The sequence below is a fragment of the Phaenicophaeus curvirostris genome, chromosome 4 (assembly GCF_032191515.1).
Source record: "Phaenicophaeus curvirostris isolate KB17595 chromosome 4, BPBGC_Pcur_1.0, whole genome shotgun sequence".
NCBI lineage: Eukaryota > Metazoa > Chordata > Aves > Cuculiformes > Cuculidae > Phaenicophaeus > Phaenicophaeus curvirostris.
In genome coordinates, this window is record NC_091395.1 from 26,578,138 (window position 1) to 26,866,495 (window position 288,358).

The 288,358-nt window shown below is 39.4% G+C and overlaps 2 protein-coding genes across 7 annotated transcripts; one reads left to right on the forward strand and one right to left on the reverse strand.

Moving 5' to 3' along the window:
* Positions 1-7,878: 7,878 nt before the first annotated feature.
* On the forward strand, positions 7,879-92,375 carry TSPAN5 (tetraspanin 5). The gene is made up of 8 exons (XM_069855587.1): positions 7,879-8,064; positions 68,808-68,858; positions 81,434-81,580; positions 84,121-84,291; positions 86,045-86,170; positions 89,113-89,160; positions 89,299-89,415; positions 89,980-92,375. Exons 1-8 carry the CDS (start codon positions 7,984-7,986, stop codon positions 90,043-90,045), a joined length of 807 nt encoding a protein of 268 aa, XP_069711688.1. The 5' UTR covers positions 7,879-7,983; the 3' UTR covers positions 90,046-92,375.
* A 6,070-nt stretch (positions 92,376-98,445) lies between these two features.
* Positions 98,446-193,268, reverse strand: RAP1GDS1 (Rap1 GTPase-GDP dissociation stimulator 1). 6 transcript variants are annotated; one of them, XM_069855567.1, is made up of 15 exons: positions 163,875-163,980; positions 161,036-161,140; positions 143,246-143,368; positions 139,707-139,832; positions 125,854-126,000; positions 116,400-116,528; positions 114,702-114,827; positions 111,832-111,975; positions 111,431-111,562; positions 110,904-111,038; positions 109,230-109,355; positions 108,111-108,250; positions 104,113-104,239; positions 102,637-102,765; positions 98,446-99,105 (listed from the first exon to the last, which is right to left on the reverse strand). In XM_069855567.1, exons 1-15 carry the CDS (start codon positions 163,963-163,965, stop codon positions 98,978-98,980), a joined length of 1,908 nt encoding a protein of 635 aa, XP_069711668.1. In that variant the 5' UTR covers positions 163,966-163,980; the 3' UTR covers positions 98,446-98,977. The 6 variants fall into 6 exon arrangements, with proteins under 6 accessions (XP_069711668.1, XP_069711670.1, XP_069711669.1 ...); XM_069855569.1 differs by lacking the exon at positions 163,875-163,980 and adding an exon at positions 193,167-193,268 and having other exon boundaries at positions 98,447-99,105; XM_069855568.1 differs by lacking the exon at positions 163,875-163,980 and adding an exon at positions 193,167-193,219 and having other exon boundaries at positions 98,447-99,105; positions 161,036-161,143.
* Positions 193,269-288,358: the final 95,090 nt, after the last annotated feature.

Below are 288,358 nucleotides of genomic sequence, written 5' to 3' on the forward strand. Positions count from 1 at the left end.
CAGCTGCAGCCGCTCCAGTCGGGGCCGCGGGAGCCTGGGGTGGGGGGGGCGCCTTCCTCCTGGCTTGTGCCCCTCGGTCTGAGGGACAGGGGGGAGGTGGATCGGGCTCCTTGTCGGTGTCTATCGGACCCAGATTGAAGGGATTGTCGGCCCTCCCGTCGGGGGGTGCAGAGGCAAGCGCAGCCAGTTTAGGGAGGTGCAGTTGTTGACGATCCTGCACTCAGCTTGGAAGTATCGCTGTGCTTTTTAGAGCCGACATGTGCCTTTAACGCTTCAAAAACCTTCCGCCAGGGACCAAGCAATTTAGTAGCTGTTTTATCTGACCTAGTCACTTTATCCCATAGCTGAGTCCCTATGTCTTTCCAAGTAGTATTGTGAAATGCTAAACCGACATCAGGAATAAATCCCCTATCTCTGCTCCATTTCAATAGTTCAACTAGACAATTCTTGTCATATTTAATCCCTCTCTTGGAGAGGATATGTTGGAGGATTTTCACCACTGCCTCTTCATCCTTGGAGAGTGTGGACCCCATTCCTCCCTGACCGCCGCGTACACTTGCCTTGAAGTTTTCTAACTTCTTTACTTGGATGCGTCCTTTTGTCTGCTTCAATCTTCAGCACTAGGGCAGTGCTGGAACGTTTTCGGCCAGTCTTTCCACCCTCTACCGCATCTCCAGCTGCTTTTAGACAGCTTCCGCAGGTAATCTGAGGGTCCCTGTTTGGGTGCCACTTGTTGACGGGAGCATCATGGAATCAAACACGGAGATCAATATGATCAGCAAATGTTCATTCACTGAGCTTAGCTGTTTCTTTATAAACCCTTTTTTGTTACATAACTGGGTGCCCACGAGGGTATCTACAGTGTATTATTGGTTAAAGGTAGCTGTCCATAAACCTATTACTAACATATTATTGTCTAAACTACTGCACATGCTAAGAAACCAAGTTACACTAAAATTAACTATGTTGATAGTTCTCTTCCTTTGTTTTCCTTTCAGCTGGTACTCATTCTCACTGAACTAGTTCTTGTATTCCTTTCAGCTGGCCTTCGTTTATCTTTCAGTTCTCCGTTTCAAGGCCTTGTTAGAATCGCTCAGTATCAATCAGTCCCACAGCATCCAGGCCTTCTTCTCTGTAAAATGTTCCCACAATCAGGGGCCCTGGATACTCCCTGTCACGTAGTCTAACAGACAGGAGACACCAGTGTCACAGCAAAGGTGGCAGTGTTTTTGCCACTGCTATTGCCGGAGCTCAGATGAGCAAGCACATTCCTGCCAGAGGTTAGGAGATGGCTCCCTGCAGATCTGAGCCCTCCTCCTGCAGGTGCTGAACCCATTGAGCACCTCATTGCTCTCCCCAGAGGGTTTTCGATCAACTCACTCCTGTGAAGACAATGACATAGAATCCCTTCAAATCGCAACATCTCTACAGCCTTTTCAATCAAAAAACAATGGAAAAATCGTTGCTTCAGTCAGCTTTCCCCACTCTGTTCGCAGCAAGATGACTTAAGATCCCACCTGCAAAGAGGTGTAGGGGATGAACTCTTGACCAGGCTGGCGAAACATCTACTTCAACACCTTTTAGCTCAGCTCTTGGCCAGGCCATGGCTGAAAGATTTTCTCAAAGCTGGGCTCTGAGATTAATTGGTCTTCTAGCCTCCCCTCCCACCATGCTGAGTGCAACTTGCATTTAAATCCTACAACAACCAGATCTGCAGTCTTGTGCTCTCTCACCCTACCTCCCGCTTCCACTCCCTGGGCTTCTGACACGTTTATAAATCTGTCTGGAAGGAGGTGCCAGACTGCCTCCTGAGGTTCACATGGACAACTCTGATCCAAGCTCCCAGCAAAACAAAAAATCTGCACAGGAGGATGGATGGGGGAATCTCAGGTGGCTTAGAGCTGAGTAAGGGAAACCCTTGAATGGAAAGACACTCAAAGATTACTTAAAATGGTAGATTTGCAGAAAATCGTATCACCATTAAAAATACGCTCATCCTCACGCTCTCCTACATGCTATTACAGAGTGAGCACCATATATTAAACCTCTGAGCTGTGAAGTGAGGATGTCCTATATTATTTGATGAAGAATAGGTCACCTCAGAGTGCCTCAAATATAGGACACCTCAGAGGGCCTCAAAAAACCTAATGGACCTTAACTTAAGAAAATCAATTGGTGCCCCGTCATAGGATAAACATCAGTTGCTGTTTTGAACAGAGCATCATCAAGAATTGCACCAGAACCTTCAGGTATACATGAGCAATAATCTGTGTTTGGGAAGGGAACAGTTTCCAAACTTGGGATTTGTCCAGTGCCTTCAGCACTACAAAGTTGGGAGGATAAATTTGGCACTAACTGCAGTCTGAGTTTATATCCATATCAGCAACTACGGTCCTGTAGCGCTAGTAATGAAAGAGGAGGCAGTTGCTCATATTCTGACTGTAGCCATCCCTAATTCAGGACTGGAAATCTTTGTTTCTTTTGTAGAATAATGCATATGTTTTATCTCATTAAGCCCCACCACTGTCCTGTGCATAAAACGGTTGTAAGATGTACCTTATAGTTAATGTATTTTGGATCCAGTTTGAATGTGAGAGCATTTGGAACCACACCTGCAGTCACTGTGTGACAGTGAGCTATGGACTAGGTACGTCATGCTATTCCTGCTTCACCCTTGCATAAACTTGCCAGGGGAATTAGTGAGAAAGAGCTCTGTAAAAATCCACAGGATGAGGGCTTGCTGAGGCATCGCACTCCAGAAACAGAGTTGTGTTTCTGACTGTTTGCCCTAAGCAGCACCATGGTGCAGCTGCAGCCCAGGCTACTCCTTTTGTTTGACTGCACAGCGTGAGGGGTGAAATGTACCCTGACTCCCACCCTTCCTTTCACAAGCAGAAGAGGTAGCAGCTCCTCGCTCGAGGTGCCTGACATGAAAAACACCTCTTCCTTCTCTCACAGGAAAGAAATAGGAGCCTACATAATTCTTGTCTACGGTTCCAAAGTAGCATTCCTGGCGCTGGTCTGCACTGGCATTCCTGGTCCGCATATCTCATTTTGCATGTGTTTCCTCCAAAGGGACTTCTGAGGCTGCATCTTCATGCCTATCTGCTTAGACTGCTGCAAAGCCTGTCTGGGGTCATCTGGAACAAACGAGCTTGCAGACTGCAGGCAGTAGAGCTCGGATGAGTAGATTTTGTGCCCATTACTGATGATACTTGGTAGTTCTTTTAAAGTAATTTGCATCCTGGGTGGTAGCTCTCACCATCTTTGTTCTAAAACCTGCCAAATGCTGGTGGGAACTGTAGTGAATACAGCTTGCAGTTTCTTTATATAGTTATTCTTACTTTAAGAACACATAAAATCACAGATTCTTACACGAAAAGTACAGCATTTGGAGAAAGAAAATTAAAGCTCGGATACACATTCTCCTGAGAAAGTAAAACCAGGCATAATGCAGTCAGTTATCAGCTATTATTTGGTATGCCTCAGCTTCAGATCCTTGCCTCTATCTCTTTAGATGTATAGATGTGCTTAATGCTTTGTGAATCATCCTAACAACAAAGTTGTGATCAGATTATAATGATGCTGGGATGGTCCTGCAAGAGGATATTATCATCCAGTATTGAGAGCTAAGTTTCAGACTTAAAAAGCACCACCAGAAAGCCACTAACCAGTGTTAGCCATAACAGCAATTAGTCAGTGCTTGCATTTGTGAATTCATTGAAAAGATTTGTGTTATTATGGTAGAAATCTTAAGCCACATTCACAGTCGGGACACAGCATGCAATTCCACCAAGGCAAATACAACTTGTATCACCACTTGAGTTCAATCCTATGAAATTCTTATCTCAGGGCTCCTTTTAAACCTAAGAAATGTCCCCTTATCAGTGGTCACTTGTTTGCTAAGCAGAAAACAATCTGGCTTAATGGTTGCAAAACTATCAGATGAACACAAATGGCATTGAAAGCTGGTATATTTAGACTAAAAAATATTTTGAGGCAGATAATACCTATGACTCTATATCTTGTTTTATACCACAGAACTTAGACTAGACTATATCACAAAACTAGACTTAGGGACAGAAACATGGAACTTTCCTTAGACCACAAACTCTTTATCTCACTAAATGTGACATGTGGTGAGATTAGCAATGTGATAACTCATGGAACTACAGTCTTGAATGTACTGCTTAGCCATTTCTCATCTTCAGTCACTCAGACTTGCGTTTCTTTTTCCCTGGAAAATGTCAAAGAATTCATAGATCAAAAAACAGGAGCTGACACAAAGACAGAGGTGCTGAATCTAAGAAATTACTAAATTGATGAACTGGGATGAGAGCTCTTTACTCAGTGGGAAGTAAGAATTTCAGAGTCCGCAACTATACCCCTTTTAAGAGGAACTGCTCAAACTTCCTACACTTACTAGAATTGGACTTGGCCAGTCTTTGGCCAGAAGTAGTCCGTTGATATCTACATGTCAGAGACAGAAAGTAGATTTAATCTTTTGGATGGGACTTTTCCTTGGATCTTGGTAGTAAATCAAAGCATTGCCTTGTGTTACAAAGTACAGAGCTTCTAGAGACATTGCTTTGTCATTGAAATACCGTCTGTTAGTACTCCTGTGACTAGTCAGATGAATTATAAACTAACAGAATTTGAATAACTGTCTTGCCATACTGCAGGGAAAGGTAATATTGCTCCTGCTTAGTACTGCCCGAGGCTTTTGTGCCAAAAAAATCACACTGGAACTCAATGTTGACTGGTAGCTTGACAGTGAATTTTAAGTGCTGTAACAGTCGTCTTGCCCAGCTCCCAGACTTAAGTGGCCAAAGCATGTAACAAGCAATCCACAAGAGATGGCACAAAGCCAAAGGATATGTTTTTTAACCCTGTTTGTTTAGGACAGTAGACAAAATGTGTTTGTAAACCAAGAGGCTGCTGCAGGTGCAGAGGACTCCGTTCCAGCTGGCATTCTGAAAGATGAATTACATACATCAAAGCTGTTCTGATGCCTTTGCTGTGTGTTTGCTCACTTCTGAGGCTGCACAGGAACCGTACGCACAAAGTGTGTTAAAATAAAGCAGGGTTCAATACCCTCTACATGTAAGTAGTCTAACTGTTAACACCAGACGTCCTAATTTCTCCTTAAGGTGATCAGATGATGGGACAATGTGAAATGCACTTGAGTTTAAAATGACACTGGGCAATGACAATACTATTCTTCCTTGACAAAGCAAGTGAAGTCATGTAATGGAACTATAATCAATGTAGGTTGCATTTCTTTTTAAGTTGTTGACTGGGAATGAATGGATGGATAGGTAAACCGTCTGAAACTGTTACTGAATTTATTGTAATAAATATCAGTCTGCAATATTTTCTTGTTGCCAGTGAAGCACTAAAATGCTTCACACTAAAAGGTGTCAACATGTGATGTTAGTAAGGCATCATGACAGTAATACTATAAATGTTTGTACAGGTTGTCACCGATACTTGAAGACACTTGTAAAAACAGCACCTTAATAGAATACATTGGCACTATACCCTGCTCGAAGTGGTGATGTGCTTTCACTTATTGACACAGAACTGATACATCACTAACTCTTCACCCTTTTCTACCATCTTCCTATGGATGGTCTTGCAGAGACACAACATTAACAGTGCTCTTAACAACACACACAGGGATAACATTCATGTGGTGAACTACACCGCCATAGTTAAATTGTATGGACAAGTTGCATTAATTTCACATTTACTAATGACATTGCTTATTTTCACTGATCCATTCTATCAGATAGTTTTCTGCTTCACATCTACCAAACCTGACAAATATTTCCTTTTTCTCTCAAAAAAAGACACCTGACCAAGGTCCCATAACCAATAAAAAGTGATCTTGAGCTAAAGACTATCTTTTACAGTTCTAATAAGCTCACATTTTTGAAGTGTGTTATCTCGCAGCCTAGTAGCGATCGGAAATGTAATTTATTATGATGAAGTCTTCCATCTTTTGAGTTCAAAGTATTAAACTTGTAGCTTAACATTGAAATTATCATATTTTTTAACAAAAAAATGCTACTAATTACGCTGCAAATGCCAGACCCTCTGGACTCCCAATCCCAAACAGTGTATGAATACAACTAAGCTCTGCAACTTTGTAGTTGGCAAGTTCAATACATATTCAGACTACGTGGAAATACAGCTCTACAGAACACTGTAAAAATACTGTGCTTGTGTTCCTGTGTGTAGCGCAGACAAGTTCACGAGCTGAGGGCACCCATTCACAATAACCTCCACGCTACAGTTATGGCCTGTTCCCAGCCAGGCTGTCTCATGTCCCCAGCCAGGCTCCCCTTGCCCCAAGCCGGGCTGTCCCCTGTCCCCAGCCGGCTGACCCCTGTCCCCTTGTCCCCAGTCAGGCTGTCCCTTTGTCCCCAGCCGGGCTGACCCGGTCCCCAGCCGGCTGTCCCCTTGTCCCTAGCCGGGCTGTCCCGTGTTCCCCTGTCCCCAGCCGGCTGTCCCCTGTCCCCTTGTCCCCAGCCGGCTGTCCTCTTGTCCCCAGCCGGGCTGTCCTCTGTCCCCTTGTCCCCAGCCGGCTGTCCCCTTGTCCCCAGCCGGGCTGTCCTCTGTCCCCTTCTCCCCAGTCGGCTGTCCCCTGTCCCCTAGTCCCTAGCCGGGCTGTCCCGTGTTCCCCTGTCCCCAGCCGGCTGTCCCCTGTCCCCTTGTCCCCAGCCAGGCTCCCCTTGTCCCAAGCCGGGCTGTCCCCTGTCCCCCTATCCCCAGCCGACTGTCCCCTTGTCCCCAGCCGGGCTGTCCCCTGTCCCCTTGTCCCCAGCCGGCTGTCCCCTTGTCCCCAGCCGGGCTGTCTCCTGTCCCCTTGTCCCCAGCCGGGCTGTCTCCTGTCCCCAGCCGGCTGTCCCCTTGTCCCCAGTCAGGCTGTCCCCTTGTCCCCAGCCGGGCTGTCCTCTGTCTCCAGCCGGCTGTCCCCTTGTTCCCAGCCGGGCTGTCCCCTGTCCCTTGTCCCCAGCCGGCTGTCTCCTGTCCCGTCCCCAGCCGGGCTGCCACCCCATCCCTGGAGCCATTTAAAAGACGGGTGGATGAGGTGTTTAGGGACAGTATTTAGCAATGAACTTTCAGGCTTGCTGACCTGAAAGGTCTTTCCCAACCTCATGACCCCACCGCAGCCTCCCCCAACGGCCGCCCTGGGACCCGCCCACCCTCACCCCCTCTCGCGCTCCGATTGGCGGGGGGCGACGCCATTCACGCTGCAGGCGGCACGCGGCGCGCCTTGCCCCGCCCCCCGCGGGGCGCTCAGCCAATCACGCTGCGGGGCGGGCTCCGCGCGCTCTTCTCCCCGCCCCCCTCGCGGGGCGCTCAGCCAATCACGCTGCGGGGCGGCCCGCGGCGTTCCTGGCCCCGCCCCCCGCGGGGGGCGGTGCGCGCGCGGCGGCGAGTGCCGCTGCGGGGGCGGGCGGAGCGTCGCGGCGGCTTCGCGGGTCTCTGCCCGGGCTGCTTCCCCGGCGGCCGCGCTCCGAGGCGCGATCTGCTCGCTCCTCTTTCTTTCTCTCTCTTTCCGCCCACCCCACCGCCGCCGCCGCCTCCCGCTGCGAGTAGCCGGGGCCTTCTCCATGCGGGAGAAGCGGAGGAGGTGGGAGCTGCTCGCCGGCCAGCCCCGGCGCCCGGTGACTCGGAGCCGCCGCGCCGCCGCGCCGCTCCCGCCGCATCTCCCCGCGGCGCGCAGCCGGCGCTGAGCCCGGCCCCGCTCCATCCACCGCGCCTCTAGCCCCTCTCCATCCATCCCGACCCCAGCCCCGCTCCATTCATTCCCACCCCATCGATCCATCCCGATCCCAGCCCCCCCCTCCATTCATTCTTCCCCCCTCCATCCATTCCAGCCCTCCCTTCGTCCGTTTCCCCCTTTTTATTCCCCACCCCGTTCCTTTGGTTCTCACCCTGGCTGCGAGCAAAGTGTCTTCATGAGCGCAGAGGATGTCCGGGAAGCACTACAAGGGGCCCGAAGTCAGTTGTTGTATCAAATATTTCATCTTCGGATTCAATGTCATTTTCTGGGTAAGTGGGCCGGTCGCACGGGCTCGTCTTGCCTTCCTCTGCCCCCTCCTCCTCCTTCTCCTTCCTCGCCTCCTGGGCTGGAATGGGGCCGGTGGGGTGGGTGACAGCTGAGCGTGAGGTGTCGGCTTCGGGAGGGCCTTTTTTCCCTTTTTTCGTCCCCCCTTTTCCCTTTTTTCGTCCCCCCTTTTCCCTTTTTTCGTCCCCCCGTTTCCCTTTTTTCGTCCCCCCGTTTCCCTTTTTTCGTCCCCCCGTTTCCCTTTTTTCCTTCCCCCGTTTCCCTTTTTTCCTTCCCCCTTTTCCCTTTTTTCCTTCCCCCTTTTCCCTTTTTTCCTTCCCCCTTTTCCCTTTTTTCCTTCCCCCTTTTCCCTTTTTTCCTTCCCCCTTTTCCCTTTTTTCCTTCCCCCTTTTCCCTTTTTTCCTCCCCCCTTTCCCCGTCTGCTTTGTGGTGGGGGAGGGAGCATCCTGACACCCAGGCCCGGAGAGCGAATTGATCTGCGTGTTTTCATGCTGTTATCTCTGTTAAATACAAATAATAAAACCTTATGGCTCAAGTTCTCTGTACAGTGCTGTTCAAGGCGATGATTATGCAATGACAAGGATGTGCACAGCACGGGTTTATTATGATTAGCAATTACCACATAGTAGTAGTGGCAATAATAGGATGCATGAGGGAGGAAACAATATTCCCTTCCATCCATAAGGTGCAAGCCCATGGCAGGATTGGCTGGACATTTGCAGGGATTTCTGGCTGTGCTCCTTGATCTCCTGGCTGCACAGTGTCTGTTGCACCTTTCTAGCTCTGGCTGTAGAGTAGGCAGAAGTGTGTAGTGGAATGTAACCTGCATATAATAGTATTTCTAGCATCTTCTCAGTGTGTTGGATTTGGAAAGAGAAGCCACCGGTTTTGGATGCCAGATTTTGTAACCACAGAGGGAGAGGGTGAGCATTCTCACACGCCTTAATGATGAAGTTTTATCACTGCATAGAATGTTATAGTTGGGTGAAGGCTCTTAGGTGTACAACCCCCTCTTTTCCTTAGGTTTTCCATTTAGCAATGAGATACATGCACAAACTCAGGTAGGATCATTGTGGTTTTGAGGAGCTTTGAAGGCAAATTGAGTACACATCTGGTATAGAGGCTTCTTTGGAGGAGAGACATGTGAACTGGGGGGACCACCTGACATTTTAGGGATGCAGGTGGAGAAGAATAGAGAGAAAAACCTTCTAAACCAATACTGAGCTTGTGCTTATCACTGTAATTTCCTTCATCTTATTCTCAATGTGCAGATGGTGCAAGCAGGGAAGCAGTATCTTTTAGGTATGTTTTGGCTAATCTTTTTTGCATTCCAGCGTTGCCAAGGCAGATGCAGTGTAGCTTTTGCATGGTGGCAATTATTCCTCTGTTGCTACTGAATGGGTTAAAGGAGAGGATATCTTGCTAGACCACTAGCCTTTATATAGCTGGAGTGCTAATTTGAAGACCCGAGTATATTGCCCACTCTGCCTTTTCCATGATGTCTGGCTCTTGCTTGCAGATTTCCCCTTTTGCAAAATGCTGATCCTCTTGCTGTGTCCTTGGCTAAACTTCTAGAAATACACAGAGACAAAGCACTTTGTCAGAGTTTAGTAAATTCTTCACAATATTGTAATCTCTTTATGAGGGAGCCTGCATTTATTACCACATTTCTCATGATTTGGAATGAAAACATAGGCAGTTACTCTTGTAGAATACATTTTAATGTTGTTTTTACTGAATTAATAGCAAGCCGTTCAGTAGTCTATCATGAAACTGGGCCAGAAAAGCTGTAAATGAATATTGCAAGTTTGGTTGTCTGTTCACTGAAAGCGATAATCAAAAATAGCCACTAATATAGGAAATTGTAGATGGATTGAAGCGATGAAGAGGTGATCATCTTAACCTGATGATACTCTCCAGTAATCTTGTGAACATGGAGATCTGTAGAATGCCTGTTAAAACTTCTGAGCGTTACCGTATAGTGGTTTTAACACAACCTTTTTAAAATGCAATGTAAGCAAACAGGAAAATACTTTATGCTGCATCATAAATCGATGGACTAGAAATAGATAACTGAGTTGGAAAAGTAATGATTTTGACAAGAAAATTGTCAATGCCTTGAACAGAAGAATATTATAGATCTGATGAAATTATGCAGGGAATGATTGTACATGCTACTTAAAGCCTCCATTTTTTTAATGTCTTCTGTTTATGTGCTACAGAATATAGGCAAAATAAGTTATCAGACTTCTTGTCATTTGTTTTGGCTTTGTGCTGCTCTGTTATTTCTTTTCTTAAATAACACAGCTGAATTATTAGAGTAGTGAATATGAGAAAGGAGATAGGAGATAGTTCTCAGTCTTGCACCACCCCTGCTAATGTGTTTTTGAGTGACAGTTTCATACTGTTGTAGAAGACGATATTATCCACAGAGTCTATGTATAATTAATGTTCTAGGTATATTTGCAAGCCTTTTTTTTTATTTTAAATTCATTATTAAAGGTGGCAGATACACTGGAAGTGCTTGTTCAGAATACCTTATTTTATGAGATCACAATGCTCTCGTGGGAAAGGAATGCTCATTTGGCACTTGCCAAAGTAAGACTTAGGAAGTGAGACCAAATAGGCACAAATACATCTAAATCACAAGTTAGAACTCAATATTATGCTTCCCTTTTCATTACTAAGCTGCCATTCTTCTGCGGATTGTTCGTTAGAGCACATACCTGGGCTGTAACTTCACTATTGTAATGCCTGTGTGAATGCACCGCATGATGTTTGCCACCTTTCTAGGCTGGTGGAATAGGCAGTGGTTTTTTTTCTTTGTACGAGCTTTTATGTTTTGTCTTGGTAAACCATAATGTAATTTGATTTAGATGAGAGCTGCAGCCTTCACAGAAGGTAACAGAGAACGTTTTTCTGTAGGTTAAGAAAGCAAACAATGCCTTCTCCTCGCTTCCCCCTTAGGTTTCGGTGTGGAATGATGTCAAAGGTACAATGCAAAAAGTAAAAGTAGGCCACCCTGCTTCCCAAAAGGGAAGAACCATTTAACCTTCTTTCCCCTTCTACTTTTGCAAGTTAGTTCTATACTGACTTTTAATTCCAAGAACTGTTTTAAATTTCTCTGTGTTTTATTATACTTGATGGAAACTGTGGATACATACTGTTGTTTAATTCTGAATTTCAGTCCACACTTGATTCCACTGACCCTAGCATAATTGAAAATAGGCATAGACAGCATTGACACCTCAGACAGAAACCTTTGCTTTGTCTGATGATTCACTATGAAATGTGAGGTATGCTGATATTATTATATTATGATGCTTCAGCATGTTACAGGTCATAATTTGTGGTTTAGTTTGCTTGGCATCTGCTGATTTTGATGGCAACCATGTGAGGACCTAAATAGTCTTCTGAATTACAGGAAGAAAACTGAATAAGGTTATTTAAGTGTGTTATGGGAAAACTGTTGAAAAAGTGCACTAACCTTTAAGGGGCAACAAATAGACCGTTTATTAGATTTTGTACAGTGTTGATGGTTTGTTTTCAAAAAGGGCAGAAGATAATTTTCTGATGTGAGCTGCTTTTCAGGTATCCACAAGGAAGTTTTGGTTATGTAATTTTCCCTTGCCACAGTGGCTAAAAAAAAAAAAAATCAATGTGAAGCTTGTTCCACGCAATTTCCAAATGCGTTCTGTAGCATTTGATCTTTAAAACATTGCATGGGGAAGATGCCTTTGGAGTGGAAGCAGAAACATTCTGTTCACTCTTTCCCCCCTTTATGATCAAATTATTATTATTTTTTTGATTTCTTAGTAGCACAGATAACTTGGTATTTTGCAAGTGTTCTTGCCAGAAACAGGACAGTGGTAATAACAGAAATTGTCTTGAGAAAATACACAACTGTTTTGAAACAGTGCAAGGCAGTGATGTATGTATTGATGAAATAGATGCGTTATTGTGAGCTTGGGATTCCTGAATGAAAGTGTCTCTTTCAGCAGATGTTGCCCCAGTCATTTCAACTGTGGATAAAAATATAGTAACTCTGCTGGCTCCAGGAGACTGGCTTCTCACTTCTAGAGGTCATTCTTGGAGTAAAAATTTTCCTTGCCCTGCCTTCCCTTGTAACTTTGTGGCAGGCTGTATCACTGGTTATACAAAAAGAAATAGATGAGGAACATGGATGAAGCCTTCATGCTTTATTTTGCCCCAAACATGCAGCATGCTTCTTTAGTGCAGAGCTAGTAGCCTGTCAACAAAACTGTAATTGTTTTATTGATGTAGAGGGGAGCAAGAAGTTGAACAGCTCATGAACTGACCCAGCTCTGTTAGTGGTGACCCAGAAGTCGCTGTCAGCATTAACCATTAAAGTGCCTTCCAGTATGGTAATTTTTTAAACTCTAAGTATCTGATTTTTTTTTCATTAGCTACTGCTTCGTAAGTGACTTTGTACTTTTGTAGCTGGTTCCATCTATTTTTCCCTTATAAAAAAAATAGCAAATATTGATGCAATGCAATAAGAAAAGATATAAAACAAGAAAAGCTTTACTGCTTTACTGTTTTTACTAATGTACTGAATTACATTCCACTACAGTTTTACAGTGCACAGTTCAGGAAAACAGATTATTCTTTAGTGGTTTAAGACCTAGTTTGTTTCTTTTCCATTGTACTATTGTGTGAGTTTGGAAAACATCCCGTTTTTTGTGACTGTGCTGCTGCTTCTGCTGAAAAACATCGTCCCTCATGGGTCACAGTGTATATGGATTTCCACTGATTTCAGCAGGACCTTGTTGGTTGGTATGGGTGGATGTCATTATTTGCACAGTGCTCTGTGTAGCTGCTTCTGTGACGTACGCAAAGATCTAGAGCAGTCCAGCCTTTCACTTAAACTGGCGTTTAAAAACGTCACTAACATGCTGAGGCTTGCAGTCAGGGGTGCTTTATTTGGTATCAAACTCTGACTCAGTGTGATCTCGTATAACCTCCAGATGGCCTAACTTGTGGAGACACTGAAAACAGTCAGATCCTACTCCTTCAGCTGTATAAAATAAATGAGGCAAATGGCAGCAGCAGTATTTATTTGTTTTGATACACATTAATTTCCACATCAGATTCTTCAGCTAATGTTTCAACTTTCCAGTCGCTTTCCTCTGGACATCATTTAGAATGAGTATTTCAGCACACACAGAGGATCTTAGGAATGAACTGTCAATTTCCCACAGAACTGAGAAAAATCAATATGCCTCTTCCAGGCCTTGAAAATCCCTCTGCTCCTAGGTAAGGCTCCATTACGTCAAATAATATTGAAAATCATTTCAAGCAAAGTTCCTGATGTGTGATGATGGAAGATTTATTATTTCTTTTTGCAATAAGGCGAATATCTATTATAGAAACAGTTTGTAAACCTGTTCCATACCTGTTGCCATCTGATTTTCCCAACAGCAAAACTTAAAATGGAGAAAATTAAAGAATTGTAGGAACTTCTGCCTAAATATATTCTTTCTCCACAATAGGCAAGTAAAAAGATTTATGAAAGTGTTTGGTGCTTCTTTGTAGTATTGTGTTCAAAAGAAGAATTAAAAGGAGGCCAGATGCCTTTAGATATATCAAGTACTTCAGGCTTGTAGAAGCTTCTGTTTTGTTTTCCTGACTATAGTGAGTGAGAACTTTAGTGTGTCTATTGTCACAGGTTCAGTAAGCTACTGTTAATGGGTAATGAGTATGATATAAATGAGATTGCAGGTATGCTTTCAATAATTCAGCCTACTAAGTGTTTCCTAGAATTAGTAGCTTACATTTAATGGGAGTCCAGCTTAATTTAGTTTGATTTAGGGGCAAATCTTCCATAACAGGGAACGTTATTTTATGTCAAGACTGACTTTGTGTCAAGAGGGCACACTCTCTCAACTGAGCTCTGGTGCCCCAAGCAAAGATGCAGGAGCACTGTGTGTGGGGTGTCACCCCTGACGGATCCACCTAGTACCTGTCATTTTGTCAGAGCCTGTGCCACAGGTTCTCCCTGTTGGACATCTTTGCTTTGTATACCCATACGCACGGCATATATTTACTTTTCTGAGGCTAGGTTCTCTGTGCTTCTCTCGCACTGAATCGCATCTCTTCTGCCATGTTCTATTTTCCAACCAGCTGTGATTTAAAAAGAGCTTGACAGGGATTCCCACTATGGGCTGTAAAAGGTTTATATATAAAAGCACAGACACCAAGGAAAAAAGTTCATAGATAATGTATGGCAAAGGTTTTGCTGCTTCATGCCATGCTTTGATTAGCCATGTCACCTGGCAGAACAACTCTGTCAAGTTTCTTTGCAATGCCATGTGGTTAGAGTTTCAGAGTGGAGAACAGAATTCGGGTAAGGTGACAATTTAAAGCATTGGGTCACACCGACTGATGAGGGAGGGGGTTGGCAGGTGTCCCAGGCCACTCTCAGCTGGGCATATACCAGAGTGTTTTACTACGCTCAAAGCAAGGGGTTTCGATTTTTTACTTTTAGTTCTTGCACTGCAATATAAAACAGAAGGGTTCCCTTTTCTATGCGAGTTAAAGACAGCATTTCCTGAAGTTATTTTCCTGATTGCCAGTTTACGTGGGTATGTGTCTAAAGAAATATGTGAATTCAATCAGTCCACCAATAATTAAATATCTAAATATGTAATTAAAACTATTAAAAAATAAGTGGTAAAATTTTTAAAATTAGAAGCCTCATTTTCCAAGGAGTTATGTAATTAATTTCTAGATAAAAATTACACCATATAACTTATGTACTAAGTTATAAACATCAAGTTATAAACAATAAACATATGTATACATAAATATAAAATATGTATGATTGCAATTGATTAAAAACTAGATATTAGTTATTTATTAATATTTCTTGAGACCTCAAACATCCTCGTTTCTTTTTCTTTCTGTGGGCATCCAGAGGGGTGTGAATTCTTGCTGCTTTCCTAATAGTCTAATTAATTTTTTCCTCCCCTCTCTGAATGACTAGGAGGATCTGTTTCCATTTCACTTCCTGACTTGGTTATGGCAGTAGTTTCATGACTGATTTTGTTGTGCTGCCTTGCAAATTTTGGTGTCAAAATGAGAGCAGGGGGCTGCAAATGGCTGAGATTGGCACAAGGCTGCAGAACCAAATGTGTTAGTGTAGCTTCAAGGGATTGATAGCAGTCAGTTACTGGATCTAACTGAGAACTCTCTCGTCTGGGCAGATTTCTATTGACTTGCTGTTTGGCTGCGGGAATGAAGTGTGGGAAGATGGTAGGATGGTCTCTTCCTCACCCTGTGTAGATCAGCTTCAAGCAATTATATAAGCGTGGCTTATTCCAGCTCTAGGTAAAGTGGTTTTAGACTGTGGAGTACACAGGTATCAGACATGATGCTGTGTTAGTTAGCTCAGTCTAGTGGGGACTATTATGTAGATATGTGCTACTTGGGGCGTTCCTCCAATGCACTTCGATCTTCTCTATTTTAGTAAGATTTATGTTGTTATCTGTTTTCTCCTAATTACTCAGTGATGTTGAAGAAAGAAAGAACCGTGACAGTCTACCAAGGTTGTTGTAATGTGACCTTAATTTGAACTAAGTTAAAGTGGATAGATCCATCATCTACCTCTCTGGTTTCTTTTCCTTCCCCTAAACATTATTCCAAACACCATGCCAGTCCCTGTAATAAGATACTTAACTGGAGTGGCCTGTAGGAGGGGGTGGCAAATGATCTCTCTGAAGAGACTTCATCACTATTGTCTGTTCCTGAGCATTAATGGTTGGGCTTGATGTTCCAAGAGGTCTTTTCCAACTGGTGATTCTATGATTTTTGATGGCTTTTTTTCAAACAAAAGTTTAGTATGCATTTAATGTTGGAAATGCATTTATGTAGCATATATATGTGCGTACACAGTTTTAAATACATAGAATAATGCTGTATTTTAAACAAATTGACTCCTTACTTCATAGAGCAGGAAATCATTGACTTAAGTGCCTAAATACAGAACTTGAAAGGCCTGGAAACCTTTATGACTGCTGCTACATGCATATGACTTATTGCATTGATCTTCCTTTGGCAGGGTTCTATTGTTCTGCTGCTGGGAGCTGTGACATGGTCACTGGTAGTGTTCCCACTTCAGCTATGCAGGGCTATAAGTGGTTTAAAAATGTTGCTTTCTTTCACATGTAAGTGATCTCCTTCCTTCTTTGGTAGGGTCGGATTTTCATTTATTCTAAAAGGCTTCCTTGTTCCAACCTGCCAGTGTGATATGTCCTTAAAATTACTGTAGCTGATATTTATAGAGCAAGTTAGAATGATTTTGGTGCACCTGTGTTGTCGAACTTGTTCATGTGAGCAGGTTTAGACTCCTAGCCCAAGGAGTTTGAAGGCCTTTGTAAGTTGGAAAGCTGGACTTTGTTTGCATTGTGAGGTGGGATTTTATTTCTGTATAAATCCCAGTTATGAAGAGAGTGCTGTATTTTTTTTCACAGAGCAGGGATGGAACACGCTGCTTGTTCATAAAGCAGAAGATATTTAACTTTGAGAATGTAATCTTCTAAAAGTGAGAATCTAGTAATGTTTTTCTGAATAAAGCTTGCCTTGTTTTCCATTCCATCTCTGTTGCCTTCTGGGTAGATATTTTTCTGCAGTTGTTATCAAAGCACTTCTTAGGGAGTTCTCTTGTCATTGTTTCACTCTATTTTGTCAATAGAACTTTAGTTTAGAAACTCTCTAGCTTGAAAAAACCAAAACCAAACACAGAAAGGCAAACCAAATCAAACATGTACACAAAGACTTTTAAGAATTCGCGGAAAACAAACTGTGGATCAATTATTAAGTGCCTTCCCTCTCCCTCATCCACTTCCTGATGTAGTATTAATTTTGAATGAGCCCCCTGCATAGCTCGCCTTCATCTGCTCATGGTATAGAGCACAAAGGCTTTCAGCACTGTAAATGCTTGGGTCCTTGTTAGAGACCTCTGCATTAGAGCAGCTTCTGTTGACTTCAATGGGAATTACTTGGTGGCAGCTACATAATTGGTTTTCAAGCAATGTCTGTTTTTTGTTTGCTTTTTTTTTTCTAAAAAAAAAAAAAAACAAACCCAAAAATAAAGGGGGGTGGAAAAGCCAAAACAGGTCCTCCAAACAAAACACTGAAAAGACTTTTGAAAGAGCTGCAGCAATTACTTCAGTTGCCTAAGTAGCCAAGAGCTGACAAAAAGTGTGATACACTAGTTTAACCAAGGAGGAGAAAGTGGAGCTTATCAGGCAATGTTTCTGCCAGTTTGTGTCTCTGTGTGAGCATCCTGTGTGACCACTTTGATCCTTTAAATGAAAACTTCCCCTCAATTACAGGAGCTATATGTGACTCTAATACTTGTAGCATTGAGAAAACTTAGCTATTGAAGCACAGGGAGTTCATCCACAGCAGACAATTGTGACTGCAATCTCTCTAGTTGTGGTGTGCTTGTATGAAGTAGCTTTGCATATGCTGAAATATCACTTAACAGTGGCTTCTGCAGGTTGTGTGCCTCGTCACTGATTTGGGCAGCAAGCTGATCACCACTGTTGTTTTTTAACTAGCAAATTACTAGCAAATTAACTAGCAAAGTACTGTATTGAGAACAGTCTCTTGCGTTTCCCAGACAGGTACGTAATAGCAGCAACTTCATGATAAATCTGTGTCTGATGAAGCTGCTAGTGCTCATCTGTTAAGTACCACTACTTATGTGGTCTACCATTAGCCAAATAAGAGATCTGCACATTTTATTGATGGCTTCTGAACTTTAACAACTTAGGATAAAGATAATGGCTTCTGCATGAAATACGTTCCATTACTGCTAATGGTGTCTTATTGAGTAAGCAAGTGTGGCACATAAAAGAATTTCTGTAAACAAAGCATAAAAGGAGCTATGTATATAAATCAAGCCTGAAAATCCTTTTATAGATGAATGGAAACTGAACGTCTCAAAGTAGTTTTGTTTGTCTTGGTGATTGATAGAGAAAAGGTAAAAACGGTCTGTCTAAATGCAAAACTTGGTGAATATTGTGTTTATTTTCTGCTGTTAGGTTGTTTCAGCAGCTTGTGGTAACACAGCATGAGTAGATAGTTACAGTCTGTGATAATACTGATGGTTTCAATACTATTAAAAGTAAATGGCAAAACCCATCTTTCCCTTTGCCCTTAAGAAAGGCTTTAAAAAAACGTAAAACTGGTTCTTATTATGTTTTTTGGGTTTTTTTTTTTTTTCTAAAGGCAAGGTTAACATTCCCTGCTTTTTGACTTACAGTACCACTAAGGGAGATGAAGAACTTTTTTGAGCTATTGCACTGAATCCTTAATCTGCTAAACTTCATGTACCTTCAAATGAACCGTTAACCCACAGAGCCAAAAATTGCTCCAAGGTTTTGGAGGAGATGTGCTGAGCCTTACCTTTTGACTAGATTCAGTGCAAGAGAGTTTCCTAAGGGAAAGAATCTTGGTCTTTTTTTTTGTGTGTGTTAAGAAACAATATGTCAGTGCACCTACAACTCTATTAAACAAGTTGAAGATAAGTTTTACTGGTGAGGAATTGAAAAAATGTTTCTTTCAAGATTGTGTAGTCTATTTCTGTAAACTTTGTTTATTTTCATAACTCTTAAATACCTAGAACACTTATATATGTATATATAAATAAATGGGCTGTATTCTGTATTGTATGAAAGATGTGATAAAAAGGCATCTTTCTGAGTATTTTTTAATTTTCAGCTGGGGTACCATGCAATTCAGAGGGAATTGGGAGGTTTTGATGGTTTACTCTGAGAGCATTTCAAGATGGTGTCTTTGCTGGCAAAAAAAAGCTTAAAATAGTTTGTGTCGCAGTGTGCAACATAAGATTTGGCTTCATAAACCAGCTTAGGGGCTGGGGAAGAGTGACATGGGAGGAGAATGACTCTACAGAGGTCACGATGTGTCTGGTAGACCGTTTTGCTACTGAAACACCTAACTGGTTTAACTGCCTTGAGTTAAAGCTGTGTGGATTCTTTGAGTGTTGTCTAAACACCAACTGTGCAATTAATATTTGGCATAATTAGTCATATCTATGGACAGATCAAATCTGAAAAAAACCCCACCATAGACTGAAGACTGTCTCTTGAAAATATTTCATGTTAATTAGCCCTTATGTCTGTGGATATGTTGTCATTTGCCTACTGTTTTTAAGGTCAAATACCTTTGACCATCCCCAGGCTGAATTAAGAAAGCCTGTGTAGTGAAAGGTATGTTGAAATCTGCAGAACTACAGTTACTACCTGAGTTATGGAAAATAAGCCATTAATACATAGGAAGATATCTCATGTGACCCAGTATAAGTTTGCCTGAAATATTTCTACTGTACTTTACTGAAAGGTGATAAAGGTGTGCTTTTTTCTTTCTCCCTTCAGTTTTGGGGTGAATGTGTGTGTCTGATGAAAATTCTTCTTTGACTTAACCTGAGGTAATGACAGCAGTTTGGACTTTGTGGTCTCTAAGAACTGTTATGAAATTTCAAAATGAGTTCTCAGTATTTAGACCGAGAGTAGGGTGAGGTTATGAAATTGTTTGTGAAATATCATAACGAACTATGATCGTTGGTAAAGAAACTGAGAGCCAAAGGAGTAATAGTCTAACTTTCAAAGTGAGAACTGGAAGTAATTTTCTGAGCTTTATTAAAGGTGGCTCTTGAACAAGAATACATAGAATAATTAAAGCATTCATTTAAATTCAAATATAGTTAATAATAGCTAATAAATCAATGCTTTCTTTTAATAATGGGCATTTTGCATTTGAAATAAAAAGGAATGTTCTTGGATATAATGCAAGAATGAAAACTTGCACAAGGCTGGACAGAAAGTTGTTTTGAAGCTTTTATGGGTGATGTGAAATGCTGTGAAATGTTCTAGTTGAGCTCTCCTCCTCTCCCTGACATCTAACATTATATTTGGGTTAAAGCATTTCCTGATATAGAAAGGAACTTAAATAAGTTGCCACTGTCAAGGCAGTCCTCAAAGAACCTTTTTAGAAATGCAACAAAGAGAACATACTAATGATCATATCGGATCAGACAAAAGATCCACTTAAGGTAAGTATCCTTAGAACAGTGGCCAGTGGTAGACAGCTGGTGAAAGGTGAACAAACAAGGCAGGTAGATAGTGATAACTCTTAGGGAATATGCTCTGAATATTTAGCCTTTCTGAGCCAGGATTAGGATCTTTGTATTTAGTATCCCTAGATGGACTTGTTTTGTGAGTTTGCTTGGTTGGTCCTGAACCTCTAACTTTCTGAAGGATGTGACATAGAATCATAGAACGGTTTGGGTTGGAAGGGACCTTAAAGATCATCTAGTTCCAAACCCCCTGCCCTGGGAAGGGACACCTCCTGCTAGATCAGGCTGCCCAAGGCCCCATCCAACCTGTCCTTGAACACCTCCAGGGATGGGGCAACCACAGCTTTCCTGGGCAACCTATGCCAGTGCCTCACCACTCTCATAGTGCAGAAATTCTTCTTTATGTCTAATATAAATCTGCCCCTCTCCAGTTTATGCCCATTGCCCCTAGTCCTATCCCTGCAAGCCTTTGTAAATAGTCTCTCCCCAGCTTTCCTGTAGCCCCTTCAGGTACTGGAGGGTTGCTGTAAGGTCTCCTGAAGCCTTCTATTCTCTGGGCTGAAGAAGCCCAACTCTCTCAGCCTGTCCCTGTTTGAGGTGCTCCAGCCCTCTGATCATCTTTGTAGCCCTCCTCTGGGCTGGTGCCAGCAGTTCCATGTCTTCCTTATGTTGAGAGTTCCAGAACTGGACACAATACTCCAGATAGGGTCTCACAGAGGCAGAGTAAAGGGGCAGAATCCCCTCCCTTGACCTCTGGCCACAATTCTTTTGATGCAGCCCAGGTTATGGTTGGCTTTCTGGGCTGCAAGCGCACATTGCCAGCTCATCACAGAATCACTAGGTTGGAAAAGACCCACTGGATCATCGAGTCCAACCATTCCTATCAATCACTAAACCATGCCCCTCAGCACCTCATCCACCCGTCTCTCAAATGCCTCCAGGGAAGGTGACTCAACCCCCTCCCTGGGCAGCCTGTTCCAGTGCCCAATGACCCTTTCTGTGAAGAATTTTTTTTCTGATGTCCGGCCTGAACCTTCCGTGGCAGAGCTTGAGGCCATTTCCTCTTGTCCTGTCACCTGTCACTTGGGAGAAGAGGCCAGCACCCTTCTCCACAGTCTCCTTTCAGGTAGTTGTAGAGAGCAATAAGGTCTCCCCTCAGCCTTCTCTTCTCTAGGCTAAACAACCCCAGTTTCCTCAGCCGCTCCTCGTAAGACTTGTTCATGTTGAGCTTCTCATCAGCTAGCAGCCCCAAGTCCTTCTTGCAGGGCTGCTCTCAATCACATCATCCCCCATCGTGTACTGAAAACAGGGATTGCACCAACCCAGGTGTAGGACCTTGCTCTTGGCCTTGTTGAACCTCATGAGGTTCTCACAGACACACTTCTCCAGCCTGTCCAGGTCCCTCTGGATGACATCCCGTCCTGGTGTGCCAACTGCACCACTCAGCTTGGTGTCATCTGCAAACTTGCTGAGGGTGCACTCCATGTCATTGTCTATATCATTGATGAAGATATTAAACAGCACTAGTCCCAGTATGGACCCCTGAGGGACACCACTTGTCTCAGATCTCCATCTGGACTTTGATCCATTGACCACTACTCTCTGACCACTACTCTACATCCAGTAGTTAGTTGTACCTTTTTCCTGTGAGTTTTGGCCTTCTTTGGGAGAGGTGGGATTCCAACAGGCAGGTAGTAAAGCATTCTGCAGCTTGGAGTCAATTAACTTTCATGTTCGTCTGCTTAGCTTCTGTGAAACCACGCTGAAAATCATGCATCTGAAGAATATAGTTTGAAACACCTTTTCTCTGCTCCCTGCCATACCCTGCCTTTGACATTTCCACACAATAACATTAAGAAACAAATTTCAGATTCCTTCCTTTTCACTAATTCAGATGGTTGAATTACAAATGTTGGAGGTGTTTAAAGTCAAGCAAGTGTACCAGTCCAGGGCAACTACAGCTAGATGTCACAGATGAAAAACCTTGCTGCTGAGAAGAGGAGCTGTAAGTTTCCAGGTGGTGACCTACTTGGATCTTTACACAGCTTCTCCAGTTGTAGCGAATTAACCATTTTCAGCCCAGGTCATGTTTAACAACAAAGTATGTAGTTGGCAGTTTTTATGTAGGATTGCAGTTGCCTGCAGTTCTGTCCGTTTTCATTTGCTCTTCCCCTTGCTCCACAAAAGGAAGAAATAAGGTACCCTACTCTCCCAAAATTCTTATTAAATTCTGCCATTGGTTACGTTGGCTCCTTATTTAGTAATAAAATAATAAATGAGAGATGAGAATTCTGTGATGGGAAGGTGGATCTGAAGAGTGTTCTCAGGCAGGCACCAAACTATTCCTTTGTTTACTATTTTGGAAGACTCTAGCAGTTAGCTTCAACAGAAAAGCTCAAGTGTAGCACTGTCTCTGGGACAGAGGCCAGTGTCGTGTTAAGAGTACAATCTTGAGGGTTTGCATAAGGTAAGTCAGTGCCTGGACAGTACAGTGGAGTCATTGATGCTGTGTAAACGTAACATCCCTAAGGGTATACTGTAGCCCAAGCAAATTCTTTAATCAAGACAAATTTATAAAAGTAATTTTACATTATATCACAGCATTTGACACCTGAAATAAAATATGAGGCTTTTCCTGTGTACTTGCATAATAATCGTTGGAGGGAAGGAAGAACATAAGTGGTATGGATGACTGCTACTGTTTAATGGCTAACAGAGAGAAGAGGAGATAGAGAAGATGGCAACGTAACCTGGTGGTATGACTCTGGCCAGAAAAGATCATATACTTTAAAGCTAGCCAAGTATGCAGAGGCTGACTTCAGATTTAAGCTAGCTTACTAGACTTGGGAAAAAAACCAAACCCAAGCTTACAGCATTCTAAGACTTCTTGTTTTAGTAAGAAATAATAAATGAGTGCTTCTGAATGCCTTGTAAGCCCTTGTTCCCAGGATCCAGGTCCATGGTCTGATCCCATTGGGAATTAGATTTCCAGGTAAACAACTTCTTAGGCTGAATTCCTGTTCCAATAGAAAACCTTAAAAAAAATAGGCCTGAGAAAACAGTTTGGTAGCTGTTCATCCTGAAATCTGTTTTATTTGCTGCATGAGTTTCTATTTTAGAAGCACTTCAATGAAAACTTGGACAATGGAACAAAGGACTTTAGACTTGACGTTTAAAGGCATGTTATTTTTGTTTGGTTACTAGTTTTGGTTTTCTTAAGTTTTTGGGTGTGTGGTTTTGTGGTGTGAGGATTTTTCTTATTTAATTTTTTTTTTTGCTACATATATTTTTGAAGTAATTGGATTAATTCATGTTTTCTTGGCAGCTGCAAAGACTTGATTCCTCTCTCCCCCTCCTTGGTACTTGCTTTATAACTGTGTTCTGGACTGTGCCCTGATCTTCAATATGATAGATTCTACTGGATGAGAAACAAACCCATCCTGCAAACTGGATTTAATGCTTTAGGTTAGGTATGATCCCAAAGGTGTAACTGCTAGGAAATGTGGTTCCTAGTAGAATTAATAAAATCTGACATGGTCAGTGTAGGTTAGGATGTTTATTCTTTATATATACAGAGGTATGTTTGTGTGTATATGTAATTAATTTTTTTACCCTGATCCTGCTTTTCCATTTCTGCGCCATACCAATACCACTGTGACTTGTTGAAGGGGGCAGCTTTTGCTCTTGCCAGCCAGAAGCTGGTTTTGCGATGAGGGGTCCCTGCTGGGGAAATCTTTTCCTGCTCTCTTTCTTCTCTCCACAGGGTAGTGGACTTAAGGACTGCCCTCCTGTCTGCTCTGCTGACAGCCATGCGTTCTCCATGCTTACTGCAGCAGCTGCTGCTCCTCAGCCTGACTGAGAGAGCATAAATTAAAATACAAAGGTCTCCTGTGGCCACTCTTGGCTGACACTGCAATAGCAGATCAGATCTTCCTCCATCATCTTCCCTTGACTTTCTTCTTTTTCTCAAAAATTTCTATCAGTCACAGTCTTTTACCACCGGGCTGAATAGGAACAGCAGTCCAGTCGCTCCAAATGTTTTATGTACTGAGTGACTGGAGCACTGTGCAGAGAAAAGAATTAGCAGTGTGAGTTTCATCAGATGCTCAAGTCATTTTCCTTTGTATGCTGCCCAGAGAACTATTTTTGTGCGTTTTATGGCTGCTGCTGAAGATATACGGCTGATTTCTTGCCTCCTCATGAAGGCAAGCAGAGTGTTAGAAAGGGCAGAACCATTGTGTTGCCATTGTGTGTGTGTGACTGAGGGCACAGCAGTGGGTCAAGTGTTTTCTCCAATGGGTTTTTATTTTCTTGAAGCTCAGTGTCTTACAATGTTCATATAGGGGATCTTTAACTCCCAGAGGGCAGACAAGGAGCTACTCATTGGTGGGATGGAATGTCACAAAATTGGCTATGTAAATTCCCTGAACCAACTGTGTATGTATTTTTTTGGGGAGGATTTGTTTTTCAGTGAGTGGTTCATCTTTAGTCCCTGAACATCATGTAAGACATGAAAAACTGTTCCTTTGTTTTTCCATTTATGTACTTGCTAGCTGGTCCCCAATGCAGGGTTGTTCTGGTCCTCTGCTTATCTGATCCACTGCTCTCTGGATTATGGATATGGAGATTCTCCATGGTTTTGCAATGACTAAATGGTTTCTCTTTAATGTAGATATAACTTGGCTTCGAATGTAAGCCTCCACAGCAAAGCAGCTATCTTTCTTATTTAATCAGGCTGCCTCTTGGAAAATAGTTTTAAAAGTAAAATTTGAGTGTGAGTGTATTCATACTCTGTATGTGAATTTCATATCCTCTTCTAATTTTTCAGGAAAGCATGTAAAGCCATGAAGGCTTCTCCAGCAGTTTCATTTTCTTTCTTCAAAACTATAGTCTTTTCAAGCTGATGGGACATTTCCCCCCTGCCCCAATCTTCTTCCTTGTGATCATGATCTTTAAGTTCTGACTGGGCCATGGCGGCATCTAATAAAACTATCAGTCTGATTATCTGCATCTTCTGAGTGGGTTCTGGAGGGAACAGTCTCAACAATGTTTTCCAGTGCTTGAATGAAGCTAAGTGTGGCCATCAAATTATTTCTTCTGTGAAGAGTTATGTAGACCTCAGCTGGACAAGGATAGACATCAAGCACTTAGAGTCTTACCTGAAATCAGTGGCACTGCCTTTGTGTACTGTGGAAAAGGAGTCCTAATTTGCAAAGGCTTAGTTTAGAGGAAAGAAAATTTCATAAAACTTTCAAAAGTAGCATAAGCTGTGGCCGTCATCAGAAGTGGCTTCAGATGGATGGAGGCTGTTAAGAATTTTCTTATTGCTAATACAGCACACTGAAATCCATGTTGAACGTTAATCAGAGGTTTCTAAATTGTGTAAGTGCCCTTTAAAAACAGAGCAAGTTTTCAGATTTTCCCTTAAAAGTATCATAGTAATTATAGAAATTGTATAAGCGTGTAGTAGTGTTTGGAAGTAATTGTGGGTCCAACTATAGAATTGCTGTTCTGCCTACCAGTTGGAATTAACAAGCGCTAAATGCCATTACTATCTTCGTAATCAGATTTATTTTAATGTCTTTGAATGAAATACCTCTGGAATCAACCACTAAGTGCTTTAACTGCTTCCTTGCTGCTTAATGAAACAGTAGCCTTGCCAAACTGCCTGCTAATGGGGTAGCTGTTTCTTGGGGCTTATTTTTTACCTCCGTTTGTTAGGTACCTGGAACTTCTTTAGTAGTGCTTAATGCAGATGCATGAAGTAATGAGATGCAAGAGAAACAGGATTAATGTCCCCAGATCTTTAATCACAGTTTTCACGCGTGGTGCTTATAATGGCAGACAAGCAGGATCAAAAAATCTGCTGCTTGAAACGTTATTCCAAGACCAGCAGGGAAAAATGTTCCTTCCATCCCCCACCTTGGGTGAAGTGTCTTATGAATTGAAAAATCAAAAAAAAACCCACTCAGAAAATCAGTTCTTTTGCAGTACCTTCTTTAGCCTTTAGCTTTTGACAAATAGATTACTCTTACAGCAGATTTCACTTGTTATGGTAATTGAAATTTATATTCAATAACTATTCAAAATAGAATTATACTGCTGTTAGGTTAGGTGAGGAGCACTATAATGGGCCTGGTGACTCCTTGCTCACAGGAAGAGTGGGAGAACTAACTAAAGGGATCTGGACAGTGTTCAGGATCAATCTGTTAACAGTGTTTCTTTCTCTAATTCCCCAAACCTGGAAGCAGTGAACAAATGCCAGTGGTAATTCAAATAACTCTCCTGAATGACTACATAGAGTATCTCATTTTGTCATAGCTAATAACATTCTGCATTGTGAAAACCTTAAACCAAAGCATGCCTAAGCTTAGACCTGTTTTTATCCACAGTTGCTAAATTATCTTGAGTTATATAATTGACTTCATAGATTTGGAGAGAGGAAAGTAGGAAGATGCTGCTGCTCCCTTTGTTATGCTGATGAGGCAACTGAAAGCTACATTGTTGGTGGGGTAAGAGGGCAAGGAAAGCAAGCACACACACACAGAGTGAAAAATGTGTTTTTTAAAATTTTCTTCAGTAAATTTAGTGCTATTGGCAGGTGCCAGAGAAATAGTCCTGTAAGCTGGCATCCTGGATTTCCATGTCATACAGCAGGAGAAGTGGGAAAGCCAGTGTCTGTGCAGCATCTTCACTGAGGAGCAGTGGCATGGTACCTCTGTAGTTCTTTCTTGGTGACCTCACTGATACAAACCATAGCGGGTTCATGATGTGAACTTGTGAACTAATGCTTGGGTTAAGAAAGTTGATCTTTCTTTATTAGGTGCTTCTCTGGAGAGTTGCTATTGTAACTGTGTTTTTTTTTAACCTTGTTTGTTTTAAACAGCAAAGCTTCTCCATGAAGAGAACATGAACTATTCCAAGCTGTTTGTGGTGATGTAAAGGAATATAAACTTCTGCTTAATTCTGATAAGTTCAAGAATATTTTGGTAGAAAGAGTTAGGGTGGTGGCGAGATACCCTAAAAGGTTGCTAAGGACTTGTAAATTTAATTGCAGGAGTTCTACCATTCTTGTCAGCTGATGATGCTTCCTTCTGTTTTGGTTCTGAAATTGTACCATTTGTGAATGTTTTTTTGTGAACTGCTGTTGTTTGTGGGTTCAGAAGATCAACTTTTATGTATAGCTCCTCCCTGTCCTTTGCTGGCTGATGAAATAATAACATTTCCTTGAACTTTTCTCATACCTTTATGCCATAACTAATGAAACAGACATCAAGGGTTCATGAGGGCACATTTGATGTTCATGCTACTCTCTTCTGCAGGCTGGAAAATTGGCAAACAGGAACAGTACCTGAAGTATGTGGTAGACTGTAACTGCCTATTGTCACACTGTGATTTGCAAAAACTGTAGAAGCAAATCAAATAGCATTGGTGGTTTGTTCTGGTTTTGGTTTGTTTTTTTTTTCCTGAGTCTTTCCACCCTCAGTTATGACCAGCACACTTTTTTTATAGGTCCCTGTCTAATATGAACTGAAGAGATTCGTTTAGCAGTAGCTCAGGGTCAGAGAGGGAGCACATAGCTACAGTGCAGAATTTATTGTTCTCTGAACTGATAGTGGTATGATTCAGCTGACGGTTTTTAAGCTTGCTGGCATGGCCCTTTCACGACATATGATGCTTTGTTCATTTATTATTGTTCTAGGTGATTCCTGTGCTTTTGAACAGGCTAATCATGAGATAAAGTTTTGTGATGCTTCATTTGGAATGACTCTACTACCCCATGTTTCCTGTGGGTACTAGGACAGGTGCTTTAACAATGTAAATAATTGTACTTTTTCCTTCTTGTGGGAATAAAGCTAAATATGGGGAGAAATGGGACTGGGTGCCCCTCACCCCTCGCCATGGGCTGAGTACAAGAATTTCAAAAGCAAAGTCAGTGAAGAATGCAACATGCACATGCATCAAGGGCATCTTACTATCTGAAGTGGGGGATGAGACATCTGGGAGCAGGCATAGAAAACTCCTGCTGTCAGCAATTATTTTCCAATAAGATGAATTCCAGTTGCCGCTCTGACAATCCAGCCCTCCAGCTGACCTGTATCATCATTGTAATGTCATCGTAATACTAAAACTCGCCTCCACACCTAAGGTTACCTGCCTCCTCTGAGGCAAAACTCCCCAAACCACTCCTACTGGGCATGCACATTTAAGTTTTGGCAAGCAAAGCAGGAATCTTTCCTCCACCAATTAGCAGGGCTTGACATAATGGCTTCAGTCACTCAAGATGCACCTAAACCTCTGCCCCAAAGTGCAAGTTACTTTAAGAAATGTAAACAAAGGGAAAGTCTGGAGAGGAAAATGGTATTGAAATTTTAGGGATCAACTGACTAGCTGGACTTGGTACCATCCCTAACCCCGCCCCCAGATTCCGTCACGGTAAAACCTTTGTGTTATATGTGCTAAATATATATCTTATTAACATCAAGCTAATTATTAGTATCTCTCTGTACTTTAACCTTAACTACGTATCTTCTATCTCCATGTTATTTTTACTTACATCTGGGTGTTATTGTTGTGTGTATATCATTGCTTGTTGTATGCATGTATGTGTTTGGGTGCTTGACTTTCAATATATTGTCATGAACAGTATCTTATTCCCCCCCTACTGAACCCTATTAAATCACTAGTTGCTATAATCGATTATTCTTAATAAAATCAACTCGATTTTATAAATACAAGTCTCAACAATCTCTTGTAACTGTTCGGAGGGATTTAAAGGGTATTTTGGGTTTGAACTCAGCAAGCTAGACAAGATTGATTGTCTTTGCAAAATTGTTGATAAGAATCTACAGTGAAACAGTATGTCGAGCAAGATGGACAAACATTAATTGTTCTTGTGTTATTGTTCATTAATCATTGTGACTGGCAGGCTGGACAATATATATATATTTTCATCCTCATGATATTGTTGGTTAAAGGGTTAAGCAGACTGGTAAATTTTCCTTTCTGAAGTCTCTCATGTATTTTCAAATTTACCCACCTTGTGACGTCACAACCTTGTGACGGTTGGACTCGATGATCCGGTGGGTCTCTTCCAACCTGGTTATTCTGTGATTCTGTGATTCTGTCACGCCTCTGACCAAGCATATTCTTGAAATATCATTCCAAGTGTAATAATGAAGACCCATGTTACTAACAATATTCCGTTGGGCTTGTGCAGCTTGGTTTTCTTCTCTGAAATAAGAATTCCCTGGAAGTCAGTAAGCAGTGGGGGAATTTTAAGACTGGGGCATGCAACTCTTGGGGTTTTTGGTGTGGGGTTTTTTGTGTGTGTGTGGTGGTGTATGGGTGTTGGATTTCTGGGGGGTTTTTTGTTTGTTTCGGTTTGTTTTTTTTTTTTTTGAGACTGACCTGCTCACCCTTCCCTGGATCTTCTCCTTTTTTTTTCATGGGTGCTTGGGAAATGACTGCTGATGTATTAGCTTCAGGACAGTGAAAAGTATTGTTCAAAAGTGTGGTTTTCTCTGTTCTGTTTCCTCTACTTCCTACTGCAGTGAGGCTTGGCCTGGTCTGTGTATTAAGAAGCCAATTATAGGCTGTAGACAAGCACAGCGGAAACTTGCCTAGAATTTGGTAAGGTTTTGAAATAGAATAATAGGCTTTGGTTTGGTGTGACTTGCCTTTGGCAATGCTTTGCTCAGAATTTGGTAGGCTATTCAGAGATCTGGCTAGTTAGAATACACTTGCATTAAGAATGTTTTTTCTTTTCCCTTGCATTAAAACAACATGTATTTTCATGCTGTAGGTATAGCCCTTCCTTGCTGATCTTGCATTTTTTCCTAAAAGGCAGTGTATTTGAGAGATGCCTGTGAAAAAAAGATTTTTTTTTTTTTTTTGAGCAGTTACTGAAAAACTAATCCTGTACTCCAAAACATAATGAGTTGTGGATTCTCGCTCCATTGAGTGAAATATGACTGGTGTGACCTAATTTGTTTGCATATTTAACATACTGGATACTTTTTGTCTTTTTTTTTTTTTTCTTGTTTCCTAGGAGACAAATGCCCTGGTATAGCAGAGAACAACTATTGTATGGAGGCTGCTGCCTGTCTGAAGCATTGTTCTTTTGTAGGTGGAAGGCTTTAAAGAGGAAAGAGCTAGAGTTTTCAAAAACATCTATATTAACCGAAATAGCACAAAGGCATGTTTCACACTCCTGGGCAACTCCTCAATGTATTTATATTTTTCTCAGTAAAATTACTTGTTATAATATCTTGTCTAGTAAAACTACTATATATATATATATGTATTCAAGGCATACTGAGAGAGACTGAATGAGTAACTAATAAATAGTTGTTTCTGTCATCCTCGCTGAGCACCATGCAGATGCATACTTCTGAAAGTGTTTTACTTTTGAATTATCTGGAATGGAAACAATACTGCAGATTTTGGGGTTAGAGTGAACTCCAGGAAATGGTTTTTGTGTTAGTAGAGTAGGTTGAGAGGGTTGGGAAACCTTTAAGTGTCAAAATAGCCTTCCATTTGTCTTGCTGCTAATTTTTTTTTTTCTGTTTTAGCCTGATGTTTGTTGCAGCAACATTAAAAGAAATAGGTGTAATTGTTGCAATGCTAATTTTGAAGCTGTAGTGGTGGGAGTTATTTTGGGATTGGTAATGCTGAATCTTACTGAGTGGTGAAAGAAAACTAACTGACTGACTGGTTGAAATGGCTGGTTAACTAATAAGACTGGTGTGGAGAGTGATGCTTAGTTTTGAGAATACTGAACAAATTGGAGGAGAAAGAAAACGGGGAATCTGTGATCTTTCAGTAGTGTGTGATAAAGAGGAACGTGTTCTTAGCTTTGAAAGTGCTGCACAGTTCCCCTTTGGTCTCTCTGTACTGACTTTCAAAAACTGTCATCTAGGGACCAGTGATCGATGGTGCAGGTAACGTAAAGCTGTATCTCTTGCAATTTGTGACTACTTCTGTTGTTTCTGTGCTGCTTTGACACCACATGCTACATGCTCAGTTCATCTCTTGAGTACAGATGTCACTGATACCCGATTTGTGTGCTGCCAGCTGTGTGATTTGCATGGCTCTGAGACTGTGGCTTGCTGTGGGTGAGTGATCTTGCCCCCATGTGTGTGCAAGCAATTAAGGAGACGAATACCTTGTTTGCTTCTGCACAATTCGGTAGTTCATTTCTTTCTTGCTGTTGTTTCAGGTCTTAATAGCTGTTCTTCTGATAATTTTCCTTTTCTCTTAGTTCATAGTGCGTAGTGAAGGGAATTGTGTCAGGATGAGAAGTACATGTAGCTCCACTATTCTCTGCCAGAGCTTCATTTTGCACCACTTAGTTCTGCCCCTTCCTGAGGGAAGGACAGGTAGCTAACAGTCGCAGTGTATGATCATGAGCCTTTTAGAACCATGACCAAAATAAGGGGATGTGCTAGAGAATGGAGCTTGTTTCATTTGTTATTGCATTTGGGTTTGGAATCCAGCAGAGCTAATTCTTTGTCTGTATTTGTACGGCATATAATTTGTAAGGATATAATGCATGCTTACTGCCTTTCCCAAGGTTTATAGCTTTCAGAACACTAGACATCTTTTGATAATAAATTGCAGTAACTTTGAAAACCTTGCTCAGGTGTGTTGTTTTTTTTTTTTTTTTAAATAAGAATGTGAAATTTTGAAAGTGAGACTATGCCTTCAGTGCAAGAACTGGAGGTAAAGGGAGAGTGAAGCAGACTGAAGACCTAACCAAGTGCATCTCCAGCAGTCTAGAAGCGCATCCAACTGGCAGTGGCAAGGCCTTCTCCGTCATAAAGCCACAAATCCATGGTGGAGGGCTGCTGCTGGAGGCTGGAGAGAGCCCTTTTTGAGCTCTGCCAAGATGAGGAGTTTCTCTTTTGTGGCTGCTGCCTCAGCTATTACTTGTTATTATAGTTGTGTGGAGTATGAAGTTGGTGAACCTCAGAGCTTATGTTCTAGCTCTGAGCAAATACAGTCACAGCTCTGTGAATTTTCAGTGTTGCTAGGGTGTATGACATGCATCAATGTTCATGTGTGAGCTGGTGAAGTTCTGACTGCTACTATATGTTATTGGGAACACATCTACACATTCCTCAGTTTGATTCTCAGTTTTTTCCTGATTACAGTTGGAGAAGTGGCAGTATAGTCATCTTTGTACTGCCTTACAAAGCAAAGGTATCCAAGGTTATCATAGGATCATTTCATTTGGAAAAGACCTTTAAGATAATTGAGTCTAACCATAAACCTAATACTGCCTGGTCCACCACTAAACAATGTCCCTAAGTGCTACATCTACGTTAGCCTTTCTGGTGGATTCGTAAGACAAGACTGTATTTTGGGAAAGATAGGGAATTATGATTTTTCCTAAGAAAAAGTTTTTTATGGGGGGTTAAGGAGAGGTTCAGATTCCGTGTGGCAAGTTCTGCAAGTGAATCAAGTGGTAATATCCCCAAGTGGTCTTGTGGCTTTCCACTTGGGTAAAACCACTGGGTAAGAAAATAGGTAAATAACATTGCTCTGGATGTTCATACCACCACCCTGAGCTGCTGTTCGTGAGTACTTGTTCCTACTTGTACTTGATAAAAAAGGTGAGTGACTGCTAGTAATGAAAGATTTTGCAAGTCCTTGGGCTCATTACATGCCAACTTTTCTGAATTGAGGGTATGTTATATCACTGCACCTCTTCACTGTTATCAGAGAACACATTCTAATTGAAATCAAATTTGAAGATGCAAGCATTGTTTTTAGAATCTTTCTGAGTAACTGATTCAAGTTCCTGTAAAAGCAGCTGTACTTGATGTGATCTCAGCCTCTTCTAAGACCTGTGTGCCAGTGGACCTGATGATCTTGTTGGCTGACTTTGTGCACATCAAACAAGGCTTTCTCAACAGCTAGACTCAATAGTAGGCAAACAACTTCAGGTTTCAACACAAAACATAGAAACTACATAGTTCTCACATAGTTAAGATGTCTGAGGTAGTTCATCAGCTGTAAGAACTGGAGAGAGGGAAAGCAAAAAAAGATTTGTGTCATAGATCTCTTGAAGTAGTAAAATATCTAGATTATATGTTCCAAGCCAGTTAGCTATTTGCGTAATAAATACTTAGTATGTGAATGGACAAACCATTCATGAGAAGCTGCTGGTTAGCTCGCTCTTCCCCCACCAGCTGTGGGAGAGGACTGGGGAGAACTCTGTGCCTTGACTATTCAGGTATTAACAGCTGTAGCTGTTCCACAGTGCCGTGCAAATCTCAGAGCAGCTCTAATGCAGCATTAGGATACTTCATGCTCACATTGATATTACAATTTAATTTAGTTTTACTCTGCTTTTCATCACATATTTAATAACATGAGCATAGGAAACTTTTTTCTCTTTTTAAAGAAGTTCAGCTTTGAAGGTCTTGGCTACGTCTCTGGTTAGAAAGAGGCAGATGTATACATAAATGGTCACTCCAAGTGTTATTCCATCTTGCTGGTTAAGTTGCAGGATGATTTCCCTTTGCTTTCCCCATCTGTTTGTTGCCTAATGTAGCTTCGTAAGGAGAACCAAAATGTACTTCTGCAGGCTGTTTCCATGAGCTGTATTCCTACCCTACATCCGTAGAGACTGTGGAGAAGCCAGTTGGACACCAAGAAATGTGAAAAATGGTATTGTATTATAATCACTACGAGATTCTGAAATCTAGTAAGATTTCTCACCACTCTTAAAATCAGCCTTTCTCTAAAAGTTTGGAAACCAGGCGCCCAAGGAAATGAAACTGGAGGCCAACTCAAATAGTGTCAAGCAGTGCTGCTGTCCCCAGTTGATGTAAACTGGCACTGATGATGTGAGAATGTATTCTCACAATAGCTGTAGTGTTAGTAGGGTCCTGTGGCATGGAGTGAACTGGGATTCCCTCTAGGGTGTTGAAGGGCTTTGAGAAGCTGTGGTGGTCTGAGAAGCAGAAAATAAGGACTCTTCTCGTGTGTGATGGTTCTCTTTTGTTTTCTTCAGCACTGATAACTGTGATCTGTTGATCAAAACTTCAGTTGTGTTAAGTGCTATCTGTGCAAAATAAATGCTTAAGTGTTGCATCTGGATCTTTATCAAGTATGTTTTAGTCCCTGGAGAATAGATCCCCAAGACAGCATTGAAGTGGGAATGACACATCCGCTGCTTCAATTCAAAGTACTTGGTTATTAGGACTCTTGAGTTGCAAGTCTTTATGTAGTAATATTGTTTTTTCAAGTGCTTCCAGTTGCATTCAGTAACTCCTTGCAGAGCAAAATAGAAGCATAGAATAGTTTGAGTTGGAAGGGACCTTAAAGACCATCTAGTTCCAGCCCCACTGTGATGGGCAGGGACACCTCCCACTAGCTCAGGCTGCCCAAGGTCCCATCCAACCTGTCCTTGGACACCTCCAGGGATGGGGCAGCCACAGCTTCCCTGGGCAACCTGTGCCGGTGCCTCGCCACCCTCATGGTGAAGAAATTCCTCCTTATGTCTAGTCTAAATCTCCAATTTATAGCTATTCCCCCTCATTTCTGCTAGGTGTAATATGAAGTGACTGACTGTCTTTGTGGCAGATTTACCATCTGCTATTAGGTGATACTGTTAATTTTAATGGCATAAATGTTGGTTTGACAGCTCTCTAAACTGAAATGGTGAAATGATACAGGTTGCAATCATGCATAAAGCTTTTTTGTTTATGTCTTATTTTGTTTCCTTTAAAACCTATGTAATTCATAGTTCCAGTTTAGGGAACAGCTGAAGAAAGAGTAGTGCTAATGCGTTGAGGAAGAAGCAGCCTCTGTCTCAGGATGGAACAGGAATGAGCAGTGGAGGGAGGATCTGAGGCTTAAGATCTGTTGCTGGTGAAGAATTATTTGCATAACCACAGACTAAACCCTGCCCAGAGAGAACATCGGTACGTGCACGCATGTGACCTTTGAAAGGAAAATCAGGATCAAGTGTAAGAGAACGTACTGGAGCTGCTCTGCGCTGTTGTCATGGTTTTCTCTGTGCTAGTTAAATGCAATGGTGCAGTAAATTTGAAATGGCAGAAATTTAAAAAGGCTTATTTTGCTTGCAGATGTGATAATTGGTGGACGCTTGACAACTTTATTGAAGATTGTGGTTTTTAATGGGAGTACCAAATCCATTTTGCTTCAGTTGCTTTTTAGCTACCTGTACTTCCTGCTTGTCCTCAGCTGTTTTTTTTCTCATCATTTAATGCAAGTTGCCTGCTGTAGGACTACATGATCCTTTTGTCTCTAGAGTAAATTGCTGTATATTAGTATAATTATACAGTGAATTTTTGTTTTGTTGCTTGCTTCATTTCAGTAGATCAGCAGTCCTCCATACCACGTAAACCTCTACATTTCAGCATTGTTTTGCAGCTTGCTTTGAGCTTTTTTCAAATGTGACCTGCATTTTTACTTTATAGCTTGGGAATAGAGTTGAGTGATTGACCTGCGGAGTAGCACATGTGATTTGGGTTATTTTGTCCTGAAATTTCTGTGGATTTTTTTTTTTTTTTAGGATTGCATTACTGACTGATTTCTTGTTTTCTTTTGCTTGCACAGTGACTGGTGCATGAATACTGAATGGGAAAGGGCAGGAAGGTCCTATTACCTCTATACTGGTTTATCCTTTCAGCATTGCAGGGAAGAGAGATTTGGTGTTTTGAATGTACTGCAATGTAGATGACGCTATCAACATATAATCATAGAATGATTTGGGTTGGAAGAGACCTTTAAAGATCATCTAGTCCACCCCCAGCCCCTACTATGAGCAGGGACATCTGATGATGGGGTATCCACAGCTTCTTTGGGCAACCTGTTCCAGTGTCTTGCTATAATTAATGATGAATGAGAACTTTGTAATAAAAGTGGTAATAATACCACTTTTCTTTGTAATAAAAGAGACGCACTCTTTAAGCAGTTGAAGTTCGGAGTTGTTCTCCTCCAGAATTTGAAAAATCTGAGAGAGGGGGGAAAAAAGAAAGCAAGCTAAGAATAACTGAAACATCCTTTAATATTTCAGATTATAACTGTGCTGCCAAAGGAAAGCTGCAGCAAAGAAATGGGCAAAACTATGTATGATGAGTTAGCAAGAGGTCTGCATCCTTGAGTTATTATCTGAATGTGGGAGGAAGTGGCCTGGCTTTCAAAAGAAACTGCTAACAGAGCACTACTTAATATTTGGCTCTGACATATTCCCAATGATATGAATAGACTTCTTATGTTACAGCACGTAAGCAGGATGAGAATGTGAATCTACTACAGCAGTTGGGGAAAACAACATATGTTTAAATTTATGAAGACTTAAAGACAGATGGTGACCCATAGGATAATTATATAACAGCCAAAATTCTCTTAACAAATCTTTTTATAATAGCTGTGATAATTACTCATAAGTAGCCAGTCATTGAAGTCTTTTTCTGTTTCATAAATAGTATATGGATCTAGTTTAGCCCCATATAAACTCTTGTTGAGTTTGTTCTTTAGCCTAGGTTATTCTTTTCACTTGCCTTGTCATCTCATCTTCCTTTGCTTTTGACAAACGGCCCAACTGATGTGTGCTTCTGTCCAGTCAAGTGAAATAAAGCTGAAAATGTCACCTCTCCCTTACATCTGTCTCTTTTGGGTTTATTTTTTTTTTGCCTGTGTGAACTCCCTGTGGTTTGCTCCCAATCTCTGTCCAAAGGGATTAGCATTTCTGTAAGAAATTGGTTAATTACTCTGTGTTGCCCTGTAGTCTCTCTTGGAGGAGTGGAGTACAGAGTGAAGATCTGTCTTCTGGGAACTGCTTACTTTCAGCCAGGGTTTTGCCCCCATTTCTTCAGCTGTTGGCTGTTTCACCCGGGGCTTGAGTGTACTGGGAAATTGTGTAGACTGCTGGAAGAGAGATTTTAGGACTGGGAATGAGCTGGACAACTATTACTGAGACATCAGTGTAGCAGCCTTTGAACCACCAGTGGCCCCCATTCATTTGAAATCAAGACGAACTGCTTGCTAGCAAGGACAGCTGGCTTTTGTCAAGGATTTTCAGGGGTGGATTTAGCAAACAATGTCCTTTCTTCCCTCTCTCTGTCTAAGCCTTTCAGTATCCAGTAGCTCATAACCCATCTGCTTTCTGTGTCCAGAGGGCAATTTGCCAGCTCCACACAAGCCAGAGGTTTCTCCTTGACTGGCATCATCTTGAGGGGAAGGGACAGAGAAGTGTTTTTTTTTCTGGTTTGTTACTTGTATCATGTTTGTGCTGATTTCTATTTTTTCTAGTGAAGGTAATATGTGGGAAAGGGATTCAGATAGAGGTGATAAATTGGCTGGCCAAGATTAAGGAAATGTTAAAGAGGGGAGGGACAGAATTCTGCTGACATGAAGTTTTAAGTGATGCTAACTGAAAATAGGAGCATATATTGAGCACCAGCCTGTAAAGCATGTTTCTTATTTAAAGGCATATGTCCCTGCTTTTCCCAAAGGAAGCATTGGTAGCTTCCTTGCTAGCCATGGACCTACACCGATCAAAACAGATTAGTGTTTGAAAAAGTAATTATAGGAAATGCAGCAGCAAAAGTACTTCAGTAAATACCACTATGGTTTCTCAACTGAAGAACTGAGTTCTTTTGGGACACCACACTTTATATTCTCCGTGTTAGATGAGCGAGTCTAGCCCTTCACAACTTAAGTACTTAAGTTACAAGAAAGTTCCTCATAGCAAGAGCAGCTCAGGACTGCAAAGTGGAGTCGAAGGAGCTTGTGTTTGCCAGGTCATTTACTCCCTGAAAACGAGAGTGTCTCATGTGACCCTACACGCACAGTAACTTCCTTTCATGTTGTTTTATAACAGCATGAGCCCTAAACAAATCCTCTTGGGCAGTTGGCTGAAAGCTGATCAAAGGCTTCTGCTTGCTGGGACTGTATCTGTCCCGGCAAGGATCCCAGAAACTGTGCATCAACTTGCAGAAGCACAGATGGGAAAAGTGTTTTGGGGTGTGTGTGGGAACTTTGGTAACTTTTGTAGGATACCAAATTAAACTATTTCAATAATAATAAATTAAAGAAAATTCCCTTTTAAGGTCAACCAGCTTACTGAGAATCTATTAACTGAGAAATGCCAATTTCTTAAAGTCATAGAATCATAGAATAACCAGGTTGGAAGAGACCCACTGGATCATTGAGTTCAACCATTCCTATCAAACACTAAACCATGCCCCTTAGCACCTCGTCCAGCCGTGCCTTAAACACCTCCAGGGAAGGTGAATCAACCACCTCCCTGGGCAGCCCGTTCCAGTGCCCAATGACCCTTTCTGTGAAGAATTTTTTCCTAATGTCCAGCCTAAATCTCCCCTGGTGGAGCTTGAGGCCATTCCCTCTTGTCCTGTCCCCTGTCACTTGGGAGAAGAGGCCAGCACCCTCCTCTCTACAACCTCCTTTCAGGTAGTTATGGAGAGCAATGAGGTCTCCCCTCAGCCTCCTCTTCTCCAGGCTAAACAACCCCAGCTCTCTCAGCCGCTCCTCATAAGACCTGTTCTCCAGCCCCTTCACCAGCTTTGTTGCTCTTCTCTGGACTCGTTCCAGAGCCTCAACATCCTTCTTGTGGTGAGGGGCCCAGAACTGAACACAGGATTCGAGGAGCGGTCTCACCAGTGCCGAGTACAGAGGGAGAATAACCTCCCTCGACCTGCTGGTCACGCCGTTTCTGATCCAAGCCAAGATGCCATTGGCCTTCTTGGCCACCTGGGCAAACTGCTGGCTCATGTTCAGTTGCTGTCAACCAACACCCCCAGGTCCCTCTCCTCCAGGCAGCTTTCTAGACAGACTTCTCCTAGTCTGTAGCACTGCATAGGGTTGTTGTGCCCCAAGTGCAGGACCCGGCATTTGGCCTTATTAAGCCTCATGCCATTTGACTCAGCCCAGCGGTCCAGCCTGTTCAGATCCCTTTGCAGAGCCTCCCGACCCTCCAGCAGATCAACACTTCCACCCAACTTAGTGTCGCCCGCAAACTTGCTAAGGGTGCACTCGATGCCTTCATCCAGGTCACTGATAAAGACATTGAACAGGGCTGGACCCAGCACTGAGCCCTGGGGAACCCCACTTGTCACTGGCCTCCAGCTGGATTTCACACCATTTCCCACCACTCTCTGGGCCCGGCCAGCCAACCAGTTTTCCACCCAGGAGAGTGTGCGCCTGCCCAGGCCAGAGGCTGACAGTTTCTCAAGCAGAACGCTGTGAGAAACCGTGTCAAAGGCTTTACTGAAGTCCAGGGAGACCACATCCACAGCCTTTCCCTCATCCAGCAGCTGAGTCACTTTGTCATAGAAGGCGATCAGGTTAGTTTGGCAAGACCTGCCTTTTGTGAACCTGTGTTGACTGGGCCTGATCACCCAGTTCTCTTGCATGTGCTTCATGATAGCACTCAAAATCACCTGTTCCATGACTTTCCCTGGCACTGAGGTCAGACTGACAGGCCTGTAGTTTTCTGGGTTCTCCCTGCGACCCTTCTTGTAGATGGGCACAACATCAGCCAGCCTCCCATCCAGGGGAACTTCCCCAGTCTTCCAGGACTGTTGGAAGATGATGGAAAGGGGTTTGGCCAGCACATCCGCCAGCTCCTTCAATACCCTTGGATGAATCCCATCTGGCCCCATAGACTTGTGGGTGTCTAGTTGGGCTAGCAAGGCTCTGACCACCTCCTCTTGGATCATGGGAGCCTCATTTTGCTCCTCTAGCTCCTGGGTTTGTACACAGATGGAACGACTTTCTTTACAATTAAAGACTGAGGCAAAGAAGGCATTGAGTACCTCAGCCTTTTCCTCATCCCCTGTCACTGTTGTTCCTTCTGCGTCCAATAGGGACTGTATGGTCTCCCTAGTCCTCCTTTTATTATTTATATATTTATAGAAGAATTTTTTGTTATCTTTCACTGACTTTGCCAATCTGATTTCTAGTTGAGCCTTAGCCCTTCTGATTTTTTCTCTACACAATCTCACTTCCCTCCTGTAGTCCACCCAAGAGGCCTGTCCCCTCTTCCAGAGCCCATAAACATTTCTCTTCTTCTTGATGTCACTCAAGATCTCTCTGTTCAACCAAGCTGGTTTTCTCCCCTGCCGGCTTTTTTTTTCCAGAACATGGGGATGGCTTTCTCCTGAGCTGCTAGGATTTCCTTTTTGAAGAGCTCCCAGCCCTCATGGGCTCCCTTGCCCTTAAGTACTGTCTCCCATGAGACTTTGCCAACCAGCCTTCTGAAGAGATCAAAGTCTGCCCTCTGGAAATTTAAGGCTACTGTCCTACTAACCACCCTCTTCACTTCACCTAGAACAGAAAACCCCATCATCTCATGATCACTTTGTCCTAGGCGTCCACCTACTGCCACATCTCCCACAAGGCCTTCTCTGTTCACAAACAGCAGGTCCAGGAGGGCACCCTCCCTTGTTGGTTCACTCACCAGCTGTGCAAGGAAGTTATCTTCCACGCACTCCAGGAACCTCCTAGACTGCTTCCTTTCTGCTCTATTGTACTTCCAGCAGTTATCAGGAAGATTGATCTCCCACAAGAACGAGAGGCATCGATCTAGAGATTAACTTAATCTAGAGATTAAGTGTACCAAGAAAGTGTCTAATTTTTTTTTTATTATTTATTTTTAGGGGAAAGCATTGCCCTAAGTTCCTTGCTGGTCCAATATGGAATTGTTTGGTTGGCTGGTAACATTAACTTCCTCGCACTGTCTGCAGAAGAGACTCAGATCAGATTCAGCCCTTGGCTCAGACAAATTGAGAAATTAAATAGAACAGGATCTCTAGCATCCTAAGCAAGTTTCTAAGCATGTAGACACTTGTTCACTTTGAGGTGAAAACTTTCATGATTATCTATCAGAGAAACCTGTTGATGTTTCTGTCTGAGCAGAAAAGCTGTTGTTAAGTTGCTAGAACCCTTGCAGGGTAGTAAAGTGTCTTGTTTTCCAGGTCTAATATGCTTTTTGCTTTAAAATTTTAAAATGTCCTTTTACATTATCCATTTGAATTTTTGCTTCTTCCTTGAACAGTCTTTCTGTGACAGTGTAGCCCGAGTGTTAACTGTAGAATCAGTATGAATCAGCAAGGTCAGCCATTCATGAGAGTAGAAGGGTGCTGTCTTCGCTCTCCTACATAAGATGGCATAGCTGCTCTTCATGCAGTTGACCAGTGGATTACCCTCGAAGACTTGCTGGCATAGAGTTCTTTCTTGCCTCAGAGCTCCTGGGTGTAAAATTGTACTCATGATGGGTCTCAGCTTCTCTTATCATCAACCCTCTTAATTTCACAGAATCACTAGGTTGGAAAAGACCCAGAGGATCATCTAGTCCAACCATTCCTATCAATCACTAAACCATGGCCCTCAGCACCTCGTCCACCTGTCCTTTAAACACCTCCAGGGAAGGTGACTCAACCACCTCCCTGGGCAGCCTGTGTAGTGCCCAATGACCCTTTCCATGAAAAATTTCCTGATGTCAAGCCTGAACCTCCCCTGGTGGAGCTTGAGGCCATTCCCTCTCGTCCTGCCCCATGTCACTTGGGAGAAGAGGCCAGCTCCCTCCTCTCCACGATCTCCTTTCAGGTAGTTGTAGAGAGCAGTAAGGTCTCCCTTCAGCCTCCTCTTCTCCAGGCTAAACAGCCCCAGGTCTCTCAGCCGCTCCTTGTAAGACTTGTTCTCCCGCCCCTTCACTAGTTTTGTTGCTTCTTTCCTTGCCCCCAGTTCTTAGTGTGGTCTTTTGTCTCACTTGCTTTTATTTGCATCTACTAAAAGCAATGTAACTGATGATATGTATATTAAGCACTCACTCAAGAATTAAAAACTGTATTCTGTGGAAAGAGTGAGATTTCTTTCTTGGGCTTAAATTTTGTATGCCGCTTTTTCTCTGGTTTATTTTGGTATCTTTTTTTCCTCCCCAATTTTTAGTCAGGACCAATGGGTTTTTGTTGAACATCTGTTCAGTGGTATCCTAAGATGATCAAAATCAGTATTTCTAAACCAACGGTATAAATAACTGCATTCCCTTTACAGTGGAGAGTTGCTCCTGATTTTTTTTCACGTCCTTCTTCATTTCAGCCTGTTAAAATGACTCCAATTTTCTCAATCTTGTCTTCCTCTTATATGGAGAACTGGCTTGTTCTTGGACAAATTAAGTACACAGATATTGCATTAAAATCTCACAGTCCTTGTTTTCTTGCTGCATGTCTTATATGAAGCCCGTTCAGGAATGAGATGAATTTTGTTCTGTATTTGATCAGTTGGTCATTCTGTAACTTCTTTATGTACTATTTGTATAAAAGTCAAGTTGCAAAGGCAGGTAGTTTATTTTTTGTGAGACCACATAAATGCTTGTTGACTTGTTTGTTTTTGGGAACAGCTGGAAATCATGGGGTTTTTTTCACCCTAAAGAATTCCCAAATTACTGCTGGATTATTTGCCTGTTGACTCTCGTGGTGTCATGTGTTGTAATTTGTGCTGTTTGCTCTGAGAGATCTGTAGGTGGGAGGAGGACATCACTAATGAGCAGAAGTAGTTTTTTCTCTTCTGCATCAGTTTACAGCATCAGTTTACAGCTACAAGACCTGGGCGTAGTGCAATAGGATCACTAGGAATCCAGTGATCGGGAACCTCTTCACAGAACTTCTAGACATGAGCTCTCTACTATTACAGCTTTCGTGTCAATGACCTTTTAACACAAAATGGAGATGGCACATCTTTCCTTGTTGCTTAACATTTTACACATGATAATTATGTGCTTATTAATTTAGTTATCATATGTGTCCTATAAAGAGCTTTGTGATGCTGAGACGGGCATCATTTATGCTGACAGTTGTTTGCCTTTCTTAAGATGTACTATACAAGTTCAAGTGAAGACTGACCTCTTAGGTGTAAGTAGATTGTTTTCTCAGCAGTTAATAAAACATCAGCCCCCCAGTAAGATGCAGAGATAAAATACAGTCATAGCAAAGTGGTTTCTGATGCTACCAGTGCAAGCCTTGAAAAATACCACGACACCAAGCTATGTGACTTGATTTGATTTTTAGTCCTAATTTAAGCTAATGTTGTGAGAATCTTGGACTACTATTTTTTTTTCCTGTGAAAACTAATGAGCCAAGCAAAACTCTCATGTAACGAATAACGAGTTAGCTAGAGCTAACAAGAACAAGTAGCTAGAGCTTTGTGGAAAAACGTTATTATTATGCGGTCCATAAAACAGCTTCAAGAATTCATGCCTCTCTGTTCTGAGGATTTTCATTTTCTAGTGCTGAGACTCGAGGAAAGGCTGTAAGGCTTCAAGTAGTATTCTCCTTGTTAATCAAAAGGAGTACATCGTGGTGACCTGCAGGAACAAATACCAGTCTTTCTCAACAGGTAGGAGACTCCACTGACGTCTCCTCCTGAAATGGAGATGTATTTGTTTCTTGCATGAAGAATAGAAGTCAGATAATGTGCAAAAGTGGTAGAAGTTTGTTTCTTTTTCTGGAGTAGGATGGAAAGATGTCACTCTTCTTCCTCCTAAAAAGTTATTGAACATTAAAATCTGTCTGAAAAGTTGCTATTATTATTATTATTCCCACTATTCAGAGACTCTGGCAAATTCTCATTAATGAACGTTGGAATAACCTCTTGTATGGTAGAATGCATGTATCTATATGTATATATGTGCTTATATACACATATTCACATACTGGTTTTTACTTGCTTTGTATTGCATAAATTCCTCAACACTTCTTATTCTTGCATTTTTTTCAGCAGGTTTTGCTTTGCCCTTCGACCAGACTATGGAATGTTCCTTTATAAATGGTTTCTTTCTTTCAAGTGAGAGAGAAACCCTGATAGTTCTGTTTATAAATGTAACATTAACATGCATCTGTCACTTTCAGAAGTTATCTCTTTTTATTCTGTTGATCCTTTTGGGGAGAATGCCTGAAGAGAGTTAGTTTGATGTTGATGTTACGGTGATGAGCATGACTTGATAGTATTTTGCAATAGCTTATTCTCTTAGATTTCTCCATTTGGTGCAGCTTCTTTGCCTCTTCTTAGCAGTAGGAATCAGACTTTTTTCTTTTTAAAGTCTCCTCTACTACACGGCAAACTGCACTAATATTTCTCCTATTCTAGACCATTGTATTGTGTGGAAGGTATGAGGTTCATGAGAAAAAGCTTACAAGTGGCAGGTAGTTGGGATGTGATTTACACACCATGAAAATCTTATGAACCATTTTAGGCCTTTAAAGCCCATGATTCTTAAGCGGATCTATTGTCTGTCACAGCTGGAGGACGGAGGTGCTTAGATTGTTAGGAAGATGCTAGTTTGGAGGAGTAAACCGGCACCCTTTCCAACCTGAGAACAAAAGCAGGATAGCCAGATTTCTCAAAGTGATTATTTGCAGCATGGTAAAAATTTATGAAGTCTTTTATAGTGAGGAAGAAATATGCAACCTTAAACAATGACACAGAGTGTTGAGGTGTAAAGAATTATTATTATCCTTAATGTATAATGCTAAACTTGGGGTCTTGTATTAGTCTCTTCAGTTTGCATTGTTTTGTCTCGCTCACAAAACCTTTCAATACATTCAACTTGTTCTTGCCACAAGAAGAAAAGGTTTCAGCTCAAAAGCAGTGTGTATTCATTGAAGGTGGGGGAGATGAAAATGGAAATTTTTTCAATTTTTTTTCAATATTTACCTTTCTAGAGTTTTTAACCCCATCTTGTAACTTGTCACTTGAATCTTGGAAAGATGCAGGGAAGATTTTAAAGCCAAATCAGGTTTTTTTTAATTCTTTGGTTGATACTTGATAACAGAAAACTGCTAATAGTTTGATTTGAGGTCTTCAAAGAAAGCTTATTGATAGGTTTGGAACAAATCATCTGACTCTGCAAGAGGACTAAGAATTTTGGAGGAATGGATGTGTAGGTAAGAAAGTAGTTTCAATGACAAATATAGAAAGAGAGCATGGAAGAAATGGAAGCAAGGACAGGCAAGACAGAAGGTGCATGCAGGCATCCTTTGGGCTCTAGGGATGCTATCAAGAACTCCAAAGCCTGTCTGCAATAGAGACTAGCTGGGGTCATAAAGGTTAACAAGAAACACCTTCACAGGTATACCAGTACCAAAAGAAAATTCAGTGAAAACACCAGTCTGTTGTTGAATAGGAAAACTTCTTAGTTATGGTTCATACAGGGAAGATTGAAGTGGTTTTGGCCTCAGGAAAGCAATAAGACAGGGACTTACTGGAGAAATTGAAGTGATTTACTATCCTCCTGTTAGAAAGCTTTACTTGATACCTTGTCTGAATCCTCCTTGATAAAATATCAGCCTACTGCTGTTTGTGTTGTGAACATGGACTACAGGTTATTTGATTTTCCTTATGCAAGGGTTGAAGGCCATTACTGGTTTGCTCTCCTTTGTGTTTGTAAATAAAGGTTCTAAGCCTGTTCATTCTTTTTAGGCCTGCAATCATTTCTTCGCTTTCTTAGAAACTCTGAACAACTCATGTCTTTGTTTAAGTGCCTAAAACTAGATGTAATGCCCAGCGAAGCCTTACAGGGGCTAGATATAGCATAAAGATTATTCTGTGTTTTGCAGGCTATATTGTTTTGGTTTTAGGCTCCTGTATGAAGCTTGTTTTTAGTGTAGCAGCTGTTTAAATTTGATTCATTCAACTTACAGTTTACCACAGATCTTTAAAACACTTATTATTTTTAATCTTCAATTTTTTTTTAATTACACCCTCTCATTAAGGAAGCAGTGTGTGCCTCTGTATTTGCCAGAGAGGCATGTAGTTATTGTGGCTGAAATTGCAGCAGTGCTTTGCTGTTGCAGTTCTGGAGTGAGGAAAACTCCTGGAGTAAGGGATCCTCCTGAGAAATGTGTAAGTGCTGTATATATATTTGGAGCCTTGAAGTCGGGGCAGAATTCACTTCTAATTAGAGTCTTAACAAGCATCAGCCACTTGAGTAATCCCGTGTTAGATCCTTTTCTGTGAGGAACTGCCACATGCTTGCTTATTCTCTGCACTGCACTTCTGCACTTGACTGTGTCAGCTTTTGAGCAGCTTGTTAGACGTTGTCTCCTCTGAATGGATGATTTAATTCTGTTGTATCTCTGTTATCTGTTAAAATAAACTTGAAGTCTCATTCTAACTGCTGTAAGAAAACTTTAAAAATGTTCTGTTTTCCTTTAATCCTCATTGTTAATAAAATTATTGAATGATACTAGACATAGGACAGGCACCTGGAAACTTATTTGTCACATCCTTTCACTTTGGCAGCAAGGTACTGGTAATTACTCTCTCAATTAGCTACTTCTTCTCATTCCCACTCTTGTTCTACTAGAGTCACTAAAACTACTTTGCTCAAACTTGATGATAAGAGTGTATTAATTCATGTTCCTGCAAAAAACACAACATTAGTTAGTTTTGCTGGAGGTAATGGGGCACAGAACAGGTACAAGAAAACTTGTCGGTGGTTATTGCTGTAAGAATAGGATTTTTACTTTGTATATTGATGTTAATCAAAATGGTTTCAACGCCACATTGCACACCTGCAGTGTCTGTGTCCTCAGGGAAACGTTTTTGATCAGGATGCAGTGGATGTCTTGTAAGAACACCTGAAGTGCACAATGGAAGTGTAGTCTTGGACATGAGATAACAAGAATAGTCTTCCTAATGTCTGTCGGGTTTTATTTTATAAAGAATACAAAGACAGCTGTTGGATTTTTTTTTTCTAGTTATGTTTGTCCTCTTCTGAAAGGAGGAAAAGAAGCTATTATTAATTATTTGATTTGCTTTGGAGCTGTTAATTATTTTCGAAATTTTATAAGTATCTGAGATGATGGTTATTCCGTGGCTTTTTTAAGTGCAGCAAGACTTGACAGAGGTTTGCTTTAGTACATGGCAAACACGATAGAACTGGTCATCAGGAGTCTATGTTTTGATTCTGGTCTGCTCTGTAAGATGAACAGCAGCAGCAACTTAAAATCCCTTTCTTCTTTTTTTTTCCTTTTCCTACGATTCCCAAAAATTCTGTAAAGGGCTAAAAAGGAAAAAAAGAAAAAGTAAAAATATTTAAGGAGACACTATCTTCTGAAGTTTTCGGGCTTTTCAAAATTGTTTATTATTTCATGTATCTGATATGCTTTAACTACCTTGCCAATTTTGATGTAAAATTTACTTTGATGCCTTGTGGCTGTTGATAATCTATGGGAAACAGCGAAAGTGTTTGAATAAGCAGAGTCAATGTTTTGGAAGGAAAAGTGAAAGTTCTAGAAATACTTCTATTTTAAGTGTAACTTCATTTTTTCCTTAATAAATAAAACATCTACTCAAAACCAAACAGCTCTCAACACAGAGACCAAGAACATTCTTGTTTGAAGTTATCCTTGAAACACAACAATCATTGCAACTGCCCAGCAGATACTCAGATAAAATGATATGAAATCAGTAGCAGCTGATTAAACTTGATAAGTCCTGTGGAAAACCCTAGGTAAATCTGTTTTGCAGTCTTAATTGCTAAGAACATTGTCAGAGAATATTAAAGAATGAACATTCTGTCACTGAACAGTAAATTCATAGATTGTTACATTGTAGGGTGTGGGATGGTTATTAAATGTTTGGGGTTTTTTTTTTTTCATTTCTCTGAAGGAGCCTATTGAAGCTTATTGCTGCCTAATGGCACACTGGAACACATTTCTGTTCTTGTTTGTTGGGGGGGTTTATTTGTTTTTGAAATTATTTGATGCAGTGAATGCAAACTACAGTGAAAGTGAAATGGAAGAAAACTGCTGTCCCAGGCTGAGATTTTGTTCCAAGCTTCCTTTCATAGTGGAATTTCTCCTCTTCTGAGAAGTGACCAGACATGCAAAACAGATGAGGAAATCTGGAACAGACAAGATAACAGGTAGCCACAGAGAGAAATATTAACAGGAGGTTCTGTACAGTTTTGGGGTTTTCTTTTCCAACGTTGTTGCTAATGTATTCCTTGATTTATCTGGGTTCCATCTGTGATCTCGGGTCCTACCAGCCCTGATTTTCATTTGTGATGTTTGAGGGTGGCAAAAATATCGCAAGGGGCATTTCTCAGTCTAGTCAGCACTTCAGATTACCCAGGCAATGACAGGGACATGCAGCTTGTAGCAAATAAGCTTAGTGCCCTTGCTCTCTTAGGATCCTCTGTGACATTATTAGACTTAATTGTGTTGATCCCATATGCACTTTAATTAGGACAGGTAACGAGAAAAGGAGCTGGACAGCACAAATTACATGAAGCTCCTCTATCCTGCTTTTTGTGTTCTCTGCTTCCCCCCACCTCCCCTTTTCCCTGTCCTTTGATTCTCAAGCTTTTATTAAGAAAGACAGAAAAAAAAAAACCAAAAAACCAAACCATGTCTGCCTTAGCCAGACAAGGTAATTGCATCTTTTGAACTATAGCTGTTTGCTGTGTCTAAAAGGTATCAAAACAGCCTTCAGTATATCCTGATGCTGATGAAAGTTTGTCAGGTGTGAATTGTTGAAAAGGCTGCTGTTAGATTTATTTTCTAGTGGCATTTAAGACAGGCCACTAGGAAAGATGGGACTCTGCATTTCTCTTGTCTCCTCTGTTTTTTCCTAGACGTTTTTGTTATATGACAGGAGTGTCACTATGTTACAGCTGCATTTATCTCCCTTTGCCCTCCTTCATTATTGTCTGTTAGACTTCTTAAAATCTAACAGTGCGTTTGTAACCTGTTGTAATAGTGTATGGCTAAAACCAAATGGATGTTAGCAGTATTGCTAAAATGAAACCTTTCCTAAATGCTTTTTCACATGCTGTCTTTTCTTGCACATTCAAAATGTTAAAGTGTAAGTGAACCAGCAGTAATCTGTCATAAAACACCAGTTCTAGTCTCATTTAAATGAACAATAAGACACTAGTGTTTCATCAACACTTTTACCCTGAGAAACTACTCTTTTTTAGCCTGTACAATAGGGATGTTATTGTACTTGATCATCAGCTTTGAGACAGGCCTTGTCCTGAAGAATTCAGTCTATTTAGACAAGACAAAAGATAATAGGAAAAATTGAGGCACAGAAGGGACCTGACCTTTGCAGGGTCCTGTTGCAGGTCAGTGGCAAAGCCATGGTGAGAGCTCTGGTGTTGTAGCTGCTGTCTCATTGCCCGGTCAGTCTGCGTTCACAGGGCTCCTACTTTCTAAGCACTCTTGATAATCAACTTGTGACGTGTGTACGGAAGGTTGTGCTTCTTGTCAGCTTTTGGTAGTGATGCTGTCATTTCTGTTCTTTCAGTTCATCATTGATATACATAGAGTTTCTGGCCTTTTGGTCTTGTTTCTAAACATCTTCATAAATTTGAAGTCTAATTTGAAATGAGAGAATGTTAATTTGCAGAAGTACCTTACACCAGATTATAATAAGCAGGTCATTAAGATGTCATAGTCTATCGTGTCTGTGGGATTTGAGAGATCTTTAATCAGCAGATTATTGACACTACATGGTAAGCGGTCGATGTTGATAAAAGTTCATGACCTTTGGAAAAAAATAATAAAAGTTCCTGGTTTGGGTTACTACTGCTAAAAAAAGGAAAAGTTTATGGATGTTTTTGCAGTTGTCTTTATTGCAAGGTCTGTGAAAGGTGAAGGTCGATGGTGGTTCAGGCCCAAGGCTTTTTATCAGCAACTATATAGCATTGCACTGCTGCCAGTATTCAATTTTACTAAGCACGCAATAGTTTCCATACGTTGTAATCCTCTTTTTGATGATTTCCTCTTCCAAAGTTGTTTCAATTTGCTTTGACAGAATAAGGATTTAAATGGTATGAGTGTAGTTTTAGAGCATTTGTTTGTTTAATGGTAGTGAACGCTTAAACTTTTTTCATGTACAGTATAAGCACTGTACAGAACTCTTAGTTTAACTGCATGTGAAACTGACTCGCTCTCACTTTGTCGCGTGTTCAATCCCCATCTACACACTGAAACAAAATGCATTCTTTTCATCAGCCCTCTCCCAATTAAAGTTATGAGAGCATCAAAATTGGAGAAACTTCAGAGCCCTGCTCCAAAGCAGCTGTTTCCCCCAGGCTGAGTGCTTTGTAACCGAGGTGGGTCACAATAGATGACCAAAAACTGAAAGGAGCTCTTGGATTGTGCATGAGGTGTAGTAGCTTGGGTCCAGAATACGAGTACAGGTGGCTGCAGTTACTGTAGCTCTCCTGGAATTTCAACAGCAGTCTCCTGTCCGATGTAGTTGCCATCTTCTGTGTTTCATACCACTGGAAAAATTACAACAAGTGTGGGGAACGGCAACTCTCAAACAGAAGAAGGTACAGGCTTGATTCTGGTTATCTATTACTGACTATAAAAAGAAATTAAACCCCACAGAACTGACCATGCTCCTTTGTGTCAAATAAATTCTCTATTTAGGGTTTACAGAAGAAATTAATCATAGATCCTCATGTTTTTCAGACTTGCTGCAAATACTCAGTTATCTGTTCTGCTCTTATTTTGAAAGGAAATATGTTTACAACTTAATCCCCAGTTAGCTGAATTTGGTAGACGGATAAAATTTTAATGATGAAAAGGATTACAACTTAATAGCAATAGATATTAATTTTGAATATTGTGTAAAGCATGTAAATGCTAAATGGAACATGGGAACGTGAAATAGGCTTATTCTTAGTTTTGTTCTTAATTCAGCCAAGCATGAATTGATTAAATACTGTACTCCTTGTCTTACAGTAGTTTTGGCTTTCACATCAGTTTTACCAGAACCTTGGCTGTAACTTCATGAAGACTTGTAAGAATTAGTAATTTCAGTGATGGAATAAAGCAATGATATATAACAAAATATATTAAGTATTAGGTGTTAAATTTTAGGTAACTTTTCAGGAGAAGTATTATACTTGTTAGGTGTTTTTCTGCGATTTGTAAAATATAATACAAGATCTGATTACCAGAAGCTCTTTTTTTCCTCTATAATGGCACCAAGCTATTTCTCCTATTTATCTTTGTGGGAAATCTATGGGATTAGAGAAAAAATATTACTGTACAATTTTGCGGAAGTGATTTTTTTCTTTTTAGTTAGATGGGAAGGTGTACTGTATCCATTTAGTAATAATTCAGTGAAGAATTCCCCTTGCTAATTCAATAAACAGTTCTTGGTCCTTATTAATTATTGTCCAAGTTGCAGCCTTCCTTGCGTGGGATGGCATTGAGCAGTTGCTAGGAAATGCCAATAGAAATCAGTGTATCTGTGCTGTGTGATGCACAACTTGTTTAGAGAGTGGTCACTGAGAAAAGTGGATCAGTAATCATTTGACTTCTGTGAAAACATGGGTGACTTTGAGCTCACAAACATGTGCCTGGTGAAATTCTTGCTCTTGTGTAAACAGAGAGGTGATGGGGATGTGAGGTTGCTTCTGTACAAACATTTTCTTGGCACTTCTTCAGTTGAACCATGTAGTTGATGCTGACTCTTGGGGTGAAAAAATTTTACTTCCGTAAGGAGTATTTTTCTAAGCAAAATTAATAGCTGTAGCCTTATTCAAAAGTATTTAAAATAGCCATCTTTCTGTGACATGGATGATAACAACTTCTATAGTTTGATTACAAGGCGCTCCTCAGTGCCCTTTCGTAAAGGCATGGAGGGGGTACATGTGGTTCAACTGTATCAGGATAGATAACATGGCGATATTGCGATAACATGGCAATATTACTGGATTGTTACTCTTCTAATATGAATGAAAAGTTTCTAATGTGCAAATTGAGGGCAAAAATCTAAAAGTGAATATTGTGGCACAACAAGGATGCATTTGAAGAAAAACCTTTTTCTAGATCATGAGGTGGACTGTAAAGTCAGGAAGGCATTAATTGCTTATGCAGAGTACTAAAATGCACCAGCTCAGAAAAGGACAGGCATCCAACATACTGCTTTGGAACTGGCATAAGTCATGCAATGCTTGTGGCAGATCACGCTGGTCTTGGGCAGCAGCAGAGATGCCTGTATTGCCAATCGTACCATTGGTGTGGGCAAAATGGAAGCACATGGTTTCTTGAGGAACAGGGCCACGCTCGGGGTCTTGCTCAGTGTTCAAGTCACTCATTGGGCACAGCTCACCCCTTCAACTTTTAAAAACAGATACTCTTTTTCAGTGATGATTTTCTTTTTTGTTGTTTTGCAAGTTACAACAGGGTGGTGTGTTTAACCTTTATTGTGAAATGAGGTATCTTTCTAATGGGAATTTACCTGCATGCTTACCAACGGAGCTCATCCTGCTGTGTGTTGTGCATGCTAAGAATGCAGTAGTCTAGTGTAATTCTAAGGGAACTTCTTCAGATGGACAGTCCTCAAGTTCACTGAACACAGGAAGAAAATTCCCGATTTGTGCATTTAGCTGTGGCAGAAATGTCAGGAAAGACTCAGTTACATGCTGCAAGGAAAAGAAAGGAAGTAAGGGAGGAGGCAGAGAAGTCTGCAGTACAGGAAGTGGCTTTTATTACTGTCTAGTTAGATTTTGGCTTTTAGAGACAGAGAAATATTATGACCAATATGAAAAACAATTTATTCCTATAAAATGTACCTAAATTCTGATTTTGCATTTACTGATATCTCTCATTAACTTAGAAGACTATGTGTTGGGGAGGAAGATTTTTGTACAGAGTTCTAGGTGTATGCATGTGGTCAGTATATGCATATATATATATGTGTGTGTGTGTGAGAGAGAGAGAGATGATTTTATCATTTGTATTCTTGCCTTCCTTGTTCATAGCTAGAGTAATGAGATGGCTGGATTATTCTGAAGGCTCTTGGTGACAGGATTTGGGTGAGTGAATTAAGTAGAAAGTATCTGCCAGAGGTTAAGCTGAGCTCTTAATTGTATTGTTTCTGTCAGTTGAGATTGACCCATAGAGTAGCTATCCTTTCACTTTGGTGCAAACTTAGTGTTCTCAGCCCTGAGGTTTTCATGTTTACTGGGAGTCAAGAACTGAGGGAATCCTTGAACTGGTGAGAAGAAGGGAATTGGAATACATGATTCATCCTTTTTTATATTTTTGTTCCCTTCCAGGAAAATTGTGATCTGTGAGATGCCTTAAATTTATAAGGGGAATAACCATTTTAAAAACTAAACTGTACTGAAGCACTCCATGAGATAATACAAAAATACAGGTTATTACTCTGATGTGGAGAAATGAAACAATTTCAGTTGCAAAATCGATTACTTGCATTTTAAACTGACAAAGCAGAAAAAGCTGATAAAGCTGGTAGGTATTCTTATTAAAATTTGGCCTTCTAAAATAAAAATTATTTTTTAAGAGGAGGTGCAGCAGCTGGCTTCAAATGCATAGCCTACTGATTCTTGAATGGATGGCATCTGAATTAAGGAAAGCTTACTAGTTTACCAGTATATTTTATTCTGTTTTTTTTCCACTTCTCAGTTTTAACTACATGTATGGAAATAAACTGGTTCACTTAAGTCAGGCACTATGGACATTAGCAATAAATATGGGAAGAGTTTACAAAAGCTTCCAGCAGTTCTCAGCTGCCATTAAAGTTGAAAGGGAAATTGGAGAGAATTGTGCTACAGTTTGGTATGCTTGTATATCCTGTGCATTGCAAATCCTCTGCCTGGAGAACTAATGATTCCTAATATTTTCTTATTCTTTTCCAACATTAGAAAAGAAAAAAAAAAATTCTTCAAACATTTTTTTTTCAGTTCTGCATTATACCTCTAGATTGATAATAGATGCAGTCTTATGAGGACAGACAGTTAGCTCAGCCAGCAGCCAATTCCAATCTCTTAGTCACTGGAAACATTGTGGAATGTGGGCTTTCTCCTTCTGCTGCCGCTTTCACAGTTCCAGCCTCCACAGGGGCCTCCTGGCTGATCAGAAGCTTTGTGTTTGTGCTCATATGTGCTTATGTTGGTTGAGAGTCCAGAAGCTTATTTTACAAAATGAGGCTTATAAGTTCCTGTAGCACATCCTCAGAGATCCGTGTCTTCTCAGGAGTTGTGTAGGAGAGGTAAGAGTAGGAGCACTGAACAAGTCAGTGATAGACTACACTGACAATGTAGAAAGCTATGGGATAGATCTGTTGTCGTACATTGTTATATAAACGTTTTAAATATTGACTGCAATGGCAGGGCAGGGAAGCAACCCCTTTCCTTAATTTGGGACATATCATTTCCATACAAACATGTTTTTTCCTTCTGCTCCGCCTCAGGCAAGAGCTGGTAGTGCTAATTACCATAAAAAGCTAAAGAAAAAGCTATTGGTGATGTCTTTTGGTCTTCACACAGGGTTCCCCTTTCTCTCTGTTTTTAATGCCCTGAGGGTGACTGCTGTAGAATATAATTGCTTGGTTTGGTGCATCGAGAGAGAAAGGATCTGACACGCCACCCTGCACTTGTTTGTTCGCAGCCCATTTGGCAGTGACGGAAACCAAGCAGAGGTCATGTGAGTGCAGCCGTCAGGCAGCATCAGGAAGGCGGCTACGTTACACTGGGTTCCTTTTATGCCTCCTGTGTGAGCAGGGGTGAGCGCTGTACCAAACAGCATGGAATTAATTTGTGATTTTTATGGAGGTGCATCTAAATGACACACACTGAGGACCTCCCTCCTCCCCATAGCTGGAAACATGACATATTATGGTTTCAGGCAGGTGGGATGGACTGGCCACAGGTGGTTGAAAGAAGGTTCAAAGGAAAGGGTGTTGGTGAGAGTGACTTTGGGGCACAGCAGTTATAGGCCTGATCCTAGAAAACCCTGTACCTGCCTTCTGTATGACGCAAGCCAGGTGATCTACTAGGGAGTTTAACAGTCATACAAAAAGCTGTTGAAGACATGTTACCTAGTGTAAAACCTGATACCCTAAAGAGTCAGGGGTGTCTTCTTGCATGCTTCTGTTTGTGTTTTCATTTAGGTGTATACTTGCTGGGGTGGCTGTCTCCCCAGCATTTTTTAGGTTGAAATGTAGTTAATGAACCTGCTGTGTTATGGTAACAAGCTGTCACACACTGAGGGAGACAGAGTAGGATCCAGAATGGCACTTGGACATTTAGTTTATTACCTGTTGCTGGACATCAGAAAAAAAAAAAATCACAGAAAGGGTTATCGGGCAGTGGCAGAGGGAGGTGGTTGAGTCACCATCCATGGAGATATTCAGAAGATGGGTGGATGAGGTGCTCAGAGACACAGTTCAGTGGTTGATAGGAATGGTTGGACTCAATGATCCTGGAGGTCTTTTCCAACCTAGTGATTTTGTAATTCTAAGTCAAGAGTATGAGCTTAAGTGTAGAACAATATTAGCATCCTTTAAGGGTTTGTGAGGGACAATATGACCTGTATGGAGTTCAGTGATAAAGTCTTTTTAGATGTTTCAATGAGGCTGCTGCAGGTGAAGTTTTTGCAGAAGCTCCAGTGCTCGGAGGGATTGGATCCATGATGTTATGTTGACGTCGGTGGGGGTCTCAGACCAGCTGAGAGGGAGCTCTGATTATGACTTGCTCCTGTCATTCTCTTATAGTCCCTTCTGGAGTGATAACGTCTGGGGTATCAGTTGGTCCAGCTCCTTATCTTCTTTACCTTAGGTCTGTGGCACCGCTGGTAAGGGACACGGTGGGTTGCTTTGGCCCCCCGGCTGGTGCAACATCCACCAACATGTAGGGATCCAAAAAACTCCAGGGTCATGCATCAAACTATTTGCAACACACGAACTCCATGGTTTCCACATCTATTTGTCATCCAAGTACAACATATATTGTTTTTTTTAATCATAAAACTTATTAATACTTCTGGTTTCAGGATCACCTCTGATTCTTTGTTCTGTGGCTATTTCTTAACACTGAATACTTGTATTGATGTGCGGGGTAGGGGGATGACCAGGGGCCAGTTTGGTCATTCTGATAGGTGAACGAGTGGTGGAGACGTAATGGCTCGCTCATTCTCCCCCTGCTCATCCTCGCTGCACATGTGGGCTTTCATGTGGCCACTGATGTGGAGTGGCCACCAGACTTGTGTCTCGCTCCCCTCCACCCAGTGACTCAGCAAAGCAATAGCCTTCTTCAGCACCTTCCAGGGGAGTGATAGATACGTCACAGACACAGCTGCAAACTAAGGGTAATGGGTCCGTGTACAAAAATCTTGAGAAACCAGTTTAATTGCTGAGTGTTCGTAGGGCACAGCAAGGTCTTAGGAGCTGTAACACGTGGTACAACTCTTCTAGCTGGACATGGCCAGTGTTGATGTGACATTTGAAAGAAACACCTGCAATCATTTGGTGATGGCCATACTGGTGGTGGTGGCCATTTTAGATCTTTGTAGAGATAAGGAATGGAGGGAAGCATACAGAAAGCAATTACATCCTTTCTGAGAATGCTTTATTAATGTCACAAAAATCTCATTTTGCCTTTCTCCATATTCTGTCAGCTTGGTAGCTCACAGGCTAATGCATGCAATTCCAAGGCTGTCTTCTGGGTTTTTTTTTTCAGTGAATAAATTTTGGGCTTATAGGGGAGATTTTTTTTAGTCCTTAGTGTATGTTACTGTGTTTGGATTGTTAAATTCCATTCCATCTGTATGTACCATATGTTCAGCCCTCCTACTGTTACAGTTTGTTTGTGGTCACCTTTTTTTTTCACTGTATGACAGAAAGGACATGAGGTACTGGAGATTCTTGCTGGTAGGTCCACAGTCATGGTAACAGTTGTGTGTGGCTGAAGATCTTTTCTTTCACTCTTTCTCTGGGTAATCCAGTGAGGGATTAATTGTAGTGTTTGTGCAGCATGAGAGGACCAAGTTTAAAGGTCCCTTCCTGTTCCCTGAAGAAATACCTAAAAGTACGCAAATATAACTGTAGGAAAATAATTCATGGTCTACTTTAGGTTTCTTGCCCCTGTGTAGTGCATCAGCCACATACAGCACAGGTTATTGAGGAAATTTCCCAAGCTGAGTGTTTTGAAATGGAAGAGAAGGAAAGCAGAGCATTCTGGATTTTCCTGTGCATGTTAGCTGTAATACAAACTGCTTCAGTTGTTTCAAAAAAATCAGTAGATGAAATTATTCAGAAACAGGGAAAGGATATTTGATATTGCTTTTTCCCTTGCTCAATTAATTTTTTTTATTTTTATTTTTGATGTGTGTGCTTACATTTGCTTCTTTAGAGTTTAGAAGTAGCTTCCAAATATAATTGCTCTTAAAAAAAAGCAGGGCCGAAAGCTAGAGAAGATATGGTAAGAGTGGTTCTCTTTCCTAGTCCTTCTCTGGTAAAGCATACTATTGCCTTTCAAGTTGTCTCCTCTCCTGTTGTGTCTGTGTTTGTCACAGTTAGTGGCTGGAAAGTGAAACTCTGACGCTATTGCCTTTGGGTGAAACTTAAGCAGTGCTTTTCAGATAAAGGAAAACTTTAGTAATTTTTTCAAAGAAGTTTGGTTTTTCGTATGTAGTGTTATGCTTGCACTTTTGTGCTAGAAAATGTTTATTTTCTCTGCTAGCTTGGATTGAAATTGCAGTGCAGAGCAGGAGGTGTCAAACTTGGTTTAGCAGTTCGATGCTGCACATGTCTTTATGGTTACACTAAAGTTTTTACCCCTGCTCTACCAGGGCACCTTCTTTACAGTGGTGTTTTTAGCAGCATTTAATTATCTCTGGTTTACAATTGAGATGCATCTTCTTTGCAGTATAAATGCATCATTAGAATAAATTTTTATATGCGTAGTGTGGAGTTGCTTCTTTAGAAGATGAAGACTTTTAAGCAATGGAATTTCTATCTGTGCTTTTGCAGGTGTTTCCATCACAGGTTTGTTAGAACACACATTTCTTGATCTCCTTCTGTCCTTGACTTTAATATTGGTCATGAGAAGTCTGCTGTCAGGGATGGTCAGGAGGCTTTCTGAGCCCATCAGTCTGACAGAGGTCTGGTTTATACAGTTCGTGCCCTAATGCATTGCTATTGTGTACCATGCCCAAAGCAATGCTGTTCCAACAAGATCTTGTGGGACTCTTAAAGGCAGAGCTCTTTATAGTTGTGTTATCTTCCAACTGATCAAGCCAAATGTAGTGGGTTTTGCCTGGAAGGCTGGAGTTGAGTCTGTGGATTGCAGAGGTCCCTTCTGAGGTTCTGTGTAGGCATCTGTTCCATGGGAATCCACTGAAGTTGTTTAAATCAGTTTTGCTGCTGGCGCTCAGTAGTAAAAACTAGAGTGCTTTCTTTTCTTCTTCTTTGTAACAATGTGCAGCTGGGCATGGAAACTTACCCGGTATTCATATTTTTATGATTAAAAGGCTGCTCTGTGCTGTTCATGTACCTTGTGCCTTGAAACCCTTCTGAAGCAGAGCAGAAAGTAAGAAAATACTTTTTCTATGTAAGGAGGTAAGGAGGAGTAGTCTATTGGTCCTATTGCTGGACCAATTTAAAATGAAGTGAATGCAGAAAATTAAACCAAATCTAATTCTGTGTCCACAGTTGTTGTTTTGTTTTGTTTTGTTTTTGGGGTTTTTTGGGGGTTTTGTTTTTGTTTTTTTTTTGTGGAGGTAGTTGTGGGGGTTTCTTATTTGTAGTGGTGAGGCTTTTGTGGTTTTTTTTTTTAATGTGGGGCCCTGTTTGGAAACTGAGGTGTGACATGAAGAATTTAAGTTCCTAGTGTTTCCAAGGCTTTCTTAAAAATGGTCTTGAGGTACTGTCCTTATTGGTGTAATGACTATCTACAAGTAAACAAGGTGGGACCTTAAAAGCAGCTGCTCTGCTTTTATGGATAAGAGGAAAATGAGATTATCTGGTTGGCACATGCACTCTCTCTTGCAAGTCATCCTTACAGTATCAGAGCAAGACGTCCTTCATCCTGAAAGAGTGATAGGCAAAGACTGACTGACTGCAAGAGCACAGCTCTACAACAGAAGGATCTTAGTGAGGCAGCATCATTTGCTTTTTATAGCTTTTCTCTTAGGGAACCATCTGTACGTACTACATTTCCACATCCCTCAAAGAATTTTTCTACTCCTTGTTTTCCCTGTGTGTGCAGATCAGCTCTTAGTGTTTGTGCAAACGGGAGAAGCGTAACAGTAGGCAAAGGTAATGGATTTGTGATCTGTAATTTATGGAGATAATATAGTTCAAAGTGTGTCAGCGAGCTTTTTATATTATCTAGGTAATATTGTTCATACCGTTGATCAAGCTGAAGTTATGTGAGAACAGGCTCTGCTGTAGTGAACTGGAAATCTTATGGCGTAGCTCCCATTTCTTCTGTGTTTATTCTTAAAAGAATTTTAACACCCTCAAGTTAAATTCCTGTGATAGAATTGTATGTGTCTCCAGCTCAAGTCCAGCAAAGGTGTTGGCAGCAAAACCTCCCCAGGCTGCCATGTCAAATTAAGCAACGGGGATTTGAAGGGGCACCTTTACAGAAGTGAAGAGCATTTTTGCCTACGTGTTCGGTCAAGACTCCGATGCCTCTTTTGAGAATGACAAATAATAGTGGTGCTTTTGATGCTGTCTGGAAACTAGACAAAGGATCAGCAGGCTGTTTCATTCAGGCAAGCAGGTGTTTTATAGCTGTTTTCTTTTCCACTGCCAAATGGTGGAACTTTTTCCTAAGAATAAAACCTACAGGTAAACAGCATTTGTGACCGTTTGTTGCCTCTGGTTTGTTCCATGTCACTAGTGTTTCAAAAGAAGTAGAAATTTCAGTTTTCTTTACTTCGCCCCCTGACAAGCAGAGTTATTGCAGAAATGACAAATTCATATTAACTCTTGCAAATTTTAGTTTTATTAGAGATTAGAAGGATATCTTGTAGTATGTATTAGGTAATAAAGCATTGGTTAATTTTGACAGAAGTAAAAATTTGGCTTAATTTTGTGAATAATCGTGTGTAGTTTATGTCAGGGGCATAAACAGTGTTTTTTAGAGGTAATAAGCAACATGCTGCAAGACAAAATGCAGGGCTGAAAGACCTTGTGGTCTGGAACATGATTTTTCAAAGCTCTGGTCCACAGATCTTCTGGTGCCTATGGAAGCTGCACTAAGAAGCCCACAGAACCACGTTTAAAACATAATCTTATTTTTTTTTAGTTCTGGGCAGTTAGTATGGCACATAAGAAATGTTGAGGTTTGCCAGTGACTAAAACTGCTATTGTGTTTAGAGACCTTGCCCGGTATTGCAAGGTGCAAAACGGTAAAGAATTTTGTTCAGTACTTATAGAATGTGTGTCTTGTAATTTGGCATCATGCATCTGGATTGCTGATAAAAACTGTGTGTACGTATTGGAAAATAATGTAGATGCCTAATTATTGTTTTGGCTTTATTCCCCTCCCACCCCAGAAAAACAAGGGTATGAACAGGCATGTATGCACATAGCTGGTATGACTTTTGAGGTTATGCTTTTGCTTGTGTTGAGAAAGTGGTACTGGTCTCTACATGCTCTTGACTAGATCTTCGTAAAGCTAAGAGTTACTAGGCTGTCAAATAACTTAATAAACATACTATACCTCTTCATGTGTCCTCTTCTTCCCTTTATCACCCCAATGATTGGTGCAGTGACTATTAGAAGTTGATTTGTTTTATATATTAACATGTATTTGTTATTACAGAGTTTATAGTTCTGAGTTGGATTTGACCTGGGGAGAGGTTTGGTAGGCTACACAGTCACATCATATTGAGGTTAGGATTTTGGATATCTGATCTCAGCTTCTGGCATGTTATTAAATTGCAGTGAATCACTTCCTACCTTTTCAAGCTATGATTTCTTCATATATGTGGTGCCAGTTTCCTTGTAAGTGGCTTTGAACATCTTGCTGTGGGGGACCTCTAAAAAAAAGAACCAGGAATGAGCATTTGGTGAAGGTCAGAGGCAATAAAGCTATTGTAGAACTTGCTGGAAAAAGCTCTGTGTGTGCTTGCAGATTGGGTATGTGCTCACCATACACTCTGTGATCATTCTCTTATCAGTGCTGGTTGTTTTTTTTTAAAGTAGAAGCTAGATTAAACTGTTTGGCCCAACTTTGTCTGTAAAGCTGATAGTGCTCACTTAGTGTCCCTTTCTGTCCAGACTGGTTCAATCTTTTCGTGCTTCACTCATCCTCTGAGAAGCAAAGAGGATGAATCTGTGTATGGTCCATTGAAACAGCCTGGTATGTGGCAATTTGTGTAGCTGGGACAGATTTTGGGTCTCCCTTTCCACAGACCACCAGCACAATGGGGAGCTGGGACTCCTTTCTGAAAAGGAAATGCTGAGCATTTAGAGCATTGTGCTGTGTTGACCTGTTTTGTGGTTCCTGGCTCTTCACTCTTTGTTCTCAGCTACTTAAATCAATTGTGTAGGCAATATAATTACTGATTTGTTAGTAAGGAAAAAGACTAGCTCTGATCCTGTTTGCTGTATCAAGTGTCTGAATTAGATGTTACAACTTTACTGCTAGTAGCTGAAACAAGTGAGCATTTGTGTATTGGTTTCATAATGAGAATTTCATGTATGCTCGTTTTTATGTGTGTATTTTTTTTTGCTGTTTTTTTCTTTATTTTAAACCTACACTTTTAATGGAACAGTAGCTTCAGAAAAAAAATATGAAGAATCATGATGAAGCTGCAGTCTGAAGCTCAGGTAGTGTGGTTTGAGGCAAATGAGATCAGTGCAGTGGCAGAAAGGACAGCGGGTGAAGGTCTTGCTGTCTTCTGGGCTAGGAAGCTGCTAGTCTTGGACAGCAAGACACGCCTCGAAAACGACCCATTTGCAATGCTGCTTCCAGACGCTTTGCTTCACCCCAGCTTGAAGCAGACTGTGCTTTCTTCGCCTTCATATTGTTTCTTTCATGCCAGAATGAGAAGACTTAAGTCTTTGCGTTTTCAAACGGGCTAAGAAGAATGACTAGCGTACTGACATAGTATGTGGAATTTAGATTTGGGGTTTGTTTTTTTTTTTTTTCCAGTTGTCTTATTTTCATTTTGCCCTTTGCTCCTGCATGTGGTTGTGTGTTAAGTCCCTACTGTTTTCATACACTGCTACAGCACCACTTACATAATTTTTGGATGGTTTTAAAAATAGAAAGTGACTTCAGGCAGAGAAGCTGCAGTGAAGAGGATTGAGCTAGGGATGGAATGGTCTTGATGCAGAGAACAAGGTTGCATAGGAAAAAGAGAGGGGATACAGAGCGCTTTACATAGTTCAGAAGTGAAGGCAGGGAAGAGGCCCACGGAGAGATGTGTGCAGCAGAATTTCTCAGTTTTCTTGCGTAGTCTTTTGGGCACAGGGAGAGCAGAGAAAGGGAGGACAGTGGAACAAAGAAATAGAGAATGTAAAGAAGAGTAGAAGAGAAGGGGTAGGATCTGTGTGAGATGAATGTACCAAAGTGACAGTGAATGGTGATGATGATACTTCAACTCCGTAGGCTTTTAAAATGTCTCTTTGTGGTACTGATGGGATATTGACCTTAAAGGTCTGATTTTTGTACGGACCAAAAGGTAATGGTTTTAGGAAATTAGCTAGATCTCATAGAAACAAAATCTTTAAACTCCTCAAAGCTTTTATTGAAGAATTTGACAAAGCGATTGCTATGCCTAAGTTGTGTGCTTTAAAAAAAAATAAATCTGCCCAAATAAAATACTTTTTTTAGACGGCAGGACCTGAGTTTAGAGAGTCTCACTGTGAACTTGGAAGAGTTAAATTTATTTTGTCTAGGTTTGAGGGGAATTGTTCAAAAGTTGGAGCAGGAGAAATAGTCTAATTCATCCTCCTTTTTCTGTTTTCCAGTATACCAATTTCTGTGGACAACAGGAGAGGGACTCCGGTCTTTAGGGACTCTTGCTCCAAGCTGATTGGCAGGGCTTACAATTGCACCACCAGAAGGCAATAAAATAAATACATAGAACAGCAGTAACAGAAAGCAGATGTCTTGCTTTTGCAATTAAAGAACTGTAGAAGGAGGCAATAAGAAAATAATGGCGACTGACTGTGCATTTGGGGAGGGAGGGAGTATATGTATCCTGCTGACTTGTCAGGCAAAACTGAACACCTCATACTGGTGAAAATGAAAGGTACGTTAACAGCCACAGTACCTGACTTTGGAAATTTGGGTTGTATGTGCTTAATTTTCATTAGAAAGCATCATGCTAAGAGTCCTGCAAGGTGGGGCAGATAGCTTTTCTTATTGTGTTCTCACGTCTGTTTTTCTGCTTTGGATGATTCTATGGAATCAGTCATTCTCTGGTTCAGCTGAGCAAAATGTATGGAAACTGGGATCTTTTTTCTTCCATGTGTGTGTTTTGTATTGGGAGGGAAAAGTTATTACTGAGGCAGTTATCTGTGGAATATAGTTCAATGTTTTTTAAAAATCTGCACATAAAATGGGAATAGATTTGATGCCTTTTAGTTTATATTCAGTCTATATTTGACTGTCGCTGTGAACCAAAGTGGGAATTAGTCACCTACGCAGCATCTTCATTGACTGTAATACATTGAATTTACTTGCTGGTAATGGCTTGAGGCAAACAAGAAATGGGTGTTAGGAGAATGCACTCTTTGGAAGCATTAACAAAGATACGTAAATATGTATGTATGCTTAGAGCCGTTTGCTTTTGCCATCGTTACTACGTATGTTTAGCCACACAAAGATGGAATCCTTTAACAGTTTGTGCTAAGAATGGAAAAGTTAGTGGAACTGGGGTGAATGAAAGGAGGAACAGAGCAGACTGATACTCGTGCAGGTGAAAGTCGGGCAGTTCAGAGGATCTCCTATTTGCTTTGTTTGAAAGAGTGCTAACTGATATATTTAAAGCAGAGAATGCTTCAGTGGCATGAAGGGAAGAAGAAAACTGTATGAAACTTCATTTTAATTTCTATTTTGACGCTGTTTCTCTGTTAGGGTTATGTAAAAACCAAACAACAGCAGCGAAATTCTTTGTGCTCTGACACAGACAATAAGCTCCTTTTTGCGTTTGCTTAAAAAAATCAAAAAGACTGATTTGGCATGAAATACTTTAAAGAGAGCAGTGAGTATTCTAACTGAAATATCTCTGAGTGTATCTGAACACAGAGTGCTGCAGAAGTGCTTAGGGAAAAATTGCTGAACTGAGGTTTTAGAGTCAGTTGGGGACTTCTCAGTGCTGCTTTATATATGTACAAAGCTCAGAAGTCCTGTGTTTTCCTGATTGTGTTTCAGGATGTGAAATATTACACTTCTCATTGTCCTGATCACTGCTGTGCTTGTCAGTAAAGTACTGTACCTTGCATTCCCATGCTGTACTGGCTTGAATCGCACGGAAGGAAATATTGCTCTCTGAATAACCAACGACATATTGCCATGCAAGAAATACCGAAGTGCCCACAGGAGTCCTGATAGTCTCCTTGCTAACGCAGTGCACAGAGTTCTTGTGGCAGCTCAAAGCCAGGGCAGGTAGGAGGTTTTCACACTGCGTAAGTATAGGGCTTGGAAAAAAAACTCTTGCGGGGAACCTCTGGTTCTGAACTCTGACAATTTTGATGTGCTTCTGCTGGTGCATTTGTATTTTTCTGGGGAAGGTGAAATTAGATGGCTGCCGTGTAGTTCCTTTTCATACAAATCTTTACTGTGTCCACACATGGATATATTCTGGTTTATGGATATGACACATTAAACAACCTTTTACTGCTTGGCTGTCATAGGTTTGGTTGAAAACTGGTGTCAAGTTATTTAAGAATGTCAACTGAGATGAAAAATTCAGTATGTGAAGTAAAGTGTGATCACTTTACAGTCAAGCTCCTCTCTCTCAAACTTTTTCTAATATTTGCATAAGTATTTAGCCCAGCACCCTTCAAATGAAATGCTGCGCTATATGATACTGTATCCCTAGCAATAAAGAATTATTTGCCTCCACGCAGGCAAGATTGGGAATAAGACATGTGCAACCTGAAACACTTGCCGATCAATCCACTTCTGAAAACTGGATATGAGCTTTACAAGCAGGGCAACTGCTACATATTCTCTTAAATAGGTTTCATCTTTTTAGAAGATAAATTTGGATGCATTCGTTTGGTGTTTGTGAATAGAAGACCCGTGTCTGAGAAAGTACTATCTGCAATTTTTTTGTAAGGCTGTAATACTCCAGAGGAATGTTTTAATATTCTCCTGCAAATTACTGTTTAAAAAAGAAAAGTATCAAGATTTTACAAGCTCTGCCTCAGATCTGGTGACCATTTATAGTCAGGCTAAGTGGTCTTACTAGTTGTCTGTGGAGAACTGAGACTGTTTTTTCTCTGAAGAGTATTTGTAGATAATGAGGCAAGCTTTCACTTTTTTTATTATTAATTGGAATAATTTAATGGATGTAAATGAGTTTTTCCAGACTTAACTGAGATGAGACGTGTATGCCATCTCACCCTCTTCTCACGTGCTTCAGATGTGAAGTGATTTTCTTTCTGGTTATAAGCAAGAAGAACAAGACTGTCTTGAAGGCATCTGTAGAAGGGCTGCAAGATAAGCAGGATGTGTCCTGTTTTACTTCTGATTCTAACAGCAAAAATACAGAGGGATTTTTGCTAAGCACTTTCAACTTTATTTTAGACTATGCAGGAGTTTCTTTTATAACTGTCAAGAAAATCCCAAGTTAATCCTGGTGAGAGGTGTAAGTCTCCTCTTGAACACCTGTCTTCTGCCAGTGGGGATTACTGAGAACATTCCTGTGTGTTTCATTCCCATAGCAGGCTGTGTTCGTGCAGAGGTGGCCCTTTCTAGGGTATGATTTTAGGAGGTTAGGTTGGTGGTCTGCCTAGCTCAGTATTTATTCTCAAGTAATGCAAATAGATTTTGTCCACAGAAAGAGTCATTTAAGCAAGAAAACGTACATACAGTGCTTTTTTCCCCCCTCCCATTATAATTTCCCAGTGAGCTACAATGTAAAAACTTCCTGAGCTGGAAGCTGTGTCAAATTAATGGAAGGTCCATAGCTATTGAAAAGTAATTTTTTTTTTTCTGAATGCCATTAAGCTTTTGATTTTAACATCATCCTGTCTTAAAGTGATTCCATTCTGAACCTTTTTCTCCTAGTAGATCTTGTTCACTGCTCCTGTTTCATTGGCTGCTCGGAAGGCAATGGGACAGATTTGTGTTTTGGAATATGGAGAGGGCTCAGCAGCATGTGAACTTTGATCCTTTTGAAAACTCTGAGAATTCGGTTTGCTAGTTTTTTTTCTTGACAGGCTTGCCAGGAGCTTGACAATCTCAGGTTTTTAGGTGCTTCAGCTTAGTATAGTACAGTCTTACTACCCAGTCCATAAATTAACATGAGCTTGACCTGGCTTGACATCCATTTAGTCACCTTTTGAAACCATGAGGTAATCTTACCCTCAAGTTGTAACTTCTGGTGAAGGATCAGGACACTTAACTGGATTAAATTCAATAAAGCTAGTAGATCTGAGCCAGACTTGCAGCTGATGTGTATGGCTGTTAAGTTACATTTGTATGCACTGATCAAATTATTTCATTCTGGTTTTCCATGCTTGTTTTGTTCAAAACCAGATTAAGCTATTTGCAAAACAGTGTTTTGTACCTCTCTACAAATAAGTTTGCCCCTTCCAAGTGCAGCTTAATAGATTTTATTATAATAATATAGCTTTTTTTTGCCCTCAGTCATGTTCCTGCAACCTTGGTGCCTTTGGCTATGTAAGAAAGAAGGAAAGGAGCTTGTTACTGCAAGAAAGAACTTAACTGCGTTTGTCTGAAAGTGATTTGGAGACTCCTATAGCTTGATCTCAAGTTTCAAATAATCACTGCAGTCAGGAGGATTACACAAGTTCTCCTGGCAAGCTTTGTAACCATAGATAAAGAGCAGTCTCAGTACAGGTAAGATGACCTGTTTTGGCTCATGTGATGTGTTGCAGGAGGCTGTACTGACTTTCTAAAATCTATCTCTTGTACTTCATAGCCAATTAAAGCTACTGAAATATCACACTATCTTGACCAGCAGTTCTACTTCTCCATCTGGGAAAAATTACCATTTATCTTGTATTAAAATACAGCCAAGCCTGCAATGGTTCACTTTGAAGAATACTGGCATTGTAGTATTGTTTAAGTGTATAGTCATGACTCTTCAAGTCAAAAAGGAGAGCTTCATTCTCAGTTAATGTGTGTGGACTTATGGGTGAGCTGGCTGGGTGTAGTATTGCATGGTCCTTTGGTCAGATGGCAAAGCACACTTAGAGGAAAAAATTACAGGGGTGTTAGGGAACTTCAAGGTATTGTGGTGAGCATATTCCACTTGGTATTGAGTGTATAAAGCTAAACTTGCCACTTAGAGGTGCATATAAGGAAGAAGAAGTCTTGCTTTGAAGCTGTTGAAATCACTTCTGGGAAGGCTCTTTAAGTTGTTATTCCTGTTTCCTCCCACTTCTCAACAGAAAAACACTTTTGTCCTGTTTTGCAAAAGAAGAATCATGAGGATGTTTAACTGTTTACACAAATCTTAAGAGAAAGCATACTGTGTGCCAAAATAAATTTCTGTACTGAAGTGTGGAGAAACCACAAAGAAAACGAGCGTTTGATGTTTGAACAACAGTCCATTACATGTCCTGAAACTGGAGTGAATATAGTTTTGCTTTTTATCCAGCACTTAGCTTTTAAAAACTAGAGGTGAAAGTTGGACAAACGGATATCTAGAGATATGCTCGGGCACCTACTACATGTTTTTTAAACATTCTACATAATTGGTACTGTCATGCCAAATACATAGTGCTGATGCTGGGAGACAGAGGGCGTATTCTATCTGTTCTGCTTGTTTCACTTAGTCTGCGTATTATATGGATGCCCTGTACTATTTAGAAGGAAGTGATGCCCTTCAAATAGTTTTGTGGAACAGAGAATATAGGGATATAACAAAATCATAGGTGCCGTTCCCTTTTCCGTCATGGGGGAAAGACACTGTCTTTTGAGTTTGGTGCTTTTGTCTCTTGTAGCAGAAAGGAAATGTAACTTCCTTTATGAAATACAGAAACATTCAGTATCAGAAAGGTTTTATAAAATGTTGGCATCGGGGCTTTTGAAAAGCCTTGCTCTTTTAGACCAGCATTATTTTTATTATTGTTTTTTCCCCAGATACTGTGGGTTATGTTCTGTTTAAACAACTTTCTGTGTTTTTGTGGACAATGTTGCTAAAAATGATAGGGTGTGTCATAGATTTAGATTTAGTGTATGTTATGTATTTAGAACTTTCTGTTAATTACTTTCTTTCATTAGGGGGCAGCTGCAAGGACAGTTGTTTTGTGCAGCTAATCAGTAAAATAATGTGTTGCTTGTCTGTAGAGTTTGCTTTGAGTTTGACAAACTCAAAAAGGACCTTGCTTGATGCTAAGAAAGTGACGCTTATTGCAGCTACTGTTCCTATGCAGAACATCCCTGAATGAGCTGTGCGAGTTTAAATTCTTCCAGTTACAATGGTTAAGTTGTAAAAGAAAAAAAAACCCACTATGTATAATTTTAAAACTCTCAGTAAGCCCTGACGGTCCTGATAAAATAGATTATCTGACAGAGAGAATGAGTCAATATCTGTGTTTAAAGTAAAAAAAAACAAACTATAAATTTATTGTTTCAGCTCTGATATATTTTTATTTTTTTCCCTTTAGTTCCTTGGCATAGCATTTCTTGGGATTGGATTGTGGGCATGGAATGAGAAGGTAAGTTGAATATAGCACAAAACTCCATGTTTTTCTTCTTTCTCTTTCTCTGATGAAAATATTGGGATAATAATATGAAGCATGTTTTATGTATTCACACACAGTTTCTGCTGAAACAAAGTCTAACTTCTCTGTCAAATAAAACCTTGGCTTGGCTCACCTAGAGGAAGATCGTTGGCATCTTTCCTAAGAATGCCTTGGCAATAAAGCACAGCTGACACTTGCACATAAAATAACCATTTCAATCCATGCGTGCTCAAGCTACAGCTGAGATACTAGAAGACTCGACTAAAGGCGATATTGGAAATGTTTGTCTGCTGCTTGTGTCCCCAGGAATGGCGAGGGAGCCTACATGTCTCATAGAGCAGCTTCCTGAAAATAAGGCTGCTTGGCTTTGCCTTAGCGTAGCGTGCTAATTGCTGTTCCACTTAAACAAAACAAAACAAAAAAAATGCCAGAAAAAAAACGCAAATCAAACAAACCCAAAACCAACTGAACCCCAAAAACCAGGCCAAAGATGAAACAGAAGAGCTGTATTTTGTTGTGCAATTAAAACTGTCCTTGGAACGCTCTCTGCTGCAACACTGTAAAATCAACTTGGAAATGGGAAGAAAGTGGCAGGGGAAGAGAAAACATTTGTGAACCAGAGCCTAATTTTTAGTTTGCTTGCTACAGAGTTTGGGAAGAAGATAAAATATCAAGACATAACATACAGGACAAGTCAGTATGTATTGGGTTATTGCATTAAGAGTTTGGCTTTCTGAAAGACAACAAAATTAAAGCCAGAGTTTCCTTTTCTTCTTTGTTTAAAAGATTCAATATAATAAAACCTGACTGATAACAATGATGTTGTGATATTCAGTTACATAATGGTTTTTGTCTTCTTTTAATGGAAAACACTGACCAAGTTACAAATTGATGTTCACTGAAGACATAATAACTGGCACTTGCAGCCAAACAAATAACACATTTGAAGCACTAGAGTTTTGCCACTTAGAAACTCAGGACAAATTTTGCTGATTCAGAAGTGAGTTGTTAATTTAGATTCTAATTGCTCTGTGCATGTCCCTTGGATGTAGACTGTTGTAAATAGTGGTAGGACATTAATTACCTCACACTGTACACACCCATCTTTTTTTATATATATATATATATATATGTATATATATTTACGTACCAGATGATACTCCTGATGGATGGCTTGAATAGTCTTGGAAAGAAGTTCTGTAGAATTATAGTAATAATAATGATGATTATTATTATTCAGCAAAGATGTAAAACCATGTTTTATTTAATACTCTGAGCATACTTGTAGAGCTTATACATTCATCTAAGCCCCAGAGAAGAACTTTATATTGGAGTGCGTCTATAGAAGACATTTTAACGTTTTTGTATAATTTCAGCAGGTAACACAAGTGATCCCTCTTTAGAATGAATGAGCAGATAGAGAGAAAACAGCTATAATCTAGTGTTTTGTAGCCTAAAATATACCAGTTCTACAGCTAGCAGGTGTTCTGGCAGAATAATGGTTTGTTAAATTCCACATTTTCTGTATGGGAAAGCACCCCCCCCTTTCCCTTTTCCTAGGAAAAATGCATTCAGTTCATAATTCCTAATATCCAGAAGCCAAAGATCATGTTTTTACTTGAAATTTGGACACCTGCTATCAAGTAATCTTAAACAATTTTTAATCAGATCCTGAAACTGGGAGAAAGCGCCATGTTTTTAAGACAAGCAAATAAAACCATGTAGAGCAGTTTAATATGTATTAGCTCAGGCTCCGTATGTAGTAGGTTTTTTTGTAGAAATTAATAAATAAAATACTGTTTATTTTTATAAAGCAGAGATCTCTCCTTGAAAATGAGCATCTCTCCCCACCTTCTCTAACTGTTGTGCCCTGCGGTGCTTAGTGTGGACTGTCAACCAAAATGTAATACAGGTATAGCTGAACTGCAGAGCTCTTGAGCAGAGACAGACTTGATTTTTGTTGCAGGAATTATGGGAAAATGGACTTAGGTCGAGACAATTTGAGACCTTCCTTTCACTCTGCTCTCTCGAGGCCAGGCGATGGCCAGAAGCTGCAATCAGCAATGTCAGGTGCCAGATGCTTGTGGGCCCCGTGCAAATTAGTGGGGAGCAGATCAGTTGCATCTGAGAGTTGTTCTTGCTGCAGCTGGGGAGCTAGAGGGAAAAGCCAAACAGGTGAAGCCTAAGACTTGAGAGATCTGTAACTTAACTGGAAAGCACTCCTCCAGCTAGACTGCTTCTTGCCTAGGGCTAGCTTGGATATCCCTTAGGCATTATGGGCTGTTGCAATGGTTTGCTGTAAGACAGCAAAGCAGCTGCGCGTGGGAGGACCTGGGAGCCCTGATGTGCACTGAGTTGAATGTGAGCCAGTGCTGTGCCCCTGCAACAAAGGTGGCTGATGGTGTCCTGGGCTGGATTAGGAGTGTTGCCAGCAGGTTGAAGGAGAGGATTCTTCACACCTGGGCCAGTTCCAGGTTCCCTGGTACAAGAGAGACACTGATGTGCTGAAGAGTCCCACAAAGGTCTGCTGAGGTGATAAAGAGACTGGAGCATCTCTTCTACAAGGAGGGACTGAGAACGCTAGGACTTGTTCAGCTTGAATAAGAGCAGGCTTGGGGGAATCTTAATGTGTATAAATACATCAGGGGAGAGTGCAAAGAGGGTGGACCCAAGGCCATCTTCAGTGGTGCCCAGTAGCAGCAGCAATGGGCACAAACAGAAACACAGGAAATTCCCTCTGAACATCGGGATTTTTTTTTTTTTTTTTTTACTGTGAGAATGCCTGAACACTGACATGGTTTGCCAAGAGATGGTGTGGAGTCTCCCTCTTTGGAGATATTCAAAAGCAGTCTGGGCATGGTCCCTGGCAATCAGGTCTAGGTGACCGGTTGATCTCCAGAGGTCCCTTCCACCCTCAACAATTCAGTGAAGACTGCTGCTGTCCCGGTGAACTAAGTCCTTGTTCAAAGTTGAACTTGATGCCACTATTGTATAACGTGTGAACAAATTTGTAAGGTTTTTCTTTTTTTTTTTTTTTTTTTAGAATTAGATCTTTAGAGGGAGTCCTCTGCTGTAAACTGATGTGGTGGTGGTGATTTTGATTTACTTCCGTCTTGAGTTGTGTGGCTTTATATCCAGGTGTGTTGCTTTATAACCCGGCCATCAACTTGTATATTGCTGTTTCATGGAATCTTTTTAAGATAAAAAGACAGTGTGCCAGGCCACATTTTTAATGTAGAATGTAAAGAAATAATCTGCATTTTACAGGAGTCCGTTTGCTGCTGGCTAGAAAGAGTTTTTGGTAAACTTGTGGGTTTGATAGCTAGTTTCTCTTTTCTGCTAAGTTGGCTTGAATTCTCCCCTTTAAACTTTGTCATAAAGAAGAAAAAAAATCACTATACAGTCTTGTGACCTTCCTTACAGCCTTTGCAGGGAGGCAAAAGAGCTCATTTGTCAAATAGACAATAGAATTGTCTTGACAGCCAGTCAGCCAGCCCTAAACAAAAACTGGGCAATTAGCATTCTAAGTCATAAACCCGAAAGAGCGGGTTAGGGGAGGCAGGGTAAGGGCAATAAACTCAGTGGATGAATAAAGCTATCTATACATGGGTGCACTATATAGCTCACAATCTCGCAGTGTTTTCAGGCTCGTCAAACTTTGGCTTGTACCATAAAATTTCATCCATGGCAGCTGGTTCCCCTCCCCTGCCCAACAGTGACATGAACATTGTTAACTTATAAAGAGTCTATATTGAAGAATCCTTACCAAGCTTAGCCAAGCAACTTATGCTGCCTTTGCTCAGGAGCGTGGGAAAAAATGTTTACATTTCTGTAGCTTTTTTAACCATTTCAAGTAATTTCTTCTGTTGATTTCTTAGATGTTTTGTACAAGGCAGGTTTATTTTTGTTTCCCTCCTTGGTTGTGTAAGGCAGGTTTATTTTTATTTCCCTCCTTGCTTTTGTATATTAGATAATGTAGTCTTATGGCTCATTGGAGTGGTTATGGTATCATGCCAGTGGGTACCTGGGAAAATAAGTTTCCCGATAGTCTTACTACTCTTTAAATAAATCTCCTGCAGGTAGTGAAAGTGATGAATTGCTGTTATATCTTCCGAGGCCTTATTAAGACTGTCCGTGGAGAGGGAGTTTTTAGAAGGAAAGCACTGTGGTTTTGGGATATACTTTTAAGTAGGAGGTAACAAAGGTAGAGATACCAAATTGGGGGGGAAAATCTGAAGATCCTTGCAAAAATTTGTCGATTAGACTTAGTTCGTGTATAAGGTTGACTGAAATGAAAAGGGAGAAGTTGAAGACACTGATTATATGTGTAAGATTGGTGTCTGGGCTTTTCTTGTTAAAATGGTGTAACTAGAAGGCAATCCATCTCAGAAGTCAAGTTTAGCACGGTTTGGAGCACCAGTATTTTACCTCTGCATGTCAGTGTTCTTAGCGAGCAGGAGCTTTAAATCTGGATTTCAAGTTTAAGCTAGACTTTTATGCTGCTATAAGGTGATTTACGCCTGCTTTGGTGTTCTGGGACAGGCTGAACTACCTACATAGAAACAGTCACAATTTGTCAGACTGAGTCTGTCTCTCTTTGCCCTGAAATGAAAACTTAGATTGTTTTCAGGAAAAAAAAATACTTGATTTCTTTTACTGTTCTAGTGAGTGGCAGACATCAAGAGAGTGGTATGCTAGTCATTTCATAATTGTTGTGCATACATGTCTATCACATAGTCCTTTTAAAAACAATTGTTAACAAGGAAACCATGCATGTATCCTGCGGGTCCTTATGTGCTGAAGGATATCAAAGCACGTATCTTGATTCTAAGCCAGGACTCTGTGTGTGGACTTTACAGAACTGGAGAGGAGAGAGGGATACTAATATTCACTCTTCAATTTAACTTAAATGTCAGTGCATAAAGATGCATTATCTAACCAGACTTTTAAATAGTTTTACTGGTGTTCTAACACCTTGTAACCATTAATCCTGAAAATGTAGAAATCTGTAACTTGCATGCATTTATGCCAGTTATTCACTTCTTGAACTCTGCTTTGTCATAACAAGTAAACTAGGCCAGTTCTTCTCCTCGTTTAAACACCCAAAAAATAAAGTTCTGCTGCTATTGCTGTTGGCTGTGGGAAATGCAAAATGAACAGAAATCAGGGAAATGAGATTTGTAAACATCCGCCACCTAGTTTCATGCTTGCAGAGACAAGGTTCTGGAGTGGAATTAATTTGGCATGTTTCAATGACTATTGTTCTGTTCCCCATGCTCATTCAGATGCACAGCATGGAGAAACTGCACAGATTTCATGACTTACAAAGTAGTTATTTTTCCATTTTAAAATCATGCATTTGGATATAGTTTCATTTCCCATCATCCCCATGTATTCCTGTTTCCAGTGATTTGAAGTCCTGCAGACAAGCTTGTGGAAAGGCCAATTCTCTCTTTGCAAAGAAGAAATGTTTCAGAAGATATTGTATTGCTGAATCTTTTTCTGACCATCTGCATTTTTGCCTCCTCAGTAATGGGATTCTGCAGCAGAGAAGGTTTTTTCCCCATCTTGGAGGAAATAGAAAAAAATATCTGATTTCTCCCACCCTAGTGATGTTAGTTTCTTCTTTTTACTTTTCGGTGGTTCTCGGGGTGTTGTTTGTCCCGGGGACTGTTGTTTTGCGTCCTGTTCTTTTACATGCACTCCCGTGGGCTGAATTCCATATACTTTCACAGTGTATCACCTCTTTGTTCTCTATGATGATGATTCTTCCAAGCTGTTTCTGACTCATTATGCCTTGAATTTTCATTACTGGGTCAGCTTTTCAGAATAGGTGCTGTGTTTTCACTTGGAGCTGTTATCTCTTGCCCTACAGCACATTACTGTGTCTGTGAAATCAACTGTTCCAGAGAGAAGCAATGTCTAGCAAACTTATGGGAATTCTCTACTCTAACCACAGTCACAGAAAGTCTGGAAATCTTACTTGTTTGTTAATGTATGTGTGGTTCCATTTTATTTGGCCTCATTAGGAACCAGGAACACGATTAGATTGTATAGGTGTGCTAACACCGGCACTAACTCTAACCAAGATGTCTTTGTTGCTATCTATACATTGTGAGGACATTAAAGTAATTTTCTAAGTCTTCTGTATGCAAGTCATGTGGACCAATAGGAGAAGAAATGATGTTGAAAACCCAACTTGCACGCTTTACAGGTTTTAAAAGGTTTGAGTTTTCTTCAGCCTAATTCTAATGTGATCTCATGGACTGAATGCCTGCTGGTGGTGAGAGCACAAGTTATGTTCCAGGGGCACATCTTCACTTGTGAGTAATCTAGTCTCTGTGCTTGGAGACTGTTTCCTGGTTTGAACAAGCATAGCTTGTGTGCAATCCCTTTAAAAGGACTCCTGGAATGCTAATGTGTAATAGATGTGCACCAAAGGTGGGAGTTGGAGTTGGAGATCTGTCTCTGGAAAGTAGTACAAATTGTCCTGATAATCTTAAAGAGTACGAGATGGAGAAAAGCTGAAGGATGCACCCTTAGATGCATTTCAAAGTGACCGTTGCATCCTTATTCTTTCTTGGTGGGATAAAGGCAAACAATTGTGCAGCAATAGTATCAGGAGGGGCCTTCTTGAGTTACTTCAAGCCCAGCGTTCTTCCTTTGCCTTGTTCTTCCTTGAGCTATGCATGAGATTCAGCTTGTACAGTGGAGAGCTCTGGCTGTGGTGAAAAAACAGACAGCAGAGGATCTGTCACTGAATTCAGGCATCTCTCAGACTGTTTTTCTGCCTGTGCTCACATACCATAAGGAGAAGACTCCAGTTCTGCCGCAGCATTTGGCAGGCCTGGCTTGATTGTCTTATGTTTCTTGGAATAGCGGTGGACACCACCAGTGCCTTCCCCTGCCCCCCCTTTTTTTGAAGAAAAGAACAGGCCATATTGTTTCACTTGGGGCAGGGTAGGAATGTGAGGTCAGTCTTTTCTGTTCCATACCTACATCATTCTATCCTAGCAATTGATGTACTTTCCACAAATAAAGCAATTTTTTTCATAACTTCATCATTATTGATTTTAGTTTGATTATGGGTGATGTTTTTGTTATTTTGCCATCCCAAACAAATTTTGACTTGTGGATTAAAAGGTTAAGTAACAACCAAGGCGCTTTAATGTACAGCAGGCAATTGAGGATGGGGGAACAGAGCAAACAGATGAGCTGGAGATCAGCCAGGGAACATGTCCTACTGGCTCTCCTTGTGGGACTACAGCAGAGCCCTGGACTGACGCCATCATGAGAAGAAAAGTATTAGAGTATGTAGCTTTGCACAAAGTGTTTACTGCCAAATAAAGATTATGCACATGCCTGTACTACCAAGAAGACGATGTGCATGTACCCCAGAAAAATAACCTAACCATACTTCCAAAATGAGAATATGGGTTTAGGAAAAAAAATATTTTCTCCTTTCAGATGTTAAAGCATCTGTAGTACTTGCAACTACTTAACAGTAAAGGTTGGAGTGAACTACTGTGATAGTTTTGCTAAGAAAAATACTTTGTACGTGTAAAAAGCCTGACTTTAAAGGATTTACAGGTGTTTTTTTTAGGTCTTGTATTGATGCCAGAGATCAGTCAACAAACAATCACTGTGGATGACTGGTCAGCCTGAGGATTCAGAGTGTGTCACTGGAGGGTGCAGTGCTAGAATATGAGATTCCTGATCCTCTGCTTATGTACTTCTGGAAACATTCCCTTCTGCTTTTGCTAAAGATGTGATGCAGATGGAACTGGTTACTACCAGGTATTTCTACACCTCTGCCAAACTTTCCCTAGAAGTAGCTATTCCAGCCAAAAATACTGAATACTATGGTAGTAGGCATTATAGAAACTTGTGGTGGATAGGAAGAGTGTGTGTCTATAGGACTGTACGTTTAGGTCTTCTTGACAGTATGAAGTGAGGTAATATTCCCCGATCATTGCCGTGCTGCTAGAAGCAAAATATGTTTATGGGTTTTGTGTTTTGTTTTTTTTTTTTTGTTGTTGTTGTTTTTTTTTTTTTAAGTATTGTACTGCTGTCTCTTCAGAGAGCTTATTTCATAGAATCATAGAATCATAGTATAACCAGGTTGGAAGCGACCCACCGGATCATCGAGTCCAACCATTCCTATCAAACACTAAAACATGCCCCTTAGCACCTCGTCCACCAGTGCCTTAAACACCTCCAGGGAAGGTGAATCAACCACCTCCCTGGGCAGCCCATTCCAGTGCCCAATGACCCTTTCTGTGAAGAATTTTTTCTGATGTCCAGCCTAAATCTCCCCTGGTGGAGCTTGAGGCCATTCCCTCTTGTCCTGTCCCCTGTCACTTGGGAGAAGAGGCCATCACCCTCCTCTCTACGACCTCCATTCAGGTAGTTGTAGAGAGCAATGAGGTCTCCCCTCAGCCTCCTCTTCTCCAGGCTAAACAACCCCAGCTCTCTCAGCCGCTCCTCATAAGACCTGCTCTCCAGCCCCCTCACCAGCTTTGTTGCTCTTCTCTGGACTCGCTCCAGAGCCTCAACATCCTTCTTGTGGTGAGGGGCCCAGAACTGAACAGAGTACTCGAGAAGCGGTCTCACCAGTGCCGAGTACAGAGGGAGAATAACCTCCCTGGACCTGCTGGTCACACCGTTTCTGATCCAAGCCAAGATGCCATTGGCCTTCTTGGCCACCTGGGCACACTGCTGGCTCACGTTCAGTCACTGTCAACCAACACCCCCAGGTCCCTCTCCTCCAGGCAGCTTTCTAGACAGACTTCTCCTAGTCTGTAGCACTGCACAGGGTTGTTGTGCCCCAAGTGCAGGACCTGGCATTTGGCCTTGTCAAACCTCATGCCATTTGACTCAGCCCAGCAGTCCAGCCTGTTCAGATCCCTTTGCAGAGCCTCCCTACCCTCCAGCAGATCGACACTTCCACCCAGCTTAGTGTCGTCCGCAAACTTGCTAAGGGTGCACTCAATGCCTTCATCCAGGTCATTGATAAAGACATTGAACAGGGCTGGACCCAGCACTGAGCCCTGGGGAACCCCACTTGTCACTGGCCTCCAGCTGGATTTCGCACTATTTCCCACCACTCTCTGGGCCCGGCCGTCCAACCAGTTTTCCCCCCAGGAGAGTGTGCGCCTGTCCAGGCCAGAGGCTGACAGTTTCTCAAGCAGAATGCTGTGAGAAACTGTGTCAAAGGCTTTACTGAAGTCCAGGAAGACCACATCCACAGCCTTTCCCTCATCCAGCAGCCGAGTCACTTTGTCATAGAAGGCGATCAGGTTAGTAAGTGTTCAAAAAAATCTCCAAGACTGGAAAACTGTATTTCAGCAATAAATAGCAATCTCCTATCAGGCTACCTCTGTGCATCTGTAGATGTAACCACAGAGTGTTGTCTGTTTCTCATTTCTGCTGCTAGCTATTGTTTTACTGCCAAACCCTCCCTGGCCTGAAGATTGTATATCTTGAGGTGTCTCTCCAGAATATTGATAACTTGTGATTGATCTGCAGAGAGCAAGCAAAGTATAAATGAGAATTATGCACTGTGTGCTTTGTGCTGTCAGGATGTATTTGGGGTTTATCTGAGCTAGGCTTATGATGCCACATGTGGACTAGCAAAAGATGCAAATGAAGGTGCTTTTCAAGGACAGGAAACAATGGCAGATAAAGCTTGCAGTGTTCTGTTTCAGTATGTGTCAGATCATAATAGGTATCCCGAGGAACTGGAGCCTGCAGGAGACCAGAGATTAGATGAGTGACCTTTGCCAGGTGACCGGCCAACCTGTAGCGTGCCAGGGTGCTAAGAGCCTGATAGTGCTAGAAAATCAAGTAAGATGTGAAGGAACATGATCAGAAAGGCAATATACAACTGTTTCACTAAATTTTATTGTCATCGACTTTGCATTTTGTCACGCTCCTGTTAAAGTGGTATATTTCTTTGCACTAACACTTCTTTGTGTTGTGATCAGCTTCTCTAAGAGCACTGTCCACAAATGTGTGCTGACTTTCACTTGGATTTCTTCTTTCATTTGCATTTTACTACTTTCATGTGGGAAGAACTTGATTAAATGTAGTAGTTTGCTGTAGTGTTTTTTGAGGGGGAGGAGAGTTTGGTTAGTGGTGGTGTGTTTTTTGAAGTAAAGTAATTATAATACAAAAGCAACATCCTTTCTCCAGTAACTTCTTTCTCACTCTACTACACGACAGACCATTAATTCCAAAATCAGCTAATGTTAAAAGAAATGAGTGATAGTGCTTGCTTTAAGGCAGAATTTCTTCTCACCTTATGGTAACTATAGGCACAGAAGGGAAACATAGAAAGGATTTTAAAACTTTTGTAAAGAAGTCATTTTAGCAACCTTTTTCCTTTGGGGCAGAGCTCAGGTTTGCTGGCTGGTGTATGGCTGAGACCATGACTTTTTCAAAGGTTTGTGTGTTATTGGATTAAACTGTTTATTTTTGCTTCTTGTTCTTAGCCAGAAACCCATGACCTTCATTTCTTTTCTGTGGCAAATGTAATCAAGAAAAAGTAGCGGATAACTTTTGCTCAAGTTCATTTAATTCAGCCTGGCTTGTACCATCTCATCACTAGTTAGTTAGAAAAAGGGATGTGCCAATTGATCAGCTTTGATAGCAATACTGGCTCTGAGCAGTGTTGTCTTATACCTTACATCTATTTGTCTTTTTAATGAATGACGGTAACATTAGTACTATATGCAATGTAGGAGGAAAGTGATGAATGTGATATTTTTATGAACAGTTTTTTCATCCCTCTCTGTCAGGCAGTAGCCTTCTGTAGTAGGAGGGAGAAGACTCCTGTTCAAGAATGTCATTCATGCTGTTGGTTTATTGTTTGTTCTTTAGAATTGGGTTGTAGTCACATTTTTCTTATACTTCTAGCGTGCTGGCTTTTTCCAAGGCTCCTTGCTGTGTCAATTGGAGAAATTAACCTGTATATTTTATCCAGTCTGTCATTGTCTGCAGAATTAAAAAGCTCTGAGTATTGTCTTTGTTTACTACTTGTTCAATGTCACATTTGCTTGCGAAACTATGGAACTGGTTGCAGACTACATGGAGCACTGTATTGAAGATATTTGTTACTTGACTATTTATGTGTTCTGAGTGGTCCAAACTGAATCTACAGCTAGTCAAACTGCAGCTCTCATCTGTTAACAATGCTACTATCAAGTTTTAGAAATGAGTTTGTGATAACTTCCTCCAAAATTATTACTGTTTTGGCACTCCTTCAAAGAAGCAAAGGGGACATGAAGAGGAAAAAAGGAAGAAGAACTTAATTCTGGAAATAAGGAGCTGTAGTGGTAAAGGTCTGTATTGCTGCTTTTCAAGCCACAGTTTCATTCAGGATTGAGTTAGTAGGGAAAGCAATACTCCAAAGCATTCAGCCTGGGTTCAGGGTTCTTTGAGGAAATACATGGAGAAATGTCAGCCACAGCAGTGTGCTTTGCATTGACCTACAACGCTGAGGGGTGAATGAAGAAATAGTGATACTTCAGCTTTTTCTTCTGCCAAAAGGCTTTAGGAAATTGTAACTTTTCTAATGCAAACTCACTGGAATAAGGACGATTTTGTACTTGCTTCTTAATGTTGCCCATCTGTTCAACATCAGCCAAACTCTGGTTAAAATGTCTTCAAAGAAACAAAATAGTTTCTCAGGATTGCTGGTGTCATAACCCAAGCTCTGCTTTTAAGGGGCAATGGCAGTACAAGCAGACTGTGCGGACTGTCATATCTAAAACACAGCATATGTGGTTCACTATGTGGTACTCACAGGTCTAATGTAAGTTAATGGAAGCTCTCTCCCAAGGCAAGTCCTTAAACTGCCTTATGTCCTACTGAGACACTTAACATTATTTTAAAAATTTTGCTGCTGATTGATTGGTCAGTAGCTCTGCTTTCATAATATAATGAGATTTTGGCATTGTAGATGCCTGAAGTTGAACTGGCCAGGTATCTAGTTTGTCAAAATTCGGTGTAAATTTGTTGTTGTGAAATGCTGCAACCTAGGAGCTCACTTCTGATTTGTGTCAGTTCTTGTAAATACTGAGCATAAATGCTAAATTCAATGTGGTATTCTTGCTATTGACTGCTTTTTCTGTCATAACATGTATAACTGTGTGCGTACATAAACAATTTATATGATACCTAAAATGCATCTCGGTGTGGATAATAAGACTGAGTTAAGTTTTGTTCCGATATCTGTTCTGACTTTCTGACAGACTCATGGTCTTAGCTACAGAGCAGCAAAATGTCCTGTGGGTTTCCTGCAGAGGACTCTAGAAGCACATTTTATTGTTCATTTGACATCTTGATTCAGAAATATTGTACATAATTGGCCTTTTTATCTCTTTTTTTTAAAATACAAATATTTTCTTAATCATATTTTCTTGCTATACTGCAGAACATTTATCTGCTGTAGTCTTCTACCTTTTTAAAAGAAAAAAATGCAAGTAGAATTTGTACAACTCAAAGCTGAACATACTTATTATCCCTTGGCTTTATGTCTTTCTCAGGGCGTGCTATCCAATATCTCCTCCATCACTGACCTGGGAGGCTTTGATCCAGTTTGGCTCTTCCTCGTGGTAGGAGGAGTTATGTTCATTTTGGGATTTGCAGGATGCATTGGAGCTTTGCGAGAAAATACCTTCCTTCTCAAATTTGTAAGTAGCCTTTGCGACTGTGGAATTTATCAGTTACATAGCTTAAGTCATATTCTCTGTTCTCATTTGAACTGTGTAAAGATTATAAAATGTCTTTTGCAGAGCAGAAGGTGTTATCAGATGTGAGAGTACTGTTCTATGAATTTCTTTCACTTAACTAATGCTTTACAGGTCTTCAAGTCTCTGGTGCTTGCTGTTTTGTTTTTTTTAAGGTTTGAAACTACTGACAGTAAGAATCGTAACATGGAACTACTGCTTTATATATGGGTATAGACTAAATTTTGCTTTCCTGTCATGAAAAGAGAGTAATTTCTGACAAGAATCTGCGTGTTGAACTTTTGAGTCCATTACAAGCTGCCTCTGAAATGAGGCATGTAGATCCACCACTGAATGTTGACCCGTGTGCTTTCTGCTGTGCAAATGCCCCTCATGATATAGAGGAAATAACAATCCCCTCAGAACCCCTCAGAACAGTCCTAACATCCTCAGTTCTATACTGTTTAGCTGATTTTAAAAGACTTCATTGCTTACTGTCAGTGCTGGGGCCAGAGAGGGAAAAAGGGAGGAGAATGTGCCCAGGATGTGGGTAAAAGAAATAGAAATTGTCGTCTTGAACTGTGGGCTGGTGTGCCGTTTGTGGCTGAGATAGCTACTGTGAAGAAAATTAACTCTAGCATGGGGCTGTATTTTGGGTTTGTGCTGAAAGTGGTGTCCATAATTTAGGGGTGTCTTTAGTTACCGCTGAGCAGTGCTTACACAGTCGAGTCCTTTTCTGCTTCTCACACCACCCTGCCAGCGAGTGGGCTGGGGGTGCGCAAGGTGCTGGGAGGAGAGACAGCTGGGGCAGCTGACCCCATCAGAGCAAAGGGATATTTCACACCATATGACTTTGTACTCAGCATATAAAGCTCGTGGAAGCAAAAGAAAGGGGATGAACGTTCAGAGTAATGGTGTTTGTCTTCACAAGTAACCATTATGGGTGTTGGAGCCCTGCTTTCCTGGATATAGCTGAATGCCTGCCTGCTGATGGGAAAGAGTGAATGAATTCCTTGTTTTCCTTTGCTTGCATGTGTGGATTTTGCTTTACTTACTAAACTGTCTTTATCCCAACCCATGAGTTTCCACACTTTTACTCTTCTGATTCTCCCCCCATCCTACTGCGGGAGTGGTGAGGGAGGGGTGGGAGGAGGTGAGTGAGCAAGCGGCTGTGTGGTGCTTAGTTGCTCACTGGGCTTAAACCACAACAACTGGACTGTTAGTTGGAGAAGAGCTGTTGATATGAGAACATACCTGAGTGTTCAAAACTCCTTCAGCTACCTAGCCTGGTTCTGTTTTTTAAAAGCCCCTCTCCTGTGAGCTTTGAAGGTGAGGATAACATGTTCTGATCCAGATGAATTTAAGAGTTATAATAAAAATACAAGATTCTTCCCTCCACTATGCCAGCTTCCAGAGGTGGGCACAGCCTGGGTAGTAGTTGTGTCTTCGTAACCATTGACTGTTAACATATACATGAAAAGACTTCCAGTGAAAGAGCTGCCTTCAAGTGATGTATTTGGCTCACATAGACATATTGTGTAAGGGGAGGAGGCAGTTTAGTGTTACAGTTCTTGAGGCATTTATAAAGCAGCTTGGGATAGTTCTAGTTCTAGCTTGCTCTTGATTTGCTTAAAAAAAAAAAAAAGAGGGGGACGAGCTGTTGTAACACTTTCTCCTCTTCCTTGCCCCTCTTATCTTGCCTAAAATGAACCCTTCTGCTGTACCAGAAATAGCTTCCTATACAGCAGCTGCAAGAGAAATTAGAAATGCATCTGAACAAACACAGAGAGCGTATTAAAATGAAACTCAAAGGCGCAGTTGCGAAGAGAATGGATTTCCAGTATACGAGGACCCCTCTGTGTTTTAAAACAGTGTAGACTCAGTGGAGATGTTTAGAGAAAGTGGCAGATTGTTAGTAATGCCTTTGGCATCCATTGCATTTGCATTAATCATAGCAGCCTCATTTGTCTTTAATGTGGATGTGAATCATTCCATAGACATTCCACTTCGACTTAGTAATTAATTAATTTCTGCTGTTCCCAATTTTTGCTTTGTCTGCTTAGGCAAAGCTTTACCAGTGAGGGAGTCTAAAGAAAAAGTCACTTAGAAAGGATTTCACTCGCACTATTGGATGTTTATGCCTTTCGAAAATGTGCCTACATAGAATTTAAGGGTGAATTTTCAGAGGGCCCTACAGGTGATAAGTAATCATCTCTGAAATTTACAGTGAAATCTCTTGGACATCTTTAGAAATCCCAGTGAAATGTCCAAAGTTTTAATTAATTGGCATTTTTATTATTTGTTAGAATAGGATTGAGATTCCTGTACTGCAGCCCTTGTTAGAAATGGTGTATTTTTAATTTACCGTTTCCAGTGTGCTGGAATAGCTTGAACTTGCACTGAAACAGATAAAAGCCCTAACACTGGACAGAATTGTGAGCCTTGAAAAGTAAGGTTTTGGTCATAAAGTAAAATATTTTTAACCTTTTTCTTCTTCTTTACAGTTTTCTGTGTTTCTTGGAATTATTTTCTTCTTGGAGCTCACTGCTGGTGTTCTAGCATTTGTTTTCAAAGACTGGATAAAAGACCAGCTGTATTTCTTTATAAACAACAACATCAGAGCATACAGAGATGACATTGATTTGCAAAATCTCATAGACTTCACACAGGAATATGTAAGTTTGACTATGTTTATTTCTTTTGTAAAGCTTTCTTTAAAGAAATAACTACTATTTTTTTACTTCCCATCTGCTTGGTTTCTTCAACATAAATATTCTAGCATACTTCTGAATATATAGATATATTTCTCTTTACAGAACTACAAACACACAGCACCTGTGACAAGTGGCTTATTTGTTGATGTATGACTGAGAAAAACAAGGTGGAGAGTTGAGATGACTTGTTCTTGTAGACTTAGAGATAATGTGTCAAATCTACAAGTCAACTGTCGATGTCTTGTGTTCAGTTTTTTAGAGCATATTCCATATGTGTATGAAAATACCTGAGGGTTCTTGGAGAAGAGGGAGATTCCAAATATTTAATTGTAGGAACTATCACATCTGTTTAAAAACCAAATCATTTTCTAAGCTTAATTTGTTTCCGAGATGAATGTTGGTGTAGATTTAGCAACATTAGAGGTGTTCCACTACACTGCAGAGTGGCAGAGATGTTTAGCTGGTCTGTGTGAAACTACAATGTTATTTCTTCTTAAGTAGACTTAATGCAATTAGCCTAACAAAGTGGGCAACTTATAAAGTTCTCATAGGAAATCTATAAATGACACTACATCTGCACTTTGGAGGGAGGGGTGAAGCCAAAGATGCGCACACTTGTGCAGGTCAATCTCTGTAATTTATCAGCGTGGGTAATGGAGTCTTCCACTAACTTTAGCACCCAAGTTATTTTGCCAGTACCTTCTTGTTCCATTACTCAATTCTGGCCTTCGTTGATGAACTCCTCTTCGATTTTGGTCTTGCGTAACTAACATGGTTAAGTATTGGTTGAAATCATGTTTACTAATTTTTGTACATTCTGCAATTAAAAAAATTTCATTCAATGTTTGATTTGATTCTGTATATGCCTTGGGGGAAAAAATGTCAAGTAAGTAACAGGATGTGCATCTTTGCATTGGCTTGAACCTGATCCAGCAGGGAGAAGGCTAGAGGTCACCACAATCTGAAAGCATCAGTCCACTTATATGCAGCCAAATGACTACAGTCCAGTTTTGCAGCCTCTGCATAAAACTCACTCTCGTAACTGGATTAGCTCTCTTTAACAGTTAAGTCAGGCAGCATGAGTCTGGAGAGCAAGCTACTTTTTCAGCTAGTCCAACGTGTTCAAGGCAACACGTTCAGGTATTGCAGAGGGAACTGTGCTATGTCTGGAAAGAGAGAATTGACATTCCAGTGCTTTTTAAAATGTGGTTTGTTTGGGTTTTTTAAAATTTTTTTTTTTAAGTTGACAAGTGGGTTCACTGGGCTGGCTCCTTAAATGCTGTAAACCATTAGTGCTCCACTGGTCTCCAGTTCATTCTTTGTATGTTCAGCAAGTTTTACTGATTCTTTGTATGTTCAGCGTGTTTTGCCATAGACCAGGCCTGCCATTTGACGTATTTACTTTTGGGAGGATTCTACCTGTCTTCAGTAATGTTGTTTGTGCAGTGTGTGATGCTTGGGAAACAATGTGTTCATGCTGTCTGATGTACAGCTAGGCAAAGCTTCTCCCCAAATGGCAAAAGGAGTAGCTATACTAGTGTAGCCCTTGGGGCTGATTATTTAGCCAAAACCAAGTACCAAATTTCAATGAAACCAGAGGGAATCTGAGATTTTGTTTTGAAAGCTAGAGGGAAACTGGCAGCAGTTATGCATGTTACTAATTTTGAGTTTTGTTTGTTCTGTGACTCAAGCAGCTCTCCTTTCTTTGTTCTAGTGGCAGTGCTGTGGGGCTTTTGGAGCTGATGACTGGAACCTTAATATTTACTTCAATTGCACCGATTCCAACGCAAGTCGAGAGCGCTGTGGTGTGCCATTCTCTTGCTGCACAAAAGACCCTGCGGTAAGTGACAGTCAGGAGGGTAGGATGGGTCTGGTGTTGAAATTTTAAATTGCTCTAAAGAGTATTTTTTGTTGGGGGGAGGAAGAAGTCGTGCGTGATTATCTTCTCACCAAGCTGTAGTTTTTTTGTCCTTGCAGCTCAGCATAACCACTAACTTTTCTGCAGTCAGCAGAAGTCCTGAGCTACCTTAAGTTTTTATTGTATACTGTTTGCTTTTCATTAGAATGAGAGAACTTTAGGTTTGGCTGATCATACTTATTAATTTTAGCAAGCATAAAAAGCAGAAGCAGTTAATTAGTTGAAGGGTATGAGCTTACAATTGAATATCATGAGAATATCTAATTTGCTGCCTTAAAGAGCAAGAACTCTAAGTTCAGACACTCTAAAGCAGGTATTACTCATTATTTAATGCAGAATCCAGAGGCTACAGCCAGTTTGACACAGTAGGTGCGCTAGGTATGGTAATGAATGACTGTCCATGCCCTGAAAAGTGTGCAGATGTTTGCATTGAAATCTTCAGGTGGACATGGGCATCTTTACATGCTCTTTCTTTCCGTTTAAAACTACTGCTTGTCCTGTGGTCACTTGAAAACAGACTTGAAGGGTCAGAAATTAAGGGAATGGATTTTTGTTAAATTTTAATGGTTTTTTTAAGTAGTTATAGGTCTGGATCATTGAGCAGGAAGTGTTGGAGCGACATGTAACTAGTACAGACATGATCAAGAATGAAGGGTGAAGTGTAGAGAAGCAGTTCACTGACAGTGAAAGGCTTGGAATAGGGGTGGGTTTGTACCTGCAAACTTTTATGCAGTGCTAGGCATGTATATTTGACTTTCATATAGCTTAAAAGAAGCAGCCTGTGAGTGCTTGTATTATCTAGTAATTCAGATGTGGCTTTTTCTTCACCTGGAGTGATTTACAGTTCCTGAAATGTATGAGTCTGTAACGCTGACTCAAGTTAGGCAAGTTGCCAACAAGCACCTCTGGTGCTTCCTGCCCCTGTTACTGCGACGCAGCTACTGCTCCCAGCATCCAGTCAGTGCTGCTGCTCTCCCCCTCTCCTGATGCCACTTGCACCAGCTGCATTTTGCTTCCTCTGCAGTGAACATGTCTTCGCAGTAGTTCAAATCTTTGTCACAAACGTTGCTGAAAATGTTTTAATGAATTACTGAAACAAAATGGAAAGCAGGTGAGGCTCAGGCATTACATTATGCTTAGGATTACCCCTACCGTTCGCCTATCTGCCCACCCACACAGAGAGGTCATCAAAACCTGGTTTTAAAAATATAGTAGTTATAAAACCAAAGCAGTGACAGCAGTACAAGTTAATCCTATAAATACATAATCCAAGCTAAAGTTATCTCTCTCTTCATGTTTAGATGGTTATGAGGGGATGATGCAGCAACCAGAAATTTAAGGATAAGTCTCATTCATTCTGTGGAAGCAACATACTTAATTGCTTTTAAAATAATGACTAGAAATAATAATATTTCTGAAATTCTTAAAAGTCATGCCTATAATAGATGTAATTATAACCAAGCTGAGAGTAGTTCAGTTGCAGCGATAAACAGAGGTTTATTATGTGGGAAAGCAAGTTTGTCTGCTTCAGAATTGAGGTGAAGTGTTGACCGATGCAAAATGTTATGTGGATGCTTCATCGAGCAGGACTTGCTTTTAGTTTAGCTTGAGTCAGGAAGTGGTAAGGTAGGTCAAAATAAGTCTCCTTTAAAATGAATTTGGACTCCTACAGTTCACTTTGCTGTAGTTCAGCATGTGGAAATATTCCAAATTCCTGTACAGGAAAGGCCTAGAAAAGTTGATTTATTTCCGTTTCATTCCTCACACTTCCTTTCAGTTAATGAATTTCAAGGCTAAAGCCAGAGGACACTGATGTTAAAGCAAGTAGGCATTCAGTACGATACAAAGAAGAAAGCTTAAAATCCTTCTGTTAGAATCTTATCTACTTCCTGGAACAGATGCATTGGTATCGTGAAAAGATACAAATTGTTCAAATCTTAAAGGTCCATTGAGGGAATCCAAGTTAGATGACTGACACCTTACAACCTGTTGATGCAGCTCCTGCAAAGTGAGGAAACACTTAGAGGAGCTTTAGCTGCTATTTAAAATCTCTTTCTCTGCTGGCTGACTTTCTCACTTCCCACAACTTGATTAAATTGTGGTGTTTAGTACACCTAGCTAAGATTGGAAGATCTTCTCATTTCTTTGAGTAGTTTCTCTTTCTGTTCACTGTTATTACATGACCCGGTAGCTTAATATTTTGCTGCCATTGTGGCTGACAGCAAAAGCAGTTGCATTGGGATTGTTAAGCCTGGAGAGGGGAAGGCTCCAGGGAGACCATATAGCAGCCTTCCAGTACCTGAAGGGGGCCTACAAGAAAGCTGGGGAGGGAGTTTTTACAAGGGCATGGAGTGATAGGATGAGAGGCAATGGCTTTAAATTGGAACGGGGAAGATTTAGATTAGATGTTAGGAGGAAATTCTTCTCTATGAGGGCAGTGAGGCACTGGCACAGGTTGCCTGGGGAAGCTGTGGCTGCTCCATCCCTGGAAGTGTTCAAGGCCAGGCTGGATGGGGCCTTGGGCAGCCTGGTCTAGTGGGAGTTGTCCCTGCCCATCACAGTGGGGCTGGAACTGGATGAGATTTAAGGTCCCTTCCAACCCAAACCATCCTATGATTCATCTAGTTGCCCCAAAATAACTATATAGAGAGTAAAAGCAACTTCAGCTTCCAGTGTTCAGCACTTGTTCACTAGGAAAAGTCTTCCACAGCCTGTTTCATTACCTGAGCTTTGGGAGTATTAAATACGGTAACCACAATTAGGGTGACTGTCTTCTTACATATCAGACCAACTCTGGAGAGCTGGGAAAGGGTGTTATGGAGACATTTCACTGATTGCCTCTCTTCTGTATCTCTCTTTCCTAGGAAGATGTTATTAATACTCAGTGTGGCTACGATGCAAGGCAAAAACCAGTAAGGCTTGCTTTTTTTTTTTTTTTTTTTTATGTGGGATGTTAAGGATCTAAATCCCTCCTGCAAGAGCCAGTTATTCTGCTGAGGGCATAGTTGAATGTAATTATCTCTTGTTTTCTTCCCTCTTCTCTTTGGCAGGAAGTTGATCAGCAGATTGTTATCTACACTAAGGGCTGTGTCCCTCAGTTTGAGAAATGGTTGCAGGACAATCTTACCATAGTTGCTGGTATATTCATTGGGATAGCGTTACTGCAGGTAAACATCACTTTCCCTGGAATGAGTTACAGAAAAGAACAACAAATAAATAGAATATATGCGGGGGGAACTGAACATAAGAGCTGGAACTACAGTATCAGTTACACTTGGAAATACAACATCTGTAGGTTTTAGTGAGGGGAGCAAAATGTCTAAGGCTTTCTTTGTGTTAAGGAGTATTTAATTTTTATCTGTAGGGATGCATTTCTTTCTTTTCAGCTGTCTGCAGGCCAAAACTAAGCCTCTGTGTTAGATAAAGATTAGGTAGAATTTTTTAAGCTTGTGCAGACCTATTGTTTCTGATGGTGCAGTGAAAAAAGCCTTTACAGTTCTTTTGTGAAGCAAGTCTAGAACTGTTCAATTTCCTAGAACCCAGTGTACTATAAAAGTACTGGGGGTTACAGAGCATTTCAATATTTTTCCTTCTTCTAACACTTACTGTTAATTTGATTTCTAACTTTCTGTTGCTTGTTTTCACATGGAAGTTCTGTGTAAACTAAGGAGTTTGCCTGTATGAAAAGAGTTGTCCAATGCTGCAAGTGAACAAACTGTTATCTCTTCCAGATATTTGGGATATGCTTAGCCCAGAATTTGGTTAGTGACATTGAGGCTGTCAGAGCCAGCTGGTAAAACTGCTGAAGTAACCACAACAAGACACTGGACAACTGAAACCCTCTGAAACCTCCAGTGTGTCGCTCCGACACCAAGCTGTATGGACATGGGTGACAGGGAAGCCTTCTCTCCCAAGTAGTCTAAAGTCTAAGTTCCTGATATTGCAGTGAACTCGTGTTTCTTCGGAGTGGGGGAGAGAAGAGTGGGCTATTTAAAATCTGCTCACTGAATGTTTTTGTTTTAAACCACCACTTTGAAAGCTGTTGAGCCATGAATCTCTACTGTATTCTTGATCCTGAGTAACAAGTGGACGCTTTTTTTAAATTGGTGTATTCAGTGGGACAGAGTTGCATCATTGTAGTCTGTGGATATGCTGTTTATTCTTTATGTCATGAGCTCTTCAATAGCTGCCAAATATTCCTGAGATGGTCTCTCTCCTCACCACTCTGTAAAGGAACAATCTTATTTTCACAGCTAAATAAACATAGCTACAGACCTAAACCCATCACGCAGGAAGCAACTTTCTATGCATCTATTGTACAGTAAAAGAAATTGTTTTTAAAACAAGGGACTTTTTTTTTTTTATGCAAGCTTCCAAATGTCTCCCTGTAGCGTTTGAGGTTGGACTCAACAGGCTCACAGGGAGAACTGCCTAATTTTATCAACATCTTTCTTCCTTTCTCCGCCCTTGTATGAAGGGAAAGGACGTTTGTATTTGACAAACAAGGGTTGTAGAGTCTTTGGCTGCTGCCAGATCGTGGGACATCAGTCTCTTAAGGCAAGGATGGGATATAACTGTATAAATGTTTGAAAGCAGTATGGATGTTGGGCCAAGTGAATAATATTATTCAAAGAATGAATTATATATTAACTTAAAGAACAACAACAAAACGTATGTATCTGATGTGGCTAAATATTTTGTTTCTCTGGAATTTAGTGTGACCTACTGTATTTAGGGATCTCACTAATATTAGTGTTTTGATATACTTGTGCAAAACTTCTTTTAAGGTAATTCCTTGGTCTGTTCTTAGCTGAGGCTTTGGTCTTTCTTTTTTTCTTTGTCTTCTTTATTCTTTTTGCTTGCATGAGCTGTGGACTGAGAATATGTGACACTCCAGTGCTTTAAATCTGTGCATATGTTTGAATACAGTCTAATCCAAACTTATTTATTGCTAAATGCATGTAATTATGGAAAGATCATATCCCATTCCCTTGGAAGCTGGAGAGAACAGCTTTTACCAGAGTAAATGCTTACTGCCAGCAAAGAAATCCTTGCTATGGAGACGTGTCGCCCTTTGTTGCAACAAAAAGCTTTCTTGAAGCAACGGAACAAAAATTTTAAAGTAGAAGTGCATATTAAGATCAGCCAAGACAGACTCTTTTGAGTTGGGCAAGAGAGCAGAGTTTGAAATAAAGCACAAATAGCGGAAGAAGAATTATATCAGACTCCATCCTGCTTAGAGTTTTTGATTCCTTCTTCACTAATAATAGTGGACTTAAAAACCTGACCATGGCTTGGGTAGTTTTATTGCACTTTGTATAAATTTAGCTTGTGGTATGACCCTTCTCAGTATCTGTAGAACCACTCCTGAAAGCTGTGAGCGCTTGGCTCGTGCTTTGGTCAGACAGTGTCAGAGGGTGTGTAGCACCTCTTTGTAAGCGCTTAGCGTCTTTCTGAGTTTGCCCTAAGATGACGTATCTGGAGTAGGAGAGATGAATGCGTTGCATTCAAAGCTTCCCTGTGCTGGGGTACGGGCAGAAGGCTGGTCTGATGACCTATTAAGGCCCTTTCTCATCGTCTGACTCTTAAACATGTGAGTACACGTACCCTCGCACACTTTGCCTTTCTGTGCTTTAGTCAGTTGTGGTTTTGTCCCCACTGAAGGCTGGTGGTAGGCACACCGGCACTGCACTGATGCTGCAGACAGTACTGATGTCCTCCTGTCTTTGAGCATTACCTCATCCTCTTCTGGTTAACTCCCACTGACGGACTCTGAATCAGGCAGCCTCCATATCCTTTGGTACCTGCTGTTAAAGGCCAGCCATGACTCAGAGTAATTTTTTTTTAAAAGCCTTTGAAAGCAATTATAATTCACTGTCCTTAATAAAGGTGGTTCCACCTCACCACACTGTTACGTTTTTCTTAGCAACTCCTCAAGTTGAGGAGTTATTGGTGTTTGTTTCCTTGCAAAGGGACACACCTTTTTGCCTGATAGCAGCAGGATAGACAGACAGATGGTCAGCACCAGTGTTACTGCACTGAGACAAAATGGTGTGGGAAGGAACCAGGGAAGTGTGGTTGAGGAAGCAATCGCTCCGCTCGAGAGCCTTGATTGTGACCCAGTGCTTTGGTTTGGAGAAAACCTAAAAAAGCCTACGTTACAGAAACATTCCTTGTTGCCACTGATCTTTAATGTTGCTGTTACTGCTGAGGGCTTCTGAACACAACTTCATTCTTCTACTTGAATTTCTGTAGTTGTACTGTATTGGCCTTCTGTCTTGTCACGGTGTTCTCCAAGTTCCAGTCTGCTGGATGTGCTTTTGACAGTGTCAGACTGATAGGAAGGTAAACGCTCCGAGGTGAGCAAATCTTGTTTTCACTACTTGCACGTCTACACATAAATGCGTATTGCTTCTGCTGAGTCCCAGAATGACTGACTGTTCTTATAAAAACCACTAAATAACTTATTTTTCTAAAGCTTGTCTTTATTGCTGCAGATGCCGATCCTTCCCCACTCCCATGAGATGCTCTTTTTTTCCTCATTTTTGCAGTTGTTTGACGGATGCACACTGAATGTTTGGGATTAGCTGTCTATATTGCACATTTAAATCCCCTGGCTTTTGCCTACAGATCGGGTAAGATGTTCTAGAAATGTCCGATCAGCAGCTACTCAGGAGCTTAGATGTCCAGTTTGGAAAGGTTGTGGGAGGCCTTGGAAATCAATCTGTTACTGTCAGGCCCTGCCAAATGCAAACAAGCTTCCTTCCAAAAACTTTGTGAGAACTTCAGGTGAGTGGCAACTAGAGCACAACTGCCGGCTCCGTGGGCTCGTTTTGTGAAGCAATAAGACACGGTAGGGAGTACGACTTCCTGGCAGTTCCTCGCGCGCCTGGTGTGGCGCTGGGAGTCGATGTGAGCCCAGAGGTCAGGGTAACTGTCTGCCGTGTGCAGGAGTTGTTCTGAAGTTCCTTGTCAGGCTTATGGCCCTTGTGGAGTCTGTGGCAGCTCTGATTGCCGGGCAATTCCCATGGGATGGGCAATTCCCATGGGATGGCAGCGTTGCTGATGAGAGGTCTGGTAGCTTCAGCAGTAGACCTGGCTGTAAAGCCATTTCCAAATCCCTTGCTGAGTCCTGCCAAAGGGCATCGCAGTCCTTGCTCTGCTGCTTTCTAAATACTCTCCATATTCGCAGGCCTTTCTGTCGTTTGATCGATCTCTCTTTTTATTATTTTTTTTTTTTCCTACAGTAGCCTAATGGACAAATGTTTAATTTGTTTCTGTGTCTGTTTCAGTAGCAGTAGGCTCTCTTTGCTTCAAAACCCATGAACTTGCTTGTGACCGTTCAGAGTTTGAAGCTGTGGGGATTCTTCCTCGCGTGTACTCTGTCCTCTCCCCTTCTTTGAGAGAGATGCTAATTGTAGTTCTGGTGTGTAAATAGTGTTTGAAATGTAAATAGTAGCATGCAGATTAAACGATTCTTGCACACGACTGCTTTTCACCCTACGAGTGTTGATGACGGGAGGTGCTGCTGAACTTGGGGAGTGCTGTTCCTGGCCACCTCCTCTGCCTGCCGGAGGCTGCAGGCTGAGAAAGGGAGGGATGGGGGCAGCACTCCGAGAGCTGTGGGCAGCTGACATTGCTTGCGACAGGATTACACATGGTGCTATAAGAACTGTCCTGGACATTAGTCTGTGCTTTGCTGCTTCAGAGATGCCCTTGGTAAAACTGATTCTGATTAGCAGTGTTGGTTACAAGAGAAACTTGTATGTGAATTTTTTTGATTGTTTTCCTTCTCGCTGTGTGTGCCTTTCGGGTGCATTGAAATGGCAGTTCTGCAAATACCTGGGGAAGAGATTAGATCTCAACAGGTGTCAGGCCCTATTGAAGGTTCCAGTTCCTCCATCCCATTTTTGTTTCCTCTCTGAAGCTTTTTCAGATACCTGTAATTTGCCATGAAACTGTCTAAAGCAAGCAAAACAACACTGTTGGATCTGTCTGCTACCAAATTTTGTCACTTAAAGAAAAGAAACAAAAATAAATCCTCTCTCCCTTAACATGCAGTATATATATAAGAAGCGTTGTGACTGCTAGCAGGCACCAGGCAGCACTGCTGGCTCTCTTTTGTGTTTTGGCAATGTAAATGTGTTAATAAAAAGCTCCATCCACGTGTGTGTTCATGTTCACACTGTGTTCATGGTAGAGGTGGACCTGATACTACCTTGAGCTCTGGGGAGATTGGGATTTGGGTTTTGTGACTCAGACTCGTCTCTTAATACCTGTGTTCCAGACTTTTTCCGACTGAATCTCTCTCTCTGGTTCGTTCCGGAGTGTATGGCAAGATGTCGATATTTACCCTTTTGTGTATCATTCCTTTTTATATGAATGTATTCTCTTGTGTTCCTTTTTCTATCAGTTGTAAAATTGATTGTAAAAGCCAACGACACCGATTGCAAGTATTGCTATAACAGAACTGCATGCCCAGTAGTTTGACTTGAGCTTTAGTTTTCTGATATCAGACTGGTTACCTTCAGTCTAGGAGAAAAGCATAGGTCGGGTGCATCATTTATTACTTGTCATCTTTAGCATTAGACTGTGGTATCGTATCACATGCTGATCTCAATGGATGTAACTGGAGTCTACTTGGGAAGTTAATGTAACTTCCTGGTAATTAATTTTAAGCTATTGAAAGTGGTCTTGATCATGCTACTTGTGTTCTTGGGTTTTTGTTTTTTAATAGAGGCATTTTTTAGGAATGTTTTAATACACTTATGGACAATACAATAGTTTTAATAGTTGTGCAGTATTCTGTATTTACTTGAAGTAAATCATTTTATATGCAATTTGTTAGATAATTACAATTTTATAAATAAAATTGTGTGAAATATGATGTTGTGGATGCGTACTTTTGATGTAGCAATTTACATTAACAATACAAAGATGTGTATGTGCAAAATTCCTCCAGGAGAAGAGCCCCTTGCCTGCCCTCCCTGAGACTAACTGGAGAAATGAATCCCCAAGCCTCTTGTATACAAAGTATAATACTGTGTTCTCATTAAATCACAAAACACATTATCACACCACCAGCAGCTGCCCTTAAATGAATAATAAGCTAATACGTGAAGAGCGCACACCCCCACATGAGGAGATCTCGTATCTGCTGTCTCGTTGAAGTCTCTTGGCTAATGAAGATGTTCTGCTTCTTTCTGACAGGTCGCTGGCGTTCCTCAGCCTGCTGCAGCAACTGTTGGAGCTTTCCTCGTAACTGTTTCACTGACCCCGAAGTGCTCAGAAGTTGCTGCTTTGCAGGGAGAAGCAAAAAGGGGATTTGTCATGACTTAAACTTTTGTAAAGGGAGGTGGGAATTTCTAAGTACACGTCCTTAAATAGAAGCAGTGAGAGCCGACGTATTTTATTGTGCAGGTATGATCGGGTGATGATGTCTTGTGCTCGTTTAGGCAGAGGAGGAAGTCCAGTATTTCAAAAACTGTAGAGCAAACTAATCCAATTCAGTATCTCAAATCCTACAGCTTTGTGACTGATTTAAAAGCCCACGTCTATATCCAAATGAAGTCCAATGCCTTTTGCATATTTCAGGCATATACATTTATCTGCATGTATGGAAATGACTTGGCAAAATAAGAATGCAAATGTGGACCCCTTGGGTCGAGAGGTAAGAGCAAAAGTCAAGCAAAAAGAAGCTAAGTTGAAGGCGTTGCCAAAATCTGTGGAACTTGCAATGGATGTGACTCCATTTTCAAGATGGAGGGGGAGCAGGTAGCTGCGTTGTGTCAAACTCGTAACAGACTTACGCATTGTTTCTCAAAGCTGTGGCTGGTTGCCGTTTCTAGGGCTTTTGAAACAAGTGACCTTTTCTGGGTCTTGTGGTCTCCTTTGACCAACAGGTCCTTTGGATCCAAGGCCCGTGATGCTGCAATTTGTGCCCTACCCAAAGCGAAGCTTTCCCTGGTATTTCTACTGTGAAATGCAAAAACGCGTGGTTTTCATCTTCGTGACTGATGCGATGCTGGGTCTTACAGAAGTCATAAAGACACAGACAAATATGATGCACCAGGGAGGTCCTGCCTGCCCTGCGTAATGTGAGCGCAGTTACTGTTCTAGCTTGGTTTGCTGCGGCAGCAGACAAATGAAAAGGCCTGGTATCTGGCATCACTGTCACGAAAATAGTCTGAGCAGCAGATTGCAAGCTTTGTGTAGATGTAATCTGTCTACTAAACATCTAATTGGAACTGTTGTCAGCAATTTCAACTGACTTCAGTCAAGTGAGTGGTGAAATATGTACGATGGTAATGTCCTTAGATCCCATTTCTCTTATTAAGAAGCTCAGAGGATGAACGATTTACCAGCTACATAGAAACAACCTGCAGGCTGCAGCGCGTCTCCGAACAGCAACGCATTTGGGTGGATAGATTCATTTACCTCCTACTGTGACCTACACTCTTACACTGATACTCCATCCAGCAAAACCATCTGAAAGTGGAAGGGTGTTGGTGTTGGCCTTTATGCTTGCTGGGACAGCGTATCCCTAAGGAAACATTAGGAACAAATTTTTCGCAGAAAGGGTCATTGGGCACTGGCACAGGCTGCCCTGGGAGGTGGTTGAGTCACCTTCCCTGGAGGTGTTTAAGGGACGGGTGGACGAGGTGCTGAGGGGCATGGTTTAGTGTTTGATAGGAATGGTTGGACTCGATGATCTGGTGGGTCTCTTCCAACCTGGTGATTCTATGATTCTATGAAGAGACTGGTGATAAGAACATGGCTAACCTGAGGTCCATGCAGACAATCAGGTGAATGGGAATTTTGTTGGTGTCCCAGCTTTGTTGGTTATGACCAGCTCGTGTGAGCACTTGCAATTTATACCGATGTCAAAAGGAAGAGTCGTCTTTCTAGAACCAGGTAAGTAATTGGTAACTGGTCTTTCAAATGTAATTTGGGATCTATTTAAATCAATAGAAATTATTCCCATGCCTGAGAAAACTTTGGCTTGTGTGGGTCCACTATGAGCTGTGATTCTGAACATGCTGGTTACATACAGCAGTGCAGAGGTTCTGTTACTGGGAGCCTGGTGTCACAGCGCTATGCTCCATCAGTGCCTTTGCTGCACTTCTACTAGCAAATGTTTTCAGAATGTAGTTTTAAATAAGAGGCTGCTGTACAGTTTGGTGTTAGAGGTTTTTCCTGTGTTCCTGGCACTGGATTAAATAGACATGGAATCACTGCTGTGAGTTCTCCTGTAGCATCTGCTGCCTTTTGGTGCAGTTTTGGAGCTTAAACTGCACTGGGGCAATTTGAGGCAATTTTCTTTTCATACACAGCTTGTATATGCAATTCTTTTCCCATCGTGACTGGCATCTTCCCAGCACAGCATCTGTGGGATAGCCAGTGGTTTCATGGAGCTGGAAAGTGAATTTGCAAAGGTCAAACGCAGTGGTTTTGTAACCAGGTGGCATGGGATTGCATGGGTGCTTGGCCTCTGCATTTACTACTGCTGATAAACAAGGAGCCTGAAACTTTTGAAGCTTGCCCTTCAGCACTGGGGAATGCTGAGTTCACTTCAAACTGTTACGGATCCTGTCTTTGTGCACTGTGGGCTTAATCAAGCCAGACAATGGAATTGAATGGTCAAAAATAACATGTGCTGGCTAGCTGGGAACTGCTATCCCAACTGCTCCTTGTTTTGCTGGAGTTGTCTGCTGGCTTGCTTGCTGGCGTGTTACAAACCTAAAAAAGAGCAGCTGTGAGAGAGGATGCTTAAACTGGCAATTTCCCAGCTCCTTTACCTAGGAATGAAAAAAAAAGGCGTAGGCTTGTATGCTGCATTTCTCACTGGATGGGGCTCTGTTGAAAAGCTGCTATAAGATACACCTTTAAAAAGTCATCTACAAAAAAACCCCAACAAATAAGACCCCAAGCAAGCCTGAGAGCACTCACACCCACGTGGCTTTATGGGATAAGGATTGTGTAGTGTATTTCAGTTAAAATGCACAATTGTTAAACCACACAGGGCCTCTGTGTGAGCATATAGAGCAAAAGTGGTTGGAATTGTTTCCTTTGTATTCGCTCGACTGAAAGGCAGCGATTGCTTCGGGGCCAGAACCAGGAACGCAAAAGGCTCCTCACCAGCGCACGGCGGTGCAGTCTCGGCTTCTGCGCGTGAATACAAAAACCAACAAACTGCAGGATAAAGTGAGAGCACTGAAGTTTTTTATTTGTTACCTCTAGGTACCACGAGTTTGACATTAATAGGCAAGACCAGTGAATGAGCAGCAGCATTCCAACCTGAATTTCCAAAGCACCAAAAATGGAGCTAGATTTACTTCTTAATCCTATAGTCGGCACTAGCTTGAACTTGCTGCCTCTTGTATTGTCCCTAATTTAGTAGTACACTGTTATGCAGCTAGGGGGCATGAGGAGAGAGTCGTTCTGTAGTACCACTTCTACGTCATCATAGGACTACAACATGCACATTCTACTATGTGGCCCAAGCAACAAGAATACAAGTAGAACAGTTACGAGTGGAGACAGGTTCATGTTAACACCACCTATGAATTTGTAGAAACCTTTTTGGACAGGTACCTACAGCAGTTCATCAATTTGTGTGGGAACATTACACGCATGCACGAGTGATACAGTGGAAAACAGCAGGAGCGGCAGCAGGACAGAGGACAAAGGTGAAATCTGTGGTGGGATGCACTGGAAACAAGACCTTTCTCAGCTTTCTACAGCAAGTCTCTGCTCTGTTAGCGACGCCTGTTGGGCAACAGTTTTGTTCTCATGGCTGCGGAGTTTGGATACAACTTCTAGAAATGCCATGCTCTGCACTTCCTTTTGAAGAGGTTCTGGAAAAAAACAAACAACAGTGAAGGGAACAGTGCTTTGCATGAGATGGGCAAGAGAACAGAAAAGGCTGGGGAGTCTGAGAAACTTTTACTGAACAGTACCCCACACGTGCATAAGCACACAAATGTATGTATGTATATGCAGAATATTTTTCTTTACTTTTTGAAATTGCTTTTGAGGATGAAGAAAAATTTCTCAAGGGCATGCAAAGACTCCATGGATTTCAGGTAGAGATGAATGATGAAGCTGTGGCAGAGCAGTTACCAAAATCCACCTGGATTGCCTTCCAAAACAGATGCTTAGGAATTAATTTCGGTGAAAATAATTTACTGCTTTATTCCTTAAACTAGTCTGACCCAGCGAGCTTGCCTGAATGGGTTCATTATATTGTCTGTATCAAATCAGCTCTGGTTGGTTGTGCAAAGGTGTGAAGCAGGTGAGATGGTTCTTTAATGGTCACTGCTGTTTGCTTGCAGGTCAGCTCTGAAGTTAATACAAATACACCACCTGGTGCATTGCCCAGTGCTGCGCACGTGTACACAGCGAGTGTGTTTTACTTGAAACACTGGAGAGATGCAGTTTTATGATTCTGATCCCAGATTGACTGCCCTTTTTATTAATAAGGAAAGGCTAGGAACAACCCATAAAATCGAGCAATTTGTTAAAAAAATTAATGAGTTTTCTCAAACCCCTGTATTCTAGACCTCACAGTTGAGATCCAAAGCAGCTGGTTTTGTTCCATGCCCTGTTCTGGCCACTCTAGTGGACACAGCAACTAAGACCTATGTATTTTATTTTATTTTTTTTGCTTCCCAGGTGCTGCTGGGTGCTTAATCCTCCCGAGTTTCTCAGGAGAAATCCCAACCAGCTGTTTCAGATAGTTACGCTGTAGGCTACACACATTACTTTTTTATATAGCAAACTTTAACATTTGTTTCCCTTCCTAACTACTTTGTTGTTCACTTTTTCAGTTTTCTTGCAGTTACCACCTAAGAGCTGGGAACTCTCACTGCTGTGCACCTGGGAACGTGTACGTACAGAGCACTGTCAGGGAAGCTGTCGGGGTGGCTGTGCAGGTGTTACTGAAAGGAATTCCAGGATTTTACTGTGCTTTACAGTGGCTGAATAACTCTGCTTAACAGCCAGATTCTTGCGAGCCTACAGACCCTCACACAGAGAAGTGACTGTGCTAGCTACGGAGGTGCTGCTTTTGCTTAATCTTTGCATTACATCTTTCCATTTTCCATTGTCCTCAGTTTTTTTTTTTTCCCTTTTTTTCAAAAGTAACTTCCAGATGGCAAAAATCATGTCTGTCTTTACAGCTTAGCACACAGCTGTTGGCAATATCAAGTTAAATATGATACCAGATACTCTGTAACAAAGGATAGCAAGAACAGCAGTCACTGGAGAATTAAACTTAATAATTAAACCAGTGCAACCACTTCTAGTCTTTATGAAACTATACTGGGGTCAATTACTTTAAAATGGCTACACAGGTCTCATTGCAGTAGAATACAGAAACACGTAAATATAAATACTCGCTGTGTGGAGACGGGGGTGAAAATCAGTGAGAGGCAAAAGAGCTGGGAGGGAAATATATTTTAGTATTTCCACATGGGTAAAGAGCAGATGTGGCTCTGATTCACCCAGTCCTTGGTTAAAATAGTTTTAAGTTAATAGCAGAGTTGCTCACTTGTTACTCGTGTCACTAATTTCACACAGGTCTGTTCATCCGGAAGTGGGTCTGAACACAGGGTGAGGCAAGTGTTGACTCTTAACTTTACAGCTACAATAACGTGCTGCCTATTCCCCAGGAGCAAATTAGGATGCCTCACGTCTAGGCAAAGCTTAGTGCGGTGGCAGCCTGAAATCTGCTGGTTGGGTAATGCTAATAAACCCCCTTCCTCTGGTGGAACAGTGACAGGGGTATTTGACTTTTAACAACTCTTGTCAGTCCTGCAGGTGACAAGACTCGGGGCAGAGAAAATGCAAGTGCCAGGTAGAATTTGAGGAAGATTATTTTCATTGGAAGCAGTGGGAAGACACATAAGAACATCACGGTGAGGCTGAGGGAACCTCTGCAGAAAGGTGTCTGCTCTAAAATGGATGGATAATCCTAAGCACATAATGGCTAAAGATGGTTGTGAGTGAAAACTAAATGATGTGTCTTAATATTAAAGTGAATGCTTACTGGAAACCAAGGCTCGCTAGCAAATTTTGAGCACAATTTTTGTACACTGAGATGTATATACTGTTCTAAACCCAAATACTTGTTCATTTAAGTGGCTGTAATACAGCATTCACTTGTATGGACGTACAGGTTACTGATTACGCCTACAGTAGGCACGGTGAACTGTTTAAGGGGTAGGGAGAAGCAGCTTTTTTTAGAGAGACAGCACACACTTAGCTATGATAACTTTTAATAATTTCAACTGAATTGCTGTAAACTTATCTCTGGAGAACCTTCAGATGTTTCACACTTGGCAAGTAGTGCACAGACAGGCTCTGAGCTTCCACTTCTCTGTACTTAATCCAGTTCTTTGTTATCTTAGTTGTTTGTAAATTTCTGAAACCTTTCTGGAATGAAACTTGCTCTCCTTCCACAGAATAAATATTTCTTAAAGAACTGAATGGAAGAAATGTAGCCGCCTCTTGAAACCTCAGCTGGGAATCAAATTTCCCAGTCATACCTTGCTCTTTACTTTGTTGTTTGCCCACACACAGATGGAAAGTTGCAATATCAAACCACAGCCAGCTACCCCATCCTCTAAACAGCATGACCTTTAGCAGAGGGTTAGCTCAGAAAGATTAGACTTAAGTGTCCAGCACTGGTATGTGTTAAAGCTTGGCCTCCTCATCTTCCAAACAACCATGAACAGTTGTGCCTGGTGGGTCGAGTGTGTGAGGGCTGCTGAGGGAAGAACTCTTCCTAGTGAGGTTAAGTGTGAGGATCCCTCCTAAAGCATAATTATAGCCTACATGTTATACTGAGTACTCAAATGTCCTTGCAAATATTACCTGTATCTTTACTAGTTTCCTAGCATTCTTCTAAGAATTTAAAACTACAGGTGAGGAGGCTCCTTGCAAACTTCTCTTCCACAAAATTTTTCTCGACTAAGTTGGCTAATTAAAAAAAGCCATTACACATCAATTAAAGGGTGCCTACAGCTCAAGATGAAAATAAAGTTCTTGTTATCTGCATATTTGCAAAGGGAGCTTGATACTGTACAATCTTAAATGCCTTTCATTTCTCGCCTCTCAGTGGCAGTTTGAGCTGGCTGCATCCTGCAGAAGCCAGAGTCCAATTACTGCAGTTAATATCCAAAACTGAGTTAACAGCCTCTTTCTTGACACTTACAAACATTATAAATTAAGTGTCACAGTGAATCGAACCCTTCTGTGTATATTCATTATGAATGGAGAACCAGTCTCAGCGTGTGTTTGCACACATTCTATGTTCTGGCTAAAACAGAGAACTAAGTTTCAATACATAAATCTCTCAGGGAAAGCAGCCCCTCCTGAATACTCACCAGATCCTATAAGGGCACAGATCAGCACCATGGAGTTGTATTTTATTTCTGGAGCACTCCTGTCATCTGAGAGCAGTCTGTGTAGAATCTGAACAAGCTGAGCATTTTCAAGATCCTTTTCAGCAGTGACTGAAACACAAGCGAAAACTTGTAAATCCAGAAGTGCCGCTTGCTTTGCTGTTTCTGTGTATTAACTGTTTATTGACACACGGATCTCTCGCTGTAGTGAAAGTGGTACTGTGGTACGTAATTGCTGGCATAAAACTGAAGCACGTATTAAGACAGTATTGGTGACAGGAATCATAGCTCTTTCTATAAAATATGTAAAATAGCCTAACTGTTTGAAGGACAATCCGAGTTTAATGATAAAGTCCAGTTTAAATGTGCAGTTTGCTGACTGAAAAGCCACCATGCTCTCTAGCTATTTAGGCCAACACTTGCAATATTTCAGCTTTCAAGACTTCCATTCCCTGAATTTATTTTTGGAAATTATGTGAGCAAATACAGATGCTGTAATTCTTGATTCTGTGGTAGAGGGAGCTCAGGGTCCATTATAAAAGCTGTAAGTAGCTTTTCAAGACAAGAGTATGAATTATTTTCTCTGTAGTTATCTAAGAAACATTATACACTGCATTTGGACTCGAAACCTTTAAATGCCTGAAGACAAGACAGAGGAGGATTAGATGATTCATGTGAATAGGAACATTTTTCCTTTTACTTAAAACAATTCCCTGATGCATTGGCAGTGATTTGGAAGTTGAACATGGCATTGTTGTACGACAATGATGGCAAGAGATGTAATCGAGACCAAAAATATTTAACGTTACTTGTTAAATTCACCGCCTTAGTTAATAAGCAAGCAAACATGATTAACAAAACCTCTGTTGGGCATTTATATTTACCTTTTTGTTTCGTGAGCTGAGCTACTACAAAGGCAAGTCAAGACATATAATTGTTTCTGTCTTCATATAGTAATTCCTGCACCTCTTTCTGTGGAGCTAAATAAAGACATTTCAGGGGCATCTTCCACCTCTCTGTGTGTTCTGTAGCTCTCACTGATTGAGGTAAGTGAAAGCTATACTCCGATAAACCCTCTCACAAGGGGATTAATCATTCTGGTGTAGGAATGTAGTTAGGTCATAGTCTCCACTCTGAAGTATGATCTTCTTAACTGTTGCCTTATGGGTTTTACTCAAAATCTGGAAGTGAATGTTTGAGGGCCTTTCTAGATCATGTCATCATCTACTAGACTGATGGGCAGATACTGTATTACCAGCAAAGTCCTGTTTTTTGCACAACTTTACTCCCTGCTTACGTCTGAATGAATTTCTGTGAATGTCCATTCTACTGAAAAAGCAGGTGGAAGGAAGAGGGTTTTCTGCATTGCAGAAGAAACTCGCACAACTCTCCCTCTATGACTTTTCTGGGGCACAGTGTGGAAAGAAAACAGGTAACGTTAACTGCTAGGATACTCACCTAATTCTAAAGCCGCTATCAATGCCAGTGCAACAAGAGCTTCGTTTTGCATTATTACATGTTCACTGGTTGCCATGGTTACTAAGTGTTTGATGCCACCACTCTGTACAATGGTCCTAATTACATCCTAAAAATAAACAGCATAGATATGAAAAAAATCTGAGTTGCATACAAACTATTAAATAACAGAATTGTCATGGATGCTGTTATCTTCAGATAAGGATGTTCGTTAGCTTTACGCCCATATCATCACTTTATACATAAATGTACACGCAGGTATGCCAATAAATTACATGCTATTACTCTGCAATTATAGGATACAACCTGTTAGCCAGTGAACCATAAGACTAAGTTAAGATACATATAGTGAACTCTTTTCCAGGTTATACTGTATAACTCCTGTTCTCACGCTGTGCCTAACAATGATTCCACTCTTCGGTATCTTTGAAATCATCTGGTGTTCAAGGATCATTAGTTTTCCCTTCTTCATGCCTTGATGTTCAGAAAGCCCAGCAAAAGAACCCACAAACCATATACTTGGGGTAAGGAGACATGAAAACGTAGTTTTAATAAATTTATCAAATCCCTCCTCTCTCTCCATGGATTTTCAGAGTTTCTTCAAAATGTTCAGAGAGGCAAGATCACAAATACTACATTTCAGTACGTAATAGAAATGGTATGCTTGAAAAAAGATTTTCAGAAATGGGCAGGAACATGAGTAGCATTCTTTCGAGCTCTTATGGAATTTTCCTGCAAAAACAAAGTAGGTTAGGAAAAGATAGTTATGGGATACCAACGTGTTGGTTCCTGTTCTAAAGCCAGCAGTTAAATCGAGCTGTTGCCCGGTGTCCAGGAAATGAAAACGCTGACTAGATTAAATGATTTTAAGGCAGTTTAAAAATACACAGCTGGGATTCTGTTTTCATATCCAGAATTTGATCTAACTTATCCATGTAACAAAGCATTATTAATGACTTCTGCTGTCTGCAGGTCTTCTGATTCCTTGTTAATTCGCATTTTAAAAGTGGGTTTGTTCCTAATGTTTTCACCATTACACGTCCCCAAAAGACTTGCAAAATGTTTGCCTGTAAACCAGGTAACTTGGCCTGCTGAAGGGAAACCGTTCAAGGAAACGTGGCTTGATGTTTATTGCTTTTCTACTTGTTCTGTGAACACCCGAAGTTTTCGAATAGTAGTTATTTATGGAAATAAGAATCTGATTTAATTTTTTAATCAATGTGGTGAATTTCCATTTAATGCACACATGCCTTTCTAACTCCAGCCATGAGCCAAAACTCATTAACTGATACCTGTGTTTGGAATGATTTATCTTTCAGTGCTTGCACAGGCTAGGCAGTGACATTCTTTATGCAAGGAAACAGACATAATATGATCATAGTAATTGAAACCTGAAATATTTTTACACAGTCATACTGATGATGCTAGTAGCACAAGTCACAGCCTAATGACCCAAGAATTTCACATGTAAAACCTGCCTTTTTCTGAATGACATAATGTATGCAAGCATGTGAGAATTTTTATGATTTTCCTTACTTGATGTGTTTTATTATTTGTGGCTTTCTGATGGAAGTCCAAAGTAGTTTTGAGACATCATGGAATAACCTGAGAACTGCTAATTTCTGTTTGAAAGGGTGTGGCATTTTGACTGTCTAAACACTGGGAATCAATTAGTACCTTTGACATATTTTTTTTTTATATTATTTTTGTAGGTGAACATCGCCCTCTAAAATACAGAACCAAACAGAAGAGATGACAGCAGTCAGGTTTGGTGTCTGTGCTTACCTCACATAGATCTGCTCCAGTTTTTAGAATCACAGAATAGTTTGGGCTGGAAGAGACCTTGAAGTCCATCCAGTTTCCAAGGCCCTTCCACAGGTAGGGATCATGCTGCCTAAGGCCCCATTTGACCTGGCCTTGAACACCTCCATGGATGGGGCAGCCACAGCTTCCCTGGGCAACCTGTGCCAGTGTCTCACCACTCTCGTGGTGAAGAAATTCTTCTTGATGTCTAGTCTAAATCTGCCCCTCTCCAGTTTACACCCATTGCCCCTAGTCCTATCACTACAAGCCTTTGTAAACAGTCCCTCTCCAGCTTTCCTGTAGCCCCTTCAGGTACTGAAGGGTTGCTGTAAGATTTCCTTGGAGCCTTCTCTTCTCCAGGCTGAATCACCCCCACTCTCTCAGCCTGTCCTTGTATGGGAGGTGCTCCAGCCCTCTGACCATCCTTGTAGCCTTCCTCTGGACCTGTTCCAACAGCTCCATATCACTCTAATGTTAAGGATTCCAGACCTGGACACAGTATTCCAGATGAAATCTCACAAGAGAAGAATAGAGGAGTAGAATCACCTCCCTTGACCTCCTGGCCATGCTTCTTTTGATGCAGCCCAGGATACGTTTGGCCTTCTGGGCTGCGAGCGTGCACTGCTGGTTCATGTTGAGCTTCTCATCAACCAGCACCCCAAGTCCTTCTCTGCAGGGCTGCTCACACCATCCACCATCCTGTACTGAAATTGGGGATTGCCCCCACCCAGGTCTAGGACCTTGCACTTGGCTTTGTTTTGAACCTCATGATGTTCACACAGGCCCGCTTCTCCAGCCTGTCCAGGTCCCTCTGGATTACATCCAGATTTACCTTAAATAAGGTATAAATTTTCTAAGCTACTGTTGCCTTCGTAAATATCACCCCAAATGCCTTAAAATCAAAAACTGAATTCAAATCTGATGTGCTGTAAAGAACCATAGAGTTGTACTCCTTTCCAAACCTAGAGGGCAGCAAAAGCATTAAAAACCCCACCCTCTCAGCTCTGTTTTCTTATTCCAGGCAAGTTTCCTCTATAAATACATAAGCCACACAAAACAAGTTCATCTGTGATAATTCTGTTAAATTCTGTATTAATATCTATTTGATGCCATCAATAGTGTCACTGAATTTAGAATTGAATTCTCTTTTCCTGTACAGAGTATTGATAAAAACTCACGCCTGTGGTGGCACAGGCCATCTACACGTGTCTTGTAGACTGTGTATATGGCAGACAGAAAAAAATGAGAACTTAAAAAAATGAAACTTGATCAACAGATTTAAATCTCTGTAAGGTCTGTTGGTTTGGTTTTTTTGGAGAGGCTTAGTATAGATCAAGCCCACAATAAGTTTGTCACGTCAGAAATACCATGCATGATTGAAGAGGTCACTGGTAAAGTCTGAGTTCTCCAAGGTCAGTCATGCAGCTTGTGTTCTCATCATTCATAGAACATACTAAATGAAGTCTGAACCTGAAATAGCTTGTTTCAGAGGAGATGCTTTTTTCTCTTCTAAGACTATATTTTGCCTAATACTCTCGTGAGCTAGGACTGTGGAATTGGACTGATTAGGGGAAGGTTATTTGGTTGATGCAAAGGTGACAAGAGTGACAGAACTGACTTGTCCCAAAGTTTCTCTTTAATGTTGTACCTTTTGCCCTGTACAAGCAAACTTCTGTTACAATTTGTAATAAATGATCATTTCTAATAATACATTAGAATGTTAAAACTCTGAAAAATGCTATGGGAAGAGCAGGGAGAGAGACTATTTGTGCATCTCAATTTTATATAAGGAAAATCATAACAATTGAGTGCGATGACCCTTCATATACAGCATCATTAAAATATAAACAACACGCCACGCTGAACTTCTGTAGGATGCAGTTCAAATAAAAATGAGCCAAGACTTAGCCATGTGAAACCTAACAGTGTTCCTTCAACTGGCCTGCCACTCTGAAACTGTTTTGCTTGCTTTCTTTAACCAAGTAGTTCCAGTGAGCATTTAAACCCATTGCTTGTATCCGACTGACAGGTCCCAGAGGCAGAGCAGATGTAACACATGAATTAACTGGCCTGGCTCTCTACAAGGATTACGTACTGGAGCCTCACCTGCCAATGCCATGTGCAGAGGTAACCCTTAGTTCTTACAAGCTCACCTTTTTCACCACTAACTTACTTACTTTTGATTTGCTGTGTCGTATAAGCGCAGAAAGTAGTCTGTTGGACTCCCCCATCACACCTGCGTGATCCTTGGCTTCACACCACTCCACCAATCGTTCCACCAGTTTTACATTTTTGCCCAGCTGTTCAGCTGCTTCTGCTACGTGATGCCAGAGCCAACAACACAACAAAAAAAGTTGTCACTTTTTAAAATAATTGCTAGAAAAATAAACTGAAAGTTACTGACTAGAAGGAGTTTAAGTAGAACTTCACTAGCGTGCACTAACAACAGGAAAAGTCTAGGTTGCATGGAAGGAAGTAAAGCCAGACAAAATGGAAACAAAACAGAGGAAAACATTCATAATCCAGTTTTTAAAAACAACTCATCATCAACCCAGTTAAAGAGGCTTGTGCATTGACTAACAGTAGGGAGAATAAAGGTGATGTCACACTCCCAAGTGAGCTTGCTCAAAAAGTTAAAACCAGAAGGGATTGGTGTCAGAAGGGAGCACTGTGGTCACTTAGATTAGATTTTATAGACTAAATCATGCAAGCTTCTTCAGTGAATTTCTGTTTCACTTCTAATAGCTTTGCTAGAACTAGAATGGATCTTCTGAAAAAAATCTGCAAGAGTGGGCCAAAAAAAAATACCTGACAAATCTATCTCATTAACTACTTCTGGGTTTTAGCAAACTTCTGATTTTATTAATCCTTATTCTGGAACAAGCTCTTGAACTAAAAGGTGCTTGTTCATTTTGAAATCACAGTTTGTCAGCTTGTAAGTGCATCAGTCTGTCCCAAGGAGCTACATACAGCCAGGAAATGCAGTAAATGAACAGCAAAACAGGAGCAGTAGCTTAAAACACTTAACACCTCAACACATAGACTTAATGTGATGGTGTAGGAGAGTTCTGAAGTATGAAAGTAAATAAGCATTTGACACCTATTCTGAGGGTCCCTGGTAGTCAACTTAGGAGTTCTGAAAAAAAATTAACCCATATATATGTATTAGATTTATTCCAACACTTCGGGAATGTAATTTTTAAACCCGTTCTGCTTCTCTCCTGTAAGAGTCTTGGCAGCCTATCGCAGATTGAACTAAAGAGAATTGCTTAACATAGAAAAGAGTTTATTTTTACCTTGTGCATCTATTAACATTCTTAATGTTCCCAGCAGCTTGAATTGAACAGGGGGCATCTCCGATCTGAGAAATTTCAATACAGCTTCTGCAACACCAGCTGATAGCATCTTAGCCTTATTTACAACTGCATGAATAAAGAACAGGAATGATCTCAAGAAAATTTCTGGAAGATGCAGTTTATTTCCAAGATGGTCTTAAAGCAAATTTTCACACACAGTTTGAAAAAATAGCTTGTGAACACAGACTTCAGGAGCATGCGTGTGTGCTGTGTTGTGGAAAAATGTCATGGTTGCTAAGACACAGGTGTGAAATTAAGTGCTTTTGCCTAGCATGCACATCTAATTTCCAGTTTTCAGCCTCAACGTGAACTGAAGGCTAAATTTTACCCCTTGGTTTAGGAAATATCTTCCACAAAATGCACTGAGCAGAAGCCCGAGCTACTACTTCCACCCCTAAATATGAGGAAACTTCTAATTCCCAACAACACTTTTCTGTTTCACACAGGCAAATGAACTAAAGCACCTAATTAGCAGAATAACCTCTAATCCAGTTCCAATACTTTATACAAATAATACTGTGGCCTTAACACGTCTGGAGCCTATAGTCCTTGTATTGCACCCCCTCCAGCCTCTTTTATCCTCTCTGCTAGTCTGCGTTCTCCACTTTCATGGAGCGCTCTGAAATATACAGAAGGTGCAAGCCTGGTCCAATAATGTACTTTGGAAAAAAAATCACTTATTTCATATTCAAAGTTGTGTTAAACAAGCAGTTCATCACTGAGGTCAGTTATTACTTGCTCATTTGTCCATAACAACATACATGAAATCTTAAGTAGGTCTTTGGCACAAATCCTTGAGGCTTCGGGGAAGCTTGCTGACTGATGAAAGTCAATATAATTACTCACCTGAGAAAGGTAAGCAAATGGCATACCAGTAAAGCTGCCTAGCTTTAGTTACGTTTGCATGATCATTTGTAGAAAGTTATTGTTTTTAAAAACTAAAAATAGTAAAATGAGGTTAAATGGATGAAAGACTTATTTTTGGCTTGATACAAGAAAGCTTATACAAGTACTACAGGCTTGCTTTGTTTTTATATGCACATGCTCTGCCTTTTATGCTTGGGTAATCAAAACTCATACAAATTAATTGTTAAAAATGACAAAATGAAGATTCAGTTCATTTTCTACAAACAGTAACTAATTACAGTATACTGGCTATTCTAACAGTCCACCTCCAGCTCTGTTTTGGGAATTGTCAAAGCCTCAGGAAGTTACAGTAAGATACAGTGTTTCAGCAAAGTGGGCACTGCTCTGTGGTGGGGACCTTCAGCTGAGAGACAAGTCCCAAGTGAAACAAGCGAAAAGTCGTGCTGTTGACAGAAAGGATCGAGAAATCACATCTGAGGCTTCCTGACCTCCCTGCCTATTACAAAGCTGCTCGTCCTTGTTTTTCGAAGTGGCAAAAGACAGCCAATAGACCTGTGACATATTTAGAACTGCTTGTCACAACTGCTGTGCAGAAGACATAAAAGCAATGATGGGCTTGAATGAAAAGCAGTAGCCTGACCTGTCTCTAGGACTGTCAGTCAATTCTCCCACGCTCATCCCCTGGGGGTTGCAGTGGGAGAAGAGAATTTCACCTTCTGCTAATTAGCAATGCAAAGTGAGGCTTACCAGGAATAGCCAGGTTTCTGAGAGCACTCAGTGCAGCATGTTGCACAGTTACATTTCCATCCTCCACATGTCTGTCTAGCAGATCCATCAGCTTCTGAACTATGCCATTATCCACCATATGGATGCAGTTTCCATCTGCGTGAGACAAGACAATTCACTTGTGAATGGAAGATCATTACTAGGATCATTACAAGAGCTTTTTAGAACAGAAGGGTTATTTCCTTGCTTCTTTCTAGGCTTCATTGTTGAGAATTTGATCATCATTATCAATGGAAGTTGCAGTGCTCAGAACAAATGTAGAAGAGTGATATAAGAAACACTGAAGAAGGCAGAAATACCCTGTACCCCTCTACAAATGTGAAACAATTTTAAAAGTAGGCTTAGTGCTTTTCCAGATTGCAAAGTATAAAACTACTGATGTTGCTGTATAGCTTAATACCAGCTTTACCACGACACACAGTTTTTATTTGTAGCTGTTCAGAGATAGCACAGATAAATTTACAAAAGCTATTATAACATATTCTTACCATTTCTGGCAAAATTTGCTATAGCCAATGCTCCTGCAAGCTGTAGCTGATGGCTATTGGAAGGAATCCAAGAAAGTACTCTTTGGAACACACTGCCTTTTCCTCCTTCAAATAACTTTTGCATGGATTCATCTGGGGCAAAAGACACAGACAGTCAGCAAGCCAAAGAAGTGTTTGTTAGGGAAAATTCTTCCCTTTACATTTGTGAAGCTCTGCTGGCTTCACTGCGATTGATGCAGTCCTGCAATGGTATAAGAGACAAAATCTGACCCGTTAAATGTTAACTGACAGCAGGGCCTCCAGGTTATTTAGAAAATTAATAAATAGTAAAACTCAGCAGCCAAACAGCATTACGAGTATCTGCTGTGGCTTTGCAGAAGACAGTGACACACTGTACCTACCTCCAAGCAATAATAAAACCATAAGATCAGAAGCTGTTTTAAGCTCTGCAACATCCTCCTCTTTGTCACTGTCCACAGTCTTCTGGACAACCTCAAGTAAGCATTCCACCAAGCCTGCTTCAACCAGCTGCAGTTTAATGACATCTGAAGAATAGCACGGATAATAGGAGTGAGAATCATGATTTTAAATACATCTGTTGTACCTACATGCAGGATAGCCTGCGAAAAGAAGTAGTGATGTCAATCGTTTCACTGACAGCTTGTGTAGATAAAACTGCAAGTTCTTTATATTAAATTCTCAGGGCCAGCTTCTGTTATTATTCATCTACCAGGCCCTCTCCTAGCTCTGGGCTTCCTTTAGAGCACAATTATATGCTGAAGCTGTATGGAGCTGCTCTTCATTTCCCAAAAATGAGGGTATTTCTCTCAAGCAAACTTCTGGCATCTCAATCATCACACAGCAGACTTGCAAGGACTGTGCCGTGATTGGGCTTTCTGAAGACTTTGGACCGTGTTGCAGAACAAACTTGGGGTTTCTTATTCTGTTTCAAGTACGGAAGAGCTGACTTCACTGAGATGCGCAAGGATAGAATATAGAACATTTTGATGAGATCTCAGAGCAAGTAATCACCGATTTATTTTAGCTGAGCCAAGATTTCTGCCATGCATTGAAAGGGCTGCAGGAGGAGTACAGTAAGGCCAAATTTAAAAGGCTGGATTAGGAGAGAAATTAGTTGTGATTGAAGAAAAACTGTAAACTGATGAGGCAAACAAATTTCTTAGTTTTGGCAACAACGCTCAACAGAGAAGGTGATAAATGTATTTTTTCAGGTAGTCATATAGGAGTTGGGAACAAAATTCTCTGTTTTTTCTACAACACAATCTTTAACAGTGTTTTCCCTGTGAACTTTGAGCTGGGAATCTCCTTTACATGCCTAAACTCCCTTTCTGTTAAGTGGGAATGGCAGGTAGTGTGATGCTGTATTATGTCTTCTTGTTATGTAAAAGTGATTCTGGTAGCTTTTGCAAAATGATTTTAGGAAGCACAGTCACAAACCTCTGCAGAAATGTGCAAATAAATGGATTCCTCTTAGATTTCAGCATGAAGTAGAGTTTTAACAGTAAGGAGATTAACCCAAGTTAAGTATTTATGAAGGCCAAAGTTTTGGAAATTTTGTTTTTGCATAGTTTGTAAGCGACAGCTGGGTGAGAAAAATGCTCTACCCCGGTGAAGGATATGTCTGACTCTGTTAGCTGGCATTTTTCACTAGGCTTTTTGCCTGAATGAAATTCATTGTTCCTCTAAAAACAGCTGACCTTCTCATGAACTTTGTTAGGGAATGCAAAATATCCAGTTGGGATTTTTTTTAAATAGGCACTTCTGCACTGAGTAATTTCAAAACCAGAGAGTTCTCTTAGTTACAGAACACCAGGTTGGAGATGTTCTGTGATTAGAAATATAAACTGCTACACCAGTGTGCTTAAACGTCAACAAAAAACAAACTCAAAAACCCCCAACCACCAAAATCCAGACTCTGCAAATACTTAATTTAGATGTTTTTGCCTTCTGACCTATTGCTAATTATCTACAATCAAAAGCATGTAAATACTATCAGCATAGTGCACTTGTTTAAACATGCCTTGAATCCACAGCAGGAGAGTTCAGCTGACTACTTCATAATATGCAAGCACCTGAGTTATGTTCAGCAGCAGTAAAGTTATCAAATTTTATTGTGACTATAAAACATAGTCTAAGAAAAATTAAGGATTTGAACTGAAATACGTCAGACAAAAGGTTTGACCCAATTCTGTGTCAGCCTCCAAGGGCTGAACAATCTTAGAGCAACTTGCTAGTTTTTATGTAATAAATAAATTTTGGCAAAATGTGCATTTTCAGAACTGAACAAAGGCATCCTGTTTTCATGTAGCACTTAAAAGACAAAATAACTTTTGACTTGAAGTAAAAGTTTATCTTGATTTACACTATGTAAAACAGATACAGACAGAGTGCATGTGTATAACACAGTAAGATGAAAACTAAATCTTCAGAGTTTACAGTTCTACCTAATAATTTATTCAATTCAAACAAGCTTTAATGCTGAGGTGATTAAAACGATTTTATAGAGCCATCAAATACTGTGATGTCTTCCATATTCACAACTGCTTCCCGCTTCAGGCCAGCTCCACCTGTTAACTCATTTCTTCATTTCCTTGAAGGGCAGATGGTAGATTATACAAAACACCCAGAACTCTTTTGAGAGGAACATCCTGGAGGGGTTATCCAGCACACATTGCTTCCCACTCTGGCTTGAGAAGTGAATGAAATTCATGTCTCCTGGGGCTACCAAGGGCTATCATAATATGCTACCAAACACCCAAATTAAATTCATACGATCTCTCAATGAACAGTAGGGCGAGAGGATCCAGCTCTTAGTTCTGCAATTAACGTGCCCCTTGCAAGATTAGTGTCCATAGGGAACGGAACTGTCAGTGGTTCTGCAATCTCAGAAATTATGTACTGACTGACGTCCTGGTGCTGTAATGGACTGTGAATGCTTGAGCCAGCATTTTGCAGACAAATGTTGTAAAGCCTGTGGGTACAGGGAAATAAAATATAACATAATCGTATACAGAGAGAACCAGAGGTGGAATTAGCATCGACAATTTGTTGCTTCCTGCCATATGCTCAGACAATTAAGACCTATTCATTTTATATGAAACTATCATCACAAGGAGTAGGCATGGCAGCTTCTGAACAAGGCAGCCAGTTACTCTGCATTCACTCCCTGAAAAAGGCACCAAGGTACTAAAATACATATAAAGGAATTAACAAAAAATAACATATAGAATAAAAACAATCAAATTCTCACCATTTTCTGCCAGGGGAGCCAAAACTTCAAAAATCATCTCTTTTTTATCATGCTCTGTTTGCTTCTTGAACAGTTTTACAAGCTCTTCAGCAATGTTTGTATAAGCAAACTGCTCTTTACTTGACTCTGTGAAGCAGAAGAAAAAATTCAGTATCAAGTAAACAAACCACATCAAAAGGTAGGACTTTTTTTCTCTTTATTACCAGGTTCACTTGATTAATAGTGCTCATTAGACATGAACAATAGACTCGTGCTTGTCAGTAAATGAAAAGAAAAATGTCTAACACTTTAAGATAAATGTACTGACCTGAATTAATCACGATTAAGGCTGCAGGGACTACTTCTGCCCAACAGAATGCAAAGGTAGTTACAGAAATAGTAACATTACAAAAATATACATTAAGTCTTTGATTTCCCTCATCTTAACAGGAAGGCTAACAGATTACATATTGCCTTTTCTACAGGAGAGGTGAAGAGTTGTACTAAAAATATTTACATGGTTTCTCGATGGTGCCATTTCCTCTGAAATCTGTGTGGCCATTGCAGGGCCATTTCATACTGCACAGGCAACATCAAGCAGGTTTACAGATGGGCTACCTTGCTACCAGGAAGTTTAGCCAGCAGATAATGGTTCTTCAAATGTAGATTCTAAAAAGCATCTCTTATTCCATTGCCTGTGTCTTATTCCTCCTCACCTGCAGTATAACAGGGGATGCAGGTGGTAGGGCTGGTGTTTTGTGTTCTCCAACTGCCACCTCCTGGGGACTGTGAATATTTAGAAATTTATACTTGGTGACTCTGTTGCTGTTTTGTTAAGTAGACTTGTTATGCTAGATAATGTGACATTTGCTCTGGCCTTGAGATCTATTAACACACTACAAACTCACTGATATTATTTTTGGATTCTGAACTGCTGAATCTTCTTAGAAATACAGGATGATATCATAACTCCTACATGAGTTCACTTCTGCAGAAAAACTCATAGGACTAAAATTTCACTAAAAAGTTAGTAAAAGAAAAACAACAACGTAAAACACAAGTGATAATAAAACACAGGCCTAACAACCTGTTGGTTTACAGTTTGTGGAATTCCAATGAAAACTAATCCCACTTGCAAAGACATCGCAATGAGGCAGGACCACAGACTTCAATTTCAACGAAGTTGCTACTAAACTTGCTAAAAACCCCATGTATAGCTTAGTAATCTTCATGATTTATATATGCAAGTACTTAGTCTAGGACATGTTAAAACTCCACACCAAAGAACATTGTATAGGCAAACTCATGAACTGCCCCTGTCTCGGTTTCATTCAGTAATTTCCATAAGCCAAATTTAATCCTGATATAACATTGTGGAGCTACACCATGATACATTATTTATATTATTAATAAATAATTCACAGTAGGTAGCAGCACCCAGGAAATACTGTTCAGATGATTTAAAATGTGCTTAGCTGCATTGAAGAACACTAACATAAAACATGAGGTTGTACTAAGTACCCAAATACATTTCAGTTACTGAAGGGGAAAAAAAAGAAACAACTATAGATTTTAGAAACAAGAAACAGAAATGGCTCCCTTTAAACTTTGAACGTACCAAAAGGAATGGAACAAGTATTAGTGCAAGGCTTCTGTTAGTCCAAAGATTTAAATTTACAAAAACTGGATGTAAATGTGAGATAAATATTATGGACTTACCAAGTTCCGCTAAATTGCCAAATGCAACAAGGCACATCTCTGTCAGAGCTGCGTTTTGACAGTGAATCCCCAACAATTTCACTAATGTAGGAATAACACCCATATTGATAAGCTGTGACTGCAGGGTATCTACATAAAAAGAAATGGCAATAGTGAGTTAGCATTTCCATTCGTAGTACTAGTCTTTAAAACAAAAAAAGCATTTTTCACACAAAGCAACTTCTAAGTTAAGCAGCATTAAAATATCTGTCTCCTCTACTCTTCTGGTCCAGGATCTGGTCCAGGCTTGAGATATGGGCTCACAATTCCCTCTGCCCCGGCAATGGTACATTTTCCCAGAAAGATAACCCCCTGATATGGCCACACGGTATACTGAATTACACAGCTACTGATAGTTTTACTGTTATTGGGCTCCTAATACACGTTTGGTTTGATTTTTGAGCTCACTGAGCCTAGCTGACTGAAGTCAAACGAAACTATGTCATTGAAATAATTATTTATCTGAGAGCATGTTCCTATATACTGTTCTCTCTTAAAGATCAAAACTGGAAATTTAAAATTAGAATGAATATAAACTGGCACTGAAATAAACACGAAAAGTTTCATAAACACAGGAAGTCACAATGTAGATTATGAGGAGCTTGAGAAAAAAGAAAGTTTAATAAAGACAAAAAAATGGAGGGTTTAAGGAAAGTCCTCAGAAGCCATTCTGAAAATTTCTTGCATAGGATGAAAGTCTATAGTATTTGCAAGTAAGAAAGTTATTGCTCCTAGATGTCTGCAAATAGAAAGATGCTTTGATGGTTAGGCAGAAACATGATTGTTTTAAAGGATTATTTATAATGATATTTTCTCTTACACATTTTACCTACAACATAGCAAAGAAGAAAAACATTGTTTCACAGTTGAATAGAATGAAGCAGACATGAACACACCAGATGCTGCTTAGTAATTTTCCTAAGCATCTTTTTTCCTTTGTTTCTAAGCTCTTTAAGTGTGTTTTAAATATTACAGACTCAAAAGACAAGGATCCAAAGCCCAGTGAATTGTAGAAAATGGTATCACTTCATTTAGCTTTGGGTCAAGCCCTACAGGGGAATTCATTATTATTTCTTAAGGAATTCATTCTGAGCAACTTAAATCAGTTGGAGTTTATATCTGTGTAACCAAAGACACAAAACCTGCAGATTTTTACAGGGAGATAAAAACTTATTACCTCCTAAGTCTAGCAAATTTAGTATCACCTCATGCTCTCAGAAACCTCATTGCATTCAAGATTCTGCCAAACCTGTATTAAATTTTCATATAATAAAAATTATGAAAAGATTCTGGAATGTTTAGTTCATTTATATGCAGTGTAAAATACTTTTACAATCATTATCAATTTGGGGTACTAAGTAAATGGCATGGTTATTAGGGACGAGCAGGAATCCTTATGGCTTGACATCTTTAATAAAACTGTATTACTTACCAGTAACTGAATTTCCTTTTTTTTTTTTTTTTTTTTGGAGGGGGCTGGGGTCGGTGGGGTGTTACCTCTTCACAGATTCATGGTCTTTAGAGAAATTTATAAAAATGTCATGACAGACACCAACGAGCTGTTGAAGTTCTCAAATTTCAGGCAAGTAAAAATTGCAGTAGCGCATGCATTGAATGCCATTTTACCTCTGGCAGATGTGTGAGTCACTACTATACCCTCCTACTTCATTCCAAGCTGACTGTAAAAAAGAAGACTATCTCTGAATAGGAAAATTGGGGAGTGGGGAGCTGGAATGGTTCTGTGGAGAAAATGATTGTGTAGGAAAACTCAAGTTACTGGTAAATAATCTGGTTTTGTCCTTGGTTTGTGATTGTCCCCTGCAGACCCTTAACAGTTCTAAAGGAAAAATGGTAGTCATGGAGAGTAGGAGAACAAAGACACAAACCACAAATGCCATAAAATTATGTGGAAAGAAATTGCTCTGTTACTAGACTGTGCCTTTAGTCACTCTAAAATCACTTTATCCAACTGTAATGGACAAAGAGACAATTCATCTCAATGGGAGTCATCTGGCAAAGCGTTCTGACATCAGAAACATAAACTGTCTGTTTTGAGCAGGCTTTGTTTTTTTCTGTCTCTTTCTTAATACAATAGATATAAAAAGTGTGGAGGGAAGATGAGTGGAAAAAGGGAAGTCATATCCATCTTTGAAAGGAAAAAGGAATCTTAAGAGCCAAAGAGAAGAAAACATTGTTGTTCAAGACAGCATGGAGGGCACTGACTACAGGGCCTCTAGAATTCCTAAGTAGAAAAAAAGGAAAAAGAAAACAGACCAAGAAAGAATAATCATACTAGGTCAAAAGTCAGGTATTATACCTGACTCCAAAGCAGTCTCATTTCCCTGGTGTGGAAGGATGGCACCTGAGCACAGGAATGGTCTATAGCAGTAGGAACAGGCTTACAAGAATTACCAATAGGATAAGCACTGATGCCTTAACTGCAGTAAGCAAAAGGATAAATTTTCTCCTCTGCCAAAGACAGGACAACCCTGTGAGTAACAAAGCCACATAGGAGACAAAACCTTTTAAAATAAAAGGCTGCCAGCAGCTATTTGCTATGTTTATACTTAAGCCTAGGCTTGCTGTACAAATTCAGAACTTGTTATGTGTATCTGTCATTACCACCAATAGAAAGCTCTTCCACTAGTAAATACAAGAGCAAAGTCTATTAAGAACACATTTAAAAGCATTAGGCTTCTCACTGGTATGGAAACCTACAGCACTTTTAGTTCAGAGAAATTAAAAATGTTAAAGTGGTTCAGAGTTAGCTGAAGGGACTGCCAGCAGTTCTCAGGCTCTTCTATGAAAGACTGCAGACTGGGTAACTTGGAATAACTACTATCTCAGTCTTTCATTGCAGGAAGTGTTAAGGCCCTACTAGAGCTGGACACAAATTCAGGGTACACATGCATCCATCCTACAAGCAGTTACCTGACACAGGACTAAGCTGAGCCACAAAGCCTTTCATGGCAACATCATGTCTCAGGATGGAACAGCATTTCTAGTTGCTTCCTAAGCAGAATTTTATGTGCAGTGAGCAGGAAGCATGAAAAACTGGATGCCTCTTCCAAATTTATGACTTATAGCCACAAAAAAATTCTTTCAGATTTCACACTGTTATCATATGTTGCACTAGTAAGATGCCTCTGTATTTTCTTGGGGTGAAAAGCACTGACAGTGATGCTGTACAGATGCATACACAGGTAGATAAAAGGCAATCAATACATGCGCCAGCACAAAGAATTACCTACCTAAAACTTGAATTTCAATGGCTCCGTGTCCTTCGGTGACACACATGGAAACTCCAAAGAGTAAGATCTGAGGAGAATATCCCAAATTGAGAATTTTATTGGGGCATTTGAGTTTAAAATGTTGATTTAGGCTAGTTCATGATTTTGGACAGAATTTCAGAAAACAACTAGTCATTTCATGTTTCATCAGTAACCGTGATTATAATGCTAAAGGACAATTTGTTTTGTACAAATTGGTGGCATAATTTCATGCCCTAGAGAAGCCTGCTCGCAATCCCCACATATATGTTAAATCACCATATAATACATGATTGTATTGATTATCTCACTATCATAAGAAACATACTTTTTATCTGCTTTTACATGCCTTAAGCTACTTTGCATTTGTATATTTAGGTCTTGAAAGCACACTAAACATCATTAGCTGTGATGTAAATGAAACAAAAACCACGGCAAGCATGCAAATTATCATAGGTAAGTCTTAGGAGGTAGCATTAGTGAAATATTGCTGTTGGACCATAATAATGGTGCCATAAATCTCCCTCTCATTTCTTGTGTATTTGCATAGCTTCTGCAGATGGTAAACAAAATAAGTCCCCAACATTCATTCCAGTCGGTAAGGGTTTTGTGAGAATAAGAAAGGCTTGACAGATGTATGATTTAGCATCACAATGTTACATTTCACAAAGGCACTGAGGGAGAGACAATCTTGACAGACTGAACTTTATTATGAAATGAGATGAGGAAAAACCTATAAGCCTGATTGTTTTGTATATACCCATATATCAATATATGTATAGTCTCAGATCACATATGCATAGTGTACCCAGTCAACTTCTGATCTCCAATTTAGAATCACAGAATAACCAGGTTGGAAGAGACCCACCAGATCATCAAGTCCAACCATTCCTATCAAACACTAAACCATGCCCCTTAGCACCTCGTCCACCCGTGCCTTAAACACCTCCAGGGAAGGTGAATCAACCACCTCCCTGGGCAGCCTGTGCCAGTGCCCAATGACCCCTTCTGTGAAGAATTTTTTCTGATGTCCAGCCTAAATCTCCCCTGGCAGAGCTTGAGGCCATTCCCTCTTGTCCTGTCCCCTGTCACTTGGGAGAAGAGGCCAGCACCCTCCTCTCTACAACCTCCTTTCAGGTAGTTATGGAGAGCAATGAGGTCTCCCCTCAGCCTCCTCTTCTCCAGGCTAAACAACCCCAGCTCTCTCAGCCGCTCCTCATAAGACTTGTTCTCCAGCCCCTTCACCAGCTTTGTTGCTCTTCTCTGGACTCGCTCCAGAGCCTCAACATCCTTCTTGTGGTGAGGGGCCCAGAACTGAACACAGGATTCAAGGAGCGGTCTCACCAATGCTGAGTACAGAGGGAGAATAACCTCCCTGGACCTGCTGGTCACGCCGTTTCTGATCCAAGCCAAGATGCCATTGGCCTTCTTGGCCACCTGGGCACACTGCTGGCTCATGATTTGTTGACCTAATAAGCCAACTGGCCTAGCTCTTCCATCATTTTTGCATTTCTATAATAAATGCTTAATGGCTTTGTTTCACAAATCTCAAGAGACAATCAGCAACCTTATAGACTGGTCCCATCAACTTGTAAACAGTCTTGGCTCACAGGACTGCGAGACCTGCAGAATAACTACTCATGTCACTAACTCTTTCATGTGAGTGTCTGCATTTGATTATTACTTTTATTAAATAAGTTATTGGCTTTTCACTCTTTATCCAAGCCTGCTTTACCTTCTGCTCTTAAGCAGATTCATAGCTACACAGAGGCTATATGTAATGATAACAGTCTTCAGAATGGGAGAGGCACAACAACATACTAAACTCACTGAAAGATGTCAAACAGCAGCTTTAAGCACAGGTCCTCTGTGCCCCAAATAAAGTTCGCATACCTTGACAAAAAAAGAATTATTGTAGGGTTTTGTCAAGACTTGCTTCTTTCAGGATTAAGCTATGAGCAGAAACATTCACAAACATGTGTAACAGGCCTTATGAGGAGCGGCTGAGAGAGCTGGGGTTGTTTAGCCTGGAGAAGAGGAGGCTGAGGGGAGACCTCATTGCTCTCTACAACCACCTGAAAGGAGGTTGTGGAGAGGAGGGTGCTGGCCTCTTCTCCCAAGTGACAGGGGACAGGACAAGAGGGAATGGCCTCAAGCTCCACCAGGGGAGGTTTAGGCTGGACATTAGGAAAAAATTTTTCACAGAAAGGGTCATCAGGCACTGGAACAGGCTACCAAGGGAGGAGGTTGATTCACCTTCCCTGGAGGTGTTTAAGGCACGGGTGGACGAGGTGCTAAGGGGCATGGTTTAGTGTTTGATAGGAATGGTTGGACTCGATGATCCGGTGGGTGTCTTCCAACCTGGTTATTCTATGATTCTTTGTTTGTTTCATTCCTAGCCATACCCGTAATTTTGCCCTTTAAGAACTAATAATGGAAAGCAGGGATGGGCTATTTTTGTCTGACTGAATTTTGTTAGTAAAATATGTTGACAGAGGGACTCAATATAATCTTGGCTGAAGACGAATGGATGTGTCCCATTAGAAAAGCCTTCTGATTTCTAGCAATATCATTAAAAAAAATTTTTTTCTCTAAGCTTAAAAGAACTGCAAGATACGCCAAAGCTGAGTTTGTTCTGTTATCTTTGTAGCAACTAATGAAATTGTAAGATACCAAGGAGGCAAAGGAAAAAACTGAGTCAGCAAGTAAAAACAATTCCTGAATGCAAGCAGATGGCATTAGAACCTTGTAAAGAAAATCTTCGTTTTAAAGCTTAAACAATACTGCTATGAATCGAGTTAATTGCAAGCTGAGTGTCCAGAATTGAGAGGAGATACAAGAATGTTCCATTAATTTGCTCTTTTAGGAAAAGAAAATATTACTCATACCTTCTCTTTAGCTGCCATGTTTTGTAAAATTCGTGTGATAAATCTCTATGCTAATTTAAAAACTTGAAGTACTCAATGAGTCACATGTGAAAATAAATGAAGTAGCTAATAGCTATTAAAAAGTAAGAAGTAACTAGTCAAAAAAGGGGCATTTAGTTGACTGGGAATGATGAGCTGTTTAGAATCAAGTAAAACAATATACATGCTCTTTGCTCATAAAATACTAAGAACTAGAAAATATTAAGGTATTCACAGTTAATTAGATACAACCAAGAATCAAATGTGCTGTAATCCTTATCTGGATAGCTAGTGCAACTTGAAAGAGTGAGAGTCATTAAAAAGCAGTAAAGAAATCTTCAAAGTCCCCCCCTATAATTTTGTAACATAGCATGCTAAGCAGGAAAAGATTACAGAAACAAGAAAACAAGACAGAAGTGCTATTTCAAAGACTGAAACCCTTCCTTCTTATATTTACAATATTTTTTCCTTTTATTTTTGTCCGATTTGTTTCCGTAACTACTGATAAAGCAATCTGGGTCTCTAGGCTGCAATCATAAACTCCTCGTCCTTCAGCAAAACCAATGCAGTGTTTATCTTCTTTTTAAGTGGAATGGGATAAGCCTTTAAAATTAAATCCTGAAAATGGTATCTACTAATCTCTGAGCTCAAGTAACTGTCAGGACATCTAAGTCTGCATGCTTAACAGGTCAGCAAAACCCTGCATTTATTCAGAATATTATCCACCTGATGCTGCAATGAATGGAAGTGGCTCTCAATGCATGAAAGTAAATAATTGTCTTAAGACTCATATTTGACATTGACTGTTGTCCTGAAAATTCATGATGGCGTGCAGGTGATATTTTTAGAGACGTTCCCAACTATGGTTCAGCTGTACTTGTGGCTCTAAAAACAAAACTGACAAGATAAGCCAACTACCTCTATCTTCATGCACAAGCTGCAAGTATGGTAGGTATGATCACTGAGTTTTCTTCTAAAAACTTAATCCTCTAACTTATTTTTATTTATTTATTTTTCCAATATTGATTTATCAGATTATGTGGGGTTTAATCACAGAATCCAGAATGGTTAGGGTTAGAAGGGATCCCTGATGATTACTTAGTCGAACCCCCTGCTGAAGCAGGTATACCTAGAGCAGGTTGCATTCAGGTGAGTTTTGAATATCTGCAGAGAAGGAGATTCCACAACCTCTTTGGGATTAATTCACTTGACTCCGTGGTTGCTCCAGTGGGCAAATTCACAATGGAACCACAGCACACTCATGGGTGCTGGGCCAAAGAAGAACTGGGTCCCTACCCAAAAGATCCTTTCTCATGGAGACCACTAAGTATGTGGGGTAAGGTGAGGTTTTGGTAAGTCCCCAGCAATCTTCTCGCATGTGATGGTAGGATCTGAATGAAACCAACATTGCTTCAGTGGCTCTTGTGAATATTGTGTCAGAGCAGAGAGCAGCTAGTGAATCCTAGCTGTCACCTAACTACACAACTGCTTTATTGGTTGCATCAGAATAAGCTATCTTACTAGATGGAACGAGTCAGTCATTCAATGTTTGTAACAGTTAAACTGTTCAGAAGCTGCTTGTTTGGGAGATTTATCTCATAATTAGTTTTCCTAGGGAAGATCTATGGAGAGCTTGGCCAGTGAAGCAAAACTGATACAGTATCTCTACAAAGGGCTTTTGGACTTGTCTGTCTTGAGCTACCAAAGGTACTGGATGCTCATTAGTCTCACTGAATTCAGAGGATTCTGGTAACTTAGAGGTGAGAGTATCTATTTGCTCCAAATATTTTAACAAATAAAGAAAACAGGGAGTTACTAGTATGAAATGTAATAAATTGTGACACTCATGCAGACATTAAGCAAAACGGTTTCTGAAAACTACATGAGATAAAGGAACTAGAAAGTTGGAATTTGGAGAAGGAAGAAGTAATGTAAACAAGTATTCATAGATAATAATAGGAAAAGAGGAAGGAAAAAGAGAAAGAAATGAGACACACTGAACAGTGATATTTGGGGGTGGATAAGTAACACTAAGCTGAGAGGTCCAGAGAGATGGCACAGAAAACAAACAAGGAAAGTACGCTAGAAGAGATGATAAAGCAGATTAAAAATTTATACAGTACAGGTAAAACAAACAAATGATCAAACAAATTAAGCCTGTGGACCATCCTGAAAATTAGAAGAGTTTTGAGGACATAGGTTTGGAAAGTGAGTTAGAGCAAGCGATAACTTTAAGGAAATACTGAGAGGCTAATATAGAAGTTATTTCTTCCTAAGACAGAACACCACAATTCAGGAAGTGTGCATGATTGAAGAAAAAAAATGTGATTAGCAAACTACATTTGCAATCTGTGCCATGGCAAGTCAGTGGAACAGCTTCTCTTGCCTCTGTTTACCTTTCCTCATTTATCCTGATTTTCTTAGAGATTTAAATTCTGAAAAAACTGAGAATGTGTGAATGCTGTAAAATCTGCTGTGGTGTACTACCACACTTGTGTGCAGAACCAGACTAGATACTAAAACATCAGTACATTTGCACAGCTAATGTAGAAAACTATTTTCTCACCCTCAGCGACTGAGTGTTTTGCATTTAAGATATTATCTTGTGTTTTTGTCCCAGTCCCTAAACATGTCCATTTAATGGGACAATGAGCATAAACTTATCATTAAAGAACATAAACTTATATTTTGTAGACACAGAACGGTGTTGAACATATACATAAATTATCCCCCATTCATCTTAGAAGAATTAACATATCATTTCACAAGGTGAAAGACTATTAAGGAAAACTGCTTGGCATATATACCCCCAAATCATCAACATGACAACACTGCATGCCTGCTACACACTAGTCTCATGGTGTTGTTTGATTCTAAATGAGAGGACTTAAAAGTAGCCTTCTAGTTTACTGCTGCAAATCTTTTTTTTCCTAAGGCGCATGATACATATCTGTGTATTGCTTTCAGACAAAGAAATAAATTCCAGATTTTGACTTTCAAACTTCATAAAGTACGTTATATGGAATTGCAACACAAGGGTATCTAGTATTTTTAGGAATATAATTTTACTATAACAGAAAACTGTATATGTGAACTGAGGTACGTGATCTTTTCAGAATAACTTAGTAAGTGTTAGTATCCACTATGTAAATCTACAGTTGACTTTAACTTTTATCTTTCATCATTTTTGATGGGGTTGTTCTCCTGGTAGACATAAAGCAAATTTTCGGTGTTGTTTACCATTCTCATTGCTATAGTTCATCAGCATGCCACAAAAGACAGTCAAGAGCTTCTCACTGGCTGGATCTGTTTTACTGCACAGTGACCTTATATGGTCTACTACAATATGTGCACCACCTGCATGGTCAACTGCGTTCCTGCCCTCATCTGTAAAACAAAGAGTTGCATTAAAAAAAAATGAAACCAAAACCCACCACAGAGCCCCGAACATAACAGTAATCATAACAAAACAAAGATTTTAAACAGAGTGAAGTCATTCCTCCAGTGTTGCCAAATTCATCTAGAGAGATGCTTGAGGGGCAGCTTTTACTGCAATGGAGCTAGTAAAGTGAAAACACCTACAACAAAAGGGATTAACCACCTGGCACTAATACCTTTGTAAACAATGTCAGTGTTCGAGGCAGAGCTGCTGGAGCTGATAAATAACATTCTGAAGACACACCGAGTTTTGTCAGAGGGAGGTTCGGAGCACTTTACAAAGCCTAGTCCATATACCCTCGTGGACCAGGTAAATTACAGTTGGTGTTATGCAGATTGAGAAATAAATAACAGAAAAAAAATTGCGTGAGGTTACTTCAAAATAAAATGAGGAATAAAATGGACAAAGCAGACAGAGATTCTAGTTCCCAGACACAAACTCTGTTCATGTACTCACTCTGCCACACAGCAGGTTCTTTATACACCTATACCTGAAATTTAACACCACTATCAGATTCTTTTTGTGTCTAAAAGAAAAATCTGCTCTGCATCTATAACAGACTACAATGTTCCGAGGTTTCGTAAATAACACACCATAATCTTTGCACAGAACTCCTTCTATATGACAAGTCAGATTTGATGTATCAGCGTAGGAATAAAGGAAAAATTGGCCTTCTATTACAGTAATTGACAATACCGCTCCCTTTCCCAGCAGGCAATCAAGGACAGACAACAGTCAACAAGCTAAATTCCAGGGCTTCCAAACCAAGAGATTTCCAAGTGAGCTGGAATCAACTAGAAAATATGGATGAAAACAAAACCTTGAGGGTAAAATCACTAAAGCAAAGTTTTTCAAAATAAGCCCCCCCACCCCCGCCTCAAATGATTTCTTAATGGCCTCAAAGCAAATCTCTTCCTTATCTTGTTATTCACTGCTTTATCATTATTATTCTCTTTCCCCATCGTATTTAGAGGTCAAGCTACCAAGTCTTCCTTATTCTGAAACGTATTCAGTATGAAACCCGACGTTGTCCACAGTTACAACACGTTCTTCCAATATAAAATGTCCCGGAACTCTGCAAAAAGAAGTTTCTAAATTTTCCAATTCTTGTTAATACTATTTATGAGGCATACATACCTCTTACATATTATAGATATACACACAAAAAAATTGTAAGTATTGTATACATACCTACACTACCTATATTCATAAATACAAACGTACATATACATATATGAGGGGTGTATATACAGGGACTGCGTGGAGCTGAAGGAGGAAGGGTAATTCTTGGTGGATCTTAAATACTAAATTTATTACCAAAGTAAGAAGTGTTTTGCAGAATAGCTGAGACACATGCAACAGAGGTAAAACACGCCACTGTCAAAACTTTCTCCACCTTGGACATGATCAGGGGCCTGTGTTTCACTGTAGGTACGTATATTCCATTTTGAAAAAGGAGCAAGTGGAATCTGTTTACAGTCAAACAAATTCAAGATGAGATGCTGTGCCAAGGGAGGAGTACAAAAGAAGTAGTATAAAAGAAATCATTCTCTCACATCTTTGATGCAGTGACAAATATAGGCATACTGTTGAAATGAAAGTCCACCAAAATATAGTGAGACAACACAGTCAGGTGTTCAGATGCAGTGCTTACACTTATGAAATCAGCAGAATTAAAAACCACACTTGGCTGGAATATTTCAGCATCCTGTCTTACGTGTTCTCTTCTCATCGTTTTAATTACAAAAGTTTTGCAAATACAGTATCTTGTATTTGACTCGCCTGCTTGTGAGTCAAAACAGGTGTGCCAAATTAAATTGAATCCCTGATTCTAGATGAGATGGACTGAATGCAGTCCTCAAATAATTATAATGCAATTGCAATGAACAAACTAAAACCATGATCAAGTTAAGCTTGTGATAAGAATCAGATGTCAAGCTTGTTCTTGTGTCTTGATATGGAACTGCATACAAAATATTTGAGTGAAAAATAATATAAACACGAGCAAGGGTTAAAAAAAAAAAAATCACCTACAAGCCAAGTTCCTTACCTGGATGGAATTTGGCACAACTCCACTGAAAATAACTGTGACAATATCTTACAACATATGAAAACCTAACTTATATATCCTTTTACTTCCATTCTTTCTGGTTTGTCAAAGAAGTTATATATCAAAAACTGCTGTTATCTTTAAGTACATAATAGTCTCTCACTGCAAACATATGACAAAATTCTTACCCACACAATATTTTTGTTAGGTACACAGATAATCAGCTTCCACTTTGCAGACAGCAAAAGTAAGGCAGAAAGATTCAGGGAAAAAATCTTCCTCCAAGAAATTATCTGTCTTCATAATACACTAAAAAAGTTACGGTAAAATGTACTTCAGGATCCCTCCCAAGTAAGTGGCAGGCTGTAAGTGCCAGACTTTTGACATGACTACCACAGGATGACACATTCCTAAAAGAGATGCTTCAATTGAGCGTATCGTTCCACCTTTTCCCCATGCTAGAGCACACTCTGTGTAGCTGCTCCTCTGCCCTAGGCAACTGGGTGAAGAGCAGGCCCAGACTAGAGCTATAATTAGAATCTCTTGCTGCTGCCTTCTTACGCTCAAGGGGATTAACTCAGCTCATTAGTGCAGGCCACAAAGAATCCTGTACCAGATGTAGGAGGAAAAAATCTGAAGGTCCTGACTACCCACCCCAAGCTCAGGCTATGACACTCCACTGCATCCCCAAGCAAAAAGCATATTTCTGACTCAGTATGTGCCATGTACTTATTACCAACTCGCTTCTCCCTCTCCCGTCGCTAAGAAACAGATTTTGCACACAAGAATACTCATCGAACACCAAATCATTTACAGTCAAAAGAAGATCACAGCATGTTGCCATGTCTTGTTCTCAATCCAGCTATGACGTTGCAGTTCAGGGGCTAAATGAACTCCCACACTTAACATGCTTCCAGCCTCCCAGAAGCTATGTTGAAATTTCTTCCCGTGACCTTTTTAAACAAACATTTGCTATTCCTAAGAGATCAGTGATTGAACAGTTTAATGAGAGTATTCACATTTCTGCTTAAAAATGCTTCACTACATCTTACAAAGGGCAATGCTGTTGTATAGCTTTTTTTTTAAAATACAAGTAATACTGTTTAAAGATGTCAAAAGGACAACAGCCCAAGAGACCAGAGGGAATTTTTTTTCCTACAAAATGTACAGTAAGATTTATTACAGAACAAGTTATTACTCCTACAATGTTCTTTTCTTTAGCCCAATGCAAGGCACCCATGCCTAAAAATTAGTCTATTTTTCTATCCTAAGCTGCTCACTGGAGTTTTAAGGAAAAAAATGGATTTTAATGTGGATTATTAAATTGCTGTGCTTATATTCCCCTGTGAAGAGTCTTTTCAAATTTCACTATGGCTCAGCCATGCCTGCTCCAAAGGATGCCCAAGTCAAAGACTAACATTTTTTAAGACATATGACTGAGAGGTTTTTTTAAAACGCAGCTCTTAAGAACAATTTCAATTTGTTTTTCCCAAGACGTGTTTGCATAATTTTCCCTTGCATTTTCTTCCTCAGTTTACTAAACCCTAAAGCAAACCACTAAGTCATAAAAGGTTAACAGGAAACATGAATTTAAGTGACAGCTTATAGTATGAAAACTACATAAACCATAAGCTATATATAGCCCAAGAGTTATTTCTAAAAATACAGTATAGGTGGGTAACAGAAAATAGCTGGTGCTTTTTAATCTAAACCTTAAATTTGCTTCCTTGTTTTCATAATGGGTCCATTTTCAAATACAAAGTTTAAGCTCTGACAATTCAAGTGACATTTAAAGAAACAGATGCATCGCATACAGATTGGGACAAAAACATTTCTTATTAATATTCTATTAGGATATAGAGTTGTGTCTTTACAAGAAAAAACAACTGCACTGCTTTAGTCAGTTCCAAAAATTTGTGTTTTACCCTATTATTTAATAGTTTTAAAATATATTGGTTCAGTTCCAGCATAATCCTAAACGTTCACCTTTATTATCTCTAATATTTAAGCTGCAGTTTAGAAGCTTGTCCATTTTTTTCTGAGAAAAAAGGTAAGGTATGAACACTCTGTATTACTTCTGCCTGTCATATCTTTATATTATGATGGTCACAGTGTCACTACTTTCTGAACAGTCATTTGCAAACTTTCGTTACTATAACTTCATTCTGAAACGTGATTTTTTCACAATACAATTTCATGTGCGATGATATTTCTCATTAGGGACCCCATACCGCCTTGTAGACTCAAAATGCATGAAATAGATTCAGCCTTTAAAAAGCACTAGAAATCAGAAGTTACCATGCTGTTGTAATATTGATTATATATCTAGGCTCCAACAATACACCCAATTCTCAGCTAATCAGCTAGAAAACCATTTGACAGCATTTCTTAAAAATTATCTTTTGGGCTTTCAATTCAAGATTTGTACTTCAAAATGTTCTGATTTTGTCTTGCAACTGGAAATCCAAATTCTCTTTTCTCTGAGGCATGCTCTACAAAATTTTATTATGGCAAATAGTTGCACTGGTATAAACAGTGCAACTCAATGTGGGGAAGGATGACTTGTATGATCAAGATCCCTGATTAGCATAAAACAAGCTGCCAAGACAGTAGTAGACAAGTATTTCTTTTAAAATTCTTTTACTTTGCAATTAGGTGTAATGATCAAATCATTTAAATGACATACTGTCATTTACGTTAAATGCTTCATCTGTATTGCATTTGGCTCCAAGCCTACACTCTTTTTTTCCCCCAAAGTATTGCTTAGGTTACACCAGTGCTTTATGGATAACATTTTTAAAATTATAATAATTTCTAAAGATAAACTGATTTACAGTAGCCCAAGGGCTCTGTGTGTGTGTGTGGAGAGCTCTAGCTACATGTTCCATTTTCTTCTATTTTTTAACTAGTTCCTCTACATGTTTTGTACTGACTGCTGTTGCTGCTTGTTCTTTCTGAAGTCAGTCTTCCATCAAACTGGTTGCTGCAGAGGAAATCATCATGCAACATACAGAAAATTATGACCATATGTGGGGTAAACACAGTAGGAGTAGAACTTCAAAAGAAGAAAGGTCCTGCTTATATGTTTTACCTCTATCATTTTATTAAGAAAATATAAAAAGAAAATAGTCTAAAACACTGTTGAGGGGAAACCCTTAGCTAGTGTAAACTATGCTACCTATACAGATATTAGGAAAAACATTACCACCTGCATAAACTGGTAGTTTACCATTTTTCCCCCCTTTGAACACTGTGAAAACAAAACTTCTAACGCAATGCTGTCATTCAGGTTTAATACTTGACCACGCTTTTTATCTCAAATGTTTTTGCATGCTTTTAAAATCACTGGATTCTGGATCCTGTCAATTTTTTGACTCCAAGACTGCAGACTACAACTCAGTTACAGAGCACAGGACAGCACTGCATTGATCTTATTTTTTTCAAGGAAAGTAAGCTTCATGTAATTATATTGCACTGTTACTATTTCCTGCTTTTTCAATGTCTTCTGTGCACTTTTCTATAAGGGCCAGAAGCCACGAACACTGTTTTGGGACTGCCCTATCTTATACCAAAGTTTTCTTTCCCTTTATCTAATTTCTTCAGGAATTATAAGACATTAATTACCAGAAGTACAGTTTTGCTTTATCTGCTCATTGATTAAAATTAATCAATATAGCCCTAAAATGTTTGCTTTATAAAGAAAAAATAATCTTGGATTTGTCATGCTTGCTTCAGAGATAAACAGAACAGTCTGGTAATCAGTTTATCTTAAATCCAGCTGCATTAAGGGTATCGTCTCAGAAGTTATTCTTTTAGTTGTAAGCATCTAAACAGTAAATTAGAAATCCTAAAAGAATGCTGCCTTCTAATACAGTGCCGCTGAGGACTGACAATATATGGCATTAATCTTTTTTGGATAAAACTGTTGCTAGCACCTCTGCTGACTAACAACAACTGATGCAGCAGCATACTAGCCTATTATTGAACTGGCTTATTCAAATATCATTTGAAAACGTTATAGCCAAATGGAGATCTAGGGTTTGAGATAGACTCATGTAATATGTTCAATGTGTGGACCACAGCATATCAATGCCAACAAGCACCCTCCTGAGCAGCATGTGATTTCTTTTGTCTACAGTCAGGAGTTTGGCAGAACAGTTGAACGGACAGGTAAATGTGCCAATAGTGCAATTTCCCTAATGTTATGATTAGGCAGCAATCATTGGCAAGCCAGATTCAATTCCACAATTTATTTCCAATAAAATCTGTTTATTTTTCATATTCCTCTTGTGTCAGATATATGAGAAAAGTCATGTGTTTCTTCTGACTTCATATAAAAGAACAGCAATTAATTTACTGTTCAAGACTTCTCAATACTTCACTTCCAGTCAATTGCTCGTAATGGACTGAGATTTCAATGTAACAGCCAGGAATGTTTTTTATCAGCAACAAAACAAAAAATACTAATAGTCTTAATACTGGCAGATGACTTGCTCTGGATTCCAAGATTTTAGTTTTAAAGTGCAGTCAATTTCCACTACTGAATTCTGTTTGAAAATAAAGAAGCCAAGTAGTATGAAAAAGTTCCATAAGATATCCAAAAGTCAGATAAAGGCCCTCAAAGCTTAATGTGGCACTTCCCTCTACCTTTCTTTCCATGTGCAATATGCTTACAGCAAATTCTTCAGTTGATTTTATAACTAGATGCAACTCCTTAGTAATGCCATTGCAGTCAAGCAAATCACTCTAGGTTTATGAGAGCATGAGTCAGAACTGAAGCCAGCCTACGCTTATTATTTCACGCAGCATGAAATAAATCATGGAATCCAATTATACAGTAAAACATCAGGCAGTTTTTCTGCACTGGCAAATAGGCTATATAGCATCTCATGCTATTAACAGATCAAACCTGCACACAGCAATTAACTTAGAACTTTTACTCCCCGGCCTTGAGTGCAATGCTGTCTCTCCGTTTCAAACTCTCCAAGGAGAAGTGTGTGAATTGAGCATGGTATGAATCACAGAATCACAGAATAACCAGGTTGGAAGAGACCCACCGGATCGAGTCCAACCGTATGGTCACAGTCTGCTGCAGAAGAGGGGTGTTTCTGCTGGGTGCTGCTGAAAGGAGTTTGGTGTGAGGTTTAGGCTGGTATTGCCAGAGTGGTACTGATAGCCAAAGGACCTCAAAGGAGCTATGTGTATCTACCAAAGCAGCCAGAGGTGTAGCCTCATAGGGATTTGCTTGGGAAAAGCCTAAGAAGCAAAATATGTAACAAAACACAGCAAACCCCATCTTAGAGCATATCTGCAGATCCTACTAGGACTTGGGAAGAAAAAGTTACTCAGAGAACTGAGAAAGTAGCAAGTGGCCCTGAGATGTAGGAGAAGCCGAGGTGAGTCTGGGCTATCCTTTCCCAAATTATGAGGTTCAGGAGGAGTGAGAGGACCTGGCCTTCTAAAGCAATTCCAAGCAGCAATACGCAGGCTGTTGCTTGTTATTGTGCAGCCTGCATGGAGGAGCTGACCTGCAGAAGATTCCCGTATCTGAAAGGTTGTAGGGCTCAGCCTGAGAAAGACCCGCAAAGTATTTTGTTGTAGCAAATACTTCACCTCCTTAGCAGAGGGCAACCTACCAATTTGACTGAAGGGCAACTAGCAATGCACTACAACCACAGAACAGCCCACACTCAAGAGGCCAGGACATGCCAAAGAAACTGGACACTGTCTCATGTGACACTTTTTTTTCAGAAAAATGCAAGTGCTGTGGTAGAGAGAGGATTCAATGCATCCACTCTAACTGCTCAGGCTATTCCGCTATTTGGACAACTAAGCGGGTACACAGCAGTCTCAGGATCAAGGAATCTAAAAGACCAAATTCGTTCATACACAATGGCACTTCATGTGACAGAAACACAACTTTGTTATTGCTAATGCTAACCACCTTGTGATTACCTGTAGTTTTAACTAACTCTTCCCTCACCATCTTTGATCAAATACTTAGGCTGCAACTTCCTCTGGTGGATACTGTCTCTTGACTATATTACTGTACAAACAGTATTATAAAATCCCTCTAACTCAACAGAGCCCTGCTCCCCTCACTGAGATATTCAAGAGCTTTAAGGCATTAAGGGATAGATTTTACTAATGAAGTTCTTCGACAATAATGTCCCATTTCTGTTTCCTAGAGTTGCATAGTATTCCTTAGACGTAAATGCAACAAAATATTAACCAAATTTAGGTGATTTTCATGTTGTACATTAACTCTATGCTGTTATTGCACTGTACGAAATGCTATATAAAAACTGATGCCTGTGTAGTTATCTTGTAAAAAACTAAAAGGTGTGGTCCAGTCACTATATGCATGGATGCATATATTGTTGCAAAACCTGAGAAGTGAATCTGAGAATATATAAAATTATACTCTACCTTATTATTATTTAAGAAGCTTTGATTATCTAATTAGACTGTATTAAAACACAAGTTAAAAGGATAACAACAATGGCTGCAAGTGTAACAAAAGCTTAACAAAATAAACACTTCTCAGTTATACACAAGCAATGCTTAGCAAGATGCTACCAAATTCTTTCTTCTGTTTTCCACAGTAATTCGGTTGATGCTTTCTACCATTGATGATCTATTGACAGTTGATATTTCTAGTCACTTAACGCCTACTTTTCTAAACAAAGTGGAATAAGCTAGACACTTTGGCCATGCCTATACAATCAACTAACAAGTCTTGTTTTCTGAGGGGCTTGAAAGCAACATGTGACTGTGCAGTTATCTATAAAGATGAACAATTTCAAATACCTTCATAGGCAAAGTCTTTAAAGAAGGACAAAAACAGGAGGTTGAATTGAAAGCAGAAGAGGGAGTTGTATTTGTAGTGGTGTTCACTTATTGTTAGTGGAATTCCAAATGCTTTTCTTCCTGATAAGAAATTTGTTTTAGTCTTCATAAATATCAGGAGAATTCCAAGTTTTTGCCCTTCCTACTTCTCTTCCTGCCTTTTTTGAAGTATGAAGAAATAGCTCAGTCCTTAACCAAAGTCTGAATTTTTAACTTGACTTCAAGGTGGCAGCAAGATCTAGTGATTAAAGCAGGATTTCTTTCCAAGTCTGCTCATGACCTTCTTTAAGACCCTGGAAATGGAAACACCTTCCTTCTGTTCGATGTCTTCTATTTTGACTGTAAATTAAGCAGGTATCTCTGAGTGTGTTGAAATGAGAAAAACACAAACTTTAAATACTGTGAATGAAATGCTGAAGGGGAAGAAAGTAAGGAATCAGAAAAAATCTTCTTTGTACTTGTACCGACAAAATTCTGATCTACTTATTCAAATAATCTTACTGGAAAAAAACAGGAAAATTATTTGCACTCCAGAAAATAAGCAGGACCTATCATAACTACACTCACTCCTTAAAACAAAGAGGAAAACGGGGCCTCAGACCTCTGTCTTAAAGAAGCGAGAAGTTGCAAATCTATAGTAATTTGGTTTGGGTTCTTTTTTTAACTTTTTTTTTCCCCCCATGTAGGCTTCTGTTAAGTTCTGACTTAAGTCATGAGAATTTTACCACTTAAAGAGTTAATATATGGAATGTAATTTTTTTAAAAGTAGATAGCCTTCATGTTTTTCATACCATCCCTCAAATGGCTCTTTCTGACGCTCCAGGAAGATTTCCTCATCATTCTGATTCCACCTAGGCCAGCTATAAAATAAGTAAATTAGAATAATATTGTTCAGCAGCTTCCTAAGAACATTCACAATTAATCACTGGTAAGTACTAAACATTACTGTGAAAGCATGTGTTGGCACGCATATGGTTTGCTTAGTCTCTAGCTGATGCAATACTTGTGCTGCAGGGGCGTGCAAAGAATACTGCATTATCAAGGTCTTCTTATAATGCTGTTTCTAAGACTGCCATACCTTAGAGAGAACAGATCTAAAGGTAAAACACTGTACAATTAAAAACAAGAATTCTAATTCTCTGTAAGCTGTCGTAAACAATGAGTTTTCAAGCAACAAGTTAAAGTCTCTGGTCTCAATTTCATGATATTGCTTGGGAAAGAGCTTAGTAGATGGCATTTGCATTTGTTAGGATCTAGCACAATGAAAGTTAAAGATGGTGGTTAAGATGCAGCATGAATCAGGGTGACCTTCATAAAAATGATTGGCCAGTAGCATGCTATTATCAACACCAGTTGGGTTCTAGGATTCTGCTGGTTTTCCATATGGCACCTAAAAAGGTTATGCCATTTTTTTTAAGAAAACTGAATTTGACTTCTTTTCCAGTATGTTTAATTCACAAACGTTTGGTTTTCTGCTTTAGATCCTGACATTAACTTCATCTCCTGAGAGGAGATGTATGTAACTGTACAATTGAGTAGCTTCTTATTTTTGTAGTTAGCCTGTCTTAGCAGATTGCTGCAAGAGGTCTCTACATCCTTACAGGATGAGCAGCTGAGTATGCAAAATTTATAGTACAATTAAGATCTTTTTAACATGAAGTAGTATAATGTTCATGGTCTGGTGTTAACACCAGGATCAAGAGGGGTCTGGTTCTATGTGAAAGGCCACATTGCTGAAAATAAGCAAGGAGTCTTGCCATCAAGACTGGGTAGATAACAAAGAAATCTACAGCTTGGGAAATGAGAAAAGGATCCAGTAAATTTCCCGCAGAAAAAGGTAGATAAGCAGCTGCCAGAGGACAGCCTTTATAGAGTGAGTTGGCAATTTCAGTATCTTTCCAATTCTATACCTGTTTATATCATGAAGTATGGTTGGTGAGAACATGTACCCAGCCTAGAGCTCTCACGAAAAAAACAAGGTTGTGGATGGGTGCAAAAAGAAACAGCTTTGAGGTTCCCCAAAGAAGTTTCTAAGCATTACCATTTATATGAATATTACGGAAGGGCAGAATGAGAAATTTTTCATTTCCCTTACAAGATATATGGAGAGATTATTTCCCTTTGATAGATTTCAGAATATGTGGATGCTCTAAACAGCAAGAGGGAATTATTTTCAAATAGGCAAAAGACTAATCTAATCTCAGCTGAAGTAAATCAGAATGACTCTTTCTGTCTGTATGGCTACTGAATTAGACTAATATCCTAGCCTTCCGCTTCCTTTTGCAATTATAATTTTATGGTAGCTTCTATAGTGTGCCTCATACTATATAAAAACACAGAAAAATAGTTTGTCAGTCAGTTCGAAACTGAAATGTATAACAAACAACCTGTAGAAAGAACACAGAGATTAAGATAGCATGCACATAAAGGTAAAATATTGTGACGATATTATCTGCTAAGAAAAGACCATCATTTTAATAAAGCACTACCTTTCATCAAAATTCTCGAGTAAAATTTATCTGGTTGGCCTGATCTTTCATCTATACAAACTGCATTGGTGTATAGGGTGTCAGAGGAAGGACAGAGACTGAGCTAAAGAGAGGTTTTGTCTTTCTCCTGTATTCTCAATGTGGGTCTTGCAAGAATGCAGGCCTAACTTGAAAACTGTCGTCTCAGACTCTCTGTCCCCTATGCACTCAATCTGCCACATGATTCACATCACCAGCGTCTTCCCAGTCTATGGGGAAAGAAGCTAGCAGAATAGAGCTGAGGCAAGTACATCAGGCTGTTCAGGAATTGATCCCAAGCTGCAATTTGGATAATGGTGGTCTTCAACTTAATATCCCAACTGCCAGAGCTGATGATAGCAAATAATTTTTAGGCTTTATCTACAGCAGCATTAACCATTCTGTTCTAACTTAAGAAACTACGTTTTGTAGCAAGAACATGTAAATGAAAGCATATTATATTTTATAGTAATACGCATATCAAAAGTACTTGTCCTAAATAAGAATTTAAGATAGACTACGTAAATACATAATTATTACACATTAAGATAACATACTAGAAAAGTCAGAAAGGGTGGATATGATAAATAAACACTAAAATAGCCTCTTCCATGCAAATCCAAGATGCTGATCTTGATTTTATTACATTTTATTTATTAATCTTATTCAAATACACAGGGAAGAGAGTGATTGTCCTCCGACAGGAGCACAGCAACACATGGCATACAGAACGCATCATAGCCTCCTGTAGATTTTATTGGTGCCAACTTTACTCAACAGACTGGCAGCACAAGGTGTGCAATACAGATTTTCTGTACTGGATAGATCCTGTTCTGTAAAATCCAGCAGGAGTCCACAACACCTGATATTATGAAACCATTTTTATGTGTCCTTACTGCATTTAATGAAAAAATGTGGGCTGAACAACAATGACAGGAATAGTTATGTAGATTTTACCTATATGAAATAAACCACTGTCAACTGGAAGTGAGCATTTGATCATATATGACCCTGAAATAAAATATAGTAAACAAATTATGTTATGGAAAGCCCAACAGCTTCTACTTGAAGTTTCCACAGGGAAGCAGCTGTTCAGTTGATTGGTTACCTTAAATAAAATCCTAAATGAAAGAATTATGCATTAACATCCTCAAGCAGTAGTTTTCTGTAAATCGAAATGCCAACATGGAAAACATGATTAACTTCCCTAAGGTCAAAGGCAATGTAATTTAAAACAGTATAAAATGTAAATTTCTAAACAAGAATGACAAAATACTAGCAAGGAGAAAGGCTACTAGTAATTCAGATTTTTCAAAAGACAGTATTCAGAACAGCACGACTTTCAGTAAATGCAACATACAGTACTAAGAAAATTTCTTGCCATATGAAACAAGGCACTAAATCTCAAGATAACAAAACGATCTTACAATGCCATCTCACTTCCCATCTGCAGACATCCATAGCCTTCTGATTTTCTCATGTGCACAGACAGATATTCCTCATGTCTCTGCTTTTGCATCATATTATCATGCACTGGCTTTTATCAAAAAATTTAGAGTAAGGCTGCATTTTCCAAACAATGTAACTACTAGTTCGGTTTTGCAAATGATATATCCATTGATGTAATCGGCACACAGAGTCACAATTCCATTTCAAAACTCAATTGCTTGTCAGTGCAAAATCTATTGCGCCCGCAAAAAGCTAAAAAAACCCCACCAACCTCCTGCTGCCATAATCCCTGCCAACCAAAAGTAACAATATATAATTTTGGAGCAATTGATTGGCCACATAAGAATTCTGAGAACTGGCAACATAGCTCAGGTATCATTTCAGCCACTTATGTAGCTCTGTGCAGCTCTGAGACTTGCAGAATATGAATATTCCCTTCTGACCCTCTATTCCCTGCTGAGATAGTCTATCTGAGGAAAAATTAACTAGTCAGGCCTCTGTGTATGTAGCACATGCTCTTTGAAAACCTAGCTCGTTATGTTTAATAAAACACAAATGCAGGCTCACAAATCTTTTCTATATCCAGTTATATTACAATATTGAAACTTTTTTTTTAATCTTTCTGTCACAAAAGCACAACATGTGACATTCAATTATCCTGTACAATCAGAAGGGTCATGTGGTAAACAAAAACCAAGAAAAGAGGAAAATTACCACAGTACATAATGTACAGAATACCAAAACATTCCCCTCCCTCCTACAAGAGCATTTACAAAATAAGGCGTAGTTCAACACTCACGGCTATCATAGCATATATTGCCCAGGGCACGTCCTGTTTGAAGCAATACTTCCTGGTCTTTGCAGTTTAACAGTTGCACCAAAGGAGGGATCAACCCAGCATCCACACATGGATTCCGCATAAATTCTGCAAATAATGGAAAGCATGTTAAAGCAAGCCAACTGTTTTCAGTTTCATCCAGTCTAGATACAGTGGTATTGCAAGTGGACCTATTGTGAGAATAAATACATGGACAGACAAACAATGTAAGTTCTCATGCAAGTCTCCACAGAATAAATCTGAGTCAGAATCTGGGCTTACATTCTTTCTACTACTCATTAATTTAGAAAGAATTAAGAATATTTAATTGATGTCCATGGAAACTATCATCATAAAGAGGTGCTGAAAAGAATTGTGAATTCACAATCTTTTTCTCCACCCTAACAAATTCAACATAAATTACAATTACTAAATAACACAAAAGATGACTTAAAATTAGTATTCATACACCAAAAAAGCAGTGCTTTTTAGTCTCTATTCCCTTAATTAGAACTCCTGAAAAGCTTTTGCTTTTAAAAAAATTTTAAAAAGGAATTAAAGTTGAATGATAGGCTCTTTATTTGGAAAGCAAGGAAAGAATAGAAATAGAAAAAGAAAGAACAAGAAATATGAGATCATGTGAGCCCAAAGGCCTTTACTTTTCCACAGTCTAATTCACGCCCACCGTGGGAGTTAAGTTAGAGGACCTATTTGCTGGGAAGCTCTTAGCTTCTCTCTCTCCTTCCTTCCTGCTATGTCCCCAGGTCATGGAAAACCAAACTATTATTTCACGTTCATGCAAGCCGCAGATAGAGTATTACCCTGGTGTCAGAGAGACAAAGGACAGGTCTCCAGAAGTAGCTATAGTTAGGTAGGCACTGTGCTGCATGTTTTTACAAGGGAAGTTCACAGAAGCGACCATCTGATACGCCAATGGTGTTGCTTCCTAGTTTACTACAGAGCACTCTTCAGAGATCTAGCACTGTAATAGGCGAAAGGTCAGTATGGTTTTGATTTGTTGTGAATTGCAAATTATGTCTCTTCCTGATCCTAGACTATGCTGGATCTTCCAAAAATCAGTTAAATCTTTGTATTATATAGTCATTTATGAGACAGAATGAATTAGGGTGTACAATCCCCATAAAGAGATGAGAGTTTTTCTGATTCTGGATCATCAGAGCACCTTAACTCCAATAACTCAAAGACTCAAATAATACTCAAATATAATACTCAAATATACTCAAATAATACTCAAATATAATACTCAAAGTACAAATACACCTTAAGTACTCCTTTTGTTGCACATATTACAATGTTCTTTGATGTTTCTGTAGCTACAAGATCTTTTGTAATTAATCTTGCAGTGCTGTTTTAAATAAAGAAATAATTGTCATACAGATAAGCAATCCTCATGTGATGATGAACTTTGATTTATCAACAAGTAGATGAAGTAGAATCAGCAATGCCTAAATGATTGTACAGAAGAAATAGTCATGACAACTCACCACCTTCCTAACATACTGTAACATTTTAAAACTGTAAACAGATGCTGTACTGTGATAAATGGTGGTGGTATCCATTGTAATGAAGAGAACAAATATCAGAAACATACATTCTTCAAAATTACCCTGCCATATCCTTCTAACTTTTTATCTATTTCTTGATCACCCACTTTCATCTTCATCTGAAATATTACTTACTAATGTATGATGTTCCTACCTCTGTCTTCTCTGTCCCCTCAGCCTCTTCTGCTCTTAATTGCCTGCAAAAGCTCTTCTCTGTTCCTGAGCTTCTCCCTGCATCACTTTATTTTATACCCACTAATTCACCATATTCCCTTCATCATTAAAGTCAGATTCTTTTTCTCCTAGTCTGTGGCAGGAAATGGAACTTCTTCTCTTCTAAAAGATTGTAAGGTCTCAGTCTGTTCTGTTGTATGCTTAGGTTCTCGCTCATGTGGTAAAAAGGAATAAGGAATGCTTCCTCTACTCTCTCTCCATTTGGAGTGAGCAGAAGCTTTCAGTCCCCCGTTCAGCAACAAAATAATTAGGCAATATGCTGAGCAAAATGATATTTATCAAGGTCATGTAGAAGCAAGAAGTAAAATAAATGGTGCTGTATGAAACAAAATAGATCTGTGAGATGGCAACAAAAGTGTAGTAACTGCAACTACATTTACAGGCGCTACTACAGAAAAGTAATAGAAGAAAGAGAAGGTAATCAAGAACAGAGTCATTTAGAAGGTTTCCACTAACCTGGTGGGGAAATTTAGCAGATGCTTTGAAGGAAATAGTGAAGAACCACTTAAAAAGTTAGGAGAACCACTGAGGGCAGAGTAACAAACATAAAGAGGACAAGATTTCAAAAGAGAAACGTAATTGTGTTGCAGTATTACAGATTATGAAGATGATACACTGTCACTCTACACCTGGCAAAGAGGAGGCGACTAAACACCTCAGTAGAGCATTTAAAATTTGGTCCACAGCTGGGAGAGGAACTCCACACAGCACATGGACGTGAGCTTCAGTAAGCCCGTAGTTGAAAAGGAAATGGCTGGAGAGATAAGATTGCGTAAAGGGAGTTTTATGTGTTTGGATATTCAAAATGGGACAGACTAACATGAGCTCATGTTGAGTGGTGGAAGAGTCATGTAAGCTGGAGAGGTGAAACAGAGCAACAGCACAAAAAGGTAAAAAGGAGAAGATGGAACACAACAAAAGTGCAAAACGCAGTCTGTGCCTCTTTGGCTGGGACAGTAGCAAGTCACGGAGTCAGAAAACTCAGCCACAAACCTCTTCTACCCTCATCACAGGGTCTACTCGTAGCACCTGCCTGCAGCAAAAAAGCCATTTTTCTGAGCTCCAGGTAGGCAAGGTATTGGGTGAGCTTTAAGATAATTCTTTCTAAAGAAAAAACATTAAATACTTACAAATTATCTCCTGCATGGTATGACTGTATGTAGACAATACACGCCAAAACGGACCCCTGAGTCTCATTTGGGACCTTGGGCTGTTACTCTAACATATATAATGCTTTTTAGGTAGGAGTAACTGTTTTCGGTGTGGTATGAAAGGCCTAATAACATGAATAACGTTGTCACAAACCTCAGCCCAAAGTACAATCTGCTATCCCTTAACCACCTGTATACATGCTACAGCTTTAATTACATGCACCATATGTAACTGGATGCACAAATGATGCACATCTTTTTTTTCTATATACATTTCATAAAACAAATGGCACACTACTGATGCCCAATAAATTATCATATTGATTGTTTTAAAAGCTAAATATCATTAAAGTAAGGACTAAAAAAACTTCAGCAGCCAAATGCCAGTTTGATTGTATTAAAAAGCAGAGAAACAAAATCTGACAAAACAAAAACAAAAAAGTGAAAGGAAGAGATATGAAAGGTGTCTAATCTACAAAATGAAAACATAAATTATGAAGTAAAACATACTGACAAGTGAGGTGAAAAACTGAAGATGTTCCAGCAGAAAAGTTCTTGTAGAAAACCTCACCATTTCTGGCTACTTCTGCTATGATGTTAGCTACTTTTGCTGTGCAGGAAGATTGTGGCGTCAACAGACTTGCAAACACCTGAAGAACTCCACTTTTCTGGATTTTTTCACTTGTCTCCATATCTGAAAAACACATTGCAGAAAAATTACTTGTGCATCAGCTTGCTTTGGGGAAGAAAAGAAAGAAAATCAGAAGGGAAGTTAAATCTTCTCAAAGTTTATTAACAAGTACTTATTTTCCCATATAAAAAGTCAACTCCTATTTCAGTGATCATATTTATTTCATATGATGTGCTCTTAGAACTTAATACTTTGCGATTCCTAATCAACTGATCTTTATGAGGTGACTGTGTTATAAAATTAAATACAGATACATACTCATGCATACACAGGGAAACAACAGGAGAGACTGGAATAAAGACTAAAAGGTCATGGAGTGACATGTAGCATCTTAAAATACTGCATAAAAATCAAGAAACAGTACTCTGAAGTGATGAATCATTGGAAACATTCAAGAAATGGGGAGGGGGGAGGAACTCCATACAGCCAAGGGCACAGCTTAATGCAGCATTAGAGTCAGAAACCTGAGAAAACGGAGAGCTAAGCAGGTTCTGGTCTAGATTCTTCTTACACTCAACCTGAATATCTTCTGTGTTACTCTGCTCACCTAGAACAGCTCTGGCATAGGCTCAATAAAAGGGATAGGGAAAAATAAAAGTTTCTCATAGTAAAGATCAAAAACTGGGGACAAAGCTTTTCCTCTTTCTGCCTGCAGTAGAGTGGAATTATGCAATTGCTCCATTACAGGGCCCTACCTAGCACTGCTGGCCACCAGCCCTGTAACAAACTAAAAATTAACATTGATTCAACTGCAATTAAGGATAAGGTACTAGATACTAAACCAGGTTTTTCTAATGCTTTCAAATAATGGCATATTTGAAATGAATATTAATGTTACATACAATATGATTAGATGGCAACTATCACTTCAGAAAGCCGTGCAACTCCTTATGTCATTCATAATTGAAGTTACTTGCATTCTCCAAAGACAGCTGTGAAATGCTTTAATTGATGATTTTTGCAAAGCAAAACAAATCCATCTGAATGCAAGTCTGTTGTTCAACAGTTCTGTCTCTCAGGGGCATTTTAAGCACAAAAACATGCACAAATCTCACATCACATAAACAAAAGCTTTACAGGAAGTGCAAACTGAAAAAAACCAAAAACCTCTAGAAATTGCCAGTAACACTGAGAAACAAATACAGACATTTCAAGTTGAGAAGGCAGGCCTCTGAGCACCACTTTCTACACTTTCTTAGAAGCAACCTTACTCTGGTTTAAGAGCTATCAAGACATTCAGTCTAGGCAGCAATAACATTAATTGATGATTTTGGTTTTCTAAAGTCTCTTTCAAATCTGGGAGAAAAGAGAGGAATATTACATACTCTTGAACAGCAAAGAAGAACTCTTAAACTAATCCAATGGTTTCTTCAAGACAACATTCTAGTTTTGCCCTAAACAAGTACATGCATATTTTGTGCATCACAACTAGCTAGTCTCCTAGAGCTACAGCATGCAGCCACTTTAGCTGTGAACTGGTAATGATATGTCACTAGGCTCATCACTGCCTCCTTCCTTCTCCTCCCTTTCCCCACTGTCAGGGCTGCAATTGATTCTTGACTCATGGCACCTCCAGGACAAGGTTGGTTGCCTTCGAGCACGGGAGAGATCCACTCCAGCTGACCCTGAACAGAAGCCAGCATAAGCCTGGCAGACATAATTCACATGGGTTTTGTAGCTCACATACATTTAGTATGTTCTTCAGTGATGTCTAGGTGATAGAAAATGGACTAACAGGAGAGAACTTCAGGTCTGGATTACAGTTATGCCTCTGTATTTCTGTACGCAATTCCATCTTGGGATGTTGGTCTTTGGCTAGGACCACGCTTCCACAATATGTCAGTGATAACAACTGATTACAAAGAGAGTAGGTATAAAATGAAGATCGATTGATTAATTTCAACATACCATGCATAACTGCTAATCATCTGATCACTATGTAGTTAAGTGCAATTTTTTTAAATGCACTGAGAAACATTCTCAGAAGATATAACGTAAAGGAGCTTATGGCTTATTTGGAAGCTCCTATAAGTTCTGACATGTAGCATTTACTTAGTAGATATATTCTCCCATGGATGTATATAGATGAAAGAATAGTTTGAATTCAGAGACAATCATGTCAGGTCTAAAGACTGGTCCAGACAACTTAGCTGTCTATTAAAAAGAGATCATCTTCCTCCCTTAAGTTCAAAACTGAAAGTACAGAATTCTAAACTGGAAATGTAGATAACTGTGAACCTGTATAATGTTAACCACAATTAGGAGCCAGGAGACATTAATGCATTTTTTCCTGGCACGCCACTGAGGAACACAATATCTAGTCTTATTTTTATGCTTTGTAGTTTGATGGAGTCATTATTGTGCAAAGCACAAGTTACATAAATAGAACAAAATACATCCAGAAAGAAGCAGGAAAATAAAACTAAACGCTTCTCTAGGCCACCTGTGTGTAGCAGATCTGCACTGACTTATTTTGTGAAGATAAACAAATGAGCACCAATAATAGCTCAGGACTTAAAAGACCTGTTGGAAATCAGGAAATCAGCTAGCTAGGATCACAGAGATGAAAACAGATCATTGACTTTTTTCTTTTACTCTTGAGCAGTACAGGAGGCACACCTGTGTATTCTCTCCCCTTCAAACCAATCCCCTGCTGGTTCTTGTTACCCAGGCTGAGTACTAATGTCAACCTTTTGCTGGTCACAAAAGAGAGAAGAAAGATTAATTCGACCAGCAGCAAGTGCACCTCTCATACCACTGGGGAGGGACACCACCCTCACTCTACCCAGAGTGAGTGCTCAAGCATAACTGTTTGAGAGGAAAAGCACATTACTCCGGCATAAAGCAGAAGTATAACTACAAACTATGCAGCCCACAGCACTCTCTTAAGAATTTTGGTCAGTAATTGCCTTGGGTGTAAAAAAAATGCCATGGGGTGCTTCAGTTTCTCTATCCCAAGTCTACCTAAGCCCTGCTCTTCCTCTGTAGAGGATCTACGATTTACACTTGGTGTGATATACAAATTAATCCAATGTCAAAATACAGATTCAACAGAATGACATAAAATCCTTGGAGGTAGTTTATACTACATCCTCCATACAAGATATCATATGGCAATGTGCCAATAAAATTACTGTTATATCCTCATGCACATTATTCTAAATTGTCTTGATTTGTATCTGCAGAATAAATCAATTTTCTTATTTTTCAGGGATTCCACATTCATCACAATAAAGTTCTAATAAAGGCAGTGGGGAAAAAAAGAATGTGCTGAAATATACAAATTAATTTCTTAAGACATGTAATTGGCAGAGAGTTACAGCAAACCAATCTTTTTGCTGGGCTTTTGAAATGCTTCTACAAGAAAGTATATTTTAATTGCAACAAGATGTCATATATAAACCTAAAACTGCCTTGTTAGATGTAGCATTTCTGCTCAGCACTTTTAATATTCTTTTAAAGGAGGAAGGCTTAACAGGCAAATGATGCACAGGGCTACCCTGTGGAAATAAGGAAGTCAAAATGAAGATCTTTAGCACATTTCACTTGTCTGAGGCATCAACTGTACACTCAGTTCAGGTTGAAAATACATGGCTCTAGAAAAGAATACCAAGTCAGAGGTTCTATAGATAATTTCACCACAGTTGTAGGTATATAAGGAGTTTGACCATTTCTTAGATGTGCACAAATGGGGCAATCACTTCATGGCTATTTGCAAAACACGAGCTATAAGTCTTGCGTGTATGTGTGCAGACACTGTTCTACAGGATTCTCCTTTGTTTTTTCTGCTTGCAGATAGAGAGTGGCATGAATGTTAGAGCAGAGGCTTTTTGAAGCATGCATTTTGACTGCCCACCCATTAAGACCCATGCACATCTTTTTTTTGTTCAGCTTCATATTACATGACTCCTGTATAAGAGCATAAAAACGGTGTGTGTAACATTATTCTTTTGGAAAAGATGATGAAGCATCATGTTTACGTAGTAGTAGTATTTTCCCTGTGATTGTAAAAAAACATGGTTTGCTTTTCCTCGTGCAGAACCTAAAACTCAAAGATCACAAACCAATGTTGCCAAAGGGCTGGCAGCAACACTACTGCCTGAGTCTAGGAGAAATAGTTCATGTTTTGCTGAGAATTAGAAATTGCTAATGGCTTTAGCATAGGCAGTGCTCAATTCTTCCCCTTATTTGTTCTCTTCAGAGGCTGAAGAACATCTCCCTGGCCTCCTATATGCATTTGTATGCGTGAAAGAGGTACTTATTAAGAATACGAATCTCCTGCCTGCTTGTTTCATTCGCAGCTTCCAAACTATTAGAATAGAATTGTAGAGTAGTTAGGGTTGGAAAGAACCTTAAAAATCATTGAGTTCCAAACTCCCTGCTGTGGGCAGGGACACCTCCCACTAAATCAGGTTGCCCAAGGTCCCATCCAGTCTGGCCTTGAACACCTCCAGGGATGGGGCAGCCACAGCTTCCCTGGGCAACTTGTGCCAGTGTCTCACCACCCTTATCGTGAAGAAATTCTTCCTAATGTCTAGTCTAAATCTGCCCTTCTACAGTTTATACCCATTCCCCCTCATCCTATCACCACAAGCCTTTATGTCCCTCTGCAGCTTTCTTGAAGGTTCCTTTCAGGTACTGGAAGGTCACTATAAGACCTCCTCGTAACCTTCTCTTCTCCAGGCTGAACAACCCCAACTATCTCACAGCCTGTCCTCGTATAGGGAAGATGCTCCAGCCCTCAGATCATATTTGTAGCCCTCCTCTGGACCTGTTCCAACACTTCCATACCCTTCTTACATTGAGTATTCCAGAACTGGACACAGTACTCCAGATGAGGTCTCACAAGAGAGGAATAAAAGGGGCAGAATCGCTTCCCTCGACCTGCTGGCCACGCTAGCTAGAGGCTAAATTATTTTGAAAACTTATTTCAGTTGTCATCTCTTGCTGTTTCAATGTATTGTCAACTGTAGCTGGGGCAAGTAAAACCAAATCTTTGTCTAGGAGCAAGAAGGATGTAGGCAAAATCTCCACCACAATCTCCTCCCATGCATTCTATAATGGAGAAAATGGAAATTATAGCAAACATGAATCACATGTTTAAAAGCTGGCTTATGCTTACCATTTTAACCCCTTTAGCAGAACCACATCCTCTTTCAAATCTGTTCAATTTGCCTCTTAGGGACACCCAACAATCTAGGTAGCCTGACCTGAGGGTGCCATACCTCAAAATCCTTTTGCTCTATCTGATGTCCAGATTACAAATGCTTTCTTTCAAAGCCTGATTTTCAGCCTGCACACACCAACCCACCTGTAGAGCACTTGCTGCCCCCTATCTTAAAGCAAAGAAACTGTGGGACTGTGATAATGCTGCTTTAGAAATAGCCCTTTTGCACACTGTATAATCCAGTGATGTGATTACAATTGCGGAAAAAAACATCTAAGGTTAAACCTGCAGCTTTGTAAGTCCCTTTATATCACCAGATATCAAGACAGAGGGTATATTGGATCACATAGTGCCAAAATCTTATTAATGTCATAGCTGCGTGATTAAAATGTCAATATGCTTGCTTTTCATGATTTTTGCAGTGCCTGAAGTCAGAATAATAAAGGGTGTGGGCAGGAAATTCTTTAATGCCATAGATCAGAGCTGGAGAGCTGAGCACCATAGCTATCAGAGTGCTTAATTAAGTAACGGAGATCACTATAGGAAAAAAAAAATCCAATGAGTGCCTCAAATTAAATTCTCCACTCTTCTCAGCTATATATCCTGTGAAACTTCCCTCCTCTCTGCATCATTTTTCTCACCTTCAAGTGAAAGAAAAGGCAGGGAGGGGGAAGGGAAGGAGAAAAGGCAATGGATATCTATCAGAAGTGCAACTACTTCGCCCTTGCGAACAGAAGAAAGCCATAGATTTACCATTCCTGTTTTCTCTGCACAATGACTTTTAAGTTATACTATTACATGTAACCCAAAAGTAGTGAAGGACAGCACTGCAATAATTCCCATGTTGTAGAGCTTTACATGAGAATTGTAAATGAGTAGCTTCATGAGTGTCCTCTTTATTAAGCCAACCGTGTTTGCAATGTAGTCTTTTGAAAAATGTATGTGTTTCTAGCTGCAAAAATGTTTTATAAACCTCCTAAAACTACTGCAGAAAATTACCTTGGCTTTATAACGTCCCTCCTACATGTACCCTCATCAGAAAGAGAAAGATGAACACATGAATAAACAATGATGAACCACATTTATAATGGAAGGAACCTTCCATCTGCTCTTACAGAAGGGAGCAAGGGGTATATTTCTAACTGGCACATTCTCCTAAACACCACAGTAAAAAAGGTTCACGTGACCAACAGCAACTATTGATGCTCTCTCCATATATGGCCTCCTTCAAGAAGTATTGTCTGCCTCTCCATACTCTCCTATGGTATTTTCCAAACCACAAAATAGAGATTTTAGTCCGACTACAAGAGCACAAAAATTGGGTTGTAATTAGTGAAACAAAAGATGTGTTCTCATGCAGCAAAGAACGCACCACCAATAAGGACGCTTTTGCTTAACGCACTTCCATTCCAATTATCAAGAGTTGTTCTAACAGAAAAAAAAAAAACTCTAGTAGTAATTTTTATATAGAAATAAATGTATAACTATAACTTCCTTTTGGCATACTGGTCCTCATACAGGGAAATCCCCACAAATACAATCTGCTTGCTCACCTATCCTTCAAACCAACCCCTAGGAGTTAGGGAGGGAGGATTCTCAATTAATTGTGCTTTCTATCATGATGTTTGCTCCGCTCTGTCTCTGCCAGCAGCAACAGGGCCACTTCAATTCCTATTTTTAATGAAGAAACTGCGATAGTACACAGATGTTTATAATTAAAAACTCAGCTCTAACAAGGAAGGAAGGACAGATGGAGAGACAGATTCACCAGCCAACTAGCTGCATGATTCCCAGCAATTAAATTCCCCAAAAGCTATCTCCAAAGAATAAAAGTGAATTTCAGGATAAGACCCACCCCTTGAAATAGCCTGTTGCAGGTACCACTGAAATAATGTAATAAAAATACATACTGGTTTGGCCTTCAATGAAGAAATATGCACATCAATATTTCCACAGATATGTCTCAGAATATTAAAGTTAGGCTGCAAGGAACCCCTGAGATCCTGACCTGGATCTAGTTTAGAGCCCTGACACAGCCTGCTGGATTTATCTGAGCTGTTTCCTTTCTGACTCACCCTCTGCAGGTGGTAACCACTTTGGTAGCACAGTTGTTCAAAGAGTTTAATATCTGTGCCTCAGCTGCCATATTCGTTGTCTGGCATCTTGGTACAAACGTCATCCACTATCATCTTCATGTTCTATACTCAGCCTGTGTGGACATTTTAATCTACCTCCTCTGCTATTTTACCAGCTGGACTTACTACAGGACACTGGGTAAAGCCTTAAGTATCCTCATGCTTTAGTCTTTCAATCTGTATAAGAGAAATAGTAGGCCCATAGTGCAAAGTTCTTTTTCCAAATCCAATTTAGTTAAAAAATCAAGTCAGATTTGAAAGCTGTGCATTGTATAGGCAGGAAAGTTTTCATATTCCTTTTAAGCAATCTCTTAGGAGTGCTCTCAGAAAGTTTAAATGCCTGCTGTGAAATTCTGCCCAGTGCTTACCAGAAGATTAAGTTTACATACAAAGCATTTTTTAGCTACTGAAGTAGGTAGAAGTTTTGCCCCCGAAGTAGTTTAAGGGAAAGTTAATCTAAAAAAGATTACATTTGTAAGTCATAGTGGACTGGGACAAAACTAAGAATGAAATCTCAGACCCGAAATTGTGAATTACATGACCTCTAAATATAATTTTTTTAAATAAAAAAGCAAGTCTTTCCTTTGCTTCTATATTACATTTAAAAAATGAAATCTAAAAAGAAATTTGTCAGTTCTGTTACCTGGAACTGCTATTCACTGATGCCTTCCACAAAGAAAAAAAAGATTAAATATTTAATCCTTATTGGGCACATTATGTATTCAATGAATCACACTTGCAATTTAACACATGGATAAACATCATTTAACTATTTGGCACTAACTAAATACATCACTATTAAGAGGAATTTGCGTAAAATATAATCCCACTAAGCAGCAGTGATTACCATTCACTATCATTAGGGTATGCCAGTTTACTGGGTGACAGTCCAATGAAAAGCAGTCACTTTGATTTAGTGTGTTCCAATTAAAGAGGTGTACTGTGATAATATATTATGAACAACTCTTATGAGGAAGCATTTCTGGATTAGGTGCCTACAGTGCCATGACAAGGCAACAGCTTCATGGGCAAATATGCACCAAACATCTTTCTTCAGCAAAAAGAAGGAAGGCTTTATAACAGTACTTGAGCCAAAACTCCCTCTTACTAAGTATCCATCAGGATCCCCAACTTTTAGAAAGGCATCTGACTACCAATCTTCTCAGGTAAACTTAATGGACTGCAATGAGCTTAACTGGCTGAGCTGGGCCAGCCAATTTGAACCTCTGGCTCTGCTACAAGAGATTATCTGCATCAGAGGGAGACTAGAAAATCTTGCTTGTGCAAGTAGACTGGTCCAGGATGCAAGCTTTTGGCTTGACACCTTCCTGCCAGCAAACACCTACTGCTGATACAACTACACAGCCAACCACCACAAAAATAATACAAGTCTGTTTTGTTGGTAACATTACCTTCTGAGGGACATGGAATAAGGTATTGTAGCTAATCCGTACTGAAACAGTTTCCATTATCACTACCGAGAAAGCAACTCTAGGCCTTCTGTAGCAGAGGTACTGTCTTCATTTTTTTCACCAAACCTATGCCTATATGAAAAAAATCCTGTGTAATTTTCTTCTCCTCTCTTCACTAATCCATTATCACCATTCATGTGAAGGTAAGATTTGATTTTATGCATACAAGCCAATAATGATTTTTGGTCATGCAAAATATTCCCAATTACGTTAAATGCTATATTAATTTCTACTAATATAGATGCTGTAAAAAACTCAATGGCAAAAGCTAAGCGCATGTGTCATGCTTTTTCCATTAACTTTATAGTCCCCATCAAGAAAACTAGGTTTATATGACAGTGTACTAAGAAACAAACTGTAAGTTTTGTTGTACTAAGAAACAAACCTTGGACAAAGAACCCTTTCTTTGACATCTACTGTCATGTAAAAATCAAGACTGATGGTGACCCAAAACAAAGGAACTGCTTAAAGAGACTGTACAGGTTTTGCCTCTGAATATGCGCATCCATGTAGCTTTTTCCATAAACATATACCTCTTGAGCTCAGTGGAACAACCAGAACATAATCTATATTCTTAAAGGTAAGAATATATGTTAATACTGGCAGAATCAGGACATTTATTTTTATACCTTTTACCAGTATTACTCTGTGCTCTAAATACATGTTGTAGTAACATATTGAGCTAAATCAATAGAGATTCTGAGTGCAAGCAGCTGTTGTAGAGGGCAGTAGGAATTATGACAATATGGTATTTATCACTGCTTAGGTATCTGCATTTAGCATGTTATTGCCTTTCAAAAGTTTTGTTTTTAAATCACTTTCCTCCTTTCTCCCATTTGTCAATTTCCTCCAAGAAGTCTTATGCACTACTTTTTTCCTGTTATTAATCCACTTAGTTTCATTTCTTCCTTTTTAATTTCCATTACCTCTCCCTCCCTTAGTTTCAATAGACATTAAATACATTATCCATCTACCACTTTAGTCCAAAGGAACTGGATCAAGGGTTAGCAGTTGCTAAAGAGACACCAGTTTAAGTCTCCAACACACAAAAAAAAAAATCTGTAGAAGGTACTAGAGGTGGCTCAGTGATACTGTTCTTTAACTTTATGTAGCTTCCAACAGAAATCAGGAACACTGAAGTAGTAAAATCTTTGTCATGGGTTAAGACCAACATCTTCCTAAAGAATACTTCTGTCTCAACAGATAACTATATGTTTCAGTAGACAATTAGCAATAATACTGTTTTGGTTTGTCTTTTTTGGAGGAAGATGTTCTAGTTTTCATCTGCACATTTCCTTTTCATGGATGTACACTAAGTTTCTGCTGCTTGTTTGAGTGTTCAGGCTGAGACACCTGTGTATCAGGACTAACATGCATCTGCTGTGTTTGAGCATACACACATGGGTGGCCTCCTCCTAAGACCACAGGTGAGTGACATATAATAGGGATCACTGGAGGGCAGACCTCAGGAAGATCAAAAATACATCTGGAAGAGTCTGCTGCTAAGATGCAAGGGAGATGCTAAAGATCAAAGAGGAATAAAAGAACAAGGAAACGCTCTTCACCATTGGACTTAATTCTACTAGTTATCAGTTGGTTTAACAGGCCACTGATCCCACTGGTACCACAGCCTACCCATTTATTTGTGCTACAGGACCTTGATGTGCTTGTGCACTGGCTTGTGTTGTTACAGCTTACTCATTAGTAATGTTGCTAATGACATGTATTAGAATCTGTGGGACTGCTGAGTGCTCTTTTTTTATTTATACGAAACAACAGTAGTCAAAAGTTAATCCTACATGTAAGAATGAATAGGACCTGCAGACAGTTATTGTTTTGTTTTAAAGTATAATGCTGTGCAAGCATTTACAGTCATGAAAGCACCGTGACTTGGTCACAATCCACATGAAATGACTGCCAGCTCATTTTACTGTTACGCCTCATTTTACTCTCATTCTGCTCAGTCTCTTCAAAACAGAGAAAGGCTAGCTTGGTAATGTTTAAGGACAGGTTTGCAGGAACAAGCTGTGAACTGTGGAGTTTTTTTCCCCATACATCAGAAAATGAAAGGAGTAAGCTTTAAATGTCTAGCCAATGGAAAAAATAGCAGTGATTTCAGGTAATGTTTATACCTTAGAATAACTCTGCTAGGACAAAAGGCTCTACAACTTAGTAACTGAAATCAGAGGGCATTCTCGTGCTAGATCTGAAGCAGATAGCTGCTTACCTGACTCTGCAATGAATAAATGAGAGTATACACACTGGACTACCTAAAATGCCCCAAAAGGAAAGAGATAATAATAGGTAAAGCTCTCTTTTTTTTTCATATATCAAAGGCTTAAATAGCAACAATAATACATTTTAAAAATTCAGAGAAGCAGATTTTTTTTCCCAAACTGAGCCCTGAATTTAACAATTACAAAACATTATTTCTAAGTTCTCCATCATTTTTATGCTCCATTAGAGGAATTGTCCCATCTTCAGAAGAACATGAGTACTAAATTCAAGAACATATGGAAGCTGCAGTATAAAGAACAGAATAAAATGTAGAATTCTCAACTCAAGTACAACCTCTCTGTTAACATATGGTTGTGAGAACTGGAAATCCACCAAAACATTAAAGACAGGAAACTAGATGCCTTTGAAAGCAAGTGCCTACAGAGGATCCAGGGCACTGGATGGAAAGTTTCATCACTGACAAAGGAATGTGAGAAATCTGCGGTCTCTGCAGAAATCCAACATTTTCTTAAGCACTCCAGATGCTAGCACATCCTCCTCTGTGATGCCATCAAATATGAACCAACACGTTTCAGAAAACCCACTGGTGACTTTCAAGAAAAAACCTGAACAGAAGGCTTAGGTAGGAGGGCTGAGCTCATGATCTCAACACCACAAAGATGAAACAGCAGGAAGTGATGGCAAAGCCTTGCTAGCAGTTGCCCACAAAGTCAGTAATATAGTATTTTTTCTCTGATACAACACAAAACAAAACCAGAAGATGGCTATAGTATACAGCTAAAATATGTTTTGGGGCAAAGCAGAATAGCAGAAAGAAACTGCATTCATTATGGGGAGAAAAACGTCATGCCAAAGAGGCCTTAGAATGATGCTGAAATTTCTAGTTTCAAACATGAATTTAAAACTTTCATGTGTCTTTTAAAGGTTCCTTGAGCTACCAGGTACCTGCATAGCTCAACAAATAGGAAGTCTTAGCCAACCACATCTTCAAGGCAAAGTGCAGCATTATTTTAAACCTACGCTGAATTAAGAGCTTTCCAAAATATCTAAATCCCTGCCCTCTCACTTAAGCTTATCTTTAGTGGTGTGAATTTGCTTAACCAACTTTACACAAACTTATTAACTCATATTCTTAGCCTCTGAAAAACTATATGAAAAAAAAAAACATTTCAAATGCATGTGCTGGCTTCTGCACTTCAATTTCATGTCAGACATTTCTCTCAGCCAGGTGCTGAAGGCTGGGATTAGTAGGCATTTTCAGCCTCTTGCACTGAGTGTATCAGAGCCAAAAATAACGTTCTCAGCAGATTTTCAGATTTTTCATGTGTCAAAACTGGGTTATTTATGTCTGCTAAAACCTCTTGTATCTGAAATGCAGCACGTCTGGACTAGCAATAACATTGCATTTTTTTTTTTTGTTACTGCAATAATTATGTCCCAGAAGGCCTGCGGTTTAAAAGAAAACCTCTATTTCCTTGTTTTCTTTTTCTCAGGCAGTCCTTTCTTGTGGACCTTTATTTGAGGATCTTAGGATAACCACTTTTTTGAAAGGCACAATATTAATGAGATAGTTCTTAACAGGTACAAATCTGTCTATGTTGATATAAAGTGATGACCAATATTGTTTTCCATTGAATTTCCCTATACAATAAAATATATATATATTGTTCCCAAATTCCAAGAGTATATACCCATATTTTTCTTTGGGTGCAAGATAAAAAAATAGAACATTTACTACTTCTTTCCAGAAATGTAAGCACACGATCTCTTAAAATACTTTCCTCCAGTGCATAAGTGCTTTACTCATCCTTTTGACAAGTCTTTTTAAAAAAACAGATACCAAGCTGCAGCATATGTTAAGCTATCACATTTTTCTGTTAGTTTGCCATTGATTATGGCTTAAATTGAAAATAATAAATGGATGAAGTAGTATTCATTGTCTAACAGATCTTATTCTACATATTACTAGTCCAGTTCACACTATTAAATTCTTTGAATTACAACAGCAAAACATGTAACATGCTTTTAGAACAAAACTCTTGAAACCAATAATTGTTTTCATTTTCACAATCTAGGTTTTGGTTCCAAAATAGAAAGTACCTTGAGCTTGTAACATTTAGCTGTTTTTTTTATTATTAAATAAACTAATAAAATTCGGTAATATACCAAATATAATGATACCACTGGAGCTGGTGTTTAATACCATCATTTTTCTACAGTACTTGCACTCAGAATTTCTGTTGGCCAGGAAACCAAATATTCCTCCCTTGCATCTTTAGCAAGGTTTCAGTACCATTTGTACGTAGGGAAAGAATGAGATTTCAGAGAACATTCCTCTCTGAGTTATCATTAAGACACTCACAGAAAATACCCTTGAAGCCCAGAGTTGCTAAATATGACAAACTTAGCAAAAATATCAGAGCAAATATACAGCTTTCATAACGGTGGTTAAGATCACAAGGTAACAGCTGCAGGCTGCAGACAACACACACTTGTGTGTTGGTCAGAGGGCAGCCTGAAGCCCAGAGCGAGGGAACTCGCTCACCCTTCGGCAGTGAGCATAGAGGTGATAACTGCATTTCTCTGAGAAAAATGCATCCAGATCCACCTTTGAGAGCTCTCCTTCCCCTGGTCTCCTCCTGTGGATTTTTCTGCAGACTTCGATTCTTTTCTTCTTTACACACATTATTATAAAGCAGTTACAAGATAAGCTCTTTCTTACTCCAAGCCCACAGTGGGGGAGGGAACAAAATGATCCCTGTTTGTAAAACATCTCAAATTATAATGTAAGGAATTCTGACATCTTAAACACAAAATTAAATTCCATTTTGCAGTGGACAGTTAATCTTGGAGGGGTTTTTTAAGCCAAATAAAAAAGAAAAGCTGCAGAACGTCAGAATGATATTATCTGACAAATTAATTCCTTGGGTTTTGCCTTTTCTGATTGCTGTGACCTTTCTATGCTCCATATTACTGTATACAGTTTGCTTACAGAGCAGCAAAATCCTTTCTTGACAGCAACACATCAAACCATGCCTATCTATAATAGAAAGAATCCAAATTCTACAGAGCAGACAACGGAGCGATTAGTTTTAATCCACAGTTTGTAAAAGAAAACACATGCAATACATAATTTCACTTCCTGATTTAGTAGAAGCCAGTATTTCAATCAGTGCATGGCTGACACCTTTTTTGTGCTCTTTATGTTGCTTATGGATCTTGCGCTACAGCCTTCCTTTAAAAATCTTAATAATGGAAAGTTTAGCAATCTAGAAATGGTGAATGCTGACAAGAGTCAGAAGTGCAGATGACAGAAACGAACTAAAATATCTGCATAAATAGGAATAGACCATCTCTCCAAATAATATCTCCTAAAGAAGCCATCTGTGCAGGATTTTCAGTTCTGGGTCTCAGATCCAAAGAGCTATACAACTATGTCCTTAGGCAAACAGCACCTAAACACACTTGAATGTGGCTCACCAAATATTTACCAGAAGTAACGCCATTCAGTAAACTACATGATTCACCCTTGTGTATGTGCATGTGTGCACGCACATATACTTTAATTTGGTGTAATAAATGGCAGAATAGCTTGTAAAGCCAGACAGGAGGTATCCTGTTCCAGGGCACTACTACCTGTCTGGGATTATCAAAAGTTCAGCTATCAGGAGGCGTGTGAAAAACAAAAGAAAAAGCAGCAAAGTACATAAAAAGAAATTAAAAGGTACAATATTCACACAATCGTAGAATGGTTTGGGTTGGAAGGGACCTTGAAGATCACCAGTTCCAACCCCACTGCCATGGGCAAGGACATCTCCCACCACATCAGGTTGCTCAAAGCCTTATGCAATTTGGCCTTGTCATCATAACTTTGTCATCCCTTTCTATGTGGTAGACAATATGGGATGAAAGTAGTTTGTAACGTTTTAATATAATGAAAAGTTGAAAGGTTGTATCCAAAGTAAATGGAACTATAATTGTCACTGTATTGTCAGAGACTAGAGAAATTTAACTTCTGTTTCTGCAGCAACCACAACCCTACGCTGCACGCATAGTGTAATAGTCTCTGAAACATTCATATGTACATGCAGTATGCCCAAATCATAGTTGTGGAAATTATTATTCCCTTTGTTAAAAATCTCAATGTTTTATTAACATCAGGTTTAACTGCCAGTTTTGTCTGGCAGCAGATGGGAGTGGGTTGTATTAGTGTGTTAGTAATACACTAAATCTTACATACGATAAAATAATATTTTTATCTCCAAGTATTAATGAAGTGAATAAAACTAAGTTCTGTGACTTGTGATACCACCACGAAATCCCAGTCCTGTAAAATTCTCTTAAAATAAATTCAATTCTTTGCATGTCTTTTTTTTCTAATGTTACCCTTATATGATGATTTATTGAACTATACTCAAAATGTATACTTTATCAATATAATCATACACATGGGGACATATTGAAGGAGGGTAAGCAATTATAGGAGAAAACTCATTTACATGTTACACTTAACATGTAGTTTTACATAAACAACCTGATTTTTAATTATTACTATACAATAATTCATACAGAGAGAGAAGTACAGTGTGCATCCCATATCTCTATGATATCATATACAGCACATATATAATAATATACACTAAAATCAATCAATACATACAATCCATATTAAGACTGATGAAGGAGAAATGAGAAAGGACATTCATTGGTTGTTTGGTCAAAAGAAAGGACAGTCATAACATACTGGTAGCCCACTAATAACTCAGACTGCAGTGTTTAGGAAGCTGATCTATACTGATTGTTGAATCAGTCAACATAATAGATCAATCTATTACATTCATAATCTCTAGAGTCTTTTGAATGTACTGCCATTTCCAGAAATTTATTCCAAAACAGAAACCTGTTTTCTACGAGGATATTTTTAATAAATCACTAGACCATCTTGAGAATTAAAGCCTGTTGTCCAAAGTGACACCTAAGTTTTGCTAAGTGTCTAATTCACTTGGATTGGGCCTTGGGCATCCAACCCAAACTATTCTGTGATTCTATGAAAGGGAACTGATATACAGGTTCCTAAATCACCAGCAAGTTGCTGAAAAAAACATCCCATCCAATCCATCTGATTTTCAGTAAGTTATTTTAGTTGCGCTCAGTCTTGGGCAACTGAAAATGTGGCGATGTATATCATATGACCAGACGTATGTATGACAGATGTATATCATATAGTCATATGACTAACACAGAAAGAACATAGTAAATGGTGGTGGGAATTATAGCTAAACTGCCCAAGAGATAGAGGTCAAATTCCTAATAATCTGCTTATCGGCTCTAGCAACTAGGAGACTAGAAAAGATTTTGGAAGGAAGAGCAAACCCCTAGACTAAGACGGAAGAGTCATCTCATTGCAAGGAAGCATTTGCTGTATATTAGTTGTGTCTGGCAAGCTTATTCTGTGATATAGCTATGTGACCTTCATAGGCAAAATGGTAAACTCTATTATATGCACTAAGCACTTTGCAATTTTTCATACCATCTTCTTAGTACTTATCATTTAAGTATGAGACTTAAAAGTACTAGAAATATCAAATCCAATTGGAAGTTGGACTAAAGTTCTGGGTATACCTTGTAAATAAACCCCTAAGAAAAATGATTCAGCATCTTCAAAAAATGGGTTTATATATACCTGAAATATTTTATTTTCTGGCTGACATCTCCTTGCAAAATGATTGGAATTGAAAACTCACTACCCTTAAACGCAGGGACTGCGTTAAATCCATATTTGATTTTATATGGATGGTGTTTATATTCTGGTGCAAATAACCTCATCAACTATTTTACACTAAGCCAAAAGGCTGTGATTTATAGCATATCATTACAGGAAAGAAACAAGATTTATTAATAGCATGTACTTTTGTGTGTATTGTTATTTACAAAGGACTAACATTTTTGTAAATCAAGAATTTCTAATCATGGCTTGTATCTATCCTGACAAGTTTTTTGACCTGAAATTTTATACAGATTTTTCTTCTGCCACCATCTGAAGCGCTAAGAAAGTTAAACTCGGCAAAGCCTTATAAGCTGTCATCTTCATTTACCATACCTTTCTGCTTAATGCAAGCAAGGACACACATTCTACAGCTTTTGGTGAAAAAGACATCTTGTTCCATTCCTAAGTTATTTTTGTTGTCATACCACATGTCAAATTTGGACCATCTTTGGATACCCAGCTTATTTCTGCTAATTAAAACTAGTGGAAATAAAGAATACATGATCAGAAGTCTGAGGAAAAAAAAACATTACCAATAGGAAGCTATGCTCTTTTAACTAGAATTAGCACTCAGCTCCCACATCCTCTGCCCAACCTTATCAGGCTTATTTGTCCATCCTTGTACTTTGCTTCTTAAGTGATCAATTGGAAAAGGAATTGTGCTACTTCATTACATTAGCAAAAGGACCGGACTACAGCTGTTCCAAGTATTTACTGTCAGTCTTTGATGCTACCTGAATATTACAGATATGCAGGTTAATAAAATTGAAACCCAGAACAGTCAATGCAGCAGCCTACTGCTTCAGTCTTTCTGCCATGTTTCAGTATCTCCATTTTAATTCTCTAATCTCACAACACAATTGAAAAACTTGAAAGGTCCATACAACTTACTGGTTTGTGCCAGAGCTTGAAGCAGACAGTCCAAACATCCCTCCAAGCTATCTGCTGTGCTGTCAGTGGTTATCTTCAGTTTTTTCAGGGCATCACTTAGATTATCTGCTTGGTAAACACAAAGAAAAGAGAAATCAGTGTCCTCATCAATTTGGTAACAGCATTATAGTCTTGAATGTAAACAGTTACTGCAAAGTAAACAAGATCCTGCATCAATGAAGAAGGCATGAATAGTCTGTATTCTGATGATACAAAAAGCCAGGAATCAAAGGTTATAGATTAAATTAAACTTTTCAAATTAAATATACATTTATTATTCTGCATCTGAGAACAGGATGCCAGCAGGTATTTTATGAAATGCCACTGAACAGCAATTTTGTCATCAATATTTCTCGGTCTAGTTGGTGTGGAAAACCAGCAATCATTTCTTTACTTCTATCCTGGGGGGGTGAATATGATAGAAAGAAGCATGTCTTGAATTTTTCCATCAATGTAGGGAAAATAATTGAAAATACCATTTTCTGCATGGTGCGTAGGCTGCCACCTTGACCATACATTCACAGATCCCTAGTGCTAAGCTTATGGCCCTTTAAGTATTATGCCATTTTCTACCACAATGTTACAAGCATCACTGTTTATATGAACTGTGTTAACTCTTCAAATTCAAGAGATCCATAAAAACATAAGACATCTTCTAGAAATAAGAAAGTTCTGTTGTGGACTTTAAATAATTGAATATCCCTTCTCTCATTAATAAAATAAACCATCACCTAAACCACATATAATTATCAATAGACGCACATTTTTCCCATGGAAGTTGTGGCGATATGACTGCTATAATTTTTGATATTCTGTCTATTCACAAGTGTTAGCAGCTGCAGCCTGAGTCCTTTTGGTTTATTAATGACTAACCCCACTCTGAATGGACTATACTTTTCAAAAAAATGAGTGCTGATTCTGTTGCCATGCCAACTCTGTAAGTAAGCAGAAAGTGCTACTCAAAACAAATAACATTAAATAGCATCGAGCTTTCTCTTACTCCCCAGTGACTAACCAAAAAGCCTTGACCCAAGCCCTAGAGAACCATAGGTACAGTTCCTTTGCAATGCATCACAGGTATCTGCTGAGCCTGAAAGGCAGCCAGTGCTGTCTTAAAGCTTCACATCAATGGAGGAAACCGCCCCCCCTTCACAGATGAGGTGGCAGCTGCTGTGTTTTGCCTCCTCTTCATCTGCCCATGTATGGGGTAGTGCAAAGGAAAGGAGGCGGGGCAAGAACTTTCCTTTGTGCTCCCTTTACTTGTCTTTAAGGCACTGGTGGTCCAGCGGAGACACAGCAGGCATCCCACAACGAGAGTGGAATCTTACTCCTTCTGGAGCTGTTCTGCTTCTCAGCCTAAGCTGTGGCTTTTATCCCACCTCCATTTTTTTATTAGCATATGGTTTTGTAGCACAATATCCCACACAGATAAAGATAAGATGCTTCATTTTTCAAGTGCTCAGTATTTAGGCATGAAATTCATCATTAAATTGTTATTAGACAGCTAGTTTGCCTACTCAGTAATGAACATATTCTTAGCTACACTATAGCCAGGAATCCCATTACTCCTAAACGCAGAGAGGCAGAAGCATGCAGTCAACACTGTAAAAGCTTTTGGGCTGATACATCCTGGAACAAGGTACCAGCTTTATCATTTTCCCTTGTACTAACTTATGTTACTGTCTAGCAGGCTTACTGCAGTACAGTTATTGAATAACAACCAACAGTACAGCTGAACATCCACTGTGAAGTCTCATTCCTTATATGGAATTTGTCCAAAGACACAGGTGCAGGGTGCCCAATGACCAGCCTCAGCACTACAATTTAACATTGTGTTCCACCTCCTCTTATTGTCTTCTCATCCATCACCCTCTCGAGTTCCTTTCTTTAGCTTTCTGCTAACATAGCACTAATTTTCTTCCATGCTACAGGCATCTCATCTCCTTGTATACCCACACACAGAGCTTTGAAATTGTAGCAACTATTTACAGTATGAGGACTAAATGTACTACATATAAATGAAACCCAGGGTTTTCCACAAGCTGGGGAGGAAGAAAATGCATTGGTAAGAAACTCACCTTCACACTAGTTTTTGCAGATTATGAAGAGGGACTATTGTTATTGAAGAACACGCCCAAACTTTGTTGCTCTCTGATAGCCTCTTCTACCTTGTATGTGCCTAATACATCAGAAAATCCCACTTACTACTATTATATTTCATTTACCTGTGCAGAGATGAGTGCTTTACCTCAAATACTTTAATTGCTTCCACTCTGTGCCACAAGAACCTGCAATAGATTTAGCATGGTCCATCCAGTCTTTTTTCCTATCTCCTCTTCCTGCTCAGTTTCATACTAAGTTTTTCTGGGGAAAGCCCACTATTTTAATGCCATACAGCTGCATATGACACACAGAATGATGGATTTTGGGTAAAACTTTCCAATGTGACTATGCAAATATTACATTCCCCAGGACAAACATATCAATTTCTCATCATACAGAGCATGTGCACATCTCACTGACAGACTGTTAACTTCAACTTCAAACACACACTTCACGAAGCACTGGAGAGGTATGCCATTGGTAACCCACCTTACTTTTAAGATGTCTTACAAAACTATTTTGCAATACATCCTAAACTTCCATTTAACTAGATATGATTAGTACCATAAGTTGTTTTAAAATATTAAAAATTAAATCAGAAACCATATGCATAAAGTGTGTTTCTAAATGAAATTACAGTGATCCTGGATTTTCTACCAAGCCTACAACTCTAAACTTACTGCAGCTCAAGACTCACTCCTCCTTTGGTCCAAAAGAAAAAATACTGAGTAGGAGTACTGTAGAAACAACAGACCCCTTGGCACAATGTCAGAAGGCCATAAGCACATAGGAAATAATTCCCTTCAGGCAAGACTTCACCTGCCCACTGTGACTCTTTCTTGCAAAGCCAGGGCTTTCTCTTTTCTAAACAGGGTCAATATCTTGAAAGACACATTTTCTTCTGAAACCTGACAATCTCTGACATATGCAAATAGTTTGTAAACAGAATAACAGAGATTTTGTCATTCTTTTTTCTTGCTGTTCCGTAAAGAACAAAACCTCACAGTTTGAGATGACACTGACAAGGACATTCTGGAAGGAAGGGCCGTGCTGTTCCAGTGGGCTCTCCCCATATAGTCACACAAGGCGTCCCGATTTTTGCAGTTTCACAGTTGCCCTGAACCTGGCATTTAAGGAAAAAGCTGCAGATGCTTGTCTTCCATGTACAAAATCCCAGTTGTTTTCTTGTGATCATCTCCTGCTTACTCTTCTGTCTCTTCCTCTTTCTATATAAGCTGTTTCCAGTAGGCTTGCTACTGCATAGGCTGAACAGATTCTCAGAGATAAAAAGCCATCAGATAAAAACAATATCAGGGATCGCTTTGGCTAACTGCCAGGGAAACATGAATAAGTAGATTTCGTCAGCATGCAAGGTCATGTGAAAGCTTTTGTTAGGAGTATCTAAGGGGGGAAGACTAGGATGATAGCGGTAAAAATAAGGCTTAGTAATGCTCCCTATGGCACAGTTGCTTAGCAATCTGGTATCAGGCTGTGAGTTCGTGAGCCATCACATCAGAAGTTTAATAGAAATATCAACTATTTTGCTGATGACCCCAAGCACACGGAGTCACTCCTTCTTACACCCGGCTTACCAGATTGTTTTCAGAAGAATTAGTTCTCTTATCTGGACAGAAAGCCCTAAATCCCACAGACCTTAATCCCATATATCCTAATGATATAAGCTGGTAAGTCAAGAAGCAGAGTTTGGCAACAAGTGTCACACCTATCCAGCCCATTCCACCCACTGCTGCATTTTGTTTTACAGCTGATAATAACCCTTGCACAAACACTCACAAAAAGGAGGTGGTTTAAATACTATAGTAGCCTTCGTTGCTGCTAGTGGCACAGCAACATCTTTCACAAAATTTTCCTATCTCTTGCACAGACATTTCTCAGAGAAAAACAGAAACTAAAAAAAGTGAATGCTTTAATATTCCTTTCCATTTCCCTGTATTCTTTTTTTTTTCTGAGAGCTTTTATGTGACTCATTCCTACTTTCAATTCCCATTTTCAATTCGTTTCATACAAACAAACTGTTCTTTCATCTTGTAAAAATGTGGTAGTTGATCAACCATGTTCAGGGTCACGGACACAGGAATGCTGGCTAGGCTGCATATAGTTTTACAAGGCATCTGATAATGTATGTAGGGATGCACCTTCTGTGGACAAGAACCTATCTGCTAATTTTGCCTTGAGTTCACAGCATCTTTAAGGCACAGAAAAAGTCAAAGTACACAAAGAAACCAATCCTCCAAGACTGATGTTAAAGTTATTTAGAGTGTTTTGGCTGAGTATTTAGATGAAAAGGTTTTGTCTGGAGAGTTCATTTTTAAGTTTTTTGTGTTCTTGCCCTAGTGTAGATACTTTCTATTAAAAAAAATAAATAAATCAGAGTTTTATCTTTACAGACTTTCCTGTATCTTTTGACTGGTATCTAGTCTACTGTTGTTATTACAGGGACATTATACATGCAACTTAACAGATACGGAATACAAAATTAATTTAAATGGGACATACTGTAACAGGCCAATCAAATAAGCTCAACCAGTTCTGCTATTACAGAGATGGTGGCTGTATTAGCCTCAGAGCCTTTTCAATCTGTTTCACTGTTTCTCAGGTAACAGTGAGACACCAAACCAAGCAGAAAGAATTACACCATTTCATGCATCTTCTTCTGTTATAATGTCTTAAATTTTTAAGTGCGTATGTCTACATGGACTAGACTTCAGAAATTACTTAGATTTCTTTTACAGACTTTAACTTCAATAATTTCAGTACAAAGTAACCTACAGGAAAACCCACCACTTATTCACCGTAGTTGTTTTTGACTAAAAGCATATTCTGAGCTTCTGTTATTTCAGAACCTAAGAACTGACACAAAGATCAGACAACCCATTTAGGCCAACATCTAGCTCCCAAGCCGTCCTTATCCCACCCTCTTCACTTCCCTTCCAATATCATCTATGTTTCTACTCTATTAGAGACCACATGTCACCAGCAGAGCACTCCATGCACAACCATATTTAGTGGTGCTACCCCACAAGTCATTGTCTCAACCTTGATAACCTCTCATGGGGAAGTGGGTGGAAGGTGGAGAAGGGTGGTGGTGGTTTGTTAATCCTGAAGCTAGCTGCCTGAAGGGTGGGCTTATGTGCCCTGAATTACTTTTTGCAGCAGGAAGCTCAGCAACTGGTGAGACCTGTAGCATGCTTTTGGTCTTTACCAACCCCAGAAGCCCCGTCTCCAAAGAAGGCATAAAAGATTGGCTCAAAATTATCAGAGCCCATTAGTTCCCAGGACATTGATTAGGCTGGCAGGAATGCACAGGTCCTTCTTGAATCAACATTAGGAAAAGTGAGGATGGATCCCCTTGGATACCCTGTCAGAAGACACCTAGTCCCACACAACATTTTATGTACCTAGACATGCAAAATACCCATAATACACACATTTTACTGAGGACAAAACTTTGTCCTCATCCTTAGGCCACTGCCAAAAAATACTCCCTCCCCTCCTTTCTTTGCAGCAGCTGCCCTCAAGTGCTCCCAAGTGTACAGTGTTTTCTGTCAAACCACAGAATCTGTCATTAGAAACGATTCTATGTTCTTAGCCTAGCCAGGAAATTTTGAAACCTGGCACCTCATCAAGAAGCAGATACATACTGTCAGAGACCGGTGGGGTAAAGAAGAATTAATTTTTGATAGGTAATGCCAGGAGAAGCTTAGCTGGCTCTTGTCTCATAAAAAGAACAGAAGTAATAGTGTTTCTCTAATAGCAGAGAAAGTCCAGTGTGACTCATCGGATTCCCACAGAATTTACTCTTCTCAGGAATGACAAAAACAGATGGGCCTGGCTGAAAGCAGGTCTTTGTGAATGCAGTGTTTAACATGCTGCCAGGACATAGCTGGTCCATCCCAACATGAAATACATCTGACATACAGACTAGATTAGCATTTGTCTGGCACGGACAGAAGACGGATTTACACATGCTATGTGAACCTGTACTGCATTTTGCCTCTCTGCGACACAATGGCATTGTTGGCCGCAGCTGGGAGACAAGAGGCACTGGCCACCAAAGTCAGTAATAGCCCTTTTCCCTTACCAGGCCCTTCTGTGCCTGGTTACTGTGGAAATCTGGGCCACCAGACAATTACAGACTGTTCTGCAGACTTGTTCAGTCAGCGACATCAGAGAAGGATCTCCAGGCACAGAGAAACACATCCCTATGAGCTGACAGACACAGGTGCTATAGCCACCCTTGCCATATCTGCAGGCGGTTCTTTTCACATAGCATCATTTGAACAGGGCAGTGATTCTGTCCCTCTGTTCCTCTCTTGTGAGACCTCATCTGGAGTACCATGTCCAGTTCTGGAATCCTCAACAGAAGAAGTATATGGAGCTGTTGGAGGGCTACAAAAAAAGATTAGAGGGCTGGAGCACCTCCCATACAAGGACAGGCTGAGACTGTTGGGGTTGTTCAGCCTGGAGAAGAGAAAGCTCCATGGAGATCTTTATAGCAACCTTTCAGTACCTAAAGGGGGCTACAAGAAAGCTGGGGAGAGGCTGTTGACATGGGCATGGAGTGACAGGACTAGGGGCAATGGGTGTAAACTGTAGAGGGACAGATTTAGACTAGACATAAGAGGTATTTCTTCACTATGAGGGTGTTGAAGCACTGGCACAGATTGCCCAGGGAAGCTGTAGCTGCCCCATCCCTGGAGGTGTTCAAGGGCAGGTTGGATGGGGCCTTGAGCAGCCTGATCTAGTGGGGCGTGTTCTGCCTATGGCAGGGCAGTCGGAACTAGATGATCTTTAAGGTCTCTTCCAACCCAAACTATTCTATGATTCTAAGACAGTTCTGGCTGCACTAGTGCTCTTGTATGCAAACTTTCCAAGCAACAATATGGTATAAGATTCCTCTTTGGTCCTTAGAGATGCTCCTTCTGTGAGTTATGCCACCAGTGGTATGGGCAGTCTGAAGCACCCCTGTTTCGTTGAGTCTTTGGAGAATCTCTTCAGAGTGCATGGGAGTAGCATGAGCTGCAGGGTGCTGGTTCTATTCCACTGCCATGCAAGACACGTACTGGCAGCCTGGGGCTCTCCCCAGCAGTAGGTTATCCAAACTGCCTGAGGATGCACAACCAAGAGACATGGTAAGGACAGACCAGGCCAAACAGTCTATGACAATTCAAAGATCAATAGCTTTGTTGTTAAATGAATAGGAAACGGAAAACTATTTTACCACTATAAAGTTATCACTCACAGTTTTAATACCGCATACATTTCTAGGCAACTCATGTGGTAAATGACTTGCCGCATAAGTAGAAAAGGCACAGATATGTCTGAGCAAAGGTAAGGAACAACTACTCCTCAAGATGTTAAGTTAATGGACTCTTCATTCTGAAAAAACTATGACTGAGGGTAGGAAAAAAAAAGAAAAAAGATCCAGATGTATGAAATCATGAATAGAACTAAGGTAATGAAAAGAAAGGAAAAACACTATGTATTAGCTAACACAACAACTAGAATGGTAAAGGGAAATTATTGAGCAACAAACTTGGAGAACAGTATATTTTTGCACATCATAATTAACACTGTGGTACTCTTAAAGAAACTAGAACTATAAACAGATTAATTTATTCAATCAGAAAAAAATACAAGGAAACTACAGTACATAGATGGCTATTAATCCTACAATATGCATAAAAATTCCAGATTAGGTAGCTCCTAAATGTCAGATTACTGGAAACTGGGAGAATACCACCCTGTACTTGCCTACCTCCTGTCCCTACCTTGCCCAGTGTTTTCCCAGACATCAGCTACTGGTCATTCACTGTCAGAGACAGGACAATTGTGTACACTGACTTTTGGTGACAGGTGGGCTGTACGGCATTTACATTGTCACACTGCCTCAGTGCTCTAATTCACCAAGAAAAGATGACAAACAAATCTCCCCAGATGTTTCTGGACTTTACTAGGCCACCTGTTTGGACCTAGCAACCTGGAAAAGATTCTGGGTTCTGTAGTTTCGCCACAGCCAGTAAGGTAATTCCTGTGTTATCAGCTGCATCTTTGGTGCTGAACAGGTCCCAAGGCTGATCCTCATCCTAAACCAGATTAACACTTAAATCCATGATTCCGGCATCTTAATCAGGGAGGATTTTTATTTTTTTTTAACTGAAACCCTACTTGTTTCTGTCCTACTGTGTTTATTGGGGTGGATTAACTTTTTCTCCCCGACTAATTTTACTGGTTCTAGGGAAACATCGATAGATGACTAACTGCTGCAACCTGGTTTTGTCTTAGGTACATTTGCACTACTTTTCTAGCATAGTAACTAATTTTGAGGAAAGTGCCTATTTTTGTCAACAGTTCAGCTGCTTCATTCTTAAACACTGAATCTTATCACATACCATCTGGTCTTAGAGACTTGTTACTCTTACATTTATATATTTGTTTCGGTATCCGTTCTGACACCTCGATCTCTCATGGAGCTTGATTTTTATTACCTGAAAATACCAACACATTATGACTCATTGCCACCTGAGCAGTAAGCTACCTAATTGCTTTTAGTAACTATCAGGTCAGGCTACTCATGCTAACAACTACTTAGTCAGTTTGTACTTAAAACCAGGATAGAAACCTAAACGAAGTAGCACCAGCCAGCATTCAGTTCACTTCGAATCTCCTGTCAATGCAATATTTTAATTTGGCCATAGAATTCTAGTTAAGTTTAAAGAAGAAAAAAAAAAAGTGGTGCAGTGTTCTTTTGGGTGTTGTTACTACTTCTGAACTCCCTCAACAACATGTACGTAAGCAGAATTAAAAGGTTCAACACTAAAGATAAACAGAAACAGAGAAGAGCTAAAATGTAATTTTTTTTCTTGTTTCCTGGGTCTGTTTTGTTTTGTTTGTGCTATTTTTTGTTGAGTTTTGGTTTTTAGGGTTTTTTTGCCTTGGTGGAAAATGGTAGTCTTGGAAAATAACTTGCATATTTTTACTGTAGTCACAAATAAGAAAATAGATATTAATACAAACATTTACAACTATTGCAAGGTATATTGATTCATCATGGCTGTAACTGATTTCTGCATGCTAATGACCCTTTCTCTACTACTTAAGCTCTGAATAGCAAAGGATAGACTGTAAGAACGGCATTTCAAAATATTCTGCAGAATCTTGGAAGATTTTTGTCCCTTCCCCTAGGAAAATGAAGTACAGATTTATGTATCTTAATATTTCCTAATTAAACACTGAAGATTGGAAATTACCTTAAGGTCCAAAGAAACTGATCAAAATCCAGTGAAACCAATACAACTTCTACTGATTTACAAAAAACCCTAAAAGATCATGCTCAAAATACGTCCTAAAGCAAGGCTGAAATGTATTTTTTCATAAACAAAAAAGAAATATATTGTTTGATAAAGAGAATCTGTACTGGATGAATTTCATTTAAAAATCAGCTAATGACATAAGACGATGTTTTTTCAGCTAAAGAAGATACAGCTCAGTTTATGGAAAGATCTCTTCTGGTACCCTATTACTAGGAGTAGACGACAAAATCATATACAAGATGGCTATCAACTTGTGGAGGATTACATTTAATAGACACAACTGCACAGTTTATTTTTGTACAATTTACATTCTCCTGGTTCCTCGACTTCTCTGAGCGACATTATGAAAACCCAGGAGACATGCAAAGCAGAACAGAAAATACTAATTGGTATTTTTGATAGACAAAAGCCTTTTAAACCCTCACTGGGTCCTTACTGAGCAAGAAACACACATTACCACCTGCAATCAAATCTGAATCCACTTCAGTGGCTTTATTCAATGCTTCATTATAAAACTGATAGTAAAGAAGGCAAAATGCTTGTTTTATCCTAAGTGACATGTCATATCAAGATTAGTCACATTTCAGTGAAAAACAGTTTGGGTGCTGAATGGAAGAAAAATATCGTATTGTCTCTACCATAAGTATCAGGTAATTTTCCTCTGCGTCTTCTGGTTTAAGTCTCATGTTCACATGACTTTTTATAAATATATTAATTTCATAAATTCATGCACATCACAGTTAATTTATTCAGAATCATCTATCTGATGAGACCTTATTCTGTTTCCCTTACTTTTTAGGAAGTTTTTTAAAGATAATTGTTAAATCATTTCTCTCTAGATTACCATTCAGTACTTGCATTCCTCGAAAGCAGCATCAGAATTCTGAACACAGGAAAACCAAAGTTCACTGCAGCAATTTTCCCATTTGGGGAAAAAGGCTAAGGCAGGGCAGGGTACCTACCAGCCAGTGCCAGCAATAACACAGGAAGAAAAGTGGCAAGACAGTCAAAAGCCTAACTTCAGCATCTTAGGAGTCTGTGTAGTTCTTATCTGTGCACTTATGTTATGTGGAGTCTCTAAACCTCTTCCAAGGAAATGCAAACGGGTAACATAACGCAGGAGTAGCAATCTTCCTCATCTTCCTACTGTATTTACATAAAAGAAGTACCAACTCATTTCCCTAATGAAGAAATCAAGTTATCAACAGAAATAACAGCTCGGGCATAGATGTCAAAACCATAAAAAATTCTAAAATGCGTATCACAACCTAAGCCTCCAGCTGTTTGGCTTTCTTTCTCCTGCCTCCCATAAGCGTGATCTGCAGTAATACATGACAACTCGCATGAAGAATGCTTGGGAGCTGAAGCTCAGGCTGCAACTATCCTTTCTTTCAGCACTTATGGTCTCCCTATCAGTCCCTGCTGAAGGACAAGAGAGGAGCCACCAAGAAGTAAGTAGATTTCTTCCAGGATTTAAGTGCCTACAGGCTGCAACTAAAGAGGCAGCCAGCTGCCCACTGTATGCAGCCACAGCATTTGGTTCACAAAATACAACATACTCTTTCTGTTGTCAACCAGATTCTGACTTCTAAACCCAAACTGTGGAATTTAATTGTTCAGTTCACTCACATAGTGTATTAATTCCATCTTGCCTTATAAATACTCTGTAACAACATACACATTAATATCTCTGAAATGCCTATAATATCAGTTGGAGTTACTGAACAAATACTGGATCTGTTTCTGTACAAAGTCCTCAGGCTCATCTTTCACCAGCAATAGTGAGAATTTTGCCTGTTTAAGATACCCAAGCTCAAAATTAGTACTGCTGGCTTGACTTGTACATCACATCAGTGTTCTTCATGAAGCTTCAGGTAAATCAGATATTACAAAATACTAACCTGTAACACAGCACATTTCTAGCTATCGTGAATTCCCTGAAAACCTTGAATATGGAAAGGAAGCACTTAAAAGGCATGGGGCAAACAATGGGACCATGGTATGCTAGATTTGGTTCCTTTGCTTCTTAGGCTGTCTGGTTTGAAGGTCATCTTGCGATTTATTGAGACAATGAAGATTTTCAGTTTTTAGATATTTCTTACTGACAATAAACCCATGAAGATGCCAGATGAGGAAGATTCACATACATTCACATGGTTTTCTACGTTTACTGCAGTCCTTAAATGGAAATCTGACATCACTACTGTTAGTCATTACTGACATCACAAATCAAGGTTATTTTAATACTTTTTTGTTCTCTTATAAAAATACATTCTTTAAGTATGGTTGTTAAAAAACTTGTTTCTGAATTACATATATCCACTAATTTTGTATACAAACCCACCTTTATAAAATTCACTAAAAAGTGGTGATATTTAAGTTACCATACACCTCGTATCTCTTCTTACCCACCATACAGAAATGACAACCTCTGAAGCTGTCAACATCTTTGCATTAAGGGAAGTTACATGTGTAGTTCTGTACAGTAGGAAAAAAATATCAAGCTTTCTGACACATTCTCTACAAGCATTTCAAATATAGTAAGTTAAACAAAAACTCAGCCCTTGTCCTATTGAGTGTTAATAAAATTCCATCTGGTCACTTAGAATCTGTGCCAACATTACCACACAAAGAGCCTTTGAGGCATTTGAACATTCAAGAGTCACTTGACAGCTTTTTACTTACTATTTTTTTTCTGTGTGTGTCAAATACACACCTAATAGTGCACAGATGGCTGGGTTCTAACAAGTTTACTTGCATGTAAACTTGAAACTAACCTTGAAAGTAAACTGCTGAGGTTTTGCTTTGGGCTGTTACTTGGGTTTATATATTTTTTCCTAACATTTCGGATTGTTCAATCTACTGCTGCTCCAAGTTCCTTATCAGGCAAATACAAAATGAAAGTGAAAACCTGGTGCCTAGTTGTTCTAAAACTGCAAAAAGTAAGAATCTACTCAGCCTCCTCAGACCCAGCAGAACGGAATTAGGTATAGGGAGTTAAAGTCACAGTAGACAGCAAGTTAAAGAAACATTCAGTGACAAAAACCTTCACAGGGGAAACAAATCTCAAGAACCGCTCTGAGCAATGAGAGAGATTTTCAAAACAGATGGGTACTATGCTCAGTAGATATTATGTATATAGCTTTTAGTGGCAAAATCAGTTACACATTTATTCTCTAATCACTGTGCCAAAATATGTGTATTAAATAGAAAAAAAAAATCCACACTGTAATTTATATTCAAATTTGCCCTGGAAAACCAGAATTGGTTTGCCAACCTCCGCCCCCCTTCAAGAAAAAGAACACATTCTGAGCAACCTCATCTAGCTTCATAGTTAGCCTAGCTTGGCACAGGACACTATTAGGTGACTACTAATGTCCCCAATTACTTCATTTTTCATTGGAGGCTGAGTCCATCTAATAAGGTGGACATCATAAACACATCGCATATATAATAATAGTAGTAGCCAAATATAAGTGAGGATTCAAAATGTCACAGGCCTGACAGTTAATCTAGGCAATCCACTTCTGCACTACACTGAGTCAAAAGAGACAGGTAAAACAGTACTGAATGCTCCCCCAGACTCTCAGCTAGAAGATCAATTTTCTGGGATGTAAGAAATAGACAGTGAGACAAAAATGCTATTTCAGTCATGAGGAGTGGTTTAGGAATGCTCTGCTCAATCCTATACCTCAACACCTTATAACTGAATCAAGTACAAAAATCTGTAAATTAATGGGATTAATTTAGATCTTAAACCTCCGCAGGATAAGCACTCAGAAGACAGATCAGAGCCTGATTCTTTCAGTACCTACCTGTGACTTTTCATTCTTATTAGAGTATTTCTTTAAGTAGCCAGCCAAGTGTGTATAAACACTTGGAGGTCCTGACACATAATGAGAAAGGGCATAAAACTGTAAAAATATAGACCATTTTTATTGTTATTGTAACTAATTTGTGAGCAATTCAACCAAACTGAGTTTTTTAAAGAATTTTACTAGAAAGATCTTTGTTTTGACATTCTCTTTCAGCTCTTCGTTGTGGACTTAATTAAAACTAGCTGCTCCAGTCTTCAAAGCCATAACATACAGGTCTAGACCTAAAGAGCTATCTACTATAGCAATAGTAGTAGGCCTGAGCAGTGGGAAAATAAGAGGCGAATATAGGGAAAGCTGTGAAACTTTAAGGAAAGGCTACAGAAGACTTAACAGACCATAACAATGTTCTTACACGTACCCTATAACTATTTTGTGCTATATTTTTAAGGTATCTTGGCAACATAATGAAGTTGTCACTGAAAAATAACAATTTCTGTAACCTGCTTTCATACTCCTGATCTGAAATCCTGCTCTTATCACTTAATAACTTTTCTTTATTTTGCTACTGTCCTTTTGTATGCGACTATGGGATATTTGTTGTTGTACCTGCCTGCAAAAGGCATACTGTTAAAGAAGGACCTCTGGACTTTTGAGCATCTTTCTGAATTGTAAGCTCTTTAAAAACTCTTGGAATATGGAGACTTGAAATTTCCCAGTCTTTTTCCAAGCTAAGAAATTATTTTGTTTGCTGGATCTTCAAGCAGCTAGTTTTAAATGCAAGGTTGATCAGAGCACTCTAGCAACCCATTTTCTCCTGACTTCAGTTTTCTCCACAGCAGTAGCTACCATGGTGTTCTGTGCCAATAGAGTTCCCTTCCTATGTTAGCTCTTTGAGAAACAGACAGACATTGGAAGACTGAAGGTTTATACACTGCACTTGAATAAAACCTCAGCAAGGAGAATAATATTTACCTGGATATGAAGGTCATTTTGCAGTCTATTCCTTTAAATTTTATACAGAGATATAAACTAATACTTCTATCACTGGTAAAATAAAGCTTAAAAACAAATGGAAAAACTTCATAAACTGAATCACCTCAGCAGTCCCTAAGACAATTTGATATGCAACTACACTCATGCAAGTTCCCCTTTCCTTCCTGACAATTAGGTAAATATCCTAAACCAGCTGATCTACTACACTTGTCCCCAGTTATCATTTAACAGAAACCAGTAGTTTTCCCCCCAATTCTCTATGTCAGCATTACATTGTCAGGATTAGGTCGCAGCCTCTGCATCTTGTCAGGCTGAGGGATTTCACGATATCCCAAAGGCCAGATATTCCTTGGATTTGAAGGCCTAGTGGTTGTTTACGCTGTTCCCTAGAGAACTTTCAAAATTCACTTTTTTTGTTATTTAACTTCCCCAAAATTACCAGAATTTCCCTACTTTTAATTACAAGCTACACGATAATTACAAGCTACGCATGAAAGCTTCCAGCCCTGAAAATATACTGAATTTGATTGAGTGCACACAAACAAGTTCATAATGGAAGTGACCCGCCATTTGTGCTATTGCTTGGTTTCCAGTGAAAGTTTGTTAGAAAGACATCTAATATGTGACTCTAAATCCCTTAATATGCAAACATCTTATAATTAAAAGTTCACATAGTGGAAAGTACTTGTTTGCCTATATTCTCCTACTGAAGCTACTCTCAACAAAATATTTGTGCCCTAAGGAAGGAAGGGAAGGAGGGAAAGGCTATAATGTAAGAATGTGCCTTTCCTTCTGAAAACACAGTCATTAAAACCTGCAAGTCACAAATTTCCTTTAACCACAGAAGGGCTGATAAGAGCACTACAGTTTCCTCATGCCTTGGAGAAGTCTTTTAATAGTCTCAAATGTCAATGAAGGATACCAAGGAAATTAAATGAATCCAGGAAAACACCACTTCCTGCCTGGTGAGACTGACTGATGCCACTAGTCCTTCAGTTTAGCACAAATTACTGAACCAGCCCCAAATCAACAATAATTTGCTCTGTAAGCAGGCAGTGTTGCCCACATATACTGACAACCCAGTCTTCAATTTACAATCATTCATCTATACGCTTTTAGGGCCAAAATGTAATCTAGAGTTTGTTTTTATAGGTTTCACTTACTGCCTTAAACCTGGCGATTAGTGGACATCTGTGGTTAATCCCTCTAATAATAAATATTTAGCCATTAATGCAGTTATTTGCTCTCACTTAGGAATGCATAGGATGTAGAGCATCAACAAAAACACCGCAGTGACAGGATCAGCTCAGATGCTCTCTAGAAGAAAAGGATTCAACCCAGGTTTTACATAAGTCATAAAACTGCATATTCAGATAGCAAAATTAAAACGGTGCACAAAATGCTTAATATAACCTTATTTTAAAGAACCATTTCTACAAAACCCACTAGTATTCTGCTGAAGTTAAGAGTAATCATTAACCTCTACACAGCATTTAAGAGCTTTCTTTAATAAAAAATATTCAACAGTGACAATGCAGTAAACAGAATACTGATGTTCTGAGGAAGCCCATTACAGTACATATACACAGCTGGATAAATCATAATCCAGATGTTATAAGCCTCAAATATTACTTCAAACCACTATGATGAACATGTAACTGAACGAGGAGATGCAATATTCTCTGAAAATACGGGTTTGGAGAAAGAAAATCCAACAGTGCAAATCCAGTGGAGAGGGAGATCTTCAAAAGAAAAGGCTACTTTCTATGTATTAAATCTTATGACCCTCATTTAAACTATTAATCCCCCATTCTGCAATCAGCTATGTTCAGACAGCATTCCAAAACCAAGTGGAAAGCTCCCAAGACATGTGCTTGTAGGAACCTAAATAAGAAAGGCAAGCAAGTTAATTTTTTTCCCCAAGAAGAGATATATTTTTAAAAGACAAAATATTTCTGCAAAATGCCTCTTAGTACATTAAATTGCTAGTCATTTGTTTCCCCCACAGGCAGGATCTGAGTGTGCTGCAAAGTGGAGGACTGCTTTGCTTTCACTGCTTAATAACCACCTCTCAGACTAAGTAAAGAGTCATATTGACAGAAACAGAAAGGAGTCAGGCTCTGCATACAATCTGCAGGTCTCAAGAATGAAGGGCAGAGCTAACAGCAGACAGGGAGGACAAACAAGTCCTTGGGATACGTTTCACAAGGGATGTAAGGTTCTGTCACAACTGGATACAGTTGCAAATGTCAACCTCTAAATCAAGAATGTCCGCTGTCATCTAAGACATTCATCCCTCTGATGATCAGGCAGATCTTGACTGACCCTTAAATCAGAGGAGGGAAAAACCAAAACCAAACAAAAAAATCAGGTTTATCTACAGAGATGACTCTAGGAAGCCTGCTGCCCGTTTACCAGTCACCAAATTCTGGAGAAATATAACCTTTTTTCCTTTGAAGTTCCACATATGTGAAGCCGAAATCTAGAACTCTCTTAATCCTCTCAGGGAGCTTAACCAAATTCATGTATTAATCTCAATCCTTCCTCAAATGTGCCTGGTACACACAGACAACATGAATTCTTGGGAGAAAGGCAGCCATCAGAAAGGATGGCAAAAAAGTGAAAGCACCTCTTGCACATTAGCCGAAAAAATGAAAATAAACCAAATGCTATCCTCTACAAAAAAAGGATTTAAACGCAATTTCCCAGAAATGCACTTAGATCAGATTTTTGCATTTTTCATGTGAGGACTGAAACACTTCCTGCTTCTCCTGTTGAGATATTAAGCAATCATTGCATAACACAAATGAGCAGTCACAGGAAGAAGTGCTGGGACTGAACAGCTCCACCTTCTAAAAAACACGCCTTCAGTAAAAGGTTGTGAACAGATACCACTATCAGGACTGGTTTTCAGATCTGCTCGAGGGCACAGTTTCAACTTCAGGCAGGAAAAAAACCCTGAACCATTCTTTTTCCTGCATGTGTACCTATCCCCAGGAAGGCAAGGGTGGTAAATCAGCTGCACCTCTTCCTCTATTCACATCTGAGAAGGAGGAATGAAGATTCAGACTTTCACTGAAAAAGAGGAGACACCCATGTCTAAGAAAGAATTCCATGCTCTAGGCAGAAATTGTGCTGATCAGAAAATGATATGCATATTAACTATAGGTGGTTTCCTGCTGAGCTCAGTAGTTGATCCTACTCTGAACTCTCCAGGCACTGTTTAGAGATACAAACTCCTGGCTCAGGTTTCTGAATGCAACACTGGGAACCAGCACTTCAAGTCCAGAGCGCTGTAATGCAGTCCAACCCTAAACATGGTCTACAAAGAAACTTCTACTGCTCTAAGTAATTTCCTGACTAGCTCCTGCATGTAACAAGGATGTTGCAGCCTTCAGCATAACTGAGTGCACTGAGGAGCTATTTATGGACTACCTGACAGTCAAGAAAGACTAAAAAAATCCTTGCAACAGTCTGTCAGTAGTCCAAAAAACTCCAACAACGTGCCCTATTCCCATCCTCCGCTAGGATAGGAATCCTAGAATCTTGCACCAACATTAAGGAACAGCACAGTCCTCTCTATATATTATGTGTTTATAGTATTTGCGCCAAGGAAATTCCTCTCAGTCAGCACATATAACTCCCACAGATGCTAGCCACAAAGGGACCACACCTGAAGAAAATCTCTCCTACTACATTTTCCAATTATTTTTTCTGAAACTTTACTTTCTCAATTATAATTGATCCCTTGAAAGCAGAAGGAAGAAGAATTGGAGAAGTTCAGAAGTTGTCACGTGTCACAGGTGGAAAACTCAGAGATAAGTTTCATGGAGTAAATGTGTGGATTATGCACAAGCCAAATGCTGCTGCTGATTTTAACTACAGTTGAAAGACTTAGGTTTGAATGCAATGAGAATAAGACAAGGATACCTCTGCTTCAGCAGGCATAGATCAGTGCTGGTCACGTTCCGCTTACTTCCAAAAGACACATATAAAACCAAAAATTTTAAAAAGCATTACCAGGCTTAATATCCTTAATCTCCATTTTACTAACATACAAAAGCCTCATACGGAGTGTTACTGAAGTAATATTAACCAATACAGTCAGCAATTGATCCTTAAAACAATATTTATCAGGGAAACTGCTAATATTTCAGCTGTAAGCACAAGATAAAAAGGTCTCCTATCTCACATCCCATTGAAACAAGCAGTTAGGCACAATGAGAATTACTCCAAGCATCAATGCAGGCAGAGAACAAGCTGCTGAAAAGCCCCCGGGGTTGCAATGGATGCCAAAGAGAACATGAGGCAGCAGCATGTTCTCAAGGTAAATAAAGCAAACTGTATATTGGCTATATTAGAAGCACAGCCAGCAGACCAAGGCTCTGCTTGATCCCTGGCAAGGATTTGTGTCCCCCAAAATTCTTTGCTGGTTCTAGGTGTCCCAGATCAAGAAGGACGCAGAAAAACTGGAGAGAGTTTAGGACCGGGCTACCAAGATGGGCATGTGCCCAGAACATATGATATGTAAGGGGAGATGGGGCAAAAAGGAGGGTAAAGGGGAACCTGAACATACCCGAAGAGACATTACAAAGACCATGGAGGCTTCCAACAGTAGCTAGACAAGGTTATGGCTGACCTGGTTCCAGTATTGGCAACAGTTCCACTTCAAAATGCTTCCAAATGACAACTCTGTATTTCTTTTAAGGTTTTCAGCTCAAAACACCTTCACTGTTTCTACCATAGGGCTCATTACATTGCATCCAAACAGGACCCATTTTTTCCAGGTATGTATAAGTATTCCTGTGCAACAGAAATGTAACTGCTTGGTCTTACTAAAAAGTAGCAGAGTACAGATTGGAAAAATCCTGATCAGACTACTCTGGCTACCTAACTCTTACATAACAGATCTTTCCCTTTTCTTTCCAAAACAGGTAACTACCCTTTTGTTCCATAAGAGACGTAGCAGTTTGGGGGTCAAGAAGGAAAAAAAACCCAAGCACAGGTAAGACAGGCTTCTTTGTAGGTACAAAATTATTTCCTTTCTCCTGAAAACACAGTTTGTTTGTTTGGGTTTTTTTTTTCAGATTCTTGTCTCACATTCACTCAGTGTATGTATTTTTGATACTGCTTGCATTTCCACATACAAGAAGACAGACTATGACTGTATAATACTACAGAGGTGAAGTCTTACTACTGGGGAAAAGAAGCAACTTATTTTAGAATGATGCAAAATTATCTTGATGTGGTAACTCCTTCATATTATTCCATAAGGATCCGAGCACAACTCTGAAGAACCAAGAAGGTGGACTCCCTTTCACTGTGGTCTTCAGTTGTAAAGGCAAACAAAAAGCCCTTGAACAAGCTTGCTTTCTGTAACAATATTTTAATATTAAGGAAATGTTATTAATTATTCCTATCTCTAAAAAGTGAATTCTGATTAAAAAATTCCAAAATTTGACACAGTGTACATGACACAAGTGGAATATAAGTACCACAGAGGCAATTTTGTTAACTGTTCACTAGTGTAAGTATAAAATCGTATTAGCTCTCCACATTCCTATGAAAACAAGTGGTTAGGAACTTCCCAGCCAATTAATTGTTAAAAGATGATATGTATACAATGAAATAATTACCAAAACACTCAAACTTCACATTTTTAGGCGAAGAATAAATTGTGGTCTGAATACAAGCCTTTGAAAATGCTAGGTTTAATTATAGCTGTCATTATGACACTTTGATATCTCTTTTAAATGACGCAGTGTCATAGTAGAAAACTGCATTTTAGGAGCAAATATTCTCACATATACCAAATAAGTATCTCTTGACAGCATGCCTTTCACTTATTAGGCTACTTGTTTACTTCCAACTTTCATTGTTCAAGGCAAAAACCTAATTTTCACTTCTTTCTTATTTCCCTATCTGTGTCAACAGCAGCCATCTGCAACGCAATAACTAAACTCTACATGAAAATTGGAGTAAAGGAAGACATCCTTTTACAGTCTACTGTCTTGGTCTTCTTGTTTTCACTTTTTAAAAGAAATTACTGCAGGGAGAGGGTGAAATTTGAGTCTGGTTTTATTTCTCTGCTTCACTTTTCATATAGTTAAACAAAATTTTATCTTTGGTCTCTCACTTAAAAGGCTATTTAAATGAATTAGTGTTTATAGATTCCTCTGAAGAGCATTTGTTTAATGCTAGAGCTCAGTGCTCTTATCTCTTCAGTAAATATTAGTCACTCGCAGCCAGCACAGTTACCTTTCCTCTCTAATGCATGGGAAGTTGGATTTCCTCATTGTATCTGTTATCATGATACAAAGAACTGACCAGTCTTTTGAAAATAAAACTGCTTATTCCCTTCTGCCACAAATTCTCCAATGTACCAAACACCTGCAGCTTTTCCTGGCTTCCACAGCTGTGAGTCACTACAGCCTCAAAACTGTTTTAAGACCTTAATTCTACTAAACTATAATGAGTATTTAAAAATGAGACTTCAAGTCTTCTCAAAAATGAAGGTACCGTGAGCACAGCCCTATGCAGTGCTACAGACTAGGAGAAGTCTGTCTAGAAAGCTGCCTGGAGGAGAGGGACCTGGGGGTGTTGGTTGACAGCCGACTGAACATGAGCCAGCAGTGTGCCCAGGTGGCCAAGAAGGCCAATGGCATCTTGGCTTGTATCAGAAACGGTGTGACCAGCAGGTCTAGGGAGGTTATTCTCCCTCTGTGCTCAGCACTGGCGAGACCGCTCCTCGAATCCTGTGTTCAGTTCTGGGCCCCTCACCACAAGAAGGATGTTGAGGCTCTGGAGCGAGTCCAGAGAAGAGCAACAAAGCTGGTGAAGGGGCTGGAGAACAGGCCTTATGAGGAACAGCTGAGAGAGCTGGGGTTGCTTAGCCTGGAGAAGAGGAGGCTGAGGGGAGACCTCATTGCTCTCTACAACTACCTGAAGGGAGGTTGTGGAGAGGAGGGTGCTGGCCTCTTCTCCCAGGTGACAGGGGACAGGACAAGAGGGAATGGCCTCAAGCTCCACCAGGGGAGGTTTAGGCTGGACATTAGGAAAAAATTTTTCACAGCAAGGGTCAGTGGGTACTGGAACAGGCTACCCAGGAGGTGGTTGAGTCACCTTCCCTGGAGGTGTTTAAGGCACAGGTGGACGAGGTGCTAAGGGGCATGGTTTAGTGTTTGATAGGAATAGTTGGACTTGATGATCCAGTGGGTCTCTTCCAACCGGGTTATTCTATGATTCTATGATTACCCATCACTTTATTACACATCATCTTATGGTCATTAATGCCCAGGCACAATACAAAAGCTACAATTTGGACCCAATTATCATCTTAAATCAAATCTGCAGTCACTTTATGCATAATACAGAGCAATGGGGAACTTAGGCCATAATCTGACTATACAGATCCTTCAGCAGCAAGGCTGGTTTCCACAGATTACCTTTTCTAAATGCTCTGCAACTAGGTCACTTAAAGCACTGCAATATAGTGTCATTTAAGACTATAATGCACTTAAACCTGTCATCTGGTAGTATTTGTTATATTTGATTTAAAGAAGTCATTTCTCAGCACTGAAAAAGAAGTTCTACTTTCGTTGAATTAATGCTCCTTTATAAACTCTGTTTTGAGTATGTAGGTCTTTCAGTTCAAAGCAACCAGACTGTCTTGTCTTGTTTTACATTGCCCTTAGATTGCATTAGATGAAGCACTAGAAACTTCTAGAATGAAAATGTTCAAATGATATGCTGAATTCTGGGGACAAATTAATTCCACAAATACAAAGCACAATACTATGCTTATGTACACAAGCAGAATTTGGCTTCTAAATTTGCACTGATCCCCTGAAGGTGTTAGAAAACAACATTGAAGTCCAACACACACGACATGATCAAAGTTCAAGGACACAATCTTTTACCATTGCATAAATACAATAACCATAGTGGCCATCAAAGATCTATTCCAACTGTTCTTTGAGAAGCCAACAATTAATTGCTAAAAAAATACTTTTATTCTAAAATGTGTCCAAAATCATAAGAGGCCTGTTTTGTCACAAAGCTGCTTTTGCAAGAAGTACACAAATCCAGGGAGTAGAAAGGAAAAGAAAAAACAGGAGCTTGCAAGAACGCCCGAGTCTTCAAGTTGACATCTAATTCTTGATCTCAGAGTTACATCTCTGCCCAAAGTCCAATCTTAATCTGCAAGCAGGCCACTCAGCATATTTCTCATTTTAAGAAAAATTTTTGGCAATGTGAAAAAAATAGATTTATCTATTACTTTAAGATATTAAAGAGGTCAAGCAGCCTGTGCTTCAAAAAAATCTGTGAAAGATTACGTAATTTTGTAAAATGTGCCTATTAAACAGATTTCAAAAAAATCCAGGAAGTTCTTTATGTACAGCCAAGAATGCTGTTTTGTTGATGACCATTTCTTATTTTAGAAAAGCATGCATTTAAGTTTAAGTAGTTGCTATGTATGCTGGCTTCCAAGTGACACCTTGCTGTTATGATCACTGCAGGACAGAACACTGTTCAGAACTGGAAGAATTAAGTATGCTAAAAACAATCCAGTACTCCACAGCTGTTGCTTTTGATCAGAAAGCCTACTTAAAAATCAATTTAAATTAAAAAAAAAAAAACAAAAGGAAAAGTAAAACAGGCCACACCTTACTAACATGAAGTGCTTGTATTATCTAGGGCATTTCCCCCAGCAGCCATCTGTTTTGAATTGCGTACATGCACTGAACTCAAATTTAACGTTCACAAGAGAACTCTTCCAGTCTCTACCAGAGACTGTGTAAGAAGTCTTCCATACTACCTTATCAAAATAAGATCTTTGATGCCTTCAGCCTCCTCGTAAAGGGAGAGGTTACAGCTTTCATAAAATTAAACAAATCCTTCAGATCATTTCCGGAATGAAGATGCATTCTGAAGAAGTGTTATTGAATTGCTTTTTGTTTCTGCCTACCATTCATGCATTCACAGCATTAAGTATCCACACTCCAATATATGTGTTATTAGAAGCACAATGTTTATCAGTTCTGCAAAAAAGGGACTCCTAACATTTTCTGGGAATATCAAAAAGCACTGGAAGCCATCACCTAATGGCTACAAAGGGAGTTTCTGAAACAGATTTCTGAGAACAGTTTTTCTTTTTCCCTATGCTGCTGCTATAAGATAGAGCAAAGGTCACTATATGCATATTAATAACTTACGACACCATGCTTAGTATTCCTTTTACAGGAGGATGTTCTAATATGATGACCTCCATGTTAAACTAGTTTCTTCTTTGATATCAACTTTTAACAAAAAGAAAGTTATTTGGGGAACTTGATTTATCACAGGCTATAGCTCTTTCTTCATTTGGCAAGTTCCTTCAGATGCTACATGTTAGTACGGAATAATACCTACCAATAAAATACATTTTAACAGTGCTTGTGTCTAATGTCTGCCATTTCTCCCCCAATGGTATAAATGGGAGAACCAATATTGCTACATCTTGAAAGGATGGGGAAGTGATGCATATGATTTTACATGGTTTCACCAAAACAGGACAGTTTAAGGTCTGCAACATCTAGGTCAGAAAAGAAGGATTCCAATGACTTTAGTGGTACTCAGTGTGGGCTTTGCATAGGTACAAGAATGCTGTATAAACAACATTTACATGAATAGGGCACATTTCTGTACAATTTCTTTCCCATGAGACACATTCTTTCATACATTCTTACTTACTGTACATCAGGCAAAACTTAAGCACGATTTTAAACTGGTTGTAAATAACTGATACTTAAGCGAAGAAAAAAAATCACTTCAGTTCTTGAAATCAGAAAGTGAAGCACCAGTTTTTCAGCTCTTTTCATAAAGAAGATAGTGGAAAGGGTAGATGATGGAAGAAGCTGTCAGATAATTAATAAAGACAGAATCAGAGGAGGAAGAAATATGAAAAAGAACAGATAACTAGAGGAGGAAAATGTTATACAAAACTGGGCAATGAAATGAAGCCTGAAGGAATAGGATGATTGTGGAAGAGTGTTAAGAGCAAGAAAGAATTCCTAGGTAAAACAGAAAAGACATGAAGAAAAAGTACATCGTAACATCAGAGAGAGAAGTGTGATTTTTACCTGTAAAGGGCACTGCTGTACATAAATGTATTGATTGGTATCTTTGAAGCACTATCTTGATGTAAATGAGTTATGGAATTTTTACTGCAATGGTTTAAAAAAACTAAACAAAAAAAAACCCTGAACCTGCTTGGCTCCTGTCAGCAATCCCTTACATACATGCTCCATCCCCTTCCCTCTATAAATCTTTCTCTGCTTTTCCCCTAACTCCATATGGCAGGAGCCAGCACGTCTGCACTTTCTCCCCAAACTTCATGAAAAAACAGGTAAGAAAAGGGACTGCCCAACAGGTTTTGCAGGAGTAGAGCTAATGTATTTGTATAAAGCCTATTAATGGATTTCTAAATTCATTTAATCATACCAGTTTCCACAAAGCAGTGCTCTGTTGAGGTTGATCCCCCCACCAAGAACATCCTCATCCTAAAATCAGTTCAAGACATAAGTACAGGAGAAGAACAAAAAAACCAATGACTACTAGTTATTTAGAGGAGAGGGAGAGAAATGAACAGAGACAGTTAAGTGTGGAAATACCTCGTAACTGTTCATTGCTGCTGTGACTCCTCTTAAAGGTCATGTTCACTCACTGTATGCTCACTACAGTTCAGGAGATGCGTATTCGGTGTTTGTACAAGGGTTCTAATACACCAGTAACGCAGTGACTTCCAGTGTCCACACTGGATGATTGGTTGAGGAAGTGGCCAGAGATATGAAGATGCTATTACCACGTACACCAGACTGAATACTGACTTCAGTCAGTTCTTCCAGAGGCCCAAGATGGGTAAGCTAAACATTTTGTGGACAGGGAAGATTTAGATAAGATAAATGTGTACAATCCTGCTTTGGCTTTAAAACCCTTTTCTCTTCCCATGCTGTGTTCCTGCTGTCAAGATGAAACAGCATTTTGATTTCAGGAAATTGTTCCAAAGCCTTCGTGCAGCACAAGTAGCTACTTGGTAGTACTGAACTCAAGATATGCCTGCAGGGCACTGGGTGCTGTTGACTGGGTGCACAATGGGATTTCACTATAAAGAAAGGATACAAGACAAGCTTAGCAAGGCTAGAGAAGTGAACAGGTGTGCTACTAGCCCTGTAAACAGTGGCATGTACTTGTAAGGTTGCATTTATGGCTAGAAAGGCTAAACCAGCCCCATTAATTTAAGTCACTGAACAGTCATGTCCAGCATCAAAGACAGGAAACATTTCTAATCGTGGTCCCACAAGAGGAGTTTCTAGCTGCAGAGCTAGACTGTCCTCAGCAACATGCAGACCCCCCAGGCCAAACACTCCACTCACCCAGAAGACCTTAAAAGCTTGCAGGTGTTCATATTTGATGGGTTTTGATATTTACGCTCAATAGCTAAGCCAGCAGAATTTTCAGCATCTAGCACAAACCACCATCACAGAATGAATCCCTATAGTATGATGCAATTTTAGTTTCCAGTCTGGATGTAAATAAGGGCAAAGGAGTGGAACAGAATTTGTAAGTCTTGGGTATGACAGTTCTCTTCCAACTGCAGATCTCTTTACTATATGCAAGGCAGAATAAGAGAAGGCTGATATGTTACATCAAGAGTTTTTTTGGACTGGTGTATTGTAGAGGTAAAGATGTCTACTGAAAGGTGAAGAATGCAATAAGGATAGGGTTTTCAACTGCAAGGCTTTTGCTCTGATGCTCCCCTGTTAGTATACCAGGAAGGTCATAAAAATGCACAGGTGGCTGACCATGGATTTGCAAACTCAAGACTACCAGGAGATGCTGAGCAGTTGCTTCCACAGGTCTCCCAAACACAAGCTTCCTCCCTCACAGGCTCATTGGCAGCCCTGACAAATTTCTCCAAGGTTTTATTCAATCCTCATGTCATCCATCCTATACTGCTTAGCCGCTCTCCTCCATGAATCTCAGTCTTCTCACTCAGACCCCACCTCTCTTTTAAAAAATCCATATTATTCTGTCCAGTCTTATTTCCAAGTACATTTGCAGAACACGGGCAGTGAGCCTGAAAGAAAGGCTGCTATTTGCCACACACCTTCTTAGTTGAATTTAATCAGATACTTGAAATGACTTGTCAAATCAGAGTCAAATGATAGGAAGGGTCAACAAAAGAATAAAATAAAAGTTATACATAGATTTTGCACAGCTCTTTAAAATGTTCATAGTCATCAGGTCAGCAAGTACTAGTGGATGGAAACAACTGATGAACTTCAACAGCACAGACTAACTTCCACAAATATCCCTGAGCTATCATTAACATAAGGAATAACTTAGTGTTTTAATAAAAGCTCAGAACTGACTTATGCTTCAGATGTTCCTATAATGCATGACTAGGAAGCAGTAAGGTTCTAAGAGCTGTGAAATATGAATATTGAAGTAATATTGAAGTGGAACACTTAAAATATTTCCTTTGCAACATGTGGGGGTTTCCTATTGTTTTCCCCGATTTTTAAATGTGTAAATGCAATTTTAAGAGGTTCGTGCCTAACCTACACATGGAAAGCATGAAGTGAAAATTCTTCATTTATTTTAAGCTTCAAATTTGAACACAACTTTGTACAGGTATCTACACTGTCTCAATTTATGCATATTTTGAACTCTTTCAGACACACACATTTATTCCCTGACATTTCTTATCAGAATTTGCAAAGACGTAGCTGAAAGTGCTTCAAATCAAGAAACATTTCTAAGACATATACCCTGCCAGTGCACACTTGTACAGTTACAGCATATGCTATTTATTTGCAGGTCCTAAAGCATCCTGCACTAAATTCTGTCCTCTATCTGGTGTTAAATGAACAACAGTTATCTGGTTTATAGATTTGACAGACTCTTCTGAGTGTCTGCCAACTTCATAATGTACTTGAATTACATCTTAAGAAGAGTATGAGATCAGCAGGGTTTCTGCATAACTTCAAAGCTCTCTAAACTAGAAGCACACAACTCTGAGACCGAACAAATGTCACTAGACTGTGTGCCCAGCTTTGAGGGCTCTTTGTGTGAGAGCCATTTGTTTCAGAGAGTCTAAAAATGCTATTAGGCATATCTAGAGCACACGTAAATTCTATTACGTTAGCAAATTTTTGCACTAAGAGGAACTTAAACATTCAGAAGTCCATGACTTTAAACTATCATTTTACTCTACCAAACAAAATTCTGTTTGGTTGCCATTATTTTAAAATTTTTAAACGGAAACAATTCTCTAGGCCATATTTAACAAAGAGAGGCCCTAAGAGATCGTTCTTGCAATGAAAGCTGCTACTTATAAAACCCTTTACTAGGAAAACCTCCTCATCTAATTAAATTCAAACTGTCATTAAAATTCTCCGTTAGCTGGACAACACACATCAACATTCTAAGACACCTAATTTCCATAAGTTTAGATATAGCTCCTAATCTGTTTTATTCTGGAAACAAGTCAGAACTTTAAACGCAATGCCTCCTACAGCATCAAGACAGCAGGGATGTTAATTTTCATGAACACACAGCATGTGAACAGACCCAGGTGGACTAGTCAACAGCAGAAAGTGGATTTTCTCTTACATAAGTAACTGGGTCACTGTTTAATGTCCCTTTGTCATCTTAAGACATGAACTGCATCCTGCGACAGTTACAAAGGGATAACAACCAAGCCCCTTGACAGATGCCACAAATGAATCTCCATAGCTTTCTCTCCTGACAAACGGTGATGACATTGTTCTCCCCTTATTGAGCAAATGCTAAGTTATGTTAATATTTTCTTTTAAAAAAAATTATAAATAATTAAATTCTCAGAACTTCCATAAATAAATCAACTTTACTTGAGGAAGATGGAAAATTATAACAAGTCTTCTCAAGGACTGTCAGCAGCAGCCAAATGGTACTACAAAAAAAGAGAATAAAAATTATCTGATTTTATTTATACATATACCCCAACTGTTTTCTTAACTTTGGGGGGGAGGGGAGGAGCACAGACACACAGAGTCAATCAAGCTCCTGATTTCCCTCTCCTATGTCTGTTCTCTGTTGTTCCATTCATCCATTTACAATCCCAGTCTTTCCTCTGCTTCTAGTATTTCTCTTCCTCCAAGCATTTCCCTTAAGGGATTTCTGTTCCCTTCCATTCCTGTGTGTTGTCATAGCTTTCTCACTTCCATTATAATTGCTTTGTTTCCTTCAGGTTTCAGCTGTTCTTCTGCCCTTTCTCTTTCAACTTAGATTCTGGTGCCACAGAAAGGCAGATGTTCCTCACAGACTTTTGAAAATACCTCTGAATATTCTGTTCTCAGGAAACACTTGTGAATGAAGCCTTTAACTTACAGCTAAAGAGAAAATTGGTTGGTTTCAGTCTCACATAGTAACAAAAGGTCACAAATATTGGCCTGAACACAGGAACAGTTATTCGTTAAAGAAGGTCAGTCAGAAGTAACCCAACCTCTCTGGCTGCTTCAGAAGCACACTTCAAGGAATATTACTGAAGAAAAAGAAATGCAATCTAAAAGCAGTTTCCTCTGTGTTTGCGTTTTCAAGACAAGACTTTTGCCCAAACCATTCTCACTTATAGAAAATGCTTGCACAAGTTTTTGTACTGGCTTAAACTGGTGTATTCTGGCTGGCTAGAACTAATATGCTGGTGTTGTTAGAAGTCTTGCTGTTCTAGCAAAAACTTTAAATGAACAAAAAATTATCTTTTTGTGCAATTGATACATGTCTTTTCCATACAGTTTATTAGTCTGACTTGTATCTCTTGCAAGAAAGCTAGCAAAAAAGCTCTCAAGATGGAAGTTTGGTCTTTTTTTTTTTTCATTGGCTTTCAGTCCTCTCATGTCTGAGGTTACAGTTTTTATTAAAAGTAGGCAGGTTTATCCTTATCTTCCTGAAGGCAATATTGCACACAGCCACGTCTGAAGCTTCACCCCAACCCCCTTCTCCCTCTGCCCTGCCCTGAAGCCAGGCAGGGGCTTGTTACACCCCAGTCTGCGGTTCAGTCTGGATTTGGTGTCTGGCAACTCCAAGTTGACCCAAAAACTTGATAAGCAGCTGCACGTGAGAATTCTTAAGGTAAACTGGGAGAGAAAAGGGAGTACGTTGGGAGGTGTATCTACATTATAGCCTATGAAACTTAGAAATGCTGTCATTGTGCTATTACTATTAGGTATTTTATAAAGAGTTTAGCAGGTTGATTTTGCAGTTTGCTGCCCAATCAGCATCTAAGTAGGTATCAAGCTTCATGGGAGCAAGAGGCTGTCTTCCATTTCCTGCTAACAAAACCAGTACTTTCAAAAGGGAAGATTACTTTTGTGAGCTCTCACTATTACAGACCATAACATCAATACTTCAATCAAACTGATAACGTGCCATAAAAATAAACTGTGACCTGTATTTGTATTCTGCATACAAACTCTCATACATGGCATTTCTCCATCTTTTGGGGCCAAGAATTAGTGTTGAGTGGTCAGTGTGTAACCAAGTTCCTGATTTTTATTTTATTATTTTATGTCTGTGGAATAACTGCAGCCTGCTTACAAGAACCTCTGCAAACCACTGCTATAAACTAGGAAGACTTTCTTGGATATACTGTTTGCACGGGTATACCAGTTGTGTTTTTCAAGGCAGAAACCAAAAACTGACTGGAGAAAGAGGACATTCATTGTGAAACTGAAACATAACATTAGTAACTGAAGAGTAAAACCTATAACTGTTCTAACAAAGGCAAAAGTACTTGTGGTGCACGTGTCATCTCAAATATTCAGGTGCTCTACTGCCAGGAGTACTTAATGCAACTTGCCTCTCGAAGCCAAAAGCCGAACATTGTTTAAACCACACTCAGATGCAACTTTAAAAACTATAAATGCAAACAACAAAAACTATAATTTTGGAAATCACTGATATTTCATGAGAGGAAATCACTGTCCTCTAGGAGGAAAGCGCTGCCATGATAATTTCAAAGGAACACACACTTGGAACCAGAATGCCAGTAGAAATTTTTCTACACAGTAGAGATAATGAAAATGCACATGTACAGGTATTTTTAATGACAGAAATCTTTTGAGTTTAGTTAGAATATACCGGCTTGGGCTTCCTTTGGATATCATTAGTACACAAATCAGCTAACACCATACCAACTTCATAAACACAAAATAGACCATATGTTTAACCGTAAGACATGACTGCACTCTCTCCCACAAAAGCTCGTTTGTTGAGTCAAATTAATGGAAAAATATAAAAGCTATAGGAAGTAAAAATTAATCCTCAATTTAATACCACGGATTTTCAGCTTTTGCATTACCAAAACGAATACCATAAGCTGAATGAGGGAAGCTAGTGCATTGACTGTAGAAGCTTAAACACAGATCTTAAACATGGAAAGTCATTATTAGTTCCTAGCCAAGGTAAAACTGATTTCAGTCGCTGCTGCCAGCAACAAGAGCTGCTACAGAAGCTACTTAGACTTTGCTTTGATTTTAAAGACAACAGAATCAGGCTCCTAATATGTGAAGAAGTTAAATGGGGGGAGGAAGGTACCTCTGTATTTTCACAGGCAACCTCTCCAGGCAATCATGGACTGACACTGACAGATTCTACAAGAAAATTATTTCTGTCTTCTGTAAATAATTACAAATACTCTCACTTATGCAGCAAGCTGTAGCAGATTCTCAAGCTGTTTACCAGCTTGCCTGCAACTGAAGTGTAGTCTCATCTGAAAAAAAAAAAGAGTGCTGTGTTCAATCTGCACCAACTTTTCATAACAGGTTTTAACCAATGCCCCGAAGTTTTTGTTTCTGGAAACCAAAATACAGTTAGCTACAACTAAGACTTTGACCAGAGTGATGAGACTGACAGTCCTACCTTGTGAACAGAGACAGGAAACATACACAAACTAGATCCTGGTGTCTTGCCTTTTCAACCCACACGATGAAAAAACACACCATCAGTACATCCTTATAGTTTCACTGCTATTCCTCATGCCTGACCCAGGCAGCTTCTACTCTGAACCATTCTCCAAAGGTTCTGCATTGTTTTAAGGCAGTTAAGGTAAGTATTTACACACATTCCACAGCCAGAAAAAGCGAGGAAGGCACTGCAACCGCTTCTTCCCGTGGAAACTTCTAGTTGAAAGCGAAAGATGCGCGCGACCTGCGAAGAAACTACCGGGCGACCTGAGGCCACGGGAAGGGCCGATGTCAAAGCCGAATGGAGGAGCTGCCACCTCCTCAACCAGGCTGCAAAACAGCAGCTCCTCACCCTCAGGACCTGCGGCCCCATCCCACCGCCGCAGCTCGGTCTGGGCACTCCCTCTTCGGCCCCGGGATCTACGTTACGGCCGGCTTTCTGGGAAGGGAGGTTTTTTGGTTGGTTTTTTTTTTGTTTTTTTTTTTTTCACAATGAGTGTTCAACGCCAGGAGAGCCGCGGTTTGCAAAAGAGCGGGGAAAGCAAGAGAAATCCGCCCGAGCGCCCCGTGAATGAAAAATCCGACGGCGTTTGTGGGAAGCTGGATGCAAGAGGCGAGCGAGAACACTTAATTAAGACAGAGAAAAGGCAAAGGTAACATGGCTGCAACTGTAGGCAGGAACAAGGCAAAATAAATAATAATAAAAAAAAAAAACCCAAGCCAAAAAAACCCAGAGAAATGGAGGATCCTTACGAGCAGCGGTCAGGGATTATCAAAGAACCGCCTTACATAACGCGGGCCCCCCGTGCCCCTGCCCGCCCCCCAGCGCCGGGCTGCCGGGGCCGAGCGGCCGCCTTACCCATCGCGGCGGTGTCGCGGCCTCCTTCCTCCGCTTCCCCTTCTTTTTTTCCCCTCCTCCTCCTCCTCGTCCTCCTCTCCCCGCTGCTGCCGCCGCCTGTCCGCGGCGGGAGGGAGAGAGGAAGGGAGGCGGGCGCGGAGCCTGCGCGCGGCTCGCGATGAGTCAGGGCGGCGCGCGGCGGGGGCGCCCGCAGCCTTTGTTACCGCGGGGCGGGGCCGGGCCGGGCCGGGCGGTGGCGCGCACACCCCTCCCCGCTCCCCCCCGGCACCTCCACCGCCCCCCCCCGCCGCGCCCGGGGCGCGTGGCACGCGCACGCGCACACACACACCGACCCGCGTGGCACGTGGGCGCGCACACGCACCGCTCCGTGTTGCACACTCGCACAGAAATGCACACAGACCCGTGTCGCGCGCACGCAGACCCGTGTTCAACATGCACACACACACAGACCCATGTTGCACATGCTCACATACACAGAGACCTGTGTTGCACACATGCACACAAATGCACATACAGATCCGTGTTGCACACGCCCACAGACCCGTGTTCAACATGCACACACACACAAAGCCATGTTGCACACACGCAGACCCATATTGAACAGGCACACACAGAGACATGTGTTGCACACACACACAGACAGACTCGTGTTGCACACATGCACAGACCTGTGTTGCGCAGGCATTCACACACAGACCCATGTTGCACATGCTCATACACACACACAGACCTGTGTTGCACACATGCACACAAATACACACATGCAGATTTGTCTTGCACACACACACAGACCCATGTTGCACACACACACAGAGACACCTGTATTGAACATGCGCACACACACATGCACAGACCCGTGTTGTACACGTGCACATACGCACACACAGACCTATGTTTCACATGGACACACACACAGACCCGTGTTGCACACACACAAACCTGTATTGAACAGGCACACACACAGAGACATGTGTTGCACACACACACAGACAGACCCATGTTGCACACATGCACAGACCTGTGTTGCACAGGCATTCACACACAGACCCATGTTGCACATGCTCATACACACACCTGTGTTGCACACATGCACACAAATGCACACGTGCAGATTCGTCTTGCACACACACACAGACCCATGTTGCACACACACAGACACCCGCATTGAACATGCGCACAAACACATGCACAGACCCGTGTTGTACACGTGTACACATGCACACACAGACCTATGTTGCACATGGACACACACACAGACCCGTGTTGCACACACACAGACCCGTATTGAACAGGCACACACACACAGACATGTTGCACACGCACACAGACAGACCTGTGTTGTGCACATGCACAGACACCCGTGTTGCACAGGCATTCACACACAGCCCCATGTTGCACATGCTCATACACACACAGACCCGTGTTACACACACACACAGACCCATGTTGCACACACACAGAGACCTGTGTTGCACATGCTCACACACACAGACCCATGTTGCACACACACAGACCTGTGTTGCACATGCTCACACACACGCAGACCCATGTTGCACACACACACAGACCTGTGTTGCACATGCTCACACATACACAGACCCATATTGCACACACAGAGACCCGTGTTGCACACACACAGACCAGTGTTGCACATGCTCACACACAGAGACCTGTATTGCACATGCAGACACACAGAGAGACCCGTATTGAACATGCACACATACACAGACCCATGTTGCACACACACACAGAGACCTGTGTTGCACAGGCACACCACCCCCATGTTGCACACGTGTACACATACAGACCCGTGTTGCACACACACGCAGACGGACACGTGTTGCACACACAGAAATGCATGCACTGACCCATGTTGCACATGCATACACACAGAGACCCGTGTTGCACATGCACACACAAACACACGCACAACATGGTCTGTGTGTCCGTATGTGTGTGCAGCTGGGGCTGTGTGCGTGTGTGCTTGTATATGCGTGTGCAACACAGGTCTGTGTGTACTGTGGTCCTCTGTGTAGTGTGTGCAACTGGGGCTGTGTGGGTGCACTGCGTGTCTGTGCATATGTGTGTGTGAGCACGTGCAATACAGGTCTCTGTGAGTGTGTGCATTTAATTCTAGGAGAGAAATAAAAAGCCCCAAAGAAGCTGAGGACTTGATATTTGTCAGCCTCTCAATTAGGTAAAAGTTTATAACAGAACAAAGGGGCTGTTGTGAAATAATACCCAAATAAAGCTCTTCCATTCTTGCAGTTGAAGATTCTGTACGTATGGCTACTCATGGTGTAGGAGTCTTCATGAGAGTTATGTCCATCTGCATGAGACTATATGTAAGAGCTTTGGGCCATCAGGCTTTAGATACCATATCTACAGAACAAAATACGTTAAATCAGTGCACTGTATTTTTTTAGAAGTGATTAAATAGCACCTGTGAGGTGTGATGCGGTAATGCCTGTAGGAATAGCTCATTAAAAGCAATAGAATTATGGTGTTCTTGATGCATTCACCGAGGAAAAAATTAACTAAACCCCAAGTTTTGCAGAAAGTGGGGAACTAGAAACAGTGCATTAAGTTACCACTGAGATTTTCAGCAGAAATTGAGAAGAAACCCATAGAAGCACATTCCATAGATTTCAGGGGATGTTTAATTTTGGCAGCTGGGAAGAAAATGAAAGATTCTTTCATGAAAATATCCTTTAGAACGGCTTATGAGATCACTGCTTGATTCTGCACTTGTAATGCAGCTGTGAAAATTGAGTTGTAGACTACTGAACTTAAGCAGTTATTAACAAGTATTGTCTCTGCACTCCTAAACACTGCCTTGTGTCCTCTGAGAAAATGGGAAATTGGGTCAAATCGACCTTCCAGTGCTTATTACTTCATGAATTTTCTTTTTCAGTCTTGCATCAGCTTCATATTCTCAGCACAGCTCCTCATGCCTGACGTAGCAACTCTTTGAAAACATTTTTGCACACATTATATCATATATATGTATATATATCATATCGTATATGTATATTATATCATATATATGTGCTTCTTCGGCAGCCCCCGGCAGCAGGACGGTGAGTTCTGTGGTGGGGGGTACTTTTTGAGGCGGTGGGACCTTCCCTGAGCCGGGAAAATCCCAGAAAAACCCAGGCGGGGGTCCTGACAGCCCCACACGCTGGTCCCGCGGTGCCTGACGGGAGGGGGCGGTCCCGGCGGATACCGCGGGAGATTTAAACGGTCCCCTGGGAGCACTGCGACCTGGAGCGTGGTGAAGAGGAGTGGGGCAGTTTGAGCGGCAGGGCGTGAAGGCAGGGCACAGAGAGAACCTAGGGACTAGACAGAAGATACCGAGGACCATGGTGACCACCTGGCAGAAGATTAAAGCTGCTCTGTGTGCTGCAGCAGGCAGGATGGATGCTGCCGCCCAGACAGAGCCACAGTGGGTGCATGCAGCTACCCAGACCCTAGGCTGCAGGCAGTGCCCCCCTCCCACACTAGCTCGTGCCTCTGGTACTGGCTCCACTTGTGAAAGCTGCGCTCGAGTAGGGGAACTCCTTCACATGGTGGAGGAGCTAAGGGAGGAGGTGAAGAGGCTGAGGACCATCAGGGAGTGCGAGAGAGATAGACAAGTGGAGTAGTGCCCTCTCACTAACTCAGCAGTCTGCTGGAGCTGATGTCTCCAAACATCATCCACCTGCAAACTGCAAGGTTGGGGTTACAAGAGATAGGGAATGGCAGCAAGTTCCTGCCAGATGAAAGAAACCTGCTCCCCTCACCCAGACACCAAAACCCCAGATCCCCCTGGTGAACAAGTACCAGGTGCTGCAGGTGGAATCCAACCCTGAGAATGAGGGTGATGGCTCCTACAGCCTAGAATCCTTCCCTAGGCTGCACCATCCTCAGAAAAAGATAAAAATATCCTCCATTAAGAAGAAGAGGAGAGTGATTGTTGTAGGGGACTCCCTCCTAAAAGGAACGGAGGGACCCATTTGCAGACTGGACCCACTCCACAGAGAGGTCTGCTGCTTACCGGGGGCATCAGTGAAGGAGGTAGCTAGAAAACTTCCTTCTCTGGTCCACGAGACAGACTACTATCCTCTGATAGTAGTCCAAACTGGTAATGATGGTCTATTAAACAAAAAGACCAAAACCATCAAGAATGACTTCAGGGCCATGGGGAAAATGATGGAGGGCTCTGGGGCACAAATAGTATTCTGCTCCATCCCAAGCCTAAATAGAGAGGAGCGGGAAGTCAGGAAGAAGAATTCGATTAATGCCTGGCTCTGAGCCTGGTGTACGGAGAGGGGCTTTGGCTTTTTTGATCATGGGGTGGCTCACGCACCCCCAGGCTTTGTTGCTAAGGATGGGACATGTGTGTCTCCTAGGGTAACTAAAGCCCTTGCTAAAAACCTAGCTAACCTCATAAATCGAGCTTTAAACTAGGTGTGAAGGGGGAGTGGGTTGAGCCCAGGCTAGACAGGAACGAGCCTGGACCTGGGGCAATGGTGATTGGGAGAGGGTGTGCTGGTGAGGACCACCAGTACCTCACCACACAGAAAGTGGGGGAGAACACACCTGAGGGTGCTAAGGCAGACATGGGCACTCTGGAGCTAGCTACTCCAGTTACCAGGCAATTGGAAATGAACTCTGTTCCCTCTAAGAGGGCTGAAGACTTGGCAGCTCAGCTGAAGTGCATTTACACCAATGCATGCAGCATGGGGAATAAGAAGGAAGAGCTGGAAGCTGTTGTAGGGCAAGGAGCCTATGATGTAGTTGCCATCATGGAAATGTGGTGGGATGACTCATATAACTGGAGTACAGCTATGGTGGGGTACAAACTCTTCAGGTGGGATAGGAAGGGTAGGAGAGGAGGCGGGGTAGCCCTCTTTGTAAGGGAGGACTTGGACACCATTGAGATGGATTGTGGCGATGAGGAGATTGAGTGCTTGTGGGTTAAAATCAGAGGAGCCTATAAGAAGGTAGATTTTGTGATGGGAGTCTGTTATAGACGACCCAGCCAAGGAGACGCAGCTGGTGAGCTCTTCTATACACAGCTGGGGTTAATCTCTAGATCAATGCCTCCCATTCTTGTGGGAGACTTCAATCTTCCTGATATCTGCTGGAAGTACAATAGAGCAGAAAGGAAGCAGTCTAGGAGGTTCCTGGAGTGTGTGGAAGACAACTTCCTTGCACAGCTGGTGAGTGAACCAACAAGGGAGGGTGCCCTCCTGGACCTGCTGTTTGTGAACAGAGAAGGCCCTGTGGGGGATGTGGCAGTAGGTGGACACCTAGGACAAAGTGATCATGAGATGATAGGGTTTTCTGTTCTAGGTGAAGAGGGTGGTTAGTAGGACAGTAGCCTTAAATTTCCAGAGGGCAGACTTTGAACTCTTCAGAAGGCTGGTTGGCAAAATCTCATGGGAGACAGTACTAAAGGGCAAGGGAGCCCATGAGGGCTGGAAGCTCTTCAAAAAGGAAATCCTAGCAGCTCAGGAGAAAGCCATCCCCATGTTCTGGAAAAAAAAAGCCGGCAGGGGAGAAAACCAGCTTGGTTGAACAGAGAGATCTTGAGTGATATCAAGAAGAAGAGAAACGTTTATGGGCTCTGGAAGAGGGGACAGGCCTCTTGGGTGGACTACAGGAGGGAAGTGAGATTGTGTAGAGAAAAAATCAGAAGGGCTAAGGCTCAGCTAGAAATCAGATTGGCCAAGTCTGTGAAAGATAACAAAAAATCCTTCTATAAATATATAAATAATAAAAGGAGGACTAGGGAGACCATACAGTCCCTATTGGACGCAGAAGGAACAACAGTGACAGGGGATGAGGAGAAGGCTGAGGTACTTAATGCCTTCTTTGCCTCAGTCTTTAATTGTAAAGAAAGTCGTTCCATCTGTGTACAAACCCAGGAGCTAGAGGAGCAAAATGAGGCTCCCATGATCCAAGAGGAGGTGGTCAGAGCCTTGCTAGCCTGACTAGACACTCACAAGTCTATGGGGCCGGACGGGATTCACCCAAGGGTATTGAAGGAGCTGGCGGATGTGCTGGCCAAACCCCTTTCCATTATCTTCCAACAGTCCTGGAAGACTGGGGAAGTTCCCCTGGACTGGAGGCTGGCTGATGTTGTGCCCATCTACAAGAAGGGTCGCAGGGAGGACCCAGGGAACTACAGGCCTGTCAGTCTGACCTCAGTGCCAGGGAAAGTCATGGAACAGGTGATCTTGAGTGCTATCATGAAGCATATGCAAGAGAACTGGGTGATCAGGCCCAGTCAACACAGGTTCACAAAAGGCAGGTCTTGCCAAACTAACCTGATGGCCTTCTATGACAAAGTGACTCGGCTGCTGGATGAGGGAAAGGCTGTGGATGTGGTCTTCTTGGACTTCAGTAAAGCCTTTGACAGAGTTTCTCACAGCATTCTGCTTGAGAAGCTGTCAGCCTCTGGCCTGGGCAGGCGCACACTCTCCTGGGTGGAAAACTGGTTGGATGGCCGGGCCCAGAGAGTGGTGGGAAATGGTGTGAAATCCAGCTGGAGGCCAGTGACAAGGGGTTCCCCAGGGCTCAGTGCTGGGTCCAGCCCTGTTCAATGTCTTTATCAATGACCTGGATGAAGGCATTGAGTGCACCCTTAGCAAGTGTGCTAACACACAAATACTGTGTTCAGTTCTGGGCCCCTCACCACAAGAAGGATGTTGAGGCTCTGGAGCGAGTCCAGAGAAGAGCAACAAAGTTGGTGAAGGGGCTGGAGAACAGGCCTTATGAGGAACAGCTGAGAGAGCTGGGATTGTTTAGCCTGGAGAAGAGGAGGCTGAGGGGAGACCTCATTGCTCTCTACAACTACCTGAAAGGACGTTGTAGAGAGTAGGTTGCTGGCCTCTTCTCCCAAGTGACAGGGGACAGGACAAGAGGGAATGGCCTCAAGCTCCACCAGGGGAGGTTTAGGCTGGACATTAGGAAAAAATTTTTCACAGAAGGGGTCATTGGGCACTAGAACAAGCTACCCAGGGAGGTGGTTGATTCACCTTCCCTGGAGGTGTTTAAGGCACGGGTGGACGAGGTGCTAAGGGGCATGGTTTAGTGTTTGATAGGAATGGTTGGACTTGATGATCCGGTGGGTGTCTTCCAACCTGGTTAGTTTATGATTCTATGATTCACCTGATCTGAATTTGGCTCATCTGATGGGAATAGACTGTCACAACTTGTTCCATAAGGAAGGGCAAAGAAAGCAGAAGTGTGGGTAGTGCTTTACACATTGTTTCCTAATAGAGGCACAGACGACCCTTGAAGTCCTGGCATCTTGAGAAAGTTAAGTTCTCATAAAAATCGAGGTGGAAATAGTGTATGGCTATTTGTGAACTTGAACATGGAAAACAGGACAAGCTACTTCTTGAGATATCCCTGTGATATGTGGATGGAGGGGGAGTGTTGCCAGGAATGACCTGATGTTATTCTCCCTGAGAGTAGGCTGCCTCACATTTTTCATGGGATAAGAGCAGTTATCAATACAGAAATGAACGCCTGACCTTGTTCTGTGATAACTCATCCATGTTCTCTTCTCTGGTGTGTAAGTATGCATGGTAAAGCCTTTCTGGTAAGCGTGGGAAGTTGAAATTGGAAAACTCCAACCTATATAAAAGTTATAACTTTCTAGCTGTGACTGCAATTTAGTACCAGAATGGCTGACCTGGGAAAGTGAAATAAGAGAACTAGTTTCTTTTTGTATCTCTCATCCCAAGCTTTCAAGAAGAACCTGTCTGATTAAAAAGCTGATTGCTGTGTGTGAGTGTGTGCATTGTATGTCATGCTAAAAGATTGCAGTAACCCTTTCTGGCCTGACAATTCGGGACTTTTTGAATGACCAGTATCTCCTGCTTTCTTCCTGGGTATTGGAGAGAGTAAAAATGGCATATGGTGCTTGGTATGTTTGTAACACTTGAAGGCAGTAGCTAGAGGCTAATCTTAAATTCTAGAGCTGAAGGAGTTTTCCTGCATAGTCAGGAACGAATTTATTCCTTCTTCCCTTCAAATGTAGCTGGGCAATTGTATTGTTTGTTTTCTTACTAGGTTTTTGTGTTTATTGCGTCTTTTCTACAGCCCTCAAGAAAAGATAGAAGAACAAATGGAGGGGAAAATTGCTCCATGATTATTTTGTGTATGTAGAATCTGCTTGGATGATCCAATAACAAGATGTGGGCTCAGGAAAGACTACTTCCAGATGAAATAGGTAGGGGCCTTCCATATATTTGCCTTTCCCTTCACTAGAGGTGGTGGTTTGCTAGATGGAGTCTCTGTAAATCTCACCTAACCAGCATCCAGTCATGTATCTGTCTTAGATACAAGAACTTGGTGGTTCGTGTTCCTATGCAGTGGTGCACCATTGAATTCGACTAAATTCCATTAGGGTTCAAGCAGGTGAAGTCAGACTGATCTATTAATTTATTGGCCTGTGATACACAGGTGACCTAATGGCTCCTGCTGGCATTATGCTTGAGGAAGTGACTCAAGACATCTGGGAGGGCTGGGAGAGAAAAGGAGAAAAAGATGAACTACCTTACTGGTTTGTATCCCTTCAAGGCAAGTGGGAACTCATTTTTTCTGAGCTAATTTAAGTATGAAATGAGAGAGGTTAAAATATTTACCAAAAAGGAATCCAGCAGTCAGACTATGAAGGGACTAGGGAATGAGACAGATGATGGGACTGTGCATAGTTCACACTTCTATTGTGAAGTTACACTTGAGATAAAGAAGTAAGATTATTATCTGTTATACTTCAAGCAGTGAGGGAATGCTGATCTGGTGCATCAGGAGAAATTAAGGCAATAGAAAGACCTGAAAAATCTGATATTTATATTGCATGATGGAAAGGATTTGTGGTCAGCAGTAGTGTTCTGACTTGTAGGAAAAGCTGCCAAGCTAGAAGATGTCCAGGCTATAGCGGCAGCAAGAAAGTATCAGATCATAGACAGAGTTGAATGCCAGTGCAATTAGAAATGCTGAGATCCTTTAATATTTGCATGTTTTCATTATCTACTGAACAAGCTATCAAAACAGAAAAAGAATATAAAATATGAATTAAAATAAATCAAATCCAGACTCTTGAATCATTTAAGAATTATTTCAATCAGCACTTCAGGTTGAAGTCTGAGTTATTCCTTGTTGTATGGAAGCTTCAAAATTGGTGTAATACAAAAAAGAGTGCAATAATTGAAAGTTTCACTCCTCTTTTCCTCGCTGAGAAGAATTTTGTTGGACAAATGTGGTTCTGACAGACTCATATTCTGAGTCTATATGAGTTTCAACTTGGACCTCATTTTCCAGCAACGGTACAAATGTGCTCCCAATGTTTGGGGGCATTCTTGAGCGTACTGAGCAAGACCATTTACCAGCATAGACATAGCCTATGTCTTCTAGAAGTAGTGTGTACACTTGTGCTCCCAGTCACAGCTCTATTTTTAAAAACTGCCAGATTCACACTTTTTCTAATAATGGGTATTAATATAATGGTTTTACTCATCAGGCTTTCTAATTTTGAAGCTTAGAGCTGATTCTAAGTTGTCCTATTTCAGTGCCATGTATGCAAGTTAGCATATTTTCCCCACCACTGCTGTTAATTTAGCCTGCCAGGCACTGTGTGGAACTGTGAGACCTTGCAGGTACATATCACGTCTGAAAACTTTACCCACAGAAGCACAAGCTGGGGTGGAAATCATGCCAAAGGTAATTACCACAGATCTTGAACTTCAGGCAATGGAGGTTGCTCTGAGGAGTGATTTCTCTAAGGGGGAGAATGGGGAAGGTAGCAGTCGGAGCCTGCAGTGCAAACACCCTTTGGCATGACGAGGAGGGCTGCAGCAGCAGCCTAGGACCTGCAATCTGTAAGAAGATATACAGCCCATCAAAAAAGTACAGGGCACAAACTGAAGCTGGGAGGAAAGATGACAAGAGGGGCAGTGTATAAAGAAAGAGGTTTTAAAATGCAAGATTTGTAAGAGGTATGTTATATTTTAAGCCTATAAAGACATTTCCGATTTAGATGCCAGTTGTCCAGTCCTCTTTACTATTGCTTTTCCTAGCTCTACGTTATGGTCCTGACCTCCCCATCACCCCAGATGATATGGTGGTTTGCCTGTTGATAGTTTCTATACAAAAAATATCTCTCACTTGATGTTAGTCTGCATGTAGGGAAACCTGCATATGTACTTATATCTCTGGAATTCAAACCAGAACACTGCTGTCAACAATGAACTGAGAGGCTTTTGAAAAATCAGCTTTGAAGTCTTAAATTTCTTGCTGCAGGGCTGAACGCAGCTGCACTTCTTGCACTTCCTGATGGCAATGACTGCAGGGATGTTTAAGAGACAGAAGAGGTTTTAAGTAATCTCATTGCTGCTTTGTACTGCTGAATTTTGACTTTTGATGTTGCATTCGATGTTAGGTCCTTCTTCTTTGTGTATGAAAATGGTAACTACACAAGCTTTAAACTTAAATAAGCATTTAAAATCCATTAAAGATCTCTGGTATTCTCAATTAATAGTCCCCAAAGCTGTTTTAGCTACACAAATATAATTAATAAACGAACAATTAGCAGGAAAAATAATTAAAAAAATAATAAAAAGTCATGAACCAGTATAGTTAAAATGGCTGTTTTCTTCCCTGTTTGCTTGGATACATTTGTCCTGCAGGAGACTTTACCAGCTTTTATTATAGGAAGTTTTCTAAGCTCCTGTGGATGTTATCCTAGTTGGAGGCCCCTGTGAGAATGCTGCTTAGCGAAAGCACATTTCCCTCCTTTCTTGGTTTTGCATTAGTGATGATGAGTTTCTCTTGGAGCTTTCAGAGCTTTTGCCAGAAAGATAAGGCTATCCTTTCTTCGCTATTGCCATTCATTATAGTTGCTGCTGCTTAGTAATGTGCCAATAGTTCAGGGATTAGCTGGAGCTGAGCGTGAGGGTACACCTGTGTATTCATGATAATTTTGTGAAAATAGTGGGTGTGGAAGTGTAATTGCACAGTGACGTGGGTCTGAGAAATCTGGAAACTCCTCTAATGCAAAACACTGTTTACCTCAATACATAGACATACAACTTCATATTTATTTGTTGTTGTTATACTATCTGCTATATAGTGCATTTTTCTTAATTCGCCTTCTCCAAAGAGGTTCTATAGGGCTGTGTAGTATGTAGGGAAGCCTCTTCTCTCTTCTCTTTGTGCTTGTCTAACTCCAAGTGACCTCTGCCTCTCCCACTGGACTAAGTGAGACCGATGGCTTAATCAAAGCAGCTGTATGTTCGGACAGCATCAATACACACCAAAGCCTAAGCTGAACCTTGTGGACTCCACATGGGCTCATTCATGGATGCCTCTGGGATCCAATGCTATCAAAATTCAGTATTATAAATGGTTTATCTGCATAAAATATCTGGAAGTGACCAATGTCTTCAACAACTGTAACTTCTGCCTCAGAGTTTCACTGCAATATTTCATCCACTTTCCCCTGATATCTTACACTACCAAATTAGAAGCGTTATTAAGATGGGGGATATTTACTTGCCAGAGAGAGAGCCTAAAATAACACTTTATTTGCACCATATTGGACTGTGGTTCCTTATAGGTTTTTGAATCCAGGTCTTTATTCTCAGACTGAAAAATTCTACTGTTCCTTCAGTTTCTTATTTTAATGGGAATTTTGTGTTGTGGGGTGCAGGTAGTATATAATCACTTCCAAATGAACAAACGTTTTTCAGACACAACATTTAGCAGAAATGAAATATTTCCAAAGCCTCAGACTTTGGGAGTTGGGACTGCCTCTCCAATAGCATCAGTATCTTCCTAAGGGTAAGCATCAGTATCTTCCTTCAGAGGTAAGATGAATCAAACAATATCCACCGGCTTTATAAAACTCTGAGCTCCAGGAATTTCTGTGTTGTGGACATTTTTGCAGAGCTTTTTATTTCCTGAGCAAACCCTCATTTGCATTGTGGTATTGTTATGTTTTCCTTTGATCTCCTATTTCGGGTTTCTAAGACTGAGTGCCATTTTTTTTTCTTGCAAATTTGCATTGCCCCAGGATATGAGAGGTTTGTTTGAACTCATTTAATTGGCCAGTGATGTGAAAAATGATTGTTTTCTATATTAGAAATGAGTTCAAGTAATTTCTTCATGGAGTCTATATAACCTACTGTAACTTTCCATGTATTTTTACTGACTCAAGATTATCTTGTTTTTAAGGAGAATGAATATTACTAATCTTTTCCAGATTTGCAGACATTGATTTGGGGTTACAAGACATTACCATAAAAATATAGGAAATCTAAAGATAATTACCCATGTTCTTCAGTTCTCTTATTTCAGTGAAAATTATACAATTCCAATTAAATCAAAGGAGATGATCCCAACAGATGTTATGTGGCTAAGAATGAAATTGAGCTTGCCTTTTTAATGTTTGCATTCATGCTGGTGTATGTTGTACACTTGGTGAGATTACCTTTTATTTACACAGAGGCTCTATTTTATGGAGTGGTTTTGGACAAGAAGAAAATATTTTATCCTTTGAAAAGCCTGGATGCAAGCAAAAGCTGCATGACTGATCTTAAAAAATAATGCTTTACTAAAATATGTTTATTACCATGTATGTTGTTATAATTGCTTATTGATTTTTAGAATGTTAGAAGAGGAAGCTAAAAGTGTATACGCTATAATTTCAGTATAAAATGTGAAATCAGAATACATTAAAATATAAACTATCCTATCAACCTTATCAACCCTCCTACATTTCCAGCCGTCTCTTCTGTCCTGCCCCACTGCAGAGCCCACCCTTGTAACATTTTATTCTACTCACAGCTGCCAAGCCCTGCAAACAGAGGTTGTGTGTCTCCCTTTAGTTCTACTTAAAAGAAACTTGCGTGTACCTTGAAGGCTGGGAGTGTTATATTGAATTTATGAGGAAAGGGTGGTAATTTACTTAGTTCCCATGCTGTTAAGAATCATCAGGTCCTGCTTTTCTCCTCTCCCCAACCCCAGATCCTACTTTAAACATAAAGAAAACAGAGAGAAATAAATTCGGTTTTGTGTTTTGTTTTTTTTAATAAATCTTCTGTTACGTCTGATCTGTATGATTATAAGTGGTTTAACAAATGCACTCAGGGAAAAGTGGACACAGCTTTACTGTTGGATCTCACATAGCAGTGCTTTAAACTCGTTACTGAAGACTGAAGCTTATAATTGCAATGTGACAAGGCCATGTGGGTACATGCGTTGTTGAACAATTGTTGTGTTGTGATTTCTATGTCTTTGAACTGGTATGTTTTTATTGAAAATCATCATAAGTCTTACTTTCTGTTCTTCAGTGCTGATGTTGGATTATGGTAGTTTCATCTGTATCATAGAATCATAGAGTAGTTTGGGTTGGAAGGGACCTTAAATTCCATCCAGTTTCAATCCCCTCTGCCATGGGCTGGGACACCTCCCACTAGATCAGGCTGCCCAAGGCTCCATCCAACCTGGCCTTAAACACTTCCAGGGATGGGGCAGCCACAGCTTCCCTGGGCAACCTGTGCCGGTGCCTCACCACTCTCATGGAGATGAAATTCTTCCTTACGTCTAGCTTAAATCTGCCCCTCTCCAGTTTATACCCATTGCTCCTAATCCTATCACTACAAGTCTTTGTAAGCAGTCCCTCCCCAGCTTTTTTGTAGTACAAACTTCTTAGTAAGAAATATGACTGAGTTTTATCACACAGTTTTATATTCCTCTAAGGCCTGCTACCTATAGGAAAAAACAACATGAACAAAATGTTGATGAACAAGCCTGATAAAAAGTTATTCTTAACTACTGAAGTCCTGAAATCTATACAGAAGTTCACTACACTGTGTAGAGCTAAGGTATTCTGATGACAGGGACGGCCAGTGTTTATCATTTGCAATTTTACCTTCTGTAACTCATTAAAGTAATGTCTGTTGCATGTGTTTGGTCAGTTCTACTGCTATTAATGGTCTTGAATGTGATCCCCTTGCAAGAGTTGGCTATCGCCTGGTTGCCATGCAAAGGCACATATTGAAGATGTTATTTCAGAGCAGTTAGCATAGTTCTGCAAACTGTTCAGCAGACGTTCTGTATAATAGAATTAACTTGTCATGCCTGGGCTTTTGAAAGTGAAATTCCAGATTGAAACTGAGACTGTCATTTGCATCACAGCACAGACAGTGCAAGAAAATAATCACTGAGAAAAAAGAACAGGCAGACTGCGTTCCGGGCATTTCATGCTGTCTGCTTCTATTTTAGAGTGAACATACAACATAGGTAGAAGTATCCAGACTGGGAGGGGATGTAAACAATACAATATTTTCATTTTAATTTTCTTCTTCTGAGGAAAATGCAGACCTATAGGTTCAGGTTATCAAATAGTTATCTTTCATGATTAATTTATCAGAATATAACTAATAGTAAATACTCGGTGAAAAAAAACACTCAATTTTTCTTCTGTAAATGATAACTTTTTGGAACTAACTAGAACAAATAGTTGCAGAAGATATATAGGAGGCTAGTCTGCAAGCTCTCAAGGATGACCTCTTCTCAAATATTTGCAGCTTGTGAGCTCTTTTACATATCCAGCAACAAATTCACCATTTTTTTGTATGGAAACCTTAGTAAAACTTTCCAGTCTTCAATTTCAAGAAGTGGTTTACTAATTTCTACATAGCTTCAAGCTTCTTCTGAAATTAATACCACAGGAAATATGTGTTTGCAATAAACACATCTGTTTGTATTCCAACTTCTCCTAATAGTGTTTTAAATCTAATATATTTGATTTTTTTAATCTAATAGATTGAGTATTTTAATTAATCAGAACATATGATTTTTTCTTTCCTTTTTATATAAGTGCTATACTCTTTTCTGATGTACCACGTAAGGATCTTATTTTAAATTGAGATTTGAAGGTAAATGAGAAGTGAAATATGACTAAAAGTTCACAAGGCGCAGCAAAACACTGGTAGGGTTTATATTTGTCCTTGGCTAAAGGGGAAATATGATAAAACAGCTACCATGAGTTCAATGCAAGCTTCTGGTGTGGACAGGCTACATTCCCACCCTTGCCTATTCCACAATAGGTTCCTTCTGCAGACAAGCCCTCAGATCATTTGACATGAATGATGTTTCATCAATGTATGTATGGATATCTTAATCAAGGGTACACGTTGTTGGAGCTGACAGGAATGTCAGGCTCTTTAGATTCCCAGAAATACTCAAAGTCTGAAAGATATGAAGCCAGCATTGGCTAAGTGCATTCAGATAATTTTCACAAAAGATGAGTCATTCCTCTTCTCAAACAGATTTGTACCATTCCCATAATCAGCATGTCAATTTTCCCTTTCTCTGTGAGACTTTTTTTCTAAGTCTTTACAAGTCAGAGACAAAGCTCTATATATTATACTACCTAACAAATGCTTAAATGCAAGAGTATGCTGTGCTTTTGAGACATACATAGAATTTTATTTCATTTAGGAAAACTCACTGAAGGCTGAAGTATTACTAAGGGCATATATTGAGATGCAAATGTGATTTTTTTGAGGCAGAGACACAATGCTATTAAAGCATGATTAAGTCTTGGAAAGAGTAAAGTCTTCTGTAGCTGAGGGAAAAGGGGGTTTGTCCTAGTCCTAGGTGCTTCATTTAGGTTATATCATACCCAAACCTTTAAAAATTAGATCTTAGCATAGTATAGTGCTGTGAGTAGTTACTCTGGTCTAGGAAATAAAGATATAATTTATTTTTTTTAATTATAAACTGGCATATTGATAAAATGCATGGAGTGAAAGCAATTTCACAGGGAGGTATATTTAAACATGCATAGCTATCAGTAAGGATCACCTTTATGCAGACATCAGTTTGTCAGTAAAATAGATGTTGTTTAACTATATCAATTGCATCATAGTATCTAAACCCACTTTTCTTTCTGGAATTTGGTTCAAGTAATCATTTAGGTCAGACCTGCACTACAAAATTTTGCTGGCAATGATGTTGCTACTTTTATTTAATAGCCTATAGCAACTGATTTCCTTTAATCTTTTATTCATAATAGTCCTTGTCTTTGTATACAGTTGCCAATAAAATAGCCTTTCAAGTAAAAGACCCTGGAAATCTAAGATCTATCTGCTCAAGCAGGAATATATACTAAGGAGCTCAGTGAGGGAAACAGACTTATGCATCATGGGAGACTGTCAGAGAAATTAAATGGACTGGGCATGAGGTTTTAGGCATAGGCAGAGCATAATTGCAGTCCTCAGACAGCACTGGAGGAAATCCTTTGAGCACTGCAGCTAGCATTGAGAAGGAAAATTATCTATAAGATACCAAGCGCTCTGGTACTAATGATAATGAAGGCAATTTTCAGAATATTTGGAAGGTAATTGCTGAAATCAAGTATTTGTCTTGATATGAACAATGGTTGCAAGTTAAAGTATTGTATAGTAGTTTGTTTGTATCTGTACTAAGTACAGTTTATTATTTACTAGTTAAGTATAAATTTTCTGCCAATATTTATTTTGATTAAGGGCATTAGAACTCAATGTTCTGTTGGCATGAGTACAAAAACACATACACAGGAGGATTCTATCTCTTTTGCTGCAGTTGGTCCTTAGTTGAAGCAGCACAAAATCTGTGTGGACAAGCTAGAAATAAAAAGCAAGTATAAATAAACATCACCAAAAAAGGGGGGGGAGAAGCTGATTTTGAAATGCAGCATGAAATTCTTCCTGAGCTTACTTGCACTAACCTAATCCATTAGCAACAAAGGGCTAAATGGGAAAGTGGCAAAGAACAACCACTTTAATCTTTCCAGTCTTGCTATTGTATTGAAAAAGGTGAATAAATATGGGCTGGATTTTGTACTTTATTCTACCTAGCCTGTAGTCAAGGAGCTGGTTTTTTTTTCTTCTGCAATGAATAGTGTGGGGTTTGAGAGACTTCAGCTAAGAGGGGCATGTGCATTAATCTAGGTCTTCATCTTCTGTTAGGTGGTCAAATATACAGATCTTCAATAATACTTCATCTTTAGCATCTCAAACATATCTTGACGTGTTTCCAATACAAAACTTCAAGCTCTAAGATGTCTGCTAGTTCTTAGATCTTATTTACGATCTCTATATTAAGTATGATTACCCATGTTCAGGAAATACAAATTCAAATTTGCCTTACTGGAAAATGGAGTACATATCTTAAAAGTGGGGTATGACCTGCTGTGTAGCCTGAAAATGCATGCTGAAACGCCACACGTTTGTCCTCTATGAGTATACTGAGGTGAGATAGAAGTTAGAGAGGAAGAAAACTAGAATTAAACTAGGGATGCCATAAGTACACAGGAGCATAGCCTCTTCATTAATTAATTTAGGCAGGACAGAAGAAGAGGCAGATATTTAATTAAAGGAAAAATAAGATTCTGGAACAGCCTCTGAGTAACTGAAGTACCTGACTAGTTTTGGTAATACCTAAATTGTATCTATTCGCACTGTTGGGCACTGATGCCAATTAACAAACATATGGGTTTATTTGAAACATTGGTCATTCAATCCATGCTAATTCTAGAAGCAATTCTTCATGAATATCAGAAAGATGACATCCTCAGGTTTTGAGTGATTTGGAGTTTGTAGTATTATAGGATTAATGAGTAAATGGAATTTCATCAGTCTCTTCCAACATTTAACAATATATTGTGGCACTGACCCGGACTCATCTGGACAAGAGCTAATCCTTGGAATGGTGCGATTTTCATTCCTGTCTAGGCATGCTTGTCTGTTCAGTGTTGTGTGTTTGTGGTGTGTGTAGGAGGTTTTTTGTTTGTTTGTTTTTTTAAGATTTATCTGACATAAACCAGAAACAGTGCTCTGCAGATGAGCAGCCACTGCTTTGTGCCAAACAAGAGGCAAGAAGCAGCCCTACAGGTGCCTTAACAGTAGCATTGCAGCGTAGGGATGTTGCAGAGCTCATAGAATGACTCCTACATTCCTCAGCTACCAGGAGAGGGTATTGGCAGGTAAAGAGCATGTGGATGTCTCACAGTAACTTTGGGCTATTAGCTTGGCCTGCTGAGATCCTCCACCGTTAGCTGGTCCTCAGGTCCTGTCAATGATAGACAGAAGACAGGCACTTAAATCTTGGAATACAGTGGAACTTGCTAACCCTGTCCTATTCTTCATTAATTTCCAAGGGCTGTAATAAGTGAAACAATAGAAGGGGATCCAAGGCATTTAGATCCTATCATTTTTCTCCATTAAATGTAAGATAAACTCTGATATGCTGAGATTTTCCAAGAAGGAAATTTGTAAGGTGATATTCCCAGTAAGCCCAAACAGAACTGTTACAGAGATGCTGGGAGCACTGAGAGCCAACCAAAAGATGTTAAATGAAGTACAAGAAATGAGATGTGAGAACCAGAGTTTCTGCTATAAGAATTAATATAGCATTGGAGGTGTCCCAGAAGGGGCTGGGAGGTGATTTGTCAGAGATAGAAACTCTGTTAGCCACGCAGTGAAAAGTGTCTGAATGAATGTAGATGTCAAATCAGAGAGTGCTCAGCCTGTAAGAGCCCAGACAGATTAATGAGGTGCTTGGTGACCTGGCTGTGTGACCCAGAAAGTTTTCCAGGAAATAGAATAGACAGGGAAACTGCTGGCCAACTTGGAATATGCTAAGATAAGAGGCTGTAAGTAGTGAAAGAACTAAATAATTAGCTCACAAATTAAAAAAAAAATAAATATTTTGGGCCATAGTAGGATCTAGATTTTGGGTAAGATATTTTGAACATTCAAAGATAACAAAGGGTCTTTTTACATCGTGCTCCTATTTTACGCCCTATTCATAATTTGCAGAAGACAAAGGCAAGAAATTGGATTGCTTCAGTTTAAATGATGTTATCTTTGAAGAGAAAACTTCTTGTGATTCCTTGTGATGATCATTTGATTGTAGTGGACAAAAAAGAGTGATTTCAGTAGACAGTTTAAGTGACCCATCTCTGAGGGTGTTACAGAATTCATACACAGGAAAAGAAATCTCATCGTCCAAAGCTTACATGAATTGGTAATATGCACATTACTGCCCATCCATGTCAGTTGGCCAAAAGACACCTAAGCACTAGAAAGAAAGAAAAAAGAAATTTCATCTGAACTGCTAAATGTACAAGATGATATTTATTCCTTACATAGACAAAAGCCCTTTGGCATTCTTGAGTAGATTGGTAGGGTGCCAGTTTCTTGTATTTGGAATTTAAGGCTAAAGATTAAAAGCCCCAGTACAAGAAAAAACAACTGCTAATGGGAATACTAAAGGACAGTGCTTCATCTATATGAATACTGATGTGATGTGGCCTTGCTTGAGAGAGTCTGGCAGTCAGTGTTCTTTAATACCTAAGCAAGTAATTTATAAAATAGTTGGGAAGCTAGCTGGAAGGAATACAAAATGTTATAGTAGTACCTAAGGTGTTCTGTTGACTAAATTCTTTATTGCACTTGAGGTTCTGAATTAAAAAAATTCAATTCAAAGTAGGTTAAAAAACCCCCAAAAACTCCCAGCCATTCTAGCACTTTCCTCAAGTCAAGAAAGAAATAAAAGGATGGGATTAAAAACTGTTAACTACTGTCTCCTTGATGGTGTGCTCAACTGTCAACAGCACGCCAGAGTATAACCTCTTACACAGTCTGTTCTCAACTTCTAAGAGCTGTAAAGAACTAGTATAACCTTGCGAATGAAGAAACTTGGCCAATTCAGGTATTGAATCATGGAATCATAGAATTGTTTGGGTTGGAAGGCACCTTAAAGATCATCCAGTTCCAACCCCCTTGCCATAGGCAGGGACACCTCCCACTGGATCAGGCTGCCCAAGGCCCCACCCAATCTGGCCTTGAACACCTCTAGGGATGGGGCAGCCACAGCTTCCCTGGGCAACCTGTTCCACCACTCTCCTTGTGAAGAAATTCCTCTTATTTATGGTCTCAATCTTCCCCTCTCCAGTTCATAGCCATTGAACGTGGCAACATAGAAAGCTAACAATGTTGCCGAGCTACAAAGGGCAAAAGCCTAAAGCTTTGCCCAGTTCTCCTCCTCTCTTACCAGGCAACTCAGATGCATGAATATCAGACTTCCCTGTTGATCAAATTTTAAAAAGAGTTTCTTAGGCTGGTTGCAGTGCTGGGTCGAAGGTGTCTGTGTGCGTTTGCATTTGCACTGCACAGCACCTGATGTGTAAACCCTTTTCACACTGCATAGAGCCCTGAGGAGCACGCTGCTTAGGCACATAACAAAAAATTATCTTGGGCAAAGCCAGACTTAAGAGCTCTCATTTGATGATTGCTCTGCTGCATGCACGCCAACCTAGATGAATCTTTTCTCTAGAGCTCAGTTTCTATTTGAGAGGAGGCTGAAGACTGCTTTTGCTTCTCTGATGAGATGATGATGTTATGTTGTGTGAGGAGGTGCTGAAAGCCTAGATCTGTTCTGATGATTTGGAGTAGGAAGGAGCCATATGGGAGAGGAAGATGGATGATGTTGCAGAGTTTGAGGCCTCCTTGATTCACTGTGCATAAGGTCAAAGCTGAAATAGCCTTTGGGCACTTGAGATCATGCAGCAGCTAAAACTATCTGTGCAAGTTCTGTATGAGATCATTAACACAATGTGTAAAGGATGCCTGCCAGAGGGCTCCCACATTTCTAAGGCAAGCACTAACACCTAGCCTGATACAGTATGCATGGTTTATACACCAGCCTTCCAGTTTTCAGAGGTTTTGTGAAAGGCCAAATGAATCAGAGCAGTAAGTACTTCCTTACCTGATTTAGTAGTTATGAGCTAGAATTGCAAGGCAGGGGAGGACACTCTCCCGTTACCTGGAAGCAGACGCTAGGAAGATATTCAAGATAATGCATGGACTAGTCATCCTTCCTAAAAGCTGCACGGAAGAGATGGTCAGCTTACTCTGTTGAATAAGATAGCTAAAATTTCAGGTCTTTGCCCTCAATCCTGTGCCTTGAATGCATGTGTGAATTCAAACTTAATTAAAGAAGAAAACAGACTCCAGGACAGGCTAGTTGCAGCTGTGGTTGTCCATGCTAAGTTAGACACACAAGGTAATGTGATATCAACGAGAAATCAGAAAAAGTAAACAAGGAGTGGAGAAGAAGAAAAGAAGTAATGAGCATGAATGCATATTTCATAGCTTAGACACTCCAGGATTAATCTATCCTCTCCTTTTTACCAGTTGTTTAAAATTAGGCTCTTTTTATGCCTGAATTTGAAAAGACTTTCTATTTTCTTGGCTTTTTTTTTAATGTCCTGAAGCAAAACTGACTGGGATATGCTTATGAAGATATCTCCAGAAGTCCATATATTTTACTGAAAATTAAGTAAGTTAAATGCAATAGCTGTTAGTACAATTTAAGATTGGAATAAAAAATGAGAAGAATTTGGAAAGGCTTCTATGATACGAAGTTAGGCACCCTGAAAAACATATATATATTTTACAGAAAACATTAAGAATTCAGAAAATATTTGTAAAAGTATGTTCTCATATCAGAGGAAGTATTTACAGAATACATTTCTCCAAGCATAACAATAGAAGTGCATAACGTTTCTTAGCATTTTGGGAATAGTTTTTACTTCTGGAGCACTGATTGGAGTCATCAGTCATTCCTCAGATTTTACACTTGAGCTGTCTGTATAACAGTCTGTTTAAAGCAAAAGAAATATTCCTTTCCCTTTTCATTTGCAGCCTTCAGGAATGTAGGTTAGATCTTAAATTCTGTCACTACTGTCTTTATCTTTATTTACAAAGCAGATATTTTAGCAGCATATATATAGACCTTAGCTAAGATCAAGCTGCTAGATACTACACAAATGTATTGTAATAATCCATTCCCTGAATAATTTATATTTCTGAAGGTGGAAAGGAGGATATAACTTATTTACACGTTTTATGTATATATGTTAGTAGAATAGCAAAGTACCTTATTTGGTTATTTTTCTGATAGATTCAGAGCGTATTAAAGTTTTATTTCTGTATTTTATTAATAGTGAAGTGGGGTTTGACTGGGAGACAGCAGAGCTAAACTGTAAGACAAAAAGAGGGTTTACACTTTGGTTTTCAGGGAAAGGGGAAGGATGGAAGTAAGTGTGGGCAGGGCAACATTGAGGACCTCGGAAGAATGATGTCAGCCTTTTGTCCATCACCCCAATGCTATTTCCACTTTCCTGACAGCTCTAATAGAAGCTCTTTTGCCATTAGATGTGCATTGGGCTGTTAGCTGGAACACACCAGAAGCTTTTAAAGCCCCACTAGCTCTCCACCACAATGAACAGGCAAGTTGCACTTGCTTGCTGTTTCTTTCCTGTTACTGTTCCTAAGAAATTATTTCTAATGCAACTTTTGCTTGCACTCAAGGGCTGAGTTACAAAATGTTTTAATACATTCACAAATGTGAACAAGGAGTCTAACATTTACAAATGAGGTGGAGAGGAGCCCACGCATAGGAAAAAAAGAGTCTCCTAAAGTACTGTTTGTACATTAGAGCCTGGGGTGGATGAGGGGTAGTAGGAGCTAGGGAATGCTGCTCTGGAGCCTATAGCGCGTGCTGTTTAAAGTGCCTACATTGCTTGCTGCTGAGCTCACAATACAGCTGGCATGCTATCAAGTGTCCTAAAGTGTATTAGCAGTGGGATTTTAGTAAAAGCCTTTAATAACCAGTGCTTTTTTGAAACAAAATCTTATCCAGCACTCAGTAGAAGGGAAGAACCTAACATAAGACTGATTGTGGAAGTCCTTCTCTTATTTCTGTATGTACATGTCTTTGCAAAGCAAACAAGCAGTCTTTGCTGATGCAAAAATTGTTCCTAGACAGTCCGCATCTTTCCGCCTTACTACTCCAATTGATTTTTCAGTTTTGTGCTCCGAGCTTTTGCATTTCTTTGCCTTCTTTTTCTTCTCATGTTTAGACTTTGTGTTTAGATTTTGACCCTCACTTTCCTCTTCACCCCTGAAGTACTGATGTAACTTCTAAAAGCTTTGAGAAATACATATATATATATATCCATGAAGCCCTTTTGCCTTGACCCCTGCCTGCTTGCTGCTGGCAGTGCAGTGCTACGTAGCATCTGTACATTTCCACCTGTCCTTATAGTTGCCATAGAAACTGGCCACAGGCTGCGTGAAGCCACTGATGAGGCAAGGAGGAATGGATAGGCCTTTTAGTTCCTAAAATAGAATAATAAATTTAGGGCTAAGAACAAATCTCGTTCTAATTGGCAGGGCACACACCCAGCAAAATATGAATTCTGGCAGTACTGTAGGGTAGCATTCCAACAGTACATATTACTCAAGGAAATGTACGCATTGCTGCAGGTCAGCTGTTCTCCTCATGCTGCCATGGAGGGTCACCACATTTCCAAAATGACCTGTGACTGGGCAAGCTGTTATGGAAGTTGATTAAAGATCTGCTACTTTCAGGTCTAGGTATTGTTTTTACCTGGGCAACACAAATGTTGAGCACAGATATTCTGCTCTCATAGCAGTCTGTAGAGATGGTGGAAGCAATCACATAATGCGTGAGTTGAAGATGCAGGCTGATGAAACTGCAGCCAGTGAATGTAGCAGAAACTCAACTGACATCCAAGCTCAGACTCGGCAGTCAGTTTTGCTTCTGAACGTGGGTGGGATTTTGGGTGGTATTGAAGTGATACCACTGCATGCCCAGAACACTGAGGAGTTGGAAGCTTGAGTCTTTTTGCTGCTGTCTCCTGTCTCGCTCTCAGATTCAAGTTTCTCCAGTAGTAAGTTACTAGGAAAAGGCCCATTTTGCTGGATTTACTAAAGCCTGAGTTTGGTAACTTCCAGATTTAACAGGAGACAGATTTAGTTGTCCAGCACTTTGGGAATGCCCACACGCCATGTATATTTGCAAAGTATATTGCAGGCATACATAGGCAAGCACAACTTGCTCTAAAAGCTAACCAGAAGTTGTGTGACTGTACTACTATGGTCCTGAGCCGAGTCTAAAACTGGCGTTTCAGTAGGGCTTGTTAGTTCAGGGCTGGTGTGACCCTAACTGCAACCACATGGATTTGGCCAAAACTGCTGAATCTGCCTATTTGTCTCACTGTCAGTTTGTGACGCTGCTTTTTTTTCTGAGCCAGGCAGCTGTTCACTGGCAACTGGAGTAAGAACACTGCACTCTCAGTGCCCACAAGCTGCTGAACGGTTGTCAAGGGGAAATTAACATTTATTAACTACTTCTTCTGACTTCATTTGAATCAGGAACAACTTTGTGTCCAGTTGCCAGTCCTCTGCAGCTGCTGATGCTAGATCCTGATGTCATTTATAGCAACTAATTTGGAATTACACATTGATTCAATCACTCTTGCTTTTCACTTAATTGTATTATAAATGAGATGAGACTGATCTCCCCCTTCCCCCCCAGTACTTTTCAACCTTATTAAGTCTTAGATATAATATTTGTGCAGCCTCCATGGTATACTTCAATAGGTCTTATTCAATCTCTCTGTGACTAATAAAACTGAGTAACAGTTGTATTTGCCATAATTTATTTATTTTTTCTTTTGGAATTACTATTTTCAACATAATAAAGGAAAAAGGTTTTAATAAATTCTAACGTACTAAATGTAGTGATATTTAAAACCCACCTTTTCAATATATTTTATCTGATTTGTAAGACTGTGGAACTTAGCTTGATAAAGATATTTCTCAGCTGCCAAGTAAAAAACCACGACCAGTTTATTAAAAAACAGGAAAATAAGTTACAGATGAGGTTATTCTAGTCCTGTATTTATATTGGCAGCGTGTATTTGCTTATCCAGTTGCTAATGAAAACAGCAGGTAGAACATACTAGATATAGCTAGCTGTGTAGGTTATGCTCTTTAAGTAGTTTTATTTGATAAGTGTCTGCTTCTTGGACACTTTTTGGTGTCTTGGAGACCACTAGGCAAATTTATTTTTCTACAAAATGCACCTCCAAGTCCAGTACTTCTTATCAACTACTTCATAGTTTATAGTGGCAGACTGTTATTTTTTAATAATGTTCATGTGATGTGAGAACAGCAAACAGCGTTGCAATTCTTTCCTTCACATGCATGGTTGAATACAGAGGGTATAACTAGGATCTTTGAACTACAAAAATATTTCCATGACCCAAAGTGTTCACTATTCTGCTTCTTGAGATATCTGATGGAATTTGTTTCCAAAGGACCAAGCCTGCTATATAATGTTCTGTAGCAGAAGGTGGTTATTGTTCATGAAGCCAGCTTTTAACTGGCTCCTGTTGAGACATTTCGATTGACAGCAAAGGTAGATAGATGCATGCACTGTGCATGTTAGTGGAAAATAGCAGTTGAGTAAAGACAACTTTGTGCATTCCAAAGAATTTTACCTGTAATAATGACGCCTTTGGAGAGGAGAACTATAAGGTATAATGTGTTTATATTACATGGCGTGAAAGCTCAGAACTTCTCCTGAAACACAGCTGTGATGTAATGCCTTAATTTATAATACCTTCTTCTTTAAAAAAAAAGAAAACAAACAAACAAAACAAACCCAAACCCAGTTCTTTAGCTACTTTCCCACTGCTCAGAAATTCAGCATTCAACTTCAGTAAGTAATGCAATGTGCTACTTTCCTAACCTACAGCATGTCTTTGATATTTTGCAATTGTTTCTAACGTATTGTGGCAGTATGAAGGGCAAATCTGGGACCATATTTATCAATGCAACTTTCCCATTTTTAAAATTATTCTGGTGACGGCATTGGCATTTCTCTATCTGCAGAAGTCTTTGCATTCATGTATATGAACTGTACATACTGCATTGAGAGTTTAATCCTGGACTGGGTGTTTTGAATGCAACTGAAATATATATAAATAATGTAACTAGAAAACATGTATGGAGAATTAGAGGATAGTATTGGAACTAGGAAAAACAATTGGAACCAGTATGTCTTTATGTCAGAGCTGTCCTCAGCCAAACCAGTGTCTCCTTTTCTCCAGACAAACACTGTATGTACAACTTGCTCGTGCAGTAACCCAGTTGGTGACAGTAATTTCAGCTGCAACCAGCTGTCTGCACAGCTTTTTGGAAGTGGGAAAAAGGGAAATGAATCAACAAATCTCACAGCAGATTGGAAAATGATAATGTGAGCAAAGTGAGGTCTGAAATGTAGAAAGAACTCTGGTGGAAAACATGATATTTTTACATGACAGGCTTAAAAAATGAAACAGATGCAGAATTTGCAGCAGAACGTAGAAAGAAATGCTAGAGTAAGGAGAATAATCTCTTCTGAATATTCCTCCAAAAAAGAACATGTGGCCTAGGATTAGAAACCTAGACTATTTAATCTGGATTATTTTAAAACATTTATAATTTATCTTCTTGGTGATTTTCACCTTCCGTGTTCACTGTTTTCATTTGTAACAAGCCCATTTCTCATGTCCCCTCTCCTTTTTGTTAAAATGGAGCCCTCTCTTGCTGCTACATTGTATTTAACTAGAATCTTTGTATAGTGTAATTCAGAGTAGATGAATGATCCTAGGTGAGTCAGAAATAGGAGCTCAGCATTATCAGAGCACCTTTTCACACTGCTTGGGCACATCATTTCTTCTAAATGCATGTAATGCTTTGTAATTTGGATATCTACATTTCTCTTTGGAAAATATCTATTTACATTATTTAGTTTCTACAGGTTTCACAGAACACTTTACTACAAGCTATCCTTCATGTCTGATGGCTCTGTATCTCATATTGTGTTTTAAGTCTGGGACTTCTTGTGTGAACCACCTCAAAATACATCTCTTCCCCACTGCCCCTCCTTCATTCTGGTGCTTATGTAATGAATTTTTTTTTTATGGGGATGCCAGTGTGAGGCTTCTAAATTTTCTTTAGAGATGTGAAATACATCTATTTTTATTGGCTTTTACTCCTTACAAGATTTTATACTACAACAATTTCTTTCCAACCTCAGATAGGAATATATGACTACATCCAAATCAAATAAAGTTGATGTCAGAAAAACAGAAGAGAAAAAGCTTTCAGTTTTTGCTGCATGAAGCCTGCTCCAGAAATGATTAGAGACTTCTGTACACTGAATGCAGTTATTGGCACAGGGGTCACCATCGGTCCTGGACCAGAGGTTCATCCTCAGGGGAACACTGATCCTCATCATGCATATTTAAGTCTTCACTTATGTGAGAGCTCCATTAGCATTTCACATATGTAACATAAATAAAAATCAGCAATACCTTACCTGAACACAAAGAATATCATAGAAGAGTTTCATTATTGATTTCCACTTGTATCAGCTTTTTAAAGTGATCCTTATTGCCTATAATTCTGGAATGGATTTTGATAAAGCATGATTTCTTCATGTGAGCAGATAGTACAGTATGGATATGTTTATTCTCAGAATTGTAGTAGCTTGAAGACTTTTTATTAATAAATACTTTTTTTTTTGTGAAAGCACTGGAAATGAGAAAGCTTTCTGCTGCATCATGTTTGCAACCATGAAATGGGCGGTTCAATTACACTGCCTGTAACCTAAAGAAAATTGGAGAAATGCGCCATCTACAGCTACCTCCGCAGTATTTCTTGTAGTTGCGTTCTTTTTTAATGTTTTTTTCTACAAAGATATTGTTGAAAACAACATCAAGAAATTCTTTTAGTACCAATGAAGTAAGTAAACCAATGAAGTAGTACCAATGAAAGCGAGTAAATATTTTTAACCTTGTGTATATTGCCGGTTTTTTTCACACATACAGGCTTAATGGGAAGAAAAAACTCCATTCTATTGAGAATTAAATCCCTCTGACTTTAAATGTTATTACTGTGGTTTTAATTTTTCAGTTTTGGGGTTAAATTCACTGCCTGCGCAGCCACCTGTGGTCACAGGCAATCTACACCAGTTTTATACAAATGCTCTGTGAACGTGTTATAAGAAAAGATGTTCCCAGAAAGACTAAGGCACATTTAAATTGGAGACTCGGAACCTTAACACATCCTCAGTAAATACAATTATAATAAAGGTGCAGGTTGATGGAAGCAGTGGGGTGTGAATGATTGCCTGCTTGGGGGTAACTGCTTTAACCTCTATTCTTGCCATTTTTCAGCAGTGGGAAACACCTGATATATCCTTTCCCATATGAATGCAAACGTCAAGGGAGAAAATGTGCTTCTTTCTTTGTCTTCCCATATTTCTCCATGATCTGAGTGGATATACCAAGATGTGGTACCCAATGTCTTCAGGAAATCACCTGTGCTCTTCAGTGGTAAGGTTGTTGCAAAGAACCAAGTCATATGGCTGCTACTGGGCTCCAAGCAGAAAAAGGGCACGTTCGAACAGAGTGCTGCAGTCAGAGAGCAAACAGTAAGGCCGGTCATCCGCAGTTTGGAAATCAGAGTCAGGTATGGATGCAAGACTAGAAACTATGCATGTTGCTCAGTCACTGTGGTGTGGAAGCAAAAAGTTTGTGATCAGCATTTGTCGGCTGAGAGTTTTTGGGAAACAGAGACAGTATTACAGAATCATAGAATGCTTTGGGTTGGAAGGGACCTTGAACATCATCCAGTCCCACACCCCCTGCCATGGGCAAGGACATCTCCCACTAGATCAGGTTGCTTACCCAACCTGATCTTGAACACCTCCAGGGATGGGGCATCCACTATTTCTCTGGGCAACCAGTGCCAGTGCCTCACCACCCTCACAGTGAATAATAACAGTAATTACAAGTATGAGCAATAATAATTCAGCTGCTAGTTTTGTGTCTTTTGAGGCTTGCTGGAGGAGAGCTTTGCTGCCTTCTACCAGGACATGCTACTTATCTCTCCAAAGTCTGTGCTGACTCCTCACCTTTCCTTCATCTTCTGCAGGACATGGGTACTTAGCTTAGGGGTTCCCACTACCATGACTACTCCGCAGTCATTAATGAGGAGACAGAACCAGGTAGGACCTATTAAAACAAACAGAATGAGGCTGTTCAGAAGTGCAATCACCTGGCTTGTTCCTGGGTTACTGTGGCTCTGTGGAGAGGCTGGATGGATGCAGCCCCTTGTGCAGGATGAACACAAAATACAGCTCTGCCGGCAGTCAGGTACCACTTTGAAGGATGAAACAAAGAAATGGGACAGAGCAACTCTGTCCTGTTTCGCCTAGAGAAATGGAGGCTGAGGGGAGACCTTATCACTGTCTACAAAAGGAGGCTGTAGTGAGGTGGGTGTTGGGCTCTTCTCCCAAGTGACAGGCGATAGGACGAGAGGGAATGGCCTCAAGCTGTACCAGGGGAGGTTCAGATTAGACATCAGGAAAAACTTCTTGACTGAAAGAGTGGTGAAAGATTGGCAGAGGCTGCCCAGGGAGGTGGTGGAGTCACCATCCCTGGAGGTATTAAAAAGAAGGGTGGATGAAGTGCTCAGGGATATGGTTTAGTGGTGAGCAGGTACTCGATGATCTCAAAGCCTATCCAATGCATCTAATTAGCCTTTCAAGTCTCCTGCCCCTGTTTGAATCTCCCACCACATATCCCCAGTCACGCCCTTTCCTTGTCTAGACACTTCCTTCCATTGTTTTAGGTTTCTTTGAGTTCTTTAGGCTTGCCCTTTTAACTGCCATATCAGTTTGCACTGATATTATCAAGTGTTATACAAAGACAGCATCATTCTGTGTTTTAATCTTTGACTGCAGACCTAATTTCTGCAAGTCACAAAGTTTTGGGTGTCTTTGTCTCTCTCTGGTCCTTATCAGGCAAAATCCAGTGCCTGTATTGCAAAAACAACATTTCTTTTCCCAACACTGAGGGAACAGGAGGTGTGCTGCACTGATGCAGGGCTGGTGGTTTGAGCAATGCCGGTCTTGCAGCCTCCAGGTTTGTGATGGGTAGCTGCGTGCTGGTCAGTTCTCCACCCTCCATTGAGGTTGCCGCAGGTATTTTATCTTAGTTTGGAGGCCACCATCCTTTGCATTAAAAGCATAAAAGCGCTTTCAACCCCTAACTAGGTTGCCCTCTTGTGAGGGAGGTGTGCCCATTTTGAGGAGTGAAGTTATAGCATCTTTGCTTAATTTAAAGGTAAAAGTTCTTTAAGAAGTTCTAGCACATCCTGAAGTAGAAGAAAATTTCAAACATTAGTTGGTGCACAGTGACGTTTAAGTATGTTTTACTGTGAACGTTTATTTGTAACAAGCATGTACCTTTTGCAAGGGGTATGATGTGAAATTATGTGGTGAAATGTTCAGAATAGAAATGTACTTAGTTATGTGATCAAAGATTAGACAATTAGTGGAATTAGAAATTCCAAAGAGCTATTAAATGTCGTTTAGTAGAAAGTCTTTTGCTGCAGATCGCTGGAGTCTGGCAGTGAGTATAAGGAGAAATACTGCTGATCTACCACAGTAGGGTATGGTGGGCAAAGTGGACTTACAGCTATCGCAGTACTGTCATTCTTGTGTTTTTATGTGATGTGAACAAAATGTGGCAGGAACTGCAGGAAGTATTTCTGCACCTTCCCGTACAACCACTGTGTGTGCAGCAGGGGAGGCTGGCACCCTGGCTGCTGCTTGGTGCTTTTCTGCTCTCCTGCTCTGGAGCCTGAACTGCCTGTTGAAGTTGTGTGAGGTCTCAGAGCTGCAGGGATGCTCTGGTGTTAAGTCTGTGCCACACAGACTCCTGGAATTTTAGCTAGGGAGAAGGAAGTGGGGATCAGGTATAAAAATTAGAATTGGAGCTGACTCTGGTGAAATCTGTGGAAAGAGTTGTGCTTTGTGTTCTCAATCCTTCATCCTTGCCTGACAAAATACTACATTTGCAGTCCTGTTCTCTTTGGAATGCAGAAGTCTGATCTTCCTAATGCTTTCCTGAGTATTTTGAGGCATTGTAGGGAGAATTTTTGACGCTTTTTCCTGTCTACTGGCACAGATAAATGTGTGGGAACAGTTTCTCTCACTACTGGAAGCTGATCAGCTGATGTTTGCCTAAGGCAGTGCTTCTTATTACTCTCAAAGAAGAGTGAGGCTTATAATGTGAAATGGAACCCATTTTAGATGTATGATTAAGTCCTTATGCTGAGAAGAAAAATGTAAATTCAGCTTTTTAAGCCTTTTATTATGTGGGATAAACTTTATACAACCAGAGCATAGCATGACTCTTAAGTAGTATCAGCACCCAACAGGTACAGAATAGAGAAAACAATGCAACTGTGGAAAGAATTAGACTCTGAAGCACAGGGCTAAGTGACAATGAAAAAATCCATATTATATTATAGTTGCATATGTCATGTGGTATACTTACTCTTAGTTTTTTTTTCTTACTGTACAATCATTTTGAGACAGGCTGACTACTACATACAGTCCTAAGTGGGAAAAGGTGATAATGCTATTTATTGCATTAAATTTTCTACTAGAATGATGACATCATAGTCACAGTGTATCATAAATTGTCTTCACTGCTCTTCCACACTTACCTTCTTTTTCCTGAATCTTCCTCCAGCTTAAATTATAATGCAAAAAGATCAAATAACTCATCAAGTAATAAAGTTACATATGAGGACCTTTCCTCTGTTTTTAGACAGAGTAGTTAGAATATAGTGATGTAAATATAAAAGGTGCTTATATTTGTCACTTCTGTTTGCTTATTGGTTGTTCATTGAGAAAGCTGTGGATCACCATTGTGTTTTAGGAGACTGTCATGGTGCGGACAATATGCTACACAAACTGGCAGATGAGTGGCTTTGTGGACTATCACCTTCAGGTTTCAATTGAAATACATCATATTACATAATTCTATTAACTTATTCTTGTGCAACTTTGTTTTCCATCTCACTTGCCGTAATACTGCATAAACAATGTCTTAAGATGTGAGATATTATTGGTCAAAAATAAAGCAAGCTGTATCTGAAAACTGACATTTAGTAAGGATGCTTTCTTTTAAAAGTACACAGAAAATGCATTTTTGGTGGTTAATAGTTACAATAGTAGCAGTAATGATGAAGTTGTTTGGAAATCTAAGATTTTCCTCACAGTTTGTCTTGCATTCCATTTGGAGTACTGGGAAGTCAGATACTTCAATCTTATTTTCTAATTAATTTCTTGGCAGATGATTACATTTCTTGGCAGATGATTACATTTTTTTTTCCTGACATCTACAACAGGCTGTCTCTACTGTTTGACGAATTACTCCAAAGCTCACTTGTAAAACCATATAAATCCTCCAGAAAGGAGTGTGGGGAGGAGGAACACTATAGCTTCTTAGTTTATCAGTTCTAGTTTGAAGTCTTAAGTATATAGGTTTCTTTACATAACGCTCAATTATAACTAAAATGTTTAGGACACTAAAATGTTTGAACTGAAGGAGCTGCTACTGATTAGATTACTGTTTGGAATCTAGCTTGCTGAGGTCTTCATCAACGGCAGAGGCTTTACCATTATAGAGTAAATAATAGTGAAATTGTGCTTTTGTTTTGTACTGTATAATTTACTATTTTACTTTACTGAAATGCTTTTGGATGCCAACTAGAATATATCACAATTTCAGAAACAGTAATTCATAGGAGGATATAGATGAGAAATAATGATTTTCAGCTTATTTACATTTTTCCTACTTGAAATCAAGTAAAACAACTTTGAAAAATGTAATCATTATCTACAGTGCTTTAATACTAGTGGCCACAGATTTTTTTTTAATAGATTCATCTAGGCATATTTTATAACATAAAAGGCATCAAGAGTCTGCCAAATAAGAGAGGTGCTTCAAAGACATCAACACAATTACTCTAGGACCTGGCAGCTATAACCAAGCTGCTACAATGGAATTGGCTAGAAGTAGCAAAAAGCAGAGAGATTCCAAGAGGCATAGTCAGCTGGTATGCTAATTTTAAATGTCTGTCTAATGTTAATTCCCTTTTTAAAAAATGATCAAGCCTATTACTGAACACTTGTGATGATTTTTCGTTATGCTAGTACGCTGAAAAGCTAAGCTGAAGCATGCCAAGTGCAAAAATGATGGAATATTTGTACATTCAAGCTTGAGTCCACGTTAAGCAAAACCTGATTTGTTTTTCTTCTTCACTGAAATGTACTTTGCTTTGTATGTCACCTGTAACCCAATGGATACAAACAGAAATCTAGCCATTAATGACAAGCCATAAAGAAGTTTTTTAGCTTCGTAGAGGAATAGATTTGGGGAGTTTTACTTGCAGTGGATATAGAAACTAAATAAGTGACTATGATTTTTCACATTACTAAATGTCAGGGAGGGCCAGGATGCTGATATCATCTAGACGTTACAAATGCCCTCATGCTTTTAGGGCATTGTGTAAGAGAGCCTTGAAGTATGGAGACTACCAGTGGCATTGTCCCCCAGGATGGAAACAAGTTGAGGCCTCTTGGGTATAGAAGGTGAGCAGGTCAACATGGATTGGATGCTGTACATTGGGTTTGCAAGCACACGCTTGCAGTGTGCTTGGAGGCAACAGGAGTGTAAGCTGTTCTCCTGTGGGCCAACTTGCCTTTATTTTCCTTCAGTGGTGCAAGTTAAGGCTGACCAAAGAACCTCCCTTTGCCTTTGATATTCCAAAATGGATGTGTGGACCAGAGAGAGAGAGAGAGAGAGTTTAGCCAGACATCGCAATAAACTTTGCCAAAATTTTTCTTGTTAGCCTGTACTCTCATCATGGTGGCTGTGCTAGAAGAAGCAATAGTTGCTTCCCCTGTGTTAGACCTTCTCTATCAGTAGACAGGAGAGCAAACTTCAGCAGAGCTGGCAGTAGGACAGCGAGGTGTGTAGCAAGAGTCTTCTCCGACACCATAGCCATACTTCTGCAATTAGACAGAAAAGGTCAGACCTAGATAGTCACCTAAACAATCAAATCCTGCACGTTTAATAATCAGATAACACATCTCTTGGGGTTAGCAATTCTCTTCATTGCTCACCAGCTCTGAAATGGAAAGGAGGAGATACAGTTATTGATTAGAGACTGATTTGTTGTACCAAACCCTTGGGCACTGCTGACTCTTGAGATGGGCCAGATAGTGAAGCTCATGAGCATGCACAAGGGAACAAGCATAGGAGTATTGCATTGGCAGCTTGTAGACCCTTTTCTTCCTCTCCCATTTTCTGCCACTCCTTCAGAGTGAATGAATGTCTGAGTTATTCGCATGTTGAAGTAGATAACACGTTTGCTATCCGTGAACTTGTTTGTCTGTGACTGACATGTAGGTAAGGTGTGTTTGCTGCTATAACAGCTCTTGAAACTTTATGTAGGTAAATTAAAAAGCCCCATATCCTGATGGCTAAGCTTTGTGTCCAGGAGTCATGGAAGCTGCAATTTTTCCTCAGGCTCCTTAAAACACTCTGACATTCCTCGTCCTTTTCCAATCAGCCATTTACATCTTCTTCCTGATTAACATCCACTTAATCTAGGAAGGAATGTAATTCTTTTAGCCTCACTGACAGTCTCCCAGTAGGGAAGAAGGTGAATGAGTCAGACACTGATATTCACAAATATAGAAATGGCTGCAATCTGCCCTCATGAGCTCATGCCCTGTGATAGTGACACAGCACAACAGGGTGAAGCAAGTAGGTCAGTGGGGAGTGACCGTCTCCAAACAAGCAGAAGTGGCAGGATGATGCCCGTAAAAAGCCACTGTTTGCTGTGCCTTTGGCTCCTTGCTTATCTCCTCGCTGCTGCCAGGCTCTTTTCTATTTTGTTGTCTAGCTCACCTGAGAAGGAGCTTTTCCAACAAGGCATTTTCATCCACTACAGATTGTGGCACCAGGCACATGCAGTATCGTCCTGACATGAGCTGCAGTGGTGGGAGGGCTTGCTCCCCTGATGAAAATCATCACATGCTTTTCTGGCCCTGCATGCCTGAGTATTCCCTCAAAGTTCTGCATGGGATTCAAGCTGCTGGCATGACTGTGAGAGGGAGGGCAGGAGAACTGGTGCTGGGTAACAGGCAGAAGTCACACAGCTGTAAGGCAGGTAAGGTAGGTAAGACAGCAGCTGGCTCTGCTAATGTTCTGCAGGAGCCCACAGGGTGGAAGAAACTCTCCTAGCTCTCTGGCACCTATCACAAACCTTGCTTCTATTCTAATATTTGGTTCCTAGAGCAAATATTGGTGGCAAAAGTCTTCCAGTGGGGAAGTGAGCATGCAGCCCATGATGTTGCCTGGTGAGTACCCACATGGATGCACCAGACCTGGGGCAAAATCCCCATATCTGCAGTTTCCCTGTGCTCCCCGAGAATGAGGAGAAAACAGGCAAATACCGATGATGCTCTTCTGCAGCTCTTTGGCTCCTGGTGAGCTGTGCTCAGAGATGTGTGTCAAGATGCTGACACACTGCAGCTCCATCTACATTTTCTTGTTTAAATTTATTTTTTACAGTAATGCCTAACAGTCTATTTCCCTTCTGACTGCTTTGGGTGAATGAACAACAGTTTCCATATAACTCCCCACAATGGCGCCGCAACCTTTCCTGTTCATTAACAGCTAACATAGAGCTCATCCCTGTGTAAAATAGATATATTTTTCATGTTTCCATTTTTTAATGTCTTTTATTGGTCCATCACTCACTATCACAAGATCCCTTTGCAGACAGTTTTAATATTTATCAACTTGAATATTTTTGTATTGCTGAACAACTCAGCCACTTCACCTCTCCTCTCATCTTCCAAGTCCTTTGTGAATATTTAGACAAAACAGTTTACTTTTTCAACTGTCCTGGTAAGTTCACTCCATTGTAAAGACTGACCTGCTTTTTACTCATTGTAGTTCTGGAGACGATCCTGGATAGTACTGCATGATATTCTGTCATCTCCCACAGCCTTGATTTTGTAGGAAAATAGAAGAGGAGATACCAGTGTATGTCATTAACTGAGCTACCTTTATTCCCATTCTTGATGACTGCTTGAGGAACCCTGTGGGTCTGTGAAGCACCACTCTCCTTTTCCAAAGCACTGCCAGTTTCTCTCTCTTCTTTATGCTGGGTTTTTTTTACTAGACTTTTTGGCAAGGAATTCAGCCAGAATGAATTGCTCTTCAACTGAAGAGAAAAAAATCACTAACACTGAATGTGGCTGGTGCAGGCAACACGCTTGACTCTGTGACTGAGGCAGCTGGAGTGATCCGTGGCTTCGCCTCTTTCTACAGACACATTTGGAGGAATTACACGGCAGTGATAGTGTTGTATGACTTAATTACCTTGCAGGACGCTAGCAAGATGTAAGCTGTCATTACTGATTAACTTACTGGGTGCCAGATGGCTTGATCCGAAGTCTTGAAACAATGCAAGTCTGAAAGGAACAGCTCTGGCAAGATGTGCAGCCATCAGAAACTGTTTGGGTTTGTCAGCAATAGTTAGAGAGCGAAATGGCCTGGTTTGCAGGCCATTTATGGACACCAAAGGAAAGTTCATTTGGAGGACAGCCATCAAGGATTGCTCAAGACACCCAGGACTCTTGAAGACCACTGCCTCAAATAACTGGACATGCACAAGAGGGAGGAGAAATATTACAATTAGTTCCGGGAAATGTCATTAAGATGTATGATTATTCCAGGAATACTAATGAATATATGTCTTTTCTTGTAATAAAAGTAGAACTGGATGAGGAGTTCAGTCTGCATGAATGGCTTGGAATAATTCCCTGTGCATCCAGTAATGTTAATAAAGGTATCCTTGCTTCTTAATACAGAAATTGATATTAAGGAATTTTTATTTTATTCTGATTTTTGGTGACAGATTTTGATGACTCCAGGTGGGACTGTACTGTTGAACCTCGATGATCTGGGGATCTGAGAACTCTGGCTGGCACTGAGGGATTCTCAGAGAACTCTGATCCCCAGACCAAAGACCTTGGAGCAAGGCCCCTGGAGAAAGGTAAAAGGTGTTTTTAATAAGGAAATTTCTGCTACTGAAAATTAGCCAGACTAAAGAAATAACCCAGGTGCAAGCAGGGTCCAAGTTCCTGCTGGGTAAAGAATAAGATATTTGCTGCTAAAGTGTGTAGTGGTGTGTGTGTGTGTAAGTTAATGAATACTCTGGTAATTATATCAACTTATGGGCAACAAAATATTTAGTACACCCAGTATGGAGGAGGGAGATGTTCCAAAGAAATCCCCTCCAGGATGCATACTGAAACTTTGGAATAAGCTGAGGGGAGACTTGCTTACCTAGAAAAAGCTAATTAATTATTATATGGAGTAGCAGCCATTATATACTTTAGAAGGTGAAGAGAAATGACCGAGGTATGGAACTTTAAAATATAATACCATTTATATCTAACATTATTTTGTAGACGAGAAGGTAAATGGGATGAAGTGTCATATGTTGATTTGATTCTTTGCTTTAAGAAATCATCCAGAATGGCTGCATGAGCGCGGGCGTAGCCCACAAGATCCATTAGTTCTGGCACTAGAGAAAGAAAGAGGTAATAAGGGAATAAGAAGATGTTCTGTCTGTAGCATAGGTAAGAGATTCTCGAAACGTGGAGGGAAAGAGGAGGATCTGGAGTTAATTGCTGCCCCTAGAACAAGGATGGAGAATGCAGCAGGAAATAATGCAGGTAGCTGTAGTGATGACGAAGGACCGCAAGGTGGGGCAATTGGATCAACAAATGATGAAGTTTTCAGTCCTATTGTGGGTAGGACCAAGAGAAACACTTCAAGCCGCTCTCTGGCAAGAAGTTGGGAATAACGAGCCAGTAAAGGTAAAAGTACCATTTTGGATAACTGATTTAAGGTTCCAGAAGCAATTGGCAGGATCGTATAGAGAAGACACAGAGAAAGTGGCTAAAATTTTTGAGAACATAATTCAAATACAAGACCCCGATTGGATAGATTTGCAGGTGCTCCTGGAAATGTTTTTAGACACCACAGAGAGGAGAATGGTTCTCAGGACAGCTAAGAAACAGGTAGAAGGGGCTCATGCTAGTGGAGATCTGCAGGGAATTATTGAACAGGATTTCCCAGCTGCAGAACTGGGATGCGATCCCAACCAACCCAGATTGAGAACACTCCTGACCCGGTACCAGACATGGATATTATACGGGGTTGGAGATGCAACACCCAAGGCAAGCAACTGGGCAAAGCTGTATGAGGTAAAGTAAGAAGCAGGATAGTCTCCCACTGCCTTCATGGAAAGATTGAGGGTGACAGCCAGAAAATACACTAACCTGGATCCTGAGAAGCCAGAGGAAGTGGCACAGCTTGCTTACATTTTTATTGATCAGTCAGCCCCCGATATTAGAAACTACAGAAGCTTGAGGGAGCTGAATCATGGGATCTAGGGAAGATGCTGCAGGTGGCCTGAATGGTTTATAATAGTCAAGGAAGAGAAAAAGTAGCTATACAAATTAGGAAGGAAAACCAGAAAGAAACCAGACATTGCAGCATCACGAGAAGTACCAGAAGTACCACAGGGCTACAAGCAATAGACTTTCGTGCTGATACAGAAGCTACTTATGAAATCAGGAAAAGATATATTTTATTTCCCAGTCTTTAAAGTACCAAGTAGAGATATTATGGGGAACGCATCAATTTTTTTATATGCCAGAATGTCTTTTTACTTGTGTTAGGAAGGGATTCGTTAAGTAAATTGGAAGCACAAATAAAATTTAAGAATGGGGAAGTTCAACTGTGTATATCTGAATCTAAGGCTGTCAAGGCAAGGATATTTCTATTATGGTCAACTGAAACTCCCACAGAGGTGGAAGACACCAGAAATCCTCTGGTTTGGATGCAAGAAGCTCTAGGCCAATCTAAAACAGCAGAACTGGTAAAGGTGTTTCTGAAAGAGGGAGTTAACCTGGTAAGACAAAAGCAATACCCTTTAAAGCTAGAAAAGGAATAAAAAAAAAATAGAAAAAAAAGTTACTAATTGAATGTGAATCAGAATTCAATACCCTTACCTCAGCAGTAAAAAAGGTCTAAACTGAAAATTATCAGCTAATGCAAGGTTTGAAGGCAATTAATTCAATTGTTCAGGTCATAGATGTGGTGGTCACCAACCCTTACACTCAAATGGCTTTGAAAAAAAAGCATAAATGGCTCACAGTGCTATATCTAAAAGATGCCTTTGTCTGCACACCCCTCAATGAAAACAGGCATATTTTGCCTTTGAATGGGAAAAGTCTGGCCACTGTATTACCTGCCGGTTCCAGTGCCACTGCCCTCGTTTCCCTCCTGGTGAGTTCCCCTGCCCTATGGCCCCACTCCTCCTCCCTGCCCTTTCTGTCCCAAGGCTGGGGGCATGGGAGGATGTGGGGGGCGTGACTTATCAAATAGAGGCATGGCTTATCAAGCAAGGGCATGGCTTATCAAACAGGGGCGTGGCTTGGGGCTGGGTGGGTAGTTGAGTTTGAACTGAACCAGTGGAGCTGGCTGGGAGAAAGTTGGTTTTGAATGCTTTCCCCTCCCGCAAATGCGATGACTTATCCTAAAGTGGTGCCGAAGCCACGTTTGGGGAGTTTGGCACTGTCCCCCTGAGAGCCGTCAGCAGTGGGGTCTGGCAGAGCTTGCCCTTGGATCACCCTAGTTTCCACCTGCTGATGTCCTGGTCGTGCAGGGCTCGAGCCGATGCGCTGCGCAGGCAGCTGTGCCGGGGCACCGCACGGCTCTGCCACTGCAGCGGTTCCTGGGTGTCCAGGGAGAAGATTCCAGTCTGTTTCTAGATAAAGGAGGCTGCAAAGGCAGTCTTCCCAAAGAATATTATAGTGTCTCATGTTGCCTTTCTTTACCTATGAAAGCTCCCATCACTAACACTCGTTTCCCTTTCTTTTGTCCCCACTGCTGTCTGCAGGACAGTTTCAGACAAGAGCAGTTTCAGATGGTTGCCAGAGTTGTTCGGCTCCTGCCCACACAGGTCCTCTGCCTGGCTGTGCTGGTTTGACAGCTTCAATGTGGACCCACTGCAGTACATTCCAGGTGAGTGTGGCCTCCTGTATTCCTAAGGGTGTGCTTCCTATGTGGTCAGGGGCATTGGAGATGTTTCTCTGTTACAGCCTCATTTTTGTAGGGGATGAAGATTCATTGAAGCTTTGTTTCAGATGGTTGATGAGATGCATTCCCCATCTCAAGAATCTGAGGCCATGCAGGAAGCATTTCAAGACCCAAGAGACCAACTGGCTCACTGCTCAAGCCAATGCTTTGCATTATTACTTGATGGCAAACCAATAGTTCTAGAGGAGGTAAAAATTAAAAGGAGATAAAACAATGGATGTTTTTGAGATAACTGTATTAGATAGTAATGCTCGAGTCTTCACTGACAGCTTTGTGATATTCTCACCTGCTTAAGAACTAAAGGCTTAACTCGGGAGGAGAAAATTCCTCTCCTGCTAATACAGGAACACTGAACCAGCTCTAGCGGGTCAGATCAAAGGCCTGGGTCTTGCCCAGGGTCAAGTCTCAGGACAGTAGCTTTTATCTGATACACAGGGAAGAGCAAGAACAAGGCATGCTTTACCTAATGTCTCACCTGTGCATATTTAAGTGTGTAGAGTCTTGTCCATATACATGTTTGAAGGCTGAATGTTACGCTTACCTGAAGGGCCTCCATGTAGAGGCACAGCCTCCACTCTTAGGATACATGGAGTGGGGGGGCCTGGTAACCTCAGGGTGGGCAGAAGAACTGCTTTGACTTATTTGATCATACTGCAGGCTTTTGTAAAGCAGCTGGTTCTTCCCTTTGCAGTACAAGTGTCCTCGCCTCGGTCTGTGGTGGTAAAGTCAATATTTTTTAGAGGAAGATGGAAGCATGGGTTCAGGAGCTGGACTTGGTTACCTTACTGGTTTTCTTGGCTTCCATGAATATGTCCAGAAGCTGGTGGGTTCAAAAAGGAATTTTCTTGTGCTTACAAAAAGTGTTTTTAAAATGTAAAAGCTGAAAGTACTTTTCCTTAGCAAAAGAATCACCACCAAGCCATCCAGAACTGATTGGGCATGCAACCGTCTGAACAGCTGGGCTGATCCACGGTATTTTGTAGGGCATTTTTAGGGCTGCAAAGGCAGTCTTATCTTGATGCTGTATCTCCTATCCAGGTGCATGCAGAGAATAATGTACAACAGCCTTGGAGCTGTTAGTGTTAGAATTTTTTGCTTACTTAATTTTAAAATGGCCACATCTACATAATTGGAGGGATTGCCACATCATGATGCTCTGAAGTGTCCTTTGGCACTTGATTTATAACAGCTAAATAGCAATGGGGTCAGTGGCCAGCTGGCCACCAAAGCAGGAAACTGAATGACAATGAGAATATTGTTTCATGGAGCTGGAGTATCTGATAGTGCTAGAAGCTTTGAGGATGGATGAGCCTCCATATTAACCATGGAGAGGGCTCTTGATGGTTGCTCAGCTGTCTGCCAGCAATGATGGCCATGGGAGCAAATGGCATATGGATTCGTGTCCCCTCCGCACACGCACATGTATCCCTGCAGGAGAAGGAGCACTGTATTGCCCACTAAGATGATGACTTTCACTGGGGATGGGATGAATGATTGATACAGTTGTAGAGAAATGGCATCTCTGCAGGTTTCCAAAGAATGAGAAACAGCCATCCTTGGATGGATCTCTAGGAGATAAGCAGTGCTTGCGAATTCCCTAACCCCCACTAGTAGAAGTGATTGATGTGAGCTGTGAGATTATAGGACTGGTAAATGTGAAATAGTATTTGGGCTGTCAGCCTGCCCGTGCTGTGAGGGGTTCTTGTGATTAACAGTGCTGTCATTTTGTGTGTTTCAGAAGAAAGGCAGGCGCTCTGCAGACATAAGAACTTGATGCAGGAAGAAAGCTCAGACCAAGAAGGGCAGGAAGGAGGGGTTGTGGTGCTCTCCACGTTGATAAGATTCAGCAAGGAAGGTCACTTTTAGGCTATTTTTTAGTATTAGAGGAGGATTTGAATACTTCTCCAGGATAAGTCTCACCCGCACCACCCCACAACAGTTTGTCCAAGTTGACCTCAGTGGTCTCCTGCCAATAATGACTTGTTAATGATTTCTCCCTGTGCTTTCAAGTGCTGCACTATTTCCTAATGCAACAGAAACCATCAAAACAGTGCACTGCAGGTTTTGGCTACGATGTCCTTACACAGTGACAGTGATGCAGATTGCATGAAGAAACCAAGGGTTTGGTGTACTGCGCAGTGTAAATGGTTGATGAGAGTTTGATCCTGCAATGGAGGTAATGTCATAGTTAACCTTTCACTGCCTCAACCAAATGATCTGTGAATGGGTCTGTTCCTGTTTCGCACTGAAAAAAAAGCTATTAAGAGTTCAGTCTGTCTGTATAATTTTAAAGTAACACTTGGTCAAATTATTGGGTGGCCTCGAGTAAAGACAGTGGGTAGGTAGGCTCCCAACAGGCTGAAACTAAGGGGAGGAGTTTTCTATTTAGTTGCTTCAAGCTCCTTTCAGTGTGCCAGCCCAGCTGTTTGAATGTCTGTGATTATCTTCAGTAGCTGGACTCCCAGGATGCAAGCTTGGTTACACACAACAAGGCTAGTAATAGTATAAAGGTACATCTGAGAGGTAACAGACTGTTCTTCTAAGTCTCCTGTGAGAATATATTCAGTGAAAAAAGATGGTTGTTGACTTAGCTGAAATCCTTTGTGGAATTCGTATGCACAGGCTGTTGTGGAAGAAAGTATAAATGGGCAAAAAGGTGTGTTTGTGAAACCTTTCAGGCTGCTAACCATCCTGCTCCAGGTACATCCTCCAGATCAGTAAACCTAATAATGCTGGAAAGGTATAAAAAGTGGAGGACCACACTTTGAGTGATCTGGTCTCTGCTGGCTTGTGAGAGATGGGTCACAGGGTTACATCAATTTTGGGTATTATCCTGTTCTGAAATTCTTAATTTCTGCTCTGCATCCAAAGATATTGGTGAAATAATTTTTCCAACAATCCAACAATTCCAATGTTTCAGCTCCTGCTTTAAAGTGAAAGCTTGGGGCTTTTTTTTTGGTAGGTTTTTTTGATTTTTTTTGCCTTTTTTTTTTAATAGTATAGGGCATTTGTCTACTTCAGGAATATTGATTTTCAGTTTATTTATTGTGAGTAGAGATGTGTGGATAACCTATTTTAAAATGTATATGTATATTTTAAAGACTGTTTTATGTACATATAAAAACTTACTTATATTTTTTGTTTTCTCCTTTGAGAGAGAACTATAGACTCTATACAAAACTACCAAAAGGAAGGTGATCCCTCTGTTCCTTCTTCTGGTCAAGGTTTTGGACATGAAGAAGCTGAGACTGGCACTCTCTATAAAAGAGAATCCACCTCAAAGACACAACCCTGGGTCCAGCTTACTATCAGACCGTATTTGTAAGTAAGTTTTTTATTCGCTCCTACATCACTGAAGATGAAGCAATAAGATACACAACCCACAGGCCCTCTCACCCCTCAAACAACAAAAAATTGTCATGTTCTATTTTCTCCTAGAATAACAGAAATTGAAGTGGTGCCACTAAATTTCTGTGTAAGATGTTTCTGGAGGATATGGATACTAATCTAATGAAGTTATGTAGTATCCACTTCACTACTTTAGGTAAATGACTAGGCAAAGACCCTGTACCTGAGAAAGAGTCTGACAGTTATGTAAAGCAATAATAGCATGCAATAATTCTGCAGGCAATACTAGAGAAGCTTAGTGTGTAGAGGCTGCAAGAAACCTCCTTATGCTTTTTCACAGTCATTACTTTCCTAAAATAACAAAGCTGTGAGAAAATGAATTCAAAGAATTCAAATATGTCACAGAAAAAACCCAACTGGATCGAAAGAATGTGATTCTAATACATATTCTAATACATTGTGCATCCTGAGTGCTACCTTAAAAATGTATCTTTGTCACTGTTTTATTTGCAAATATATCAGATAAAGTTCCTATGCTTTGGCAATATTTTTGCTTTAACAAAAAATTTCAGAGGAAGGAGATCCCCTCTTTACTCCCTTCATAAGAAGGGGGTAATATATAAAATATAAATATCTATGAAATATGAATAAATATATGCGTATGTATTATACATTTGAAACATAAATTCTCTTTTAAAGCCATGGAGTTCTTTGATAGCGCTTTCTATGCCACAAGGGGACTATTGCAGAAAACTGTTGAAGTTCTAGTATTTCATGTAAAAATTCAGTGTGTGAGACCTGTTGAATCACAGACATTCCTGAATGCTCTGAATAAATTTTCTCATATATTTGTTAGCTAGAAAAGTAATGACTTAAAAAATATTGAGCTTTGATACTTTAGCTGGGTTTTCAAGATCTTAATAAGTTGTATTATTTGTAATTATATTCAATTGTTTGTAATTATATTAAAATTGTACTCAAAAGTGTCAGACCGTACAGTAAGATCTAGAGGCTTTCATATTAAAAATGAATCGCAAATCTAGAGCACCTCACACAGAAATCTGCCTGCTAAGTAGTTGTTATTACTGTTCTGGTTACAGTATTTTAATTTCCTGTTTGTGATGCTTATCTTGTCATCATTCTTGACATTTTTGTCTTTAACTGAAAGGGTATAATTGTAGGCTAGAATAGTGATGTAGTTATGTTTTTTTCAAAAAGTACATGCGATTTAATTGCGTGACTCCTAATGGAATAGTTGACAGATCTAGAGCAGTCTGTGGGAAAAAGTGCTTATTTCACAGTCTGTATATTAGAACTGAAAGGCTCCAAACCTGCTATCAAATCTAAATTACAAAAAAAGATATGCTTTTATTTATGAGAACTTTTACAGATTAGCACTTCTACTTCAAAACTATTCTGAGACATGACATATTCAAACTCTATAAGCCATGGGTTATAATTAATAATAATTATAATTCATAATATGAATTATTACAATATTGTAGTAAACAGTGTGTTCTTCAATGTTTCTATCACATATACTCAAATTGCAGATTAAAGGTATCTTCCACCTGAAGGGCCTCAATAGCTTCTGTTCACTGTGCCTTAAGAGAGCTGATGCTAACGCAGCAACATCAGCTACATGTAGCATTTATGACAAAAGGAATGCTTGAGCAACACTGATTGCAGAGAGTGAATTACAGTTCATAGTTAACCAAAATAAAAAATAGAATCACAGAATAGTTTGGGTTGGAAGGGACCTTAAAGATCATCCAGTTCCAACCTGCTGGCAATGGGCAGGGACACTTCCCACTAGACCAGGCTGCCCAAGGCCACATCGAACCTGGCCTTGAACACCTCCAGGGATGGGGCAGCCACAGCTTCCCTGGGCAACCTGTGCCAGGGCCTCACCACTCTCATGGTGAAGAAATTCCTCCTTACATCTAGTCTAAATCTGCCTCTCTCCAGTTTATACCCATTGCCCTAGTCCTATCACTACAAGTCTTTGTAAATAGTCCCTTCCCCAGCTTTTTTGTACCCCCTTCAGGTACTGGAAGGTTGCCATAAGTTCTCCTCGGAGCCTTCTCTTCTCCTGGCTGGGCAAGTCCAACTCTCTCAGCCTGTCCTCATATAGGAGGTGCTCCAGCCCTGTGATCATCCTCGTAGTCCTCCTCTGGACCTATTCCAAAAGCTTCATATCCTTCTTATGTTGAGGATTCCAGAACTGGACACAATACTCCAGATGAGGTCTCACAAGAGAGGAATAGAGGGGCAGAATCCCCTCCCTCACCCTGCTGGCCACGCTTCTTTTGATGCAGCCCAGGATACGGTTGGCCTTCTGGACTGGGAGTGCACATTGCTGGCTCACATTGAGCTTCTTATTAATCAGCATAATCAGGAATATTGAATTCTTTTTGGTTACCATTTTCCTCAGTAACTGTTTTTCCAAGAGATGCACTGGAGGGCAGCAGAACCGTGCAGCAAAACGTTTTCCAATTGTTTCTAAGCGTTTCATGCTAGTGCTTCAGTATTCGGCATTTTTGCTAGGAATCACATTTTCTGTGAATGCTGTTGCGCAAATACAAGGTATTATGTTTTCTAAACACTGGGTAAACAGAATGAATAGTCTTTAAGTAATTATATGTAGAATCTGTGTTGTTATTTGTAATTGTCATAGTTATAGAAATGCTGTACTAAGACAAGGTTAAATGAAATACTGAAAAGGTATTTGGGAATGTGCAAATTTTGATCTGAAATAAGCTTCTGATTTCTAGATATGAACAATTTTGGGTAGTGTTTTAGCTACCTATATGCTTTTACTCTGAGGAAGGGAGCGACAGAAGATCAAGAGAACTGACAGAATATGCAACAGAAGATTTTATTAAAAAATTGTATTTGTTTTATATAATTTATTCAGGCACGATTTTTCAAATCTAGATTTAACTGATGGTGTTAAAATATAGCTTTTCATGAGAATTTAAACCACTCCTGAGTTTCAAAGAATCTTGATATTTTCATCACTGTTATAAATTCAATGACTGGGGTATTTTTTTCTGCATTCTGGTGTATGTGAGTGCATAAGAACTTCTGAACTTTTTGATGGAGAATTCTGTATGGATGCAAATTCCTTTGCAAATACTGACTATTACTCTCTTTATAGAAGAAATATTCCCAAATACTGGTACAATGAAGCTTAAAGAAACTGTATCAGAAGAGTAGGAAACTTCTGTGAGATCTGGGGTCTTACAGACTGTAGGATATCTCAATCTTTCACCGTGACAGCTGTCATTTATTTTATTGTCAGGAGTGGTAATATTTAAAGAAGGTTGCCTATTCTGAAGTAGTTATCCTGCATAAAAGGATAAAAAAAATCATAAAGCTATTTAAGGACGTTAATGTTAGTTTGCCTATTATATTTATAGCTTGGTAGTGTTGGAAAAAACAAGACTTCTGAGGACAGAGGAGCTCAGTTTCTGTCTGTTAAGGGAAATAATGACCAGTTTCATGGGAAAAGATAGGCAACTTTCAAGAATGTAGTTATTAGTTTATATTTAATGAACTGACCCATAACCAGAACAAAGTGTTTGAGTGTCTCAGTACTTTCTAGGTTAAGTCCTTACTGTATTTTATCATAGCAGTCATTGCTCTATCTCTAACTACTGTTATTTCTTATGAATAGGTTATGCAAATGCAGTGCGATTCTGTTTGGTTTTGATTTGTCTGTTTCTAGTCTAGTTCCTCTTGGTTTCAGTTCAGAGATTATTTTTTTTGTTGGCATCTCAGATTTCATTGCCATCTTTTAGTTGAGTTTTGGACTTGGATACAGCATAGAAATACTGGTCACAATATTTCTGTTAGAAGGTTAGAGGGGAAAACATTTAAAGTGATTCATTGCAGGCCATTCATTCATATGTTGCACCTTTTGTTCTGTATCCATTTGTTGGTTTTAATAAAATAGTTTACTTTTGTTGATCTGTTTCTGATTCTGCTAAGGGGTAGAGGGAATCATGCCTGAGTCTTGTCATCCTCCTTTTTCCTCCTAGAATTGGATAATCCTTCATTAGTTCTAAGCACTCGTTTGCAAGGTTATACTTCATAGCAGAAAACCATCTGCAGATGTATGTTTCTCTTAATACTTATGAGAGGATCAATGGGCTCAGTTAATACCTTGTGTGTGGGTATATATGAGCAATAATAGCCATCAAGTGTATCAGGGACACACACTGGCAACATAAAACTAAAGCATTATGATCCTCAGGAGAGAAAGGGCTTTCAAATACTCTGAAAATAATTCCATCTTCTGGGGTTTTTTTACAGTGCTTTCTTGTTAGCAAAATGTACCTGATTATGTATTTTTATTTCTTTAATATAAATTTGCTCAAATGAAAACAGTACATAAGCTTTAATAATTTAATAAGTTTCCACAATTACAATATATTAATAGTAGCACAACAAGCTATGAAATAGCACACACAAACATGAAAAACATGCAATATATAAAATCTTAAGTGGATAATAAACTATTCCAAGTGTTCCTTCAGCACTTGCAACAGCTGTTTTGGCCTTATCTTTTCCCTAGAGGAGTGACATTGTGTGTGTGGTGCCCAAATGTAATGCCAAGGAAAAGCAACAAATTTGCATTGTGTTACTGAGCTGGGACCTCTGATACGGATATAGATCTGTAAAATCTTCAATTAAAACTAAACCTCAACCCTATTTTATAATGCAAATATTTTAGCTATTTAAACTTATGGCCTTTATAAATATCACAGGGTTAGTTTAAAGAAAAGACAAACAGGTGTTCATTTTCACATGCTCTTATGGTGGGTATTACTATGCTTTGATAGATTGGCAGTTGTTTTAAAAATGCATAAAGACTGGTGTACTAGGCTGGGACCTAGGGATCTCTGCAGATTTAGGGCTGCTTGCCCTTTAAATATGATTTGGAGGGGAAGCTGGAGAAAGTGAACAATTCTGTGACATAAAGTGAGAAAAAAAATATGTTGGAACAGAGTAGCAGTATCAAGAAATCTGTGCTGAGAGGAGCTCCCTTAGTCTAAACATTGTTACTCTCATTGGTATAGTTGTGTTAGGGAATTGGTGATATCTTTTGTTGGGAAAGATGAGAAATATGCAAATGTGGCTGTTTTTGAAAGGCGTTTTATTTGAAAAATACTTAAAAACCAAACCGTTGACAATTGTTATGCTCGAGGTTAGTGAGGTGGCTCTAAAGGCAATATAAGCCCTGTATTTATGTAATATATCTGCATACATCTTCAGGCAACTGGATCTCAGGTCTTACTCATGCTCTTTCTCAAGCTCTTTAAACAATGCACATAATGTTTTAGGTAGTGTTTCAGAATATGAAAAATGCAGCCTTTTAAAACAGCATGTGTAATCAGCCTAAATCTGCTTTACAGGGTTGAGGATTCAAACTAAAGGGTACTGCTGGAGTCTGACACTGATATATTAGCTAATGTTGGTTACATGCTGGGAACTACCTGTGTGCTGTAACACTGGAAGGCAGTCCATTAGTGCCTGAATTAATGCACTCAGGGACTTCTAATTCTTCACAGAATCTATTTCCATATTTAATTACGGGAAAGTCATAGAAAAAAGTGACAAAGCACCTTCTTCATCCATTTCGTTGTCAACGGGAGTGGTGATTAGTAATTCTTCTTCAAGTTATATTACAGTGTTCACTTAAAATAATGCAGCTCCTTGCTGAGTTTGCTCCAATTAAGCCATATTTTACTGGCTAATGACTTACCAAGTTGACAATGACCTTGAAGTTGGTATTGTCAACACTTCTTGGCATAAAGAGCTAGATGATTTAGAGTTATTAAGAGTGCATCAATTTATTAGTTAGTTTTTGTCAGTAGTTTTAAAAAGCTTTTTAAATCCATTACAGATAGGATACTGTACCTGAATAACGTACAGGTTAGTAAGTTAAATAACAGTTCATTTATATTGTTTTTACTGCAGATTATAAGAATTTGTATATATAAAAGGCAACACTTTCATTGTTTTTGAGTTTGAAAAAGTGTACTAAGTGGTGTCATCTTTACAATTGGGTAGCTTTAATATGTGCGACTTATTATTGTCATATTTAGGTTATCTGTAAATCACATATAAATAAATTTATAAATATTTAGATATTGAATTTCAATGTTTCAGAAGTTGTACTTTATCATGATGTAGTTTATTTCATAGACTCATAGAGTGGTTTGGATTGGAAGGGACTATGAAGGTCATCTAGTCCAACAACCCTAAAGTAAGCAGGGACATCTTCAACTGGATCAGGCTGCTCAGAACCCCATCCAACCTGACCTTGAAAGTTTCCAGGGATGGGGCATCTACTGCCCCTCTGGGCAACCTGTTCTGGTGTTTCATCACCTTCAGCGTAAAAAAATTCTTCCTCATACCTAGTCTAAACTTGACCTCTTTTAGATTGAAACCATTACTCCTTGTCCTACTGCTACCAGCCCTGCTGAAAAGTTTTTCCCCATCTTTCTTACAAACCCCATTTGAGTATAGAAAGGCTGAAATAAGGTGTCCCTGGGAGTCTTCTCTTATCCAAGCTGAACAGCCCCAACTCTGTCAGCCTCTCTTCACAGGTGAAGAGTTCCAGGCCTTTGACAATTGTTGTGGCCCTTCTCTAGACCTGCTTCAAGAGGTAAATGTCTTTCCTGTGCTGAGGGCTCCAGAGCTGGATGCAGTATTCCACGTGGGGTCACACCAGAGCAGATTAGAGGGGCAGAGTAACCTCACTCAACCTGCTGGCCATGCTGCTTTTGATGCAGCCCAGGATATAGTTGGCCTTCTGGGCTGCAAGTGTACATTGATGGCTCATGTCCATCTTCTCATCCACCAGGACACCCAGGTCCTTCTCCATGGGGCTGCTTTCAATGTCTTCATCCCCCAGCCTGTATGGATAATGAGAGTTACCCCAACCCAAGTACAGGACTTTGCACTTCCCTTTGTTGAACCTCATGAGGTTTTCACAAGACTGCTTCTCCAGTTTGTCAAGGTCCCTGTGTATGGCATCCCATCCCTCAGGGATTACAACCTTACCACACAGCTTGGAGTCATTTCACAATTTTCATCACAAATGAGTGCAGTAATAAACTATTTTTTGTCACTAAAAATGTTCCTGAACTTCTCAATTTGTTGTATTTATCATATTTCTCTTTTTGGAAGCTGATATTTCATGTTGACTTAATCCAGATGCATACATAGTCACGCTGCCAATTCATGTACCTTATTTGCTGGGAACTATCATTAGTATCTGTTTCTTCACATTTTTTTACATGAGATCATACCTGTATTCAAGGGGAAAAAAAAGAACCTTAGCGAGTTTAGAAAGAAGTAGATATCACTACTTTAAAAAATCTTCTATGTTAAATTTCATGTTCTGATTTGTTGCATTTAAAATGTATTATATTTTACTTGTTAAGAATTTTGTTCCATATGCTGAAAATACTGCATTTCTACTGCAAACTGCCATCTTCCCTCAAGCAAAACTTTTAGGAATACACTCCTTTTGTTTTGCCTTCAAGAACTGAGTCAGTATGCCATAAAAATTGACTTTAATGCAGTCATCATTATGTGCATATACTGTAACTGAGAAACTGTATGATCTGATTACTATAACCCTTTCCTTTCTTAACTCTAAATCTCTTCTGAGTTTCTTCATCATGCCTAATGAAATATCACAAAGGCTTCGGGCTGTTCAGTCTAGAGATTGTGAGGTGCCTAGGATCTTTTGAATAACAAAATGTTGAGTAGCAATGTGTATATACAGCCTCCCAAGGAGCAGCAAGTGCAGATTTCAGTCCAGGATACTCAATCATGTATGTAAATTTAAGCATACGAATTATTATTATCTCTTTGTATTAAAGATGTCTTTTAAAATAGCTTTGCAAATTTAGAGTAAATAAAGTAAGTTGTTCTGAGCGTTCTTTTGGCTAGAAATTCCAGTGATGTATTTCTATAGAAAAATTTTGTTTTGTATTTATTTATTTTTTTTAAACATATGCTCATTTGAATTAGGAAGGGATTGGAATAATTTATATTCCTTAAGACTACATAGTGTGACTAGTGTTTTAAAATCAGAGATCACTTCTATGGTTTTGTTCAGGATTTTAGTTTTTCATCTGAAAATCCTCGATCTTCAGTGTAGTCGGCTGTGGTATTTGAGGATACTCATAATTTTGAAATGTTTCTTCAGGCATGTAACATTCACCACTCTGTAAGCAGGATACATCTACAAAAAAGTGGCATCTGCATTGTATGAAAGAATGACCATTTTTTACTTTTGTGAGTTTGGTTTGGTTTTTGTTTTTAATTTGGATTTGCAAAGCATGGAAGACTTCATACATCATGGAAGTAAATACTTTTCACTATCAGAGAAACTGATAGTAAGTTATTAAAAATCTTTAATATGTTTAAAATATGTTTTTAAATGTACTGTTCGGTGTAAGGTTTGTTTACTTGTCAAGTGTTGCCCCAGAAAAGACAAGAAATAATGTGTTTGTTAAATCATCTCATAATAGGATGAAAATCAGCACATTTTATTTTCCTTAACAGGCCTTTATGTTTTTACAGTTTATTGTTAGTAATTTAATCTCATACCTCCAGACACACTAACTGACTTTTCTTTTTTAGAGTCGATGTCTGTCTGTATGGGATTCAGTTTTCTTTCTTTTCATACTTTTAGCTGCCAGAGAAAGTAAATCTAACTAGCTGCTATCTTAACATTTTCCCAGATCATAGAAGATATCTTGGAGATCAGGGCCATCCAATTCTTGAAGACCCTCACTAGTGTGGTTTGAATGTACAAGACATGCTATGAGAAGGTTCTGTTCCTTTAATAATAATGTCATGCTACTCCTTATTAATATCATAATAAAATGTAGGTAATTGCACAAAATTAACTATGTAAAAATACAATATACTTATCCTTATTATAGTCTTCAAAATAAATTAGATTACTGCAGTATCTAATCTGTTAAAATTTAAACTAATTTTAAGTAGTTCATTCTGTACATATCTGGACAACTTTTTTTTTCTATAATGCATCAAACCAATAGTAAATAGTACTTTACAGAACCTCTTGATGGTGCTGTCTCCCTTTTACTCTGAAAATTCAGTTTAGCTCTCATGCTTCCTTTCTAATAATGTTCATCTTAAGCTGCTTTGAATGGTGAAGGAGGAAGAATTGTACAAGTAAAAAAAAGATTATTGTTTTCCTTTCTTTTCTTTTTTTAATTTCAAGGTAAAGGTAACGTGTTAAGAAATAAATCTGTAAGTCTGTGAACTTTTATATTGAGGGTATATACACTGGATGTACAGAGATATAGATGTGTAAAAAAGGAATCTAATCTAAGGAAGACACTAACTGATATTTTCAGGATTCTGAAGTTATTTGGGCATAATGAAGGAAAAATATGACCAAGTTGTTTTGCTGACATGAGACTGACTTCAATGCTAAAATTACTGAATTATAAAAACATGCTTAACCTGGATGCCTATTCTGTTAACGGTAGTGAGTATTTATTTTTCAAAGTACTAGAAAGATGCTGGTCTTTGAACACAAGCTGAGTCTGGATAGCCAGTCTTTTTTTTCAGTCTGTGTCTCTGAGAATGTTCTCTCTGGTCAATATGTCAGATTTGTTAGAAATGAGATAAAAATTGCAGTGAATTATGTTGATGCATTTAGTATTAGTAAGTGAAATTTTAGATGTATAATGTATTTGCTGCACTGGCTGTTTTCTGGTCTCTGAAGACACATTCAGTCTACGGGCCACGTTAATTCAGTTTTTATGTGGTGTTTATTTGGCATGGTTTTAATTCTTTAAGCAAGTAATAATTCAGTTGCAAGAGTAATTTTGGTAGGTGAGATAATACTATGTCTGTGAGGTATTTTTCATCAATATTTCTCTGCACCATCCCAGCAAAACCAGCTCTTGCTATGAATCATGATATCTTGGTTAGTTCTTCATCAGGAGTCTCTTATTTTCACCTTTTTTTAATCATAAAAATATTTTTATTTTTGAGTTGAGAGTTTGCACTGAACTTGGATTAAATCACTCCATCTATTGATTTTCATACTAACCACTAAGTTCTGGTATGAGTTCCGATAGTTTACTGTTTGTGTTTTTTGCATGATTTTAACTATTGTAGGATGATCTTTAATAGCTTAGACTGAATTTTGCATAGGGTTGAAAATGAAGCTGAAAAGTCAGTAGTGAAGTGAAAGCAAATACTTGTACAGACTTCGTGAGTCAAAGAAGTATGTTCTATCCAGCTTAGTACATTTCCTTCAGCCAATTACAAATCATATCTGCTATACAAATATATTCATGTTGGAATCTGGCAATTTAGGGGAGGAGGGGAAAACATGACGAAAGCACATAGTAGAACAAAATGACATCGCATGAACAGAAAATCTGAAATTTTTTTTATATGTGTCCCCTTAAATGTAACTGTTGCTTCTGGTCTAACTTCCATAAAATCTGTTGAATAGAACATGACGAGATGTGTGTTTGACAGCCTGAAAGATGAATATGTAGATGTATATTGAGCAGGGCTGTAGTGCTGAGATCTGTAACTGTTTGCTGCGAAGAAGGATAACCTGAATTTTGTTACATTTGCTATTTTATGCATTCTGGTCTATATAGTTTGAAATGAAATTGTTAATGAGTGCTTTCTTTTTCTATGGCAACCACTGCATTTCTGGGAGAGATATCTGTGCTCTGCTTGGTGCGTTGTGTATAACTTAAGAAGCAGCTCTGTATAGGAATGAAAATGAAAAAATTAACTTGGATAAGTGAGAAAACACTTAAAAAATGTTTCTACAGTGAAATATGCTGTCTGTAATCACAAGCTGCCTACCTGCTGGACTGCACTGGATTTGTAAATCTTTAAAGCTCACTTAAGTAATAAATGAAGTTATTGGTCTCTGTGGTTTCAGCATTACTCAACACAATATTGTTTGTGAGACAACCTGATGTTATTAGGGAATTGTTAGTTTCACAAGTGCTGTAAGAGAGAACAGTTGGATTGAGAGGGTTGAGAGTGGAGACTCTGTGAGTGAGGAAATGAGCCTGCTTGGAGGTCTCTGCAGTGTAACAAAATTAAGCCATTTGATGGGTTATATTGTAATTATAGTATATTTAGCAAAAAAACCCTATGCATGACATTTGCTACAAGCATGTAAGTAATGTTTATACTTAATTTTTGGCTGGTAGTTATAAATTTTAGCTCTGCTTTGTAGACAGGGCAAAAATGCCTACAAGAAACTGGAAAATTCTTTGGCTTAAATATTTTTCTTTTCCTAACATTAGGGTGCTACTTATTCTACCCTGAAATATAAAGGAATAAATGTTAGTAACTTAACCGGAAAACACTGCAAGTTTAAACTTCAAGGAGGGCCAGGACCTGGGCAATATAATGTAACTCTTTTTTGATCTGCTTATTCCAAAATTGCTATGTTTGTTCTTTAGAATTAATTTGTTGTATTTTTGGGTTTTATCTGTGTTGTGCTAATGTATTTTCATTGCATCCTGTTTTTAGCCTTTTTGTTTGCAGCAGTCAGGCTCATTTGCTGTTCCCGAGCTTTTATACTTCATGAAGACTTTCCTTTCACATATACAGATATTTCTGCTTGTTTCACTGGAAGCAGTTTCCTTACAGTTATTAATTTTGCTGTGGTTTCAGTGCAGCGAACACATTTTTAAAGGTTTATTTTACTGAAAGCCAATTTACTTTATACTTGATGGCTTATAAAAAAATTATCTACTTCCAGCAACATGATTGAGCTTTTGACTCATCCAGGCTGGTTTTCTGCCACACTTGATAGACTTTTTGCACATTAGAATGTGCTTTGAGGAAAATGTTCTTGAATTTCAATCAGCTCAGCTCTCCTTAGCCTCTTGGCAATTCAAAGCCGTGTCCTATAGGATACAGTCAAACAGATCCCCGAGGAAGTCAAAACCTGAGATGTGCTCTGCTGAACTTGTTACTGATGAAAAAAGACAAATTCTTTGGGGATGTGAAGGTCAAAGTGATGGTGAAATTTAAGATCCTGAGAGAAGTATGTAAGGCAAATAGCAAAATTAACTTTTATTTAACTAATCCTTATTTCAGCCTCTTCTCTTGACTTCAAAGTGGTTCATTGTCAAAAAGGATGTAGGGAATTCTTTTTCCTAGTTGAGCTTATAGCCTTATGTTAAGAGGAATGCATCTCATTTGCGTCTGTAACTTCCTGTAGAGGTCCTCATTAAAAGACAGTAGACTATGCAGTTCTACTGCTCTACAAGTTTTCGTTAAGATGCTGGAGAATATGGATATAACATTACTTCTTTCTCTGTGTGCCTTATAAGTCTAAATTACTGGCTCTAGTCACTTTTAAAAACAATGACAACAACAAAAGCCTTCAGGTTTCAGATTGTGCATCCCATTCTCAAGCTTAAAGTGAAATAGGAAGTTAGCACGAAAAGTTTAGGAAAGACAAGATTTTAGAATCTCTTTCAGTGACTCGGCTGGCTGGCTTAAGAAGCTTTATGGTCAATATGCTGTCTGATGTCAGTTGTGTCTGTAAGCAAGTAACAATCTGTGTTTGTCTTGAAAGGCACTTAAGCATGTAACTCTGGCCTGTAAATTCCAAGCCTATGACTGCAGAACATTTCCAGTTCGCATCTTTGTGATTCTGATCTTAAATGCCTAAACCACCCATTCCTGCTGTAGGCTCTTAAACCTTATTGGTGCTTTTGTTTTATATAATTTTCATTAAGTGCTGATGTTTGTACCTGAACAGATGGGTTCCTACGTGTATTTCGGAGGCATAAGTCTATGGGACTTTTGAATAAAGTAATCTTTATTTTTAACTAATGTCTGTATACTTAAGTAATCAACTGATTAGGGCCTATTTTTTTCAGACTACAGCTGTCAATTCACTAGAAGGTGGAGACAGAAATTTTAAAAATAAACTTCAGCATGTGTTATCTGTAGGCTTCTTGTCTTAATTTGCTATGCAAGCATCTGTCATGGCTTAAATCCTTTTCCAGCGTCTTGGCCAGACTTATTGGAATGTCATTTGAAGTGGTCATAAAAACTATTTTTGTATTTAAAATGGTTTCTTTTAAAGTCTTTTTCCTAAAATTAATCATAAAAGGGCTCTCTAGAGACTTGCTGCTACCAAGAGAGTTGTCAAAATTTGTGATAGAGATAGGTCTGTTTTGGCTAATTTCACTATTAAGTCTCATAATTAGAGTGGGAACATAATAACTCACTTGAAGCTTTGTTTTACTTGTTGGTGCAATATATCTCAAAACTGTATGTTGTCTTTCCTGTATAATTTTTATTCTTTTCTGTTGAGTGGTTGTGATAACAACTACATGATTTTGCCATTATTGAAACATGATTTGGGTTTCTTCTTTGGGTTTCAGCATAACCGTACAATATTGTGTAACCCCTCCCATTAGTGACTAATCTAGGCTTTCATTAGTTATTGCGAACAGCAGCTGTTTGTAATAGGAGAATAGACTTTCACTAAATGTATTTAGGTAAGCATTTAAAATTGAAGTCTCATAAATCTTTAACTTTATACGGAGAAACTGTACTGCATTGTGAAAACACTAACAACAAAATAGAAGGCAAGAAAAAATGTGACCTCTTCATCCTAAGGTATCATGAAGTAAAAGAATTACAGGAAGAAAAGGAGGTAATGGCACATCAGCTTTTCCCTACTATTTGAAAACTAATTTATACCTGGATTTCAGGTATAAGGCTTTTATATGCAGGATGAAAAAAGCACTGCAATTTATACTGAAAATGAAAAGAGTAGTTAAGAATGAAAATTCATGAGCTTTTTTTTTTTTTCCTCCTACTTCATTGTAAATCCTGTGAAATAATTTAAGAGCATAAGCTTCTTATACGTTGTAGAAATTGTGAAGCTTAGTATTTTCACACACTTTTGGAATGTTATGTCAAAATGGAAATAAAATGTCTGCTAGTCATAACTCCTCTCAGAATTAGTCAAGATTCAATAAATATATATTAAAATATATTTAGACTAAATTATCTGTGCTATTGTTTTTGTTTAAAGTATGATTTAAAAAAGAAATGGAATATTTCAGATGTTTTATATAACATTGCAGAATTCTGGAGCCTTTAGGCATGCATGCAGAGAGAAAGCTTAAGCTATAGGCAATTGGTTAAACATCTGTATATTTTTTTCTTATTGAAAAATACTTTCTTTTTACATTTGCTTTATATACTTATATTTTTAGAGATTTTACTTGAAAAAAATTAAAATCAATATTTCACTACATCCGACTGCATTTTCTCTTTTGACTAATTTTCCATGTCTCCAGAAAAATGTTTGAGACGTGAACCCTCTTGTCATTGTATATTCTTAGTGGTTCTACTTTCACTCAATGTCACTATAAAGAATTGTAATGTAAATGGGATAGTTTGAGGTGACAAGTGGTAGAAAAACACCAAGCATCATTTTTTTTAAAGTTGTGAGCACTATAAGAAACTAATAGGATTTTCATTAAACAAATAGCTGCCATTACTGGATCACAGGACAGAAACATTTATAGTTTTGAGAGAAAGCTACAAATAATTCATTTTATGCATGTGAAAAGTTTTGTTAAAATTCAAGGAACTTAAGTATAGCTGTGGGACTTCCAAATTATGCAAGACTTTGTATGTAGATGCAACGATGAGAAAAATACTATTTTTGCACACAACCTTTCAACTGATGACTATTATGACTACAGCTGTTGCATCGCTATCCTAAGAATCCTGAAATTATTTGTGTTAGTACAGCATAAACTGGCAAAAGCTGTCTCACAAGATCTCTTGAAATGAGGTTGTCTTGCAAATATTTACTTTGAAATACAGTTTCTTATGTGGAATATTCTCAGGTGGTAATTAATGAAGAAGATAATACCTTATCTTACGCAAAGGCCAAAGGACCAGGCGGTGACATGGATGGGTAGAACTGCATTAGTGGGAGGCAGCTGTTCTCTTGGCATATGTTCAGATGTGTGCCATGCTAAAAGGTCTAAATGTGAGGTTCTACCTTCTTAGCTCTCTTATGCGTCATCCATTAACTCCTAGTAAGTTAGTTGAGTTTTGCTTGAGTATGTAAAGCTGCCTTTGACATAAGAGGAAGACAGAAATAGTAATATAAAGAGATACATGGAAGGATCTGTCAAAGAGATGAGAGGACATAATTCTCCTTTTACTAAGGAAGAAGCAATGGAGAGAACTAAATAGATTTGTGAAGGAGGGGAAAGCTAATGCTTTTAGGCAGAAAGTGATAAAAAAGCAAAAGATGACTATGTTTTTGCATGTTGGTAGAGACAGAGATTTTTCTTTTCTTTTATTTGTCTTTAAAGTTTAATAAAAATTGATAAATTAATATTACTTCATATTTTTGAAGTACATGATAAGTCTGTTGACAATATATTTCTGTTAAGTGCCAATGCATAAAAAATATTATAAAAATGAAATTATCAGGTAAAAGAAGTGCTAAGGGAAAATTAGAGTTGAGTGTACATCCCAGTACTTTAAGTTGAAGAACAATGTATTGTAACTACCTTAAAGAGATCTCAGTTCTTTATGGAATGAAAAGCACAACTGACTAGGCTGATAAACACAGTTAAAGGGGATGTGTGGGAAACAGTCATGTGTAGTGTTAGCTGGACTAAGCCCCGTGCTTCGGGATTGAATGCAGTAACTGTAAGCCTTAGTCTTGCAGCTAAACTTAACCCTGAGCTTTGGATTTGATTTGCTGGTATCCAGGAAGAGTTACGTGGTAATTTATGCTTTTTCTGTTGCTAAGTCATTCATAACACTTACTTTCCTCTGGATCCACAGATTTTTGATAAGACTTGAGCTTACAATGTGGCCTATTAATCAGAGCAATATCTTTCTGCAGTACTGTTCTCACAAAGATTGTGAGACTTTCACATCAATGAATCTGCAGGTTCTTAGTCAAATTTACTTAAAAGTGACTAATAAAGATTTCAAAATTGTCACAAAAATATTGACACACATACCTACAAGCATACCAAAGACCAGGCTGTAAATTGCAGTATTTTTAAGCATCAACTCATTCTAATTTAGATACACAAATGCTAAAATCTTCAGCTATAACTCTGTCCCAATGTCCCTTCAAGGAAAGACATGAGTATTCTAAATGTCATGGCAATCTGAAGTTCCTGGTGACTGGAAGAAGGGTAACATTGTGCCCACTTTTAGAAAGGGTAGAAAAGATGACCCTGGGAACTACCGATCTGTTAGCCTCACCTCTTTGCCTGGGAAGATCATGGAGCAGATCCTCCTAGAAGCTATGTGAAAGCACATGGAGGATGGGGAGGTGATTAATGGCAGCCAGCACGGCTTCACCAGAGGCAAGTACTGCATGACTAACCTAATGCCTTTCTGTGATGGGATAACCGCAGCAGTGGAGAAGGGTAAACTGGTGGATGTGGTCTGTTTAGAATTCTGTAAAGCCTTTGATACAATCCCCCACAACATCCTTCTCTCTAAATTGGAGAGATATGGATTTGATCGGTGGACTGTTTGGTGGATAAGAAATTGGTTGGTTGTATTTGGAGAGTTGTGTGTGTCCCTCAGGGGTCCGTACTGGGACCAATGCAGTTTAATATCTTCATCAATGTTCTTGACAGGGAGATTGAGTGCACCCTCAGCAAGTTTGCAGATGACACCAAGCTGAGTAGTCTAGTAGCCACACTGGAAGGATGGGATGTTATGCAAAAGTACCAGGACAACTAGATAAGTGGGCCTGTGAGAACCTCATGAGGTTCAACAAGGCCAAGTGCAAGTTCCTACACCTGGGTCAGGGAAATCCCCATTTTCAGTACACGATGGAGTATGATGTGGTTGAGAGCAGCCCTGCAGAGAAGGACTTGGGAAAACTTGACATGAGCTGGCAATGCATGCTTACAGCCCAGAAGGCCAACCGTATCCTGGGCTGCATCAAAAGAAACGTGGCCGGCAAGGTGAGGGAGGGGATTCTGCCCCTTTATTCCTCTCTTGTGAGACCTCATCTGGAGTACTGTGTCCAGTTCTGGAATCTTCAGCATAAGAAGAATATAGAGATGTTGGAACGGGTCCAGAGGAGGGCTACAAAGATGGTCAGAGGGCTGGAGCACCTTCCGTACAAGGACAGGCTGAGAAAGTTTGGCTTGTTCAGCCTGGAGAAGAGAAGGCTCTGAGATCTCATAATAACCTTCCAGTACCTGAAAGAAGCCTACAAGAAAGCTGGAGAGGGACTACTCATAAAGGCTTGTGGTGACAGGACTAGGGGGAATGGGTACAAACTGGAGAGGAGCAGACTCAGATTTAACATTAGGAAGAATTTCTTCATCGTGAGAATGATGAGACACTGGAACAACTTGCCCAAGGAGGTTGTGGCCTTCCCATCCCTGGAGGTGTTCAAGGCCAGGCTGGATGCGGCCTTGAGCAGCCTGATCTAGTGGGAGGTGTTCCTGCCCATGGCAGGGGGGGTGGAACTGGATGATCTTTAAGGTCCCTTGAACACAAACTATTCTATGATTCCATGATTCTATGACCCTATTGGAAAATGTGATGTCTTAAAATATTTGGATTTTTTTAAGCTGCACTTTAATTAGTATTTCCAGAGGTCAGAATGTTTGGTTTTGGTGTAATGTATGTATGTATGTATGATGCATTTTAATTGATTTTTTTTTTAACCGTCAACAGTTTATTCAATCATAGAGTCACAGAATCATAGAATCATTAGGTTGGATAAGACCTTTGAGATCATCATCTCCAACCATACCTGTCAACTACTAAACCATGTCCTCAAGCACCTCATCTACCTGCCTTTTAAACACCTCCAGGGGCAGCCTGGGCCAGCGCTTGATAACCCTTTCTGTGAAGAATTTTTTCCTAATGTCCAGTCTAAACTACCCAGCTGCTCTTCCCCAAGCCTGTAGTGCTGCATGGGGATTTTGTGCCCCAAGTACAGGACTCTGCACTTGATCTTGTTCAACTTCATCCCATTGGCCTTAGCCCATCAATCCAGCCTGTTCAGATCCCTCTGTAGAGCCTCCCTACCCTCCAGCAGATCAACACTTCCTCCCCCCAACAAAAAAATCAGATGTATTTAAAAGAGCATATAATAGATTTTTTTCTTTAACCCATCTCAAATACAAAAAGATTTTTTTGGAAAAAGTCAATAGGACTTTAAAAAAATGGCTTCACTTCAATGTATTATGCAGCTATAAAAATATGTACAGCTCTTACATACAAAATATTTATCTGCTATGTTTCTAAAAGTTTTAATTTTGATGCTGTATATTAAAGTTAATTGCAGTGGATCACTGCTTGTGTCCTTTGAGCTGTCTCTTGTTTTCAGATGACGTGTGAATGCACACATCACAAGTTTTGTACATGGTACCTTTTTATCCGTCTTTCTTTTTAAAATATCTACACATTTTACCTCAGAATTACACATTTAAATCAGTTTGCAAGTTAATCTGAACCTGTGAATACTAACAGCAATTTGTCCTAGGCAGACCTGAACTTCAGTGCTTGTTTAACAGCCATGCTGCTCTATTTAAATGTGCAACAGTGTTTTTTCACTCAGGAGTCTGTCTTTTCTGCAAACAGAATAATCCATGAGCGAAGCATGAACATGTAAGAGTTTCCATCCAAAAGACCTTTCAAAAAAGTGTGATGATGGGAGGACTTAATTGGCAGGCACTATTAGACTTCTGTGTGCTGTCATCTTTAATTTTAACTAGAATAAGAATATCTTCTCTATATGGACTATAAGTTTTTAAAGCTGCACTATAGTTTCTCAGTTGTAATCACACGTTTAAAGAAAAGTGGGTACTATGGATAAAAATAGAACATATCAATGAGAGCCTAACAGTGTGATTTTACTGGAATTGTAAGTCTTTCTCATTAATATATCGCAGGTCCTCAGTAGGCAAATGAGCTGACTGGAAAACAAAGTATTTCCCTTCAGAATGTTCTGTACGCATGCTGTTACAATGATATTAACACTTGAGTTTCTTTTTAAATGCTAAGGGTATATTTCTAGACAGTGATAGCTTTTATTTGCTAATGACATTTTGGAAAAAATCCATGAATAAACAATTACTCAGTATTTGATACACTTCACCTGTGTTTGGTACCCATCACTCCTAGAGGTTTCTTTTGTTTTGGTATGTCCCCACCCCCTGCCCACCCTCATTACTGTTATTTTGTTCTCATAAGATAAAACAGTGAAAGCCTCTGTTAAAAAAATAATCAACTACTGGTAGTTAGTTTTATCTTGTACATAATGTTAGTAGTAGCTTCTTGCAAAAGAGAATTCTCAGGATCATACGGGTTAGAGTTACTGGATCTTGAAGAGCTTCTGTTGTCTCAGGCAAACTACTGAGGGTACTTAATCATTTCAGTGCTGGGAAAAACAGTAAATCATCTGTGAATTTAAATCTGTTTGAAAAGGTAGCTTACACTGGAATGTCTCTTGGCATACATTAGGCAAAACTGCAATTTATACCCTCACACAGTAAGCATAAATTTCCTTGTATTTACTGGAAATCACTGCTTATATATGAGGTAAGTTTTTGACTGTCACTGACTCATTAGTTTTATATGGATTTTTAAAATATGGATGAAAGAGCAGGTTCAGTACATACACATGATTAACAACTATTTCCAATTCTGTTATCAGGATAGTATTGTGATTTAAAAGTTGAAAAGGCTGGGGTTTTGTGTCTTTTAATATTGAGAATTAAAGTTTGTTTGATGTTATGTTTTGTCTATTGAATCTTCAAGAGTTTTCACTAAGTTATGACTCGGATAAAAATTTCGTCACTTCTATCAAGCCAAACCTGACTTTTATTTTTAGCCCCTGGTATGGGTGTAACTATACTCCTGGCTTCTCAAATATATTTCATCCTAAAATGCCAGTACCCCTCTCCCCTCTCTATGAATGTGTTGAGCCTTGCAAAATAAATATGTTGGGATCCTGATGCTCAGTTCAGAGTTAAAAATGTAGAGGCCTGATGAATTTACAGGGAATATTAAGGATTGTTCAACAGATGGGTATGATGAGAAATAAAATTTTATTTTCTAGTAAGGGTATCTTTCTCATTTTTATGGGACCAACTATTGATGCAACCTATTATATGTTACAATTAGAGTTAATGATCTCTAAGGTCTCTTCCAACCTAATGATTCTAGAATTCTATGATTCTATATTGTAGGTTTAATGCTGCTACATGTTTTTTTTTTCCTTTTTTTTTTATGATACAGCATTACTTGGTATATCTGGTAAAGGATCTTTCCCAGTGGGTGAGCATGTGGTTTATTTGGGTTTCCTATCTCATGTTATGTATGTCCATTATGTTAGTAGACATACATCAGAAATTAAGTTGGTGGATTCTTTTATAGTGTTTTGAAAAAGAAATTAATTGATTCTAAAAGCAGGAGATCCATTTGTCTGAAGCTGTTAGATAAAAATGCTTCTTTCTGTTTTTAACTTTACATATCATTTTGTTACTTCTCTACATGTTTGGGTAATGCTGTCACTTTGCTTCGTTGCAGCTGTCTATTAATAAAAACCTGGTGAACTCTGGCAGATGGTCTCTGCAGGTTTGCCCCACACCAGCTCAAAGTCACAACACTTTCTGGTTTGTTTTTTTCTTTAGGGAGATTTCCCTCTCTGGGTTTTCCCCATTGCAACTCTTTCTGACATTTGCTCACTACCCGAATTGATGAATGGTTGGATTTGCATCAATACTTTGCTCATAAGTAGCTGGCTCTTGTGGCGCCATCACCTTCATGTGGAAATTGGCAGAATGAGTCAAATCCTTGCTAACGTCTGTGGTTATATTATTTTTTTTAAAATCCATTATCTTGTCTGTGTGAATTGGAGTTCACTTAAAGTTCCCTCCTATACTGCTGTCAGACTGTAGTATTTAGAAAGTATGAATAAATGTAGACTTTTGCAACTCATAGCTATTTCCTTTAAAATTTGTGGTTTTACTGTTAGTGTCAGAGGTCATGTGCTTACAAATTACTATGAATATAGGGAACTTGTATTTCTCTGGGCAATTAAAGTAATGAATTTATCATAAGATCTTGGTTTTGGCTTCTCAAGTTATTTCAGGTTGTCCAAAGAGAAATAATAGAAGCGCTTTTTTAAAAATGAGAGAACACAACACTAAGGAGAACGTGTGTATTGGGGAGTGTGACAGAGATAACCTAGTAAGACTAATGATTACCTGAAATACTCGTCTCTGCTTTTGAAGCTTAACCTTTTTGCTCATCAATCAGTCAGCATTGGCAGGTAGTGACCATTAGGTGGATTCATTAACACCCTGCAGCCTTCTTGTACAGGGTGACCCACATCTGTCTTCATTAGAAGTTTGCCACTTGCCAGTAGTGAACAGATGGGTCATTATAGCCTACATTGCCCTCTGGGCATACCTGGAGGACAGGCAAAGTCATCTGATACAGGACACAGATGCATATTTACTTCATAGAAATGGGACAAGCTATTGCTAAAAAAATCTAGTAACGTTAGACTTTTTCCTCAGACTAGCTAGCCTATACTTAGCCTATACTTAATTCTGTCTGATACCAGCTTTGAGAACGTGAAGGTATGGCTAAAACAGAGAATTAAATTATTGATGACCATTTCCTTAAAAAAATTCTTACTGAGTATAACATATAGCAATGCTGAAAATGTTAATTATTTTTGTTTGAACTCTAGATGCTAGCTTCACCATCTCATTTTATCTTTCTACAACTGGAATATTTTCTATACGAATTGAGACTTCTTCTGAAAGAATTCTATGAAGTAAGGATGAAGATAAAATGTATTCATAATCCTGTTGCCAGGAAAGGAAAGTAAAACCTTGTCTCCTTGTAGCTTCAGCCTTGCTGTTTACAATGAGTGAGTTTAAATCCTGTTCCACCACCATGGTTGAAACCATTTTTGAAAAGTGGTATGCATCAATTATTCACTATAGGTTGATTTCTGTGAAAACTTTAGAGTAGTTAAGCTTATATTTTCGATGTTAGCAGCATTATAATTGATATTCCACTTCACTGTTTTTAGGAGAAAATGCCTTTAGTCACAGAGGTTCATGTAAAGCACTCTAAAATGCGCCACAAGCTGATTCCAGCCAGAAAGCCTGATTATGACACTAGATTTTTCTCTGAAAGGTTCTCCTAATTGAAACAAGAGCTACCTTTACCAGTGAAGAAAGGCACCTCTTTCCTTTTTAAGTAGGTGTTGCTGAATCAAATAAGAAAAATCTAGGAAACCAAGATTGTGTTTTCTCCTTTATTGGACAAACCTAACCATTCATTTAAGCATAGTTATTATAAAGAGTCTTTAGTTATTATAAAAGAAATTTTGTCTCTTTATCTTTTTGTAACAAAATGTCATTCACTTGGAAGTTGTTTGCTGTATTTAAATAAGCATATCATTTCTCTATTTGTAATTTAGAATAGATACTGGTTTTGTCCAGTTCTTTTTGTAGTGTTGAGAGTTTTTTTTTTTTTATAAACTGCATTTCTTTGACTAAGCTTCTGTGAAACTTTGTTTCTGTAAGAAATGTTCATTCCATGTGGATGTGTGTGAATATATGCTTTGTTGTATGTGCTCTGTCACTTGAAATAGGATTTAAAGACAAAAGTATTTTGGAGCTTGTGCCTGTTTTAGTAATAAACAGAGACTATTCTCCTTAGGAAAGTATGTTGTTCCCTGGTTATGTATAATGTAAGAAGAATTGTCTATTCTGCATATATTTTTTTAAAAAAAAGTGATAATCTTTGGTTAAAAACTAGGAATAACTTTTGTTGAATAGGTTTTAGAATAGAGTTGATTTTATATATTTAGTGAAGAATAACATTAATGAGGTTGTTGGAAGCAATAAACTCATAAATAATAAAACTGTAACATTTGAAGTTGTATGTACAACAGATCATTTGGACAGTAAACAAAAAAAACATGCTTTGTACTTACAAGTAGACATGATTTATGACAGATAATTCTGCTGGGCACATGGATGGGAGCATGAATAGCTTGCCTCATGAGAAGTGCAATATCTTGCTGCTCTTGCTAGATTTTATCAATTTTTCGGTTGAGATACATTTTGCTTTTGTGCAGAAGCTTGTTGCCGTAACAACTGTTTCTCAGGTTTTGAGAAAGAGCATACTGAATTAGCATGTTCTATGTATTTATGATTTTGGATTACCTAGCAGTAAAGATCATATTCAGCATCCATCTAGAATATTTGCATATGCTTACCTTCTTTACAGAAGCCATTAAAATGATCTGAAAGGCTTTGATTTAAGATTGCTCAGGTAACCTCAGTATGGCCTTGTTGTATCTATAGTTTGTGATACAATCTTTAATTACTTGATGACAATGTTTTCCATGGGATCTTGCCTTAGGGTATATAGAATAGATAGAGTTCACTGAGTGAAGTGTCTTTATTCCTTTTTTATCTTCTTCATTCTGTGTGAACTCCATGCTGTATATTACACATCCTCTTTACCACGTTCTGAAATGCAGGTGATTAATTTCCTTTCTAGCATCTCTCTGGCTCATCATAGAGGGTTTTTAACCTCTCTACAAGCATAAAATGAGCCATCTTTCTTTGAGTCCTAGTCATGATCATTCTCACTGCTGCTGTCCTCTATTCTTTTGCTAGCTTGCATTACACCTTTTTTATACTTATACCTGCCTTTTGTGCTTTTCTGGTCCTCTGTTCTCATATTAAAAATTACTCTTTCTTACAACAACTAGCTTCCTTGATATAGACCAAAATGACACAAGTCATTTTCATTCTGCTGTTTAACTTTGAGTGTGTGAAAAAAGTTATGCTATATTGAAACTTGTCTGTTAATTAAAACCACTGACTCTGCATTATGATGTGTTAATATCACTAGAAAAAATGTTCATAGAATCATAGAATAAGTGTTGCAAGAGAGCGGCCAGAGTCAAGACACACACCCAATTTGAGTTTAGAATCTTGCTCCGTTTATTACGTGTCTTCCACCAATTTTTATACACCGTGTTACAGTCTACGCGTAAGGTGCCTATTGGTCTGTGTCCACTATTCATGCACTAATTGGTTAGCAGTTACTATGTGCTAGGTGCCCATTGGTAGCAGTTGCCAAGCATGCTCTGTTCTTGTTCCTGCCTTGTGTTTAGCTGTGCTGCTTACTACATTACCCACTTTGCCTTGCTACAAGCCAACTTCCTCTAAATGTCAAGGTTATTCTGAGGTTGAGGCGCTGCCACAATATCAAGCCTTAAAGAGCCAGTGTCCTGATGCCCTTTCCTTCTTAACCAATCCTTTACAAATAACCAGGTTGGAAGAGACCCACCGGATCATCGAGTCCAACCATTCCTATCAAACACTAAACCATGCCCCTTAGCACCTCTTCCACCTGTGCCTTAAACACCTCCAGGGAAGGTGAATCAACCACCTCCCTGGGTAGCTTGATCCAGTGCCCAATGACCCTTTCTGTGAAGAATTTTTTCCTAATGTCCAGCCTAAATCTCCCCTGGTGGCGCTTGAGGCCATTCCCTCTTGCGCTGTCCCCTGTCACTTGGAAGTAAAGGCCAGCACCCTCCTCTCTACAACCTCCTTTCAGGTAGTTGTAGAGAGCAATGAGGTCTCCCCTCAGCCTCCTCTTCTCCAGGCTGAACAACCCCAGCTCTCTCAGCCGTTCCTCATAAGGCCTGTTCTCCAGCCCCCTCACCAGCTTTGTTGCTTTTCTCTGGACTCACTCCAGAGCCTCAACATCCTTCTTGTGGTGAGGGGCCCAGAACTGAACACAGTATTCGAGGAGCGGTCTCACCAGTGCCAAGTACAGAGGGAGAATAACCTCCCTGGACCTGCTGGTCACACCGTTTCTGATCCAAGCCAAGATGCCATTGGCCTTCTTGGCCACCTGGGCACACTGCTGGCTCATATTCAGTCGCTGTCAACCAACACCCCCAGGTCCCTCTCCTCCAGGCAGCTTTCTAGGCACACTTCTCCTAGTCTGTAGCACTGCACAGGGTTGTTGTGCCCCAAGTGCAGGACCCGGCATTTGGCCTTGTTAAACCTCATCCCATTGGACTCAGCCATTATGTTGATAATTTGCTACTGTGTTGACAACGTTAAAAATTTAGCCTTTAGCTCCTGAAAATGGAGTAGGGTGATTTGCAGTAAAGGAATTGTGGGATGGTAAATAATTTTTTGTGGCTTCATAGTGACATGTTCAAATGCAGTTAACTTTCAGAAATTGAAAAATCACATCCTCTGTGAAGATATCTATGTTTGACAAACAGAACATTGGTTTTACATGACTGTTTGATACAAACAATAATTAACGGACCTGTATTATGAGAACATATTTTTTAGGCACTGTAGGATTAACAACTGTTGTTACTTCTTTTTTTTTTTCTTTCTCAAAGTGAACATCTTGCCTTTTTATCCAGTAATTACTTGAAAAACAGATACAGGAATTTGGAGATAAAATGATGGCTTTGTAATGATCTTTGATAGAACTTGAAAATCACCAATATTAAGAGTAGAACTGTAATGGATATAGTTACTAAAACTAATAATTATGTATTAATGAAATTTCTATTGACTCAAAAATAGCAGACTCAAGTACTTTGCAGATGGTGATTATTTGGAAGAAAGTTTTCTGATGACTTTTATCTATCTTGCATGCTGGCATTTGTTGGTTTATGCATCACATACTCTAAGACCTCCTAGAAAAGATGTTGATGTATGAATACTGTTTACTGCCTCTTAATTTCTTTTATCATAGCTTCTTTGAGTTCTTCCTCAGATTTGATGGAGAGACATAATGTGTTGGATAACAGCATTTGAATGTTCGAAGGAACTACCACTGTCATGTTTGTTTTATCAGTATCTCTTATCCTCTTGTTTATGCATTTTTCTTTAATTGCTTGCTATTTTTGGCAGATGTTGGTATACCAACATCAGATGTTGGTATTCTTCAAGTGTTTGTTTCCTTGTTGTGAGTGATACTCCACCTATTTTTAGAATTCTGTATTTTATTATAGTATTATTCAGACTTTTTTTTTCTTTAAATGAGGATAAATTATTTATTTTCTTCCTGAAAATACTTGTGTGTATAAAACTTTTTTTCTGTTGAAGTACTCTCCTCCTGACTAAAAAATACCAAAATTTGTTCAAGGACAATTCTGTTTCCATTCAGGTTTCATGTATATTAGGGTTGTGGTATAGTATTATGAAGGTGTTTGGTAGCATAGATTACATCTCCTGCCAATAATTGTACTGACTGGTCTTCTCCCACTATCCAATTCTCTATTGCCCTTTATCAATGCTAACTACTGTTTGTGCTGTCCTAATGAGATCTTCTTTTGGAAATCACTTTCTGGCCTGTGACTTTGTGTTGGTTCAAAGAGTTTTTCTTGTAATATGTTGAACTTGCTTATTCACAAAAAATCTTCTAAATAATCTGTGAATTTTTGTAGATACCCTTTCAGATTGAGAAATCCATGTGCTGAAAATATACTGTTAAGGGAAATGAATTTTGAGTATTTCAATGTGTGTTTTGTTTTTTTTTCCCCTCTAATGCAACATTTTGATTGTAGGACCTTGAAGACACCAGTACATGGAATAAAAAAGCTTTGTCATTTTTTTTGTGCAGATACTTATGACCTTACTAGTCTCTACTGTATATGCTCTGTGACTGGAAGCAGAATGACTAATCCATCAAGTTCATGATCAAGCTTATCCAAACACAAATAACTGTTTTCTTCAGAGCAACATTGTTAGATTTAGTTAATTTTGTACCTGGATAAAGTGTGAAAGGTACAGTACAAGTGTTAATGTAGTTATTAACACAATTTTCATTCCATTTAAAGCACATTATAAATATTAACAAAGAGCATCAGCAAAAATATAATTTTGTTGATAAGTTAATGTTTCTTTTCATATCATTCAGTATGACTGCTTGATTGAGGGAGCTGGTTCTGCCCCTCTACTCTGCTCTTGTGAGACCTCACCAGGAGTATTGGGTCCAGTTCCAGAATCCTGAGCATAAGAAGGATATGGAACTGTTTGAATGGGTCCAGAGGAGGGCTACAAAGATGATCACAGGGCTGGAGCACCTCCCATATGAGGACAGGCTGAGACCGTTGTTCTTGTTGAGCCTGGAGAAGAGGAAACCCCAAGGAGACCTTATAGTGACCTTCCAGTACCTGAAGGGGGCTTACAAAAAAGCTGGGGAGGGGTGTTTTACAAAGGCTTGTAGTGATAGGATGAGGGGGAATGTCTATAAATTGGAAAGGGGAAGATTTAGGCGAGACATGAGGAGGAAATTCTTCATGATAAGGTTGGTGAGGTACTGGCACAGGTTGCCCAGAGAAGCTGTGGCTGTCCCATGCATGGAGGTGTTCAAGGCCAGGTTGGATGGGGCCTTGGACAGCCTGATCTAGTGAGGCATGTCTCTGCTTGTGGAAGGGTGGTTGGAACTAGATGATCTTTAAGGTCTCTTCCAACTCAAACCATTCTATGATTTCTTTTCATTGAATTACCTTTTTGAATTTCAGCAGGTACTATGGTGACCTTCTAAGACGGCTGTTTATTCATTGGAAGGTGGGGCATTTGAACTAGCACTCTTTAAGGAGTTAGCACTCCATAGAAATTTGTGAGAAATTGTACTCAGCAATTGCCGGTGCCAGCCTCTGTGGGGTGAAGTTGTTATTGGGGGAGCTCATCTATGATGGCATAAAGTTAAGCATTAATAGAAATATCTCAACAGTGAGGAAACAATCTTGTGTTAACATAGTTTTAGAGCCATAACCTACTGTGTACTTGTATAGATCCTCATGCAGACTCATGAAAGTTCTTATCTGTGTAAACTCTTGAGGGAAGAAAATGTGTTTTTTTGTTTCTGCTCAGAGCAATAGGAAGAGAGACACAACACTGCAATTTGCTCTCAGTTATAATCCGTTACTAGCTGGCTTGATTAAACATAAAAAAAATATGCAAGGAAATAATTTTCTTAAGTGGGACCTTTCAGAATTAGTGTTACTTCAAAATCAATTCATTTTCATGCCTGATGTTTATAGCTTAAACACAGATTGGCAAATTTGACCCTTTTAAAAGATTGCTGTAATTTAGCATCATTAACTATTTTCAGCATAATATTAATTAGAATATGCAAGTTAGTTGAGCTTTTTGGAGATTAAAATCACTAGATGGAGGGAGTATTGATACAAGGTAATACTGGTGTGATATTACTTTATGTTATTTCTTAAGAATAAATTGTTTATTCTATGAAGATATATTGAGTAGTTTTTTGATATCTGCAGTTATGTTGTAATTTGTATCAAAGCTTCTCAAATACTAGAATATCAGAGGCCAAGAAAAATCAGTGGTATCTAATGCTAATAAAGCAAGCTTTTGTTACTTCTGAACTTATAGTCTGCTTTGGGAGATGGGAATTGTGGCCTGTGGAGAGCCCATGGCACAGATTTTTCAGACAGACTGCAGCCCATGGGGAACACATGCTGGGGTAGAGGAAAAGTGTGAGAAAGAAGGAGTAGAGGAGAGAAAGCAACAGTACTGTAACTTGCATCTCCTTGAGCGACTTTGGGGTGGGTAAAAGAGTCTGGAATGAAGTGAACTTGAGCCTGGTACAAGTGGGAAGGAGAGGGGATGTTTTAATGTTTATCTGGGTTTTTTTCTCACTCTTTGAATCTATTTTATTTGGCAATAAAGTAAAGTTAACTTTCCTCAAGCTGAGTCTGCTTTGTCTGTAATGGTAATTGCTAAGTAATTTCCCTGTCTTTATCTTGACCTACAAGCTTTGTTAATCTGTTTTCCTTTCCTGTTCCTTTAAACTGTGCATACACATGCAAATTATTAGTTTTATTGTTATAGTTTAAAATTATCTATGTAGGGAATGCTGACCCAAAAAACTGAGGTGATGGAAAGCATGGTGCTCTTCAATTTAATTCTGTGCTTTCTCTTTCCTGCTCAGTATATTTTTTCATGCTAACACTTAATGGGACTTGTCCTGTGTTCCCTGTACATGGTTACTGACAAATAGACTGAAGTTCAGGATACTGTAGTTAAGAGAAGCTAAAAATAATAAAAATTTTCTCATTTTTATGATGTAGCTGACCCTACACAGCAGCCAGTGGCTTCACTCCTTGCCAGCCCTGTTACTAGCTTCACTGAACTTGCAAGCTGTCAGCTGCACTCTCATTTCTCCCTCAGCCTCCCAGGCAAGGTGAGGCTGTGCTAGGGATTGAAGATTTGCAAGTAGGTTTTCTCAGATCATCCACACTTGGTGGGCTTTTCTTGGCTAGGCTCCCTTGCTCAAAGGCTTCCTCTATACTTACCAGACTTGGAGATGGGAGTCCTGGAAGCTCTGGGTCTGTCACTATGACAATTTATGTCAGATTGTAAGTGCTTTTGTATATATTTCTTTAGCATATTGGATCCGTGCTGAAGTATTTGTTCTGGGGAAGGAGATAAAGGTCTTGTGGACAAGCTGTCTAGTTTGTGATTTTTTTGTGCTTAACTTTAGGGTTAAAGTCTGTTACAGTCCCTGTTTCTTCATGAAAAAAGGGATGAAAATTATTTCAAGTGTAAGTGAAGTTATTAAGAATTTGCTTCATTAATCCATATGCAGACATTCCAGAATTTTAAGACAAGACATACAATTTCAATTCAAGACATACAATGAACTTTTCTGCTGTGCAAAATAAATGTGTTATAATTCATGCTTGGAATAGTTCAATGTTCTTATTCTTCCAAAACATACAGAAAATTTCTGTGAGGAAAAAGAATCACGCAAGTATTAGTGTGATTGTCTGATTTCTTTTTCCACCAATGACTGCAATTATATTCATAGGTATCTGTGAATCATTAAAAAAATAGTAAAAAATTTACAGTTTATTTCTAATTTTTTTGTCTTACAGCAAAGAATAAAAAGTTTCTGGCCTCTCATGAAGTCTATAGCTGAGATAGCAAGTATGTATTGTTAAATGGTGTACTTAAATAGTTCTAAATTTGTTGATGTTCCCACCCATCCTAGACTCCAATAATCTGATACTTGTTCAAGTATTCAGTTTCCAGATAAATGATTCAACAGAACAGCTTGTATTGTGATTATATCAGTTTAATGAAAGGGTAGAAATATGAGAATGATGTTTAAAATCTGTCAAGCTTAATTAATTGTAATAGTATCTTTTAATAGCAGAGTTGTCCAGAACAAAATTAATTCTTTCCTGCAGTAGTGAATTATCTGCATACAGCAGTTTTCTGTACTCTTAATAAAAAAACCACCAAACCCTATTGTAATATGAACAGGTCTTACTAGATGGAGTAGAAATTTAGTAAGTGCTTAGTACTAGAATAGAACATGATGATTTTTAAAATTGAGGAAAATGGGGCTATTATACCCCAATTTTATTTTAAGCAATACCTCTAAATTAACTTTGCAACATAGTATTTGTAATGTATTGAAATATTCTTTTTTTCTGGTAAGACCAAGATCCCATTAACTGTCTGATACAGCAATGTGTTTTACATACTTGTGCAGACTTTGCTGTCTGTAAAATTACGAAACTTCTCAAATCGTAAAATGAAGAAAAATATTTTTTTACTTGCACCTACTACACTAGCTTTCTGTCTCAGAGACTGAGTATCATATCTCATGATTTGGTAGCCTTTGTTAGCAATGGAAATATTGATCTTTCTTTGTTGCCATATTTGCAGTGTGGGAGAGAACATTGTAAGTGCGCCGTATCATGAGAATTAGTTGATGCTGCTTATTAATATTCACTGCAAATAGTAATAATTGTTTTCCCTCCTAATTAAAGGAAAGGAAAATGATTATACAGTGTACATTACAATTTCTGAAATACATTCTCATAAGCTACCTATCAAGCTGGGAACCTGGCGGGTCTTAGGGTTTGTAGAAGGAGAAGACAAGGCTACGTGACTGAAGACTTGGTTAAATATTATCTTCTCTTAGCTTTAACAGATTTGTTGGCCTGTACCTTTGCTATTTGTATACAATTCATAGCATACTTGTGATTTAGTTTTGGTTCTGAAGTTTTCTTTCATTCTTATTCCATGTACATAATCCTAAGAACAGCATCTTTCTTTTTACTACTGCAGATCAAGAGCACATGTCTTCTTTTTTGTCTTCTTTTAGTTACATGATCTTTGTACTAAGCTGACTTATCTACAGCTGTTTGATTTTTTTTTTTTTTTTTTAATAAATTCCTTGGCTTGGTCATGTCGGACAGACCTTTTTCTAAAACACAGAATACATGGTAATTCACGTTAATGTAAATTTATGCTGTAATTGCATGAAGTTTTGCAGATGATATATCTGCAGTTGTGTATGATGGAGCGAATGTGCTTTGAAATAAACTATCAACCACTAGTTACAGGTCATAAAAAGCCCACTAGTGTGTTGTATTTTAATAACAATCTTTCCTGTTATTGAACATATAATACTGTAGTAATTTAGGAAAATGTTGAGACAATATAAGATCCATAGCAAAAATACTTTAAGCAACTAGCATTTACTTAAAATTATACTTCAATACAATTTATTATTTCTTATATGAGAGAAAGTGCTTATGCTCTCACTTCCGGAGGCTCAAAAATAGTGATGATGTTTTAGAAACCCCTGCATGTGCCAATATGTTGTCAATGTGGAAAGCAGACACTGGCTGTCAAATGTGAAATAATTTTGGATTAATTTATTCTGCCTGCACTGTACAATTTTTTTTATAAACCACCTCACAAAATACGATTTGGTATTGCAGGAACTTGTATTATCATGTAGCATGGAGGTGGATAGGAAAATTGTCCTTTTATTTGATGTTCAAATAGAGAGATCTATTGTTAATTCATCTTGTTACATTTATATTCTAACAAAACAAGAAGTGCCCTTCTTCAGGATTATCGTGTGTCGCAAGTTCTGACCCTGTTTTCTCCAAAGCAAAGTAGATTCATGCAAGCTATATGAAGTCTTTAATACAAATCTTGCATGAGCAAAACCTTCCAAGTTATTGTCTTGGTTCACATACCATAGTATGGTGTATGTTTATCTGCATTATGAATCATGGTACCTCATTTGAGTGCTTTGAACTATGGAGAAAATATGAGAACCCTTTAAAACTTTCCGTTAAACCTTAGTTTTGCTGTAAAGTGTTCAAACAAGGAAGACAAACCACAAACTATATGATTTCAAGAAGTGAAGCTTAATATTAGTTTTGTGGTTATTTTTGTAAATAATGAAATAAGTGACTTGCATGGTAACATACTTAACATGTTTAGTGTTTTGGGAAGGTAGTTATTGCCTGTGGCTTAGGTATTAAGTTTCTTTAGAGAATAACAAAATCACAGAATACACTTTTATAAGGAGATCTCCATATACTCAAACATCCTCTCATTGACTCGTTAATGGTTCACTTATATTTCCCTTAAAATAAAATGTATTTGTGTTCACTTTTACCTTCATATGAAATTTATGCATGCATTAGGCATGCATTAGTTGTATTTGTCTACACATGTGTAGACTGTTATGACATGAGTTCTGTTTTTGAAAGTTTTTGTGGAACCTGAACAATCTGAAATGAACAGTCGATTTCAGAAGATGGAAAACAGTCCAAAGAAAGCCATACATGTTTAAGAATTTTAATAACCTGAGTAATATAATAGTAAAGTTATTGTTAAGAAATACTAATTGTAACATTCTGTGACTGCTTAAGTATTTCTGGGTAGTTTTGCATTGTTTATTCTAACTGTTGATGTTTACAAAATCTATATGAATACAACTCAGACATGTGTTTGTGAACCAAATAAATGGGTTCATGTATATGCTTGAAAACTCTCATGTAAATGAGAAATGTGAATCTGTTGTTGTTCCACACACAATGCATGGAGGAGTTTGGACAGGCATTTTGTTCAGGTCTTGCATAATACTTTGGTGTGTGCTCTTGAAAGCATGATGACCAAAATAAGTGAAATCTTTTTTGAGTATGCAAACTTATGTAACATGTACATTGTATGTGCTTACAGTGAGTACTCTTGCATGTTCAAAGGACATTTTCACTGGAAAAGGTGCAGATCAGGTGCTGGATTTCATGTGTGAAGTGTTCACTCTCTTTCTAAAGCACAAAAGATGTTTAAAAGTATTTTTTGTCTTATATATATGTTTGTGTGTGTGCGTGTGTGTAACCAAGCTGACTAATGGCTTTTGGTTCCTAATGATACAAGGTGACATTTTTGCCACTCTGACTAAATGTGAAAATTGATTTTTAAAATTATGAGGAAATACTCCGCAAATATAAAACTGGCAATATGCATGTGCTGGAGTACAGCTTAGAAAACCCTTTTCCTTCTCGTCTCTTGCCTTATTATTTTAAAAAAGGCCTGTTTTTCTCCTGCCTGTATTTATCTTTAGAAGCATGAGATATTTGCCTAATTTGAGACTACAACTTTTGTCTGTGTCAATTGTATTTTCTTTTTTTTTATTCTTAATAGATTCTGAAAGTATAGGTAGATAAGCATGTCTGACTCTTCATAGACACTTCCAGGAAGTTTCTCTTTAGAAAGCTACTGGTTTGGGATATCAGGACATTAAGGCATTTTCTTATTTTCTAACAATTTATAACCAACTACAATGTTCTGTATGACTTTTACTTTGTTGTTTTTCATTTTTAAATTTGAAATAATTCATGTTGTAGTTATGTTATGTAGAACGAGGCTTTGACTAGCTTATAGCTTTGAAATTTCAGCAACTGTAATGTTGTTGTCCATCTTTCCCCTGCACTTCATACTTCAGAAGGTTTTATCTCCTGAAAATAAAATTCAGGGGAAAAAAAAAGCAAGGCTGAATATTCAAATGATAAATCTAACCCCAAGTGTGCATAGCAAAATTGCTTCACTGCTTTTTCTGTGGTGGTGAGCAAAAGTCAACGTAGGTAAATTTTGGTGTTTGCACTGATGACTGAAAAATGATTTAATGGAGGAATACTAATTCTTGTCATGTGTTTTGGATAGAATTTAAGAAGTCACGTAACCTAGGAATACACTGGCTTTCAGTGAGACTTTTTTAGTTAGTTTATATCCAACTACAGTAAATTCAGTTGGCTAGGGATTGTGCTCTGTACAATAATTATTCTCAGGTACCAAGACCAGCTGGCATCTCAGAACTTACGTTCAGAAAACTGATTTATTTTTCTGTAAAATATATTTACAACAAATCTGATATTCTTCCTCCCTTTTTTGTTTTGCTGTATGTACTTGTTGGCTTGTGGTATTTAAGTATCTGAATTTAAAAATAATTTGATTTCTACAAGATTGTATTCAATATGCACCAGGTATGGGGGCAGCACTGGTGTAAATTGCAGATAGAAGGTATATATTCTCAAAGGTGGACCTGCCTTTAAGAATGTCTGTAGCTACACCACTAATGCATGGCTTAGCTGTATAAAAATTTTGCTTATTGTCAGCTATTCATAAGACTACTTGTGCACGTATATGCAAAGTATTTTACACAACCAAAGGGTGTTAATGCTTGATATTAAAACATGGTTGGAAATCACTGCTATTTGATGAGAATGATTTAAGCTGGTAGCTGCCAGTGTGTCTGAATTACGTTAAAAGAGAAAGAAAGTATACTGTAAATGTACTGTACTGATGTAAGCACTTTCTGTTTATGTAGTTTCTGAATGTGCTGTATGCTGTCATTGGCATATTTTTTCCCCTTATGCTTCACTAGAGATTTCCACATGAGAAATCAATCACACCATATATATAAAAAACTACACACAGCCTTTGAGTCCTATAAAACATCAGGAATGAAAAAGATCCTATTTAGTGAAACTGCTGCTTGATTTATTCAAGACTGCAAGCTAGAAGAAAACACTAAGTTTGCAGTTAATCCAAATACTGCCAGTATTCAGTCTACATAACCTAATATTGGTAAGACTGATATTGTAGGACATAAGTAATTAATCTTGTAATTTAAAACACAGTAAATACAAAATTAATTTGAAATATAAATACTCTAATAATTATAGGAAACATACATATTGGATTTTGGCCAAATCAATGCATATATGGTTTCCAACTCACCATTATTTTGCGTTTCTAGGAAATATGAGCGCTTATAAATCAGTTTGCATAGATAAATAGTCTGTTTGGTTTACCTGATTTATAGCATTGCTGGCTAATGATGAAACAATAGGAGTAGCATCTATGGATTCTGGATTTCTTCTTTTTCCTCACTTAGAGCTACTATTAAATAAGGCAGTTTCTCTACAATACAAGTTCTATAGCCACCTATCAACAGAATACCAAAGATGCCATTGTAATATGGAAAGTATGATTTTACATAAGTGAATACATGAATAATCATAGAATAACCAGGTTGGAAGAGACCCATCGGATCATCGAGTCCAACCATTCCTATCAAACACTAAACCATGCCCCTTAGCACCTCATCCGCCTGTGCCTTAAACACCTCCAGGAAAGGTGACTCAACCACCTCCCTGGGCAGCCTGTTCCAGTGCCCAATGACCCTTTCTGTGAAGAATTTTTTCCTAATGTCCAGCCTAAATCTCCCCTTGGGGAGCTTGAGGCCATTCCCTCTTGTCCTGTCCCCTGTCACTTGGGAGAAGAGGCCAGCACCCTCCTCTCTACAACCTTCTTTCAGGTTGAATTATGCTTTGACTCTACTGGCAAGATTATAACTCGTACCAGGCTACCAGTGATGTGTGGATGGAAGGGCAAGCAGCAGAATGGATCTGTAAAAGACGCATTCACATTGCCTGCTTTTTTGTGGTTCGTGGATTATGAAGTCAAGTCAATAGCAGTTGGTGGCATAGGAGTTCCTTTTGGTCATTTGACGTGGCCATTCACTTTGAACACAGACTTGATTCCCTCTGTAGTCTTTTGCATTTCCTTCTCAATGATTTGTCCTCAAGTGCTCATGTCATATGAGTCATCTGCAGCTCAGTGGTTTCCTTGAATGATTTTGCTCTGCTTGGCAAATGTAGTGGTTGTCTTTTATCCACTGACTTGCAGGCTACTTGCATGTACCATCTATGTAAATTATGTGCCATTTGCACTCGGCACTGAAAGAGGGGGAATATTTAGAAATACCTTCAGAATTTCTGCAGTGTGATCCTCAGACCTCATCAGACACCTGATCTCAGTCAGAATGAGAGGTATTGCCCATGGCACCTCTTAAATTTTCTGTGCTGAACTGCATGAATAAGCTGTAGCCACTGACTTAATAGACTGGTCTGAAGGTTTTTTTTATTTTTCATAACCTGCTGTGCTTTGCGGTGAATATCCTGAGAGTTTTTTGGGGTTGTGTACGCTGACAGTAATTACAAAGACCCAAGTTACCACATTACCAAGTGTTTAAGCTTTTGATAAAAATCCTTGTCTGATTGTTATGAATTATATTGAAGACATTACTCAGAAGGTGGCACTCATTCCTTCTGTATGTACTAGGGCTGCTGAGGATACAGTCTTTAACTCCTTCCTCCTTTGCTGTTGACAGATGTTAATTTTGAAATAGCTTTTCAGCTCACCTGGCAACTCCTTACACCTGGAAGCCTTATGCTTTTCCTTTTCTGTTGAACAAAGCTGCACATTTCATTAGATGCCTCAATTCTAAGCACTGTTGTCAGAGGTCACACAGTACAATTTGCTTCCCTGCTATCAGTCCAAATCTTTTATTAGCTAATTGATCATTGTATTCCAGTGGTGAAATCCCCATAGTGCTGAAAATGAAAGTGGTTTTTTTATTATTTTAAACAAAGATATTTGGCATCTTCAGCTCCTCAGTGTTTACCTTTTCTGGAAAAGAATTATTTTTGTACTCCTGAGCATGCTGATTGTGAAGTTACTTTAAAAAAATACACCTTTAAAAAGAAAATAAAGAAGATAAATGACTGAGTATTTTGGAAGATTATTTTTTTTTCCAGTTGTATAATGGGTTTTGAAGAATTATTCGTACTTGGTGAGAGAGATAACCAATTAAAAAACTTAGGTACTGAGTATGGCTGGAGAAACTTTTCCACTTTTGGAAATGTCCACAAAATGTCCGCTTTTGTTCCTGAATTTATATTTTTACTCTTTTGTGGAAACGATAGAGGCAAAATCAATCATTTCTTGTGCTTTTTGTCATATAGCACAGAACATTTTACTCACAATGGTATTAAATCTGGGTTTTCATGTTAAAAGGACAAATTGTGATTCTGAAGTTACACAAATATTAGAGAAGAAATGGCAAAAAAAAAATTGTGGTGAATTGTTTTTGGAATAACAGGTTCTGAGGCTCTTCAGCCTACTTACATTTTTGTTGCATAGTCTTTCTGTACTTTGCCACAAATTTCCTCTCTTTACTTCAGAATAATAAGCCCTTTAAAATATGTTATTTGCTACTTGTTTGTTGTGTCTTAGGGTCTTATAATGTGTTGCAACCTTGTTCCGCCTGAATCTTCATCTCCTGATGGGAAACATTTAAGAACTTGATTAATTCTAAGCATTGTAAAGTTCCACTGTCAGAGTTCCCTGTTTATGTTGAATCACAGCTGTAAACAAATTATCATCTGATTATATTCACAGAAGAATTGCTTATTGTTTTTGAAATATATAAACTTAAATTGTTAGTCCTTCTGCCCTGACTGCTAAGAGTTATGCACATTCATCATTGATGTTATTTGAATACTTTAATTAGAATAGAGTACAAATATGTAGTTTAACATGCTAAAATACGAGAAATGTGAGAAGAAGGTGGATGAATTAGGAAGGTAAGGTAAAGGTCACAGGAACTGGATAATTAGCAATTGTTTAAAACCTAGGTAATATGTATTTACAATAACCTCCTGTATACCCTTTTGCAGGAAGGAGAGCCTTAAAACTAGCCCATTTTTTTACCTCAATATTGAACATAAAGAACTGTTCCCTACAAAGATTAAACTGCTATAAAATAAGAAATCTGGAGGTTGGAGTGTGTTTTCTTCCTTTCCATTTGCCACACTTAAGCAATGAAGTATTTACTAATTAGGGGTTAAATTTGTGTTACTCTTCTAATGTTTGAGGGGAGTAATTCTCTGATCACTAAAAATATGGCCATTGGTCCCTTTCATACCTTGCTTTCCCATCCATAGGAATTGGGATGATGGTTTGTGCCCATTTGCATTAGGATGAGGCATCAGGGTGCAAGTAAGGAACATTCTTTGACCCCGAAGTGTAGAAACACATGGATCTTACACTGCAGGCATTTCTTGAATGAGTTCTTTGTAATACGAATTTTGCTCTCTGTGATACTGTGGTATAAAGTTTTACTAGCTTTTGTATGCTTACACATGTAACAAAATACCCTTTGTTGGAATACTGACCTCTAGATCTAGCAGTTACGATCCTAATGCTTTAGCTCAAAGAGTTCACTCTGTTAAGCTGTATTTTTTATTCTGGTGCCAAAGTTACAAAAAGAGCCATGATAAAGTTTACTTCCCTTTACATGTAGGACAGGACTTCCAGTTTCATGATTAGCCTTTAAGTCCTCTTTAGGTCTTTATTAAATTCCTTTACCTCCTGTTGTATCTCCCTGTAATAAATCATGCATTTAGGTTTTATCATAGGATAATCTTTCTGCATTTTTAAGATGTGGCTAAGCAATTCAATGTGTTTCTGATAAAGTAATTGTAAGGAAGAGGGAAGAAACTAAGTCAAGTTTACCAGACTCGCAGAACATGCCAGTGGCTAGTATGACCACCTGTGCTTTGGGAAGTTCTTGTTTGAGAGTAGATTATTTTGCAGTCTGAAGGTGTACCTAGGAACTCCCTTCAGTTTTTCAAGAAATACACTTCCTCACATCTGCTCAAAGAGAAACTCCATTAGGTGATAATTCCACCTCGGTTTGTAAAATATAATTATTTTGTTTTCAACTGCACTGACAATAATAAAATATACCACAGTCTGGTGTAATAGTTGGTAGTTTTATGCCATATTTTTGGTTTTACAAAATCATCAGCACTACTTTCTGCTTAAAGTCTTTATAAATGTTCTACTATTCATTAAAATATGTTTTTACAGAATAAAATGAATTTTGAAATGTGCTCCTTCCTTTTCTGTACATTTTATTTACGAACATTTTGTAAAAGGAAATACATATTCCCTAACTTATTTAAAAAAAGATGAAAGAGTTTAGTTACAAAGTTACTGCTTTCTTCAGTCATCAGGTTGTTAACGTGTTCTACCATTCATTCTTTCTGTTTCATTGTTAGCAAATATTTTTCTGAGCATCTGAGAATCCTCCTAAAAGGCAAAAGGATGCATTTTACCAAATAGAGTCATAGAATCAGAATAGTTTGTGTTGGAAGGGACCTTAAAGATCACCTAGTTCCAACCCCCCTTCCATGGGCAGGAACACCTCCCACTAGATCAGGCTGCCCAAGGCCCCATCCAACATGGCCTTGAACACCTCCAGGGATGGGGCAGCCTGTGCCAGTGCCTCATCACTCTCATAGTGAAGAAATTCTTCCTTAGGTCTAGTCTAAATCTGCCCCTCTCCAGTTTATACCCCTTGCCCCCAGTCTTATCACTACAGGCCATTGTAAACGGTCCCTCCCCAGCTTTCTTTTTGGCCCCTTTCAGATACTGGAATGCTATTGTAAATATATATTATTATCTAGGTTTTAAAAAAAGCCAAAACAACCCTAAAGAATTAAAATAAAAAAAAAGTCTCAGAGTTACTGTTTATTGCTCTCTCTTCATTAACATCTTCATATACAAACTTCTTGGAAGGGGAAGAAAAGTTACATAAATTTGTGAGTAGTAGAAGAATACAAATAAGGGAAGATACATGCTTCTTTTCCCTGCAGCAGTTTTGTGTCTATGGCTGGTTCAGCACCCACAGGAGTACTTCCCTCTTTCTCTGCTGACATAATGGATTCTATTTCTTTGGAAACAATTGAGTTTGCAGACTCATCTCTCTAGCTAATTGCTTAGACTTGTCTCTCCTGATCCTAGCGCACTTTTTTTTTGTCTTTTGCTGCTTTTATTTTTTTGTATGTTTGGGTTTTTTGTGTGCATGTTTTTGGGTGTTTTGGTGTTTAAGAGCAACTTTTGATGTCATAGACCAGTTCAATTGTCACATAGATCTAAAGGCAGACAATTAGAAGTGCATTAACATCTTAATATTAACAACTACAACTGAGTGCCTGCCTACTTCTTATCTTGAGTAATGTTGATATGCTGGCATCTCAGTACATGCATCTTCAGCAATTTTCCTTTTGGAGCTTGAGTGTCACATTATAATAAAACAAATAGAATTTAAGCCATTGGAATTTATACGTGCTCTTATGTGCTTCTTTGAATTAGATGCAGGAAACTGGAAACAAATAAATTTCTGATGTTAGACACAGTGAAAATGTTTGTCTGGGTGCATGCTTTAAAATACTGATATTGTACGTAACTGCAAAGTATCATAAATGTATATTGTAACCTGCAAGAAGTGTTTTCTGTATTCTTTCACAGAAACAAAAAAAAGTTATTTTTGTATTGTTAGCGTAACATTAAATAATTGTAATAGTGAAGCTACAAATATTAATATGAAATTTGGAGGTGTTTTGTCTTCAATATTTTTGATCTTTTCTGATTCTGGTAGTAAGTGTTTACTTTTGCAACTGTTACATAAATGTTCTCTGTAAAATATGTAGGCTGAGAAATATGAATAAGCTGCAGTTTTTAATAATAACAGTGGTTGTTTAGTTTTCAAGAATTTTAGTATTTGATGTTTTAGTAATATAACTTGTGCTCTTCATTTTAAGATATTTCATAAAAACTGTTTGTAGACAGTATGTGAAACTAGCAGTATACTCTGAAATTGACTCCAGTTCATGTTCTCATGTTAACAGGATTCATATGAATTACAACTATAAAAGACAATTACAAGTTAATTGTTTTAAAATCTAACATTTCTCATTGCTCTAGAATGTCTGATGTATTGGGTTTGTGTGGCAAGGTTTTGGTAGCAGGGGTCCTACAAGAATGGATTCTATGAGAAGCTGCTAGAAGCTTTTCCTCTATGTCCAGCAGAGCCAAGCCCAGTCAGCTCTCAGATGGGCCCGTCGCTGGCCAAGGCTGAGCCAGTCAGCAATGCTGATAGTGCTTCTGTGATAGTGTAATTAAGAAGGGGAAAACCCCTGCTGTGCACAGCAGCCGTGAGAAGTGAGTAAGAATATGTGAGAGAAACAACTCTGCAGACACTAAGGTCAGTGAAGAAGGAAGGGGAGGAGGTACCCCAGGTGCCAGAGCAGAGATTCCCCTGAAGCCTGTGGTGAAGACCGTAGCGAGGCTGGCTGTTCTCCTGTAGCCTGTGGAGATCTGCAGTGGGGCAGATATCCACCTGCAGAAGGACCCCATGCTGGAGCAGGTAGATGCCTAGAGGAAGATGTGACCCTGTGGGAAGCCAGTGCTGGAGCAGGCTCCTGGCAGAATCTGTGCACGCATGGAGAGAGGAGCCCATGCTGGAGCAGGTTTGCTGGCAGGAACTGTGAACTTGTGGGGGTGCCATGTTGGAACAGTCTGTTCCTGAAGGACTGCATCCCGTGGAAAGGACCCATATTGGACCAGGCTGTAGAGGACTTCAGCCTGTGGGAAGGACTCATCTTGGAGAAATTCATGGAAGGCTGCCTCCTGTGGGGAGGCTGGAGCAGGTGAAGAGTTTGAGGAGTATTCCTTGAGGAGGAAGGAGTGGCAGAGACAAGGTGTGATGAACTGGCCACAATCCCCATTCCCCACACCCCCGTGCCACTTAGGGGAGGTAAAGAAAGAATTCAGGAGTAAAGTTAAGTGTAAGAAGAAGAGGGGGTTGGGGGGAATGTGTTTTAAAGATGGTTTTTATTTCTCATTTTTAAGAAATAAATTAAATTAATTTCCCCAAGTCAAATCTGTTTTGCTCGTAATGGTAATTGGTGAATGATCTCTTCCTGTTTTTATCTCAACCCATGAGTTTTCTGTTATATTTTCTCTTCCCTGTCTGTGTGAGGAAGGGAGTGATAGAGCAGCTTTGGTGGACACCTGACCTTCAGTCAAGGTTGGCCCGCCACATCTGGCCATGTACAGGGTTTAATTTTGTTGATATTACTGTCACCTCGTGGTATAACATATTGATATCAAGTTCAGTGTTGCAACAGTAATACATCTTTAATAAAATCCTGTTTAAACTCCAATGTCAATAAAGAAAGAAATCACTATAATAATAACAGTTTAAAATAAATATACATATGACTCCTTCTCATTGATAAGTTATACTTTACCATATTATCTTGTGGAGAAATGGATACATAAAGAACAAGAAATACTATTTCAGAACATTATTTCACCCTGTTGTCATTGGCATGTGTATGCAAAAATAAATGCATAGAAGATTATTCTTTTTCTTTAGAAGGGTCAGTGGAGCTAATAATGCCAAATGTACTTAAAACAATATAGTGCAGAATTATTTTGTGATATACCAAAATGTTCTCCAAATCTCCTTAATTTAGCATATCTACTGAAAACATAATCTTCGTGTTTTTGATTAGAAAAGAAATAATTTTGTTTAAAAAAGAAATAATCAAGATCTACATCTTCTTATATATCATGAAAATATTAAACCCTGTATCTGTTGATAGCCTCTAAGGATGACACATGGAAGTTTTATTTCTTGTGTCCTGCAAAATAATCTAAATTGTAGGGATGAGTCTTACAGCAGCTGCAAGGATTTGTGCGGCAGGCCCTTTGCTTAGCAAATAGTATCTGCATTGTAGTAGTTATGCTTGTCTAAGATTATACAGGAGGTTAGGAGGTTTTTTTATTTGAAAAACAGATGTATGTACATGCATGAGGAGAAGAGAGGGTGAACAAAACCTTTGTGATAGCTTGAGCCTTGCTTCAGATGATGTTTGAAGAAATATTTTTCCAGAACAGTCACATTAAAAAGTACTTTCGTGCCTGAAAATTCAGCTCATTTCTGCAGTTTAAGTGAACTACTCTAGTAAAAGGAGCACTTTGTATGAATTTTGTTGCCCCAGCTGAGTGCTTATCTCCTTGAGTGCATCGGCTACTGAAATCAATGGGATTACTCATAAAATGAAGCACATTGGAAGTTTTTTTTTTTTTGGATTGGAGTTCAGAATGTGTTTATTATTCTTTGCCAGTACTCCTAAGTATTATCAATTGCAAATTTTTTGTGAACCATGTTGTCTTCTGTAGTAAATCATGTCCTTCCTGGATGTGTCATGGGCAGCATACTTGCGTCCACTAGCGTGTGTGAGATGATTATAGTCTAGTTTATAACTGTAGGTAACCCGTAGGAAAAGAATAGATCTGACTTTAATGCATCACACTTGTGTCTATGGAAAAATGCATGTTTTTGTCTATTTGTCTAATTTGCAGCTATTTAAGAAGGATAGTTCTTCACAATGCTTTCAGCAAACTGAAAATTAATCCAGTTATTACAATCTACCATGGATAAGAGGAAAGTTTCTGTAAAGTATGAACTAAGAAATAAGCTGAAGTTGGTAGCTTTAATCTTCTATGAAGCTGTAATCATGTTAACTACTGGTAGACTGCCCTTAAGCTATTCATAGTATGCAGTACTCCTAAAGAGGACTCAATTAAATATAGTCTTTTATGGCCAGTAATACAACAGTATAGTGTACTGCTGATTATGTCCCTTATTAATCTTTCAATTGCCGTGCACCCAAAATGTACTGAGGCAGATTAATAGAAATTGCTTGGATTAAAAAAAAGGTAAAATAAATTCTTTAGAAAGTGTTAAAACATTTAAATCTGTAAAGTTATTTTTGTTTGAATGACATGGAAACATTTTATTGTGTATATGTCTAAATGTCTGTCAAGTCTACATAATGCAATATGAAGATATATTAGTAGTCTGAAGATATGCATATAATTTTTTTCAATTTTATATGTACCCGCTATTTTAGGATGTCTTCATGTTCCTTGGAGGCAGGGAATATCCCTTTCATTTGTCTTTCGAGAATCCTTTAGGACTTCTTTTCTGTAAACAAAAGAAAAGATATCAAACCAAAATCCTCCCTCTCTATCCTTGATGGTCTGAAACTTGCAGGAACTGGTGAAAAAAATGAACGGATTTCAGTAGTGACTTTCCATATGTGTTTTAGATAGTAAATGTTAAAAGCATTCACAAGGTGTTACACTTAATTTAACAATATTTTATTATTTGTTTACTTTAGAAGGCTTGAGGAAACTGAATCATAAAAACTGTTTTGTATTGTATTGTGCCTTAAAATTAAATGTGTTGCATGATGTTATTTTTATGTACCTGTTCTTATTTTGTATTTTCATCAACACTGAAAACTTTATTTTAATGTAAAATGTTACATCTTTCATTGCTGCAAGTCTGCCTCGAGGGAACTGTGAAATAAGCATCTGAGTTATCTAAATGTGAAGGTTATGCTAAGACTGATCACTATAAAACATGTGCATTAGTCCTAGTAGTGCTTTTTAATGCTCTATTCTTTTCCAGACATTGCTGTCTAGAAATTCAGATGATTGAAACAGGGCTTCCAGCTTCTCAGAAAATGTCTTGAAGTTTTGTATTCTCTTTCTGAATGATTTTATGATAGGATTTCTTTCGTGTATTAAAGCTAATTGTAATTTCTTCATTGTTTTTTGGTTGACTTTATCTTAGAACTACCTTAGTTAGAAAAACTGACAATGTAACTGTACTTATGTCTGCACAATGTAACAAAACTGATTTGAAAATACTGTCAACGCATTTTTTAATGTAGTGGAAAAATATTGTTTTAGATACCACCTTATGGAGCTAGCAGCCTGATTTGAATTAAGCAACAGTAGGAACAGTAGTGTTCTAGAGGATAATTTCTAAATTACTAGCAGAGTTGTAGTCCATGAAAATGTGGAGGAATATAGTTTTGCAGAAGTCTGACTTTAGAGTGCTTGATTAAATAAAAAAGCATGCTAAGCTCTTTCTTTTACAAAGCAAGTGATAAACCCCCAAAAGTTATATGATTCTAGTAGCAGTATCTGGATCATATTTGATCTTGAATCTGAAAGAAGGCAAGTGTGGGAATGTTTCTAATAATGATAGAGAGCATAAGTGGTATGTAAAGGATTGTTGAATTTTTTGTCATTTGGTGTTTCAGCTTTATTAATAATGGCGAAACGGAATGCTGAACGCATTTTTTTTTTAATGTTTTTTGCTGTGCCAATATGCGAAGATTTTAACCATCCTGATAGTGAAATATGCATGTGCAAAATGGGAGTCAAAATGATTATGAAAACAGTAAAGGTTTTTAGTGTTAGTTTTCATGTTAGTGAAATCCTTGTTTTATTCAAAATAATTGTTTTGTAACTTTATTTCATTTTCAAATTGTGAATGCACATGAAAAGCTATATTAAGACCTATGAGAACAGAAAATCCATAGCATTTTGAGTGATTTAGTAACTGGATTGCTTCTAGCTCTGTTCTGTCTGCGAGTATATCTTGTGTAAGCAGCTAAGTGGCTTCTATTTAAGGACTAAATCATTTTTAGTATATTGTCAGAATTATTGCTTTCATACTGAATCATCAGTAGAACCACTTTGGAGCTATATTAAAAATGAGTGCGCACAATGTGCCCCAGTTAACTAAGGAGTGAAGACTTGCTATGCTGTTTTGTGTAATTCTGCTTTGCTGACCAGAAGTTTTAATTTATATGGTAAACCTACAGTACAGAGATTCCAGCTCAGTCTTTTGTATGATGTCTCTGTCTTCAAATAGATTATGGATATTTTTGTTGCCAGTTGTAGTATGAAAATTAGCAAAACTGCTTACAGTTGGCAGTGGCAAGTTTCCCATCTTTTGCTTGTATATAAGCTTTTTTTTTTTGTGTTATGTAGAATGCTTAGACTGTTTCTTCTTTTTAGACAACTTTTTAATTGAAAAAGACAGAACAAACAACTTTCGCCTAATAGATGAGAAAATAAAAATAAATTTACAATTATAGGAACATTGATTAGAAAAATGGAAATTATGATACACATTTCTAAATCAATATACAGAAATAATGATTTGCCTATCTTTTGTAATTATATTTTATTTACTGTGTACATACTTAGTACCAGGCAATTTAGTAGTAATAACTGCTGTTTGACTGCCAAGAGGAAAGTGGGGAGAGTAACTAAAAAAAATTATTTGCAGGCAACTACCTTATTCATTTCTGAAATGGATCTACCGTAACGAAGGTAATATTGTGGGGGCTATAAATAGTTGAGGTGTCATGCCATATGTATAGTGTAGTATGGTATACATAGAGTTAACACTGTTTCTGGAATATGCAAAAGAAGAGGGCTTTTTCTCTCTGGTTCAGAGGCACTTTTTGTCATAGGAAATTAAGAAATCCAGAGAAGAGTCTGCTAACAAAAATCAGTCATCGTATTTCCTCTCTGGATCACATGTGAAATGAAACTGGAGATGCTGAGTGAAATAATGGCTACTTAAGGAAAACAGATTTAAAGATGGGCAGGAGCCTAAGGCCGACAGATGAGAAAATTTCCTTGGAGGTGTCAGCTCACTCAGAATATTTTAATACAAATGTCTGCAGCTGAGGCAGCTACAGATTGAGCTAGAATGGAAAAGAAACTCCCTAAATGAAGTATTACCCTAGAGCTGTAACACTGCATCTGTTCAGTGTACAGATCTTTAACTGAACTACACAATGAGATGTGCTAAACCCAGTGCAAGTGTTTACTACTAAAACGATTGCAGTGGGGACTGCAAATGACATCTTTGTTGAGTGAAAGACAGGCCATCCCTTCCAGACATTTTTCTCTAGTTTCCTCCCCTGTGATTCTGTGGAAAAAAATACGTATTCTAGGAGAGACCTCTACACTTCAGGGGACATTATATATGTAGGTTAATGTTTTTTTTCTTTCCTTCACTGTTTTTAACTATCATTCTTCCACTTGAGGGCAAGTACTCTATCAGCCTGATGTGTTTTGCATTGGGAAGTTTTGCAGGTTCCCTGTGAATTGCTTTTCGGTTGCAGGAGTGCACAGTTAAACTTCGTTGCCTACTCTACCTCTGTCATTTTGTATTAAAGCTATGTTCCTGTCCTCTTCAAGAAAAGCAGTGCCGTTAAAATGGCATTTACACTGCCTACCTGAGGCTTTAGATTTTGTTGGGTAGACATAGTAAAAATTTCCATTCTCTGGCATTTATGATTCTGGCAATTTTGTGGGACTAGAGTCCTTTGAAAACACATGGTATATAAGGACTAAAACAATAGTAAAGCTAACTGCAACTGAGACTTTCTGCTTACTAAGGTATTTAGCTCCTGGAAATTTTTGCAGGATTTTGCGTGGGATCTTAAAAATAATTTTAAGAGATATATTACTCCATTAATATTACAATGAGTAGCTATTATTTTAAGCACATGTAATGCTGTGATACCATATGGCAATGGAGATCTGTGAGCCACTAAATGTTTTACATTTATTTTTGTCATCTTTTAATGAATTATATTTCTGGAAAGTAGCACTTTGTATGTTCATACTGTTTTATTTATTTAGATACTTTTTTTATTTAGATACTGCTATTTCTTTCCAAACATAGTTTTTGAGAAGTCTGTGCTCAGTATGCTTTCAGGAAATTGCGTATGTTAAACTCATTATGTATATTTTCCCAGGTGCTCGGTATTCCATGCAATAATAGTGTCCTTGCTTGGTGCTTTTGATGGTTTCTGTTTTAAGTATGTTTGCTTTATGATAAAACCCAACTTTCTATCTTCCGTATTTTTTGTCTTCCTTCTTACAGTAGAGGTGTTAGGAGATGGCCTTCTTCAAAAATATAGTTATTAAATGCATTGAGAATTTAAAAAAGGCCAATTCTTGTTTCGAGTGCCTCTGTGAAATATTAGAATCATAGAATAACCAGGTTGGAAGAGACCCACCAGATCATCGAGCCCAACCATTCCTATCAAACACTAAACCATGCCCCTTAGCACCTCATCCACCCGTGCCTTAAACACCTCCAGGGAAGGTGACTCAACCACCTCCCTGGGCAGCCTGTGCCAGTGCCCAGTGACCGTTTCTGTGAAAAATTTTTTCCTAATGTCCAGCCTAAATCTCCCCTGGCGGAGCTTGAGGCGATGCCCTCTTGTCCTGTCCCCTGTCACTTGGGAGAAGAGGCCAACACCCTCCTCTCTACAACCTCCCTTCAGGCAGTTATAGAGAGCAATGAGGTCTCCCCTCAGCCTCCTCTTCTCCAGGCTAAACAATCCCAGCTCTCTCAGCCGCTCCTCATAAGACCTGTTCTCCAGCCCCCTCACCAGCTTTGTTGCTCTTCTCTGGACTCACTCCAGAGCCTCAACATCCTTCTTGTGGTGAGGGGCCCAGAACTGAACACAGGATTCGAGGAGTGGTCTCACCAATGCCGAGTACAGAGGGAGAATAACCTCCCTGGACCTGCTGGTCACGCCGTTTCTGATCCAAGCCAAGATGCCATTGGCCTTCTTGGCCACCTGGGCACACTGCTGGCTCATTTTACGTCGCTGTCAACCAACACCCCCAGGTCCCTCTCCTCCAGGCAGCTTTCTAGACAGACTTCTAGTCTGTAGCACTGCACAGGGTTGTTGTGCCCCAAGTGCAGGACCTGGCATTTGGCCTTGTTAAACCTCATGCCATTGGACTCTGCCCAGCAGTCCAGCCTGTTCAGATCCCTTTGCAGAGCCTCCCTACCCTCCAGCAGATCAACACTTCCACCCAGCTTAGTGTCATCTGCAAACTTGCTAAGGGTGCACTCAATGCCTTCATCCAGGTCATTAAATAATGATGAGGGTCTTTTGTAATTTTAATTTATATAGAAGAGTAATTCTGTTTTATGATGTTGACTTCTGAGTTTTAGAAGTTAATTAGTCCAGTCTAGAATGGAATTTTTATACTTGAAGGGATAAATATGTCATTTAAAATACCATTTTTTGCAGCTCCTGTATTCTCATAGCAGCAATGTTCTTTATCGTAACTGACACATTGTATCAATAGGATCTCAAAAATCCCTTGATATCTTTACAGTCCAGAGCAAAAAAAGTGCATCTGCTGTATATGTTGCCAGCCGTGAATGCCAGTCTTATGATTCTCATACATAGCTGCTGTGTAAAGGTTAAGCTCAATAAGCGTTTTTTGTCACGTTGATTAACTGAAAAATATCAGCTGATAAAATCACTGAGCTGAAGTCAGGCATTTTATACCTTCTCTTTTTCTTCACAAGAAATGCTTAAGAAATAGCATGATACAGCAGCTTTCTACTGGATTCTTGTATGTATAAAAAAGTGGATAGGTTTCCTGTTAGCTATCACTTTCTTGGAAGTACAGATAATGCAGAAATAGAGAACTCGCTGGCTTTTAAACTACAGATGGATTAAATGCTGCTATATCTTCTGTAAGAATAGAACCTGGCCTTACCATGACGTCAAAACAATGAGTGCCTGGGAAAAAGTGAATAAACAGGTTTTGAGATATGTCTGAATTACTGCACACCTGAGCAAAGTGAGAACATGACAAGGGAGAAGAAGTTTCCTAGTTTAGTAAAAACTGAAAGGAAACTCTAGGTTAGTGGTACAGTCTTTTGTACCAGTGGATTATCAGAACTGCTTGTACATAACACTATAACAATGATAGGTTGTGTTTGTTTCATCACAGGAAGTTGCATCAGAGAATCAGCAATCTATACACACAGTGATTGTTATAGAACTAAACTACCTCTGATAACTATAACCACTGGCCACAACTGAAGAAGAAAAGAGTAGTCTTCATTCTAAAGTAATGTAAAAATGCAATAATTTCTTATGGGGTGTCAGATATCTGCTGTTTCAGATTTTGTTTTAGCTGAAAAGTTTGTAAGATATCTCCATAATTATAATGGCTTATTTTGGTCAGTTGCAGCTTCTAGCTGTTTTAATGATATTTACATTTTTTTTCACTACCTGTTTTAATACTTAATTTCTATGAAAACTGAGTTACAAGATTCTTAGTCATACTGTCTCACGTAAGCAGAGGAATATCATGCTCAGTAGGTGGCATTTTTTTGAGAAGTAAGCCCTAGACTTTATCTTTCAGAATGAATTTTTATTCAGTCCTTTTGATACTTCTGAAATTACTGAAAAAATAATCTAATTTCTTTCTACTCCCTAACGTATCCTTGTTGTTGAAGTTTGTGTTTGAGTTTGACCAATCTCTGAAAAATTTGATTTCATTCAGGCATGGTTATACCTTTTTTCGCCTTTTTTTTTTAAAGTTACTTTCTTGGTTTTTTTGAGCATTATATTATTCCTCCTTCATGTACTTTTCTTACAATGGGTTGCCTTGTTTTAAATATTCTTTAAATATTGTGAGTTTAGTACCCTGTGAGAAGATGAACTCTTTATGGATAGACATTTTTAAAGGGGGATTAAACTGTATTGATTTAAAAATAAAATATCACCAGAGCCTTTCTCATTACAAAACAAAACAAAATTCAGGACCTCATCTTCAGTTAGTGTTTTTTTTTGTTGTGTCATCTTATTCTTAGTGAGAAAGTTATAATAGAAACAACTGGTAGTAGCAGTTTGGTTTTGATTTGTGGTATCCTGTTATAGAATGTAGTATAACTATGTAAGAAAGACTTTTATATAAGCTGTATACATCCAAAATCAGAGAGGGAATAATAGTTGTGTTTAATCTTACTTAAGCTTTCAAAGGGATGGGAGTGTAATTTGCAGAACTTAAATTTATATTTAGATGATTGCAATATAATTATGTATATGAGAAAATAAAACCCCAGTTATCATTATTGCAATAATAACACTAAAAAAATAACTTGTTTTATGCTCATTTAGTGAACATGAGTGTGTAAACTGTTAGAGGTAAATGATCTATTTTTCGTACCAAGCTGAGCAGCCAAGTCCTGGCAGTATATACTGATGAAGGACTGCATGGAAGAAATGTTCCTTACCAACTACCACTCTTACATGCTATGTATTGATCAAAACAGCAAGAGATTCGCATTCTAGTTCCCAAGTAGCTAAAAGACAGCCACACTACCTTGTTTTCATGGAAAAAGAAATACATATTTTTTAATTTATGAACCCTTTTCTCTGCTTCTTATCTAAAGACTATTTTTCTGTTAAGTTCTAATAATTTTGGCACTTACTAATTGGTTTTGAGAGAATCAAGTGAAAACTACTATTTGATTTAGTTGAGATTTTACCTTTTCTTTCCAAATTTCATCACTAATGAGGTAAGTAGAGTGAGAAGAAACATCCATGTTACTATAAAAATGGTAGCTGCTAAAACTGGGGTAATCCTTTTCAAATGGGATATGATGAAAAATTAGGAATCAACTATATAACACTTTTTCAGTATCTTTCAAAATGTTCAGTCATAATATTTTTCTTTCTGGACAATACTTTCTCTAATTTCTCATTTTGCTTTCTATATCTTTATAAAAAGCCCTTTTGATCTGAGGATCAGTAAATGAAAAGGAAGTGGAAAGTAATGATCTGTTTCTGTACTTAAACTCATGCCAATCTTTATAAAAAAACCTGCTGCAACATTTATAGCAATAAGAATTTGGCATGTGCCTCTAGCATCCAGCTGCTTAAGTTCCTCACATCTTGCTGTTTAGAAAGTCAATTTAATTTTTACAGAACTTATCTGTAATA

Bases quoted from the DNA above. Each gene is read 5' to 3' on its own strand.
- TSPAN5 (XM_069855587.1), top strand. From the start codon at position 7,984: ATGTCCGGGAAGCACTACAAGGGGCCCGAAGTCAGTTGTTGTATCAAA. The intron at 68,859-81,433 runs GTAAGTTGAATA...TGTCTTTCTCAG, and splicing joins TGTGGGCATGGAATGAGAAG to GGCGTGCTATCCAATATCTC. The intron at 89,161-89,298 runs GTAAGGCTTGCT...TCTCTTTGGCAG, and splicing joins ACGATGCAAGGCAAAAACCA to GAAGTTGATCAGCAGATTGT.
- RAP1GDS1 (XM_069855567.1), bottom strand. From the start codon at position 163,965: ATGTGCTTATGGCCTTCTGACATTGTGCCAAGGGGTCTGTTGTTTCTA. The intron at 139,833-143,245 runs GTGAGGTTTTCT...CATTATTTGCAG, and splicing joins AGCAGAAGTAGCCAGAAATG to AATTTATGCGGAATCCATGT. The intron at 102,766-104,112 runs GTGAGTATCCTA...CTTGTGTTTCAG, and splicing joins GATAGCGGCTTTAGAATTAG to TCACTGCTGAAAAGGATCTT.